A 288,358-nucleotide genomic window follows, 5' to 3' on the forward strand; every position below is an offset into this window, starting at 1 on the left:
CGTGAGCTGACAAGTACGCTTTTTTGAAATTTATTCAAACTTTGTTTTGCTTACTTCGTGACAAGGACGGAGCAGCCACACAAACGCCACCGCATTGAGGGTGGAGGGTGCCTCCTATTTTGCCGGCAAAAAGGGACAGCTTTTACAGCGAACATGGTTCACGCAGGTATATACCACAAGCGGCAGGATGTAATCCTCCTGACAGCAATTTCCTGACTGAGCGTACACACGAGAGCACAACGTAACCTATGGCACTAGCATTCGCCTAGCCTTTCGCGTTTGTGCGTTAGCCCGGGTAGTGCTGGATTAAAGGGGGACATGTTAGGGGTAAAGATGTCATGCATTCATATACACTCTAAAAAACAAAGAGAGTTTCGGGAACTCACTTCGAGTATCTGGTTGTCCCATATTTCCCTCCCTTTTCAAGTAGATCGACCCTCTTTGTGAGAGAGTAGACTAACTTCCCCCGACAGAGTTCTCTTACCCCACCGCAAGGTATAGTACTCTTCCGCAGACTGCTAGTACTCCCCCAGACTGATTGCTTCTACTCCTCCAAAGCAAGTTTTTCTTTCCCCTCCCCCCAAACAGAATGCTTGTACTCCTAATAGAGAGATTGTACTCCAGAACAGAGTGCTGGTACTCTTCCCAATATTGTGAAAGTGCTCGCAATGTAGAGCCATGGTCACGTTAGAAGGGATTCGCAATACTTACATGCGGGGAATATTGGATTCCTTAATAAGCTGCTCCTACATTTACGCTTGGTGAATTGGACATAATCTATAGTCGCCCAGTTGCTCAAATGAAAAAGTTTTTTAAAAGGCCAAATCTTTATTCGTCAGTCACGTTAACGCAAACTGAACAATAATTTGAGGAACAGTGACACACACATAAAATCAGATTACAATGATGCCTATCAACTTTACAACACATTTTGTAATAAAACAAGTATATTCTCTAAAGCTTCAACAGCACAACATTGTAGACATATCATTTATTTTTACTTGGCTCCATCTTTTCAACAATGAAGTACACAATAAAAAGGTATACAGAGAACAAACGTGCGCATACTCACAAGGACACTACGATCGAAGAGAAATATGCGCCACATTACTGGCCAGCAAACGCATTTCTAGCTCAAAACACAAGCACTTACATTGCAGAGGTTACCAGATGAGCTGCCATGAATGGCGCTGGTAACGTAGGTAAATTGTGCAAGAAACTTTTTTGCGCCATATTCTAAGACAGCTGCTCATTTGATAATCTCATGTACAACGTATGGATTTTCCTGACTGAGAGTACAATGAATTTAAAAATGTGTCGTATGTTCTTATGTGAGGCCGCAGGTATAGCTTTGGTTATACATACTTCACATAATATTATTCATGTGTGGCTGCAAATTCGTATGTGGCTGCAATGGGCTGCATCCCATTGTTTTTAATCGTATGTTGTGGTGGTTCTGCAGCAATATCCCACCTGGTCTCAAAGCGATACAGAGGCGTATCATATTTTCCATTTGGTTGGCGTCCTCACGAAAGTAGTTTCCTGGTGCCGTTGCGATTGATCGGTTACAGTTTCTCAGACATAAATTAAATAAAATTTACAATGTTATCTAGTGTGTAGCAAATGAGTTTAAAACTTCAACGAGCATAGATATTAAAATCTTGCGCATCAAATTTGGTGTCATATATGGTAGCTCTTAATTACGCATTACGGTATGAACGCTATATTTCAAAGGAGCAGTTTGCATAATTTCATGACAATAATGGTGACTACTTGAAAATAAATATAACTAAAGTATAGCATGAATTCACATGTGAACCAAAAATGAGGTGTGATGAATATGATGCATCAAAGGCAACATAAGCAAAAGTACAGGCAGGGCAGTGCACAAAAAAGACAAGGAAGCCAGTCGTAAATTGGGAAAGGCACCATCCCGTTTACATATCACTTCCATGCCCGTGGATCTTGCATGAGGCTTTGCATACACTTGCACAAAGAACCAACTTCCTGAAATGAATGCTTTTTTTCCTATTGAAATGGCTAACGTACGCTAAAGTAAGAAAAACTATCGCGCTAAACCGAATATTCATCTCAATACATGTATATATGTGTCTGGGAAGACTAATACAGTGCCTCACTGTGCATGCTATATCAAGTCGAGAAATTTACTATGCGCTAAAATGCTTTAATTTTACTTTTCCTTTTAAAAGTTACGCCTGCAGAAGCCATAAAACAAAGGTGCTTTTGCTTGATTAACACTATATGGTCACAACCACCACCTGATAAACAAGTGTTCCATGCAGGTGCTCTCAATTCTTTGCATTGAACACATCCCTGTCTCCACTAGCATACTTGATTGGCAAGTAGATTGAGTCACCCTAATGAAAATATTGAATACATGCCAGAACCTATCATAGGACTGTTTCACCGAAGGAGAAACCACAATTTTACATTTAAAAAATAATTTTCAATTGCAAGTGACTCGGTGGCTTCTAATTATTACTTAAGGCGCGCAACATGGTGTACATAGTTAAACGCCTTATTGCTCCTTACTATTACTTCGGGAGCCGCGAGCGGTTCGAATGAACTGGATTCGTGAGCATGGACGTAAACGATAATGACTTCTTAAACATGGGATACTTTGCTCCCAATGCTTCCGCTTTATGGAACCTAAAAAGAAGCCAGACTTCTAAAATTAGGTGGGAAAGTAGATAAAAGGGAAGACATGAAAATCTGTCTGCTTCATGTCAGCGTTGAAAATACAGAATGCCAGTGGTTTCAATTTGCACCCTTGCATTTACGTGGGGTCAAATTATGTCAGCAGCTCACCAAACGTGAGCTGTTGCTTTTTATAGTGAAAACAGGCACCGTGCTCACTGCAAGTATGTAATCTGTCACTAAGCAAATCTGCAATGATAGTGTACAACTATTTTTTGTCACATTAATATGTCTGTTGAGACGCAAGATAAAAAGTGTTCACTTCTCACAAAACTAATCAGCTTTTCTTTAAAACACGTTTGTAACTTTTCAATTACACTTGCTCCTATGTGTTTGTATCCAGAGAGCATACTTAATCTTGACTTACCCATCAGAGACATTACATAACATACTATGCTAAGATGACTGCCTAGAGCACGTGAGAATTTTCATCTTGGTTTGACATAGTCTATTTTAAAAGTTTCGGTGACATTTAGTCAAATGGTACACCCAATATACCCACATTCTAGTTCTCTCGTCCAAATTACATGGCAATCTATTTTGATTCTTTGGAGTGCGCTCCTTTGCACCACGTGGAGTAGCGCTGGGCTGGTTCTTTGACATCCTGTTGTCCTTGCAGCTGCCTCCTTGCGCCATTTAAAGCGGGTGCCTGAAAAATATTGTGTGCAAAAGTCAACACGAGGACATTGTGTAAAACAACATCAAGACAGTCATGAAATAAGGTCATTGCACTAAAACAAAGTCTTAGCTCTTAGTCTTCCTACTGAAATGCATGCAAAACAACAAAATGATTGCAATAGTCAACTGCTGAACTAAGTTAAATTTTTACATTTAAAGAAAATAAAGAAATATCCAACAGTTCATCTTCGTTCAGCACCAATCTTACACTACTCCTACTAATTAATAGTATATTAGTCATTGCCAGATGGCATAAGTTTGTCATTAGTCTGGTGTGTCACAAACACCACTTGTGACACATCCTAAGCACGTGCCCAGTGTGCCCCCCGCACAATGTCTGGTTGTGCCACCGCTCAATCCATAATTTTTGGATCATATCTGCAAACATGATGCTCAGTGGAGATGACATTATGGTCCTCCAGTTTAATGAATTACTGGATGTGCCTATAAGAATGGGAAACAAGGCATCTTACGGCAAGCTCACCCGCATTTTAAGACTAACAAGTTACAGTTCACATCGGCTTGCATCTACGCTTACTAAAAGGCATGAACTTATTTTTATTTATGAGGTACGCAATGGAGTTCATTTTTGGCAGACTCGACCATTGCTGCAGTTTGACATCTAGTATTTTACATTCATAAAGATAGGTAAAAGTTGCAGTTAGACCACAGTTATTGGTTAATTAGAATTACTCTTTGTTTTGTGTATGACAGACGACTGGTAACAGAAAGTTAAGGGAACGCTTTATTTTGATAGTTTATTTCTCCAGTAAATATATAAAGCAATAAACACATTTTGACCTGCCATGCAATAGCAAAATGCACATATTACGCTTGTAACCCTCAGAAGAAGGGTGATTTAACTGTTCATATGACATAACTCTGTAGCGCCAACTTATATTAGCAAATCCACAGGCATGTCCAAAACAGTAAGCTCATGTAAAACGCCGTTGCAACTGTAATTGCCGTTGTCACGCCGTTGCAAGAGTAGCGTTATATTCGATTCCGATTCATAACTCGCCGTTTGGCAATTCACCGACTTCGTACACATAAGCAAGCTCGAAAACCATGACACCAGACATGAAATTAGACATATAATCATACCATTTTAGTACATGAGCAAAAACAACTCAGTCTTATTCAGCCTAAAATGTGAGTTCGTCATGCGTACTCCAAAAGTGCAAGATAACGCACCTAACTGACCGCTCACAGCATGCAGCAGAATGCCTGCGCCAAAGTTTCTAAATACAGGTTTTCCGCTCAATTTAATCCAAGCGCCAGTCAATTTGATCCGAGGAGGAGGAGGAGGAATAAACTTTTATTGTAGAACCAGCACTTTATGATGGCCGGGCCTAAGCCTCCCACGAAGGGACGTCGAGGGCTTGCCTCGCCGCCGCCTCGCGGGCGTGCTGGGTCGCCCAGGTTTGGTCGTCGAGGGCGGAGCTCCGCAGAGCCTCATGCAACCTCGACGAGAGAGTCGTGGTGTTAGTCTGGGTGTACTGTGCTGGGCACTCCCATAGCATATGCGGAAGTGTAGCCGGGTGAGTTCTACAGCACCGGCAGTTGGGGGTAGTGTAGACGTCCGGAAATATAAGGTTGAGGCGGGCGGGTGAAGGGTACGTGTTTGTTTGTAATAGACGCAGGGTGGTAGCCTGCGCCCGGCTGAACTTTGGGTGAGGCGGGGGGAAGATTCGGCGACTGAGGTAAAATGCCTTAACGTGATCGTTATAAGTTGTCAGATTGTCCCTGGTGCCCAACTCATCTCCAGTGACTCCGGCGCGGTTGACTAGGCCTCGCGCAATGGAGTGGGTGACCTCGTTGAGATTGGGGAGGTGTGGGTGGACAGGGCCGGCATGGGCCGGGATCCATGTTAGGGAGATTATGCTGCCTTTAGACTGTGGTGCCTGGCAGAGGGTGCGAAGAGCTTGGGGAGAAATACGGCCTTTGCTGAAGTTAGTAACGGCTGAGCGAGAGTCACACACTATGGTGTGACAGGTGGGATCTAAAGTGGCCAGGGCGATGGCCACCTCTTCAGCCGTCTCCGCAGTGGGGGTAGTGACGCTGCAGGCGTGGTGTAGGACTCCATCGCGTGTGGCGACAGCCACAAATCGTGTGCCATGGGAGTATTGGGCTGCATCAACAAATGTGACGCCAGGTACGTGGGCAAGGGCTTTTATGATAGCTCCGGCCCGAGCTTGGCGCCGGGCCCTGTTATATTCAGGCTGCATATTTCTAGGGATAGGGTCTATGTAGATCCAGCTACGGATGTCGTTCGGGATCGGTTGTTTGGGGCCCTGTTGCTGATGGTAGGTGAAGCCAAGCGTGGACAGAATAAAGCGCCCCGTTTCAGTAAGGGTGAGCCGTTCAAGCTGAGAGCGTTGTTGGGCTTCAATGAGTTCGAAAAGGTGATTGTGAACTCCCAGTTGGTTGAAGAGTTCAGTGCTGGTGCAATGTGGGAGACCAAGTGCTTGCTTGTAGATCCCTCGTATGAGGGTGTCTAGCTTGTTTTGCTCAGCCCGGTACCAGTTGAGGTACGCAGCAACGTAGGTAATGTGGCATATGACAAAGGATTGGACGAGTCGGAGAAGGCTTTCTTCTTTGAGTCCTCCGCGTCGGTTAGATATACGTTTAAGAAGTCATAGGGTGTTTTGAGATTGGGCACAGATCTTGTTGAGAGCCAAGGCGTTGGAGCCGTTGGTAGAGATGGTGAGACCGAGAACCCGGATACTAGGGACGTGTGGGATAGGACTGCCATCTTGAAGGCGTAGGGTGTTGGCGTCACAGGGTCGGTGATCAGATTGGTGTTTGGGAGGGCGACCCCGCTGAATGGGCTTGTATAGCAGAAGCTCCGATTTAGATTTGATCCGAGCGCCACTCAATTTATTCCAAGCACCATTGAATTTATTCCAAACGCCTGCCGAAATAATTCAGACGCCAGTGATTTTAATCCAGGCATAACCGAATTCAAGACTCTTTGAATTTCAAGACTTCTGAAAATTTCCGAACATATTATGAGTGATACCTTGAAAATGAAAGAGCGAGGTGAGACACCAGTAGCTATCGTGCCACGTGACTAACGACAACTTTTACAAGTTTTTATCTTCTACTTCATTACGAGAGCCACACAGCAGAAGACAATTCTCAAAATACATCATCATCAGCCTGGTTACACCCACTGCAGGGTAGAGGCCTCTCCCATACTTCTCCACTAGCCCGGTCATGTACTAATTGCCACCATGTTGTCCCTGCAAACTTCCCAATCTCATCCACACACCTAACTTTCTGCTGCCCCCTGCTCCGCTTCCCTTCCCTTATAGTGCAGTCCATAACCCTTAATGACCATCGGTTATCTTCCGTTCTCATTACATGTCCGGCCCATGTCCGTTTTTTTTTCTTGATTTCAACTAAGATGTCATTAACTCGCGTTTCTTCCCTCACCTAATCTGCTATTTTCTTATCCCTTAACGTTACACCCATCATTCTTCTTTCCATAGCTCGTTGCGTCGTCCTAAATTTAAGTAGAGCCCTTTTTGTGAGCCTCCAGGTTTCTACTCCATACGTGAGTACAGGTACGACAAATTTGTTATACACTTTTCTCTTGAGGGATAATGGCAAGCTGCTGTTCATGATCAGAGAATGCCTGCCAAATGCACCCCAGCCCATTCTTGTTCTTCTGATTATTTCCGTTTCATGATCCGGATCTGCGGTCACTACCTGCCCTAAGTAGATGTATTCCCTTACCACTTCCAGTGCCTTGCTACCTATCGTAAACTGCTGTTCTCTTCCGAGACTGTTAAACATTACTTTAGTTTTCTGTAGATTAATTTTTAGACCCACCCTCCGGCTTTGCCTCTCCAGGTCAGTGAGCATGCATTGCAGTTGGTCCCCTGAGTTACTAATCAAGTCAATACCATCAGCGAATCGCAAGTTACTAAGGTATTCTCCATTAACTCTTACCCCAATTCTTCCCAATCCAGGTCTCTGAATGCCTGCTGTAAACACGCTGTGAATAGCATTGAAGAAATCGTATCTCCCTGCCTGACGCCTTTCTTTATTGGGCTTTTGTTGCTTTCTTTATGGAGGACTACGGTCGCTGTGGAGCCGCTATAGATATCTTTCAGTATCTTTACATACGGCTCGTCTATACCCTGATTCCGTAATGCCTCCATGACTGCTGAGGTTTCGACTGAATCAAACGCTTTCTCGTAATCAATGAAAGCTATATATAAGGGTTGGTTATATTCCGAACATTTCTCTATCACCTGATTCATAGTGTGAATATGGTCTATTGTTGAGTAGCCTTTATGGAATCCTGCCTGGTCCTTTGGTTGACAGAAGTCTAAGGTGTTCCTGATTCTATTTGTGATTACCTTAGTAAATACTTTGTAGGCAACGGACAGTAAGCTGATCGGTCTATAATTTTTCAAGTCTTTGGCGTCCCCTTTCTTATGGATTAGGATTATGTTAGCGTTCTTCCAAGATTCCGGTACGCTCGAGGTCATGAGTCATTGTGTATACAGGGTGGCCAGTTTTTCTAGAACAATCTGCCCACCGTTCTTCAACAAATCTGCTGTAACCTGATCCTCCCCAGCTGCCTTCCTCCTTTGCATAGCTCCCAAGGCTTTCCTTACTTCTTCCGGCGTTACTTGTGGGGTTTCGAATTCCTCTAGACTATTCTCTCTTCCATTATCATCGTGGGTTCCACTCGTACTGTATAAATCTCGATAGAACTCCTCAGCCACCAGAACTATCTCATCCATATTGGTAATGATATTGCCAGCTTTGTCTCTTAACGCATACATCTGATTCTTGCCTATTCCTAGTTTCTTCTTCACTGTCTTTAGGCTTCCCCCGTTCCTGAGAGCATGTTCGATTCTATCCATATCATACGTTCTTATGTCAGCTGTATTACGCTTGTTGATTAACTTGGAAAGTTCTGTGAGTTCTATTCTAGCTGTTGGGTTGGAGGCTTTTATACATTGGCGTTTCTTCATCAGATCTTTCGTCTCCTGAGTTAGCTTATTGGCATCCTGTCTAAGGGAGTTACCGCCGACTTCTACTGCACACTCCTAAATGACGGCCATCAGATTATCCTTCATACCTTCAACACTAAGGTCCTCTTCCTGAGTTAAAGCCGAATATCTGTTCTGTAGCTTCATCCGGAATTCCTCTATTTTCCCTCTTACCGTTAACTCATTGATCGGCTTTTTATGTACCAGTTTCTTCCGTTCCCTTCTCAAGTCTAGGCTAATTCGAGTTCTTACCATCCTATGGTCACTGTAGCGGACCTTGCCGAGCACGTTCACATCTTGTATGATGCCAGGGTTAGCGCACAGTATAAGGTGTATTTCATTTCTAGTCTCGCCATTGGGGCTTCTTCACGTCCACTTTCGGCTATCCCGCTTGCGGAAGCAGGTATTCATTATCCGCCTATTATTCTGTTCTGCAACCTCTACTAATAACTGTCCCCTGCTATTCCTAGAATCTATGCCATATTCCCCCACTCACTTGTCTCCAGCCTTCTTCTTGCTTACCCTGGCATCAAAGTCGCCCATCAGTGTAGTGTATTTTGTTATAACTTTACCAATCGCCAATTCCACGTTTTCATAGAAGCTTTCGACTTTCTGTTCATCATGACTGGATGTAGGGGCGTAGACTTGCACGACTTTCAATTTCTACCTCTTATTAAGTTTCTCAACAAGACCTGCCACCCTATCGTTAATGCTATAGAATTCCTGTATGTTACCAGCTATATCCTTATTAATCAGGAATGCGACTTCTAGTTCTCGTCTCTCAGCTAGGCCCCGGTACCACAGGACGTACCCACTTTTTAGCACTGCATATGATTCTTTCATCCGCCTAACTACACTGATCCCTATTAAATCCCATTTACTGCCCTCTAATTCCTCTAATAGCAATGCTAGACTCGCTTCACTAGATAACGTACTAGCGTTAAACGTTCCCAGGTTCAGATTCAAATGGCGGCCTGTCCGGAACCAGGGATTCTTAGCAGCCTCTACTGCGTCGCAGGTGTGATCGCCGCCGTGGTCAATTGCTTCGCAGCTGCTGGGGACTGGTGGCCGGGATTTGATTGTTGTATCCATATAGGAAGATGTGGCCAAGTACTGCACTAGGGTGGCCAATCCTGCTCTGGTGAGTGAGTGCGTTCCCGGTTCTGGTCACCGAGATCAGGCCGCACTCCAGGCCTGTTTATGCAATTTTATCAACACGAGGATTTTGTTTAATCCGGTGGAAAATTGTGCGGCACCGGGATTCAAACCACGGTCCCCTTGCACACGAGGCGGATGCTCTAGCTCTACGCCACCGCTGCACCTCGAAATACATTGAAGGGTAACATCAGCATGAGTACGTTTAGTTAATGATACACATGTGCTTTGGTAATGGCTATAAAACGAAACAATAACGAGGTATTCGATGATAATTACTAGGCCTTCGCCGGGAGGCTTCTGTCACTTGCGAATATGGTTCACTATTCTACTGCAATGCCATCAGCATCATCATCATCAGCCTGGTTACGCCCACTGCAGGCCAAAAGCTTCTCCCACACTTCTCCAGCTACCCCGGTCATATGCTAATTCTGGCCATGTTGTTCCTGCAAACTTCTTTATCTCATCCGCCCACCTAACTTTCTGCCGCCCCGTGCTACGCGACGCTTCCCTTGGAATCCAGTCCGTAACCTTTAATCACCATCAATTATCTTCCCTCCTTATTACATGTCCTGCCCATGCCCATTTCTTTTTCCTGATTTCAACTTAGATGTCATTAACTCGCGCTTGTTCCCTCACCAAGTGTGCTCTCTGCTTCTCCCACCCCTCCCTTAACTTTGCACCCATAATTCTTCTTTCCATAGCTCGTTGCGTTGTCCTCAATTTAAGTAGAGCCCTTTTCGTAAGCCCCCAGGTTTCTGCCCCGTACGGGAGTAATGATAAGACAAAGCTGTTATGCACTTTTTTCTTGAGGAATAATGGCAAACTGCTGTTCATGATCTGAGAATGCTTGCCAAACGCACTGCAGCCCATTCCTATTCTTCTGATTATTTCAGTCTCATGATCCGGATCCGTGGTCACAACCTCCCTAAGTACATGTGTTCCCTTTTCACTTCCAGTGCCTCGCGACCTATCGTATACTGCGGTTTTCTTCCGAGACTGTTAAACATTACTTTAGCATGCATTGCAATAGGTCCCCTGTGTTACTAAGCAAGTAACTGCGATATACGCAGCCTCTAACCGAACACCTGGTCATCGATACCAATAAAACACTTATGAATAACATTTATTTGCATAGTACACCCAACTGATATGGTCGAGTCACTAGTGAGCACAAGCGAAATATAATGCGCAGTTCAGGGTTTTCAATATTTTGCACAACATAACTTCATATATAGCCAATGAAATGCGATGAAACGAGTGACTCACTATGCCTACTATAAACTCGTATGCTTAAGTCACTAGTGAATTTTATTCACGTATTTTACTATCGCTCAGGCAGGGTTCGCTAGTGAGTGCCGTCAGTAGTATCAACCAAGCTGTAGCAAGATCAGCACTTTTGTTTTACCGCTGTTAACTGATACCGCTGAGTTTTTAGTGATCACTAGTGATGCGCTCACTGCGATGTTCAATTTTCATGCAGAATAGCTTCACAGATATAAAATGAAATGTCATTCAGACAGCGATTAAATAACTATTATTTATTAACTATAAGAGCTACTAAGGTTGAGTCACTTGTGACGAAGAATAACTGAATACCCTATACGACAGGAAAGTACAAGAACACTGAACAGACCTTATCGCTAGTTATCATTAATGGGTCTGTGATGTCAATTCGCAACGTTGACTTCTTAAAACTCTCATTTATTGACACTTTCATTTATACCATGCACGCCGTGCATGAATGATCGCTGTGAACATCACATTACACAAAGTTATTCATCACTAGTGAATCAATCTTAGTACCTCCTATAGCTAATAAATAATAGTTATTGAATCGCTGTTGGAATGACATTTCATTTTATATCTATGACGCTATTCTGCATGAGAATTGTAGAACATCGCAATGAGCGCATCACTACTGAACACTAAAAACTCGGCGGTATCTGTTAACAGTGGTAAGACAAAAGTGCTCATCTTGCTACAGCTTGGTTGATACTACTGACGGCACTCACGAGTGAAAGCTGCCTCAGTGATAGTAAAATAGGTGAATAATATTCACCAGTGACTTAAGCATACGAGTTGATAGTAAGCATAGTGAGTCACCCGTTTCATCGCATTCGATTGACTATACATGAAGTTATGTTGTGCAAAACACCGAGAACCCTGAGCTGCGCATTATATTTCACTTGTGCTCACTAGTTACTTGACCATATCAGTTGGGTGTATTATGCAAATAAATGTTATTCATAAGTGTTTTAGTTGTATCGATGACAAGGTGTTCGATTGGAGGCTGCGGATATCGCAGTAGAATAGTGAATTGTATTCGCTAGCGACAGAAACCTCTCGGCGAGGGCCTAGTGACTATCATCGAATCACTCGTTATTGTTTCGTTTGATAGCCATGACCAAATCGCATGTGTATCATTCACTAAACGTACTCATGCTGACGTTTCTTCTAAATATATTTCGAGAGTTGTCATCTGTTGTGTCGCTCTCATAACGAAGTGGAAAATAAAAACTTCCAAAAGTGGTCATTAGTCACGTGGTAGGATAGCTACTGGTCTCTCACCTGGCTCTTTCATTTTCAAGGTATTAACTCGCAATATGTCCCCAAATTTTCAGAAGTCTTGGAAGTCAAAGATTCTTGAATTCCGTTATGCCTGGATTAAATTCACTTATATTCATTCATTATAACAAAAGCATGCCGCCAGCAAAATGACGCCTTCAGTTATGTGACTCTTTATTGTTATGTCAATACCTCAAACCTGAAAGTGTGCCACGTGCTCTCGATATTTTTAAACACGACGGTTCCGGACTCAAATTTACGCATAAAGTTCCAAAACATAGCATACTCCAACACTTAGATTTGAAGGTAACCTTCGAACAAGACCACTTTTGTTGGCAGTACTCCCCTAGGGCTTAAAAGACCGTGTTGAACTAGAGGTCATGCCACTCCAAAGCTGAAAAAAATTGGATAGAAGCTGGCTGCATCGGTATGGCACTCAAGAAGTCTTGTCGTCCTAAGATGAGCGGTAGTCTCGAGGCACAGGTACATCGATGCAGGGAGGCCAGCTTTAAGGACTCGGTCTTTGTTTCATGTGCAGGCAAAATACTCAGAAGTCAAAGCTCTCCAAACGCGGCTTGGAGCACCATATAGTAGCCCGGCTGAAAGGAGCAAAAGTAGCGGTAATGCCAAACGTTCATTCTCTCTCACAAAGATTGAAAAAGTGGGGGCCAGATATGGCGTCAAATTTTTGTTTTGAGCTCCTAATACTGTTGGTAAAGTGGGAGCAGCTGTCCAAAGAAAGAGAGAAGGAATGGGAAAGAACACAGACTGTAAACTAAACTATGGGAAAAAGCCCGTGCCCTGTAAGATTACTGTTGTTTACTAAATCCCTTTGTCATGCGGCCTTTCTTACATAGGGCAGACAGGCCGATGCATTAATGTAAGGCTACCGGAGTACCCGAATTCTTTAGACAAGAAATCTACAAACCTGGCAAAGCACTGTCTTGAATGCGAGTGCAAACCGTTCTTTTATGACACAAAAATCCTGTTTGTGCACAATGATAGCATTACAAGGGAAGTGGCGGAAGCATTTCACATAATGAGAGAAGGTAGTGGATGTGTTAGTCAGCCTTCCGTAACCTTATCATTGAAGGAAACGGGCTTGCTGAACCGAGGTGAACAACGGTGTTAATGTCACCCGCGATCACGAGGCAATGTGTTGGGAATAACAAGTGCTTTTAGTCACATCGAGCACGCGCGCACGCTTCATGTAAGGCTTTCAGAAGCAATCGTGTTTTTTTTTTCAATAAGCGCAGTTGTAAGTCGGCGCCGTGAGTGTCCTATCCTCTATTCCGTTGTCCGGTGTACGCTTATAGCACTGTTTTTAAACATTATGGAAAACCACCAACTCGTTCAATCTGCCGTTGTTCTTCGGCTACAACACTTCAGCAAGCTTTAACTTCGCGCATTTCCTTGGTGATGCTCTCTCTGTTTCTCGAAAGAAGATAAGGTCGACGTACATGGTGGCAGTGCGGAAATAAGATCGTGAACGATTACGCAGTGTTGTATACTGCATTTCTTTTGCTGCTTTTGCATAATTTTCTGCGTTATATATTCAGACCTTACAGTTATTTTTGGAGGCTTTCTGATTCTTTTGTTCGTGTGTTTAGAATCTTCACCCGCATGTACATCATTGTTTTCTTCTTTTGCGTTGATTTTGGTTGACACGCTGTTTTTGCCAAGACGTCTGGTAGGCCAATCCCGGAGAGAGTGCATTTTTTGGTGCAATGTGATATTTTTTTACTAGCACCAATTATGGCCGTGCCAGCTCTTACAGGCTCTACGACTAATGCTCCCATCTTGTATTGCGGAGATCTGCATCTTTATACGTTTTGCAACTCGCGATGACATCTTAAAGTAACGAAATCGACCATTTTGTCAAAAGGTTACGTTCCCACAGGATGCGGCAAGTATTTGAAAACACATATTTCGTGACCCCCATCCATAGCTACATAATAGCTGCAAATACTTTTTTGCTGCCGGTAACCATGGCATAACTTCAAATGAAGAGCTAAGAACTAAGCAAATGAAGAGACATGTAGTTATCGTGTCCCTTGCTACAGGACACCCTGATTCAGAAATCGCAACATTCTTGAAGGTTGTCAGATCCTTCGTATTCAAAGTTCTGAAAGAACTGGAGGCTGCCAAGGGGGATGTGGACGCTTTTTAACAAAGGAAACGAGGTTTTCAGCATACTGACGCTCTTCGGACACCAGAATTCATTAGTCGCGTCCAAGCTATTATTGATGAAGATCCTGGCAAGTCGATAAGAGCCCTGGCCAGGTGGTGGAGGTTGACGAGGCCACTGTCAGACGTCTGGTTCATGAAGACCTTCGTTACAAGTCTTATGTTATGCGGAGAGGACAGTTCTCTGAGAAAACCAAGTAGAACCACCTGACCGGAGCTAAGCGACTCTTGACCAAACTGAAACACCCAGAGGTGCCTAGAATATTGTAGTTTTTCGCCGATGAAAAAAACTTCATCCATGACCAGAAGCTTAACCACAAAAATGATCGGTGGCTGTGCAAAGGCCTCGAGGGCGTTCCAACTCTCATGCGCATAAAATTTCCAGCATCAGTGAGGGTCCCTTGTGTCGTGAGCAGTGAAGGAGACGTGATGCTTCCTCACTTTTTTTCCATGGTGCCAGAGTTAACGTTGTTGCTTGCACTGAGGTATTAAGCACGATTGTGAACCCCTGGATTGCTGTTGTAGCACGTGAGGCCGAAGTTTTCCAGGAAGACTCTGCACCATCCCACACAGCCCATACCACGGAACAATGGATGGCAGAGAACCTCAACGCCACATGTTACTCCAAACATGTGGCGTCCCAGCTCCCCAGATCTCAACCCAATGGACTATACGTATGGGGCGTAGATGACAGGGAGTCCAATACGCACCCACACAACACCCTTGAGGCTCTCAGGGGAGCTATTGCTGATGCAATGGCGAATGTTTCGAAGACACGCCTCATCACAGACCGCGGTCGGTTTCGGCAGCGTGTGGAGTCTGTGATTGCTGCTCTCGGTGGTTTCGTTGAATGACGACATTCATTGGATGCATGGCCACCTGCACACAACAATAAATAGCCATAAATTATCTCTATCCGGTATCTGTGTCTGTTTGAGGGTGGGCGTACCTTTGTTCTCAAATACCTGCCGTACCCGTAGATAGCCACATCGCATATACGCTAGATCTGTGTGGATTAATCAAAGAAGACTGTAGTCAAAAGGAAACAGAAACAAATGTAGCCCATAAAATTTTCTGACTGTGCGTGGCTTAATATATGTCGATTGACCACGACGACGATCTGAATACTGACACGTACCAGATATACAAAGAAAGTATCTGCGACAATGCACAATATACTCGGCAAAAATATTGAGTGGTGTACTAAACACACAAATTGCAAAACTGTTTCAGCAGGTGTAACACAGGACAACTTGCGGACAAAATGCAGGGAAAAGTATTTCCTTACTTTCGAAACACTTTGAAAACAGCAGAAATATTGGAAAAACAAATGAAAAATTCCAGGACACCTGAGCTCTTCTTATGAGTTGTGAATGCGAAAGCATTAATGCCCAATTGAACACCGTTGAGCGCTCCTTTGAGCTTTGTGCTGCGAGTAATTTTGCAATTCAACTGGCGTCGTTTTTTTTTGCAGAGTTTTTACGTTAGTACGTTGGCTAATGCTAGCAAGATGCTAAGATATTCCACGAAGTAAGGCTCGTACCTTTAGTTGCAATATGAATTGTAGTAAACATGAGCTGGCTAAGTAAACACTTGTGTGCGCAGGCACACATGGACAGAAAGGACCCGAGGACCGCGAGCAGCATCGCCTAGAGGATCGCCTTCCGGTGGCCTTCCTCTACTGCGGCGTGCTCATTGATGTGAGCCCGCTTCGCGCGTTTGTACTACTGCAGAGTCTCGTACAGGGGTCGGCATCCTTTTCCCGCAGCCATGCGTATAGGCGCTGCAGCGGGCCCCGCACACGCAGCGTATCCAGCTTTTCTGGACACGAGGAAATGACTTATCATCCTAAGAGCGTTTAGTGGCGACGGGCGATGATTGATTCTGGGCTTCTTATGCGGTTCTTTTTTCTACTTTTTTTAATTTTTGATGCTACGGAGTAAACAAGCTGGGGTAACCGTCACAAGCTCTCCGTGGCAGCCTTTCTTCAGTCGCCACACAGTTTTGCACCTTGACACAAAAGTCACGACACATGACTTGAGCAAACTGTCTGTGTGTCTTCGTCAGTTAGCATGCTATGGCCGAAGCTGCTCGCAATATTACGTCACATTTACTGGCCACCAGGCCAGGTACACCCTTGGGTATGACATATGCAGTACTTGCAGTTAGTTCCCAAAGTAGTCTCCTGTCACGGTTATCCACGTGCGTGGAGAAAGACCGCTATTTAAAATTATTGTTCAGTACTATATGCGCGATTTGTCTGTTCTCCATATTGTTTACCATGTTGCCGTTCCGCCTTTATAGTGTAGCCACAATGTAGAATAGAAGGTCTCGAACGCCATAAAGGCTACCCACATACTCAAAGACCTCGCGCACAACTCCTAACACTTACTTGTATTCAACAGATGTGGGACTGCTAATGACATCCGTGACGAATGTTACATGATACATTATGGGCTTTTACGTACCAAAACCACGATCTCATTATGAGGCACGCCGTAGTGGGGATTCGGGAATATTTCGGACCACTTGGGGTTCTTTAACGTACGTCTAACCCTCAGTACACGGGTGTTTTCGCATTTCACACCCATCGAAATACGGCTGCCTTGGCTGGGATTCGATTCCGCGACCTCGTGATTAGCAGGCGAAACCAATAAAAATTAAGCAACTACGGAGGGGAAGGAATGTTGGCAGTTCGAGGAAGGTTACAGTCGGCTCGTGAGACAACTTGTTCCCATCCTCAGTGCTCGAGAATCGGTACCAGCCGTCGAAGAATGACACCTTAGTGTGCACTGTATATAATGTGATGAATTCCACGCCCAACATTTCAAACCCGAAACACACTGCAACGACTGACGACCAGGCATCTCGCGTATATGTGGAGTCGCCAAACAGCTGCCGGGCGCTGGCGTCAGCCACAGGGCCTACTTGGCCTCTCTTCGAGACTTGCCGACGTTGTGGCCTTATTTCATACCATCGTGCTTTAGCGGAACTGCTTCAACAGCCAATTATTTGTGCCATAATTTGGCCACACAGTAAAGGTTATGGTTTCTTATTTTTAGTTTATCTTTATTATTTAGGGTAATGCTGTCATGAGATTTCAAGTAGTTTCAGCTTTCCCAAAATGCCCGCATTTTTGTCGGCTTCTGTTCATATTTTGGAGGATTTTTAATGAACGTTGAAACCATAGCACGTCCCCCTGACCACGTTGCTCAAGAAGTCATTTTATTTCGTTGGGGTCTTGTGCAAGCTTGTGCCTTCCTGCCGTTCATCAACCTCCTGATTTCCCTGTTACTTGTGCCCCGTATTGACGATTACAATCCCACGGAAGTTGGCAATGATATAATGGCCATGGTATTGAAGCCGTTTAAATCAATTCAACCGGGGACACGACAGCCGCGTTTGCTCGCTGCGAATGCGAATATTGCATTATTGGGCGCCAATATTAAGCATATAAATATATAGTTTAAAAATTATGCGGATCCCACGCACTGTGCGAATCGATGTAAGCCAAGCTTTCTGTGTTCTTTGTTTTGATTGACGTGAATTAGCGGTAATGCTAACTGCGAATGCATGATTTCTTCAGCGTATGGTGTAATAAGAGAGCAGTGAGTTGGTGACCGAAATGTTATCTTGCGTGCACTACTGTTCTTTGTCTGCGTAGTACACAACATACAGCGAGCCGTGCTTACTGGAGGCGTTGTTGTGCGCCATTATTTGTAACCTGTGAGAGGGTTTAGCAGTGTCATTGCTTCACAGGGCACATCGCAGCGACGCCCATGTGTTGGCACAATTGTGGTGATCCACGCGACAGCACACTATCGGATTATGAGACACGACGTAGTGGCGTACTCCAGAATAAATTTGATACCCTGATGTTCTTGAAAGTGCTCCGAAATCAAAGTGCACGGCCGTTTTTGCATTTCGCTCCCGTTGAAATCCGGCTCCTGCGGCGGGGATTGAACCCGCGACCTCGTGCAATGCCATAGCCGTCAAGCTGCCGCGGCGGGCACATAAGCGTTGATTTCACGTGCGACCACTTCAGTAGTGTAATTTTTACCCTGCGATAATTAATTGCGGCTTTGCGTCTGCATGCCCTGCGCCAGTTGTCCCCTTGACAAATTTGCATGGTGTTTGACATTTAGAAATAGCAGAAACGAGCCTTCAGTTTGCCCGCAACCGCTGTCCTTTCTATATTCATGGAGTTTCTTCATTTTCTCTTGTCGTCTTTTCCCTGTGCCGTCCTTCTCCCCCGTATGAGAACAGCGAGCGAAGAATGGCAAGGGTGTTATTCACTCGTTTCGCGAATACCCCGATTCTACCCGTTCTCAGCCTCTTCTCCCTGCCGCCTCTCTACCGTTCTATCTACCTCTCTTCAGGACTTGCATGTTAGGATAAGGGTAAGCGTTGCAGTCACTGCAATCTTTTTGCGGGAATTGGATTGGAAAAAACTTTAATAAAAGTCCTGCAGGACGCACGTCAGCGCGCAGTGGGCGTCTCCCACGCAGGGACCGACAGGGAGTACCTGGCGGCCGCTGCGCTAGTCTGCTGGACGGCCCATTGCTGGTCTTGTAGGAGCGGGCTTCGTATGGTCTTGTCCCACTTGTCGGAGGTAGAGTCGGGCGGTGCGTTTCTGCACTCCCAGAGCACGTGTGCGAGTGTCGCCGTGACCCCGCACGAGGGGCACGCATCGTCTGGGTAGACGTCCGGGTAGATGATGTGTAAGGTGGCGGGGTTTGGATAGGTATCTGTCTGTAATAAGCATAGCGTTAGCGCCTGTGGCCTTTTTAGTCACGGATAATTACAGCTGTCAGGAGGCTAATGTGACGCGCCCAGGGAGCTCCGCAGGGCACTATACACATGTGACGCGATGCAAAGGTCCAAACGAGTTTCTTGTGCCGCCTTTCTTTCACGCTCCTTCCATGCATATGTACGCTCTGAAACTTCCCCCGACACGGCATGCAAGACAGCAATAGCACCAGTCGAAAAGTTGAAGGAAGAAGCGAAGAAAGCTTCCCTTTAAAAAAGTTGTCTTTATTTGTTGGCGTACAGTGGCGTGTCCTCTTGGCCTGAACATGTCCTTTGCGCGATTTCTAAGCGGCTATAGCTAACTGGCTGACCTAATTGGCCACTAGACTTTCAGCCTGCAAGAACAACTTTATCTTGTTGCCAAAGTGCGAATGCTCTATCCAGTTTACTACAGACTTACAAGACTCTTTGTTTGAGCCTGTTAATTGTTTGCGCCCTCCATAGCTATACTGTGGAGGTACTTTCTTTTTTAGTACACTGCATTATTAAGTGAACTTGTTTTGAATTATATTCAATAATAATATTGTATTCTTGCTATCATTGTCGTACGTAACCTACACAGAGTACTCAGGCATCCTCTAATGAAATGCGTTCAATTTTGTCTGATTACTCCCGCCATTGTGATGCAAATAAACGTACCTTCAACTCATTTTCTCAGAAATAAATGCTGAATGAAATGCTGACGTCATCCTAAACAAGAAGAACAAGCGCCGTGGTGCTCGATCTTATGACGATCTTATGTTCTTAGGATTCGCAAGCTTATTTTTCTGTTTCTTTTTTTTTGGGGGGGGGGGAGGCATGTGCTCTTGTACCCTAGAAACCTCCCTCGGACGTCTCTGATGTGCTCCGTTTTATTCTCAAGCACCCAACGTAAACTGTCACCACCGCAACTCCATGATGTCCTGGTGGCAGGCCACCATGGCCTGTCGCGCAAGTATGACCACGCTGATTCATTTGGGTTGGCATATACTATTTCGTACGTCATAGTTCGCCACATTCATTTTTCATACTATGCCAGAGCTCGAAAAGGCTGGCCAACTCACTGGGTCTCATTCCTCTGTTTACTTCCGCAAAATGTGTCTATTGCTGTGGTTACCAAATACGCCCAACGGCATGCTACGACTCAAGTCTTTCTGGAGGCCTGAGCAACTGAAGTCGCAGGCTTTCTTCAACACGGCGTTGACGTTCAATATGGCTATCCTCTAGTGATTTCGCGGACTTCGCTCACCACTTTCTCTCCAGTGCCAGCTCTAACACTGCATGCTCCTGCGAGACACAACACAAACACACAACGAGCTTAATGAAGTATAAATTACACGCTAGTTCACAGGCTGTCGATGTAGATTTCGCTGGTCACCGGGATAGGGGCAACGTCGTCTTCGGTGACATTATTGTTCTGCAGCCTCGATCAACAACACCCCTCATTACTCCACTTTTTTGTGGACAGCAGCATACTGCATTTCCTGTTAATATACTTTCGGCTTTAGGTGCGACCTTGCACGCCGGCTTATTCTGTTACGTTGACGGCGACCGTTGTCGTCAGGCTGCCGCCTCATTGTGAGCTTCGCCGTCACCAGAAAGCACAAAACGGTCTTCACAAACAAACCACCGGGATTCCAGCCCATCTATTCGCAGCATTCTGCATTTGAGAGCTGAGCACGCTATCCATTACGCTACCACTTGTATACTGTCACGTTTTAGTGATGTGAAGAACAAAACACTTCCAAGAGAGAGAGTCACGAACATAATTCATTAAAAAATGACCTTGCGCTGGAAAACACTCAATGTACAACGATGGCTGCACGCAAAGTAGTGCTTCCTCTGAATCTGGTCTACGGATCAAGGCATCAGTTCATCAGATGGGAATGCCCGTACTTTGCAGCGCAATTTCGGGTCCTCAAATGTGATGGAGAATGTACACCAGTATTCGCTTCACGCGCGCAATCTGATAAGATAACGCTATTTCGCTATTGAATCCGTGACAACATACTGGATATTAGAAATACATGCAGGCGTATCTTCAGCTAACCGATAACTGCAGCATAAGAACATGACAAGATATGAAGACATCAGTTAAACATATCAGGAAGTAGGGAAGTCAAAAAAGGAAACAACAAAAAGACGCTACTTCAGATTAACACACGTCTTGGGAAGACACTGAAATTCTCATTCTAACAGAGACAAAGATGCATGGCTAACGCAAGTCTCTCCTAATCTTTTAATGTGGAATGCCTCGAGTATTGCCTGTGCGGTTTGGCATTTGTGTCTTGAAAGAATTTTTATGTTTAACTGATGTCTTCATACCTTGTCATGTTCTTATGCTGCGGTTCTTTGCAATCACCTGTATATATATATATATATATATATATATCTGTTCTTCGTTTCAATAAAAATCTAACCGATAACTTTGGAACAGTAGTTGGACGCTAAAAAGAGCTCCCCCCTAATAAATATAGTATACAGTGGCTTTGAATATTAGCTGAAACAGTGCTCGTGGTAAAAATGGGCTCCAAGGCAGCACAGGGGCGCAGACATACCGACGTGATAAACACTTTCCAATTACTGGTATTTATCAAACCACCATATCGTGGTTCAGTGTAGCCCGGTAGTCCAGGGGCCAGTTCCACCACGGGTACTATGTCGTAGCTCATATTTCATGTCAACATTAATTGTCACAAAATCACAGTATTTTTTTCTTTAGATCTTAACATTAGACAGCTAATATACATGCAGCAAAACCCTCATCCTATTACTTCAGTACTTTTCGTTCTAACGTACATGTCCGCGCCGAGCCATATGTTATAAAGTACTGAAAATGTATTCAATGCTTTCCCCCAGGCAGCTGTTTTTATTCCTGATGATGCCAGGAAACCGAGCCTAATGCCACCAACGCTCAGAAATGTAATCAGGAGTGCGCACAATGTTTTCGCACACCTTGTGTGATGTACCGTAGCACTGAGGTTTTTCTTGTATAGTGTAAGAGAATCGGTTCTAAAGGCAGAAATGCACGGTAGAGCACATGTGTTTAAGCTCATGAAGTTGATTTGCGCCAAGATAACCTGTCCAAGCTTTCACACTTGATTTATAAAAAGCCTACAGCACTAAGAATATACCGGCTGCGTTTAACCTCACCAAACTATTAAAAAAATTAAATTATGGGTTTTAAGTGCCAAAACCACTTTCTGATTATGAGGCACGCCGTAGTGGAGGACTCCGGAAATTTCGACCACCTGGGGTTCCTTAACATGCGCCTAAATTTAAGTACACGGGTGTATTCGCATTTCGCGTCCATCTAAATGCGGCCGCCGAGGCCGGGATTCGATCCCGCGACCTTGTGCTCTGCAGCCCAACACCATAACAAACTATTAAATCAATACAAGTATTGGTGACATCATTTTATCATTCGAGTGGTCAGACTGGCAACCTCTGGATGCGGAGGAAGTTGAGAAGTTGTGTGCGTAATTAACAAGGCTACGTTAATTATATTTTCAGTAACTCATCGTACGTGGTTAAAGAAAATGACGAGTTTGGAGCCCGTCCTCGAGATTATCCAGCCGAGCGAAGAAATTTTGATTAAACGTGCGTCTGTTAGAGCGATGGGAACAAAAATTTTCCAAGTAAACGCTCTTGGAAGGCGTAACTGACGCAGACATAGAACATCTGTAAAGTAACGAAAAGAACAGCGCTTTAAGACGGGACACAAATGAGGAACCACTCATACACTGCGCTAACAACTTGAAGTGCCGTTATTTGAAGCGCCAGCTAGTCCGTCAGTCAATCCTTGCAAACCTGTAAAGCAAACCTGACTGCACCTAGCCTTTTGTAGTGCTGTCATCAATGGCACAGCCCCGTGAGCATGTTCCTTGAGACCAGTTCGCTTTCAATTTTTATGCACTGTGTTTTTTCGAAGGCAAGCAGTTTAAAGTTTTAGTCTCAATATAGCAGTGGACGTATGTCGCAGAAAGCTTGCTTGGTCGCAGAAGCGATGCTTGACGCAATAATATTGCATATTTAGCGCGTCGCTGGCATCAACACAATGCGCTGCCGCTGAAGGAAGGAAGATAACGAAAGTGAACAGCTTCACAGCTGCTCACGGAGCCGTGCCGATGGTGACGGTGCCATCGTGACGAAATCTGGGGCAGCGATATCGACGGCTGAGGCGTAATTTTTTTCATTTATTCTTTTTTCAGAGCGAAGCCATTAAGAGGAGCCTTTAGGTCGGGCCTAACTTGGACATGGCCTATTCAACTAGATGTAAAACACAGAAACACTTTTTTGAGGAAACACCTGGACCGATTTTAATGAAATTTGTTGGACTCAAGAGAGAGAGAGAGGTAAATTCTAGTCACTCTTGGAAGCGGAATATCTTTTTAGGGCCTGAATTTCTGTAAAAGAGTTTTCGAAAATACGAAAGTGCGCAAAAAATAGAAGCACCAAGTTTACAAATACGTAGCTCCGCTTCAAGAGCAGATATCGCAGTTGTGTAAACGGCATCCATTAGACCATTCATAGCGGACAGATTCGATATCTCAATTTATGTCTTACGTGAATTCGTTACGTTGTGTACAAAGTTTCTGCAAAAGCTGTATTTCCATATTATTAAATTTATTGAGATTCATGTGTAGTATATCAATTCTGTCCGCTATAGATGTACTTTTAAATGCAACGCACAGAATTGTGGTAGAATTTTTCATTGCCGTAAAAAAAGTTGTAAGCTTTATGGCTTCTTTCCTGAAATTTTTCGATTTTTGCCAATCTTTACTAAACAAATAGTGACCTAAATCAAGAATTCGAATCCAACAGTCACTAGATCTTAAGTTCTTTCTTAAGTGCCACAAACCTTGTCAAATTTGGTGCAGTGGTTGCCAAGAAAAACGAATTCTCCTTTTACATGTATTTAGATACGCATACCCCAGCTAAAGGTTCCTCTTAGAGGTGACTTTCCCCACTATCGTCTCCACGTGTGGAACAAAATCCCGAACCACACATACACTGCGCTAACAACTCGAAGCGTTGTTATTTCTGTGATAATGAACAAGCTAGTCCGTCAGTCAATCCTTGCAAACCTGTAAAGCCAACCTAACCTAACGTAACGGACCGAACTTCGGCGGAGGTGATTCAGACGTCAAGAACTCCCCATACGTGCGTTGATCCCGAAGATCCGGGCCGACACGCGGTGGAGGGGAAGCAGGCGTCAGGCACTCCCAGGGAAGAAGTCTGGGCGTGTTGGTAGTTCAATCGTAAACCGGGATATATAGCTCAAGAACGACACAAGGCTGAAGCAGGAGCACGGGACGAGCGCTAACGCTCGTCCCGTGTTCCTACTTTTTCCTTGTGTTGTTCTTGCGCTATGTATCCAGGTTTAAATATTAACCCTATGCAAGCGATCTTGCGCGCGACAGCAACAAGCGACGCGATGGAGATGGCTGTCGCGTTCGCTCGTCGCCTACAAGTCGTACCCCACGCGAGCGATGACTTCGAGCGACGTCTCCCCAGTGTTGCCGCTATGAGCGCAGCAATATAGGCGCCGAAACTAGCGTTACGCATGCTTTATTCACTTTAGTTGACGTGTTTTACTGTGAAAAGCAGCACAAAATATTTCTGAAGGTCTTGCAGTAGGTTCTCATCCTTGCACGTATAAAAATGCATTTGTTAGCTCGTTCCGTGCGACAAACGAAAGTGCTTGAGTTTTGTACATCCCGTTCCGGCTTCGCGCTATTGGCTAGGCGCTCATAGCACTTCCGGGCGCCGAGCGCCGAATTCTAGATTTGCAGAACCGAGCGATCGCGCGACAACACCGAACGATCTGTTCAAGCGATGGCCCGATCTGTCGAGCCAAAAATCGCACCTAGGGGGTTTCGCCTTTACGGTTACGCACTCCGCGTACGTGGGCCCATCCCAAAGATAATGCAATGCAGGGCCGGCCAGCGGCGGAGGTGCAGCTCGCAATTAAGGGGCCCACATACACAGCTTCGCTGGTCATACTTCTTCGCAGAGTGGAATGGAACAGTGTTTTCTTCTTTTTTTGAGGAATTTCGCTTTTAGAAAGAGATGATGCTATCAATGCAATGTCATTCGTCCTTGTCTCGTAGATTTATAAAAGGGTTGAAATAAACTATATGTCCCATACAACCGCAAGAGTAGATGCAAGTGGGGAAATGCTCGCTAGCTTGCTTAGACACACGCACACACACACTCACGTTCGCGTGCCCTCACACAAGCGCGCACACAGACAGATACGACACATGCTCGCCCCCATTCACATTTACACGCGCCCACGCATGCACACACGCCCAAAAATGCACGCACACACGCACGCACACACTCACATAAACGCACACACACAGATATACGACACATGCTTTCCCGCACTCAAATTTGCCACGCGTCCATGCATGCACACACGCACCCACAGACACACACACAGAGCTACGACACATGCTCGCCCGCATTCACATTTACACACGCCCACGCATGCAAAATTCCACAAGTATTCCCGCACGCACGGACACACGGCCTAATTTGCACGCACGCACGCACACACGCACGCGCGCACGTTCGCGTACACTCACACAAACGCACACACACACAGAGATATAACACATGCTCGCCCGCAATCACATTTAAACGCGCCCTCGCATGAACGCACGGCCAAAATGCACGCACACACTCACACAAACGCACACACACAGAAGTACGACACATGCTCGCCCGCATTCACATTTGCAGACGGCCACGCATGCACACACGCCCTGAAATGCACGCACGCACGCGCGTTCGCACACACTCACGTAAACGCACACACACAGATATACGACACATGCTCACCCGCATTCATATTTACACACGCCCAAGCATGCAAATTTCCACAAAAATTCCCGCACGCATGGACACACGGCCAAAAATGCACGCACGGACGCACACACGCACGCACGCACGTTCGCGCACACTCACACAACCGCACACACACACAGATACGACACCTGCTCACCCGCATTCACATTTACACGCACCCACGCATGCACACACGCCAAAAATGCACGCACGCAGGCACACACGCACACACGTTCGCACACACACACACAGAAGTACGACACATGCTCGCCCGCATTCACATTTGCACGTGCCCTCGCATGCACACACGGCCAAAAATGCACACACACACGCACGCACGTTCGCGCCCACACACACAAGCGCATACACACGGAGATACGACACATGCTCGCCCACATTCACATTTACGCGCGAGCACGCATACACGCACGCACGCTCACACTAACACAAACGCAAACGCACACAGATACGACACATGCTCGCCCGCAGTTCACATTTACACGCAACCCATGCATGCACACACGCAGAAATGTGTACCTACGCACGCACACTTAACTGCATGCACACACAAAGACGCGTATGCTCGCAAACACATACACGCAATTGTGCGCACGCATATTGAAATACTTAGACTCGAACTCGTGCGCACATGCAAATACAAGCATACACGCACGCACGCTCAAGGTGTGCACACCCTCTCCTTCCCTGTTGCCTCACAAAAACAGGCACGTGTAGACTGAATGACACTCGCTCTGCATATACCGTTCAAGCTCCAGCAGTAATAAATCGCTTAATGGTTTAAATATTGCGCTTATTCAAGTCAATGTGCCCTCTACTGAGAGGGTGCAAGACCTTATTGCTCCTGTCGTGTGGCATGACCATCCATCCCCGACCAAAACGCTGGTTTAACTCACCGCCAATGTTCCGGCTAAGTGCCATAAATTCATATGTTGTTACAAAAGGCTACCCTCTTGACGCAGACAGTGGAACTTGTTGATACTCGGCTATTACATAGAAATAAAAGGGTTTAAAATTTTGCCAACTCAGTTACGCATGTGCATTGTCTTGAATTTCCGCAGGATGGTGAAAGGGCAAAGTCAAGAATTCCTGAGCATGTCAGTGCTACAAGGCATGATTGGTTTGGTTTGGTTTGAAGGTTTATTTCCGCAACTGGTGTTGCGAGGACAGCCAGGGAAAAAGCTGTATAGAGATACAGTAGTAGTAGTATGTTTATAGTAGTAGTAGTAGTATATAGTATGTTTTAACCTAACACAAATTTATGCGCATGCTTGTTGTTATGTTGTCCCAGGAATCTAATAATAAAAGCGATGACTTTACAAATAACACACTCATTCGTACGTTTTAGGAAGTAAAAATAGAAAATATGATATTTGAAGAGCCCTCCTGAAAAAACAAAATCTTGAGTTCTGTGTTTCAGCCATCTGGTGGAAGCTACGTGGCGTTAGAAAAGAACCATCACGCAGCACAGAATGCAACCGCGGCCAGCATGACGCGCATCCACAGGTGCGAGCGATTAAACTACTCGGCCACGGCTTACAACGTTTCCGCAAATGATACGCTTGGGTTTTTTATAGATACCACGTGAACTTACACGACTGTGGGAAAAATCGTCTTTGGTAACAGTGTTACGCCATCTGTAGAGAGTCGAAATAGGCATGAATCGAAAGCTGAGTCTCCGGATTACGTACGCTACAGCGACTTTTAAGGCCCGTTTATTGGCCTCGAGCTCCACCACTGGAAAAGCTGGCGCCACCGTCGGCGTGACGTGCTAGGAGGGATCACGTGGACATAGCGGCCGCGTCGGCTGCTTCGGGAGCGCTGAAGCGAGCTGGAAACGAGTTTAAATTCCCTGGTACGCTGCGGTCCTCATTTAGTAGCGAAATTTTCCCACTTCGAGTGTTTCCTTTACAACACTTGAAAGCACTACAATAGGTAGTGGCTGCCTTTGAAGGCGCGCAACATGGTAGGCTACTGTTCGGTGCCGCAGGGCCGGACGCACGCAATGGAGGCCGGTGTCAGCCTTAGTCACACGTAGCCGCAGGACAAGAAGCTGCGTGAAGCTTGGCTCGCGAAACATAAAACCGGCGAACAGTCATCGGCTACAACTCGGGTATGCAGCAAGCACAGACGCGAGGAAGATTTCTGCTACGGCGTCACGTCTGCGATGTTCTGAAAACGCGCACTAGACGCTCGCCCGAGTCCGCTGCCCGACTAATGCCATGATGGTTAGGTCTATGAACTTGTCGATGCTACAGATACTGGCAAGTTCAGTGGAGTGGAAAGGCAGCGGTAAGAAGCGCATTTAAAGAAAGCATGACATATGGTCATGTTTGTGTTATGAATTAATGCACTGGATTGCAAAAAAGGAGCAGCGGGAAATTGCACGCTGAAAACACCCATAAACATACAGTGCGACTCAACTCGAGAAATAACATTGAAAGGTCAAAGAATTTAGAAGAAAAAAAAAAAGATTGAATCGCCGCGACGGCATATCAGGCGTCGAAGTCTCTACAATGAAATTATTTTTGAACAGCTCTGATAGCGCACACGCAACAATGGTTGCTTGTATACTGTCAAATGCTCATATTCTGCGGCCTAAAGCTCATGACACGGTGCGAAAACGCGCGCGCGGAGAAATATCGAAACAGTGCGCGGACAAGCATGCAGATGCGCAGTCGGTCGCTGCGAATCTGCGCGATCGCTGCATTGAGGCTTCGTTCTATTACGCTCCATTTAGTTATACAAACACTATAAGAACATATTTCACATAGTTTGCTCTCAGCGTTTACCTACTTTTCACGCAAGAAACCGGTTCGGGAGACTCCATCGCGGCGACCGCGCGCAGTGGCGTTCACTACGTATTCGGTAAAGAGATAGCGTCTGTAAACGATTGTGTGCTTTCAGTTTGCCCAAGATTATTATTTAGACAGTAAAAAACTTCTCTCGTTTCGAAAGTACTTACAGAAATGTCCGGGAGAGCTCGCGTGTGGTGTTTTCATTGAGCGCTGACAGCAAAACCTATGAGGAGCGCGCCACGTGATCCCTCATACTACGCCAGCGAGGCGCTTCCGATAGATGGCGACTCCGTAACTCCTCGCCGCCAATAGTCCGACATAATGCCCGCGCGCGCGCGCACGCTACGTCACGTCGGCGAAAACGACCCCTCTATAGTCGGGCGCACCGGCGCAGCCAACGTAACCGGCGGCTTCCAACGCGTTCAGACGTGCCCGGCGCCGATATGGCTCCTGAGCCATTCGCGCGTCGAAGTCGGCGGAACTCTGGCACCACAATGCATTGCGCGTGAAGAAAAAGGCGAAAACACAACTGCGCAGACGGCTTTTGCGGACGGCGCGCGACTTGGCGAACCTTCTGCGCATGCTCCGAAGATAGCAGCCTACGGCGCGCGCGTTGAATGGCATCTCGGCTGGCGCAGCGCAACCGACGTAGCGCGACTGACCGCGAACGACGCTCGCCCGCGCGCCGATAACGTCGGACTATAAACGGGCCTTTAGGACAGACGGCGTTGTTTTGCCACAGCTACCGTTCTTGTCTCGAAAATCGAGTACAAATTTTCGTCGCTTACATAAGCTTCCACTGCTGAATCTTTAACCGCTATGAGAACAAAATTCTTGCTTCCCAGAGAGTGATCACTGCATTTGGCTCGTGTGGATTGTCTTCCAGAACATGTCTGTGACCTGCCTTTTCCAATTATCGACCTGCAGCTTTTGTGATTCGCGAATAGCCCGCTTGTTCCATCGAAAACGCGCTAGCTTCGTGCCGGGGCAGCTTGGGGCGCTAGTTGGTACGTTTCCAGAAAAGCTGGACATGGGAGCAGGTTGTTCCTGCGTCTGGACGGCGGAGTAGTCTTGGCGCGTAGCGGGGCCGCCTTGCGTCAGTGGGACTAGCCTTTCGCTGAAGCTCTTCGGCCGGCGTTCTTGCAACACGTTCAGGCATGTTTGCACGATGTGAGGCACACGCTGATTAACTGTGAAAAACTCCGCACCGTCACGTAGTGCCCTGGTTACTACGTGTGGGAAAACAATGACACAACCTCTCAAGGTCAGCATACCCGTGTTACAATTCGTTCCAGCAAGTAAAGTTGTCCAACCAGCTGCTCATGCGTGTCAGTATCTGTAATTGGAAAATGAACACGTTCACACATATTACGGCACCTGCCGTTCAAATTCTGACGCAAAAGGGAAAGCATACAAGTACTGTGAGTGATGTTTTTTAGAAAGGGAACTAAAACCAAAGTAATTAGTATTTTTATGTGTAACTGTGAACGGTGGCCAAAGAACACATGGAGTGTCATATAAATAAAATATGGAGAAAACAAGGATTAGGCAAGAATCAGATGTATGCGTTAAGAGATAAAGCCGGCAATATCGTTACTAATATGAATGAGATAGTTCAAGTGGCTGAAGAGTTCTGTAGAGATTTATACAGTACCAGTAGCACCCACGACGATAATGTGAGAGAGAATAGTCTAGAGGAATTTGAAATCCCACAAGTAACGCCGGAAGAAGTAAAGGACGCTTTGGGAGCAAAGGGGAAAGGCAACTGGGGAGGATCAGGTAACAGCAGGTTTGTTGAAGGATGGTGGGAACATTGTTCTAGAAAGACTGGCCACCCTATATACACAATGCCTCATGACCTCGAGCGTACCAGAATCTTGGAAGAACGCTAACATAATCCTAATCCATAAGAAAGGGGACGCCAAGGACTTGAAAAATTATAGACCGATCAGCTTACTGTCCGTTGCCTACAAAGTATTGACTAAGGTAATCGCAAATAGAATCAGTAACACCTTAGACTTCTGTCAGCCAAACGATATAAAAAATTAAATTATGGGGTTTTACGTGCCGAAACCCCTTTCTGATTATGAGGCACGCGGTAGTGGAGGACTCCGGAAATTTCGACCACCTGGGGTTCTTTAACGTGCACCTAAATCTAAGCACACGGGTGTTTTCGCATTTCGCCCCCATCGAAATACGGCCGCCATGGCCGGGATTCGATCCCGCGACCTCGAGCTCAGCAGCCCAACACCATAGCCACTGAGCAACCACGGCGGATTCAGCCAAAGGGCCAGGCAGGATTCAGTAAAGGCTACTCAACAATATACCATATTCACACTATCAATCAGGTGATAGAAAAAATGTGTGGAATATAACCAACCTTTATATATTGATTATGAGAAAGCGTTTGATTCAGTCAAAACCTCAGCAGTTATGGAGGCATTGCGGAATCAGGGTATTGACGAGCCGTATGTAAAAATACTGAAAGATATGTATAGCGGCTCCACAGCCACCGTAGTCCTCCATAAAGAAAGCAACAAAATCACATTAAAGAAACGCGTCAGGCAGGGAGATACGATCTCTCCAATGCTATTCACAGCGTGTTTAGAAGAGTTATTCAGAGACCTGGATTGGGAAGATTTGGGGATAAGAGTTAATGGAGAATACCTTAGTAACTTGCGATTCGCTGATGATATTGCCTTGCTTAGTAACTCAGGGGACTAACTGCAATGCATGCTCCCTGACCTGGAGAGGCAAAGTCGAAGGGTGGGTCTAAAAATTAATCTGCAGAAAACTAAAGTAATGTTTAACAGTCTCAGAAGAGAACAGCAGTTTACGATAGGTAGCGAGGCACTGGAAGTGGTAAGGGAATACATCTACTTAGGGCAGGTAGCGACCGCAGATGCGGATCATGACATCAATCGTCACATCCGGATCATGAGACTGAAATAATCCGACGAATAAGACTGGGCTGGGGTGCATTTGGCAGACATTCCCAGATCATGAACAGCAGGTTGCCATTATCTCTCAAGAGAAAAGTGTATAACAGCTGTGTCTTACCAGTACTCACGTATGGGGCAGAAACCTGGAGGCTCACAAAAGGGGTTCTACTGAAATTCAGGACGACGCAACGAGCTATGGGAAGCAGAACGATAGGTGTAACGTTAAGGGATAAGAAAAGAGCAGATTGGGTGAGGGAACGAACGCGAGTAAATGACATCTTAGTTGAAATCAAGAAAAAGAAATGGGCATGGGCAGGACATGTAATGAGGAGGGAAGATAACCGATGGTCATTAATGGTTACGGACAGGATTCCAAGGGAAGGGAAGCGTAGCAGGGGGCGGCAGAAAGTTAGGTGGGTGGATGAGATTAAGAAGTTTGCAGGGACAACATGGCCACAATTAGTACATGGCCGGGGTTGTTGGAGAAGTATGAGAGAGGTCTTTGCTCTGCAGGGCGTAACCAGGATGATGATGATGATGATGATGATGGTAATCGATTACTCAAATGATATTGTGCAACAAAAAATGACATGGACGTAAGAGAGAACGACACACCAAGCGAAAGCTTTCAGCTAAGTTTGTTGTAGCTCTGAAACCGAAAATCGGTTTCAGTAGTACAATAAAGTTAATTGAAAGTTTGCGGTTGGTGTGTCGTCCTATCTTATGTCCGTGTCCTTTTTTGTTGCGCACTATCATTTCACTGACCGTTAACTATTCGGCGAAAAATCATGAGCAGCTGCAGCAGCATGCAGGAGCAGCAGGTGCCAGGGCAGCCTCTGTGAGGTAGGTCGCTCTCTCTCTCTCTCTCTCACCAGGATGGCTCGCTAAGAAACGTTCGTTTAAATACCGCAATAAAAAGAAGGAAACAGCTCATTTCTGGCACTCTTTCTGTTGCGTGGGATGGTGATACCTCGCCAACCTAATGGATAAGAAGGGCATCGAAAATATTTGGTGTAAGGATATTTAGGTCTCCTTGTTTACGCTCCGAGGAGGGTAGTATCGTCGGCATATGCTGTTTACAAGAAGCGCCTTTTAACCCCAGTTTGATGTAGTTAGCAAATTCTGAGTAACAGTGGTCGTATTGGATGATTTCTTGGAAACACAAGCTTTTATTAGCTGCGGGAATGACATCTCGGTGTGAGCACACGACGTTCTAGTTCTTTATTTATCTATTTGTGAGGGTTTTCACGTTGTCAAATTGTTGCTCATGAGTGGGTACGTGGAATCTATTTCAGGTCTTATTGATCTTCCTGACGAGCTGGCTAAGGTAGTTAAGTCAATTAACGCCCACGTAGACGCGTGCCATAACGAATTAAAACAAGTCCTTGATGAGGTGAAGTCAAGTCAGACGATGTTGGAACAAACTGTTTTAGGCATTAACTCAAGATTGGCTGCTGCAGAGGCTAGCGTAAATTCCTTGCATAAAACGTCAGCTGAAACAAACTATACCTGTTGCTGTTCGTGGGGTGAATTCACGCCTCAAATATTTTGAGTATAGATCACGACGAGAAAACATTATATTCTTTTCGAATTACCTATGCCACAACCAAAACTTGGTCGCAGTCGGAAGATAAGGTTCGCTCGATTATCTCAACTTTACGTGTCCAGCTACCACCTGATGGCATTTGACGCGCACACAGACTTGGCTCGTACGCGAATAAGAAGTGCCGTCCCGTAATTATAAGTCTTTCTACCTTTAAGATTAGGGAAATAATTACGACAGACGAGGCCAAATTAAATGTTACTGGCGTTAGTTTCAGTGAAGATTTTGGCAAAGAAGTGAGGAACACACGCAAAAGACTGCACGAGTAGGGAAAGTCGACTGGCAATTAATATGCAGTCTAGCATAGCGAATAGATTCTAAATGTCCCTTTGAGCTTTAGAATCTATTCGCTATGCTAAATTTCAAGCTATAGGCAACAACACTTTGTTTGGTTTTCTAGAGTTTTTTTGCCCTTCTTTTTCTCTTTTTTTTCGTTCTTCTTCTTTCCGTTGCCCCCCTGTATTTATTTATTTATACCCTTTCAGTATTTTCCTTTTTTCCTTTTTTTTTTACTAGCACCGGTTTCTGCCGCTCCTTCTATTATCTCTTTCAGAGACACGATTGCCTACGACCACCAGCGAAACAGGTAATAGAGGGCTGCTGTGCACGCCGTGTACACGCCGGCTGACACAGGGGCATTGACACGTGATTGACAGACGGCCGGGTCCCTGGCCTTGTGCACAGCACACCTTTATTCTCAATTCGACGCGCTAACACGCCTTCGCTCGTTGCCGCACCCACCCGCCTTACGCCCACTCGCCTTTATAAGAACCCCACCTATACATACTGTGGCGAGGAAAGCACATGTCGCCTTGAAGAAGACAAGTCCACTTGTCGAAACGTTGGCTCCTTTTTTCACCTTGTTCTCGTTTTGTTCATCACATATTGTAACCCGAGCCGTCTTTTGCTTGTGATAGATCTTATTTTTGCTCATCGTTTGCCTAGCTGGTGCCTTGTGGCAGCGCCGATCACAATTGATGTCTCCGCCATAACTTTCTGCATTATGAGACGTGGAAGGAAGCATGGTTGATTTGGCTCACCCTGGTTTGTCGAACCTTGCCTTCATTACTCATTGCCATTGACCCTCCGGGGCAGGCATGACTATGGCGCTGTTCACATCGAGGTGGCCGTTGTTTTAATCCCGCTATCCATGGTCACACTCTGGTGGGAGCGGAACAAAAAAAACACTCGATTTAGGTGCAACCCAAGGAAATGAACATTAATGTAGACTGCCCCGTGCACTACTTCGTGCCTGGTAATTGTCTCGAGAATTTGATTTGATATGTGTATGTAAGAGCCCGCGTGAAGAGCCCGCCTTTCCCTGTTCTATCCTTGCTTTGCACTCATAATGAGCCTGGTTATGTGATGTAGTATTGTGCATCGTTCTCCTAGCACAACGTTTCTGGTCTGAACACACAGATCACGGACGCGGGCCCTCTAGTTGAACTCGTTCGTCTGGTGACCAACCTCGTTTAATCTTCTAATTGCCAAGCATTGTTCAGAATTAAAAAGAATACAACGTATTCTGGACATAGAAATTACTTCTTCCTCAATAAAGCAATGCAATTAAATCTGTTCTAGAACCTAAGTAATTAACAAAAATGTATTTGGTCTTCCTGGGTCAGTCAAGCAGCACCGGCCACGTCACCGGTGCTCGACCCGTGGTGGGCCTCCCCCGCCGGCGGGGAGCAGTCGCGCGGTGCGGGTGTGCCGAACGTGGCCGAATTTTTTTTTTTTTTTTTTTTTTTTTATCGTGAACGTCCACGATCACCTTGTCAGTCAGTTTAGCAGCACTGTGTGCCGGAGAACACCAGTGCGTGTGCGGAACTGGGAGGAAAAATTGGCGACGCTGGCTTTTTTACTCGCGGAAGTGAACAATGTGGGTGGTTTGTTGTCCACTTTGCAATGAAGGACAGTGAGATTGGCTTTGGTTCGGGAATGTACCATGTTTGTGGTGGCGTGATAAAGTGGGTGGTAAAAAATACGGACAGTATGGGATGACCTTTGCGTACGGAAACGGCGAATATTATTCTGTGGATGCGTGTGTCTGGCGTAATGCGGGATTAACAATGCACCTCGTTTGCAAAAACGTTGACGAGCATGAATTGTAATGAGGACAGTCGCAGTGATCAGGCGTGAACAGAACTTCAGGGCCCGTCTTTTTTGTACAGGCTGGAATGAATGAGACGGAATGAGCAGGGAGCACGTATGGCAAAGTGTGGCCTGCGCTGCGTGGAGAAAAAAAATTTCTAGCATAATCGATCGGCTTAAAAATACGAGCTCCTAGCTTGTTTTTTGTCATTCCCGAACCAGCGTACACCTCGCCACAAGGATTGTGCGCGCCCTACCATTTTTACCATTGCCGAAGTGTATTCGCTTAGCCGCGGAATTGCGCAAAAGGTGACCCACTAAAATCATCGTCCTAACTAAAGCAGTGAACTTTCTTGTTTCCTTTAATTCTTTATACTCACATTTACGAAACGAAATTTATGCTTTGATGATGCGCATAAACAGGCAAAACTTGGTCATCTAATTTCAGAGAACAGCAAATGGAGGCCGCAGGAACACCGACATTAACGCGCAATGGATTATGCATTACTTATATCGGGTGTTTCAGCGAACTTTAAAAAATCATTAAAGGTTGCCTGTGGCAGATATCACAATTATATTTCATGAGCTGGTCTACTCGAAGCGGCGGACAATACTTGCATAAAAAATTAGGCGCAAGGCCGACCAATTAATAAACATTCACTGATTAAGTTTCTAACTAATTAAATTATGGCCCATATTGCAATTCACAAATTATAGCCGTGGATTTCGCAAGGCGGATCCACTTGGAAGGAATTTTCAAGATGACACCAGTTTCGAGATAAAAATTTCCGAACTTTGCGGAGAAATGCTTTGACGTTCCAGCTAATTTGTTAGCAAAACGCCGTTTCATGCATTCAGGCATACAAGGAACTGTAACGCCAATGCATTTCTCCGCAAAGTGCGGGAATTTGCATCTCGAAACTGGCGTCGTCCTGAGAATTCGTTGCAAGTGGATCCGCTTTGCGAAGTACACTGCTAGAATTTGTAAATTCCAATATGGGTCATCAGATAATTAGCTAGAACTCTAATTAGTGATTTCTTCTTAATCAGTCAATGTTGCGTTTTAATTTTTTTTTGCGTGTAGTGTCCGCCGCTTCGAGTACACAGGCTCATCAACTAGAACTGAGCTATCTGCCACAGGCAACCTTTAAAAGAAATTGAAAGTTTTCGCTGAAACACCCTGCATGGGCTTCAAGCATTCGCACTGCGGTGACTAAAAGATAAAATTATTTAAAATATGGTGTTTAAAGGGACACTAAAGTGAAAAATGATTTCTTCTGCATCAGTAAATTACCGTTGTACAACACCAAAAACACCACTCTAACAACGATAAGACCTTTGGTAAGCCAGAAAAAGCTCAAGAACGAAATACGGGTGGCGACGCCTACTTAAGTTCCCGCAACTGGGGGCTGTGTCGTCTTGGATTTTGATAGCATCTTCTAGGGCCTACTAATTATATATAGTGGTACAGATTGACTACATTGTGTTCTAAAGGACACAAATATTAAGCGTGGCAAGTTTCGGGAACTTTTATTCAGCCAACGCGGCCCAAATGCGAAAACATTGGAATCTCTGGCGTCACGCTGACATACCGGGGCAGGGGTTTCGGCGCGAAATTCAAATACTGATAGTTGAACCTTCCTTTTCTAATCTAATGATCAAACTATTTTTCTGAAATGACTGCCTGTAGGGTTCTCAAACAATGCTTCATTAGTCTAAAGTTATTTATTGTTTCGCTTTAGTGTCCCTTTAACATCGCCAATCAGCACACTGGCTCATGAAGAACGTTGTAAGCGAGAGCTCCGGATTGGCTATTTGTTTTTGGCCGTGAACGAAAAGCACGGCAATGACCGTTTCTGCATTACGCCCCCATCGGAATATAGGCGCCAGCATTGAATATGGCTGATAGTCGTAGATGCAATTAATCGTGCAGCTCTCTGGCGGTATCGCGTGATCTTCCGACAGCGCTATCGACTTCGATTTCAGGTCGATCATTGCACCGTGCTGGTTCAGGAAGTCCATGCCGAGAATGACGTCTCGTGAACATTGTTGGAGAATAACGAGGCTGGCAGGGAAGTCCAGTCATGAACGATAATTCATGCCGTGGAGATTCCAGTCGGCGTTACGAGGTGCCCCCCAGCGGTTCGAATTTGAGGGCCTTCCCATGCAATCTTAACCTTCTTCAACTGGGCGGCGATGGGTCCACTCATGACGGAGTAATATGCTCCTGTGTCCACTACGACGGTGGCTGCGCGGCTATCGAGAAGCACGTCGAGGTCGGAGGTTCTTTGTCTTGCGCTGCAGTTAGGCCTTGGCGTCTGAACCCGGTTGTGTCGCATTGACCTGTGACTGGTACTTGGCGTCGTTAGGTCATCTTTCATCGGCGTATTCTTTGCTTCCAGACTTCGGGATGGCGGCGCCTCATTGATTATTGCTTTATTAGTTCAGTCATGTTAATATTGATCAACATTTCTTCAGATGGATTCAATCTTTCCTTCTCAACCGCTGGCAGTTTGTTTTCACTAATGGGACAGCCTCGCCGCTTACAAACGTGCTATCTGGTGTACCAGGAGGATCCGTCCTCGGACCGCTTCTATATTTAATTTATATTAATGACCTTCCGTCCACCCTATCCTCTGCCAGCCACCTTTTTGCTGACGACTGTGTAATTTTCCGTGAAATACGTAACCTCAACGACATTAATACTCTCCAGAACGATCTTAATTTGGTCTCTAACTGGTGCAAAACTTGGAAAATGGAATTAAATATTAACAAATGTAAGTTCATGCGCGTTTCTCGCTGCTCTAACACTCCCCCTTCTTATTGTCTTAGTGGCATTCCTCTTGATTCCGTCGCATCATATAACTATCTAGGCGTACATATATCACGAAGCTTAACATGGAATCCCCATACTGAATACGTTACCAATAACGCTAATCACGTGTTAGGTTATTTACGTCGCAACTGCTCTGCTGCTCCTTCTTCCTTAAAACTCCTACTTTATAAATCACTAATACGACCTAAACTTGAATACGCGTCATCTATATGGGACGCTGGGCATGAAAATCTTGTATCTTCTCTCGAACTTACACAAAATAACTCCGTTCGCTTCATCTTTTCAAATTACAACCGTACTGCAAGTATCACAGCCATAAAAACTAACCTTTCTCTCCCATCTTTAGAATCTCGCCGTAAAATCAGTCGCCTCACTCTATTCCACAAGGTATATCATCACGTCACGCTACATGACGATTTTATTTCACCACCGGAATACATCTCCCATCGCATTGATCATCGGGACAAGGTTTGCGTCAAAAAGTGCAAGACTAAAGCTCGTTTTCAGTCCTACCTTCCCCAGACATCTGTCGAATGGAACCGCCTCCCTCTCGAGATTACAGCCATTGAAGATAATCCACGATTTCGTGATGCACTAACAATCTTTGTTTATTTTGGAGAATGTTTAAATTATGTTCTAACAAAATTCACTGTATTGTATTTCTTGTCTTTGTAACCTATATTACCCACTCCCATCTGTTGTGCCTTTGGCCCTGAGGGTATAATAAATAAATAAATAAGTAGATAAATATGTCGTCGAGATAGGATTTGTGGCGTCTTCGCCAGCGGCGGAGGATCTTCGTCAGTTCGACGAACAGCAGCCACACCTCCATCGGTTGCTGCATTTAGTTTTCCGGATATGCTCTCACAGACCGGCCCCGGGCTTGGCCAGTGTATGGTCGGCGTTGCGGCGACAGGTAGCCGCCTGGTGAGGGCGAACGAGACAGTCGTCGAGGGCTCCACTGAGTGGCGGTCAGGTAGTCGGCGATGTCACGTGGCCGCTCCCTGCGCTGTGGACGCGGTGCGTTGACGGCCAACCCTCTCAGACCAAGTCGTGGTATGGGCGTCGGCGGTACCCATGGCCGGCTTCCCCACAGTGATAGCAGAGCGGGCGGTGGTCGGGGGCTTGCCAAATGTCCGTCTTCGCGAAGCTACGCTGGGCGATGGGTGGGCTTGCTGGCGGTGGTGGACGACGGAATTGTGGAGTTACAGGGCCCTGGTGCGGTCGCGCGAGGGGACCTTGACGGTGTGTGACGGCGGCGTACGTCATCGCTTCCGACTGGGGCTTCGGTGATTCTGGTTGCACCTCAGGAACTCCAAGCGATCGCTGAACCTCTTCTTTTACGATGTCGGCGATTGAGACCACTTGTGGCTACGACCTTAGAAATAGCTTCTGCAGTTCCTCGCGAACGCCCACTCTGATGGTCTCGCGCCGATCCTCGTAGCCGAGTGCTTGAACGTCGGTGTGGTTTGTGGTCAGTGGTTGGCGGTTATATTTCCTTGTCCGCATATCGAGTGTCTTCTCAACAGTGTTGGCCTCGGAAATAAATTCGGCCACAGTCGTAGGCGGGTTGCTTATCAATCCGGCGAAAAGCTCTTGCTTCAAACCACGCCTCAGAAAGCGAACTTTTTTTCTCTTCGGAGATGTCTGAGTCGAGGCGAGTTATCTCCTCCGTAAAGATCGCGATGTTCTGCTTCAGCAGCTGCATGCGGGTTTCTAGGAGAGGTCGGGCTCGCTCTTCGCGCAGGGCGCTCGTGAACGTCTGCAGGAAGCCGATGCGGAACAGGTCCCATGCAGTCAGGGTTGATTTTCGGTTCTCAAACCACTTGCTGGCAGCGCCTTCTAAGGCGAAATACTCATGCCGGAGCTTGATGTCGGAGTTCCAGTTGTTGAATGCAGTGACACTTTTACATGTTTCCAGCCAGTTATCCCGGTCTTCAAATGATGATCCACGGAAATTCAGTGGCTCCCTGGACTGCTGCAGCACAATAGGGGACGCTGGGGCTGCCATTGTTGTTGACTTGGCGGCCATCTTCCTTGTAGTCTCAGGCAAATGTCCGTGCTCCCAGGCGGGGGCGTAGCCAGGGGTGGGCGGGGGGCTTATGGGGCTTCAGCCCCGCCCCCCCCCCCCCCCCCCCGAAATTTTTTCGGGCTGTCGTGTGCCGCCGACCAAAACAACCCCCGGCGCCGGAAATCATGCTGGATTTTGTCTGGAATGTCCCTTTCACACTAGAAAAGATATTTCAGCGCGAACATTGCGAAATCGGGCTGGATTTCGCGGCAACGTCCATGCACCGGGAGTCACATAACGCCCCAAGGAGCCCCATCCGAGCACAGAGTTTCAAGGGCGTTTTGATCGTGAGCGGGCTCGTCACGGCATCTCGCGAAGGCCGCAGAATCTACGGAGCCGCATGGATTTCAATTCTGAAATTTAATGGGTATAACGTTCTCATAAAGTTTTGATGCGAAAGGTACATTGACATTTCCAAAGTCGTGCTTTCGATTTTCAACTCCAGAACTTTGTGGCTTTAATGTTGTTAAAACATTTCACGTCAAAGGTGCATTTATTTTCCTAAAGTCGTACATAGTATCATACAACGAGACAAGCCAAATCAACACACTATCAGACAAGTTGACAAAGCGCGCAGTGAGGTCCGATGAGACGAAGCGTTGTGGTGGTTCATTTGTGCCCTTATGTCACAGAAAAGAATATCAACATTTTTTTTCACCTGTGCCAAAGCATCCATGTCAAGACAATAAAGCCAGCAACGGTAACTACAGTCTTATTCATTTCTCTACTTTGACTTTTATTCCCGAGGACGCATTGAGCCTTTTCTTTTTATCTTCTTTTTTCTCGCTATCCTCGGGCTGCCGAAACCAGCCAGAGCACATGCGTTTTTCTCGTTTTTCTCGTTTTTCTTGCTGTCGGGGGACCACCGCGTGGCGCACTTCGATGCGCGCTCGTTTTTCTCTGGTCGAGTGGATTTTAGCCTGGCATAGTTTTGGACGCTTTCTGGATAGCAGACGAGAAAAAGAAACACTGCATGGTCGCTCGCCGCCATCACTGCGGTGACTCGACGGTTTGCAACGCGTTCGCTTGAACGTAACGTGTCAGCTAAATTTTGTCTCACCGGTGTAGAATAGAGAGCAGTATGCCTATGGTTCTCTGCGGACCAAGCGTCTCACGTTTTCTTCGATATTCCTTCGGTACCCACATTAGGTGCTCAAAGTAGGCATTTGGTTATGGCTAACATGCTTTCCTCGCGCCTTTCTTTTTTCACTTCCATGCCGCCACCCAACAAAAGAAAAGAAGGCACTGTTGCGGCCCAGCAAATTGTCGCATGGTGAAAGTTCAATGTTATTACTTCTCTTGCGGAAAGTAATGGGCCACGGGATGCGTTCAGTTGTCGGATACTCTTACTATAATATTGCGATAGCAATTATATGGACACTTCAGGCGCATTCCTGCCGTCGCCCTCACTTTCCGTATGAAGTCCAAGGGCGATAATATCGTGAGCGCGCGCCGCCTGCTGTATGTGCGAGTAAACGTGTAAGGGGGCATGGGTGAGCCGACGATGGTGGCTGAGTCTTGTGCGCGCAAGGGAAGAAAGGAGGGAGGAAGTGCGGCGCCTCCTGTCGCGCGCGATACGAAGAGTGGAGCGAGGGGGGGGGGGGGCTGTGATCGGTGAATCTATTGTTGAGCAAGATGTTTATAGGCCTTGTATATACATATATGTAGGCCTTGTATATAGGCCTTGTTTATAGGCCTTGTATTATAGGCCTTGTTTATAGACTGTATATACAGTGACTTTTTCTTAGATATGTAGATTTATTGGAGACTTATACGTATATTTAAACATCTTGTTGCGAGGTTTTGTGTATACGTGCAGTGAACTTTGTTTCCAGCCCTTTATCAAGCTGTATCTTCGCATTCGCATATTTAATTTTATATTCGCATTTCTAAAGCACGAGGGCAAGTCAAATGAAAGTGAGCCAACCCACCAAAAGTGACACGCAGGTTTGAGGATAGAGGTTCTTCAAAGGGCCCGGTCTGGCCATCTTGAACTGACAAGCCCAGAGCATACATTGCACGATGGCGATCGTGTCTGCAAAGTAGTACATCGCTACGCGCCGCGGAAAGATTTGAAATTTCAAATCGAACGCCGTTTTTGCTGATCCTCGCGGCCGCCGCGGTCCAAGCCGGAGGATGACGTAGTCGGGTACCTGCGCCTGCGTGTGTTCGCAGTGTGACGTCGCTTGTGGTGACACGCGACTTTGAGAGATATCCAAGACAACTGTTATCTGTGTGACCTGTTGCTTGAATTGACGATTGAAGTTTAGAGAAATAATAAAACACACAAACGGAATGTCTGTGTGTGTTTTTTTTTACTTCACACGGCAGAAAGAGAGATGTACTTGCGCTTTGTCTGCTTCTTCCCGCGGTCGTGCGCTGACGTGCGCAGGTACCGAAACTATGCCATTATTTTCTACCATATTCCAGCGCGTGATCATGCTCTGCGATCCACTTATTCTGCCTCAGTATTCGTGTAGCATTGAATTATAGAGCTAGTCATGTGTCCTTGTGCAGAGCGCGCAAAATCGTGCGCTGCGCGAAACGATAACAGCTCGCGCGCGACGCCGCCAGCGAAAGTGCGCGACGCCGAAAAAAAGAGCGAGGAGAAAAAAAGGTGAAGGTGGGGCCCATGACGTATGTGTCACGCGAACTTCGAGGTCCGGCATGGGGGATCGCAGGGAAAGAATTTCGTTTGAGGAGGTTAGACGGTGCGAGTTGAAAGAGTATCACTATGCAGTGGAGCACGCCTCCTGAACTGATGGGTTCGCGGCACTGAGACATTTCTATCTCGGTTATTAATGAGACGATTTGAAAACTTTTTGCCGCAGCACACTCCCTAGAGGACACGTAACAACTTCCAGCGTATAACCAAAATTTGCTATGCGGCCTGGTGAGGGGCCCTCTAATGCTCTCGTACACTGGGTTGAACTTGGTTTCGTATCATAATGGACACTCCAAAAGTTTAACAGCGTGGTGTCATGATGTTTTTGGCAGCTGAAGATGTTTCCCAAAAAGAAATTAGTCGCCGTATGCCTGCGGTGTAAGTTGAACATTGCATTTCATTAGCCACTATGTAGTGTTGGAGAAAACGATTCAAACGTTGCAAAGACAATCCCAGACCGTGCCAAAGCCACCGTGCAATCCCCCCAACACAATTACAAAGGCTGATTAGTCAAGGATGGAGGATAAGCATCGTTGAATTGGCAGGGCGTGTGAATATCAGTCACGGTTTTGGCCACACCATAATTCATGAACACCTCGGTCATCGGATCTTGTGTGCGCATGGATGTCCAATATTTTGAACCACCATCAGAAGACGGAGAGGTTCGGCGCTACCTTCATTAATCTAATCAGGTATCACAATGAGGGCGACGAATTTTTGTCTGCAATTGCGACCGAGGACGAATCATTGTGCCACTACTACGAGCCTGAAATACGACGGCAAAGCTTACAGTGAAAACATCTGAATTCACCACTACCAAGGAAAGCAAAGGCCGTCATTTCCGCCGGAAAGGTGTTGTTGACATTTTTGTTGTTGTTGCTGTCAGCGGCCATTTGCTAAACCTGGAGAGACTATCTATCGTTTATGGTAATGTAAAACGTCGGATCGGCTGCGTGTCCCAATCAAGAACAAACGACGTGGAAGATTGAGGAATGGGGTCATCTTGCTCCACGACAATGCCCGTCTCCACGACGCTGAGGTGGTTAACACAAAACTGGCAAAGTTCAAGTGGGAAATGCTGCAACATCCGCCATGCAGCCCAGACCTGTCGCCTTGTGACTTCGACATTTTGGAGCATTTGAAAAAAAAAACAGCTCAAGAGAACCAGATTCGTGTGGGATTTGGACGCGAAAGAGTCAGTTACAGATTTTTGAAGTAGCAGCCCAAGGAGTTTTGTTCGACAGGAATCACGCGAGTCGTTAGTCAGTGGGACAAATGTCTAAATGCTCATGGATACTACTTTTACATAAAGTACGCCATTAGTCATATAGTCGCATTGACTCACTTTCATGTGACTCCCCATCGCATATCTTGCAGAACTCCTGCTTTTTATATGTGCTCTCTGTTGCGACAATTATTTCGGTGCAATTATACTCACAATACACTACCGATGACAGCACCTCCTGCACAATTCATTGTAACAAAGGACAGCGTCACTAACATTTTCCCCTGGTCGTTGTATATGTACAAAAATGTAAATAAGTTTCTTAAATGACACACAGAGAGAGATGCAAATGAGGGAAAGGGAGGGTGGTCAACAGCTTCATTAAAATATTTGTCGTCAAATTCTTCATTTCATGACCTTTACATATTTCTTATCAGCGGCATGCACTGCTTTGCTGGTTTCAAACTGATATAATTCTACAGTTCGTGTGATATTTTCTTTACCTATTAAATAGGCAGAAAACATGGAAGCACTGATATAAGTTATTTCAAGCACAATTTTTGAAACATACGAGTATAATCTTTTATGAAGAAATACATATTTTACTTGTCTTGACGATGCGTAGCGTTCAAGAATTCGTTTGCAGCATCTTTAGCAATGGCAATGCAGTTATTAATAATGTATTTGATCCCTCGACAAATTCTATAAGGGTGAGGCGGAAACCAATTTGCTCTTTTCTTATCCCTTAACGTTAAACCCAGCATTCTTGTTTCTAAGCTCGTTGCGTCATCCTCAATTTAAGTAGAACCATTTTCGTAAGCCTCCAGGTTTCTGCCCCGTACGTGAATGCTGCTGTTCATGATCTGAGAATGCCTGCCAAACGCACCCCAGCCCATTTTTATTCTTCTGATTATTTTAGTCTCATGATCCGGACCCGCGGTCACTACCTTCCCTAATTAGATGTATTCCCTTACCACTTCCAGTGCCTCACTACCTATTGTAAATTGCTGTTGTCTTCTGAGACTGTTAAACATTACTTTAGTTTTCTGCAGGTTAATTTTTAGACCCACTCTTCTGCTTTGCCTCCCCAGGTAAGTGAGCATGCATTGCAATTGGTCCCCTGAGTTACTAAGCAAGGCAATATCATCAGCGAATCGGAAGTTACTAAGGTATTCTCCATTAACTTTCATCTCCAATTCTTCCCAATCCAGGTCTCTAAATACCTCATGTAAACACGCTGTGAATAGCATTGGAGAGATCGTATCTCCCTGCCTGAGGCCTTTTTTTATTGGGATTTTGTTGCTTTCTTTATGGAGGACTACGGTGGCTGTGGAGCCGCTATATATATCTTTCAGTATTTTTACATACGGCTCGTCTATACCTTTATTCCGTAATGCCTCCATAACTGCTGATGTTTCGACTGAATCGAACGCTTTCTTGTAATCAATTACAGCTATATATAAGGGTTGGTTATATTCCGCACATTTCTCTTTCACCTGATTGATAGTGTGAATATGGTCTATTATTGAGTAGCCTTTACGGATTCCTGACCCGTGCTTTGGTTGACAGAACTCTAAGGTGTTCCTGATTCTATTTGCGATTACCTCTGTAAATACTTCGTAAACAACGGACAGTTAGCTGATCGGTCTATAATTTTTCAAATTTTTGGCGTCCCTTTCTTATGGATTCTTTATTCATAGATTTATATATATATATATATATATATATATATATATATATATATATATATATATATATATATTTATATATATATATATATTTATATATATATATTATATATATTATATATATATTTCAACCAATCTGCTGTTACCTGCTCCTCCCCAGCTTCCTTCCCCCTTTGCATAGCTCCAAGGCTTTCTTTGCTTCTTTCGGCGTTACTTGGGGGATTTCACATTCCTCTACACTATTCTCTCTTCCATTATCGCCGTGGGGGCCACTGGTACTGTATAAATTTCTATAAAATTCCTCAGCCACTTAAACTATCTCATCCATATTATTATTGATATTGCCGGCATTGTCTCTTAACGCATACGCCTGATTCTTGCCTATTCCTAGTTTCTTCTTCACTGCTTTTAGGCATCCTCCTTTCCTGAGAGCATGTTCAATTCTATCCATATCATACTTCCTTAGGTCAGCTGTCTTACGCTTGTGGATTAACTTGGAAAGTTCTGCCAGTTCTATTCTAGCTTTAGGGTTAGAGGGTTTCTTACATTTGCGTTTCTTGATCAGATCTTTCGCCTCCTGCGATAGCTTGCTGGTATCCTGTCTAACGGAGTTACCACCGAATTCTATTTCACACTCCTTAATGATGTCCATAAGATTGCCGTTCATTGCTTCAACACTAAGGCCATCTTCCTGAGTTAAAGCTGAATATCTGTTCTGTAGCTTGATCCGGAATTCCTATTTTCCCTCTTACCGAAAACTGATTGATCGGCTTCTTATGTACCAGTTTCTTCCGTTCCCTCCTCAAGTCTAGGCTAATTGGAGTTCTTACCATCCGATGGTCACTGCAGAACACCTTGCTGAGCACGTCAACATACTGTATGATGTCAGGGTTAGCGCAGAGTATGAAGTCTATTTCATTTCTAGTCTCGCCATTCGGGCTCCTCCACGTCCACCTTCTGCTATCCCGCTTGCGGAAGAAGGTATTCATTATCCGCATATTATTCTGTTCTGGAAACTCTACTAATATCTTTCCCCTGCTATTCCCAGAACTTATGCCATATTCCCCCTCGGACTTCTCTCCAGCCTGCTTCTTGCCTACCCTAGCATTGAAGTCACACATCAGTATAGGGTATTTTGCTTTGATTTTAGCCATCGCTGATTCCGCGTCTTCATAGAAGCTTTCGACTTCCTGGTCACCATGACTGGATGTAGGGGCGTAGACCTGTACGACCTTCAATTTGTACCTCTTATTAAGTTTCACAACAAGACCTGCCAACGTCTCGTTAATCGTATAAAATTCCTGTGTGTTACCAGCTATATCCTTATTAACCAGGAATCTGACTTCTAGTTCTCGTCTCTGCGCTAAGCCCCGGTAGCAGAGGACGTGCCCGCTTTTTAGCACTGTATATATTTCTTTTGTGCTCCTAACTGCACTGTGGTAAAATATTTGGTTGCAAAAATAAGAATATTTTTGTACCTGTTTCATCTACGGAACATCCATTCCTTCGATATCACTGCACGCTGACCTAAAGACTAGACCCACTCGGCAGTAGCGCTACGTTGTTGTGTCGCACCGCGTGTCTTGGCGGCTGACTCGAAGGCGCCCCGGCGAGGCTTTCCTGGTGCTGCGCGCTGCATAGAAATCGGCGAGACGTGTGCGAATCATTTGGGCCGCTGGTGAATCGTGGGAGCGACCGACCCGCTTTTTACCCTTGGCGGTCTTATTAGGCCCGCCGACCCACTTGGCAGACAATGTGCGGCCGCTCGATAATGGACAGCGCGCGTATGAGCAGCTTCGAGGAGCGACGAACGTGGCCTCGATGCGTGTGCAGCCGGGTGTGACGCGCGTCTGTCGCAGGCGCCACAGGATGTTGAAGAAATTACACGCGAGAGCGAGTCCCCTTTCATTTTGGCGTGCCTAGCAACCTTGTAACAGGCCGTATAATATTTGATCCGCATATGGTCGCCGAGACCTGGGTGCATTTGACAATTTCAGGTGCTGACTTGTCCAGCTAAGTTCATGAAAAAAAAAAGCAGTAGCGCAAAAAAGTCGCAGTTTTTCCCGAAAGTCGAAAATCGATTGCGACAGCAAATTACTAGACTGGTGTACAAAGTAAGGATGGCAGTTTTATCGTACGTATGAACTTGTAAACATTCGTTTATTAACTAAATTAACAAGCATGGTGTCAGCGCGAACAGGCAAACATGAACACATCCCAATCGATGACCGCGGGCACTTGCTGTCAAAATACTGGCTTGAGGACGCGTGGCGGCCTCACGCCGTTTCATCGGCGAGGAGGAACGTAGCCTCGAACCAGGCCGCCGCCTCGCACTGCCATGTGCGGATTCCGTTTTCGCCCAGCGGCAGCTTGAAAAGGTAGGTGTTTAATTGCGAGTTAGTGCGATTTTAACGTGTTCTGCCTGGGATTTCTGCGATGTCAGATGACCCAAGGTCGACGGTCTACCACTCTGCTGTATTCGGCTGCAAAAATAACTTTCGCAAACAAGCGTGAAATGCATCTTCATCCGCGGCGACTTCGTGGACACCACCGCTGCGATAGCACAGAAGTGTCCGTTTTGTATTGCCGGCATAAACAGAAAGGACTTGATGCCATCGCGTGTAGGTTCGGAAGGTTTTGTTCCCAGTGAGCGCTCGGTGACGTACTCGGAACTCGGTACCCATGATCAAACTGGGATATGAGAGAAAGACGCGTATTCGAGTCAGTCAACTATTGCGAATGTATGAAGTTAACTATTTCTTCGTGCACGCACATTAAACTTATTCTGTACAAACGCGTTCTAAGATTATCATGCTTGGCAATCAACGTTCTCGTGGAAGTTAACCGAGGGCGTATTATGAAACAGTACGTGCCGACTAAGAAATGAAAGTGTGTTCCATTCTATAACCAAAGGCATGCCTACCGTGTGCCGACCGGCCCTAGTTCACATGGGCTCGCCCCTATGCTCCCGAATCTCGTCGTAAATCTGTCGAGCCGCTCATCACGCGCTGTATTACTGCAGAAAATAAAGTTGCTGTTGCAAATAGTAGTTGTTCGTTTTTGCGCGATGCCGTTGGCTAACGGCCGCCCGGGAATAAACACCGCCGCGCTCAAAGAGGGCGCGTGTCGCCGGTCTGTCATGTGCCTGCACTTGCGAGAAAGGTTTCTTCCTTCCGGAATAGGAAATTCTGGGGTCTCGAGCCAAAGCGCCGATTTGATTAGGAGGTGGGCGTTAGTGTGGGCTGCGGAATAATTTTAACAACCGGAGGATTATAAAGGGCCCCCAATATATGCGACACGGGCGTTTTTGCATTTCGCTCCCCATTGCAATGAGGCCGCCGCGACGGGGATGCGATCCCTGCGACCTCGTGCTTAGCAGCACCACAGCATAGGCGCTAAGAAAGCGCTTCTACACCTTCGCGAAGGCTGCACACTCACCGACAATGCGACGCGCATCATAGACTCGACTGTGACCCAGGAAGGAATGCGCTGCGGGGAACGATGGTGGCCCGTGTCCGCCCCTTCCATATACGGCCTGGTTTTCGCTTTTTCATCGACATTTAGACTCAGCTTAGTAGACTCAACTGCAGCTGACATCTACGTACCGCGAAGCATTAAGTGGATGTCATTACGTTGATGTTGTTTTCATACCGGGCGTCTCAAATTGAGCCTTTTTAAAGATGAACATCACCAGCGGCCCCAGGAGTACATACCGATTGGCACATACGGAGCGGTACGAGTTGTGTTCAAGGAGGTTCCATTGGGGCCGAGCTCCACCAATGGAAAATCTGGCACCGCCGTTGGCGAGACGTGGTACGAGGGATCACGTGTGCACAGCGGCCGCGTCGGCTGCTTCGGAAGCACCGAATGTTTTCGCGTTTCGGGTGTCTGCTTGGGGGCAACACTTAAAAGCACTGTAAGTGGCCACCCTTGAAGGCATCCAACATGGCAGGATCGGTGTTGTGCGCAACGGAGCGTGGTGTTGGCCTTCATGTGTACCCGCAGGACAAGAAGCTGCGTGAAGCTTAGACAGCGAAACTTAGAATCGGCAAGCAGCCATCGGCTACAACTCGAGTCTGCAGCAGGCACTTCCGCGAGGAAGGTTTCTGCCACGGCGTCGGTGCTGCGACGTTCACGGCGAGAAAGCGCGCACGGAGACGCGTGCACTGCCCGGCCAATCCCCGGAATCCGTGAACTTGTTGATGCCAGACGCCGCAGAGTTTCACTGGAATGGAAAATGAACGGTAAGGACCACATTGAGACATTCAGCAGCAATTTACACTCCTGTAACCCGTGAAGGCGAAAGCCTGCTGCACACGTGGTAGTGCGTAAAGTTATATGATCGGAGGGCTCCGATTATTGCAAGACATAACGAGCCGCAGTGTGAAGCCCTCGACGACACATGCAAGCACCTAATGCTCTACCTACAGGTTCTTTCGTTCTTCCTTTCGTTCTCCTTCTTTCCGTCTTTCTTGCTTTCCTTCTTTCTTCCTTTCTTTCTCTAGTTCTTTTCTGTTTGTTGTTTTGTCCGTTCTTTCTTTCTCTCGTTTCTTCATTCACATTCAGCTATTGCATGTTTGCGTGCTGACGGCGGTATGAGCCATTCCTAATAATTATATTTTTTGCATCACTTATTTTTTGGATCACTGGACTCGACGCCGCTTTTTTTGGGGGTATGAGCCATTACAACAAACCACTTAAGGCTTTCGCCTTAAAAAGGCATGGCATATGCTTATGTTTGTGTTATAACCAAACAATCAATGTACTGGATTCACAAACAGAAGCAGCAGAAAATTGCTTGGTGAGAAGACCGATGCGATGCGACTTGTGAAATAATAATATTGAAACTTGCAAGAATTTAAAAGAAAAGAAAAAAAGTTTGGTCATCGCGACGGCACATGCCAAAGTTGCCGTAGACGTCCCTAGTTATAACGAAACTACTTTTGAACAGCTCTGATAGCGTTCACGCAACAACGGTGATTTGCGTGCCATAAAATGTTCACATGCTGCGGCCTAAAGCTCGCCGCACGGTGCGAAAACGCACTCGCAGCGAGACATTGTGCGCGGACATGCACGCAGACGAGCAGTCGGTTGCTGCGAGCCGTGTGATCACGCGCAGCATTGAGGATTCATTCTGTTATGCCCATTTGTTCATGCAGACAGCCCCACCATAAGAGCATATTTAACATGGTTTGCTTTTAGCGATTGCCTATCTTGCACGTGAAATACCGGTTCTGGAGACTCCATCGCGGCTATCGCTCAGTGGGCGTTCACTCTACGTGCTCGGTAAAGAGATATTGTTTGTAAACCATTCTGTGCTTTCTGTTTGTCCAAGATTGTTATTTTGACAAGAAACAACTTCTGTCGTTTCGAGAGTGCTTACAGAAATGTCCAGGAGGGCTCGCGCGTGGTGTTTTTATTGAGCGCCGACAGCCAAGCGTATGAGGAGTACGCCGCCGCGTTTTCCCTCATACTGCGCCAGCGAGGCGCTTTCGACAGATGGCGACTCCGTGAGTCACACATACCGACGAGAACGGCCCACATTTTTCAACTACTCTACCTCTGGGACCGGCACACAAGAAACAGCCAGAGGCCACATTCCGGCCAGGTAGTCGATACAGAAGAACGGATTGCACTCGACAGGGATGCTTGCATTCAACTTGCAGCGCTTTGCCTGTGCCGGCCTGGTGTCCCATCCGTACGCGTTTGATCTATCTCGCTATAACAGGCACCAACCATTGAATGCTTCCTTCACCTCTTTTGCTCTCGCTAGGCGCTTTCGCAGACCTGTACATTGCGAGAAAGGCGCGCAGTGCCATTGAAACGAAAAAAACAACAACAACAATACACAAAAAAGGACGGAAGAAAATGCCACGTTGTAGCGGCGACCGTTTAACGAGAGTAATGACCACCGCGTGACCATGGCCCGGTTATCAGCATGTGATTCGATGGTGTCTGGGCTTGTCTCCCGTGATAAACGACACGTCAGCATAGGTCCTCTCTGACGATGTCTTCGTGAACAGCACGAGCCGTGCAATGAGGTCTTATTTGCAGTCGTGTCGTCCGCTTCGGAACCCAGGGCTGTCTTTCTGGTCGCTACATCTCTGAATGGGCTTCCGCTCTTTGAGGTCGTGGGAGACTCACTTATGGGACACACCCTGCAAGCATCTCCGAGTTTGCAACACTTGGAACACTTCGGCCGTGCGGCAAGCCACCATCCAGAGGCGTAGATCGAGACGATGCTTGTTTCTTTAATACGCTAGACGCGTGAGTGGTAAGCCCTACAGTCCTCGCAAATATTATACTTCTGCTTGCGTAGTAATCCTGTAGGTAGAAAGAATGCTAAAGATTACGGCTGCACTCATTTCACAATGACTGTCACGAAAGTAATCCAATTACGATTCGGGCAATGGAGTGACACGCCATATTTCTAAAGGGATGTTTATTAACAAACACAGGGGTCGGTCTGAGAGTTCCTTTGCCTCGGCTATATGCGGTATGTAATCCGCTATTTTCCCCACTTTGCCGACAACGTATGACGACAATGAGATGACAATTCCTCAATAATGACGTGGGTAAAAGGCGACCACGTCACGATGATGGCATGACGACGACCACCGGATGACGAAGCTGGAGGGACGACGATGACACGACCGGGACTGCATGGGGTGTGTGACAATGGATGGCTGTTCGTGAATCTCCGACGGCGACGGAACCGCGACTATGGCATGAAAACCAGATCACGACTGAATGACGACAGCATGAGTACGATAGAATCGCGAAGAAGAAATGGCGACGATGGCATGACGCAATGATGCAATGACAGCGTAATGACGGCGACAATAATTTGATGATGACAGTGTGAGGATGATGGCGTGACGACGGCAATTACGCCATGACGGGGGTCAGATCACTAAGCTAGAATGAGACGATAAAACGACCACGAGGGTACCACGAGCACGTACGTAGTGGCCTAAGCTGTCTATACCAGCTTGGGCCAACTGGGTTGGCGTAAGAGGACGGACAGACGGACGGACGGCTGGATGGATGGGCTCAAAATGGCTCAAGTAGGCAAAGAACGTTATTCACAATAGAACAACGCTGGCCAATTAACTGTTGTCGTCGTATGTTTATTGAGGGCTTACCCTCTCGAATGACGGAGCCCGTCCTCAACGTCAATGATGCCACTACCACTAAGGGTCACCGGATCCAGCTGCCTAGGTAGTCCAGAGCAGACGGTGTGCATGGGAGTGCCGTAGGGCACAGCGGGCTCTATTGTGTGAACGCAGACTTCCAGAATGGCTAAAGGTGGTTGAATGCAGGGAAACACGTGCTCAAAAGAAGGCACATTGGACGCACGAGCCAAGATGTGCCATGAAACCGACATCGCCACCTTTGTTTTCAAGCATTGGTGCTTGGTACGCTACCCAAGAGCTACCAGAATTAACAAGAGGCCTATTGAAGACTGATAGAAAATAGCTGAGCGGTAGCTTGCGTGCTTGCTTGTGCCTTCACTTGTGGCTCTACCCACTACGGGGGATTGGCCAAGAAGCCGCCAGTTAAAAGCTAAAGGCAAGGGGAGAGAAAAAAAAACTTAAACGAAAAAGTAACGAGCCGGAAACAGCGCTTAACAACAGGACGAAGAGAGGGACACAGACCAGTGCTCACTAACAACCAAGTGTCTTTATTATTTCAGTCAACATATTCTAACGGATACGAGAGGCGCGGACAAGACGAGAGAAGACGAAGAGAACGAAGAGTTTGAGAGGCCGGGCTGAGCTACGATGACGCTACGATCATTATCCATCGCCTGTAAATAAAACCATTTCTTCGCAACTCGTCGTAACAGTTGTGGTGGAAGGTGCTGGGTAATTGACACCCGAAGACGGAGGCTGAAGCAGAAGTTCTTCGACGGAGCCGTCGTCTTGCTGGACTCCCACCGAATCTACCGGAGTTGAATATGTCCCACGACGCAGACGAACAACGGCCCATTCCAACAGCTGCGCCCACAAGTTCCGTTCTACAACTGAGAGAGATGCGCGTCCCTTCGCCGGAAGATGGGGACGAAGACGTCGAGGAATGGCTCATCCATTATTACCGGGTGAGTGCCGCCAACAAGTGGAACAGCGTTTCTCAGCTTTCGAACGTCGTGTTCTTTCTAACGGACACTGCGTTGTCGTGATTCGACAATCACGAGGAAACGTTTACAACATGGGGAGGATTTGTTTCCGAAATCAAAGAGCGACTCGGCGACTCCGCGACGAAAAAGAAAAGAGCAGAACAGACGCTACTGCAAGGTGCGCAAGTGCCAGGCGAAAACTGCACGACCTACATTGAGGTGGTAATAAAGCTGTGTAGGATGGTGGACTCTGGAATCTCTGAGGAAGACAAAGTCGGGTACATCCTGAAAGGAATTGCCGAAGACGTTTATAATTTCCTCATCGCAAATGACAACCTGGCTTCCGTCGCTGACATCATTCGGCACTGTCGTACTTTCGAGCAACGGAAGACGAGGCGCAACACGCCGAAGCTTGGCAGGCTAGCCAATGTGACGACAGTTGCAAGCGTGGACAGCAACCAGCCCCTCGATCTGGCATCGACGATCCGACAAATAGTTCGGGAGCAGCTCAGCCTGCACGCGCAAGTGACACATCCAGGCACTCATAGCTTCCGCCTACCACCAGATTTCGAGCCAAACGTGGCATCCTTCTCCTCGTATCCTGCTGCGAGGGTTACTGAGGATTATGAACTCGCGCCCCGACAGCAGCCACGTCTCTACGACAGACGCCCTACTTACAAAGCTCGGCCACAACGAGAGCAGCCGCGTTTTTACCCCCGAGGCCCTGTGACTTCTGTTAGGCCGCGACAAGAACAACACCGACCCTACTACCACGACGTGACTTATGAACGATATAACGGATTTCAGCGAGCAGCAGAGACACGTTATCCACATGACAACGAACTTTCTCGCCACCCACAGCAGCCTAGCATTCGTTTCGAGGAAGATGCTGCGAACCGCGACCCTCCCGTGTGCTGCAACTGCGGTTCCACAGGCCATATAGCTCGGTATTGTCGCCAAGGCCGTCAATCACGAAGGACACTACCGATGTTCTTGCCACCCAGAACCCGTACTTCATATGACTTGCGGACGACCGATTTGCTTCCAATGGACAACTTCTCACACGCAACCAGACGCAGCGATTCGCCAGCTTCTGAGCGGAATTGGACGCCACCAAGTAACCGTCCCCGTCGCTCTCCGTCCCCCCGGCGCCGTTCTTCGTTACCACCGCCGGGAAACTAGCATCGGCGGCCAATGAAGGTGTGCCATCCGCTGCCAACAGTGGGCCATCCGCGGCCAACAGGCAGAGGTATTTCTTTGCGAGAAATACCTCTGCCTGTTGTGATGTTCAAAAACAAAGTGAATGTCTCGACTGACGGAATACCGACCATTGCGTTAGTTCATACTGGAGCGACTGTGTTTGTGATGAGCCTCGCTTTCAAAAACCGTCTAGGCCGCAGAGTTATGTTTTCTTGGGACGACGGTATTACCTTTCGTGGAGTAGGCGGCGAGTGGCTTCATCCCCTTGGTGTTTGTGCTGTGAGTGTTTTGTTGGCTGGGAAAGTGTTTGTGTCGGAATTCCCTGTTCTTTCTCGTTGTTCGCACGATGTTATTCGTGGTATAGATTTTCTTGAACAGTGCGGCGCTTCCGTGGACTGTGGTTGTGGCGAAATATCATTGAACAAATTATTTATATCAGCACAGTCCGAACAAAGCTCGGGTGGTGAAGACAGGGACACAGACACTCTCAGTGTTCTTGATGAAGTGATTGCACCATCATAGTGCCTAACGCCCCTTCGTGTTTCTGCAACTACTGTTGATGCTGATTGTGTTGACCTTGTAGTTAGGCCTCTCCCCATAAACTGTGCTAAAAAAGATATGCTTGTGCCCTGCTCTGTCGTGTGCATGACGAAAGGAGTCGCCACATTGTGGGTGCTCAACTGTTCCGTCACGCTGGTTGTCCTTCCTCGCGGTATGAAAATCGCTTTCTTCGATAAAGCCGCATGTAGCTCAATAGCGGCACTGACTACGGACGTTCCTACAGCTTGCTCTCCTTGCGATAATCGTCATTCTGAAGAGCTAATGCTCGGCATGATCAGCAAGGCTCTCGGCACATCGGAACGGCAAGCACTGGTACAGGTACTTGCCAGACATGAGGCTGCATTCGACTTCACGCATGGAGATGCACCCCTTCATTTACCGTCGTCCCGCGCTCATCACAGGATACCGGCTCAGCACACCCCATCCACCGGAAGCCCTACCGAGTTTCATCGTCCGAGCGCAAAGTTATTGCAGAGCAAGTCAAGGAGATGATGAACAAAGGTGTCGTTAAAGAGTCGTGTGTTCCATGGGCAGCCCCAGTAATCCTGGTGCGAAAAAAAGATGGCTCCTGGAGATTCTGCATGGACTACAGACATCTAAACGCAGTGAAGAAGGATGTATATCCACTACCACGAATCGATGACGTCATTGATTGCTTACACGCTGTTTCTTACTTCTCAACACTTGATTTGCGATCGGGTTATTGGCAAATGCCTATGGACCCTGCCGACAAGGAAAAGACCGCTTTCGTGACTCCAGATGGCCTATTTGAATTTCATGTTTTGCCTTTTGGCCTTTGGAATGCTCCTGCCACCTTTGAAAGATTCATGGACAAGTACTACGTGGTCTAAAGTGGGAGATATGCATGTGTTACCTCGATGATGTTGTAATCTTTGGCCGCACGTTTGAAGAACATAACGAACGCCTCAGCCTCGTTCTCGACTGCATTGAGAAAGCTGGACTGGTTCTAAACTGAAAAAAGTGTCGCTTCGGCGGACGTCAAACACTGGTCCTGGGACACTTAGTCGACAAGGATGGCGTCAGACCCGATCCTCGTAAGATTGAAGCGGTGAGCTCCTTCAAGCCACCGCAGTCAGCACGAGAACTCCGCTCATTCACTGGCCTATATTCGTATTTTCGTCGTTTTGTTCCCCGGTTTGCCGACATCGTTTACCCGTTGACAAGTATTTTGCGACAAAATGCATCCTTCAATTGGACACCAGAGTGTGACGCATCATTCTCTCAACTGAAGTTAATACTAACGTCAGCACCCTTCTTGCGTCACTTCGATCCATCTTGCCCGACTGGAGTTCACACTGATGCTAGTGGGCTCGGGATAGCAGCGGTGCTTGTACAACGTCACAGTGGCGCAGAACATGTTGTCGCATATGCCAGCCGTTGCCTGAGCAAATCTGAACGAAATTATACGGTTACGGAAAAGGAATGCCTGGCAGCCGTTTTCGCCATACAAAAGTTTAGGTGTTATCTTTACTGTAGACCATTCAAGATTATCACCGACCACCATTCTGTATGCTGGCTGGTCGGCTTGCGTGATCCCTCCGGTCGCCTCGCAAGTTGGGCGCTGTGCCTCCAGGAATACGACTTTGTGGTATCGTACAAGTGTGGCCGTCGTCACGCTGACGCAGACTGCCTCTCTCGGATTCCTCTCGCGACTACCGACTGCGACGCTGAGAATTTTGACGACTGTCTCGCTGCTGTTACTTCTACATTCCCTGACGTGGCAGACTTTCAGCGAGCACAACGGAATGATGTTACCCTCGATCCGCTTTTTGTCGCAGCCCGTACTACTAAAGGCAGCGGTCGCATTACTGTCCGTGATAAATTGCTCTACAAAACTAGTTACTCCTGGCATGGAGCGCGTTTTCTGCTTGTTGTCGCCGAGAGTCTCCGCTCCGTCGTTCTACACGCCATGCATGACGATGGGACATCGGGCCATTTCGGCTTCGTGCGAACGCTCCACCGCACCCAGGAGCGCTTTTACTGGCCCAAGATGTACGAAACAACCAAGCATTATGTCGCTAGTTGCGAAACGTGCCAACGTCACAAGCGACCGACCACCGCAGCCCCGGGTCCCCTTCGGCCATTGACACCGCCCAGTACGCCATTCGAGCAAGTAGGCATTGACCTTTTGGGTCCGTTCCCGTTATCTAACAACAAGAACCGTTGGATAATTGCGTAGACCATCTTACACGGTATGCAGAAACTGCAGCCATACCGTCTTCTACCGCTGCTTGCGTGGCGGTCTTCCTGCTGCGTTCCGTGGTCCTTCGTCATGGCTCACCACGTGTCATCATCAGCGACCGTGGTCGCCAGTTCACTGCTGATGCCATTGAAGAGTTACTTCGTTTGTGCACTTCACAGTTCCGTCATTCCACGCCGTATCATCCACAGACAAATGGCCTCGTTGAAAGGACGAACAGAACGCTGACCAACATGTTTGCCATGTATGTCTCCTCCAATCATAAGAACTGGCACGACGTGCTTCCATTCATCACTTACGCATACAACAGGGCGAAACACGAAACAACGAACTTTAGCCCATTTCGCCGCCTGTATGCAAGCTTACCGCGAAGCCCTCTGGACATTTTCTTACCCTTTGTACTGCACAGTGATGATTCTGTATCATCGAAGACTTTGTGTCTTGCCGAAGAAGCCCGTCGAATAGCTCGTCTTCGTACTATGGCCTCGCAAAGTCGTTCGAAAGAGCGATACGACGACTGTCACGCACAAGCATCGTTGGAAAAAGGTGACTTGGTTCTTCTTTGAACACCGCAACGCAAGCGTGGATTGTGCCAAAAGTTCTTGTCACAATATTCAGGGCCACTTGTAGTCGTGGACCGTCTGAGCGAGCTCACTTACGTCATAGCTCGCCTCCTGTGCAATGGTCAGCGATCAAGCAGAACTCAGCTGACTCATATTGCTCGCCTGAAGCCTTTCTACCCTGCTTGTCCATCCTGACTTGCCCCACGGGCTTCGTCTGCTTGCGAGGAAATGTAACGGATACGAAAGGCGCAGACAAGAAGAGAGAAGAGAAGACGAAAAGAACGAAGAGTTTGAGAGGCGGGGCTGCGCTACGATCACGCTACGATCATCATCCATCGCCTGTAAATAAAACCATTTCTTCGCAACTCGTCGTAACAATATGCATACTCTACCGCTATCTCAAATCACAAAAAAGCAACAGAAATTCAACATGCGCAGGGACAGTAAATTGCAATCAATGAGATAAGAAGGTTATTTCCTTCGGAAGGAGGGAAGTTTAGGGCAGGCTTACACAAGCCTCGCCGCTATTATGAATGTGAAAGGCCTCAGAAATGAAACCGGTGCTGTCATCGCGGTATCTTGACAAATAGGTCACATCTTTAAAAGATGACTTGCCGTCACCTGCACCTAATGTCAGTGACAATTGGTTGTCTCTAGCTTGTTTTTGAACTTTGTTTGAGTGCTCGCGCATGCGGTCATTGATGCACCGCCACGTTTGACTAATATTGAAACGCTTGCATGAAAGAGGAATCTTATAAACCAAATATTCACAACAGTCCGCAAGAAACTTCTGCCTGTGCTGCTTTTTGCAACTTTTCTTGTTCTCGGTCACCCGATTGATTGGTTCGACAGTCTACATAACTTATTTCTGGCAGTGAACAACAACGTAACGCCTGCGATTACTGCGCACGTTTTACTTCCGAAGCCTTTCACATTCATAGTAGCGGCGAAGCATGGGTAAGCTTCCCCTCCATTCCTCTCCTTTCGAAGAGGATAGCTTTCCTATCTCATTAAAAGCAATTTATTGCCCCTGCGCATTCTCAGTTTTCTGTTGCTTTTGTGCTTTGAGATAGCGGTAGAGTATATATATATGCTGACTGCAATAATAAAGACACTTGCTTGTTAGCCAGCGCTGTGGTCGCTGTCACCCTCTTCGTCCTGTGGTTTAGCGCCGTTTTCTGCGCGTAATCATGAACCAGCCAGTCCAATATGTGTACACTTCTGGGAAAAAGTAAGTCAGTGGGAAGTAGAGTGTTTGTGATACCTAGTAAATAGAGTTACCTCGCAGAGACAAAATAAAAATAACTGTTATTATATATAAAGAGCAAGTGTTGCAGCATTTTCGGTTGTATTAGAATAATTTGTAGGAGAAAATCAACGATTTCGTGGGCTATTCAATTAGTGTTTTCAAGAATTAACATGGTAGCCCTCTCGTGTGCCAAGTAATCGCAAATGGCCGTGCAGATGTTCCTGTGGCTCGAATGAGAGGGTATTTTGAGCATTTGAAGAAATAGCTAATTTTCGGAACGAAAATGTCATTTTTTTTCTATGGTCTCTAAATCAAGGGCATTGTAGTAGAAAGTGTCTTCAGGTTCGCGCGGCAGGTGGGGCACAAAGCGGACGGTGCCAGACGGGACCTGTAGACGTAAAAATGAATGGGGCGCAGCCTAATAGTGTTATTCAGACTTCAAATTTACGTGTTGGCTACCATCTATTGCGCCGTGAAAAAAAGCTAATTATAAAATTCGGGTGTTGCGATTTTCAGTTTTGTAGAATCTGGGAACAGAGCGAATTTTCTAAATCAAGCCGCAGTGACGCAAGCCGAAGAAGGCATAACGTACATAACTGCTCCATCAACAGATATCCGCGCAAGCTATTTTATTTAGGAATATACCCCGATGGCCTGGAACCCATACCAATCGCACCAGACTTAAATTCAGAGGGGTTAATGATTTCAATGCGTTGACTACAGTAGTGTCTGAAGATGAAATGAGTGATGTGCATACTGACCGTGAACCAATTACTATAAGCTCTCTAGAATATTTGAAGAGAAGTTTCTCAAGAGCAAAGAAAATTGCTTATAGTCCACCAAGAAATATTGGTGGAAATCTGCAGGACGTAATGCATATTACCAGCATGATAACTGGGAGAAAATACCCACACCCGCTTTCTCCTGACTCATCGACGTATCAGTCACGATCACATTATCTATTCCCATCTGTGTTAAATGATCTTGCAACGAGCCATATTATACGTAGTGAGCAGGAGCTTGGCAATGCATAGAAATATGTGACCAAATTCAATCTTTATCTTAGGCCGTTACTTATTGATTGCAGTTTATAGCCCCAGCACATTCTGCTTGCGCATTCTGGGCAAATGATTGCGCGTACAGTAACGCTTGCCGCATCTATCTCAGCTTGTGCAAACAGAACCTGTAAGCGGGACCAATGCTCGTGGAAAATGCCCTCGTTACATTAATAAACACAGACTGTGAACGTCAAAATTAAGGTTCGCAAATGCTTAAATATGTTTTACTGTTAGAATACGATATCTGAAGGGAAGAGTAAGCAGTCGTGCTTCTTGATGTAAAACATTGTAAGAAATTTTGGTAAGCCGAGACAATTTTGAAGAGCCTCAACCTCTAGAAAAACCGGGAGGCAAATCTCGTATGCTGGTCCACCAGAGAATAGTACCCACGCAAATTCCAGTATCGGTCGAACGTACACGCGATAAATCATTAATAAAGTGTGCGTTCGTAGCCCAGAGCGATGTCAGCGAAGTTTGCTTATCGTGCCAATAGCGTGTGTTGCGCTAGATATAACATCATCGATGTAATTTCGCCAGCTCAGTTTTGCATCATATATAACACCGAGAAATGGGATGAAGTCAACTTGCGCAGTTTTTTCTGGTGGTATTGGAGAGAGGTATTAACCGGTGCATTCAAAGGAAGACCAATCGGGGAACTTTCCTAAGAATTAAGCGTCATTCGAATATTCGCAAATGAAGCTTCAAGCGCGTTCCAATGAGGGCTTGTTGGTAACGCATCTTGAGTAGGCTTACGGCTGCGCGGACAGGGCAAAAGAAGACACACAGGGACACACACGGCGCTCCTAAATATGAATGCAGTGTTCCATGTAAAGAGTGAATATCACTCGCAGATGCAAAAGTATGCAATGTCGCCTGCATAGACATATGGTTCTGCGTTGTCAGACAACCGAATCGAGCTTAACAAAGCGTCAAACAATATAGGCGAAAGGACAGAACCATGGGGAACTCCTCTAGATTGATTATATTTAGGGGTCAATAGGCCACGTTGGGAGTAATATAATTGAAAGCATTTAAAAATTCGTGGATCCAATTTACAGTAGAGCGAGGAAAACTCATGGTACTTGAAACGATAAGGATGATTATGGGCTTCGCTGGAGGTCAGTGAGCTATGCAAAGCACATAATCCCTTCCTGCCCCTTCCCACCCCGTTGTCGTCCAATCCCCTTGCACGAAAAGAACGCACGGTCGGCTGACACACGGCGGTTCCTCACATTCCCTCACCGACGTTGAATAGCATCGCTTTCTTTTAAATTCTACACCCTCGCCGCTAACTCGGTCGTTGCCTCCCCCTACCGTTTTACCTCCTCTTTCCTTTATAAGAAGCCTACGTATATAACACTGTGCCGAGGAAGGCATATGTTGCCTCGAAAAAGACAAGCCCACTTGACGAACCATTGGCTGCCGCTTTCGCCTTCTCGGCTTGCTCATTATCTGGTATGTGGTCACGAAGTTCTTAAGAAAACAATCAACCAAAACTGGACAAGGTAATTCCGATTCCAGATTTTTTTTCTCTTTGCGATGCATCTGTTATGATGGCGTTGATCTTTAGGCCCAATAAGTGATTTTGTAATAGGCCATTTATCGTGATGTAAGAAAGGTGTTTAGCGTTGTTTGGATATGTAACATCAACACTAATCTGGAAATTCTCACTGTCAATAGGATAAATATCACATCATCGTACATGCAAAGGACGAACAAGAGCCAGTAAGAAAACGACACCTGAGTAGTGTGGAACCGAAGCCTGGTAGATAGAAAAAATATTAGCGCCTGACAAATAAAAATGATTTGTAATCTTATAGGGCAATCGTACATGTTTAGGAATGTTTGGACCGTTAATAACCGAAATAGACACAAAAAAGACGGTAAACGTCCTAAGCATAATACGCTGCTGACAACGAACTTTGGTAAACCAATGCACAGGTGTAAAACTTCTCGTTCAAGAAGAACAAGGGGCCGCATTTTTAAACACCGGTGCAGCTGAACATAGAGCTTAATCCAAATTCCAAAACTGGCCATACGTACATTTTATAAATCACTACAAGAGCGTGTCTCCGCATCCCCGATCGACTGTTGCAAGACATTCTTAGAGTTTCAACCACTTGCACTATATTTTTATTTATGCATTCAATGTGCATGCGCCAATTGAGCTGGTTTAACGGTTCACTATGTGCGGCAATGAATGGAACAAATGCCAAACGCCTGGGACAAGGCGTGCCTAATCGTCACGCTCGTCAACATGAAAACACATGTCCGTCGCGATTATCTGCGCAACGTAGAAATCCTGCTTCCCTTTTTACGACGCTCAACCCCTCCACGCCAAGGAGTGGATTCCTTCCCCTCTGTGTGGGTTGCCCCGACGAGTCCTGGCAGGGCACGGGGGGGGGGGGGGGGGGGCAGCCGAGGCGTGTAGGCAGCGAGCCCTCGCCACCACGTGGTGGTCGCACCATCTCTGCCCTTGCGTGCACGCACGCTCAACATTTTCATATTTGTTTTCCTTGGGGTGGGCCGCTCACCCTTAAGGATGACTTAATCTTCTGCTATTTGTTTTTACACCACCTCGTCTTCACTGCGGAACCGTCTCCAATGGTAAACCTGGTTCGAGCTGCAAGCTGAGGCTGTTGAAGGTTCGCAAAACCCCTTTCCCTGAACAACAGTTATTATATAATGTGGCCAGGCATTTTACCGGGTCCACCTGAGGTATATCTTGTAAGCTGTATGTAGGGTTTAAATGCAGTGGAGCCATTAAGGGAAACACTATGATTGAGCATTTTCTGACATTAAGGGAGATGGGATTATTCTGTACCCAGTTTTTTATGGTGCACTGGTATATTTGCAATTGAACAAGTGTTCAAGCTATGAAACTGGGAAAGCTAAGGAGTAAGGATCAACGGCGAATACCTCAGCAGCTATCGGTGTGACATGACATTGTCCTGTTCAGCAACCATGTAGAAGAGTTACAACAAATGATTGATGACCTTAACAAAGAGACTGTAAGAGTGGGGTTGCAGATTATTATGCCGAAGACAAAGATAATTATGGATAGCCTGGCAAGGAAACAATAGTTCAGGATCGCCAGTCAGCCTCCAAAGTCTGCAAAGGCGTACGTTAACCTAGGTGAAATACTCAAAGGGCATCCCCATCTTGCGAACGAAATTTACAAAAGAACAAAAATAGGTTTCAGCGCATACGGCAGATATTGTCAGCTCCTGACTGGAAGTTTACCATTATCATTGAAAAGGAAGGTGTACATTGTACTGGTAATGGCATATAGGGCAGAAACTTGGAGACTGGCAAAAAATCTCGAAAACAAACTAACGAACGTACAAAGAGCGATGGAACGAACAGTGTTTTGCGTAACGTTAAGAGACAGGAAGAGAGCGGTGTGGACCGGAGAGCAAATGGGGATAGCCGATACGCTGATTCCGAAGCGCAGCGGGACACAAAAACGTCCATGAGGCCAATCGGCGAAAGCAGTAAGAAATATGTAAGGGTTGATACCACGTCATAACTTCCACGCACCATATTCCGACATTAGGAGAAAAATAATGGGCTGGGCAGGTCGTGTAATGCCCAGATGAGATAGCCGGTGTATCATTAGGGTTACAGAATTGGTGTCAAGAGAAGGGAAGCACAGTCGAGGGCGGCAGAAGACTAGGTGGGGCGATAATATGAGGAAATTTTCAGGGCGCTAGTGGGAATCGGTTGGCGCAGGACAGAGTTAATTGGAGATCGCAGGGAGAGGCCTTCGTATTGCAGTGAACATAAAACAGGCTGATGACGATGACGGTATACACAGTGGATGTCATTGCCTGATGCAAAAACGGAATCTCATCTGCGTACATATAGCTCTATATGCCATTATGACAAAGTATGCAGCTTACTAATATAAAAGTAAAGGTGGAGTGACAGCTCCTTGTGGAGATCTGCGCGATTGCCGATGTCTATTTCAAGGAAGTGTTTTAGGAGCGCATTCAGTAAACTTCACTAAACCGTTTTGTTATGTACTTCGGGAAGTCAAGGTTTCTTAAACGATTCAATAAAACATCGTGTTCTACATTATTATAAGCTTTTTATATATCTGAAGTTACTAGAGATGAATTTGTCTCGGGCGCCATGTTAGTTTTATCCGGCTTTCCAGCTCCACATGAGCATGCCAAATAGAACAAAGCCAATTTGGGAAGGGCTGAGTGCATCTTTGTTTTTTACGGACTTCGGGATCCTTTCTAATAATTTACGGAAACTAGAAGTTAGAGCAAGTAGTCGAATATTGTCAATCGCGAATCCGTGCCCAACATATTTAATAACTAGAATAATTTTAAAGAGTTTCTAAGTGGAAGGTGTCCACGAAAATTGAGTAGAATAGTTTACTACGTCTGAAAGGTCATCTGGGGGCTCCTTGAATGAAACGTTTAACAATATGGGTTTACTCTATCAGCATCTCGGGTGGAATGTGGCATACTTTCCACTGCCGTAGCCAGTTCCAACATAGTGATTTCATCAAAATCATCAACCTTGATTCGTAACTTGGTACATGGAGATGAAAATGAAGTGAACCGACTTTCTAAACCCCTTGGGACTTCTAACACTTGCGTCGTTTCTTCCGCAGTGAAAATCATTGAGTTAATGTTACTCCGAACCGAAAGTATCTTTCTGCTACGAAGGAAATTGAAAAATGCATGCTTTTTTTATACTTTGATAGATAGTAGGAATATTTGCACTCGTAGTCTTTTCCTTTACAAATTTTATATTTCTGTAGAAGTTATAATCACTGCAGTTTTTTGGACACTGTTTAACAACCTCTTTCAGGCTGCTTCCTTCTTTTATAATAGCCTGAACAGTCGATATTCCACAAAAGGCTGTAAGAGTAGCCGTTGCTAGATCGAACTGAGAATTCCGAGTGCATGCTACACTTTTGGAGGGCTGATTGTTGTTCATTGGAAGCATTAGAAACGTATGAAACAGACAACAAGGACCCCTTAAAATTCGATATAGACTCGTGTCAGGGCCGCACTTTTCTTCTTTTTCACAATTTTTCGCCGGACTGAACCTTCTGGTCAAAATGGGGCCGGCGCAGCCACTCCGGATCCGCCATTGCACCAGAGGTCATCGCGCAGCTGTCGCCGTCTAGTAGCGGCAAGCGGAAACACGCAGCGCGCGAAAATTTGTCGATGCGTGAGAGCAGCATCGGGGCACCGATCGCGATTGCTTCTCTGTGCGAATTTTCCCCCAAATGTTGGGCTGCCAAGTTCAGGGTCTGACCGCTACACGCGTGCGTCCCTTGCACGAGTCCATACGGTTTGTAGTTTACAAAAGTTCCACCTTTTCATCCGCTGTTGTAACAGAGTGGGTTATTTCAAAGGAGAGCGGAAGATCATCCCTGATAGAGGCACAATCCTCTAATATTATTACACCTGAATAAAGTTGGTTAATAAGGGAATATAAATCTCTAGAAGCTGGTAATATTCAGCGGCAGTTCCTTCAGCTGTCCTATGTTCAAGAAGGTGCGGCTGTCGAAAGGGATACAGTCGATACGTTATTGTTCAAAGTGAATTTCGACTGGCATTTCCGAGACTTCGAATGGGGAAATGACATAAAATCCTCACTGACTTCTCACTTTTTTGAACACGAGCGTTAATGTTCTGCGTCTTTCATTTCAGAATCTCGTATAGTCTAATTGTCAGAAGCAGAGTGAGTAGGAGGGGAACTATTAGATGCTGTGCCATCTCCAGAGATAGTTCTCTCCCTCTTTCCGTCGCCAGACTGTTGTCCCGAACCTAAGACCTGGTTTGCACAGAGCATGGACCTGTAGCTTGCACTAGAATATTCATTTTCAAAGGAATAGCCTGTGCGATGCTTTCACGAAGGTTCACCAAAAACTGATCCATTGCCTTATCCACGGCCTTTTGAACAATATTTTCTGTGGCTGCAGAGAGAGATAAGTCTAGTACTGTATTCTCTTTAGCTGCAACTCCTGCATAGCCAAATGTTCTTTCTTTTACAATATTCATAACTTCAAAATAAGGTAAACTGAGACATCCACTCAACCGTAGCAACTGCTACAAAGGAAACCCGTACGGGCTCCTCGAAAGAAAAGACTCACAGTTGAAGAAAAATTGGTCCTGGCCTGGGACTCGAACCAGGGACCACCGCCTTTCCGGGACAGCCGCTTTACCATATGACCTACCCAGGCGGCTAGCAGATGGCAGGGCGAAGTTGAATTTGTCAACAACTCGATGCAAAGGTAAGAGTTTTACGTAATAGTTCTGCGAAAACTTGCAAGGTGGGGAGAAGCAATTAGTTAAGGGGAAATGAAACTTCCACCTAATCATAGCGATTGCTACATAGGAAACCCCTGCGGGTTCCACGAAAGAGAAGCCTCGCAGCTGAAGAAAAATTCGTCCTGGTCCAGGAGTCAAACCCGGGACCACCGCCTTTCCGGGGCAGTCGCTCTATCATCTGAGCTAACCAGGCGGCTTGCAGGTGGCAGGGCGAAGTCGAACTTGTCAACACCTCGAAGCAAAGGCAAATCTTTGACGTAGTAGTTCTGCGAGAACCCGCAAGGTGGAGATAAGCAATTAAGTAATTATAGCTTCTCTTCTGGAGCAAAGTATGTTGTCCATAACTTCGGGTACCTGTGCTTCTTAGGCCTGCACAGAACAGCCCGAGTAATCATCCCATTGGTTTCCATCGCAGCGGCAGCATTTAACAATCACTTGGAGCGTGACCGCATGTGCAGCGTGATCGTTGGATTGATTCACATCCACCTCGCTCAAATCATCAGCAATTACGACGTTGAAGCTGTCTCGATGTTTTTCGTTTTACTTTTATAGTAGCACATATCGACTTTGAAAGATTGGCCAAGATTTGGATTTTTATTGGGATATTGCAGTTTCTACTAGAACTGGTAAGATTGTCCTGAAAATGTATCAAAATAACGTGTGAAGAACTTAAGAAAATCTCCCTGAGACAACAATAAGTTCATTCATGACTGAACAAGCATCCCTGAGGCAGTTTTCAAGATAGGAGGCTCCAAGCGAAAGAATATTCAGAATGTAAAAATTTAAATCAAGTCATAAAAACCTTCTTTCTTTATTGTTTTTTTTTTTGTTTAAGGAAGAAAGAAGGCGACAGAACAAAGCGAAATGATCCACTAACGATAGCATCATCTTCTCCACAGACTGGGCACAGAGGCGAGGGCGCCACACCAGCTCTGATAAGAAAAATTTTTAAAACCGCTACTCCTGCCTCAACCTAAAACGGGCGAAGATTACTTCAGTTTTTCTGGCGTGAAAGGGATTTTCGTGCCAAGTGAATTGGAGGTGTAGATATTCTAAAAACAAACTATAGCTGGGTTCACAAAGTCTTTAGAATTTCTATATCTTTTTAATCTAACAGTATTTAGGTTAGCTCATGTAGGAAGTACTTGTAGCACAGGGCCATTGAGGGCCGTTTTCGCTTTACTGTCAGCCATTTCGTTCATGAATAATCCGTTATGTTCAGGCACCCAAAGCAATCAATTTAAATTTATGTGTGCAGGCAGTATAAAATGAAATGTACGTAAAAGGCTAGTTTCACTATTTTCTGTGAACGATGAACATAAAGATTAGAATTCGTAATCATGACTACCATAAATATTGATGAATTTAGTTTGTCTAAGCCTAACACTACAGCTAGAAATTTCGGGTGATGGTAACTTTTTTGTAACTGGCATAGTGTGATAGTTGCATATTTGTTCCGCGTATTTGTCACTGTGAAGTGGATTTGTTGGAAGGAGCGTTGCATTTAGTCAGAGCGCATGCTGGTCCGTTTGCTCTAATAAAACGCCTGTCCGGCGTCGTTCTTCATTATGCTTGAGTCGCGTTGCTACAAAATGAAGGCCAACTCTGATTTCTCTATTTGAATACACGCATAGTGCCCTCCTTGGACTCGACCAGTTTGAATGTCGTTTGTTCAAATTGAGAAAGTTAAATAACAGCACCATCGCTTCGCATCTTCATTGTCGACGCGTTAGCTTGTGCTTTTGGAATAAAAGCGTCGAGTAAAATCGCTGCTTCTCAATATCATTATTCAGTACAGAGTTACATTTGCGACTTCGCTATTTCGAAACTTGGACAATTTTGCAGTAGCATTGAATACGTTCAAAAACGAAAGATATACTTGCTACAGTCAAGAGATCTTAGCTTTTTCTTTTAAATGTAACGCACTTGATCGGATTCGGCGCAGGGCATAGCGAGTGAAATAATTTCTCTATGCAAATGCAGCTCGACCGGAGCACGGAGATTAAACGCAAGGACGACCACCCTTGCGCTTTTTGCGTGGTGCGGCGCTGAATTTCACAGTGAACCAGCTTGCTCAACTTACAGCCTTGTTACCGTTCCCAAGTATCCCGAGGTAAAGCTTTCGGTTTGAGATAGAGCTTCGTCTGCACTCCCTTGTCACATATGACAGCCGAAAGACGGTGCAATAAAAGGGCAAGACGCTTACTCGCAAATGAAGTTTACTGGCCCCACACAGACACATAGAAAGATAAGAGGCATGCCCGGCGAGTTAAGCATAATCGGCCCATATTAAGCTTTACCGACTATAAAACACTCGGTCACTCTGACGTCAGTTACAGGGCGGCTGCAGTTTCAATAAATCTCAAGGCGACTGGTCGGGCTAGCATGGGATGCGCGAAGGTTAGACGAACACAGGCGCCGTTTAATGTTGCGAGAACGCCTATTGAATAACTTGTTTCGCAACGTGTTCAACAGCGGGTCTTGACGACCCGAATTCTTTCGCGTAACGTGCTTTGTCGATGCTCGCCGAGCTCGTTCCTTCGCCCGGAAACGCTGACCAGACTAGTCACGACGCGCGTCGGCCAGCGATCTTTTTTTTTCCTTGTTCCGAGCAGGGGCTCGAGAACTAACGCATTTGCCTCCCTCACACGGTAGTGATTTAGACAGCACCGGGCGAAACGGACTGACTTTCTTAGTTTTGCAGTAATCCTGTATAGCGCGTGTGGAACGCTGCGACGATGCGCTGTCGTGGTACGAGGCCAGCCCGTTCACTGCTCCGAGCGATCGGATAATGAGCGCAACTCGACCAGGCAGTGTTAATTCGAAACACGGCGTCGATGTAGTTTGACGATTCCACTCGAATTATTTTCATTTCCGTGCTCCACCAGTGTGGTGCTGCGTTTCCACCAGAAACAAAGAAGAAAGTTCCATCTGTTAGACCGGGCCTCTCTCGGCCCCTTTCAAATGTCTTTGAGCATGCGAGCCAAACACCACATGCTTCTTACGATGTGCCGAGGATGCAGACGCAGCCGAAAGTGCGCTATGCGCTGCCGCGCTGTTTCCTACCGTCGGGCCACATCGCAGCCTGGCTCGTTTTGACAGCCCTGACCGCAATGCCGAGAAAAGCGATTGGCTCGGGCAGCGTGCTATTCCGGCCGTGGCAGCCGTGAGGAACCACGCCCATTTGGCGGCACCGCTGAGCGCATTTATCGAGACTTGAGGTATGTACTGCCATCACGTTGTGCAAGGCGCGGCAAGCTAAGCTAGGAATGCACTTGGACTCGGCGATTTTGTGATGACGTACCGTCGGCTGACTTCTCTAATCGGCGGAGCCATCCAAAGTGTCCTAATACTTCAAGTGCTACAGGAAACGTACGATTTTAAGAAAACACATCCTTACACTGCTCCTTGATACCAGAGACATAAGCGGTCTCGTGTCTCATGTTTGGCGAAGAGCTGTAACGGCCAAACACCAACCGAATAGACACCAAATATGGTCGGGCTGTTGGGAGACTACGAGATTTTCCTGAGGTACATTAAAGATTGCTCGATTATTCTCTGGAGAAAGTGAATTCGGAGAGTTGGAATATACGGTAATCGTGTCGGGGTGCATGAAAGGGACGCACGCGACAAGTAACGACGCGAACGTTGTTGCTTGCTGTTATGACAAGTGATGAAATTAACAATAAGTTTGGAAGAAGTTCTCTGAGGCGGTGGCACTATTTCTTCTGCTCGCTTTGTACTTCAGTTCTAACTAGTTCGTTTACATTGTGCCTGGACGTCTTTGCTATGGAATTCAGGGGAAAGAATTGTAGCCACCTACCAGCCCGTTGAAACCAGGTACAAAGCCTTCTTTGCCTTTTTCCTCGGAGTGTCTCCGACCGCTACGGCGGTAGGCAGCCCAGAACAGTGGCACGAGCCCTTTGACCGTCAGCGTGTTCTGAGGCACATGAGTGCATCGCAGGAACGCGTCCAAGATTCTGCCAACACACACCATGTGCGTGACATCATCAAGCCGGCACGGCTAGTCCTCGAACATCAAGGCCCGCCTCCGGTGACCATGGTGGAACCCAGCGAAGGTGAGAGCAAGGGCGCCTTGATGAGACACCCAATCAGGAAAACGACAGTACTTCAAAATCTGACCTAATCGATTTTGAAGCCATTGAGCGTGATGAAGCACCTTTCAAATTCGTTACCTACAAAAAGAAAAGTAGTGAAAGAATCCCGGTGGTGTTCCGACCATCAGAAGAAGGACACAACTTTTGGCAAGTGAATCCAAATCATGGTGCGTCAGAAATTGTCTCGGGGGCAAAGGAAAAAGTTCAAACGCTCCGAGTAAACCGAGACGGCAGTTTTTTATTGAGTGTTATCTCAGTGGCATCTGCGAAAAACATGCTTTTACTGCACGAAGTCGCAAGGCGAAGAGGTAAGCCCTACATACCGGCTTCGTACACTCGAAATTCCGGAGGTTCGTCACGTGCCACTTCCGTAGACTGAAAGGTAACTGCTCAAGTTTTTGAAAGATTTTGGAGTAACATCAGCCCGCCGACAAGCAAGATACTACCCTCTGGAGAATGGTACAGTTGATTCACGCTCTTTGCATAGTGTAATCCATCCTTCATTTCAGAGATGATAAACCTCTGCCTCAGAGAATCCACTTGGACGTCACCAACCACCCAGTGGAAGAATACCTTGGACCTGCCTTGAGGTTTTATACCTGTCAGAGGTTTGGACACCTGGCAAAAAACTGTCGTGGAACACACCGGTGTAAAATCTGCTCCGAGAGCCATGACCATGCTGAATGCAAGTCTGTGAGACAACCTAAATGTGCAAATTGTGCGGGTAATCATACGGCTGCTTTCTCAGGATATCCACACAGCAAGGCCGCATCCATGCTACGCAAGCATGAGTTAATTCATGGGAAGCTTAGAACTCATGGGAAGCAACCACGACACAAAGCGCCCCTTCAGAATCTTGATGCAGTGAGCCCAGCGAATAATCACCAGCTTACAGAAACTTAACAAAAATCAAAAGAACTGTCGTATTTCTCGGCATAAAGCTGCAAGCCGCGCAAGGGTCACAAAGGCAGCGGAGTCATCATTCTGCTGCGGCCACTGAAGGCCACTCAACACAACAATATCAGGGACCTAACCTAGGACGACCTCAGCGATCTTCTCAGAACACCCCTCAGCGATCGCCGCAGACGACGACTGGAACATCGGCATTCCAGGATAACAACACGCCACTCAGTGTTGCACAAATGATTCTACCCATGCTGTGTGCGGCAGCTCGAGCAAATGTCACTGCTCTACCTAAGGCGAACAAGCTTTCGGAGGTGAAGGCACTGTTGTCTATAGAGTCATTAATGAGCCAGCTGTCCTCAACAGTGCTTCCCGATGGCCACCCTGAGTAGTCGTTACGAAAATGTCGCACCATTTCAGTGGAACGCTAGTAGCCTTCGATCTAAATCTCCTGATTTTCGCAAGTTAGTTGCACATTACAGCTTTCCTGTGCTGTGCATACAAGAGGCTTGAGTACGTGATGACTTCCGTCTTGCTAATTACATAATATATAAATCCTCTCGTTCAAATGGAAACAGTAGAAAAATGCTCTGCGTTTGAAAAGATTTGCCCTCTCACCTCATTCAATTAAGCAGTTTAGATTTTCCTGAATATGTAGCCTGCAAAGTATATCTCGCAAAACTATGTGTAACAGTCGCAAGTATATACCTGCAAGCATCGCAACGTATTACGATTGATAATTTGGTAAATATTTTTTGCGTCACAGGATGAAACATTATCATATGTGGGGACTTCAACGCGCACAACGTAACATGGGGGAGTAATCACTGTGATGCCCGTGGCAATATCATTCAATGCGCCGCGGAAATATGCAATCTGTCAGTATTGAATGGTGGATCCGTCACATTTACGCCGGTATATCGTTACGCCCGCTGCATAGAGGTAACACTATGCTCCAATGATCTTCTTGCCGTCACTGGGTGGGCAACAGACGCAGAAACACGCGGAAGCGATCACTTCCCAATTCTTAAATCACATCCGTGTTTGAAAAGTAATGCGAAACGAAGATACGTAGATGTAACAAACTGGCAACTCTTTCTTCAACACTTGTTCAGTCGAGTGGATTCTGAAGTTGACGTAGAAAAATTTACATCAGGGATACAAGAAACAATGAAAATTTGTTCCAAACAAGTGTCCATTCCTGTCGAGTACGCATCAGTTGATGGAGAATAAGAACATTTGAGAACTGTCAGAAGAAGAGCAAAACGAGGTTATCGCCATAGCGGAAAAATAGAAGCAGATAGAAATTTGCAGCCAATCCACTCATCCATGCAGACTTAGCGAAAAGAATATGGTATGAACTTTGCAATACGTTGTCTCCCCTGACACCAGTTCCACGAGTACGGATGACTATTCGTGCGTTAAGCGGCCCTGTTGTTCAAAACAACCATTTTGTGCTCTCGCAGTAGCCAAGGATACTTCAGAATTAGTGATTGCTGAGGAATTCTGCAAACTTATAACTAGAACAAGCGCATCTGCTACTATTGCTGAGTTTCATTGTTTGGTTGAAATGGCAAAACAACAGGCTCTTGCATGTCTTCAGTCGCAAAATATACAATTGGACTACAGATTCTTTATTTTGGAGCTAAAATGGGCGCTTGCGTCTCGTAAGACAAAGACTGCTACAGGTCCAGATTTCATTACATACGGTATGTTGCAAAACATTGGACCTATAGGTCGATTGGCGCTTTTGGAATTACTCAATGACTTGTGGAAAATGAGTCTGTCCCTGACTCTCGGAAAACGGCACGTGTATATTGAAGCCTGAGAAAACACCTCTTTCTCTTGAATCTTTTTGTCCTGTGATTCTGACGAGCTGTTTATGCAAGGTAATGGAGAAAATTATTGACACTAGGCTACAATGGGGGCGTGAGGAAACAGAAGCACTTCTCAATCACATGACAGGATTTCGAAGCCGGCGATTCACCATGGGTACAATTTTGGATATCGTTACGTATGTTGAACACGAACGAGCTAGGGAAAATGTCACAATAGCGTTTTTTTAGACATCAAACGAGCCTTCGCCACAGTCCTCCATGATCATATACAATGTGGCCTGTTAGAACTGGGGGTGTCTGGAAGGGTGCTATGGTGGACATCCAATTTCTTAAATGGCAGTGCCTTAAGTTTGTTTCTCTTTAATTGTGTGATGGCGGATTTACCGCGGAGATTCCTACCTGCACTACACTATATATGCAGATGGTGTTTGTATCTGGGCCTCTGGTTCAAGTACCAGCCTTGTTCAATCCATTTTGCAGGATGGCCTAAATATTGTGTAGAAATTATTAAAGGAAATAGGAATAGAACTGTCTTGCAGTAAGATGGCTGTGTTGCCTTTCCCCAGAGGATACCTAAATAATCTTCAGCTGTGCCTTCAAGGACAAACTTTAGACATATCGAAACCACACAAATTTCTGGGGGTTATAACTTTCTTGGAATTCTCACATTAAAACCTTCGAAGAACAAATAAACTGATTAATAAATGTTCTTCGCTGCGTCGCAGGCATGACATGGAGAGGGTCCGTTTCATTCTTACTGAAAGTACATAATGCGCTTATAAAGCAAAAGAGCATATTCTTCACCGGTTCTGCATGGAATCTCCCGTTCAACTGAAGAAAGACTCCAACGATTAGTAGCTAGGAGCCTTAGAGTAGGCTTAGGCGTCCCTCGAGCAACTTCAAGTTCGTTACTAATTGTAGAGGCACGTCATTCTCCATGTCCTATTATGAAGACGGTTGAAACCTGTCTACAGTACTTTCGCGTCTCAGTGCAGCACAAAAGGCAGCCACTAACAAGTGCACTTATTGAGAGAGACAGGGCGAACATCAATTATGTGGTTTAGGTGCACAAAGATGTACTACCACATGACGAATTTTCGTTCTCAGATATCTTATACTCTCCATGGCGACTCGTAGCTCCCGAAATTGAACTTTCGGTTGAGGGAATTATTGGCAAACGAGAAATGTTTATGCTAGCAGCACAACAACTGGCGTTATACCAAATATGCTTTCGATACCCTGACTATATTCAAGCGTATACAAACGGTTCTTGCTAAATAAGCTGCCTCTGTCATTAAAGAATGGAACCAACTACAGAAGTTTAAACTATCTTACACGACGTCATCAACAACAACAGAACTTTTTGCAATATTGTCTTTGTTACGCTACATAAATTCAATTAAAAATAGGGGAACAATGAGTCATCCTTTGTGACTCGCGGGTAGCTTTTTCTTCACTTAATAGTGACATCAGCAATTCGCAAAACATGACGTTAGTTAAGGAGATACTTAAGGAACTCACAAAAGCAAGTGAAGAAAACCGCACAGTAATGTTCCAATGGGTACCTGGCTACTGCAATATCCCTGGGAATGTTGCAGCAGATAAGGCAGCTGGACAAGCGCATGTTAATAACGCCACTCATGGTCTCCCTCTAACACAAGGCGAATCGCGCCGCATACTAAGACAAATATCAGCCGGTGGTTGCAAAGTGACCTGGTTTGATGAAAACTCGAAATCTTCAGATATGTTTCACACTGACCCGTCACTTCAATTTAAATTCCCGTCCACATTAAACACGAACAGAGCCTTTAAAACGCTGATTCGCCATCTACGGCTCCGTATCATGGGCACAAAACTCTTTCTACATAAAATTTCAAGTTCTAATAGCGCAGAATGCACTTGTGACCTTGCTGATGAAGACGTACAACATCTTCGGCTAGAATGCCCGCGACACGACACACACAGACAAGGCTTGGCACTTACTTGAATTACTGGCATTAGATGGCAAGCCCTTCAGCCTCAGGAAAAGCTTAGGTCCTTGGCCAGCACACTCATTGCAAAGACGAGCATTACTGGCTGTTCACGATTTCTAGAAGCGAGCAATATTCTCGAAAGTATTGAGTGGAACTTTTAAATGTGATAGCGCATTCTATGTTTTGCCTTTACTCGACTTTGGCCGATCCAGTGCCTGGTTTTTTGTAACTTCATAAGAATGTAATCCGTGATTCCCTATGTGCCCTTATTTTAGTCTAGCTATACGACCAGCCTTTTTGCTTACTTCAGTGCACATATGTGACTGGACTTTGTGTTGCTGTGTTTCTGAGTTGATTTTCAGTTTCAGTGCGGCATTAGTCTACTTACGTGACTGGCGTTTGTGTTTTTATTATTCGGAGATGACTTTCAGTCATAGTGGGACATTAGTGTACTTAAGTTACCGGAATTTGTGTTGTTATGATTTCGATATTTTTGTTATCATTTATTATTTTTTTTAATCGCTGTGTGAAAAGGAGTAGCCGGCGCCAATTAAAGGGGACAACATCTCCTAATTACCAAATAATAAAGAAACATTTACACATAAACAACGGTACGCACGAAAAAAGAAAAGGGGGCAAACAAACCAACTAAATTAACAACAACAGATGATCGAAACACCATCTTTAGCAGTCTTTCTTTATCGTAATATGACCAGGAATAGCGACATAGATTTTCTTGCTAGTAGGCTTTCACAAATCACTGGTATCCTTCATTCCTTAAACTACCTTTCTCGTTCTATTAAATACTCAATACAGAATTATTTTTTGAGCCATATAAGTTGTTGCTGTCTTGTCCGGAGTACACTTCTGAGACTAATATCAACAGATTGTATATTCTTCAAAAGAAGGCTCTTCCACTATTTCTAACGAACCATATGACCTCCCGATTCAGCATCTTCATTTCAACTTGAGGCACAGAATGTAAATGCCCTTTTAAAGTATCGTTTAGTGCTTGCGTATAAAAAGGAGCTGAAAAGAGGTATAGCTACATTACTTATATGGCTAACTTGAAGCAACACGAAGCGTCCTTGAATAAGAGAAAGCCAGAGTATTGGCACGTGCCAAAATTGCGCACTAACTACGGACCGCAAAAGCTGCGTTCCAGGCTACCTCGGATACTAAATCATCTTATTGTTAATGAAATTTATCGTCTCCTTCTGGTATTCTTGTTTTTTTCCTCTCGTACGTGAGTTGCGTGCTATTGTCTAAGGTTAGAAAGTACCTTGATATGTGCTTTTTTCTTCTTTTTTTGTGCATGTCTCTTTGTTTTGTCTCATCTGTGACATTTATATCATAAAAAGCCAACTAACACTGACACTAGAAAGAGATATATTTCGGGTATATATCGATATATAGATATATATCGGGCCCCTTGGTTAACCCCCTTTCTTCTCTGTGATATATATGTATGGTATGCTATTGTGCTTGAATTGTAAGCAATTGGAAAATACCGGTTCGCCATCCAGACTCTGCAAAAGTGGATGTCCAGCGAAGCTGTGGACAACCGCCACCACAACTCCTAAGGGGGTATTGTTTATAAATGCGAAAGCACAACATGATCCATGATCGAACAATCCGGTGTTAACATCAGATGGTACAAAAAAACCATGTGGCCAGTGGTGACGTCAAACTTGATGTGTTGACATAACTTGATTGCATCATGTAAAACGTTACGTGGTGACGCGATCAGGCAAACGTTAGGTTACGTAATAACGGCATTGTCACGTGACGATAGTGTCCAATCACGTCATCAAGTCAAACGTGACTTCACATCATAATGTCGGATGGATGGATGGATGTTATGAGTGTCCCCGTTGTCCCCGTGTCCCCGTTGGGTTGCGCCACCAAGCTCTTGCTACTATACTGCCTAATAACCTACCCAGGCTAAACAATAAAAAAAAAACACTGTGAACTACCACGCCCACATTTTCTGATCCCCTATTGCGAACTGTGCTTTTGTACGTCTCCGTCTTTTGTCGTTTCCCTACTTTTCTTCCACCAATCCTCCAATCATCTCGTACTAATGTCTATTGCGGACATGTTTGCTTTACCACTGCTACCGCTGAACCCAAGGGCTTCAAGGAGGCCAGTGGTGTCTAAAACGACCGCTGGGTAGACGTCTTCAAATTCCAATAAAACATGCTCCGTCGTTTCCATAGCTTTACCGCAGCAAGCACATGCTTCTTCTTCCTTCTTATATCTCGCTTTATGGGTGCGTGTTCTAAGGCATCCCGATCTCGCTTCGAAAAGTAATGAGCTTCCCTTTGAGTCATCATAAATGGTTTATTTCCTGGTTTCGTTTTTTCCTCTTAAGTAGTTACTCATGGCAGGTTTCTTTTCAGTTGCCGCCACCCATGAGATTACTTCAGCCTCTCTGACTTTCCACTTGACCTTCTTTGTTGCTGTGTTGGCCACCCTACAGGCCGCATACTTGCTGGTGAGTTTCCGAGTTTTTTTCCACCACAGTGAATCAATGACTTTCCTGTACAGACACCTGAACACTCTCCCAGTCCATTTACTTTCTTCCATATTTCTCAGCCGTTCTTCATACTCAATTTTACTGCGAGCTTCCCTCACTTCAAAACTAGTCCAGCCCATATCACCCTGCACAGCTTCATTTGTAGTCTTCCCGTGAGCGCCCAATGCGAGGCGACCCTCTGACCTTTGGTTCCCGTCGAGTCCTGATTGTACCCCTGATTTAAAGCAAACAACCGCATTTTCAAAAGTAAGTCCTGGAACCATTACACCTTTCCACATACCTAGGAGGACCTCGTAGCTCTTGTATCCCCATAGCGCTCCGTGCTTCATTATGGCTGCATTTCTCTTTCCCTTTACTGTTATGGTTTTTTCCTGTGTTTCCATTGCCATTTTCCATCCATTGCCTTCGTTTATCCATATACCAAGGTACTTATGTTCTGTTACCCGAGGTATTTCATGGCCCTGTATCTCCACCGTCTGTTCACTGTTTTCATTGAATACCATAACATCTGATATTCTAACAATAAATTTCAAACCTAAATTGTTGCCTTCCTGCCAACAGATATTAGCCAGACGTTGCAAATCACTTTGCTTGTTAGCTAGCAACACAATGTCGTCCGCATAAAATAAACCTAGGAGTTGCTGTTCTATTACTGTGCCCGCCTGTTTGTATGAGAGAATAAACCCGATATTACCTCCTTCTAGCGCCCTCTCCATCCTCATTATGTACATCATAAACAGCAGCGGGGATAAAGGGCCCCCCTGCCTTAGTCCCTTGTTGATATGAACTTTCTCTTCGCTCCTCATCCCTTCCCATTCAACGCAAACGGTATTTTCTAGGTAAATCTCTCTCAAAAACTGTAGACAATCGTTACCTAAGCCTTCCCCTTCCAGAATATCTCACAAAAAACTTGACGTCATCGTCAAGTGCTGACGCCACCTGATGGCGTCATGCGATGACTCTTGGAGGAGCAGCAGACTTTGTACTTACCGCCTCTTTGCACTGTCTCCAGCATCCGCCTACATTTTTTGTGTCAGCAGGCAGCCGCGAAAAATCCCGACCAGCTAGAGGCCTAACAGCTTAGCTGCAAAACTATCTCCTTCTGCTGCTTCTTTTGTTTTACGAGTATTTGGGGCTGGTCAAGCTGCCACGGACAGCTTTTCCCTTGCTTTCTTTCGGCAATACTGTATTTTGTTTTGTTAAAATAATGCATAGTTACACATTTACACGCATATGTCTTTACACACATCTTTAGCATACAGGATTCAAGCATACATATTCACCCTACGTTAAGCAGATAGACGGTTGACTCACATACACAACTGTGCTTGCTTCTGGACATGATAAGCCTCAACTGCTTCACGTGTACACTGATCCTTATGTCTCATGACGATGCCCGGGTTTGTAAAATCCTGTGCGGAACCACAACAACGACAGTGGCTTTACAAGTGGAAATTAGGTGTCGTATTCGTCTTCTCTGGAGATGCTGAGCCTGTCAGGGACCGCCAAGTATTGTGACTCGCTGCCCCAGCCATGCTCTGAAAGGCGGACAATCGAAAAGGTACTGCAGCAGTATGAGCAGGTAGAATACGTTTCCCGATGGCAATGTCCCCGTGCCTCAAAACATCCAAGGTCCAAATTCCAAGGTTACGTGGTGGGGAAAGAAACCATCGCTAAACTGACTCATACACGAAGGACAGATCATACGAGCGCAAATTTTTTCATAATTTTTAAGGTGAAGAACAACGGCTGGCTAAGCTAAAACGACTCGCACTAGTGGCGCCTGGATGCTACAACCGCGATATACAATGCAGAACAGACAGACAAGGAACTTTATTGATAGTCCTGAGAGGCTCCGATGCCCACTTTTTAAGGGAGGTGATGAAGCCGCGTGCCGCTCCCATGTGAAGACGAGAAGGCCAAGCTCACCGCCGCATCGTAGGCTCTCTGGACAGCGCATACTTGACGTAAAGAGTTCCACTCTTCGGCGGTAAAGCTATGCGGGAGTCTCTGTAACGGCGGGCATTACCAGAGCCTGTGTTTTAAATTACTTCTCTCTCCACAGCTCGGGAAGGTCCGGACTAAAGGCGTCTGGATTGATGGAGTGAAATAAAGTCAAGTTTTGATACGATCCTCTCTGAAGCATGCGCAGTGCGTTAGCTTCTGGTTTGTTTAGTTTACCGTGGGGGGGGGGGGGGGGGAGTACACTGTCCTGCCATAGTAGTAGTGCTTAGTTACCTCGTTAAAGGTGGAAAAAATGTCGCGGAACTCTACAAGCCTAGGTTCTACAAGACCTCGACCCGCATTTGCGTCCGCGCGGTGGGTTAGGGCACGCGCTTGGACGTGTGCGATGTCGTTGAGGTTGGGGAGTGAAATCCAGCTGGGAGTCGAGGTGCGCCGGAAACCACGTAATAGTATATGGACGTATTACTACTCTACCGTCGATGGTTCTATGTGTTTCTTCGGTGATGAAACCAGAGACGAATGCCCTGACCACCACTCTTGAGTCAGTGAAGTTTTGCGTTCTGTCTTCATTTAGAAGTGCCAAAGCAATCGCTGCCTGCTTCCGCCCTAGCCGGGGTGGAGCCTCTGATGGAGGCCGCGCAAGTGACCGGTCCTTCGTGATCGACTGCCGTTGCGGCGAAGCTCGATATGCTCCCATGCCGAGCGGCGTCAACGAAGCTGACAGTGTGAGGCGATTCCCTGATCTTCCGGAGCAGTGTCACAGCCGGAGCTCTGCGTCTGTCCGCATTGTGTTGCAGATGTACGTTTTGGTGAAAAGGAGCAACCATGATGTTGTCTCTTAGGTGATCCGACATTGCACATTTACGTCCCTCCACTATAGTGCAGCCGGCTACAAAGACCGCGAGACTGTTCATACCCGCGGGGGGCTGGAGAGACGTTATATTTGAGCCGTTTCCTGAGCTTCGGTGATTTCGCCGCGTGTTATGTACATCCAGCTGGAGAAGGCGTTCTGTGCTGGCATTTACCGGAACTCACAGCACTTTCTTGATGCTCTTACGGATTAGCGTATCCAACTTTTTCTTTTCGGATGTGTACCACTTGTGCATTGCAGCCACGTAGATGATGTGGCTCGTGAGGGATACGTGGAAGAGTCTGAGAGGATTATACTCCTTCAGACCTCCTCTTTTGTTGGAGGCTTTATTGATCAGGACGATCATGCACTCCGTCTTGGTCGTGATTTTCTTGAGCGTGGTAATGTTGCCTCCGCTAGGCTCGATGAACATTCCGAGTACCCGTAGAGTATCTACAATAGGGATGTTGGCCCCCTCTTGGTGTGAAGCTTGATGTTAACATCGTCCAGGGGCTGCCACCTCCTGGGTCTGGGACCTTTTCTGAGCAGTGTGTAGAGAAGTAGCTCCGACTTTTTTGTCGAGCACCTCAGCCCCGTGCCCTCGAGGGACGTTTCGGTTCAGTCAACCGCCTCCTGTAGACTCGATTCCACCTCCCCTTCGCTGCCTCCAGTACGCCAAATGCTAATGTCATCGGCGTATATTGTCTGGTGACCTCTCTCGATCTCCGAAAGAGATACCGACGGTTGCCTGATGACCAGATTGAACAATAAGGGCTAGGTCACGGCCCCCTGAAGCGTCCCTCTGGACCAGAGCGAGCACCTACTCGATTTGTGGTCTCCCACCTTTAAAGTAGCTTTGCGACCCTCCAGGAGCGACCTGACGTAACCGTGACAGCCCAGGCCTCGGTTGAGATCCGAGATGCATTCTAGAATGTGTCTGTGCGATATGTTATCGAAGGCCTTCTCCAAGTCGAGCCAGAGAGTGCCCCGCAGGTCCCTCGTGTCGTTGTTTATGATCTGAGCCTTGATGAGTTTCATTGCGTCAAGCGTCAAGAGGCCTGGTCTGAAACCCACCATGTTATAGGGCAGGAGACCGTTCTGTTCGACCTGCTTGGCTATGCGAATGGGAATTACGTGCTCCGCTACCTTTCCGACACAAAACATGAGGGGAAATCGGTTTCAAATTGGATACGTTCGGAGGTTTGCCGAGCTTGGGGATTAGTATTACGAGGCCTTCTTTCCAGCCCCGGGGAACTTCGCCCGTCTGCCCGGCCTTGTTGATTTCTTCTGTTAGCCAGTCAATGCAGTCTTCTTCTAAGTTCCTGAGGGCCTTATTTGTGAAATGGCCTGCCTCCTGCGCAGTGCTGGCATTTAGACATTCTAAATTCTCCCTAACCTCGTAGGCATTGGAAGCAGCGTCCAGCTCGGGGCACGATCTGCCCCTGTACGTTAGATAATCGTTCAGCCCTGCCGTGACCTGCGGGAGATACCTGCAGGCCAGCTCATCCATGATTTTCGGCGCGTCTTCTTTTTGAATGGCCTCTTTTTTTACTCTGGTTGGACCTAGTACTCGTTTCGTCTAGCAGGTGCTTGAGGAGATTCCACTTAGCATTCACCCTAAATTCTTCATCTACGGAGTTACGTTCCTCGTCCAACTGCTGCTTGCTTAGTAAGCGACAGCGCCCCTCTATGGCTCTGTTAACATCCACAATCTTTTTTTCTAAGCCGTCGATTAAGCTTTTGTTTTTTCCACCTATTGATTAGCCATTCCTTTGCTGCGAGAAGGTGCGTCAGGGGACTATCCATCCTTTGGACTTCGAGCTCAGTCTGGACTTTCTTGTTCGCCTCCTTAATATCTGCCCAGACCTGTTGCGTCCATTGTTACAAGTTAGCTATCGTTAGTCTCAGTCAGTGACAGTTAGTCTCAGTCAGTGACTACGAATTCCCTGCGAGCCTTACATTCGACGTCCAGAGTTGTGGCGCGAATGTTATAATTACTACGGAGATTCTAACTGAGATTATTCCAGGAGACTGAGTTGAAGCCCCTGACAAAACACAAGTCAGGAGTAGTGTTCCTCGTACATGAATTTCCAATCCTATTTGGAAACGCTGGATTCGTCAGGAGCAGGCGGTTGTGGTATGGCCCCGCGCTTGGTGCGGGACGTTGCAGTCTCCTGCCACTAAGAGCGAACATGAATTGGCCCTACTGACTGCCTTATGATATTTGTGAATTTCTGCTTATGGTTGCTGGGCGACCTGACATGTTAAGAACGAAGGCGCTGTTTTTGAGATACTTTCCGGGGATGAGTTCAATGAGCCAGGGCTCAACAGTGTTGTATTCGCAACCAATGTCGTGTACTATGAAAGTGAGATGATTTGCTACCAGGGTGCTAGTGCCTCTTTTCCCTCCGCCCTGACAAGTATGAGCTTTGTAACCAGATACCGACACCGTTTCCGTGAGAGTTCCCTGAAAGAAAGTAACTTGGGGCTTCTTCGATGCGGATCGAACAAACTGACAGAGGACCTCCTTTTTTCGGAGGAAGCCCCTACAGTTCCAGTGACAAAGTTCAATGTTCTTTTGTTGGACCGCCATGTTGAGTGTTATTGTTAAGGCCTTCGTGCTGCCGTTAAAGCATGCGCCAGCTCGGGACTGCCGTGTCCATCTTGTCGCACCTGGCCACGAGGGTTTGAATAGCTTCCACGAGTTAGTCTAAGACGACTCGCATTTCACCGATCGCCCTCTCGATCTTTTCAAAACGGCTATCAGTCGCACTTTGCGATTTCTTGATTCGACCGGAAAGAGCGCCCTTCGGCTGCCCGCCCGTCTGAGAGAGTGCTCTCCTTTTGCACTGACCGCTAGTCACCGACTCTGCTACCAGAACTTCCATGGAAACCTCGACAACAGGGGCGGGGGGGGGGGGGGGGGGGCGTGGCTGCTCAGGCTGACTGGCGTCTTCGATCGCCTCTCTTAAGTGCTGCGACCTCGGACCTAAGCTGTTCGAGAGCCTGTCTAAGTAATGCGTTTTCTTTTTCTAGTTGGGCGATCCTATCATGCTCAGGAAATACACCCTCCTTCCCACCATTACCTTTCTCGGTGGTGGTGGTGCTGGCGGATCCCTGGTTCGATCAGCCCAGCTGGTGCTCCGGCTGCTGTTGCTTGCTGGCACATGGAACCGTACAGCAGGAGGTCCCATGGTGCGAGAGCGAGAGCGAAACCGCCCCCTGTAGCCGGATATAGTCCTCGAAGCCTTGCGCTGCTTGAGGATGAGCGCGCTCTCGAGCGTCCTCTGGATCTGTTTCCAGCCCCGCCGCGATCACGTGAACAGCTCCGTGACGTATGTCCGCTGGGGGCTGAGTTCATGCATCAGCTGGGATGCTTGCTCTTGCTTGTGTCGCTCCTTACGGCGTTCACGGACTACGACGGGCATTTGATAACGCTGCTTACAGGCCTTGTCCGCAGTAATGTGAGGCCCTCCGCAGAGGTTGCATTTGCGAGAGTATTCGTGGTTATTGTCGGGGTTGGTCTTCCCACACCCGCGGCAGATAACGTTTCCGGGTCCCGGACAGACAGCTCGATGGCCGAGCCTACTGCACGTGTAGCAGATATCGGTCTGTCTGCGGTAGAGCAAGCACTTTACGAGACTTAAGCCACATTTACCATAGTCAGGCACATTAAGGCCGTCGACAAGAATGACGACGGTGCTTGTCTTCTTAATTCTCCTCACCTCGAGAGCGCGGGGGTTTGAGCTGAATTACGAGGCGCTGTAACTCCTCATGCTCAATTGCGGGATCGACGCCACGTATGATCCCATTGCGCGAGTTCTGGGGGCGGCGAAATAAGCACTCACCTCGTAATTGGCTTGGCCGACGTCGATGGCCTTCACCCCAGCGTACGCCATGGCGTTGCGGCTCGAGGGGGTGCTCGCTACCATGATGTTTTGTATAATGTTAGGACATATGATTTCCTCCTTGACGTCCGTCTCCTGCACGTTGCCGGCGGCGGTGAGGGCTTGTGCGACCCTAAGATAGCCCACCTTCCTGATGTCCAGGCCTCCGCGGGGGAGAACGATGATTGCAATGTACTCCATCGGCAACCGTGACAACCTGGAAGCGGTGTTGATACGTTTCTTCACGTTCGCTGGAGCAGGACCTGTGTATCCGACACGTGGTGCGGGCGAGGCTCTGTCGCCTTGCTCGGGCGCGTCCGGGCTGGCCGACTTGCGCTTGTTTATCGCCGTAGTTCATCGGCCGCCATTACTAACTCCAACGGTGGAGATATCTTCCTCTTCCGTGGTGATTTGCATGGCCATAGGCATCGTGGCGTGGCGGACCGGCCCCACGCGAAGCTCACCTGCCAAGTCAGGCCTAGAGCACTAGGCTTAGCATGGCCACGGCGGGGTCACGCAGAAAATTCTTTTGAAAATAGCGAAAAAGACCACCCACCGCAACAAACGCGGTGACGGCGTGATCCTGGCGACTTTATGCAGAGGGGATAAAAATTATTTACAGAGAGGTCGGCTTGTCCGGTGTGCCCGCGCTATGCAAACATATTTAGAACTCCATGTCATTATCATCATCATCGTCATCATCATCATGGCTACGCCCACTGCAGGGCAAAGGCCTCTCCCATACTTCAACTACCTCGGTCATGTGCTAATTGTGGCCATGTTGTCCCTGCAAACTTCTTAATCTCATCCCCCCACCTAACTTCCTGCCGCCTTATGCTACGCTTTCCTTCTCTTGGAATCCAGTCCGTAACATTTGAAGGGCGCCTGAAACGGTTCGGGCAAATTTTGTAGACGCGTAGGGTACAGCTTAAGTAGAACATTCGCACCACAATTTAAGTGAATCGTTACGTATTAATGAGCTACAAGAGATTACGAGTTACCCTCCTTCCTAGCCATGCTTTTCCTCCTCAACTCGTTCGCCAAGCAAGCGGGGCTAAGCTCCGCCTTCACTGGTTCTGCGTCCCGATGCGACGTCACATCGTCCACTTCCGGTTGTTTTGGAGCCCGCCTCTGCCCGCGCGAAACCTCTCTGCTAGCCGCTTGGCCGTCGACTCTAAGCGAGAGCTACGAAGCAGCGTGCGTTGCGAGCATTCTGTCGCAGCGACGTGTCTGGTATTCCGTTGGCCGTACACTAGCGGAACGTTTCGACGGAACGGTGGAAGCATAAACTCAAGCTGATGAAGGAACTGATGAAGCGTAGACGTACGTGAGCTGCCTGATCGGTCTCCACCGTCCAGCCACCCGTTGGCGCAGAGCTTAACCAGCTAAATAAAGAGCTAATATTGCTCTAATCAAGTGTAAAACATTTTAAACATTTACAAAAACAACGTGTTAACGATTACACTCCTGCGAAAAATTTACACCAGCAGCAAAGAACAATACATTTTGTTACTGCTACTGTGCGTGGTTGAGCTCTATGCCACCAGGTGGCTGCACCGTGCAGACCATTCACATTTGCGCTTCTGTTCATCCCATGAAACGACACGCAAGGGGACACGGCAAGGCCCTGTCCCCTTTGCGCTTGCCTTTACCCTAATACCGGACTCGCGAAGCGCTATTGCGTAGTAATCTTCCGGTGTAAAGTGACGGCCTCAATCGCGCGAATCCTGGCGCCGATCGGATAGCGGCAGTCCGATGCGCTGCAGCCAGTCCGCTCGTCTACTGGCTTGCAGAGGGACACGATGTTGCAGCTTGACATATTGCAAGTCGCTACGTTTGCAGTCTACAACGCAACAAAGTCGAATCACAGCGCTCGCGAAAAGACAAACCGACAACGGCGGAGCTCTCGTTGAAGACGGAGCACGTTGTAACACAAGCAGACGACACTTGCTGTGTGCCGGAAGTGTTTAAGTGTACTGAAAAATTGTTCTTGTGCATTCCCTTTATGTTACTTTCTTTTTATAAAAACAAATTAACTAACATTCCAACTATTACGAACATCATTTGTTTACCATAAAGTGGGAAAAATTATCGATCACGCGACCTGGTCAGCCAGTCGGATAGCTCGCCCCATTGACGTCATATGGGTAGGGGCGGCTTAAAATTGCGCCGCGCAGTGTGCTGCGATCGGCAGCGATGTGCATTTTTAAAACCTTATAATAAATTTAACGCTTTACGCGGAGCACTTGGATGCGTCTATTAATGATCATAAGGACCTACTCTAACGACTCAGTACGTTTGTAGAATATCGTCAAAATCGTTTCACGGTCACTTTAATGACCATCGGTTATCTTCCCTCCTCATTACATGGTCTGCCCATGCCAATTTCTTTTTTTTTATTTCAACTAAGATGTCATTAACTCACGTTTGTTCCCTCACCCAATCTGCTTTTTGAACTCCATGTGACTGAACACAACTCATGGTGCTGTATACTGCACTAAACATTTCAATCCAAATAAGAAGCGATGCACAAGGGCGCAATTTCCTATTCAATTTATTGAAATTAAATTCACTTTTATTCTACATAAAGCAATTTAAAGAGGGCGGGTTGTGATTTTATTCCTCTAAACGCGCTAAGCGTGAGCGCTGCGCAGACACCCAAAGCCGCCTGGTGGGACCCGGTTTCAGCTAACAAAGACGCCAAGGTGTATGGGCGCAGTTCATTGTGTATATCGGGGCTGTTAACGGGGCTGTTATCGGGGCTATATTGGGGCTTACGGGACTGCTCACGTCTATCAGCACTTCTATAATAATTAAAAATGCGTTTGAAATTTTTACAGTTTCCTTTTGCATCTATTTGATGCAAATGCAAAGTTTCTATTGTAACGCGCATTGGCCAAACTGAGAGCCTCGCAATTTAGGTAGCATACTGGCTCACACGCCTCTCATGAGTGTGGCCTTTATTGGCGAGCCATAGGCGTCATTTATTTTATGTTAAATATTGTAGTCGTACCACCTTTTTATTTCGAGCAGTTGAGTACGCTTAACAGACCGTTTATAGTGTCCTTGTGTATGGTGTCGCTCCCACACGTACTCAGTGCTTCCTCTCTCCCTTTCTTCCTCTTTCTATTCCCCTTTCCCCCACCCCCAGTGTAGGGTAGCAAACCGGATGCTGTTCTGGTTGACCTCCCTGCCTTTCCTACCCTTGTTTTCTCTCTCTCTCTCTCTGAGTACGTGTAAATAATGATTTAAATCAAATAAACAATGCTTTTCAGTCGGTCAAATAAGGAACATGCCTAATAAATGGTTAATTCCAATTATTTTCATCGCTTCGAACGCGGACGCGCAAGAACTGCACATTTTTCGGAGTCGAGTAAGAGTAGACGCATCTGAAACACCCTAGTAGTTTTGGCCGATCTCGCACCTGCTTTTAAGTTCCTTAGGTAAGCCATTGTCACTACAGCAGGTTCCAGACGTTGCGGGCTTGCTGTCTAACCTTTTAAAGCGAGATCTTTACTACGCCAGCCAGCGAGCCATTTCGGCACGTCGTTCCGTATGCCGTCTCCGTCATTCCGTATGCTGTAATCCGTAAGGTACGTTTCATATGTCGGTAAATATATCGAGATTATGTATACAATATAACGAAATATAATAAAATGGCACAGAAATAAATGGTGACACAGGTACGTGATGATTGTTAAGCACGCATTTCATATTTGGATAATGTTAAGAAAGTAGACAAGGTTGGGCTGTTTCTAATACTGGTGTCCAGCTTATTCCATTCACGCGCCAATAAAGGGAAAAACTAATGCTTGTCACTTTCCGAGTGAAATGGTTGTTCGTTTAATGATAGTCAATCCTGTTTGCGCTGTGGATAAGTATTTGGAACTGTCTATTTTTAATTCATTATGAATGAGTTGATACATAATTTTTAATCGTGCAAGCTTGGCTCGGTTTTGTAAGGCCAGTACACCGGCCTGTTATTGTAATTCTGTGAGTGAGCCTGTTAACCTATATTTATTGTAGATATATTTTGGTGCCTTCCTGTGAATTTCTTCTAGTTTGTTAACAAATTCTTTGGTGAAAGGAAACGAAACAGCGTTAACATATTCTAACACAGATCTGGCAAATGTGTTATATGCTAGTAGTTTTGTGTTTGATGGTGCTAGTCTGAGACGTCTGTTTTGGAAAAACAACTTTTTTTTTCTTGTGCTCTCGAAGTAACGTTAACATGGCGCTCCCATCTGAAGTCGCGTGTTAATGTTAGGCCAAGGTACTTGTACTCCTTCACTTTGTTAAGTGTGGCGTTATTTATAGTGTAGGTAAATTATTATGTCAGCGTCTTTCTCGTAATTAATAAAGTGGCTGATTTCCTAATGTTTAAATTCATTTACCATTCGTTACACCAATTCTATATAAATGACAAAGCATCGTTCAAGACAACATGGTCATTATAAAAATTGATTACCTGATACAGGAAACAATCGTCAGCAAGAGGTCTAACATTGACCGGAATATTAGAAGGCAAATAATTAATGTATATGAGAAATAAAACTGGAGCCAGAACCCTTCCTTGTGGAACTCCGGATCTTACGCTAGATTTCATGGATATTGTTGGTTAATATCTACAAATTGAGTTCAGTTAGTAAGGTAGTCTCTCATCCAGTTGAAGATAGGGCCTTTTACCAAGGTAAGTTCGAGTTTATAAATTCATTTCTTATGTGCTACACGACCAAAGTTTTTGAAAAATCTAGGAAGATTAGATCGATTTCTTTCTGGAGATCATTACTTAACGATACATCGTGAACAAGCTCAATTACTTGTGTGTCCATGGACACTTCTTTGCAAAACCATGTTGACAGTCTGTTAGTATTTATTCCAGTTTAAGGTGTTTGGTTATGTGCTTTAAGATAATGTGTTCTAGTAGTTTACAGACTGTGCATGTTAGTGAGATTGGCCGGTAGTTAGCGGGTTCTGGTTTACTTCCTGATTTATGGATTGGTTTCACTTTAAGTGTTTTCCCATCCTTAGGGAGGGTGCCTGAGGACATTGATTTGTTAAAGATTATTAATAAGTACTTGGCCATCCGCTCAGCGTATCTGCGAAGGAATGCACTTGGTATACTATCAGGTCCTGGTGGTTTCTTTGGGTCTAAGTTAAGTAGCAGGTTAAGCATGCCTGTTTCGGTTAGTGTAAGTGGTTCTAGCGGCTTATTTCTAGAGAAGCCGGCTTGTGGTAGTGTGCCGTTGTCCTCAGTGAAAACGGAGCAGAAGTAGTCGTTAAGCATGTTAGCAGAGTTTTTATTAACTTCATCTGAGGCTCCTTTGTCGTTACGATTATTTTGGTTAATGTAGCTCCAAAACATTGTGGGAGCAGTTTTCAAAAAAATTGTCAGTGTATTAGTAAAGTAGAACTGTTTACCTGTCCTAATTGTTTATCTCATACATTGTATAGCTTGGCTTGCATGCGTAAATTTTAATGGGTTAGTTTTCAGCAATTTTTGCATTCGGTTTACTTTACGTTTCGCATGTTTAACTTGACGCGTTATCCATGGATTACGCCTACTAAGTTTCCTTTTTCTAGTCGGTATGTAATTAGTTACACAATGAGATGACGTTAAACGCGAGCCACAATGTACCGATGTCCGTATTGCTGTTGTATGAAAGTTGCAATGAAATGAAATAGAGGTAGGCAGACCGGCGCGTATTTGCCGCCACCCCAAAGGGTCAGCAAACACAAAGAATGCCGGTGAATGGGCCCCGGACGAAAACGTGGATCCGGAGCAAAGCGGCCGCGTTCCCGCGACGGTGGGAGCGCGGCCGCTGACTGGCCGCGTTTCTCACGACCCCGGCGGTGACCCGGGCGGCGATAAGTGGACGGAGCGGCAGGCGTCATTGGGACACCATTCACGTGGACGCCGCAACATGCGCCACGTGGTGGATATATGGTCTCGTTGTCGGAGGACGCGAGGAACGTTGGAGGCGGCCAGTGCCTTCTTTTCAATCGTGGTTGCGCACTGCGCGCTACATTCTTCGACGTGCCTCATCGACCAATATTTCCACCAGTGCGCGTCGCCTTTGGCCTATAGTTTGTCTATTTTAGACGCATACAGCGTGTTTCCTTGTTTTAATATTTCTTCAGCGTGGGATAGCATGTTTGCTTTCGCCATTTTTGTTTTTTCATCCGCCATCGAGGCGATAGAACATGTCAGTGATTCAAAGTGTTCTTGGGCATAGGCCATGAAAACAAGACAAACGGGAGCATAGGAGAGACGGGTAGAGAGCATAAGTGACTTTACGAGACGCTGGTAATTGCCCACGACAGAAGCAAACGACGCAAACGCAACACTGCGATGAGTGGCGTGGGTCTCTTTCCAAGGAGAACCAGTTGCAGATCAAATTAACTTCTGTGAGTTGTTCGCATGTGCTTGCTTCCCGACTGAAAGCGGTGCAATAGAGTGAGACACAACTCGGCGTTCGCGTTGTTCACTCACACTGTTTCATTGTGGAACATCACTGTACTGAGCCCAACATCTTATCGAGCATCGTTGCTTGCACAACGGCCCTCTAGGCCACAACACGAGCGAGTGTGTGACGAAACTGTGCGCCTCGAGAGACAGCTGGCAGAGGCGGCGGCACCGACCGGTTACGGGCGGAACACGCATTCTTGCAGTGGCGGCGAGGAGCTCCCGACCCAAGGACGGTGAAGCCAAGGACGCCGCCGTTCGAGGCTGTTACGCACTGCCGTCGTCTGTTTCCGGAACACGGAAGCCACCGTTGGACGCGCTGGAAATCGAAGGCGCTTGCCTTCGCGCTCTCATGTTAAAAGAGCGAAATCTTCCGCTATGGCAATCGTGGGCGGCAGACAGATTTTCCTGAAATCGTCACGTAATTGTTTACGAAACGGGTTGTGATTTCGTTCTGTCCGGTTCATTTATGTTGTGTGCTACCATGAACGCGTCGGGAAGATCCAGTTTAACCTGCCTTTTCTCTAGCCCAAACATATGGCCTCAATAATCTAGCTGAGGCCCGGATCATATGGCAGAATAATCCTAGGGATGTGCCTTGCAGCGTTTTTCTTTTTCATTTTTTTTTGTGACACCGCGTTGCCTATTTACGCTTTCAATTTTGCTTCTTTGTCGCGAAAGTATTTGACCTCATGCTCCATTCCGTGGCCAAGCTTTTGAGGTACGCATATTTGTTCATTCTACTGGCCCATTTATATTGTCGCGTATACCTAGCTGTAGTTTACACGCTGAATGAAGATCCAGGCGTTTGGACTTTATGAAACGTAAGCAGCGACGCGCGATCTGAGACGAACTTCGTTCTCCTCTTCTTCAGTCCCTTTGCTGTGCCACCCCATGTGGAATTACCCCCTCTTCAAAAAAAATAATAAAGAAGGAAAACATACAGAGGCTGACGTGAGAGAGCCGAGATGGCCTAGGACGAACACATAGGCTATAGTCACAATCACTGTGGTTTGCGATATAGTCACAAAGCACTGAGGGACGAGCAACAACCGAAACTAATCTAAGCGGTTGAAAACGTTGAATATTAGGGGCTATAGTAGGGTTTCAACCACACAATGTGCACAGTCTCAGATTGCGGTTGTCGACGTCGGGAAGGCTGGGTTCCGTCAGGAAGGACTCAGGCAACACTCTGTAAGGTCTGAAGTAGCGACTCAAAAGCTTCTCGGATAGTCCTTTTCGGCTCACGGGAGTCCAGACCGAAACTTGATCACCAGGTTTGAACTCGACTTGTCGAGTGCGGAGATTGTAACAGCGCGCATCGATGCTCTGTTGTTTCTTTAAGTTCACTCGGGCAAGCTGACGGGCTTCTTCCGCGCGTTGCACGAAAAGTTAGTCATCTTGGGCGAGGTCGACATGATCGATGCTGTCGCACACAGCATTGCTTCTAACACAGTCTGCACTTCACGGCCGTAAACGAAGTAAAACGGCGTGAAGCGTGTTGTTTCTTGTGTAGCAGTGTTATAGGCAAACGTTACGTAAGGGAGTATCTCGTCCGACGTCCTGTGCTGTACTTCTACGTACATAGCATGTCAGTCACCTTTTTGTTCAGTCGTTCAGTCGAGCCGTTTGTCTGCGGACGATAGGCAGTTGTCCTTCAATGGGTCATGCAGCTGAGCTTAAAAACGTCTTCAAATAGCTGTGCTGTAAAGGCTTTACCTCGGTTTGTGATGACGTGCGATAGGGCGCCATGGCATAGGACGATGCTCTGTAGGAAAAGCTGGGCAACCTCGGAAGCTGTGCCTCGAGACAGCGCCTTTGTCTCAGCATACCGCGTTAAATAGTCTGTGGCGACGATTATCTACCTGTTGCCAGAAGATGACAGTGGAAATGGGCCCAGAAGATCCATGCCAACCCAGTCGAAAGGTTTGCCAGGTGGGTAAATCGGATTCAGCAGTCCCGCAGGCTTCACAGCTGGCGACTTTCGGCGCTGGCATTCACGACAGGCTTGGACGTACCGCTCAACACACTCGGCAATTTTCGGCCATTAGTAGGATTTGTGCACTCTATCAAGCGTTCGCGTAAAACCCAAATGGCCAGACGGAGGCTCGTCATGACAGGCGAACAAAACATCGGCACGGAGGTCTGCTGGAACGACCAAAAGGTAGGTCTTGGTGGCAGCGGAGTTCTTATACAAGACGCCATGTCGTAAACAAAAAGACGACAGTCCTCGAGCGATATACTGGGGTATTGATGGGTTTAGTCCGTCGAGATTTTCGAATATAGGCCGTAGTGCGTCGTCTGCGTGGTCGTGTGGACAAATCAGTAACGCTTACGGCTCCAAGGAAAGCGCCGTCGTCCTCAATGTCTTGATTGGTAGTATCGATAGCTGCGCGCGAGAGTGTGTCAGCGTCTTCGTGTACGTGGCCCGACTTGTACACGATGGCCACGTCGTACTCCTGCAAACGTAGACTGCCGAACAAACGTACTCCCGCCGAACATAGACCGAAAGAAAGTACTCTGAATTCGCAAAGGCCATCTGGAGTGACGAAGCAGTCTTTTCGCGATCTCGTCCATCTACCTCAATTTTCCAGTAACCGCTCTTTAGATCGAGAGACTAAAGATACTCAGCTCGCCGCAATCTATCTAGAGTCATCGATATGCGGTAGTGGGTACACGTCCTTCTTGGTAACATCGTTGGGGCGTCGATAACCACCACAAGAAACGAAGCGTTCCGTCTTTTTTCATGACCAGAACGACCGGGGAGGACCACGGACTGTGCGAAGGCTGAATCACATCATCATCTAGCATCTCCTTCACTTGGGCTTTAATTGCCTCGCGTTCTTTCGGCGAGACACGATAAGGCTGTTGTTTGATGGGGTGTGCCTCGGGAGAGGTCGTTATTCGGTGCTTCGCGATTCGCGTCTGGCCAACCTTAGTAGACCGAGCGAAGCACGCGCGGAATTCGTTCAAGAGTTCCTGCATTGCGCCCTTTTGGTCGTCCGTAAGCTCGGAGTCTACGTCGATGCGTCTGAGCGAACCGCCGTCTGTGTCCACTTCAGAAGCAAAGCACTCGACGATGTCCGTTGATGGTTCGGCGTAGGCGACGGCAGTGCCACGAAAAATGTGCCGCTGCTGAAAGGTAAAGTTGGTAACGAGGACCGCAGTGTGACTATCACGAAGTTCCACAAAGCTTCGCGCGACACAAATACCGTGGGTCCGCAACATAGAAATGTTGCCTTCTACAATGGCTTCACCGTCTTGTAGCTCGTCGGACTTGACCGGAACCATAACACTCGCACGCGATGGTATCGTGATGCTGTCGTCCGAAACGATAAGTGCGGATCTGTATTCAATGGCGTTGGTCTGTGTTGTTGCCCTTTTTGTCGAGAAAGTGATGCAGTGCTCGCGGAGGCCAATAATGGCGCTATCTTGCCGGAAAAAGTCCATCTTAAGAATTAAATCGCGGGAACAGAGGCGTAGAACGAGACAAGGGACAAGTAAAGCAGCACCGCGAATTTCTACTCTGGCCGCGCATAAGCCAAGCGGTGTGATGACGTGTACACCTGCCGTACGAACTGGTTCCCCATTCCAGGGCAACGTAATTTTTTTCAGAACGTTCGCTAGTTTGCCCCTAAGAATTGAGTAATCGGCGCGGGTATCTACAAGTGCACTCAATTTTCTGCCGTCGATCAACACAGGTATCTTGTGAAATCTGTTCACGGAAACTGGTTTTGGCGTCATTCTGTTTTAATTCCTCTGCGGTCGGCACGACACGAGGTCTTAAGCGCGTCGAGTATCAGCGGCCCCGCCTTGGAAGGTCGCTGACACCAGTTTTCCCGGCGTGGACTTGGTGATCTCCCTTGCGTCGTCCTCGAGGTGGTATGCAGGGGCGTAGCCGGGGGGGGGGGGGGGGGGGGGGGCTTATGAGGCTTCAGCCCCCCCCCGAAATTTTTTCATGCTGTTCATGCACCGCCGACCAAAGCAACACCCGGCGCCGGAAATAATTCTGGATTTTGTCTAGAATGTCTTTTTTACGCACGAAAAGACATTTCACCGCGAACATTGGGAACTCGGGCGTGATTTTGCGACAAAGCCCATGTACCAGGAGTTACATAACGCAAGCAGCCCGATCCGAGCAGAAAGTTTCAAGGGCGTTTTGATGGCGAACAGGCTTGCCGCGGCATCCGCGAGATGCCGCGGAATCTACGGAGCGCATGGATGTCAATTCCGAATATTTATGGGTATACAGCTCTCATAAATTTTTTTGTGAGACGTACATTAGCATTTCCAAAGTTGTGCTCTCGACGTTCAATTGCGCAACTTTGTTGGTTTAATGCTGTTATAAACATTGGACGCCTAAGGTGTATTGACATTTTTAAAGTCGTACATCGGAACATACAACAAGGCAAGCCAAATCAACACACTATCAGGCAAGTCGGCAAAGCACGCAGCGAGGTACGATGAGATGAAGCGTTGAGGTGGTTCATTTGTGCCGCCATCTCCCACAAAAAATATTAAGATTTTTTTTCACCTACTCCAAAGCATCCATGTCAAGACACTAAAGCCAGCAAAGGTAGCTGCGTTCTTATTTATTTTTTCTACTTTGACTTTTATTCACGAGGACACATTGAGCCTTTTCAATTTTTGCGTTCTCGCTACCCTACCCGCGGGCTGCCAGAGCCAGCCAGAGCGCATGCGTTTTTCTCATGTTGCCCCGACCACCGCGCGGCGCAGTTCGGTGCACGTGTGGTTTTCTCTGGCCGAGTGGATTTTCGCCTAGCAGAGTTTTGTACGCTTTCTGGCTAGCAGACGAGAAAAGGGAACAATCGTCACTCGCCGCCATCACTGGGGGAACTCGACGGATTGCACCGCGTTCGCTTGAGAGCAACATCTCCGGGAAGTCTTGTCTAGCCGGTGTAGGACACCGAGCAGTATACGCATGCTTCTCGGTGGACCGAACGTCATAGGACCGAACGGCATAAGAGAAAAGCGGAGAGGAAGCGCGCCACCTTCCGTCGCACGCGGTACATCGGGGGCAGTGGATGGAATGGGGGCGGGATCTAGGATTCCGTGAGTCTGTGATTGCGCAACATGCTTATTTGCCTTATTTGATGCATTATATAGAGGGACTTTTTCTTAGATACGTAGATTTATTGGAGACTTACACGTGTATTTAAATATCTTGTTGCGAGGTTTTGTGTGTACGAGCAGCGAACTTTGTTGCCAGTGACATTTTCTTGCCCTTTATCAATCTGTATCTTTGCATTTGTATATTCCATCGTATCTTCGCATTTCTAATGTACAAGGGCGAGTCAAATGAAAGTGCGTCTATCCACCCCACGCAATAATTGTTCGGTTCATTATCTGCGAGGCATGCGCCTAGCACACAGGCATCTCTCATTTACAAAAGTGACAAGTAGGTGTGACGATAAATGTTCTTTAATGCTCTCACACACTGGATTGAACATAGTTGCGTGACGTAATTGACGCCCCAGAACTTGAACAGCGTGGTGTCGTGAGTTTTCTGACAGCTGTAGGTGTTTCCCTCCATAAAATTAGTCGCCATATGGCTGCCGTGTACTCTGGACATTGCATTTCATTGGCCACTGTGAAGCGTTGGAGCAAACTGTTGAAAGAAGGACGTGAAAGTTGCAAAGACGATCCAAGACTGGGCCAAAGCCACCATGCAATCACCCCTAACAAAATTTCAAAGGTTGATGAGCTGACGAGACAAGAACGGAGGATATGCATCGATGAACCGCCCGAGCATGTGAACATTAGTCATGGCCCCGTTCACGCCATAATTCATGAACATCTCGGTTATCGGCTCTTGTGCGCGCAATGGATGCCCAAGATTGTGAACCACCGCCAGAAGACAGAGGAGTTCGGCGCTGCTTTCACACATCTGATCCGGTATCAGAATGAGGGTGACGACTTGTCTGCAATTGTGATAGGGGACGAACCATGGTGCAACTGCTACGAGCCTCAAACACGACGGCAAAGCTTACAGTGGAAACATTCGCATTCACCACCCCCACGAAAGCAAAGGCCGTCATTTCCGCCGGAAAGATGTTCACTTTTTTTTTCAATCCTCAGGAGCCATTACGGATGGAATTTGCTAAATCTTGAGAGGCTATCAATTCTTTCCGATATTGTGAAACGCGGGACAGGCTACGTGTTGCAATCAAGAACAAACGACGTGGAAAATTGACGAATGGGGTCATCTTGTTCCACGACAATGCCCGTCCTCACGTCGCTGATGTGGTTAATATAAAACTGGTGAAGTTAAAGTGAGAAACGCTCCAATATCCGCCACACAGCTCAGATCTGTCGCCTTGGAACTTCCGTATTTTGGGGCAAGTGAAAGAAACAGCACAAGACAACCAGATTTTTGTCGGACGATGACGTGAAAGAGTCAGTTGCAGACTTTTCGGAGCAGCAACCCAAGGAATTTTTCGAGACTGGAATCACGCGACTCGGTTGTCAATGGGACAAATATCAGATTGCTCATGGACACTACTTTTAAATAAAGTACTGCGTTTGTCATATATTCGCATTGAACCAAATTCATTTGACTGGCCCTCGTATATTTTGCAGAACTGCTTTTTATGCGTGTGCTCTGTTGCGACTATAATTTCGGTGCAATTACTCACGATACAGGGCCGGTGACATCTGCTCCTGCGTAATACATTGGAGCAAATGACAGCGGCACTGAGATTTTTCAGTGGACGTCGCATGTGTGCAAGAATGTAAAACTTGATGACAAAGTTTCATTAACATATTTGTCCTCAACTTGTTCATTTCATTAGCTTTACATCTTTCATGTCAGCGGTATGCAATGCTTTGCTGGTTTCGAACTGACATAGTCCTAAAGTTGGTGTGATATCTTCTTTACTTAATGAATAGACAAAAACATGGAAGCATTGATATCAGTTACTTCGGGCACAATTTTCGGCACATAGGAGTACATTTCTTTATGAAAAAAACTAAATATTTTACTTGTTTGGCAGTGCGTAGCGTTCAAGAATTCGCTTGCAGCGCCTTTGGCAATGTCAATGCAGTTCTTATTCATGTATTTGATCCCTCGACAAATTGTTTAAGAGGAAGCTTTAGCTCGGGCCCAGCTTCGACGCGATCTATTCAGATACGTGTAAAACGCAGAAACGGTTTTCTGATATAACCCCTGGATCGCTTCTAATGAAATATTTTGCATTTGAGAGAGAGAGTTCAATTCTAGTGCATGTTGGAAGCGGAATTTCAATTTAGGGCCTGAATTTTGTTTAAAATATTTTGAAAAATTCGAAAGTTTGAAAAAGATAGAAGCACGATGTTTACAAACTAATAGGTTTGCATCAAGAGCAGATATCGCCATTATGTAAACGGCATCTACTATAACAGTCAAAGCGGACAAATTTGGTATGTGAGTTTATATCTTACGTGAATTGGTTACGTTATGTACAAGGGTTCTGCAAAAGCCGTATTTCCATAATACTAAACTCTTTTGAGATTTATGTGCAGCATATCAATTTTGTCCGCTGTAGATGCATATTAGGTGCACTTCGCAGATTTGTGATATCATTTTTTATTGTTGAGTTAGAGTTTTAAACTTCATAGTTTCGCTTTCTGGAAATGTGAAATGTTTGTCAATTTTTAATAAAGAATTGACAACCTAAGTGAGAAATTCGGAACAAACAGTCACTAGAATTTAAGTTTTTCTTTTAAATGAACAAACCTCGTCAAATTTGATGCAGAGGTTGCCGAGAAAAACTAATTCTCGTTCTACATGTATTTAGATAGGAGCACCTGAGCTAAAGCTTCCTCTTAAGGAGGAGACTGAACTGCAACGTGAGCCCCCCCGCCCGAACGAAATTTCTGGCTGCGCCACTGATCACGAGCAAGGAAATATCGCCGCGGTGAGGGTAAGCGTGACTGCCGCTTTGATGTGCCCGGCCTGCGCTGCTTTTCGAGAAATTCTGCGATGTCGGGAGGCCTCTTGCCAAGCCTAGGTCGAGGCGAATCGATAGAAAAACCCCGCAGTCCGAGTCGTCGATAGGGGCACTCCCGATACACATGACCAGCTTCGCCGCAGTGGTAGCATAGCGGTCGTCGATCGGGTGCTCGCCAAACCTCTGATTTCCTCGCGGGTGTTCGGCGATTGTTGAAGTACGGTAGCTGAGTTGTCGGAGCGGCTTGTGGCGATTGCAACGCGACTGGCGGCGCAACACAAGTAGGTGCGAAAGCTTCGGCGGGGCTCAGTAATGTTTCCGTGTAAGTCTTGCGCCGGGACTCACTTGGCAGAGGTGGCGCTTCACTGCTGAAAAGAGATGCCTGCAGTGCCTGTTGTACTTCGTTGCGTACGACGCTCGCGAGGGAGCTGACTGGCGGTGGTGACGTACCGTGGTGCTTCCGCAGCTCGTCGCGAACCACTGAGCGAATCAGCTCACAAAGCAAGGTGACGTCGCACCCGAAGCCTACCGGCGTATCCGGAGTCCAGCGGAATTTACTTGTCGGTTGTATATGTTCCACCGTTGCTGAAGCGTTTTCTCCATTGCGGTGGCTTTGGTCAGGAACTCCGCGACAGTCTTGGGTGTATTCCGAACAATACCGCCAGAGAGCTGTTCTTTTACGCCTCTCATCAGATGACGCACCTTCTTTTCTTCAGACATGCTCCGATCGGCACGCTGAAGAAGACGTGTCATGTCCTTACCGTCCATCGTGACGCTCTCGTTGGGCTTTTGAACACGGGACTGAAGGGCTCACTCCACTTTTTCCCGGCGACCGGGGCTGCAGTAAGTCTCCAGTAGCTTGCGCTAGAACTCAGGTCAGGATGACAGGCCACTTTCGCGGTTCATAAACCACGTGCGAGCACCATCCTGGAGGCTGAAGTAGACGTTCCTGAGTTTGGCGTTGTTTTCCCACTCGTTAAGTGCAGCCACGCGCTCAAAATCCGCCAGCAAGTCTTTCACGTCTTCAAATGTGTCGCCATGAAAAGCCGTTGGCACTTGGCGGTTCAGCAGCGTTAGGCAAGTCAGTGTCACCCTTTCCGTAGAAGTCGCAGTGGTCGCAGTCATCACTTTTTCCTGGAGGTTTCCGAATTCTGGGGCGAGGCCTCAAATTCGCCGGCTTGTGCGGTGAACTGGAGTCAACTCCAATTGGGGGGCGAGGTTCTTGCTGCCCAGTGGGGTCTGCTGCATAAGTTCAGTGTACCCAGCAAGCTCCACCAAATTGGCGCGTATACCCAGCTGTAGCATACACGCTGAATGAAGATCCAGGCGTTTGCACTTTATGAAACGCAAGTGGCAACGTGAGATCCGAGACGAACTTCCTCTTCTTCAGTCCCCTTGCTGTGCCACCCCATGTCGCAATATTAGCCATTATCCAGAGTCACCCGTCAGATCTATTTTTCGTTGCAACTCTTCGGCATCCCCAACCCGTGCCACACTATGTTGCCTCACTTCTGCTTAACCGTGGGCCACCAATGCAAATTATCCTGCGCTCTTTTCTTAACTTCCAACTCCTGAGTATAGTTTTTCTCTAAATGCCGAACAACGCTCGCATACTCTAGAGCTTGCAGCATAACACCTCACCAGATTCTTAGTAAAATCATACATTTATGAATCCCCAAAATGTTCTATGTTTCAATATAACCACATTCTGCTTTCCCATCAGGCTGAGCTGCCCTTGCTGAGTGCCTTATTAAGTTTTTAAAGACAGCTTTTTCTGAGCGAGTTACTACCACTTTTCCGTAAATGGACATGTTTCTAGCCTCTTCTCGTGGCCTGATCTTTGTGAAAGTGAAGCTTTAAAATGTTGGCCGTATGTCCTACAGGATATCTACCCTTCATGTTTCACACACATATAGTATATACAGGGTGTTCCAACAATCATGTAGCAAGATATAAAAATATTCTTATTCTACCTAGCTGGACAGAACCAAGCCGCTTGGCATTGCTTGGAAATGGAACATTTTTTGCATCCCGCCTAATTAGATAATCAGTTTTACTTAATTATTCAACTTCTTAAAAGTTATAATTACATAAAATGTGTCAAAGAGAAAATTGTACAGCAACATGAAAAACTCCCGCTGCAGCTTTCTGTTACTCAATACGTGCTACATAAAAGTGTTTTTCTGAGCATGAAAGAAGCCCGCAAATACATGCAAAATCGCGGAGCTACTGGGCGCACCAGGCCAACCGCTCTCTGAAGGCTGACTCACACGAGGCCGACCGGACACCAATTTCGGTCTACCGACTGCCGTAGACTGCATTTTTTCCTTCGTGTCGCCGCCTCTGTCACACTGTACCGACGCCGACACTCTGCCGACGGTCAGCGGAGAGCTCGGCGTCGGTACGGTGTGACAGAGGCGCCGACACGAAGGTAAAAATCGCTGTCGCCGACACTCAGCAGATCGCAGTCGGTGTCGGGTCGGCCTAGTGTGAGAGAGCCATTACAGCCAAACTGTTTATTACTAGGTTCTAGTATATTTCGTTTCTGTGGACATATACTAACAATTATTCATAAGTCGGCCAATGCCGAAGATAGTACAATGCCGGGTCGACCCGCGGTGGAGGAGAAGCTAGCGGTAAGCACTCCCCACACGTGGGCCAATCCCGAAAATAGTGCAATGCCAGGCCGAACCGCGGCGGAGTTGAATCAGGTGTTAAGCGCTCCCCATGCGTGGGCCCATCCCGCAGATAGTGCAATGCCAGGACGCCCCGCGGCGGAGGTGAAGCAGGCGTTAAGCACTCCCCATACGTGGGCCGATCCCGAAGTTAGTGAAATGCCGGACCGACCCACGGTCGAGTTAAATCAGGGGTTAAGAACACCCCATACGTGGGCCGATCCCGAAGATAGTGCAAGGCCAGGTCGACCCGCGGCGAAGGTGAATCAGGTGTTAAGAACACCCTAGGTGGACCGATCCCAAAGATGGTGAAATGCCGGGCCGACCCGCGGCGGAGGTGAATCAGGTGTTAACACCCCATATGTGGCCCGATCCCGAAGATAGTGCAATGCCAGGGCTACCCGCGGCGGATGAGGAGCTAGCATGGGCCGATCCCGAAGATTGTGCAATGCCGGACCGACCCGTGACGGGGGTGCAGTTCGGTATGAAGGTGCCCACATACACTGCTTCGCAGGTCATCCTTCTCGACAGAGGGAAAGTGCACGGAATTTTTTGTCTTGAACAGCTTCCGAACATCCGATAAAGACATGATTTGCGGAGCGCATTAAAAAAACGTTGTTTTGTTGGTTGGCGATTGCTCGCTCCACCAACTTCGAATGTGACGAAGCATGCGGAAGCAGCACGTTTTTTTACCGGTGGGTGATATTCCGAATAACTATGACTAGCGGTTAAAATTAGTTCCATGTCTGAAAGCTGCATGGCGTTATTGTGAGGTAGCTTTGTGTTCTTAGGTAGCTGCTATATGAATGTGTCTACATCTGGTTTTTACGTATGGGCTAGCTAATAGTGCGGTAATATGGTAAGAATGATTTATAATGGAAGCAAGAAACATTTCAACATTCGGTGAGCGTACGTAGCTAAGCCATAAATTTTATTAGCTTAAAAAATCTTGATTACATTTGTCCGCGTTGAACGTATACCAGTTCAACATTTATAATGTAGCTTAACATGTCTGCCTGTAATTTCTCGTTTCATTGATAATGTTTAGCGTGTTATTTACTCGTGTCGTGTGACGCTTCGACGGTATGCATAGGAACGAGAACTGTAAATAAATTTCTTGTTGAAAGTTAGCACTGTATGGTTACCAAATGTGCCTTTCTTTTGTCCCTGTCGTTCACCTTGCGCTACAACAAAATCGAAGAAGCCATACCAACAAACCCCTCAGCTACCCTCATCGGGTACAAGGTATATAAACAAGCTTTTGAGGAGGAAAAGGTTAAGGAGACGTATACAAAATCACTAGAAAAAATAAGAGGCGTGTATTGTATAGCCAAGTAAATCATTTGGCTAGGTGACCGTGTCACGCGCCCTTTCATGGAGGATACCAATAAATCTGCATCAACTTCATCACTAGCATCGTACCGTGCCACTTTTCTCCCTATGTGAGAGCGCGCTACGCGCCAACTTTGCATTGCAGTTGCATAATATTACACAATGTGGCACGTCATGCAGCAGTTGCATAGGTAACGGTGCAAAATCGAGAAATCTCGAGGAATAAAAAGAAGATTATGGATACACATCGAAACTGCTACAATGAAAAATATGTATGACATACTTGAATAAATCGAGCAGGCCAGGGGAGTGTCACCGCACCGTTTCAACGAGGATGCCAATAAATCCTCCTCGCCTTCTTCTTTTTCATTAGCATCGTGCCATTTGTCTCGCGATGATATGCGCGCCACGTAGCGTCGATACGTGCAAACTTTGCATTGAACTTGCGTCCTAATCCGCCAGATGCCCGACAGGCATTAGTTGCATGTAGCACTTGCACGCAGCGTGTAGCAGGACCTGGTTAACTCAAGCAGGCTAGGTGACTATTTGTCCCTGCCTTGCTTCAAAAGCACTGCCGATAAGTCATCATCTTCATCAACAGCATGGTATCGTGCCACGGGTCAAGGGACCTGACGTGTGCACCGCGTCGTCGGGATATCTGTGTTTACTCTTTGCTACACGCCTCTTGGCAAGGCATGAACCACAGCTGAAGAAGTGTATGCCGACTTACACGCGTGGCTGCAACCAGGCAACCTCAGGCTCAGCAGACCCCTATGCAGAGAACAGTACAAACCGCAGCTGGCTGTCGTCGCCAGGAGGACCGTTCAGATCGCTCTCGTGAAAGCAACGCGAAGAGACTTCGCCGCGAAGACCCTCTAGTGCGTGCTGACAAAAATGGAGCTCCTATGAAGCTGCTGCTCCAGCTTACGCCGTGACTGTGCTGCGTGGGCCACGCAGGCCTGCAATTTTTCGGTTTTCTCTTTTCTTTTTCAGTTACTCGGTAATATACATTTCCATTCACGAGCAATAAACACTGAGTTGTTAACGCTGTGTCCCGTCCTGTCTGTCCACGTCAGTGTGCGGTTTCAGTAAACGATCATCCATGAGGGACGTACTTCCTTGTGGTCGGGCGAGCATGAAGATTGCGAGTTGATAAGGGTGCTCGCTCGATGGTGAGGTGCATGTAGTAACGTCAATCATGAATTCTTAAGGACGTAACAGTTGCACCCTTCTAGTCTTCAGCTTCGCTTTTCTGTGAGAAATCTGCTAGTATTAAGTATTTCGAAATTTTCATAGAACTATTTCAAATAAGTGTCCCGGTAGCAAAGGTAATCTAGTGAAAATCATCAAATATCTTAACTTCCGTAACTTGAAGGAATTTCCCTCGCATTACTCTAAATTCGGTATGTGCTCATGAATGATGTAAACAGTTGAAAGACAGCGCTCAAGTCTTTCAAGTGGAGCTGCCGGCAGTGCCTACAAACCCGACATCGGCAGCATGTAAATGAGGAAATCAATACCAGGAAACTGGTGCTGCGCCCACGTTTCTTTCACGATTTTTGTGGTAAGTGTGGTTTCTGCGCTGGTTGAATGTCATAGATTGCAGCCTTCCCAAACAACGTAGCGCGACGATGCCACGGGCACCCTGCTCTCATGCAGAGCGTGTTCGACTGCAATTGTGGGAAAACCGCAGCGTGGAGGCCGCTGTGAATGCAAAATAGAGAGCACCCAAGGACGATTCTAGGCGTCACAGTGTGACCGGTTCCTGCGAGGAATGTTTCGTTCAAATTACGCTCACATCCGTTTACAGTGCCAGGTTTCCTTCTTTCGTCCGGACACATGAAAGTAGCGTTCAACATTCTCAAGAGCCCTCTCTTCGAGGAAACGTGCCCGGTGCCTTCATATTCGAGCGTACCTCATTGCGTCACCGCTGTGCTTTGCCCACGTTGACCAGACCATCAGTGGACATTTATTCACTGCGATTAGCCGGCGCGAGAGTTTCTTATGCAGAGCAGGTCAGCGGTTATTGGCGGTCACCGACCTCCATCGGAGGTGCTTGTCTCTAAGGATGAACGACACATATATGCTGCCGCAAGTTTGACAAGTTCAGTCGAGTACCTCTACAACGAACACTTCTGCAACAGAATTATCTTTATGAGGGAGAAATAATTCTGTCCCGGTTATATTGTGAGGTGTGCGGTGCGAAACCGTTTCAGCGAAGCTACCCGTATAAGAATGACTTCGGAAGCCCTAAGCACTTGGTCAAAGAAGTCGATCGACTTTATATATCATTTGCGTGGTCATTCACGGCCGGGGCCATTACTTGTAACCGTCGCAGATAGCTTGAGATGCAGCCGACAGGCAGTGTGTGGGGCCCAGCATAGAGGACAAAATGAGGCGTGTGCATGTTGCAACGAAAATCTGGACACTAATGAGCACATCCTAATCAAAAGCAAAGGAATTAACCCAGTGAGACCTGAAAGTAACGTGCACATTCTAGAAACGCTTGGATTTCAAGTAGACGGAAGCAGCAACGGGTCTGCACTCGATGTAATCAAGGGAAGTTTACAGTATTGGCGAAAAAAAAAGCAGGAAAGAATTCATATTACTGGGTTCCTTAGGCATGGGTTGCAATACAAGATAGATAGAGAAGTTTTGAGGGAACAAATATTATGGTTGCCTTCGCCAACCGGCGAAGCTGAGTGACGACTCTTCACCCCAAACTGACTCCACCCAAACCTCAAGCACTCGTTCTCGATCGAAGACCAAGGCACCAGTCAAAGCACAAGTTCTCAAGGCTGGACGCATGCCTCCGCTACCTTCCAACCAAATTAAGATTATCATTCGCCCCAAGGGAGCCCTCAACATCGCCATAATTAGTAGTCCTACCCTGACTACAGCCGTATTCCAAGCCGCACAGCTCAGCCCAGCAGATATTCAGCAAGACACCGTTTGCCCCAGCACCCAGAAAATAAACATTGTCGTTTTCAGTACGCCAAGTCTGCGGAACGCCGACTGGTACGTCTGCATAAACTGCATTCAAGTCAATGGGGTCACGCACGATGTTAACGCATATGAGACGGGCACCGAAGGCACCACGAAGGGAGTCATCCGCTGAATCGCCCTCTCCCATAGCCTACAGCAAATCAACGCCAATATCGTCAATACCCGCAGCCCGCTCGCACTAGTCACAAAACTCATTGGAAAGACAACTGCTGTGGTTATCGCCTTCGGTGGCCCCGACGTGACATATCTGGTCTGTTACGGAGCCATCTTAATCCCATGCTCAGTATACCGCAACCAAATAGAAGTTTTCTAGCAATGCGGCCGCCTCGGACATGGCATGGATGTCTGCCCTTTTCCCAATAACAAGATCTGCCGTTGTTGCGGAGTCCGCAACCCACCTCCCGATCACACGTGTAACCCCAAATGCTCGTCGTGCGACAGCCCTCATATTACGCCGGACAAATCGTGTACGGCTCACTACAAGACACCGTACGTTATTCGCAAACGCATCGGGGAACGCCGAGCTGCAATGCAAGCCACCCTTCAAGAAAGCGACTTGCCGCCCATGAACTCCAAGCCCCGCTCCAGATCCCGGTCTCCATCATGCTTGAGGCAACATTGTTCCCGGATCCCTTCACGTTCGCGACAGCGCTCTACCCGATCCAGATCTACCTCTACTCTACCCGCCAAGTTTCCTACTAACAAGGCGAGCTTCGCGGAAGCCCTTACGGGGGCCTCGCGAGAGGGTAGCAACACACCTTCCCCACAGCCCACCAACACCAGCGATAACGCAGAAATAGCTCTCCTCAAAAAAGAAAACGCCAGTATACGCGACCTAATTCACAAGCTCTCGCAAGAGGTTCGCGATTTCAAACAATCCAGAACACCCGCTCCTACACCACCCGCCGAAGCGTCAGCCTCCTCTAGCCACGACGCTCCACTAACACCGGCCTCCAAAAAGCAGGCCCTCTAAGAGGGAGCCGTGGGCCAAGCGCGCTCAGAGGTTAAGGACATGCTAGTCTCACTTCAAAGCACGATGAACACACTCCAGAACGCAGTCGAATCAATACAACACGCCCTGCTCACCCTGGCACAGCGCGTCACAAACATTGGAACCCACCATCAAACTCTCCCTATGCCCGTTCCCCATGCCCAAGAAACCCAAGCACTGCCCATGATGGCATCCCCCGATCCCTATCATGGCCGACACAAACAGCGATACACTTATCTGGCAGTGTAACTGCCTAGGCTATCTCCGCAAACAACCAGTCATCCGTCAACATCATCGTACCCTAACCTCCAACCGGGCGTCATCATGGTTGAGGAAACCCATATCGATTCGGTAACCCTCCCAGGCTACCAACCTTTCATCCCGGCGTGGTGAAACAATCATGTACGGGAGGTACTACTACATAATGGGTTCAGATCAGGTAGGCGCTTAGAAGATATAATGTTTGTGCGAACTCAGTGTATAGATTTTTCAGCAGCTTAGAATAGACCTTTATGGATAGCATTTCTAGATAATAATGGAGCCTGTGACAACGTAGACAGCAAATAGTTACGGGATATTCTCAAGCATGAAGGCATAGATGACGATTTCACGTAGCAGCTGAGAGTTTCAGCGAACACTGAAATTTGGTTTTATATACCTGTGGCTGCAGATAGCACAATTCTAGTTAATGAGCTGGTCCACTCAATAAGGCGGACATAGTAAAATAATTGAAATGCATAATCGGCTAATTCAGAAACATTCATTACGTTTTTAACTGATTACCTTCTGGCACACTTTGCAATTTACAAATTCTAGCAGGGGATTTCGCAAGGCTTAGAACATAGAACGAATTCTCAAGATAACACCAGTTTCGAGATAAATATCCCCGAACTTCGCGTTCCGGAAGATTTGTGTTTCAGTTACTTTCGTGCTTCAATTCACAAAAAGGCATTTTCTTCAGAAAGTAGCTAGAACGACAGTGTGATCTTACAGCAAGCTTGGCGGCGCATATTTTGCAAATGGTGTTATCCACACAACTTCTTTTAAGTAGATAGGCTTTGTATGTATACAATGTGACACTTTTCACGCGACACTTTAGCGTGAATAGCGTGAAACGTTTCACGCGAACGGAGACAGAATGAGCACACGTCAGCGCTGGCGTAAAGCTAATTTATTTCTGTATACTCTGCATGCGTGCGTGTAAGAAGTTGCGCTGTTTTATTATCCAGCTAAATGTGATGGCTGCTACCACAGCAATAGGAGAAGATGAATAGCCAGGTTATCAAGTTTCTGTCGGATCTCGGTCGTGTTCCTAAGTTGGAGGTGGCAGCGCCACGAAGTGCTCTGAGCAGGACGTGTGGCGCTGTGAATGAACCAGCTGAACACAGTGCCGTCTACCGGAGCAATCGAATAGCCAGGTTATCAAGTGTCTGTCGGATCTCAGTCGTGCTCCTAAGTTGGAGGTGGGAGCGCCACGCAGTGCTCTGAGCAGGACGTGCGGCGCTATGAATGAACCAGCTGAACACAGTGCCGTCTACCGGAGCAATCGAATAGCCAGGTTATCAAGTGTCTGTCGGATCTCAGTCGTGCTCCTAAGTTGGAGGTGGGAGCGCCACGCAGTGCTCTGAGCAGGACGTGCGGCGCTATGAATGAACCAGCTGAACATAGTGCCGTCTACCGGAGCAATCGAATAGCCAGGTTATCAAGTGTCTGTCGGATCTCAGTCGTGCTCCTAAGTTGGAGGTGGGAGCGCCACGCAGTGCTCTGAGCAGCACGTGCGGCGCTACGAGTGAACCAGCTGAACATAGTGCCGTCTACCGGAGCAATCGAATAGCCAGGTTATCAAGTGTCTGTCGGATCTCAGTCGTGCTCCTAAGTTGGAGGTGGGAGCGCCACGCAGTGCTCTGAGCAGCACGTGCGGCGCTATGAATGAACCAGCTGAACACAGTGCCGTCTACCGGAGCAATCGAATAGCCAGGTTATCAAGTGTCTGTCGGATCTCAGTCGTGCTCCTAAGTTGGAGGTGGGAGCGCCACGCAGTGCTCTGAGCAGGACGTGCGGCGCTATGAATGAACCAGCTGAACACAGTGCCGTCTACCGGAGCAATCGAATAGCCAGGTTATCAAGTGTCTGTCGGATCTCAGTCGTGCTCCTAAGTTGGAGGTGGGAGCGCCACGCAGTGCTCTGAGCAGCACGTGCGGCGCTATGAATGAACCAGCTGAACACAGTGCCGTCTACCGGAGCAATCGAATAGCCAGGTTATCAAGTGTCTGTCGGATCTCAGTCGTGCTCCTAAGTTGGAGGTGGGAGCGCCACGCAGTGCTCTGAGCAGGACGTGCGGCGCTATGAATGAACCAGCTGAACATAGTGCCGTCTACCGGAGCAATCGAATAGCCAGGTTATCAAGTGTCTGTCGGATCTCAGTCGTGCTCCTAAGTTGGAGGTGGGAGCGCCACGCAGTGCTCTGAGCAGGACGTGCGGCGCTATGAATGAACCAGCTGAACACAGTGCCATCTACCGGAGCAATCGAATAGCCAGGTTATCAAGTGTCTGTCGGATCTCAGTCGTGCTCCTAAGTTGGAGGTGGGAGCGCCACGCAGTGCTCTGAGCAGGACGTGCGGCGCTATGAATGAACCAGCTGAACACAGTGCCGTCTACCGGAGCAATCGAATAGCCAGGTTATCAAGTGTCTGTCGGATCTCAGTCGTGCTCCTAAGTTGGAGGTGGGAGCGCCACGCAGTGCTCTGAGCAGGACGTGCGGCGCTATGAATGAACCAGCTGAACACAGTGCCGTCTACCGGAGCAATCGAATAGCCAGGTTATCAAGTGTCTGTCGGATCTCAGTCGTGCTCCTAAGCTGGAGGTGGGAGCGCCACGCAGTGCTCTGAGCAGGACGTGCGGCGCTATGAATGAACCAGCTGAACACAGTGCCGTCTACCGGAGCAATCGAATAGCCAGGATATCAAGTGTCTGTCGGATCTCAGTCGTGCTCCTAAGTTGGAGGTGGGAGCGCCACGCAGTGCTCTGAGCAGCACGTGCGGCGCTATGAATGAACCAGCTGAACACAGTGCCGTCTACCGGAGCAATCGAATAGCCAGGTTATCAAGTGTCTGTCGGATCTCAGTCGTGCTCCTAAGCTGGAGGTGGGAGCGCCACGCAGTGCTCTGAGCAGGACGTGCGGCGCTATGAATGAACCAGCTGAACACAGTGCCGTCTACCGGAGCAATCGAATAGCCAGGTTATCAAGTGTCTGTCGGATCTCAGTCGTGCTCCTAAGCTGGAGGTGGGAGCGCCACGCAGTGCTCTGAGCAGGACGTGCGGCGCTATGAATGAACCAGCTGAACACAGTGCCGTCTACCGGAGCAATCGAATAGCCAGGATATCAAGTGTCTGTCGGATCTCAGTCGTGCTCCTAAGTTGGAGGTGGGAGCGCCACGCAGTGCTCTGAGCAGCACGTGCGGCGCTATGAATGAACCAGCTGAACACAGTGCCGTCTACCGGAGCAATCGAATAGCCAGGTTATCAAGTGTCTGTCGGATCTCAGTCGTGCTCCTAAGCTGGAGGTGGGAGCGCCACGCAGTGCTCTGAGCAGGACGTGCGGCGCTATGAATGAACCAGCTGAACACAGTGCCGTCTACCGGAGCAATCGAATAGCCAGGTTATCAAGTGTCTGTCGGATCTCAGTCGTGCTCCTAAGCTGGAGGTGGGAGCGCCACGCAGTGCTCTGAGCAGGACGTGCGGCGCTATGAATGAACCAGCTGAACACAGTGCCGTCTACCGGAGCAATCGAATAGCCAGGATATCAAGTGTCTGTCGGATCTCAGTCGTGCTCCTAAGTTGGAGGTGGGAGCGCCACGCAGTGCTCTGAGCAGCACGTGCGGCGCTATGAATGAACCAGCTGAACACAGTGCCGTCTACCAGAGCAATCGAATAGCCAGGTTATCAAGTGTCTGTCGGATCTCAGTCGTGCTCCTAAGTTGGAGGTGGGAGCGCCACGCAGTGCTCTGAGCAGGACGTGCGGCGCTATGAATGAACCAGCTGAACACAGTGCCGTCTACCGGAGCAATCGAATAGCCAGGTTATCAAGTGTCTGTCGGATCTCAGTCGTGCTCCTAAGTTGGAGGTGGGAGCGCCACGCAGTGCTCTGAGCAGGACGTGCGGCGCTATGAATGAACCAGCTGAACACAGTGCCGTCTACCGGAGAAATCGAATAGCCAGGTTATCAAGTGTCTGTCGGATCTCAGTCGTGCTCCTAAGTTGGAGGTGGGAGCGCCACGCAGTGCTCTGAGCAGGACGTGTGGCGCTGTGAATGAAACAGCTGAACATAGTGCCGGCTACCGGAGCAATAGAAGTAGCCAACTGATGAGGAGCAGGAGGAGGAAAAAATTTATTTGCTCTAATTGGTTAGAAATTAGCGGTGACAGATGTGATCGGCCGTCTTCACGGTCTTCTTCCCCATCTGCGCAGGGTCGACGCCCCTATTCCGGGGCACCACTGAGGGTGGCTACTCGGTGAGCGTGCCTACTAGTCCATGCTGGACTTTCGGGTCGCTGCTGGAGAGCACCCTCTCCCACTGCTCCGCACTCGCGTCTTTTATTTGAAGTAATCGTTGAGTGTGAATGCATCCCCATGTAATGTGATATAAGGTGGGCTTGGCGCCGCACCAGGGGCAAATGTCTCTATAGTGGGTGGGAAACATCTTGCTTAGTTTGTTTAGATTTGGGTATGTTCCTGTTTGCAGCCTCCTCCAAGCGGTTGCTTCTTGCTGATTTGGTCTATTGTGGGGTGGAGGGTATATGATTCGGACCCCCTTATAGTAATTCAGAATGACAGAGTAGCTTGCGTCGACTGGTATGGGTTCCTTAGGGTCGGTGCTTGTGGATGCTTGGTTTGTGTGCTCTCGAGCTGCCTTGTCCGCCCTTAGGTTCCCTTCTATTCCAGCGTGTCCCGGTACCCAGAAAATTGTACGCCTGACTCTGTTGTTAGTCTTAGATGATCGGAGGATGTGAAGCACTCCGCGTCCTATTCTGCAGTTCATGTAATTCCGACACGTAGCTTCCGAGTCGGTGAGTATATTTAAGAACCTTTCAGATCGGTAGCCCTCCACTGCCGCTGGAGGTGCCGGCTATTTCCTCAGCTTCCGTTACCGAGCAGTCCTTTATTGACGCGCTGCTCGTCACTTTGTAGTCCGGGCTTATTACTATCGCAGTTTCTTTACTATCTTTGTTCCTCTTTGCTTGGTGTATACTGCAGAATCTGTGTGTACTGTTGTGTTTTTGTGGCCAGGTACTTTTCGAAGTATTTGGCCCTTGCGTACCTTCCCGCAGTGTGGAAATTTGGGTCCATGTTTTTGGGTAGGGGGCTAACAGTGTATGTTTTCCGATGATAAAGTTTCTGTTGGATCTCAGTCGTGCTCCCAATGTGGAGGTGGGGGCGCCACGCAGTGCTCTGAGAAGGATGTGTGGCGCTACGAATGAACCAGCCGAATGTAGTGCCGGATACCGGAGTAATCGAATAGCCAGGTGATGAAGTTTGTGTCAGGTCTCAGTCGGGCTCCCAATTTGGAGGTGGAAGCTCCACGCAGCGCTCTTAGCAGTAAGCGCGGCGCAATGAATAAACAGGCGAAATGTTGCGCCGGCTAACAGAGCAATAGAATAGCCAGGTGATGAACTCTCTGGGAGATCTCAGTCGTGCTCCTAAGTTGGACATGGCAGCGGCACACACTGCTCTGAGCAGGACATGCGGCGCTATGAATGAACTAGCTGAACATAGCGCCGGCTACCGGAGTAAACTAATAGCCAGGTGATGAAGTTTCTGTCGGATCCCAGTCGTGCTCCAATGTTTCCATAATAATAATAATAATCTTTATTTCAGACAACAAGGTCTCGGATCTGGGAGCGCCACGCAGTGCTCTGAGCAAGAAGTGCGGCGCTATGAATAAACAGGCGAAATGTAGTGCCGGCTACCGGAGCAATAGAATAGCCAGGTTGTGAAGCTTCTGTCGGATCTCAGTCGCGCTCCCAAATTGGAGGTGGGAGCGCCAGGCAGGGCTCTGGGCAGGAAGAGAGAGAAACAACTTTTGTACTGAGCCCTTAGTGACGGTTGGTGCGCGCTGGCACCACATGGGGTAGAACCTTCTTCTCAGGTCTCATATGTGTCCAGCAGTTCCTGGCCCCTAGCCGCCAGCGCGAGCTGGGTCGGTCGGTCGGGGCTGGACAACAAGGTCTCCCATCGCTCGGGGGGGTATGGGCTGGGGAGGGTGAGGGGTAGGGATGGTGGGGGGTTCTTGAGCTTAGTGCACTCTGCAAGGATGTGTGCTAGAGTGCCTTTTGACCGTCTGCAAAAAGGGCATGAAGTGTCATGCTCTGTTGGAAACATCTTGTGCAAGAGCACGGGATGCGCTAGCGACCCCGCTTGCCTGCGTCGCACGATTGTTTGCTGCATTCGGCTGAGTTGCGGATGCGGACGGGGAAGCCTACATCTGCCGCTTCTGTACATTTGCGTGATTTCTTTGTAGCTTGTCACGGGGTGCGGTAGGTCTGGCTTGTCCTCGGCCCGGATTGACAGTTCTCGGGCATAGTGGTCGGCGAACGCGTTGCCTTCCACTTGCGAGTGAGCCGGGACACACACGAGCTCAACGGCCCGTCCCGGTGATTTGCATTTGGTGAGGATCGCTAGTGCCGCGGGAGAGATGTTCCTCTTGCGTTAGCTTGCGTAGGCGGTCTGGGAGTCTGTGACCACGGTCCTCACTCCCGGTTGTGTGAGTGCGAGGGCCGCGGCCACTTCTTCTGCTTCGGCTGCATTCGTCGTCCGTATCGACGCGCCTGGGACCAGTTTATCGATTGCGCTGACGACCGCCGTTGCTCTGGTTCCGTGCTTGGGAAGCGAGGCGTCCGCGTAGAGGACCTCGGGGTCCTCTTCCAGGAAGCGCGGCGCTGTGAATGAGCAGGCGAAATGTAGTGCCGGCTACCTGAGCAATTGAATATCCAGGTCATGAAGTTTCTCTGGGATCTCAGTCGTGTCCCTAAGTTGAAGGTGGGACTGCCTTCAAATGCTTTGAGCAGGAAACGCGACCCTATGAATAAACGGGTAAATTGGATAGCCAGGTGATGAAGTTTTCTTCGGATTTCAGTCGTGCTCCCAATTTGGAGGTGGGAGCGCCACGCACCGCTCAGAGCAGGACGTGTGGCGCTATGAATGAACCAGCCGAATGTAGTGCCGGCTAACAGAGTAATAGAATAGCAAAGTGATGACGTTTCGGTCGGATCTTACTCATGATCATAAGATGGAGGTGGGAGCGCCTCTAAGTGCTTTGAGAAAGAAGCGCGGCACTGTGAATGAACAGGACAAATGTAATATCGGCTACCTGAACAATACAAGTAGCCAAGTGATGAAATTTCTATCGGATCTCAGTCGTGCTCCCAAGTTGGAGGTGGGAGCGACTCCCAGTGCTCTGTGCAGGACTTGCGGCGCTATGAAAGAACCAGCCGAATGTAGTGCCGGCAACTGGAGCAATAGAATAGCCCGGTGATGAAATTTCTATCGGATCTCAGTCGTGCTCCCAAGTTGGAGGTGGGAGCGCCACGCAGCGCTCTGAGCAATACGTGCGGCGCTCTGAATGGACCAACCGAATGTAGTGCCGGCTGCCGGAGCACTAGAATAGAATTGTGATGAAGTTTCTGTCGGACATTAGTCGTGTTGCCAAGTTGGAGGTGGGAGCGCCTCCAATGGTTTGAGCAGGGACCGCGCCGATTTGAATGAACCAACCGTATGTGGTGCCCGATACCGGAGCAATAAATGCAGCCAGGTGATGAAGTTTCTGCTGCATCTTGGTCGCGCTCCCAAGTGAGTGATGGGAGCGCCACGCTGTGCTCTGAGCTGGAAGCCCGGCGCTTTGAAGGAACCAACGGTATGTGGTGCCCGCTACCGGAGCAATAGAAGTAGGCAACTGCTGAAGTTACTGTCGGATCTCGGTCGCGCTCCCAAGTTGGACGTTGGAGTGCCACACGGTGCTGTGAGTAGGAAGCGCGGCGCTTTGAATGAAGCAACGATATGTGGTTCCCGCTACCGGAGCAATGAATAGCCAGGTGATGAAATTTCCGATGGATCTCGGTCGCGTCCGAAGTTCGACGTTGGAGTGCCACACAGTGCTGTGAGCAGGAAGCGCGGCGCATTGAATGAACCAACGGTATGTGGTGCCTGCTACCGGAGCAATAGAACAGCCAGGTGATGAAATTTCCGATGGATCTCGGTCACGTCCGAAGTTCGACGTTGGAGTGCCACACAGTGCTGTGAGCAGGAACCGCGGCGCATTGAATGAACCAACGGTATGTGGTGCCTGCTACCGGAGCAATAGAACAGCCAGGTGATGAAATTTCCGATGGATCTCGGTCGCGTCCGAAGTTCGACGTTGGAGTGCCACACAGTGCTGTGAGCAGGAAGCGCGACGCATTGAATGAACCAACGGTATGTGGTGCCTGCTACCGGATCAATAGAACAGCCAGGTGATGAAATTTCCGATGAATCTCGGTCGCGTCCGAAGTTCGACGTTGGAGTGCCACACAGTGCTTTGAGCAGGAAGCGCGGCGCATTGAATGAACCAACGGTATGTGGTGCCTGCTACCGGAGCAATAGAACAGCCAGGTGATGAAATTTCCGATGGATCTCGGTCGCGTCCGAAGTTCGACGTTGGAGTGCCACACAGTGCTGTGAGCAGGAAGCGCGGCGCATTGAATGAACCAACGGTATGTGGTGCCTGCTACCGGAGCAATAGAACAGCCAGGTGATGAAATTTCCGATGGATCTCGGTCGCGTCCGAAGTTCGACGTTGGAGTGCCACACAGTGCTGTGAGCAGGAAGCGCGGCGCATTGAATGAACCAACGGTATGTGGTGGCTGCTACCGGAGCAATAGAATAGCCAGGTGATGAAATTTCCGATGGATCTCGGTAGCGTCCGAAGTTCGACGTTGGAGTGCCACACAGTGCTGTGAGCAGGAAGCGCGGCGCATTGAATGAACCAACGGTATGTGGTGCCTGCTACCGGAGCAATAGAACAGCCAGGTGATGAAATTTCCGACGGATCTCGGTCGCGCTCCGAAGTTGGAGGTGAGAGCCCCACGCAGTGCTTTGGGCAGGAAGTCCGGCGCTTTGAATGAACCAACAGTATGTGCTGCCGGCTACCGGACCAATAGAAGTAGGCAATTGCTGAAGTTTCTTCCGGATCTTGGTCGCGCTCCCAAGTTGGAAGTGGGAGCGCCACGGAGTGCTCTGAGCAGGAAGCGCTGCGCATTCAGTGAAACAACCATACATGGTGCCCGCTACCGGAGCAATAGAAGTAGCCAATTTCTGAAGTTACTATCGGATCTCGGTCCCGCTGCCAAGTTGGACGTAGGAGTGCCACACAGTGCTGCGAGAAGGAAGCGCGGCGTTTGAATGAACCAACCGTATGTGGTGCCCGCTACCGTAGCAGAAAAAAGCAGTCGGGTGAAAATTTTTCTGTTGGATCTCGGTCGCGCTCCCAAGTTGGAGGTGGGAGCACCACGCAGTCCTCTGAACAGGCTGCGCGGCGTTGTGACTGAAACAGCCGAATGGGGTTCCGGCTACCGGAGCTATGGAAGCAGCCAGGTGGCGAAGTTCCTGTCGGAGATCGGTCGCGCTACGAAGTTGGAGCAGGGAGTGGCACGCAGTGCTCTGAGCAGGAAGCGCGGCGCTTTGAATGAACCAGCCGAAGGTGTTTTGAGCGTTCAATTACGACCAGCTGACAGTAAAAGCAGCGAAAGCAGTCCAGAACGCTCTAGAGCGGCCAGTCAAATGTAACATAATACAGCGACTATACCAGTCTCACAGTTATCTTGCAGTGAAACAAGAATATACGTCTCGACGGCATTTCCGTGTAATCAAAACTTATCGTCGTCCAAGGCGAACCCGCAGCTGCAGTGCCATTTCTCGTCACCTCTGCATTTGCTGGCTGGTATGAGAAGCACACAACAGACAGCACGAAGAGGAACAGCATTGATCGTGGCGGACCGGAAGAAATGCTTGGCGCGCACTTCGTAGCACTCACCGACATTATAGACTTGGTATATGCAGCAAATATATTTATTGCGCACTTATGAAGCGTCATCGCAGCTTTCAGAATGTTTGGGGGAAAGCAGGAGAGGCAGGAGCCACGGCCGGTCATCTTGTGGCACGTGCTATTTTGAGCAGGAAGGTGCTTTTGTTGGCTTTCTGTTGCACGTACACCAACTGCAGGTTGCTGCGCTCAGCCCTCGGACGCCGTGCCGACTGCGGCGCCGTTGTGATACCCGCAAGTGCGCGCGCTCGTCGCGGGGACGTTGCGCCAACGACGACAAGAGGCCACGCCCTGTTTTAATTGTATGCGGCCATCGGACGCGCTCGAGCGTTGGCGGCGCGGAAAGCATATGCATGCGCTCTCTCAAAACTGTAAAGCCAGATGTCCTGCCTGGATTTAATTTTGTTTCATTTATTCAGATGGGCATTACGTAAGTGATCGACATGGACTAAAGCAAAGACAAAGGGGGTAAACACGCTTGATGAATAGACACATAAATCAAACAACCTACGTAAATATGAAGGAAGGGAATGTGAAATTTGCTAGACTCTGCATCTAAGCGGTATATAGGAGGCTAGTGAGCATTAATTGTCACTTTATTATCAATTCTAGCGTTCGTTTTTCACAAAAAACTGCGCGATTTGCGCATGAGACCAAGGGATCTGGCAGGGCGTACGAGTGTGTCATTGCATGTCTTACTGGCCAGACTTCATTTTGGACTTGCCCGACATTCGACAGCCTGCGCTACGTGGCCTGAAAAGAAATGTCAGGGGTAAAGTGGCAGTTTCACAGCTATATTGCAAATTGGCGTCGCCAACAAGGATTCGCTTCGTGTTCGAGCTTCTCAAACGCGGTGGCTGTGGGGCGGCATGTTGACGCCGGCGAACCGCTGCTGCGTGGCTACATTTCGCGACACATGCCATGGTAGCAGACGAACATGAACAGCTTCGTCATTTGCTCTACGGTGGGCAAGGAAGACACGCACAAGCACTCGACTCGGGAATAAATTTTTGTTAAAGACCTAGCGACATATACATGGAAGAAATATTACAGTGCAATAATAAAACTAACATCATCGCGACACAGAAAAACAGTGTAACCGGCCAGATGATTCGATCTTACCTCATTCATAAGCCGCACGACAAATGCATCAGCCACCTACAAATCATATTCACAGAAAAAGAAATACAATATCTTGGACAAGGGGGCAACCGCTTTGAATGTATGTGCGCGCCGAACCATGTGGGGAATGCAAAAGGAAAATGTTCTATTGTTGCAGGTGAGTTTTTTTTTTTTTTTTTTGTTCGTGCACTGCCATAATTTTTCCGTATATCTGTCGCTACATTTTGAATGGAAATGTAATGTGAGTTGAGTGTTTGTCTCTCTTGCCTGCTGCGTCTACAGAAGTTGCACCGTTGATGTCCTCCAACTCGCTTACGTGTCGCCCTTGATAGCAGTGCCAACAGACAGAGGTGCTGCTAGCGAGGCACCTTAATCACACCTTTGTTCCCGCTCGTGAAACGCCAGAAGTGAATTTTTTTACTGATTTTTCTCACGCCACGTTATCACAAGGACACCATAAATAACGGCAACACGTTCCTTATCGTTATCTTCGTAGAAGCTTTAGCTGTTTTTAAGCAACCTTCTTTTTTTGTTGACTGGTGCATGAGAGGATCACTTTGGCGAAAGCTGTGCCACTTCACTCGTGAATGGTTTTTGTCGCAAATTCTATGAACATTTCTCAATAATGCGCAGCTCACGTTTTTGTCTAAATTATTTTATTGTTTTCTGCACACCTGCCTGCGCCATCTTTATTTCATCTCAGAAAACTTCTGGACTGCAAATGTACCGGCCATTATGTCTCGAAATAATTACTCACGTATGCGTAATATTATTGTGCTGTGTTCACATAGAATAGGAGGACGGTAGCGTAAAAATCACCATGTGAAGCAAAACGTAGACGACGACAGAATCGCTGCTGCATTTGTGTGAAACCTGCTATTCACTGTGAACGGATGTCAACCAGCGCAATTATAGACGTTATGAAACTTCATTACGGTGTATCATGTAGGCATTTAAGATCGCCTAAAGCACGAAAAATTCTAAACAGAAGATGGGGCGCCAATGACAGACAAGCACGAAGGTATCGACACGAACGTGCTCTACGAAGGCTAGGAAGTGTTATTTGCTCTGGACTAATCCTTTGGGGAACCCTTTTTGCTAAATGTAAGTTTGTGTGTCCCGCAAAAAAAAAAAAAAAGTTACGTGTTGTAAACGCTAAGGTACAGAAGAAGGTCGCAGTGTCAAAGGCTGTGCTAAGTTATGATGTAACGGCGACTATTTTTGAGGTGGTGCTGTCATTTCTCGTAAGAAAGCGGATTAAACGCGGATATATGGATGTGTAGTTTCAAACTGTACTGGTTTAGAAGGGTCCCAGTCAAGGGTGAGCAAGCCAAGTTCACAAACTTCATCATCAAAGGAGGACAGCTAACGAGCGCAAGCTACTTGTGCACCGATTAAACCATTGCGCTTCCGGCAGATGTCACGACCCATTGTTTCTCTAAATGCTCGCTTACCTGCGAACGGTATCCCAAATTGACGTAGAAACGTACAATAGGGGTGCCGCCCACCGGAGTGGTTGGCAGCACCCGGTTATCGTAACTGTCTCTCCACCAAAGTTGCTCGCCTCGTCCTTGCCCCGGCTGTATTTGTCAGCCCAAATGAAGACTTTAAAGCTTCAGCCACGAAGAGTATATTAACAACAACTCCAAATAAAACGTTTTTTTTTCGTTATTTGCAAGGCGCTTTTATTTTACTGTGGAAGGCTGTAGACTCGACTAAAGCCTGCCGCTTGAGGGTAATACAACACATTTCTGCATGCCCTTGCTTCGTAAAATTGCCACAACATGTCACGATCACTGCTAAGAAAACTTTTGCCTAGAAGTGGTGGGAAGCGTATTCCTACCGCTTGCAATCACTGCTTACCGCGCCAGCGGTGGCGTTCTGCCCTCCGGCTGGAGAGGCCCACCCCCTTGCAGCGTCCTTGACAAAAGAGGCCGTCCTTGCCCGGCCGGTGCCCGTTGGCCCCGATCCCCACCGCGCCAACAAAGGCGTCTAGGCGGCGAAAGGCTCGCTGCTCCAGGGCACGGGGAGACGTGAAATAGGCTGGCTGCTTGCTGAACGTATTTCCATTCCTTAAAAAGGCCGCAACACGATCTCCAAGTTATTCTTATTGTGACATTGTAACAGAAAGTCGAGCGGGTAATATGGTTGAAGGGACACTAAAGGCAAATATTAAATCAAGCAAAAGTGATAGATTAGTGTTTCAGCATATCTAAGGCGTCAATATAACAGCGAACAGGGCCTTAATGATTGAGAAACTCAGGTAAACGCAGGACATGAGTAGAGACTCCCCCGGGACATTCAAGAACTTGCCCGATGACGAAAGCACTCCTCAATTAAATTCGATCGCTAGTACTCAACCACTCTTTGCAAAAAGCATCATTATATGGTATTACACGATGAAATAAAATGCTACTTATCCAGTTCTATATAATTTTTAGAAAAAAGAACTGATTAAGTTACCCTTGACAACGACGCGAGCGGTCTCGCTTCCGCTCGACTCCGTGCCGCCAACGCTTTCGCGCTTCACTTCTTTCGTTATCGCGTAGTGCCGCGCTGGTATTGCTGGCTCGCCAAATTTGCACAGAGTGCAAGTAGCAGAGAATTCAACTTCCCTGTTACGGCGCGGGATGCCTGAACGGTCCACGCCATTTGACCAAAAAGCAGCTGCAGCGGTGAATCCACCGCTCTGTCTAGGCTCAGTTCCGCCGTCTGTCGGGTGCCGTTTTACTCACCGACGGCAGCAGAAGGTGGTGAAGGCGTATGCAACGTCACCACTCCCCCGCTTGGGTGGCGAGAGATTTGAATTTCTAAAAAGTATTCGGACCCTTTAGATACAATTTTCTCGTAAACTAAGTCCTTTCTTGGCACGAAACAAGCTTTGTGAGGTTGCTGGGATGGTATTCAAACAGTCCACGTCCACTTATTATTTGCCTTTAGTGTCCCTTTAAAGGCACTAAAGAAATTCATTCACTTCTCCTCCAAAACAATCGGTAATAACATGGAAGTGAAACTTGCATTATGAGAACCAGTGGCAACTTGGTTGCAAATTCACTAGTGTGCAAACTTTTATTAATTACACTTTCGCTGTAATGGCGAAACAGCAAGGGCGACAGCAAGCACAGCACCCCTCTTGGCGGGAGCAAAGTCCGGAGGCGTCCTCGGTTCGCGTGTGGCGAGGGTGCGTCGTCACAGCTGCGGCGGCATCGTCCGCTCGCCCATGTTCCCGTGATGCTGCTGCTGTTGACGACGGTGTTCATCGGTTTACGCTCTGAAACGGGTTGAGAGCCCTAGCCGCTTTGATTTATTCAGGTTTTACTACACCTACCTCTATCTAGTTTAAACTTAGTACTTAAAAACTCTATAACTATACTTTACGAATACTTGCAATTTCAATGATTCCGGTTTGCCAATATCTTCCCTGCTTTTCTTTGACAAATACTCTAATCATCTCTTACTTATCTGAACAGCTGACCAGTTAACCCTCCCATCTCTGAATGGCAACACTGTTCGAAGGTAGACACCCCCTATGGGTCTCGCTGGGTAAATATCTCGGGATTCCATTGCGATGCACAGAGTCATATTCAGACTTTTTTGCAGCACACACACGCATTAACCTGCGGCGCACATTTGCTGCAGAATGCTTTGATCCTGAGGCAGCCAGCTCGAGGCAATCCACTTTGGGTTATCATAAATATTTCCCCACCTGATTTCGTTCTTACCATTTTTGTAAATATCCTGGTCTTTTTGTTTCATCCTTTGCATTCGATTTCCCGTCTCTGTTCTTTTCTCACTTTCTCTTTTATGACTCTTCGTTGATTATTTACACGTTCAGTTACCCTGTAGTAGGTTGTCCACTTTCTTAACCTCTTCCTCTATTCCGTGACCGCGCTTTTCAGGCAGATTTTTTGCTCTTCAGCGGGTCATTTCTTCTCATCCACTTTCTTTTGTCATTCTTCAAACGTAACCTTGTTTAGCGCTTCTCTGCCTTCAAAACTAGCCCAAGCCATATTACCTTGCACTGCCTTGTTTGTAGTTTTGTCGTTGGCCTCCTAAGCCAGTCGGCCCACGGCCCTCTCATTATTCTCCTACATCGATCAGTTGTCTGATTTATGGCACAGAATTGCAGTACCGAACAATAGCGCTGGCACCATTCCAGTTTTCTGAATACTTCGCACCACATCGTGTTTATTGTAGACAAAATGTGCTCTGTGTTGCATTATTGTTGCATTCAGCTTCTCTTAAATTGTTAGTTTAGCTTGGTGCACCCTTGAGCAAGCGCTTCCTTCGTTTATGTATACACCTAGGCATTTATATTACTTAACAATAGGCGTCACTTCTTAATGCATGTATACCTCGTCCTTAGTCGTCTCTTCGATAACTTTCATAATGGCCGATTTTCGTGCTAAAGTTCCGGCTAAATTCTTTGCTCCATTGCCACTTACAATCACAGGTCTCTGGAAATCCCTTGCGCTGTCCGACAGTAGCACTATGCCCTCCACATACTTAAACCAAGGGACCTTCTGTGGCACTTCTTGCCAATTAGGGATGTAAGATAGTTAAAAAATGCGAGTATACACAAGAACTTCTCATGAGTTGTGAATGCGAAAGCATCAATGTCCAATTGAACGACGCTGAGCGGTCTCTAGAGTTCTGCGATGCAAGTAATTTTTTCGACTTTTGTTGCGGGTGTGTTATAGAGGTTCAAAGGTTCGCTGCTGTCTCACTGCATCGCATCTCTGCGCTTAGCGGTTCTAAATGTTCGCCACGCACCTCGGGGCTCGTCGACGCCGCCGCTCCTGTTTTCGAGCTGACAGACGCTCGCGTTCTGAGCGACACTTTGCTGCACATCGAAGACCGTCGCGTTGCCACATCCGCTCCTTCGCGGCGCCATGTTGACGAGGTGTCTCGGCTATGCACTTTCAGGCAACACCTAGTGCGCTGTCGCCGCCGCAGGTGTTACGATGCGGCCGCTCTGCTCCATCGGGGCGCGCCCGCGGCGTCACAGCCAATGCAGGTGTCGTTACGCGGCTAGAGACGTCGCCGGTTTTTTCGCTCAATGGGCCACTTGACGCTTTCGCTTAAAAAAGCTCCTTCCCTGCTTTCCTCTCGTCTTTTTATGCCCTTAGCCTTAAGGGTTAAAAGGAATGAAGATCGAGGATGCCGTTGCTTCAGTCCTTGGTTAATATCAACCACTTCACTACAGATCCAGCCTTCCCATACAGTTTGTACTCGGTTGTGTGTATATATCTCCCTCAGCAGCTGCACGAAATCGTGGTCCATGCGCTCATGCTCGAGAATAACCGTCTGCAATTCTCTTTTTATATCGTTCTAAGCTCCCTTATTATCCAAAAAAGCTATCCCTAAAGGCCTATTCTGAGCAATTAATAAAATCTATATTGCTGAGTTACTACAAAGATATACTCTACGCGTCTATTCTCTAAGCGTAAGTTCTCCCAGCATATGGTTTATCGCCACCCATTTTGGCAGCTCTAACTTCACGCCTCGAATTTTCATTGTATATATCATCGGCGTTACTTTAACTGGCTTGTACGTGCGCGTCTTTTCATTATCACCTTTGCCCTGATAGTTAAGGATCATCTTGCCTTGGTGCCACATAAACGGAATTTGCCTCGCTTCACTAAATCCCTCCTTGTCATTAGTCCGCAGTGCCTTGCTCTTCAGACCCAGCTGTTTGATTAGCTGCATTGGGATTTCATCGGTCCCTGCGGCCGTGTTATTGGGTCATTTATTTCTGTTTCTTTCCAGCAAGAGCTTTGTACGCTAAATTTTTGATCCCTCAGGCATTCTATTCATATTGTTACGAATGATGTTTATTTACAAGGTGTAACGAGATCCGAGAGGGAAGCTACAGGCCAGGCCCGGCCAGCGCAGAGTACCCCGCGATCACGCGCCCACACTCTACTTCTTCTTTATCTGCCTCAGTCGCGCAGTGCTGCGACAATATATTCGTCTATATTCGTTGCTGCTTCCACTCGAGTCGGGCTTATGCTCTCTTGTCTTGCTGTAGCTATCCCTAATAACATTTCTGCGTTACCGCAGCTGTTCGTCTATCTTAAAATGTTACTGCTTTCTTCCTTTATAGCCATTTGCGAATTTTGGTTGCAGCTCCAAGCGCTTCTAGGTGGTTCTGAATGGTTTAGTGCACTTTTTCTCTTTTTATGCGAATGTCATGCACTTAACTTTTATTTCCACCTTTGTTTGTGGTGCACTACTTCGCTTGCCAGCCATTTCCTTTCGCCGTACTTCTTCCATTTAAGCAGTACCTCTTGAATTCTGTACTTTACATCCATACATAATGCATGAGACCGAACAGAAAAATCTTTTAAAGAATAAGCTCTTATGGGCTCAATCCAATAGCCGTTTCCGTTGGAGACGTTGTCCGCTGCCGCTGCCGGTGCCTGTCGCAGCTATCGCCAGGAATGAGGGGAAAGAAAGCCCAGTTCTCGACGGGCCTACGGTGCGGGAGTCAGCTACTCTGCCACTGCGCCACGCCAGCGCTTGCTAGCTTCTGCGGAAAGATGCCCTATACAGGCGTACAAGCCCGCGAAGATTACGCAAGGTGAGTTGCACACCGAGTCGCGTCGATGCGTGCACATATTGCATTGCAGTTACATGTTATTGCAGAAGGTGGCACGTCATGTAGCAGTTACATTATATTGTGCCACGTGCCAAGGAGTGTGACATGTGCGCAATGTAGTCTCTATACTTGTGTTTACTCTTTGGTTCACGCTATGGCGCCTTCTCGCAAGTTACCAACCGTTGCTGAAGAAAGGAATCGTAGAGCTACGCACGCAGGTGCAACCAGGCAGCGTCGGTTTCAGCAGAGAGCAGCAGAAGCCACAGCTTGCCGTCGACGCCGGGCGGCCAGTTCAGTTCGTTCTCAAAAATGTGTGCAAATTAAAACATTGCTTTCCCTCCACTGAGTACTTGCACTTAGCGTCTTCAAGCAGTTTACTACGGACTTCTATGGAGCGGCTCCTCCAGCTCACACTCTGGCTGTGCTACGTGTGCGGGGCAGGACTGTGGTATTATTGGCTTCCCGATGATTCTTTGGCGGTCTTCCACAGGTGCTCTTCTTCCTTACGGTCTTCTGCAGCTTGCTTAATTTCTTAGTTTCACCGCTTGCGTGGTTTTCTCGTCCCACTCCAACGAACTTCAGCCGTGCTTGTCGTATCATGCTGCATGACATCTGTCAGCTCCTTGTACTCGCAGACTGCTGTTTAAAAGACTTTTTTATCTGCGGTTTTTCCTATTTCTGCTTTCTCTTGCTTTGTTTTCAGTATTCTGCTGCTGTACCCTCCTGTCTTGCGTTGGTGTCTCTCCGAAAAGTTAAGGTTATAGATATGATCGTTTGCCTAGGCTCCGTGTTCATCTCTCGTCAGTTGATCTAGCCGCTCGTAAACGGGTTCTGAGACTAAGGTGTAGTGGACGCTTGACTACCTGTTTTCTGATTACCGCGCTACCGGTTTGTGACATTTATTTCGCCATTAAATACTTCAACTAATTTATTGCATATATCCGTCTAGATCATCCATGTGTGCATTCATATCTCCTATCAAATATCAGCTCGCCTTACTTCCTCAACTCATTACCATCGTTTCTAAAACAGTCAACAAATTTTGTATTTTCGTTCTCGGCTAGTACTAGGTGTCCATAGGTAAGATACTCACTGGCACACCTTTTTGTTTCTAATTTACAGCTAATACATAAATGCTCCTTACATGTCTCTTTACCCTTTGCCACTCCCAACCTCGCGCAATTAGCATTCCTACAATTCCGCCTTTTCTTTATGCCCTCAATCTGTTGCGCCCTTCCTGTACGTAACTGTCAATAACAGGCGGCTTCTCCAAACCTCGTTGATGCACTGAGGTGAACGCCTTTATGGTAAGAGCTTCGTAATTCTGCTGCGTTAAAATTTACAGCCATATATCCTGCTTGTTTTTGCAACAAATATTAAGTCCCTACACTTATTCCTTGGGCGTCCTTTCTCAATCCCCTGTGGTGCGTTCTGCTCATTGCTGGCATGTCGCTACAGCCACTCTTAAACCAGCTTCTTAAGTGCCTGCGGCTCGCGTAAGAATGACGTAACATTGGTAGCACACCGGGCGGCTGTGCTGAGCGAACAGGGTTTGAAGGCAACCTTGAGAGCAACTTGGGTCATGCGGCAATGTGTACACACGCGCCGCTCGTCGAAGCACCTCTGCCGCGCCGACATGGGTCGCTTGGAATGCAGCACTTGGCCAGCACCGCTGCTTGACGAAGCTATTTGACGTGGAGGCTGGGTATGTTCCACTTGGCGCTGGTCTTTATTGAACACCTTTCATGTCAACGCGGATCACCGGACATGTGCTAGGAGGTGTCGGTCGCTGTCCAATGAACGTGTATGACACCATCTTGTGTTACTAGGTATGTGCCACTGGGAATGTGCCGCTAGACAATGAGGAAAAAGATCCCTTAAAGGGGCACGAAACGCAATTAGTAAGTCAAGCTAAAGTAATAGATCAGTGCTGGAGAACCTCTAAGGCGTAAATATTACCGGGAGCCGAACCTTAGCAATTGAGAAATTGAGGTAAATTCAGCTCACTGTTACCGATTCAACCAGGAGAGAGAGAGAGAGAGAGAGAGGGATGCATAGAAGAGCAGGGAGGTTAACCAGAGGCAATTTCGGTTGACTACCTTGCACGGGGGAAGGGAGATAAAAAGAGAAAGAGAGCGGAAAGAGAACATAGAAAGAAATCGAGACGAGCACGACCAAACCGCGTACACTACAGAGCGGTAGGGGGCGGCGTTCTTATAGTCTGTCGTGAAGCCCTGAAGACCACAGGAACCTTAATAACGCGAGTAAGACCTTTAGCGTGGATGCTCTGTGGGAGTACTGACCTAAAGCTTTCAATTCTGATAGTCGACGATTGTCCAACTAGTCCAGTACTCTTCACAGCACTTGTCTCTGAGCACTATATCGCGGGCAGACACAGATAATGTGTGCGAGTGTCTCATCAATGTTGCATGTGGCGCACATGGGGCTGTTGACCATTCCAACAAGGAAAGCATACGAGTTCGTAAATGCAACGCCTAGCCACAGACGTTACAGCATGACCTGTTCATGTCGTGGTAACCCAGGCGGTAGGTGCTTCTCTATGCCCGGAGACAACGAACGCAAACGACACATGGCGAAAGTGTTCGAGTCCCCCAGAGGTAAACTAGATTCATGGAACATCAGTCGCAGCCTAGCCGCACCGTCTGTTCGCGAATGCGGAATCAAGACACGTTCACCGCTTTCATGTGCAGATCGGGCGGCTTCGTCGGCGTGGTCATTCCCGCTGATGTTGTAATGTCCTGGGAGCCATTGTAGGCGCAGTGCAGTTTGTAAATGAGTAGAACTAAATATACTAACTGTCGGCCTACGCTTGTTTAAAGCGAGAACAATCAGCGAAAACCAAGACGCAGGAACAGAAGGAGGCACACGCACGCGCTTCTAAGCAACCTTGGTTCTTTTACTCTTTCAAAAATTGCTGACCAGGTTATTGATATCAAACTGAAAGATTTCTTTCAAAAGAAGGTTGTCCCGATGGCGAAAGCACTCCTTACTTAAATTCTCTCACTAGTACTCAACCACTTGTTATCAAAACAACATTGTATTGCGTTACAAGATGAAAGAAAATGCTACTTGTGCGTAACACAAGGAACGTGTTCGCAGACTGAGTGACAGTGCCCACAGAAACAGTTCTGTATCGGATGTATGTGTGTGTGTGTGTGTGTGTGTGTGTGTGTGTGTGCGTATTTTTTTAATTATTTTTCTCTTTCTCACCTATCGCATCCACTTTTCCCTCCCCCGGTACAGGGTAGCCAACCGGAGATAATCTCTGGTTAACCTCCCTTTCTTTCCTTTGCCTTTCTCTCTCTCTTTCTGGTGACACGATGCCTAGAGTGGTTCTGTCAGCAGATGGCGACATAGTCGTTTTCCCGCTAGACAGCCAGAGGCGTCGTAATGCCCTCCTCGAATCAGCTGGTTCCTGTCGAAGACATCCGGTGGCCGCGTGCTGCGGGCGGCTTCGCTCTCACTGAGCCTTTCTAGCACGCTGTGCCACTGAAAACAAGAAGCGTGTGCCAGCCCAGTCCGAAAAGTGGAGTAATGGCGAAAGTAGTCACGTTTCCTTCGTGGCGTCTAAAGAGTGCGTGCGCTGAATACAAAGGATGTGGTTTCTCATACGCGTGCACAGAAACTCGACGCTGTAGGAAAAGAAAAAGGTGTTGGTGGTGTGGTTTACATCGGCGCGTACGATGAATCGTTAGGATCTGCGATTTTCCTTAGGCTACACTAGAGAAAGCTTCATATGCGATTAGCCTGCATTTCTACGGTCGTTTACCATACGTGCTCATGGAATGAATCTAATGCGCGATGTACAAGCCAGACCTAACATGCTGTAATTTTTTTTCATATAAACGTACATAGCCTTCGTAACAAAGAGAGTGAACTGTGTCCTTATCCTAAAGTGTTAGGGAAAAAATTCGACTTCCTCGGCTTTATGAAAACTTCGTACTTCATACGTCTGGCGTAAGACCGTTCGATAACTATCTTTGTGAAGTTTATTTTGTCAGAGCCGATAGGGAGGGGTGGCGAGGCCATGATACGGAATAAGTGATATGTCTATCATGTTAATACTCAATTTTAGTCATTAGTTGTCATCCTGAGTACCTTATTTTAAGTTATCGCTCTTTTGTAGGCGCAGTGCAGTTTGTAAATGAGTAGAAATAAATGTGCTAAGTAACTGTCGGCCTACGCTTGTTTAAAGCGAGAAAAATCAGCGAAAACCCAGACGCAGAAACACAAGGAGGCACACACACACGCTTCTAAGCTACCTTGGTTACTCTTTCAAAAATTGCGGACCAGGTTATTAATATCAAGCTAAAAGATTTCTTTCAAAAGAAGGTCCTAATGCAAAACATCAGTTTATCTTTTACAAACCTCAAATCGGAGGCAGTCGTTCTCTGAAACATCAAGTAAAGAAATAATTACAAGCATATAAAATAAGATGCACACTGTTGGCCTATCGTTTATCTGAAGGCAACTGACTGAATGAAACACTATATTCTGATGGTTAAACTTGAGGCTAATAGCATCCTTGGCATTCTACTCGAACTACTTAAAGATAGTGCAGAAGGTTGCGTGCAATTAGTGAAATTGGCAAATACAGCATCAAATATCGATTTTATCAAGGGTGGCGTACCACGAGAATAAATTTTAAGTCCTGTTCGGTGTATGCTCTATACAAGCAATCTTGTTTTGATAACTAACAGGTTAGCTGCTGTGTTCTACTTATATGACACCCATGAGTTCTTGCGTAATGCTATTCTTACGCATGTAGTGAACATAGCATACACGTGGCTTCGAAAGAACTTGCTCAGTTTGACCGAATAGATAACGTTTACATCTAAGAGGAATGTAATAAGCACTAACACACAGTTGGCTTTTCAAATCAATCAGTTCTCATACATTCTTGGCGGTATACGTTGATCAGCACCTAGTTCAGACAAGGCAAATAACCCACCTGAGAAATTACTTATCAAGAACAATAGGTATATCGAATAAAATAAATACTTTGCTTCACGCGTGGTTTATTCGCCGGTTGTAGTATACCATTATCGTTTGTAGATTGATCTCTTGCGTTTAAGTATGGCGTACCACTAGCAAAGAAAACCTAGCATGTAATTGTATTCTCCGAAAGCACGCCATCCAGTTCATAAGAAAACTTATAATGAACATTTCGAATCTTATTTTCCAAGTGACAAGGTTCTGACTTTATATCAGGCATTTCAGGAACATCCGGCAACATGTATATCTAATAATATAAAACGTGTCGATTCAACATTTCTAGAAACATATAAACACCCGGACGATGACTGTGGCCTAATACGAACAAGTGGCCTAATACGAACACTATGGGAAAGGTCGTCTGCTACGCTCGAGCGCTGTAGGCGACGCCACGGTCGAGGAGGGAGTGTGAAAGAGACGAGAAACGAGGAGGAATGAAGGCGGAGGAGAAGAATGTCGCTACTTTACGAAGCTTAAGACATAGAGTTACTATACTGACTCTAGAGGATAAACTATCCATAGGGTCCATGCACTGAAATCGGGAACCGCAAGAGCGCCGCCGTGTTGCTACGCGCTCAGGTTGCCAGCTCCTGAGACACTTCCTAGACTTGCTGACAGTAGTCAGTTTTAATGTGGCAACCGTAGCAGCGTAGCAGGATGGCGTCTCGCTTGTAGTGTGGTGATGTGGCGTGCGTGCAGCCGTGTGTTTGGGCTTTATACGTTGGTTCTTTATTCTATGTTGCGGGATGGTGTGGGTGTGGTCGATGTTGGCCGTGCAGCTGGCAGTTATGCAACCGAAGTGTGATCCTGTTGAACTTTCCGGTCGTCTGCGGTTTTCAGCGGTCATGCCTGTTGCAGCAGTGTCACTCGACGAGGTTACAAGTTAGAAGCTCGAAGCTGCGGTCAGATTCCTCATTGGCGCTCCTTAATTCTCTTCGAACGGGCGCGGTATGTTGCAGAAGCTGCTGTCGCGATCTGTCGTCGCGACGATAGATCGTTTATGGGAAATCCCCGGGGTTGGTCAGGCGACTTCCCAGCGGTCGATATTTGTCATCTACCGGGAAAGCTGACTCAGTGTGACAGCAGCACCCTTCCAAGCACTCTCATCTTTACTGCCTTTCTAGGTGTCCATTGTGCAGGGCATAATGTGCTCGAAATCACTCCGCGATAAAATCCATGATAGCTGAATAACCTGCCTGCAACAAATACAAAACTTGCAGATCACAGTTCCTTTAACAAAGCAAGCCTTTCTAGCCTTTCTCTTGCTAATACTTTAGCCATTAGGCAGGCAAAATATCGGTATCTTGCAGTCTTGCAAGATACGATGCTTGCATACTTGCGGACTTGCAAGACGATGATTGCTTGACGGACGTACACCGCACAGCTTTTCGGTGGGGCCCGGCCTAAAACACTTTCACGTTAAAAAAAATGAGTGCACACGTGCAAATGGACAAGAAATTTGAGTCAGCGCCTGCTTGATCGCCTGCCTGAATATGCACATCGTCGTCATGATGATCATACTATGCATTTTCACAGCAGGACAGAGGCTTCTTCTAGCGGTCTCCAATTATCCTTGCCTTGAAGCAGCTGACTTCATTTTGTTCCTGCAAACTGGCTAACTGCATCACTCCACCTAGTTCCCTGCCCTCTTTGACAGGCGTTTTCGTTCCCTTGGCAGCCAGCCTGCAATTATAGTAGACGCCAGGTTACCTGCCCAAGGCATTACATGGCCGGCTCACCTCCATTTCTTCCTCTCTCCATACTTAAGACTTGCACGACTGCATCGATTAAACCCCTCACTGCTACTCCGACCTCCATTCGGACTTCGTCAACGTGAAGCTACGCTTCTCTGTCGCCTTTGGTTAGGAGTTGCCTTAGTGACCGACAGTGACCGACAGTGCACCATGCGAGCTCTGCGGCACCGAAGAAGATATCGACCACCTGCTGTGCCACTGTCCCCGATATGCCCCAGAAAGACCAGAACTTGCTAACGCTCTGGACAATCGGCCGCTTTCCGTGCAGGTGCTGCTTTAACACCGCCCCCATCGCTCGTCGGCCCATAAAGCGGTGAAGGCGCTTTTGTGCTTCTTGAAGACGACGGGCTTGTGTGAACGTCTGTGACTATTAGTGCAATAACTATTAGACCACATCCGTCAGTGAACTCACCGCTAATTTCCTTTTTTCCTTCCCTCCTCTCTCTCTCCCTGTCATCTTTGTTTCCCTTTCCCATTCCCCCGGTGTAGGGTAGCCAACCGGACGTTATTCTGGTTAACCTCCCTGCCTTCTGCTTTTCTCTTTCCTTGCTTCCTCTTAATGTAAACTGGAATATGCCCTCCCCCAATACGTTACTTAATCAGAGGTGTAGCATGCGCTGTTTTCCGTGCAGGGGAGCAAACGTATTCAACTTGTGAGGAGGAGGGAAGGGGAGGGGGGGCTACACACCAATTTTCCCGTCGAAAGCTTGGTAACGTAGGGCTGACAGAACAGACTTCACATGCTGGCTATCGTGCTTTTACCTACCGGTGTCAAGTGACGACCACTGATGCACCATCGCTTCGGGAGAAAGGCAGATAAACAAAGTAGTTGATCGCCTGGTCAGATCGAATTTAATTTACGGCAGTTAGTAAACCGCTGAAGGGAGATTTCGGTTTCCGACTCGAGGTTCTTGCTAGTTGTCAACCAAAAAATGCAATTGGTATTCATCCAGAGCACATAAATGGTTTAAACGAGCTGTGTCACAGAGGTTCTTGCAAATTTCACATATACTTGCCGAATGCTGTATATAGGCTATTTATTATCGCGTACCCGGGAAACCGCCCTGAATGCTACTAGAAGAGTATATATTATAGTTACAGCCAAATGTTGCTCCGATGCAGGCGGCAGGGAAGCTACAATCGCGAACAATAGATCACGCACTCTGTTGCGGCCTTCGAAGCCACGCGTGTTTTCAGCCATATGCGGCGTCTGCAATAATGTTGCAACGGGCCGGACGACGCATAGGTGCCAGTGTTGCGCGATCGCTTGTTGCCATATACGTGCATGCGCTCTCACGCATGGGCACTTTTACAAACTGTACACACACGCCTCCGCACGCACAAACGTGCCCAGAGACACCCACGCATACATACATGATGAAAAAATGCTGTCAGATTGGGAGACTGCCTTATTGTGGTGATCCCCGGCCGCTACAGCTTCCTAATTCGTTTTGCAGAGGGCGCCTCTCCCAGCGACGAGTTCAAGTGTCCGGAGCAGTTCGGCTACTACGCGGACGAGAATGACTGCAGCAAGTATTTTGTGTGCGTGTTCGGCGATGCTCTGCACGAGAGCTGCACAGGAGGCCTCTACTTCAGCGTGGAGCTGCAGACGTGCGATTGGCCGCGAAATGTGCAGTGCGCTGGAGGTAAGTGGCCTGACCGCATTGTCACCTCCTTTGATTGACGACCCCGAAGACCCAGAAATCAAGTGGCGCAGGCATTTCGCAATAGTCAAAGCTGAATAGATTTCAACACGAATGAATGAAAATAGCAGTTTGATTCAGTAGTCAGATGCCAATGAATAAACTTGTTAGCAGTAAACAAAAAAAAGTGGCTCATTTACTGCGATTTCGCGCTGGTTAACGCGGCGGTCAGGTAAAGCACACTGAGCGCACCCCAGGCAAAGACTAGTTTCAAGTGCTCGTCATGTGTTTGCCACATGCGCCGCATTCTACGGGAATTAAGGAAATCTTCGAAAGAGAAATAACTAAACGTATTAGAAGAACATCAGCGAAAGAAAGCACTGCCAATAATATTCGCGAAGGAATTCTGTGTCGAAGCGTACATTTCTGTGGTTGGAATAAGAAAATTACGTAACGTTCGATGTGCTTGGAATCAACCTTAGACGAAGCTTGATATGTTGAATAACAATTTTATTTAAATGCTACTCAAATAAGGACACACGTTATGTATGCAACTTTATATTATATTATAGTACGCGCTAGTAACTGTTTATTTTTTTAATTTTATTTTTATTGTACCGTCAAAGGGTGCCGATGCATTACATGAAGGGCACGGAACTGTGGGTTGTTATGTTCTTCGATGGCAGACTTCAATTGGCGGTGATCAAAGCGACGCGTGTAGGAAGGTAGCATAAAGTTTCATACAATAATCACTAGACAGAGCTGTGGCGCTAGTGTGTACTTGGGAGCAGGGCAGTTCACCCAAAATGGGAAAGATGGGTAGTACACGCCCAAACTTCGTCCTCTTGGCTTTAAATAGCTTCGTGACTTTGCAAAGTCATCATTTTAAAGAATACAGTGTGTTGTAAACAAATAACAATACATTATTAATAGTGTCCGACCGCAGGATTAGAGCAAAATAACTCTAGCACAGATACCATATTGAAACCATTGCGCCTTGGACGCATGCAGAAGTGGGACCTCTGCAGTTCGCAGTGATTACGAATGCTTGCAGCGTCTTATGAGCCCCTCCATTAAACAAAGTGCTTTGGAATTAAGGCCAAGTTCCCAGATAAACGTAATAAACAAAGCCTCAAGAACGGCCGAAGCCCCTTGCAAGAAGATCACACGAATCCATTCCCATGGTGTCTGAGCGATCACAGCGCCAGGGTTCCCTCTAGTAATCGTAGGATACTCTATGCTGGCTAGTACGTAAGCAAAATAATTATTATTTGAAATGACGTTGTATTGTCGCGTTGTGGATCGACGGTGTTTGGATGGCTGTTGCTTGATATGCGATGCCCAGGTCGAATGAAATGATTGTTTGGTTCTGAGAGCACTTCTGAAAAAGGTGAAGACGCGCACTTGTTCGACGAGAGGTGAGTCAACCTGTGATTTCAGGGTGGTGGCCCAGGCATATGGTAGAAGTAGTTAGAGAGAATAAATCTGGAGGCACAGTTCTGGGGGCAACGATTCTAACATGTTCATCAAATGAGCTTGGTGAGGATCGAAAATGTAAATTGCACACTCTGGCCGGGCAAGAGTTACATAAGCAAGCAGTTTGACAGAAGGCGGTGCAAAGGCTACATTAGGACTTAAGTAGCCCAGTACACGATTTCCAGAAGATGCGGTTTAAATATCGTTGCGGAGGGAAGAAGCAAGACGGGCAATCTATTTAAACTATGCACATAATTGCCAGAGACAAGTTCACAGCTGGCCGGTCACTGAAATGTCGTCTTCTTCAGCCCCAAATTCCTCTTTCTCAACGTTGTGCAGAGCAGTGTATCATACTTCCGCCCGGCGTGGAAGCATCGTCCCGGTGCTCCTTACGCAGAAGAGGACTAGAAGCGTTTTAGGCTGCTGACATGAACAACGTCATGGGAAGTCTCGGTGTAGATGTGACCGAAGAGATATCGCAGGTTACATCGGTCACCTAGCGGAGGACGCGGTAAGGACCTGAGTAGCGAGACGTTAGTTTTTCTGAGCGTCCGACGCGGCGTATAGGAGACCGTAAAAGGACAATATCACCGGGAGTGTGGCCGGCGACAAGCCGACGACTGTCAAAAATTATTATCTGCTTTTTGAGCTACATGGCGTGCTTCTTCAAGGGTAGGGAGTATTGTATCGAAAGGTAATACAGAATAGTGACCGTACAACAAATAAAACAGCGAGTAACATGCGTTGTCGTGGTGGGATGAATTGTACGCGAACGTGACAAAATGGGGAGAAGTATCCGAGTCACGATGGTCATGGGAAACATACATAGACAGAAAGTATGTTATTGCTCGGTTAATCCGCTCAGTAAAACCTTTCTTCTGCAGATGGTAAGCAGCATTAGGTTTGTATTTGGTGGAACAGGAGCGAAGCAAGTTTTCCACAATTGTAGAGAGGAAGTAGCGACCTAGTAGGTAATAAGTTGACGAGAAGCGCCGTGGTGAAGAATGTATTGCAACAAAAAGTCGACTACGTCTGGTGTACAGGAGGTTGGAAGGGCTCGGGGGATCGCCAACTGAGCTGTGTAATCTGTAGCGACGGCGATCCACTTGTTGCCACAGTCAGATGAGGGAAAGGTCCCAGGAGGCCTACACCAACATGATAGAACGATTCGGCAAGTAAGTCAAAATGTTGGAATCCACCAGCACGGAGCACAGACGGCTTCTTCCGGCACTGACATAACTCACAATAATTGACCTAGCGGCGGACAGATTGATATAGACTGGACAGAAAGAGTCCTCGCCAGACAGGGTCGTACGCACAATATTCCCCGAGCTGGCCAGACGTTGGTATATCGTGTAATCGCGACAGAGCAGTGATACGAAGACGCCGGGGAATGACAAGCAGCACCTCAGGGCCGGTAGGGTTCATACTGCGCCGATATAAAGTGCCGTCCTGGAGTAGCAACATGCGAGGGGGGGGGATTGCTTGGCCCATAGGTGAATTCGTTCAGATACCACGTATGTTTGGAGTTCAGCGCTCTTCAGTAGCGAAGTCCGCGAGAGCAGATAGCGAAAATACAGGCCCAGGAGCAACGGTCGCAGGAACATTAGTAGAGTCGACTGGATAGCGGGACAAGTGCGCATCTTGGTGTAAACTGCCGCACTTGTGGGCAACTGCGTGCGAGTATTCATATAGGCGCAGCGCCCAGTGACCTAGGTGACCGGTAGGGTCTTTGAGGCACGAAAGTCAGCCAAGCGCATGGTGGTTCGTGGTGACTGTAAATGGCCTGCCATACAGACAAGGGCGAAATACAGACAAAGACGCATCGGCATCGGCCACGGGCCGCCCGGCTTTCAGCTTTGATCCTCCAGCTACCGCTTTCGTGCCCCGGAGATCCTGCGCCGCCTGCTTTAATATAACCTCAGGCGCTCTCCTGAGGCCTCCGTTTGCAGGTTACATGTTCCCTCCTCGAGCAGTGCTTGTAAAAAATGCAATCTAACGTCGCGACTTAAAAAGCGACCCGCGACTTATACAACACCAGTCAGAACCTTGCGCCTTCAGACCCAGCGATCACCAAATGGGACGTCCGTGCTCACTGCCTCACCGCGCGGGCAACCAGCGGCGGAGCGTAAACAAACTGCACCGAACTCCGCAAAGGCCGGCATGCCTAGGGGACAAACGCATACAACACGCGTTAAGAAACCTCATCCGTTGTGCCTAGGCAGACTTGCATATTCAAGGAGCAAAGGCCCCCAGATTTTCTCTCTCGCACTCGCTCTTACTCGCGCCTGCGCAGAAACATCGAGCGCCGTGAAAAGCACCACGCCCCGCTGTACCTACTAGCAATTGTAAAAACGCTGCCGGAGCATCACGGGCATTGACGGCATCAACAAGGCCGAGTTAATTGTTTACTACATAAATCCCCTAAATATTGTTGCAAGGGTGCCAAAGATAGCAAATTGCTAGTTTCGGGAGCATTTGCTTGTCTAAGTCGACCATAATCAGGAAATACTGACGCGTGTACTTATCTTTATCGGGCGACCACGTTTCACCGCTTCACAAATGTTATCGCACAGCGCGGGACGCGCCTGCATGTATCCGAAGTTTCTGGAAAGTTATCGATGCTTCTATCCGCTGTCTGTTGTCGCCAAACCTTGTGTTATCTGATTTCATCGCCTGACGCGAATGCGAATGGTGTGGAACTTTGTGGAAGGCACACGCGGGTGCCAACGATTAGTCTGGAACATTCGACGACTGCTATATAAAAGCCGACGCGCTTGACCCGCTGATCAGATTTGCGACGATCGCCGACCGTGTTCGCCGCTATCGTTGTGCTGTAAGTGTAGCCTGTTTTTGTGGGCACAGGTTCGCCCAATAAGAGTTCGATTTGTCTTTCACAGTATTGCTACTGTGTTCTTAAACGTCACCACCACGTGACAAAATACTTTGCAATACGGGACGCCACACTGACGTACTGGTGCTGGGGTTCCGGCGGGAATTTGTATATAAAGGTGAGACTTTGATCTTCATTGTGTCCTTTAAGCAGAAATCTGTGGTTGCGAAATGGACAAAAATACAGATTTGAAATAATACTTGGTGAGGCCAAACTGATACAGCTTTTCTCTTTACTGTTGCTTTAGCAGAAAGCTTTAACTCCCATCGAAATACATAGAAACGAAGACATCGTTTTTCTTGTAACCACTGCTCCGAGTTTGATGTTGTGTTGTGTGATGTGTTGCATTAAAGAAGAAACGTTATTATAAGTTGTCTGTAAAAGTATATATTGTATCGTATGTTTTTAGAGGTATGTAAGTCCACCCTGTCCACTGTGTTCTTACCTCCTCCTCAGTCTGTTTGTTTCTTTGATTTAGGTAAAATGCCTTACGTCGACTATAACAAACCCGCCCAATAGCGACTTTTTCAGTAATAAAACATAATGTTGCAATTCTGTATACTGCACCTTATAGTGCATCTGATATGGACGAAATTTATATAATATACACGTTTTGTTTCCAATTGAGTCACATGTGTTTAGCTTTTTCAGCAAATGCAATGTTTCATTTGTCGGTCCAGTGATTGTTTCATAAAAGCATCTCTGCGTGTTAGATTGACTTGAATAGCGAAATCGGCGTTGGCTCCGAGCTAAACATTTCAGTCAACGCACAGGACGTGTCATTTTTAGATATTCGCGCATCTCAGTATTCGTTGTGATAGTGTAGTTACGATGCGGCATGTCGTAGCGTCTACGCTGTGCGTCTTAGTCGCACGCTTTAATATATGTGTGATTCAAACTGCCGAGGATGTTGCCTCGTCAGTAAGCTCTGCGTGTTGCCCAAAATGCGTGTTGATCGAGGCTTTCTCTGGCGCAGCGTCGAGGAGAGCGACGACGCCGGCCAAGAAAGAGGAGACGTTTGGCGGAAGCCAGCGTCGCAGCGGCACGCGCAAGTCCGGGGGTCGTCAGGCGAGCGAGACAACGAGGCCGACGCGGTTCCGAAGTCGGCCTACGATCACCACCACTACAACGGCTCGCACGACCACGACGCTGAGGACTACGACGACTCACGCTCCGCCGTCAACGCGACGAAAGCCGACCGTGGCGCCTGAGTACCAGACGCTGTACGACGAGGAGGACAGCAAGGACGAAGACGAAGAAGAGAGTGAAGAAGAGGAGGACAGCGGCTCCACCGAGGCGCCCGACGAGGAAGACACGGTCCCGCCGGGCCTCCAAGTGCCGCGCAAGAGCTCGGCACCCAAGTCTAACAGCTACGACCCACAACAGCCCCAGTATGATGAGGCCGTGCCGCAGCTGGTCAACTCGGACGGGAAGATCCTCGGCTCGGACAGCGGTCGGCCGGACAAATTCGTCCCCCGGGTGGACAAGCAGCCCAAGCAGCCAGATTCTCTAAGCGTGTTCGTGAAGCCACTTTACCGGAACACGGGTGATCAGAAGGACAAGGAGTCGGACCAGGTGTTCAAGAGGGACCAGACGGCCATACTGGCGGCGCCTAGCCCTCATCTCGACGACGACGTCGTCATTCCGTCCGTGTACGGCGGCAACAGCGCGCGCGCGCCATCTCTGGGCGCTTCGGACGTGGGAAGCCGGAAGGATGTGGTCCTGGTCACGTACCCCCGGGACCATAACCGCTACCAATACTCTAGCGGGGGAAGCTACAGCGACGACGAGAACGAGTTTCGAGCTTTCCTGCAAGACCAGCAGCGGCAGCAGCTTCCGGCAGCGCAGCCGGACGTGCAGCGTGTGCTGAGCGACTCGAGCGTGCGACCGTCAAGCCGCGGGAGGAACAGAGACGCCCGCTTCTACCCGAGGACGCATCAGGTGCCGCAGCAGACGCTCTTGGCACAGATACCGCCTCCTGCGCTGGTGACGGCGCAGAGGGCGCAGACGGTGACGCAGACGTACGAGAGCCCGTCCACGCAGAGGGCAACGCAGGCACCCACCCGGGTGCCCACGTACCCGTCCTACCAAGACTACGACCACAACTACCAGCTACAGTCGGAGTACGCGTACCCGGATGACGAGGAGCCGTACCCGACCACCACCACTCCTCGGCCCACGAGGCGCGTAAAATATCGAACGACTACCCCTACTACCACCACAACCACCACAACCACGACAACTCCAAGGTGAGGTCCTTCTGTGTGCATTTGAATATTATTAGGCGCCAGACAGTACGTTAAAACAAACAGGAGCGGGCGCTTTTTAATCTTTGGAAGCGCTCAGAGGTAGGGAAAGGGCCGAACTTTTAGGAAAATTTAAGAACAGTGATTTAGCACAGAATACAGTTTTCTCCGGTGAACACCGACAAATGAATAAGTTTGCCTTTTGTAAACCTCCTGGAATAATTGCGTGCGTTCTTATCCTTCTTCTGTCCATGTGTAAAATATGTATATTTTGTGGGCATCGAGGAGCAAGTCACCGGCGCCATTGCGCGGGCCCATTCACCTGTTCTGCCATCCCTGCGTCTCACCGCCTTCCTACTCGCCACCGGTTGTCAGCGGTGTTGTGCCACTCGCGACAGTTTGCTGTGAGGGTGGGCTGTTGACGTCACCGCATGGCTGCCGAAGGCAAGGAACGTGTGTCTTCTCTCTTTGGACTACACGGGGTACGTACTTGCGTGTCTTTGCGTGCTTCGCTCGTATGTCCCATGTGACCTGATCTCGCGCGCAGCGGCGCGCTACATGGGACGGCTAAGCTGGAACCCGCGGTGGTCGGTACTCCTGTGAAACCCGAAGAACCATACTGCAGCACGGGTCTCACAGGAGTACCGACCACCGCTGCAGTTTAGCGAGCCGTCGCGCCGCTGCGCGACAGCTCAGGCTGCAAGGGGTTCACGAGCAAAGCACGCATGCACGGACACAGTATTACCCTGAGTTGACAGAAACCATTTATTGCCTCCGGTGGCCCCCGACACCACAGACGTCTGGTCCCGGGTCGGCGGGGAACCAAAGGAGTCCCGCACCAAGGGCGAAAATTTGTATTTTCGGGCGCCTATAGCACGTCGCTGCGAGAGCACAGCCTCAGGCTGGGACACGCCGCTAGTAAAAATACGGACGGCTATGCTACTTGCTCTCGCGATAACCATCTCGCAAGTGCCCGGGCAATCACTTCCGGCTTAGGCCTCCGATAAGTGGGCTCGGCGTGGTACGACCTTGCGCGAGCACTAGGCACCCGTTCTTCGGCTTAGTGTCCGGACAGGATCAACACAAAGTACGCACTGCCCGCACGGGCAAAGACACCGTGCGTGAGCAAGAGTCTGGTAACAGAAGTGTCGACGGATGGGAGGAAGCATGTACAGTCTCGGCCACTGCTAGCGGGAACACGGGAACAGTGGCATCGCTCTGCGGAGAGCCCCACCACGGGTGCCTGATGAAGTCTTGCGGCACATGCGCAATCAAAGCGACTGGCGAAAAGCCCGCCGAATTGTGTGCTATGGTGAGTCGTCTGCCAAGACTTCATGAAGCGTAGTTGGTGGCGTTCCGCGAAGGGCTGCCACGAACTCCCGTGTTCCCGCTAGCAGTGGCCGCGCCTGTACGTACCCGGTGCAGTCCCAACAGTGAAGAGAGACGCTCCCTGCCGCGGCAGCCGAAAACGGCCGCGCCGTGATGTCATCGGCACGCCCTCACCGCAAACCAACGCAAGTGGCGCGCCACCGCTGACAACCGCCATCGACTGGGAAGGGAGTGAGACGCAGGGATGGCAGAACGCGTGAATGCACCCGCGCAATGAAGCCGGCCGAATTGCTCCTCAATCCCCATAAATTATAAGGGGTATGTGGGATTTTTACTGATGGGGCGTTGCTTGTTCGACAATAGATAGCGGGGGCACTATATCTCTCATGGCCGCTGGCCGAGAAAAAACTAATACACCTTTGCAACATAGATACCTCGATAAGGCCTTTTTAATGCGATTAGCATCTCACTTACTTTAGCCACTCTTAGCCTATCTATCTATCTATCTATCTATCTATCTATCTATCTATCTATCTATCTATCTATCTATCTATCTATCTATCTATCTATCTATCTATCTATCTATCTATCTATCTATATATCTAATCTAGCTTTCTATCTAGCCCCTTACACCGACCCGGTGGTCCAAGTTAATATGAAATATAGCCCTCACCAGGCCAATGACACTAAAGACGACAAACATTGACTCCCAACTGTCTTTGAAGAAGAATGTATTGTAACACTTTTTTAACGTTTATAAATGTCATATGTGCGTATAGAGTTGCAAGTCAGCCCTTCGTCTTTCCTGTTTTTGTGCTGCTGTGCACTATGATTCACAGGAAAAGGAACAGCTGAAACCCCTCAATAATTAAAAGTAGCGCCAACCACTTCCCTCCTCCGCCGTTCCACTATGTCGCTCGGCGTGGCCTGGGTGGTGTCGCCGCCTATGTCGACCCTGACGTAGCAGACGGCGGCTCACGCGCTAACAGAGGAAATGTGTGGAAAACCTTGAGCCCTGGGGAGCAGTTTATGAGGCGCGATCTTGCTTAGTCAGTCAGTTACTGGCCTTAATAACGCCGTACTGGAATTGCGGAAAAAAATAGAGGAAAGTACCATTACTTCTACATAAATTGTGGACGACGCAACGAGCTATGGAAAGAATGATGGGTGTAACGTTAAGGGATAAGAAAAGAGTAGATTAGGTGAGCGAACAAACGCGAGTTAATCATATCTTAGTTGAAATCAAGAAAAAGAAATGGGCATGGGCAGGACATGTAATGAGGAGGCAAGATAACCGATGGTCATTAAGGGTTACGAACTGGATTCCAAGGGAAGGGAAGCGTAGTAGGGGGCGGCAGAAAGTTAGGTGGGCGGATGAGATTAAGAAGTTTGCAGGGACGACATGGCCACAATTAGTACATGACCGGGGTTGTTGGAGAAGTATGGGAGAGGCCTTTGCCCTGCAGTGGGCGTAACCAGGCTGATAATAATGACCATTACTTAATGCGTAAACCGTCCCCACTTTCAGAGTTCGTGTTGCTGAGGCACGACGCATGCACGCGGTGTGCGCAAACACGCACGTAATTAACAGAGTTTCAAGTTCTGACTGCGTGAAAGTGTGTAGACGTGGTTTGGTAGGTTCATTTGTGTACCTGCAGAATAGTTTGTTCTACGGGCTATGATCTAATAATGGCGTTCCTTATAAGACATAGAGGGTCTTTATGAACACCAACCAGCACGGTCTCAAACTTTGTTCCAGTGACCCAAGTTGTCAGCTAGCTTGGGCGACTAGGTACGTGCGTCTAGTCGATATGTCTACGTGGTCGCTGGGTTATCATCATTGTAACTTCGTCATCTGACTTCGTTCACCCGCTATCTTTGTAGCCCTGTTTCTTCCTATGTCCTAATTTGATCGCGCTTACACATGATATCATGCATACGATTTCCGTCATGTCGTCGCCGCCAGGCATCTAACGCTGACCCAGTCGTCCAAGTGGTCCGATACCTTAGGCTACTAAGCACGCTCTCATGACGGCGATGTCATTATGATCGCTGCATTTTCATCATTGCAGTCTCGCAATCCTGTTCTCGTCATGCCGCCGTCGTCGTCAATAAGCGCTTATTTTCATCAGTGCTTGTTTCGCGTGCTTCGGCGCGAAACTTTGGAACGAGAGAGAGCGTGTGTGTCCTAAGTGGTTGAAAAGTTTCCTTATCGAGTGGGTCGTCTAATCAAACGCATGTCTGGCCCAAACAAATGAACAGTTGAGCACCTCAGTCGTATTCCTGGCGAGAATCTTGTACGTCACGTCCTGCCTCCTCTTAAAACTGAGGTGGCGTTATCCCTATAAGAGCTGAACTTTAGGCGCGTTTGTGAGAATGCATACTTAACTTAAAGAGAAAGAAAAAGAGAAGACCGGACAGGACGAGCGCTAACTTGAGACTAAACTTTATTCTCAGAAAATCAAGCGTATTTATTTGTCGTCACTGATCATAAGCAAAAGACATCATTGCACAACCACGCACCAAATCACCCAAAATTTGTAAAATTCAATCATTCCACGGCTACGCGCATAAAAACTTAAGGAAAACGCAAAAGCTCCGAGAGCATACGTCATTGAAGGAAGCCATGAAACAGGCCCCTATCTTGTGGGAACTGATGGTGTTGGATTTATAGCGAAATAAGCTTTGTCGAGCTATGTCATTTCACTTGTACTGGGTTCTCTACAATGGATCACATCCATGTCCTTAATGAGGTTATCGAGAAATCCGCAGAGTACAACAAGCCTCTCTATGTGGCTTTCATAGATTACGAAAAAGCATTTAATTCGGTAGATATAACAGCAGTCGTAGAGGCAATGCGTAATCAAGGAGTACAGACCGCTTACGTAAATACCTTGGAGAATACCTACAGAAATTCCACAGCCACCTTAGTTCTGCACAAGAAAAGCAGGAGGATACCTATAAAGAAAGCAGTCAGACAAGGAGACACAATCTCTCCGACGCTATTCACTGCGTTCTTGGAAGAAATGTTCAAGCTAATAAACTGGGAATGTTTAGGATTAAGCATCGACGGCGAATACCTCAGCAACCTTCGGTTTGCCGATGACATTGTTCTATTCAGCAACACTGCGGCCGAGTTACAACAAATGATTGAGGACCTTAACAGAGAGAATGTAAGAGTCGGGCTGAAGAATAATATGCAGAAGACGAAGATAATTTCATTTCATTTCATTTCATTTCATTTTATTACCTTAAAGGCTCCAATAAATGGAGCGTTACATAAGGGGTGGCAAGAATAAAAATACATAGTTACAATAACAGGAAGTTTTTTACATTTTCGATGCACTTCGATGGGCACATAATGACAGCAACGTCGTTAGGAAGGCCGTTCCAGTCTGCAGCTGTGCGAGAAAAAAAGGAATTTGAAAATGTGACAGTGCGTGAGCGTGGACGGGCAACCTGTAGCTGCTGGCTGGTGCGGTGAGATATGCGAGTAGGAGGAAGGATATAAGGTGCAATGCGCATAGGGCTATGAAAGAATTTGTGAAATAAAGATAGGCTGGCAATGCGATGACGGAGCGATAAGGGGGATAATGCGGATGCAGTTTTAAAGAAGGAAACGCTGATGTCAAAGGAATATGACGAGTGGATGAAATGAGCTGCGCGATTTTGTACAGATTCAAGATCATTAATTAGGTATGCCTGATGAGGATTCCAAATAGGCGATGCAAATTCTAGTTTTGACCTGACAAATTATTTGTAGGCTAACAATTTTACATGTTGAGGAGCATGATGTAGATGGCGTTTTAGAAATCCTAACATCCTGTTCGCGGCTGATATTAGGTTAGTAACATGAGGATTCCAGGAAAGATCGCTCGAAAGTTTTACTCCTAAACACTTGTACGAATGAACTAGTTCTACCGGAACTTCAGAGATTACGTAAGGAAATACGAGAGAATTACGGCGACGGTGAATTGACAAACATTTACATTTACGCGGGTTAAGTTCCATTAGCCACTCGTTACACCAGTCCTGGACAGCATTAAGATCACGTTGCAGAGAAGATTGGTCAGCGGTGGAAGTAATAGCACGATATATCACACAGTCGTCCGCGAACATACGTATGCTAGATGTTACGTTTAATGGTAAATCATTTATGTATATTAGGAAAAGTAGCGGACCGAGCACGGATCCCTGCGGGACGCCTGATGTTACAGAGACTGACTTAGAATTCCTATTATTAATGGTGACGAATTGTGAACGTTTAGTCAAGAATTCTTCGATCCACTTCAGTATATTAGGTCAAAATTTAAGCGGGAAAGCTTTATAAGAAGGCGTTTATGGGGCACTTTATCAAAGGCTTTAGCAAAATCTAAAAATATTACGTCAGACTGAAGATTACAGTCAAGCTTAGAGTGCAGATCGTGTAAGAAAGCGGCAAGCTGAGTCTCGCAGGAGTAACCACGGCGAAACCCGTGCTGGACAGGATTGAAAAACTTATTCGAGTGGAGAAATGCCATGATGTGAGTATAGATGACGTGTTCCATGATTTCGCAGGGAATACTAGTTAGAGAAATGGGACGGGAATTTAGAGGCGAGTTCTTGTTACCTGATTTGTGGACTGGAACGACCTTCCCTTGTTTCCAATCTTTGGGCAGTTGGCCTGTGAGGAGTGACTGAGTGAATAACAAGCACAACAGAGATGAACATGTATCTTTGGTGTTCTGCAGTATCTTAGCGTTGATGTTGTCAATGCCAGCAGAGGATGAAAGCTTTAAGTTTTTGATGAATAACCGGGCAAGGGAACAAGAATTCAGGATCGTCAGTCAGCCTCTAGAGTCTGTGATTGAGTATGTTTACCTAGGTCAACTAATCACAGGGAAACCTGACCATGAGAAGGAAATTCACAGAAGAATAAAAATGGGTTGGATCGCATGCGGCAGACATCGTGAGCTCCTGACTGGAAGCTTACCATTATCATTGAAAAGGAAGGTACACAATCAGTGCATTTTACCGTTAATTACATATGGGGCAGAGACTTGGAGACTGACAAAGCTTGAGAACAAGTTAAGGACTGCGCAAAGAACGATGGAACGAAGAATGCTAGGCAGAACTTTAAGAGACAGAAAGAGGGTGGTTTGGATCGGAGAGCAAACGTGTATAGACGACATTCTATTTGACATGAAGATAAAATAATCGCACTGGGCAGGTCATGTAATTCGTAGAGTAGATAACCGTTGGACGATTAGGGTGACAGAATGGGTACCAAGAGAAGGGAAGCGCCGTAGAGGACGACAGAAGACTAGGTGGTGCGACGAAATTATGAAATTTGTGGGTGCTGGTTGGAATCGGCTGGCGCAGGACAGGAGTAATTGAAGATCGTGAGGAGAGGCCTTCGTCCTGCAGGGGACATAAATTAGGCTGATGATGATGATGATGATGATGATGAAGGTATTCGAAGGCTGGCTGACACACGTAGAACCGTTTTTTTTTTTTTAATGTAGAAAGCCTCTAGAACCTCCCTAGTTGTCCTATGTCATGCCGAAAGAAGGCTAATATGTCGCATAGAAAGGGTTTACATCCGTATTGTCGCCAGTGTATGGCAAGATGCCAATATGGTTACCCTTCTAGGGAGCTGTCGTGCTCTCTGAGTCTAATGTTTAGGCGCAGGCCTGTCTGCACGATGTATTTATGTCCACATAAAAAGAAAATGAGGTACACAAGATTACATGCACAAGCAACGAAGCTTTTGCCGCGTCACTGGAGCTTGTTATGTCTTCCCGTTCCTGCGCATGCGTTTCTGAAGAGCTGGACAAATAACGTGTAGCTTGTTCTTAGCAGTTCAAGCATCAACATGGCGGCAACTTTTTTTGGCGATGGGAAAGCCCATGAATATACGGGTATTAGCGCCTGCTTATTTCTGTTCTCAAGCCCTTGGTGCGCGTTTCGCTTCTACCTTGATGACCTTGAGGCACTTCAAGCTGGCTGCTGTAATATCAACCTCAGGGTTGTTATCCCTTTCACAACCTAAAGCGTCCACGCGCTTTTCGCTATTTAATGTGTTCTACTGATGAAAGCCGTGCTGTGCGATCAACACAGTGCTCCCATACCAGCGTGATGACTTCCCGTTCGTTGTGGAAGTACGCAGCAAAATATGAGCAGAAAGACGCCAACAAGCTGCTCGTACCTTGACCAAGCTTAGCATACTGCAACTCTTCAATGATTGGGAAATTGCATCGTAATTCTTTAGCATTGCAAACCTAATGCGCTTCTACTTTAGGTTAGAATCTTGGGAAGTTACCTTGAGCACAGATTCAGATTCAGATATTAAAAAAATTTGGCCAGACTGCCGGATTTCTGGCATACGGCCACACCAAAGGCTCTAGTAGAACTGATACTTCTGCGAACAGCGTATCTGCACCAATTGTTACTTTATTTATGCTTAGGAAACAGTTCGACACCCATGTGTCCAATGGCGAGAAGGAAACGTGCCTCGAGCACGATTCGCTTGAAAACCACACACACACGCAGGCCGGTGACCCGTCGAGCGCCGCCAAAGGGCTTCAGCCGTCCGGCGACTCGCCCGCCGGTGCCTACGACGCCAGCGCCGCCGCCGACGAGGCCGCGCAATCTGTACGCAACGCCAACGCCGCTGGAGACGGCCGGCCGCTGCGAGGCGCGCAAGTGCCGCCTTCCCGACTGCCATTGCGGAGGAGCCGACATACCAGGAGACCTGCCGCCCCACGAGACGCCGCAGGTGAGACTAGAGCACGAACACTTCGCTCCCTTCTGCGTGAAATGTGGGCAGGTATGGCACTTGCCTGGCCTGCTTCTTACCTTTTAACGCGACAGCGTTAAGGAGCTCGTGTCGCAGAAAAGCCGGTGTCGTCGGTGTCGGCATCGGCGGCGTTGGCCGTGAGCGATAAATCCCAGCAGGCACTTCATGAATAAAAAACAACTTGCAAGATGGGCTGGGTGGGAATCGGACGAGGGTCTCCGGAGGGCGAGATGGAGACGTTACCACTGAGCCACGAGTTCGATGCTTCAAAGCGGTACAAAAGCGCCTTTAGTGAACGCGGTGTTGCCTTAGAAACGAGCTGTTTCTAAGGCTCAGGCGTGCGTCGCTTGCTCAGGCGCACATTTCATTTTCGCGCCGAACGCTGCATTGCTCGACGCTCACCGCGTCCGATGCGGGGCACGTAGTCGCTGCACCGTAGCCCATTGTCTTACACCCCTTAGCGGGTCGACGGGAACGCTGTCGCGTTCCACTCTTGAAGGCGAAGCTTAAGCGTCCTCCAATTTTTTCTTTAATGTGAAGCTTTACCTTTTACCTCTGTGCGGCTTGGCGCGTCGTGTGGTCGTGCTGGTCGTCGGCTGTATTGCTGAGTAGCAGCTGTCGCTACTTTTGCCCATAATGAATATGAACAGCACACAAAGTCAACGAGGTCAAAATAAAAGACGGCTCGAGCTCCCACTCACAACTGAAACTTGTAAGTAACTCACTTGATACATATACATCTCAAAATAAACAGCGGACATGTAATGAAATTTACTACACTCGTTATCCAACAGACTCACCTGGTTCTAGACTCACGCGAGCATGCATGAGTGCCGAATTGTAGTGAACGTTCAGAAAGATATTACATCTCTTTACCCGAAAGCATGATGGAAGGCTCTTTAAGAAGCCTTGCTTTATATATATATATATATATATATATATATATATATATATATATATATATACATATATACTTGTGCTATGAACGCCAATCAGTTCTATTTCGTCTATTTCAGACAGAAGAGCAGCGGAGAAAAGCGGCTCCGTGACAAGTCCGCTAATAGTATTAGAAGGGTTCTCAGCAACACATACATAAACCTAAACACTTACCTATATATACGTATATAAACAAGTGTGTATATATATATATATATATATATATATATATATATATATATATATATATATATATAGCGGAACACGTAATTAATGTCCCATCCTAAAAGTAACAGGGCAACACATGGCAGAAAGTATCTATTCTTTCAAATTATGCTCTCCCGTTAACAAATTACAAGCATAACTTGCTGGAAGCACAAGAAAACAAATTAAAATACATTCGTAATAACTGAGAAAACTTGGCAACATATAGCACAAGTGTTGCATTCCCGACTATAAAAGCGTGGTTGGTACCATTCGTATAGTGGCTTTCCTTGCCCCATAACCCTGTATTTTTTTTCTCTAAACAAAAGTTTGCTGTCAAATGCTTTTCTTCAGAACGTCTATTTCGTGAAAAAACGCCTCACATCCACACGAGCTACAATGACTGTTGAATGATTCTGCGTGTTAGTTGAAAGGATAAGCTTATGTTCTCTGAGCCGACAATATTCGCACCATCCGCACTCGCCAATGACTTTCTCGCCACTACGCGTGTGCTGAAAGCATTATTTTACCTTGTGATTCACTTTAGAAAAGCTTTAATCATTTAGTTAGTCTTGTTTGTTTTTTTTCGTCTACCGCCACACAAGCTTGGCTAGGCTCGGCAGCATCTGTAAGGAATACAGTGACTCCGTAACAATTAACAAAATTTTTTTAACCATGCAATCGATATAAGAAAAAACATCTTTCGCTCATCTCCCGGAGTTCTTGCATTGACCTGCGCATTGATGTGGCTTCTGAACATTTCACAAAATGAAGGGTAGGCCGGGTTGGTAGGCCTGGTGTCTTCTTAGTTGTGCATGAAAGCTTCCTGAGATATTATGCAAAGGAGACTTTTCGATTACTGAGCAGACACTAGGAAACACAATGTCATTTTTTACAACTTTCCAGTGGCAGAGATTAAAGCTAAGTAAAAGTAGAATAACAGAAGATTTCATCAAAAAAGGAGGAGATATTATTTTTGAAAATTTTGAAGCACTTCCTACACAGTGTGTCACGACTTCAAGTGTACGAGAGAGATGGAATAATCCCAAACTTATACAAATTCATGACAAGAGAAACTGTAAAAAATTGAATAATAATAGGTCCTTTAGCTCGCTTTCAGTATCGAAAAAATTTTCGCCATAATAATTTTCGATATAATCAGGGCAACACCTGACTTTCATCAACCGAGAAACATGGTGGATTCAGGAAAGAGTATTCTACGATGGATCACATCCATGCAATCAATCAGATATTTAAGAAATCTGCTAAGGACAATCAACCACTCTATGTGGCTTTCATAGACTAGGAAAATGCACTTCATTCAGTTGAAATAAGAGCAGTCAAGAAGGCAGTACGTAATCAAGGGGTACAGGAGGCATACGTGAATATCTTGGGGAAATATCTATAGATTCCAGCGCTACCTTGGTTCTTAACCAGAAAGTAGAAAGGTGCCTATCAGGAAAAGGGTCAGGCAATGAGACATAATCTCTCCTACGCTATTCACTGCATGCTTAGAAGAAGTATTCAAACTGAGAATGCTTAGGAGAGAGGATCAACGGCGAATATCTCAGCAACCTGCGGGTTGCAGATGACATTTGCCTGTTGAGAAACACAAGGAACGAATTAGTACAATTGATTGAGGGCCTTAGATGAGAAAGTGAGAGAGTGGGGCTGAAGATTAATATGCAGAAGACAATGATAACGTTGAGTGACCTGGCAAGGGAATATGAGTTTAGGATCACCAGTCAGCCTCTAGAGTGTGCAGGAGTTCGCTTATGTAAACGACATGAAAGAAAACGGAAAAATCATGACGCATTCTTCTAATTAATTACTACCCAAAGCTAATTACTACCCAAATCTAATTACTACCCAACACGTAACAACGACGTCTGGTATGTGCCATCTTTTCGTACTAATTATGGTCGTGAAATGCTCCGACATATAATTCCAACTCTTCTTAATCGGCGCAATAAGCACTGAGGACCTAACGATACGGTTTTCTTTTTGCTTTTTGTTTTTACTGCAAGTTTGCGCCTCCTTTCTCCCTTTTTCTTTTCTTATTGTTATTCTTCGTTTTGTATTCTTTAGTGTTCCTGAGCTTTTCGTGTTAATTCTCCCACCTTCATTTATTTGTTAATACAAGAGGATGTTCACTAATTTTATTGAATGTGATGTTTACCTATGCACTGTGGTCTTTTTTTTATTCTTCTCTCCGTGTTCTGTTGCTGCCGGTTTTTACCTACGGGGGTGCTCCCCTCTGTCAAGCCAGTCATAGGCTTCTTGGGTGCACAACCTTTATTTCAACATCCCTGATGTTGAAATAAAGGTATTTGTATTTGTATTTGTATTGAGGTTAACTACTCACACGAAACCCTCATCATGAGACGAAAATTGACAGCTGAATAAAAATGGATCGAATGCATGCGGCAGTCATTACGAAGTCCTGAGTGAGAGGTTACCACTGTCACTCAAAAGTGTAAAATAATTGCATTTTACCGGTGCTAACTTTTGAGACAAAGACTTGGATATTAACAAAGAAGCTGGTGAACAAGTAAAAGACCGCGCAAAAAGCGATGAAATGAAAATGTTGGCTTACCATTGAGGCAGGAAGTGAGCGGCGTGGATCAGAGAGCAATCACGGATAGCCGATATTCTAGCTGACATTAAGAGAAGAAAATGGAGGTGAGCAGGCCATGTAAAGCGTAGGGTAGATGAATGGAGGGCCCCTTTGCGGCATTGGTTCCAAGGAAAGGGAAGCGCAGTAGAGGACGGCAGAAAAGCAGGTGGAGTGATTAAATTGGGGAATTTTGAGGCCAAGTTTGAAAGCGCAATAATAGGGACAATTGTAGATCACCTTCCTCCTGCAGTGGACTTATAAGTGAGCTGATAATGATGATGGTCATAATGAAATATTCAGAGCACATTCCACTAAAGAGGAATATGTGCCAACCTCAAGTTAATGTCAAGACGCCGTATCTGGACAGTGCTCGCATGCGCAGCTGTCTCAGCCTTTTGTCCAGTGAGTTTAGGCTGTATATTTATTATAGCTATGTTACATTACATGAACATGCCATTACTTGTTTTATTTGCGATTTGGCCAATAAGGAAAAAAAACATTTTTCATATTTATGTGACGGAATGTAAGGGTAATATGTACATGTACGTATATTCATTTATGTGCAGGGAAGCGGCATATCTACCAGGAATATCTCATATGCTAATTTGTTCTACGCAAATTTAGTATTTCCCCGCCTTCTTTTTCTACGTTATGTACACTGTGGTTGCTTGGTGATGGCCACCTGGCCTCGTCAAGCTGTACAATTACAGCTTTCTTGCTAGGGCGGCCTTCAACATTGTACTCTGTACATGTTGTAAATAAAGGAGTTGACGTCTTTTGGTATATGGAACATAAATCGCATACCGTGCTGCAAAAACGCGAAATAGTAAAAAAGATAGATAACATTCCTAGCGTCACGTGCCAAAATCATGATATGATTATGAACTGCGCCGTAGTAAGGGACACCGGATTAACTTGACCACCTGGGGTTCGTTAACGTGCACCCTGTTGTATTTCCTCCATTCTGGAGCCGAAGCCCCCCCCCCCCCCCCCCGCGCTGGGGGCCACCGCCGATGTAGCAAGGAGGACTCCCCCCCAGAGGCGCCGGACCCTCGATACTCTTCAAACTGTGTGCATTACTGGCGGACGCGATCTGCGAACAGCGACCGGCGGTGCGGTGGCGCCTTCCAGGTTTGGAGCGGGTTCTTGCACATGCGGGGTGCAAGGATGCCTGTTTGGCACGGTGTATTATGGCTTTCCTTTTCTCTCTACTCTCTCCCCTTTCCCATACCTTGTAGTCAAAAATAAAGGGGTCTTTTTGATGCGCTGGAAGCGCACGGACGTCTGTCATTTTTCCATAAGTTCAAAGTTCTCCGTCTCTTATTCCACAACATCTTGGGGCCGAAACCCGGGAATTAGAACGTCAAAAGATGGATATCGACAGAATCAAGCGAAGAAGGGCCATGGTGTAAACATCTACACCCAAGCTGCTCAACGAAGTATCCACCATAGACGGCAGCGCATCAATCGGTGAGCTGGAAGAAAGGATAAATCTTCTTTCTCTTAAAAAGGACTCACTGAGAGAGCTAGATTGGGACATAGAAAAAGGCGTTGAAGAAGCTTTCGAAGAGGAAGTTGCATGCTCCGAAATGTACACAGAAAAGATCAGTGTGGCGAAAACAAAGGTTCAACGCATCCTACGCGACTTCAGCTACACAAATGCTTCATCAGATCGCAAACCAAACTCCTCAGATAAAAAAGAAACTGGCGCAAACAATTCGCAAATACGCCCCACCGTAAAGCTCCCAAAGCTCGAAATCAGCTAATTCAACGGAGAGATTCGAGAGTGGCAAGGGTTCTGGAGTCAGTTTGAGTCGACTATCAACGCTTACCAGAACCTCTCAAACATAGACAAATTCAAGTACCTCAACAGCTACTTCAAAGGGAAAGCGGCGGCTGCGGTAGCAGGACTTGTCGGAAGACAACTACAATGTTACTCTCTCGCTATTAAAGGAGAGGTTCGGCAGAAAGGAAGTAATTATGGAAGACCACATGTCACGCCTACTTAACATCAAGCCAGTGTGTGACTTACGGAATCTCGGTCAACTGCGCAGCCTCGTCGACGAAGTACAGACAGGTGTACGCAGCCTCACTTCTTTAGGCGTGAGTGTTGGCACTTATGAAACTTTGTTAATGACCGCAATAAAGAAAGCGGTGCCTGCCGACCTTCCTCTCGAATACCAACGAAAAAAACGAGGCTATGAGCGAGGGAAGTGAGCTGGAGGAGCTCCTGCGTTTTTTGAGAAAAGAGGTTGCGACGCGGGAGATCATACAGCGGGCCGAAGCTCCGAGAGACAACAGTACCGAAATGGTAAAGGAAAAGCGCAACAGCAACACTAAAGCGGCGAACATGCCTACTGCAGTGGCACTGCACACCACGATCAAGGACAGCACAGGATGTCTATTTTGCAATTCGAACGGCCATCACCGGCCACTGCAACGCAAAGATGTCTGTGGCGGATAAGAGAGGTGCTGAAGAGTGACAATCGGTGTTTCCGGTGCACAACAAAGTAGGCACGCGGCCAGAGAATTCCGTAAAGCTAAGTGGCTCAGGTGTGCGCATTGCATGGGCAGACACTTAACGACAATGTGCGACCCTGACTTTAGGGGACACCGCATCATTGATGAAGGGGATGTATCTTCACCGGTGATTGAGCAAGCCACGGTGTTGAAGTCCTCATTAGGCACGGTAGATAACTTGATGTGCACTGGAGAGCAGCACTTTCTCCTACAGACAGCGCGATCTTGAACAGAGGGTACACATGAACGTACACTTGTCAGACACTTCTACACTCGATGGTGGCAGTCAGCGAACCTTCATCCATCGCAACCTATCCGAAAAGCTGCAGTTACAGGTGTAGGGGGAAGAGGAGTTTAAAATATTTGCCTTTGGAGAACTGTCACCGTCTCAGGGTGGTAAACGCGACGCAAGGAACATTTGAGTTAGGAAAAGTCTTTATGAGCCATGAGCATAAGAAAAATACATATATCTAGAGAGCACGCTTTGCCAACCCAATGGCAAAGCCCTAACAAACGACCAACTATATACAAAGCTAGTTAAATTAAAATATTGTTTTAAGTTCTCGCACACGACGTATTATGAAGTTGAATATATTTACATAAAGTCTATCGACGTGGCCACATCATCTCGTAGTCGCTGCTTCCGACGACACGTCGTTGGGCCCGCCGATGCGTCGTAGACTCGATGTCGCTGTGTCCGACGTTCGGTCCACGGTTGGCCTGATCAGGGGGTCAGAAGCGTGGAGTGACTTAGGCGCCTGGATCGCCCGGTCAACTTCGCAAGCTGCGGATCGTAGCCGCAGGGAATCCGGGAAGCGGCGCCGCCAGCCTGTAGCTGCGGCTTCCGGTGGGAGGTCCATTCAGCTCGCGGGTCGTGGCCGCGGCAGTTGATGAACTGCATCCACTGGGTTACCGCCGTCTCCCCGATCCACCCGTCCTTTTCGGCCTCCAGCCCCTTCTCCCCGCCTTCGTCCCAGAGCGTAGCTGGGCGTCTGTCTTCCGCTACGGGTCCCTTTTTCCATTGGCCACGTAGCTGCGCGTGCACTTTTGCGCTTCTTCTGCTCTCATATTGTATTCTTTTTATTCACCCACTCTTATTTTCTGTCTTCGTTTTTCTTTATTTCTGCCGTCGACTTCTTGTGTCTTCTTGTTTTCTTCTGATTTTCTGCTTTTTCTTTTTTCTTTCTTCCTTTATTGGCTCATGACGCGCACAAAAATTTCTCAGAAAGAAATTATGGGAAAGTAGTGCGCCGGACCGAGCTAAGGGGGCACGGGTATCACTCGTGTATGATAAACTAAAGATAAATGGACGCATGTTTGTTTGGGATCAAGAGAAAAATGAACGGCGTCTGTATAAAAGCCGGAGTGACAAGATCGATAAAGACGTAACAACTCCAACAGCAAGTGCGCATGACCGGCATGAATCCTTTGACTCGGATAGTTCTGCCAGCAGTTCAAGAAAACCGCCCCACTCATAGCTACGAATTCTTGTGCAAAATGCCCGTAGCATCGTTAATAAAGTCACAGAACTAGAATATATTCTACTGGCGCATAGTCCCCATGTAATACTACTTACAGAAACATGGCTGCGTGACGGAATACGCAGTGATTGCATTGTTCCTTCCGGGTACAAATTCTTTAGGTGGGACAGAGATTCACGAGGCGGTGGTGCTGCCATCATAGTTAAAAATTCCGTCCATGCTTCCACGATTGAATCTAATGTTCCCGAAAGTGTATGGTGTAAGCTTACATTCGAAAACAGAACGTACCTCATTGGCGTAGTATACAGACCACCTGCGTCTTCGCCAGCGTTTCTGGAACTGCTAAGCGAATTCTTGGTTGACCATGTTAACAGGAACACGAGGCTGATAATGGCTGGGGACTTTAATTTGCCGCACATTATTTGGCAAAGTTTATCGCCCGGCGAGACAGAAACAGCTAGCTCGGAAAAGCTCTTGGAAATAAAATTTTGTCATGGCTTCGAACAAATTGTTCAAGAACCAACTAGAGTTACAGAAAAGTCAAAGTCATTATTGGATCTTGTTTTCCTATCGCACAACATAATAGATTATACGTTAGATATATTGGAGGGCATATCAGACCATAAAATCTTGTCTTTAGACATACAGACCAATGTGGGCAGTATAGGGAGACCGTTTCTACCGGTAAAAGTAAAAGACTTTAAAAATGCAGATGACACCGCCATCATAGATTTTTTAGAATTACAGTTTAGTTACTTCGAGCAGGCATCGAAGAGCGAGTCTGTGGAACAACTGTGGCAAAGATTTAAAAGTAGCATCATAGCTTGCGTCGAGCACTTCGTTCCAACTCGTATTAAGAAAACGCGCAAACGAAACCCCTGGATAACACGCAGCATTATCCATATGAAACGGAAAATTAAAAGACTACGAAAACAGAAAGTGAGAGCGATGGAAGTTGCAGCTATAAAAATTGAGATGAAAGAAGCTCTTGTGAAATCGAAAAAACAGTTCTTTGATCACACGCTTGCCAACTTTCTTAAAAGTTCACCACACAAATTTTGGCGTTACTTCAGTGAAAGAAAGGAAAAAGTTGAACAGATCGAACATGAAGGGAAAGTCCTGACACGAGTTGAAGACTTAGCTGATGCTTTCAATCGCTTCTTTCAATCTGTTTATACGACAGACAAAGGTGATAAGATAGGCGAATACATGAACGGCGACATGAGGACCGCAATGGAATCAGTTATTGTCAGCCGTGAAGGTGTTTTACAATTGCTTCTTGAAGTAGACGCGAAGAAGGCAAGCGGACCGGATGGTCTACCAACTGAATTTTTGAAACGATACGCCGAATGGGTTTCCTTTTACTTAGAGATAATATATGCGAAGTCAATTGAAACTCGTTCACTTCCACAAGACTGGCGCAATGCAATAGTAATCCCTGTTTTTAAAGGTGGCAACCGTATGCAAGTAAACAATTACCGACCCATATCCCTGACGTCAGTTTGCTGCAAGGCTCTAGAACACGTTATTGCAAAGCATATTATTAGTTTTCTTGACACTAACGAGTTACTTTCCACAATTCAGCATGGATTTAGGAGCGGTCTTTCTACGGTGACACAGTTAACAGAAACACTCCATGATTTCTACCTGAACATGGATGCACACCTACAAACAGACGTAATAAGCGTTGATTTTAGGAAAGCTTTCGATAAGGTTTCTCACCGTAAATTACTTTTTAAGCTCGATAAAATAGGAATAGGTAAAGAGGTAATACAATGGATAGAGGCCTATTTATCTATGCGTCAACAGTCCGTAAGGATTGAGGATTGCATTTCAAATCCATTGCGTGTGTACTCTGGGGTTCCCCAAGGTTCCGTTTTGGGACCAATACTTTTTTTGTTGTTTGTTAATGATATCGGTGCACTAGTCGAACCGCCTGTTAAAATGAAACTTTTTGCTGATGATTGTTTGATTTATTCGCCAATAGGTTGCGAAGATGACCAAATTAATCTAAATAGATGCTTACAGGCATTAGACGAGTGGTGTTTAACATGGGACATGGAAATAAACTATAGCAAAACAACATTTACGCATATTCACTCAAGCAGGATCAAATTTTCCTTCATATACCACATCGGAAATCATCCTCTGAATAATGCAGCTTCTTTCAAATACTTAGGAGTCAGTATTATGCACACATTGCAATGGCACTCACACGTTGATAATATATGTTCTAAGGCAAACCAAAAACTATACTTTTTAAAGAAAAAACTGGAATGCGCTACACGGGACGTGAAATTAACAGCCTACAAAACTTTTGTACGACCAGTCTTGGAGTACGCTTGTGTTGTGTGGTCCCCTCATCAGAAAGTCCTGAAAGCAAAAATAGAAAGAATACAAAGATTGGCAGTCCGTTTCATATGCGGTAAATACCGACGCATGGAGTCCGTTACAGCCTTGTTAAAATCGTGTGAACTAGAGCCTCTGGAGGAACGCAGAAGTAAGCATAGGCTAAAGTTTCTTTTTAAAATCATGAGTGGGCGAACGAAAATAAACAAGGATCTATATCTACAACCCCCAGGACGGAGATGCGATTGTCTAAACAATAGCAGAGCTATTCAACCTTATTTAACGCGTACTGATGCTTTTCGTTTCTACTTTTTTCCTGACACAATTGAAATGTGGAACAGATTGCCTGATGCAGTTGTGAGCAACGAGGGCTCTGCCGAATTTGAAAATGCGTTGGATACTTTCTTTTACGAGAATGTATACTAAATTGTTGCTGCGAGCACTTTCGCTGACTTTTCTTTGTATAACTACTGTTATTTGCTTTTGTTAACTTCCAAGAGCGCCAGTGCACTTGTATGTTACATAGAAAGAAAATTATGTATCATGTATTCTTGACACATCACCCTCCCTGTAATGACCCCAACAACGGGGTTGACAGTATCAAATAAATAAATAAATAAATAAAAACGAGTCGAGCGGAGCTTTGGCCCAAAAGCCAGTACGACGGAAAAGGGGTGCGAGTGGAAGCGCTGGAAGTTCCTTGCATCTGTGCAGATATCATGGCTACTCTATCAAATTCTGTTCTACTTCAACTTTCAAGATATCGCTTCCAAGTCGCAGACGCCTCGCAAGGCGGCGAAAGTGAAAATATTGACCTTTTGATAGGCACTGATCATTAGTGGGAAATTGTCAGGGGATCCACTAAGCGTCTCAGCTCCAAATAGATGGCAGTGGAGACTGTATTGGGATGGACAGTTCAGGGCCAGGTCGGCATAAGGAAGTCAACAGGAGTCTGTTCCTCCGCTGCTGGCGTGATGCGGATACGAGTGAATGAACAAATTGAAAAGGAAATATCAGCACAGCTAAAGTCTTTCTGGGAGCTCGAGCACATCGGCATCAAGGAACCTGAGCCAGTTCGTCACGAGGACGCGGTCCTTCAGCACTATAAATAAATCGTCAACTTTGAGAATGGCCACTATAAGATGTCGTTCCCTTGGAATTCGATGGTTTACGAGCTTGGCGACAACTACGAGTGCGCAGCAAGGCGTCTTAAAGCCCAGACAACGCGCCTCTTGGAAGGCGATTTGTTGATTAGGGAATACGACGCCTGCATAAGAGACTACATAGAAAAGGGCTATGTAGAGCCAGCCAGCAAGGATTACGGCACGTCGGAAGTTCCGCTGCTCTATTGCCACATCAACAGTTCGTCACGAAAGCCCGACGACAAAACCGAGGGTAGTATTCGATGTATCATCAAGTGGCAAAAATCACCTCTCACTGAACAATGTTTTGGAAAGTGGCCCAAACCTAAAACCAAAGCTCATTGAACTGCTAATCAATTTCCGCTCTCACAACGTCGCCACCGTTGCGGATATTGAAAAGGCCTTTCTGCAAATATCACTATCAGAGGGCGATCGGAACGCTGTGCAGTTCCCCTGGTACGCTATGACGCCAAATAGAGGGGAAGAACTTCCAGCTGTAGTGACCTATAGGATGACTCGCGTGTCGTTCCGTGTCACGTTGAGCCCATTTCTCTTGGCTGCAACGTTGCAACATCATCTTGAAGGCCTGCCGGAACGGTATGCTCAAACTGCGGGTATCCTGCGCAAGCATCTTCACGTGGACCACCTTGTAACTGGGGTTGACAGCCTTGACAACGGTAAAGTCTTGTGCCAGGAATCAAAAGATATATTGTCTCAAGCAGCGCTGCGGCTACACAAGTGGATGCCGAACGACCGTGATCTCGTCAACTTTTTAGAAAATGGCAATGTGAAAAGAACGAATGCTGATCCTGGACATGCTGCAGCTACAAAGGTATTGGGAGTAGGTTGGAATGCTCAGACTGACCACTTTGAATATAACCTAACTTCACTCGTCGCTTTCCTCTTTGCAAGAACCGGCAACAAGACATTTGTGCTGCAGGTCTCGCCAAGAATTTTCGATCCTTTTGGATATGTTGCTCCCACAACATTATGCGTAAAGGTAATGTACCATAAGTTGTGGGAGTTGCGAATTGGTTGGGACGACCCCTTGCCTGAAACACTGCAGCCTGAGTGGGACTGCTGGTGTAAGGAGCTTCCATGCATTGAAGGAGGGTATATTCTAAGACTGATAGCGGTAGACTTTAAAAACGATGATACGGAGAAAGTGGTGCATGTTTTCTGTGACGCAAGCCTGAAGGCCAATGGTGCTGTCGCATATATCCTGACCAAGTCTCGGTTCGGACTAATAAGTGTCAGCTTGGTCATGGCCAAACTAAGAGTAGCCCCTTTGAAAAGCCTCTCGCTACCCCGATTGGAGCTGATGGGAGCCCTTGTTGGCGCGCGACTAGGCCACTACGTTGCTAAGGCCTTGGATCTGAAGAACGTTGCTACCATCCTCTGTACTGACTCTACAGTAGCTATGTACTGGATCAAGGGACACGCTGCCAGATGGAAGCCCTTCGTGGCAAATCAAGTCTCAGAGTTACAAGCGCTGACAGATCCCAGGGATTGGAAACACTGCCCAGGTTCAGACAACCCCACTGACCTAATCACCCGCGGCATTCCCCCATCGGCCCTGTGGGAAAGCGAATTGTGGTGGAAAGGACCCCGTTGGCTTCAGGAGGATGACACGCATTAGCCAACGATAAGTGAGCCTAGCTCGAAGGCTGGGGAGTGCCAAATGGAAGAGCGAAAGGTGACGGTGATGCCCATAGTATCATCGTCATCCATGGCAATTTTCAATGTTGAGAATTATAGTTCATTCAGCAGAGTCGTGCGAGTAACCGCGTGGGTCCGCCGCTTTGTCGACAACTGCCACAACAAAGAAGGAAGGACGATCGGCCCATTACGAGCTGAAGAAGTAATCAGCGCCGAAAGATACTGGTTGGCTAATGCTCAAGAAGATGCGTTCAGCGACGACATTTCAAACCTGAAGAATTAAAGACCGTTGCACAAGAGCTCTCCTCTTTTGCGTTTCAACCCGTACTTTCACAAATACGGCCTCCTGCGAGTTGGTGGACGCTTGCAATTCAGTGATAACAACGAAGAGACTAAGCATCCCATCGTTCTCCCTGGCAATCACCCCCTCACGTCACTGCTCATACGGAAGGAACACTTGAGAATGCAGAACACGGGCGTGCGCGATACTCTAGCACAGCTGCGAGAATCGTATTGGATTATCCGAGAACGTTAGGCCGTAGAGAAAGTTATCAAGAAGTGCCTTGTTTGTCGCAAACAAAGTTGCCCTCCAGCTACGGAACCAGTAGCACCACTTCCAGCTGACAGAGTGACAAAGGGAAACCCGTTTGACACCGTTGGCATCGATTCTGCAGGGCCCTTGATTTGTCAACAGTCATGCGACAGCAAAAAATGCTACATCGCTACTTTCACCTGTGCTGTGACACGTGCCGTCCACCTTGAGCTCGTCAGCGACAGCCTTCCTTTCGGCGTTTAGGCGCTTTGTGGCACACCGTGGAATTCGCTCGACGGTGTATTCGGACAACGCGCTCACATTCAAGCGTGCAGCCAGGAATCTAAAGGCCATGTTCATGCTGTTGCAAGTCGAGGAATTGCAGTCATACTTCGCCGGAAACCAGATCGATGGAAGTTTATTGTTGAACCACAAGCTTGGTGAGGCGGATTCTGGGAGCGGATGGTGCAATCTGTGAAAGTAGCATTGCGAAAGATGTTAGGTCTGAGCAGCTTGAGATTCGAAGAACTGACCACCGTTCTTTATGAGGTGGAGGCCATGATCAACTCACGCCCTTTGACTTTCATATATGATGATGCTCAAGAGCCACAACCACTGTCACCGGCGCATTTCTTTGTCGGAAGAAAGTTGAAGACTCTTCCTCCACACCTGCTGCCGGACGAAATTCCTGGCGGTGGCATGTATCCCTCACGACGCTGGAAGTACCGGACTGCCATGGCCGATGATTTCTGGAGACGGTGGCGGAAACACTACTTATTGGAGCTCAGATCGGCACATATGTGCCGACCAACGACTTCGAATGATCTGAAGGAAGGCGCCTTGGTGCTCCTGAGGGAAGAGCGCTTGAAACGCTACATGTGGAAGACCGCCAGAATTAAGGAAACATTTAAGGGTAGAGATAGCAGGGTGCGGTCCCGCAAACTGGTATTAAATGGGGGAACCGAGATGAAGTGACCGATACAGCTTCTGTATCTCTTGGAGATTGTGGAGCAATGAGCTCAATAATAGTTCGCTCATCCGGTGCAGATTGTTGTATACCCTCCATTCTGGAGAAAAAGACCCCCGCTCCCGAGCTGAGGGCCGCCGACAATGTAGCAAGGAGTACTCCCCCCCCAGAGGCACCGGACACTTGATACCCCTCAACCTGCGTGTATTACTGGCGAGCACAATCTGCGAACAGCGACCAGCGGTGCGGTGGTGCCTTCCAGGTCTGGAGCGGATTCTTGCACATGCGGGGTGCAATAATGCCTGTTTGGCACGGTGTATTATGAATTTCCCCTTCTCTCTACTCTCTCCCCTTTCCCATATCTTCAAGTCAAAAATAAAGGAGTCTTATTGATGCGCTGGAAGCGAATGGATGTCTGTCATTTTTCCATAAGTTAAAAGTTCTCCGTCTCTTATTCCACGACACGCCCAATGCACGGTACACAAGTGTTTTTGCATTGCTTACATTTTGCTCGCCGCTCGTGCTTCAATGTTCCTTGTGCTGCTTGGCACAAGTTTGCCCAATAAAGGGATCGTTTGATAATTAAGTTTTACTACTGGGTTCTTTTTTGTCACCACAACTTGACAATATGCACCACCACTAAGTCTCTTTATGACTTACCCTCATTTCTATGCGTTAGGACGTGCTGTTCAATGGCATCTCTGCAAGTTGCTTTGCGATTGTAGAGGCCATTGAAGCAGTGAAACGTGTGGTACCATAGTCCTTGCGGACGCTGCGTCCGTACTTCGTCGCATTTTGTTGGTTTTCTGAGCACTACATAAGACAGCTATCTCATTTACGGGAACATGGCTGTATGTTATCAGCCTACCAACACATGTTATTTGTGCAGAATCATTCCGTTTAGACAGTCCGCGCTTTCATTGGTATCACTAGGAATTGCGTCAGCGAATAGCTAAGCTAGCGTGTGAAGCCCGGCTTGCGTAACTCGCACTAGACAACTTTGCTTCAAAGTATGGCGATCATTATTCTAAAACAGCGCTAAACACGTGTCATCCATATATTTCAGGCTGTTTCAGCTAGCCAAAGCAAACATATTCGACCTGGGGCGCGATCGGACATCGTTGTTCAAAACGCGCGTTCAGTTTCGCCTCACGCGACTGGCCTATGCCGCGCCAACGTCGTCAGCCGCACCTGTCGGCACGGCCTAGGCCATTCGCGTGAGGTGAAACTGAACGGGCGTTTCCAACAACGATCTCCTATCGCGCCCCTGGCTTCCTATACTAAGGTACCTGTTCGCTCAAGGAGTTGAAAAGTGCCACAGTTGATGGCCCATAAAGGGCAAGGAACAATGAAAGTCTTCCCGTTTTTGTCCTCTTCGACTGTTGCTTTTCTATATTCTTCAATGGCAAACATGCATGAATAAGATGATCTTGCTAAAAAAAGGACGCGTATGGAAGTTTGATTTGAAACACCCTTCTCTTGGGCACAGAAGCAGTCCGCTACCTGCACCATACGACCAGTTCTTATAACTTGCAACATGTAGCATGGCACCCTTTGGTCATATTTGGCCCTTGAGCCATAAAACAACAAATTCATCATAACATGTAGCGATAAGCTGGGCTTCCGTTTACAGTAAGCGCTGAACTGATATTGAAAGCCAAAATTTATCACACAACGACGCGCACTCGTAATTTCCTGCATACCAAAACCATGATGTGTTAGACCCCAAAAGGTAGCATCAGAGCATGTGCGTCCCTAAGGCATCCGGAAATGATTGAATATCGCGGACTTTCACTATTCATCCCTAAGCACTTCTCGTTTGTGAAAGAAGTAGGCTTTCTTAAACATTAGCGACTAGTCCCGTCAAGAGGCAAAATTATTGCTGTTCTGAGCATGTCTTATTGACATGCGTGGATTGCTTACTTTGTGTGTCATGTTTGTGGCACGCCGGTGGATACAAAAATTTATGTTGTGTGCCCTTTTCTCGTAAATTAGCTTCTGTGTACCTTGTGTTCCCATTCTGGCCTCTCGTTTTGTTATACTACCTTTGCACTGGAGAGAAAGCATGTGTAGCGCTAGCGCGGTCTCGCTGTCAGGCAGATAAGTATTACAGTGGTGTTTGTCGCGGAGATCAAAGACTCAAATAAAGGTGTATCGAATTGTTTCGAGCTGTTTTCCGGCACATTATTAGCGTACAATTGCTCGACCACCTTAGCAAAGTAAATTCGACCGGTACACACCCAGGACTGCAAATATTGCAATCGAGAGAACTTTTTGTGACCTTAATATTTGGTGGAAACTAGCTTTCTTGACAAGATGCCTTTTTGCGACTTTTGACTCTTGACCACAGCAAAGACAGAAAGAGACGTGTTGTGTGCAGGTGGTGCTTCTTACATTCGACGATGCCGTGAACGATTTGAACTTCGACCACTACACGGAAATCTTCGATACGGGCCGCAGGAACCCCAATGGCTGCCCGATCCGCGGAACCTTCTACGTGTCGCATGAGTGGACCGACTACGGCCAAGTGCAGACTCTATATTCCAAGGGACACGAGATGGCCTCGCACACCGTCACGTGAGTGTTTGCACATCATCGACACGCACTTTGGCGAGAAAGGAAACTTGATAGCAAGGAGTCACTGCCGTTGTAAGTTGCTTGGCGTTTAGTGCTCTTGCTACAATCAAACATTTTTTAGCCGGAATGGCGAGACTGATTTCTTGCATGTAGCACCTTCACTGTTCGTTTTCACTGATTTCGGATTTTATTTACTTGAAAAAAGCGCGCAGTTAAGGTTAGTGCAGTGAAGAGAATGCTTTCTCTGGCTGTTTCAGGGATTAAATTGGCGCTTATCGTGTCCCATATTCTTTCTGCTTGCTTGAGTATTTTGCCTTGGTGTAATACTTTTCACAACTGCAGCTGTAGCGTGACACAAGCGGCCCTATGTTTCAGTAAGATGCACCTTGAACAGTGAAGTACAGCAGCCGAGGTAAATTAGGATGCTAAATATAGAATTGCTAGGGTCAGCTGGACATGTAATAGTGAAAATCTTTCTGGCTACTTTGGTCTAGAACTTTATTCGATAAATCTTTGTCGAAAACTCACTTGGACCACAGTATGATGTCCATCTCGGGACGTTCTGCACGTCGTCTCCGCAAGTGTTAGTTGATTCAAGCCACCCTAGTTGCTCTTCTGGTTGCTAACATTCTTACTTTTCTGAGCTCCTAACAAAGGCACTGCTATACGTTTTCAACACATTAATCCATTCATTTTGTTAGTTGCAAAAGGAATGTATTTCTGATGTTCATTTCGGTCTGCGGTCAAAAGAATAGCGGTAGACTGCTGCTAAATGCGCAGTTTCAAGTGTGCATAAAGTAAACCGAGGGTGGTGAATTTACCCAGTTTTCCGTTTCTTCTGTCTACGGCTTGTTCTTTGCGCCACTTTATTTTTATTAGGAATAATTGACGAGCATACATGAGTATGTACCTTACGTGTATGACGTATACGCGTTACCGTTTCTAGTAGAAACATTGCTCTAAAATATGTCAGCAAAATATGTGAAACTGCAGACTCACGCTCACCGATAGCTGTGCGTACTTCCTCACACTTAAAGCCACCTAGTATGTCTGCGTCTAAGGGTACTCAATTCACTCGGTGCATTTGAGTAAGTGTTGCTAAGCGCGAGCGGATATTGACAGGTGTTCTTGTTTATCCTTCTTCCGGGGACTGCGTTTCACCGTCAAACAACTTAATGTTATCGCTCTGCACAAGACGTGCCTGCATGATCTGGGCTTACTGTAATATCATCGTTGATTCTACCTGTTATGTATGTTCTCACTTAACCTTGTTTAACTAGATTGCATGTGCGACGTGAATAGCATTGTACTTTCTTGGAGGTATGCGAACCCCAGATATTACGCTGGAACCATCGACTAGTCATAAACACAAGCCGAAGCACTCCAAGGGCAGATTAGATTTTCGACTGTCCGCGAGTGTGCTGGCCGCTATCATTCTGCTGAGTGTTACTTGTTTGGCTGGGTACAGGTTTGCCCTATAAACAGCTAATTTCGTAACTTGCGTTGTGCCACGATGGTTCTTCACCCTCACTACAACGCGACGTCTTGTTGAGGTGATTCAGCGTTTATGTTCTGGATACTTTCTCAAAGCCGTGACCCTAGTCCTAACCACGAAAACAACGCCAGCGTCGCCCCAAACCATCGGGTTAGGTACAGACTACAAGACCTGCTCCCGGATTACGGACTTCTACCCTTGAGGACCAGGAAAACCAACGTCAAGCCAGCACCCACGACGAGAGATGCAGCATCCCCTGCAGCCATCCTCATGCAGCAGCCAAGGGAGCCACCTATTTTCCGTGGATCTTCGTCTGACGACCCAGAAACCTAGCTCGAGGTTTTTGAAATCATCTCGACATTCAACAACTGGAACGCTGAGGCATGAGGGCCATGTATACTTCCACTTGAAAGACGCCGCGAGCGCTGTGGTTTGCAAACCGAGAATCCGGTTTGCAAACCAATCCGGATCCAACCAACCACAAACCAAACAGAAACCGGGACAAACTGCGATCCGGCGCTGACATAGCAGCTGGACGCTTACGCCGTCTTTTTCTTCAGTTGAACGAGATAACTACCGTTCTTCAAGACACCGTATCGAAAATGTGCTTCATTCCGGAGGGCGTTTTTTCCGTCCACGATGGACACGACAGCGCTGCCATTGGTCCTCATCACATTCATCAACTGGTAACCCTGGACAAATTTGGAGGGTAGTAAGCCACATTGCTCTCTTCTGGCAAAACACTTCGGGATCCGGCGCCAACATGGCAGCTCGACGCTTACGCCGTCTTTTGCCTCAGTTGCTGCCGATAACAACCGTTCAATACACCCTATCAGAAACGTGCTTCCTTTCGGAGGGCGTTTTTCCATCGAAGAAATCTGCCCGGCTTGCATGTGTGACCGGCCACCATTGGACGCTACAGCACCGCCAATGCTGCTCAGCACATTCATCAACTGGTAACCCTGGACAACCATATGGGGTAGTAAGCTACATAAGGCTCTCTTCTGGCAAACCACTTCGGGACCAGGTGCCGACATGGCAGCTGGACGCTTACGCCGTCCTTTTCTTCAGTTCCTGCGGATGACTACCGTTATTCAAGACACAGTATCGGAAACGTGCTTCCTTGCGGAGGGCGCTTTTCTGCTGACGAAATCTGCCCGGTTTGCCTGTGTGACCGGCCGCCGTTGGACACGACATCACCACCATTGCTCCTCACCACATTCATCAACTGGTAAGCCTGGACAGCCTTTGAGGGTATTAAGCTACATAAGGCTCTCTTCTGGCAAACCACTTCGGGATCCGGCGCCGACATTGCAGTTGGGCGATTTCGCCGTCTTTCTTTTTTTTCAGGTTGGTTTTTCATAGCGCTGTGTTAATGAAAAATCATTCAAAACGTCGGCGGTGGATCCCACCATACATGCTTTGCGTTTATACCGAACCGAATGTTGTGCATGACAGTTAAGCGTCTAATAGAAATGTACCTTACCCAGAAAATGTTGCTAGCCGGTGACGTTGAGGAAAATCCAGGGTCCGTTACACCAGAGCAAGAAAAGCAAATGTTCGACATAATTTTCACTATACCCACAATCCAACAAAAGCAGTCTGAACTTTTATATGAAATTCGCTCAATTCGAGAGACCCTCGAACAAACCATAAATGAACAATAAAAATCAGGTGCGTTCAAGATAGCATGGCGTCTATACTCCCGCTAAAAGATGAGGTTCAAAGCCTTGTCGGTGGCGGCGATAAACTTACGTTCACGTGTACGACATTCCAGGCATTGCATGACGATCATGATTATAGGTCTCGAAGAAATAACTTGATTTTCTATGGCCTCGAGGATGCGCAAAAGGATAGTTGGCCTGATTCCGAACAAAAATTATTATTTTCTGCTCTGAGAAACTGTGACCACAAATTGATCCTAACTCTGTAGAATGGAGCTGACTAGTCACGAACCTGACAAAACGCGACCAATAATAGTGTCACGTGGCAGTGACGGTTCAGGACAAAGCAACAAATCTGTCGATGCGAAACTAACGTTATTCGTTGAACCTGTGCCCAGAAACCACAGGCTACACTCAATGCTCAACGAAAACGGCGAACACAGTCGGCGATCGGCGAAAATCTGATCAGCGGGTCAAGCGCGTCGGCTTTTATACATCAGTTGACGAATGTTCCAGAGTAATCCATGGGACCTGCGTGTCTTCCACAAAGTTCTACACCATTCGAGTCGCGTATACGTGCAATCAGAGTACACAAGGCTCGGTGAGAGCCATCAGATGGAACCATCGATAACATTCCAGAAACTTCCGATACATGCAGGCGTGTCCGGTGCTGTGCGATAACATTTGTTAGGCGGTGAAACGTAGTCACCCGATAAAGATAAGCAAGTACACATGTCAATACCCCTCTCCTAAATAGCATCGACCCGATGCTGCAAATATACCAAAGTAATATAGAAAAGCACCCGTAGCAAAAAAAAAAACACCAATAAGAGGAAGTTCGTCAGCGTGCGTAAAAGGACTTAAGACGCACCACGTGGGCAACTTCAAATCGTGTGCAGCGCAGCTGTGAATGCGAAATGCCGTCTGGCACAACCTCATAGTTCAGTGCGCCAGCACGTCGGATGACCTTGTAGGGTCCGAAATAGCGTCGCAAGAGTTTCTCACTGAGTCCCCATCGGCGTATCGGGGTCCAAACCCAAACACGGTCGCCCAGCTGGTATTTGACGAAGCGTCGTCGGAGGTTGTAGTGTCGGCTGTCGGTACGCTGCTGGTTCTTGATCCGTAGGTGGGCGAGCGGTCGGGCTTCTTCGGCGCGCTGGACATAGGTAGCGACGTCAAAATTTTCTTCGTCAGTGACGTGCGGCAGCATGGCTTCGAGCGTCGATGCTCATCGATGCTCATTCACTGTTTCATTTCGTAAAGATGCCAACAAAATGGGATCGAGCAGTGCAAATGTGCTAGATCTACTTTTCACGAACGATCGTGATTTTTTGTCTTCAGCTATCACAGTTCCCGGCATATGTGACCACGAAGTGGTTATGGCAAAATTATCCTCTGCTGCAGCGCGTCGTTGCATTTTTCAACCGCATAAAGTTCTCTTTTACGAACGTTGTGACTATTGTTCCATTTCACATGCACTGCATGCATTTTTCCCGGAATTCCAGTCACTTTTCACATCCTTAAATATCAGCACCGCATGGAATGTCGCTAACCCAGACGCCCATCCCAAGCCATATAATTTTGACAAAGCGCCGCAGCGATAAGCGGTGGATGAACAAGAAACCGGGGTTCGATGAACAAAAGACTTCGTCTATTCCGTAAATATGGTCAGTCCCCGAGCCCAATACTTCATTCCAAGTTTATAGAACAAAACAAGATTGTTTGTAAAGAAACGCGGGGGCACAAAGCCTGTACGTGGAGAACTTTATGAAAAAGTCAGAAGAAACCCAAAAGGAACTTTCGAAATACATAAAAGATAAAAAATGCACCAAAAAACATTATTGCGGATGTTATCGATGGAATGAACTATGCTGGAAAAGCTGAAAGAAAGGCAGAGCGTTTTAATTCATACTTCCAGTCTGTGTTCTCACAACCAACCGATACGTTTATAGAAGTACCAGAGTCTTCCAATTTTACGCAGATGAACGACATAACCTTTACAGAATATGGTGTTACTTTACTGCTACAGAATATCAAAGGAGCTTCTGGTCCTGACTCAGACAAAGTTTTCAATCATATCTAAAAAAAACTATGGTTCTTCGATTTCGCCTTACTTGAAAACGTTTCTCATAAAGTACCTTCAACAAGGTGAACTATCCCCTGATTGGAAGCGGACAAAGATAGTTTCTGTACTCAAAACTGGAACTAAAGCAAGCACCAGCAACTACAGACCTATTTGTCTAACAAGCGTAATCTGCAAAACTCTTGAGCATATAATCTACATGAGCTGATTGATTATCTTCAAACTAATAATTTTTTTGCAGGACTCAACATGGATTCAGATGTGGTTTTTCATGCGACACACAATTCATAGAACTTACTCACGATATTGCCGAATCACTAAACAGTAGTAATCAAGTGAAGTGCATGTTTTTGGACATTATAAAAGCAATCTATTCTGTGTCACATAATCTCATAACGGCAGATAACTTCTGTATTAACATACCAACTAAGTTGCTGACGTGGATAACGGCATATCTGAGCGGACAAAAGCAGTGCGAATGGCAGATGTGCTAAATGTAGCGAATTCATCAAAAGCACCAGTGTTATCTGGTGTCCCCCAAGGGTCGGTATTAGGGCCGCTTCTCTTCTTGATCTATATCAGTGATCTTCCAGTAAATGTGTCCGGCTCAATCAGGTTGTATGCAGACGACTGCTGTGTCTACCGGCGCATCTTTTGAGAAACAGATTCGAAGCTGCTCCAAAAGAATCTCGATTACATTATTTCTTTGCGTCACGATTGGAAAATTGTCCTCAGTCTGTCGGACTGCAACACAATCATCTTCACGAAAAATATACATCCTCAAATCAATAGCTATTTTCTAGGTTGTGAACGAGTGTCTAAGGTTTCAGATTATAAATATCAGGGGGTTATATTTGCCAAGGACCTTTCACGGAACACACGTTCGGTACTTCTCATCTAAAGCCAGCCGTCTACCCAACTTTATCAGAAGGAATTTCTAGCAAGCCCCTCATGAACTGAAAGAATTGTTATACCAAACTAATATGCGTCCAATTTTATAATATGGCTGTCCTGCATGGGATCCTTACACAAAGCAGAACAATAATGAGCTTGAGTGTGCTCAGAAACCTGCTGCCCACTTCGTTTCTGGCGACTATTACTTCAGAAAAAGTACTACCACACTTTGAAATGATCTTCTTGGCCACCACTTGAAGATAGGAGGAAATATCTCAGATTGTGTCTTTTTTATAACATATTCCAGGGCAGAACCGGTATTGACAAGCCGTTGACAAGCTGTTTGGTGCAGCTTGGTGTTTTCTTCGCTTTGGTATTTGATGTCTTTCTTATGACCTTCGGAGTTTGCATATTAATAAGTGTAATAATATCCAATTCTTTTATTTTTTCTAGATGTGTAACGAAGAGTGTTGTTGACCTGTCAGTGTTTACGCTGTCTGCAAACGTTTTTTCATGTATGTATGTACGGAATAATGCGATTCAGTGTTGCACGTTTGGGCGCTGCAGATATTGTCAATAAATAAATAAATACAAAATCCGCTCTAGAACATGGGACCTATTTCGCAGGCTTCCTACAGACCTTCACAAGCGTCATAAATTTATGCCACAGGTGTCGTTGAATAAGAAGACTTTGAAATTTGCAACAGACAATTCAACCGCTGCTCGATGCCAGACTGCGCAGAAGCGCACGCGATAGGAGATGAGACTATTTCAATTGCACGGCCGAATGTGTGTGATTGTTGTGGCGCGACGATGGGCCAAGAAGAGAAAGAGCCGGTGTTTGGCGCTGAAGGGGTAGTCATCCCAGCAAGCAAGCGACCAGCCTGAGCTGCCTGGTCTCGGCTTTCGTTCCCAACGAGCCGCGCACTCCGTCTACCCAAGGCCCGTGTTCCTGGGTGAGCTGGGAGCGCAGGTCGGGCTGTCCGTGGGCCTGAGCCGGCCTGCTCCACTGCTGCGTGAGCATTCGACGCCTGCATGTTCCGATGCAGCCAAGCCTTCCGAACCCTGTGGCGCGCAGACGTCTCGACTCAGCTGTTTTGCAAGTGGCTCGTCGTGCGCCTCAATCCCCTGCGCCAGCCGTTGATACAGATTCATCGTTGCGGCTCCTCGTGCCGTGAGTGCCTAGTACCGATACGCGATCAGACGTCATCCTACAATGACGCTGTGCATGGTTGTCTCAGCGACAGACAACCGTGAAGCGAACCGTGTGTGTCCCGTCCCGGTGTCATTAAAGCCTTGTTCATTGTGCCACCCCTGTGTTTCTTGAGGCCTGGGCCCACATCATCACACCCATGCACTCTGCTCTAACGACCGGCGGGAACCGGTCCGTCGTGCGCGAAGAACTACAGAGAATGCCCCCATAGGCGCAGCCTCAGGTGCTGTCACTTGCCGACGTCGACTGCGAAGAACCTTACCAGTCACTACGAGTTCCTGAACCACTGCAGCCTCAGTTGGAACGCATGAAATACAGCGCTGCCACCCGCCGTCACGTTCCTCCTCCAGGCCCCTCTCAAAGCCGCTTGACAACGGCATTACATCGCCAGAAGCCACCTCCACAAGCCCGCCTGACCATCGGCCCGCGCGAAGCCCCCAAAAAGACCGACGTTTGGCACACCTCCGACCGCCGCCCGCTATTGAACTACTGCGGAGAAGCGGGCCATGTCCAGCATCGATGCCCATACCGTCAAGTGGTATATAAGAATACAGCGTGAGCACGATGCGCCCCCGACTAGGGTAACGACCATGGGACATCGCCGACGACCTGGCAGCGACTGGTAGCCGCGACGACCTTCCCGTTCACCGCCGACCGGGCCCAGAGGAAACAGCGCGAGAACTGATTTCGATAACAGATTTATTTGATAAGAAACCTGGCGTTAAACGGTTGAAAGCATACACAGAATGCGTCAAAGTGAGCGACCTCGGCCTGTCATCTTAAAACTGTATAATTTCAGAGAAATGGAAAATATCAAAAATTATAAAATATTGAAAGGATCTGGCGTATATCTGTCGCAAAAAATTGATTTAAAGAAACTGTCGAGAATCGCAAGTTTTGAGGGGATTCCGCGCAATAAGAACGGAAAGAATGTTATCGCGCACGCCTTAATTACGAAAAGCTTATAATCAATACCGACGTGTACCGTTGGGATAATGAAAAGTAGAGCCGAGTCAAGGTGTGACGTATGAAAAGTGCTCCATTAGCGGCTAGTAAGGATTTAAGAGTACCAAGAACGCAATGATTTCCGAATAGTTACCTTAAATACCTGGAGCCTTGTCAACAAAATGACTGACTTACAGCCATTTTAGTGAATTGCGAAACGCACGTAGTTACCATTACAGAAACGTGGCAACGTTCTGAAATACAAGATGACTGAAATAGTTCCCCCTGGCTATAAGATAATACGACGTGATCGAGGGTTAAGAGGCGTTGCGACTGTAACGAAGGAAAATGTCCAGTTAAGAAAAGGCTACGTGGTACACCGCCGCACGAAAGCTGCTGGTGTGCAATTGGGGAAAATGTCCGTCCTTCGTGGCAGAGTCTACCTACCATTCATTCGTACTATACATCCAAACGTACCCTATATGACAATAAAAGACGCTGCAATCGGCTCATTATTACTGGCGACTTCAATTTACCTGGCAACAACTGGCAAAATTTTGAAACTGAGACGCGGGAACAAGCTCATTCTGATTCACTTGTCGACATCGCAATTACTCACGACCGCACGGTACGGGACAGCGCGCGTGTCTCCAGGGAACCGCAACTGACCTTAGATCTTGTGCTTCCAGAAGTTCAAGGTATGCGTAGGTAAGGGATCTCGGATCATGAACTTCTTTTTGTTCAAACTAAAACAGAAATCTAAGAAAAAATTTCTTACGTCCCGACCTTGGAACAAGTGGATGACACGGGTGTCATTGACTACTTGGCGTTCGCGCTGGATAATTGATTTGAGCCTAGATATGAACATGGGAATTCTTTAAAGTCGTTAACTTTTATTGTATCAGTGCATTTATATCACTTCGAGAACTACGAAAACGAAAATAAATCTATGAATTAGCCACGATACCATCCAACTGAACGTTAAGTTAAACCACCAGAGACAGAAGGCCACAAAACATCGGGCAAATACATCAATCCTGTCTGCGCAGTTAAGAGCGAAAATCGCCGTAGCGCATAAGCATTATCAGGAGGAAAATTTTATTAAGTCATCTCCAGATATGGTATGGAGATGTATGTTCCAAAAAGAAAATAACTCGCGATCTATTGCTGTCAATAATAACGTTGTCACTGACTCTGTAGCGATAGCCTGCTGTTATAAGAAATGTTTCCAGTCGCTGCGGCCACCGGTATCTAATAATGCACACATTCCGTTTAACTCGCATTTAGTGAAAATGTCACATGTCAGTTATTAAGGGATTTTAGGGGCACTTCTGCAGAACACGGACGTAAAAATATTGGTAGGACCAGAGGGTATTCCGAACGCTTTGTTGCGAAGATATGCAGAATGGGTAGCGTTATACTTAAAAATTATATTTCACGCATCCTTTTGCTTGACTGGCTGGCTTATAGCTAAGGTCGTACCCATGCACAAATCAAATGATAAACAGAACCGCAAATTATCGGCCGATCTCGTAACATGCGTATGCTGCACAATATTAGAACAAGTGATATCTAACTCGGTTTACACTTATCTTGCGAACACAACATTTTGCCCGAATCAACACGGATTGCGGCAGCGCGTCTTAACAGTGGCACAACTCCTTGAAACAGTTGATGATTTACCAAACCTAATAAACAATAAGATACAAATCGGCACCATTTGTCGTGATCTATCAAAAAACTTTGATAGAGTACTTATAGAGTACTATTGCTTTAGTAAACTCCATACCAAATTGAGTAAAAAATTAAGAGAGGTCGGAATTAAACGAAGAATCTTTAAACGCATCAACGCGTACCTCGAAGGCGCGACCCAATTTGTCGAAATGGATGAGAAAAGCAAAGCCATTGAAAGTAACGTCACATGTACCGCAAGGATCAGTGTTGGACCCTTTGCTGTTCTTAGTTAATATCGATAATATTTCTTCAAGCATTCACAAAGGAATCACTGTGCGGCTCTTCACTGGTGATTGCTTATTATACAAAGTAATAAATGGCAAAGAAGACTAACAATCGCTTAATAAAGACTTAACGAATATTGGAAATTGGTGCGAAAGGTGGAAATAGAAAATAAAGGAAGACAAAACATGTTGTATTACGCATGTTCGGATTCAGATTTTAGATTCAGATTTATTGGTTCCAAAAACAAGCAAGTAAAAAGAAGTTTGTGCTTGAACATGCTTATGCAGTGAGCTCAGCCATACTTGCTTGAGTTGACACGTCTAAGTACTTTAGTCTAAAAATAACAAAAACAAATTGAAAAGACCACATTGTGTACGTCTGCGAAAACGCGCGAAAAAAGCTATGGCTCCTTCGACAGGCACTACAATCAGCATCTCAGTCAACTAAGCTAATGGCATATCTAACATATGTCAAGCCAACGCTAGAATATGCCAGCATTATATGGGACCATATTCGGACTGGATTGATTGATAAATTAGAATGGGCACAACGTAGAGCAGCCGGGTTTATACTTTCCAGGTACGCTCGAAAGATTCTGTGTCCTACATACAATGACAGCTAAACTTGCCTACGCTAGCCGAAAGACGGCGTGCAACTCGGCTAAATTTTTTCCCTCTTACTAGAAAACTATTTTAGCATTGGCAGTACGCCAAATCTCACAGTGCAACAAGGTCGACAGTTAAGGAGAAACAGGAGCGGCCACGACCGCAATTGCCTCAAACAACCTGTGTGTGCTGTTTCTTTCCAAAAACGATCCAAGAATGGAATGATTTACTTCTATCGCTACGTGAAAGCTCTACCACAGAAACGCTTCAATCTAGAACGAATGTGTTGTGAACGCACTGTACTATATATGTTTTGCTGTTCTCTCTATCTCATTTAATTACAAATATACCCTCCACAGCGAGAAACCATACTTAACATGTTCATCGTGATTATCTATGTATCTCTGTATTTATATAAGTGTATATAATATTTGTATATATATACATGTGTATTCTCGCTACAATGCGTGATTGTTAAATATATTTCTCTCTTTATGTATTTTTGTATGTTTTTCGTTTCTTTGTAACCAGTACTATTGCATTACTTACGAATTATATTGTTATTCTTCGTGCTGCTATCAACCGTCTTTATGTGTGTTGTTGTTCATTTGTTTGTAACTAGCAGTATTGCATTACTTACGAATCGTATTGTTATTCTACGTGCTGCTATCGACCTACCATGTAACGGCCGTAAGGCCAACGGTATATGCAAACAAAAACCCATGGTGGGTCAGTTAGCCCTTATTTGGAAGACTAAAAGCGGCAACCCATATAAGTATTGTTGCTGTTTGTCGATATGTCAAAGATTCTCTGCCACTCCATTGACGCTTCAAGACCCACCTCGACGACGAAGCAATGACACGCTGCCACCCAGAGGAAGCCTGGATGACTTGACTAGCCACCTACAGAAAATTTCACTACGACAGGTAACAACAGCGTGACAATGCGACACAGCCGTTACCCGGTGGCGCACCCTAACTGCAATGCAAGATGGAGAGGTACCGACCTCGACGCGCTTTTTGATGACCACAAAATCAGAGCTCTTGTAGACTCAGGAGTCGACTATAACGTCATCAATATATCCTTAGCCGTCAAATGGAAGGAAGTGAAGATTGCATAGGACGGCGTTCAAGTCCGGACAGCTGGACTACACCGAATAACGCCGACTTGAATGTGCAAACCAAATATTTCCTTTCATGGCTGGACCTACACTGCGACCTTTGTTATTCAGGAACAGTGCTCGTGAGGCGTAGTTTTGGCCATGGGCGTTCTGAACCAACACGGCGCACTCATTGACCTTGGAAGTATACTCTAGTACCAGCATTCGCGTTGGTGCCCAAGCACCGGCAGACGTACAAGATGACGTCAAGGGTGTACAACATCTACTGCTAGACTGTGAAACTTCCGTCGTACAAGAAATCACTCGACTGCACCGAGGAATGGACAAAGTAATTCTGACAAATTTCAGCCAGCAGTACAAACATCCGAGCAAGGACGCCACAATCACATACATCTAGGAAATTGTCGAAGCGCGCAATGCGTTTGTCCTCTCGGATTCTTTCGCATCTACATCGGCTGGCATAGTTAGGGAACCAGCCTTCGATAAAAACCAAGTTTTCCCATCAATAAAAAGTCTTATCAAATAATACAAAGACTACTTTTCCATCTCATCAAGGTTTCGACAAAAATTCTGTGGCCAAGTATTGTATATTAACCAAAGAATGCGCTCAGCCATTCAGTCTTAGCCCAGTACCGAGCTTAGTCGCGGAAACGAGAAGGCATAAAGAAAGAAGTCGATAAAATGCTATGGGATGAAATCATGCAGCCTTCGAAGAGGCCTTGGGCGTCTCGTGTAGTCATGGTGAAGAAAAAAGGCCGGAACCCTGTATTTCTGAGTCGATTTCGTCGACTGAACTGGATCAAAAAGAACTTATGCCCCCTCTCACGCATACGCGACACACCGGACCGGTTTTGCAATGCTAAATACTTCTCGTGGATGGATCTCGAGGCTGGATTCTGGCCAGTACAAGTCCACGAGAGGGATCGCGAGAAGAGCACCTTCATCGCACCAGACGGCCTCTATGAGTTCAAGGTCATGCCGTTTGGACTGTGGCTGCGATGGACACGGTGTTGGCTGAAGTGCCACACCTGCCTCGTCTACTTTGATGACGTCGTCGTTTTTCTGCAAGTATTGACGAGCACTTTAGACACCTTAAAACAGTACTAGAGACAATCAACTCTTCCGGACTCACTTTCAAACCGGAAAAGGGTCACTTAGCGTATGAAGAGCTGCTGTTCCTGGGGCACGTCATCAGCAAGTATGGATTACACCATGGCCCACAGAAGAGAGCTGCCATCACAAAGTTACAGAAGCTCGTCGACAAGAAGGCAGTGCGTAGATTCCTTCTCACGTTCGCCTACTACAGGAATTTCGTCCATGGCTTTTCACGCATGGCTGAGCCGCTCGCACGTCTAACTAAATCTGACGCTGAGATGAAGTGGGAAACGCGGAACGCCGACGCATTTCAGTGACTCAAACGACGCATGCAGTCGCCACCGGTACTTGCACACCTCGACGAAGACGCCAATACGGAAATCCACACCAACGCCAGTAGCCTAGGCATCGGTGCAGTGCTAGTTCAAAGGATACACAGGCTTGAGCAAGTTATAGCTTACGCTAGCCACTCACTATAAAAAGCGGCAGCCAATTACTCCACAAAGAATGTCTTGCTATTGTACGTCTACTTCGTTTTGGCCCGTCGGCTCGAAGGAAGAAAAGGACGATACAGGCGCGCGCGCGCTTGGGGTGATGCTTGTTCCCCGGTCGCCATATGTTCGCCAGTGTGAGTGCTAAAATAAATATTGCTAACTAGCGTGACTCAATGCCTCACTCCATTACCTACATCATCATTTGGCCTCCCATAAAATTTCATCATTACCTGTACGCTAGGCCCTTTAAAGTCCTGAGGGACCATCACGCATTGTGTTGGCTGGCAAAGTTACAGGGCCATTGAAGGCGCCTGGCCTGTTGGAGCCCTAAACCGCAAGAATTTGACAATACCGGATGGAAACACTTTTCATTGTGGAACGTTTTGCGCGCACTCAACGAAGACAACAAGAAAAAGACACAAAGACCAGTGAAGTCTGACAACGAATTTTTATTCCTAAAAATGGCGCATATATACCCTCGAGACCCATCACATAATCACCACGCGTGGACAACAGATCATCCGTTCCACATGATAACAACGCTCCTAAAATTCATCCTAATCGACGCACTATCGTCTAATATTGAGCAAGTTAATTTCACGATCATACATAGCGACAGACGGATGGCTAACACATGTCTCCTGTAGACTCTCGCTTTGTATGTTAGTGAAATTTACTTTGCTCAATATTAGACGATAGTGTGTCGATTATGACGTATATGAGTGTTGTTGTGTTAAGATGCACTATATGAGCGTTGCCCGTGCGGGCTGATCATGTGATCGGTCTTGAGGGTACGTATATACGTACTGTTTTTAGGAATAAATATTCAGTTGTCAGTCTGCGCTTGTCTTTCCGTTCTTTTCTTGTTGCTTTCGTTCGGTGCGCGCAAAATTTTCCACAATGAAGTCAAACGAACTAGCCCACCTTTCAGTCTTATTGGCAACACGGTGATGCAAACTGACCAATCGGCCCACCGCCACTAGACGACCAAGACGAGGAGGCCTTCCTGAGGACAATAAGCACCGACAACTTCGCCGAACAGCAGAAAGCAGACTCAAAAATCGAAGCCTTGCTTAATACTTGGAAGGTAAGAGCGGCTTTGTAGTGGGGGTGCTTGAGTATGCATTCTCCTCGTTTACGCTGCAGAACCACGTCCTCGTAAACAACTTATGTCCATGAGAAATACCTTCTGGTTGGGCCCGCAGCACTGCGGCCGCCGGAATTCCTTGCGTGACGACGAGACAGGCGGGTACTTGGGTTTTCCGGTACGCTCGAAAGCATACAAGAGACGTACGGTTGGCCGCGCCTTACCATCGACGTCGGTCCTTACGTCAAGATATGATGAGATTATCAGCGATGCAAGACAATACCAACAAGGCCAGCAGGATTGCTACAACCAATCCAGCGTTCTTGCCAACCGTTCCAACAAATTGTGATGAACTTATTGGGGCCCTTTCTGACCTCAACTACCGGGAATACATGGATCGTCGTGGTAATCGACTACGCTAACCGCAACGCGTAAACGAAAGCACTGCCTAAAGGTATTGCAGCCCCGGTGGCAAAATTCTTTGTCGAGAATATCCTCCCACGACCTGGTGCCCCGTAAGTGCTCGTCACCGACCGCGGAACTGCTTTTATAGTGGATCCTACTAAAGTGATTCTGCAACACAGCCGGGCGAGCCGCAAGAAGACAACTACGTACCCCCGCAGAAGTGGTCTTGCGAAGATGCTAGAAATTCTCACTGACGTTGAAGAGAGGAGGTGAGATGCTGTCCTCCCATACTTAACGTTCGCTTACAACACGGTGGGGCAAGAAACAACGCACATGACGTCGTTGAAGCCGGTTTACGCAAGGAACCCGGTGGGGACACTCGAAGCCATGCCACCGCACACCACTCAGGAAGAGAACCTCGACGTCGCCGCCTACGCCAGCACGCCCGATAGCTTGCCCGCCGGCGCATGAACTAACGTAGGGCCTACAGCCGGCACTACACTCAACAATGCTACTTGAAGTACAGTCCGGCAAAGGTGTTTGGTTTTGGACCCCAATACGCTCACGCGGACATAGTGAGAAACGTTTGCGACACTATTTCGGACCCTCGAAGATCATCCGACGCATTGGCGCACTGAGCTATGAGGTTGTGCCCGACGGCGTAACGCAATCAAAGTAGTCCATGTGCGTCTTAAGCCCTCCTACCAGCTAACAAGCTCTGGGCTTGACTTTGTCTGTTTGTTATTTGTCTTTATTGCGTATGCTTTCATTTTGAAACTGAAGCTTTCTTGGCCTCTTCGACTTTTCGACCGCTGCTGTTGCTGCTGCTGTCGCTCTCTCGCACGCCGCGTCGCGAGGTAGTTCATCGCGTGGATATAGTTGGCAGCAGCGTGCCATAAACGACAGGCAACGTGAGAAACTCGTTTGGACCTTTCCATCACGTCACTAAGATGTCAATTCGGGCTCCCTGGGCATCGCCACATAATCTCTTGACGGCTTTATTTATTTCTGACCCCCGAGAAACCATTGCAGGAACTTCAGCGCTTGCCTTTGTTCTAACGTGCACCAGTCCAGCAGGAAAATAGAATGGTAGAGAGTAGGCAGGGAGAGGATGCAGATAATAGCTAGAACCAACGAAGTCATGAAATGAGTGAATAGCAGCCTTACCGATCTCCGCTCCAAGCCCCCATACATAGGGGAGTGCGGGAGATTGAAAACGCGACGCAAGCAGTCAAGAAAAGGCTACTACCAGACACTACCGCGGTGGCGGGCAAACAGGATAAATTTAGGTTCATGGTACGGCACGGTACGTTTCTGAAGAATAAACAGCCTGCAAATTCGTCAAGTGGACCGCTTACAAAGGTGTGGGTGTGAGCTTGTTGCTTCGAGTCATTCATCTTAAACAGCGCCAATAAACACACCGACAAGGAAGAGCACAGGACCAGCGCGGGTCCTGTCCTCTTTCTTGTCCATGTGTTTTCTGGCTCTGTTTATTATAAAGGAAGCAGACAGCCTACACAGGGCGTGCAGGCGCAAAGCTGTATATTTAAGCAGCGTAGATTCTAGGCGATGAAGACGCGCCTGGAAGATTTGGAACCTACTCGAATATTGTTGTTTTCATGTGCTGTGTATGTTCTCGCTGAAGCTTGTGTAATCAGATTGTATGCGCAACGCAAGAGTGTCGTACATTCTGGAAGGTGCGCGAGCCCCAGCGATTACGCAGGGAGCTTCGACGAGTCTTGTATAAAAGCTGACGCGCTTGACCGGCAGATCAGATTTTTTACGATATGCGAGTGTGCTCGCCACTATCATTGTGCTGAGTATTACTTGTTTGGCTGGCCGCAGGTCCTCCGGGTAAATAATTTCCTAATTTCGCGACTTTTCCTCCTTGCCACTGGTTCTTCACCTTCACGGCAACGTCACAATATGAACTTAGTGAGCCTATGTAAATTGATGTTTCTCTCGAATTCAGAACTCAGATTTTGCGAGCTTGTATCATACATCACCATACGTTTTCTTTTGACTTCGCAAGAATAAATGCTGAATCTACGTCATTCCCGATGAATCTGGGTGTATTCATGAGATTTGACTGTTGGATTTAGTGCGCCTAACAAAGGAATTCTTGGCAAAGGGCTTATGTTTTTTGAAGTAAAGTCTGAAGGCATAAGTTGTGAGGTTGGGTAGCCAAGCTCTTGTGTAGTGTATTTGAGCGAACTGATTTCGATTCTGTGCTCACCTGCGGTGTGCAGCTTTTTTCAAACGCACTCGTATGTCACGCGCCATTCACGCACTTAAACTTCGTTTCGGTTGTTTTAATTCTAAAACCGGTTGGTCGAAGTGCGCTTCTCAGCCTCTCATTTTATTGGCCATAGGTCAGCAAAATCAAGGGAACCCACTGAGACTTACTCGTAAAATATACTTTTACAGTGAAGCTGTTACCCTTTAGTTGGTCGGGATTTTTCGTGGCGGGCTCACCCAAAGACCACCAGCTGGAAAAAGGGTTTGTTTGTGTTTCCGCGTAGCAAAATTGTTTTACGGTGCATTCGATGACATCATGTCTCCAGGTTGTGCGTGAGAGCTACGTTAAGAGTGTTGTGACATAGCTTACTTAGTGTTTACTTATAGAATAACGCAATTGCGCCGGCTGGAGAGCCTACAAGAATGAGGATGTGTGCCCCACTTCCGCGCACGTGCGCGCGCGCGTCACGAACTTATGCACACAATGTATCAGTCCTTGGTGCGTGGGTGATGGGCCCCCTTGCATCTTTTGCACAGCGTATGCTGCGACCGTAATCGACATTATGGCGAACACTGTCCGTCAACAGGACCGTCATGGCAACTGTAAAAGGGTTTTGTGTTTAGGTTACGCTTAACAGAAGTGTGTTTTATCGTATATTCAAATTACAATCCGATGCTATCATGTCTGTAAGTTGTATGTAAATCGTAATTTAGAAATGTTTGACGCATTTTACTATGAGAAATTTGATTAGTTGAATAAAGCACTTGCGCCAGGTGGTGGCCTTAGAATTACAATCCCATGCTATCATGTCTGTAAGTTTCGATGGGGGTGTAATGCGAAAACACCCGTGTGCTTAGATTTAGGTGCACGTTAAAGAACCCCAGGTGGTCGAAATTTCTGGAGTCTCCCACTACGGCGTGCCTCATAATCAAAAAGTGGTTTTGGCACGTAAAACCCCATAACAAGAAAGAAAAAAAGAATGTCTGTAAGTTGTGTGTAAGTCATAATATACAAATTCTTTGACGCATTTTACTTTAAGAAATTCGATTAGTTGAATAACGCACTTGCACCAGGTGGCGACCCTAGATGAATAAGGAAGAACGAGGATGGCCTAAAACGGCAGCTGGAAAAGGGCTTTGCCTCTTAGTTTCAGGCTAACAGAATTATGTTTTATCGTATATTCAAATTACAGTGCGATGCTTTCATGTCTGTAAGTTGTGCGTAAGTCATAATTTAGAAGTTTTATGACGCATTTTACTAAGAGAAATTCGATTAGTTCAATAACGCACTAGCACCAGGTGGTGTCCCTAGATGAATAAGGAAGAACAAGGATGGACCTCAAACGGCAGCTGGAAAAGGGCTTTGTCTTTTAGTTTCAGGCTAACAGAATAATGTTTTAGCTTATATTCAAATTACAACCCGATGCTATTATGTCTGTTTGTAGTGCACAAGTCGTAATTTAGAAATTTTTGACGTATATTACTTTGAGAAATTAGATTTTTTGAATAAGACACTTGCGTCAAGGGGTGGCCCTAGATGAATGAGGAACGAGGATGGACCTCAAACGGCAGCTTGAGAAGAGCTTTGTCTTTTAGTTGCAGGCCGACAGAATAATGTTTAATCGTATATTCAAATTACAACCTGATGCTATCATCACTGTAAGTTGTGTGCAAGTCGGAATTTAGAAATTTTTGGGCGCATATTACTTTTACAAATTCGATTACTTGAATAACGCAGTCGCGCCAGGTGATGGCCCTAGATGAATAAGGAAGAACGAGGATGGACTTCAAACGGCAGCTGGAAAACTGGTTTGTGTTAAGGTTACGCTTAACAGAATTATGTTTTATCGTATATTCCAATTACAAACCGACGCTATCGTGTCTGTAACGTGCGTGTAAGTAGTAATTTAGGAATTTTCTGATGGTATTTTCTTGTAAACATTCATTTGACTTGATAAGGCAGTTGCGCTTGGTGGACGACCTAAAAGAATGAGGCTGTAAGCTGCACATGCGCGTGCCGACGTGACGTATGTTGCTTGTGGTGGCGGTGCTTGTCTAACATCTTCACCGGCTTCGCTGTACATTCAATTTCACAGGGTTGAATGAAGGTGGACGTTTTTTGCTTTGGGCTCACTCTCCTTCATTGAATTCCACTCAGCTAGTCATCCTCCCCATTTAGTACAGCGGGCGGAGGCGTGCTTGCAAACTAGAGCTCAATATATTTTTGTTGATCCTTTTGATACCTTTTCTCTCTCTTCTGGTGTGCCGCAGGGCAGCGTACTGGGTATTGTGCTATTTTTTGTCTATGTAAACGACTTAATTAAATTAGTGCCTGACTCCGTGGGTATAAAGGCTTGTTCAAAGGGCTGTATTATATGGAGAGATAATGTGTCGAATTGACCATACTGTTATACAGCACCAGTTGCAGGAGGTGGAGCAGTGGTGTGGGACATGGGACATGGAAGTTAACGTTCAAAAAAGTCATCTTAAGCTCACGTAAATAATTGCCAAGTAATAAATCCTATACACTTTATAATGATGAAAGAGCACAACTAACTGGTCGCATATATTTTTGCGCTTCATACACTTCAACGTTATCGTGGTTAGCTCATGTTTCGGACATTTGTGCATCAGCCATTGAATTATACAATATTACGTGCCACAAACACGATTTCATTATGAGGCACGCCACAGTGGATTAATTTTGACCAGAAGGAGATCTTTAACGTTCCCCCAATGCACAAGACACGGGCATTTCGCTCCCATCAAAATGCGGCCGCCGCAGAAGATATTCGACCTCGTGCTCAGCAGCGCAACACCATAGCTGCTATGCCATCGCAGCTGGTGTATCCGCCTTCAGGAAGTGGTGTTCGTAATAAGAAAGTTTGAAAGAGCTCTAACAATGCTCAGATTATTGATATACCGCACGTACGTCAGGCCTAAAATAAAACATGCTTCCGTAATTTTAGCATTCCCAAACTAAACGGGATATGCAATAGCTAAAGCAGTCAAAAAGGCAAGATGGCAGATTTATTGATGGGGACAATAAAAAGGCTGACTCCCTTACTGAGGTTATGTGGGATCACGGCATTCCATCTTTACAAATACATACAAAATAAGATCGCATAGCTTATTTGCACGATATTAAGGCGAAAGCCTTAGACAAGGCTCATGGGACGAAAATCTGACCGTCCGGCATTATGGCACCAAAATTCAGTAGCTCCAAAATTGAAGGTCGAACCCTCGACCTTTGGTGGGAGCCTAACCCATGAGTTTTGGTGTTAAATACGTTATTATTGCCCAGTTCATTACGATAGAGTCAATTAAGGCACTCTAACCGCACACTTTGGTGGGAGTCGAATCCACTTAGAAAGGTAGGGGAACAGGCCATGTCTCCAATATGGATTCTAATTGACATCGTGGAAGTCGAGAATCGAAGCGAAAGAGAGTCGAACACTACATTTGGTGAATTAGGGCAAAGTATAGGCACAGTTAATTAAGATAGAGCTATTTAAGACCCTTGAACCAACGACGTTTTCTGGTAGAAAACAAGTAATAGGAACTAAAACGCATTAGAATAAAAATGTCAAGTAATGTATGTGTCGTATGCGCGTGGGCTTTCGCCTTCATCCTCTTTAGCCTATGCTAAACTGACTGTCAACATTTTTTTTTTTTAAGTCGTAAGCTATACAGGTCCATATATTCACATGGGCAACTCTTAAGTAGCCGAAGAACTCGATATACACATGCGCTGAAACCGATTTTTACAAAAACGAATGTATTAAAACTTTTTTTTCCCACGGACGATTTCTGACTGACATGTCCTTCCTAAAACTGTTTTTGAGGCCAGGGATTTTTGCAAGGCACTTGAACTTTGGCAGATACATTAACTTGCTTTAGGTTGTAATTTGTATTTTTACACGTGCACAGATACAACGCTGTTCATTTGTTAATGCCAATACTCAAATTTGTTTTTTTTTTTGTTATTTAATAATGATCTGTATCTGGTACCCGCATCATATATTTCCTGCTAACGTTCGTTTTTACTTTTGGCATCCATCTGTAGTTAGGGCGACCTACACGGTTTGTATTTTGCTGTTCCTGTGTGTACGTTCTGTTCCTACTTTCTGACTGTATGCCTTGCTTTGTGGCCTATCATCATACTGTATTTTTGTTCTTTGCTTCCCTACTCCTTATCTTCAACTTTCTTTTCTATCCGCTCCTTCCTAAAGACTAGGCAGGCTTTGTGCCCTTCTAGGTGGCAGTTGCCAGCTTGGTCCTTTCCTTTTTTTCTCTCACTCTGTAAGTGTGCTTTTTTTCAAATAATAATAATAATAATAATAATAAATAATAATATCCTTTGTTCTCATGCTTAGGCCAATCAGTTCTGCAGTAGTGTGTAATAAATAAATCATTTACTCCTACTGAAACTCAGCAATATTATACTCATCCCGTTTAATCCAGCATAGGACTCAGAGGTCAGCCATTCTTTTTTTTTCTCTTATATTCACATACTCAAAGGCCAATTCGAGTCTTAGTGAATCGACGCTAGAGTAATTTTGCCGCTATGTGCACCATTTAGCCCAAATGGATGTTGTTCTGAACGATGTTTTGAAAACACAGGGCCCTTTTTTATGTGACAGCGCAAATGACAGTAAGAATGCTTGGAAACATAGTGCGGTATAATTGGACACGTTTTGTTTTGTCTAACCAACCAATAACGTTGTTCTGCCTCACTTTTAATCTGTAGGATACTTTTTAACTTACTGAAACTATGTAAGTTTACTTTGATTTACGAAACCAATAGTTGTAGCCAATGACTATGGTAGTAGAACAGTTCTTCGAAGGTTTGTTATCTGTTCAGATTTCATCGAGAGAACTAAACTGTATTACGCTCCATTTTTGCAACTGAACGTGACAACCCGTTAATATTAGGTGGAAAGTTGCCTTTTGCGGGCGCAAGATCAGTAAGCATTCGAACTGAAAGCCTACAAGCGATCACAATACTCGTGTGCGTGCGTGCGTTCGTGCGTGCGTATGTGTGCTTTACTTAAAGACGCAAGACAATAAACAGACAAGTCGACGTTTTAAGTCATCCGTCAGGGGGACAGGTAATCAGAAGCCCGCTGTCCAGGCAAGCAAATATAGACTTCACAGTAACTTGTACAACCCTTGCCAAAGGAAGGTTGTCATACCCTAAAAAACACGCGAATACCACCGCCATTAAAGTGATGCAAGAATTATATATCATAAATGTATCTTTATTGCCATATACTACGAACAAAACCTGACGGACTGTTTTTGATTTGCACACAGTGCTAAAATGAGCGGCTATTGATGGTACGAGACTCACTGGAGAGATTTGTTGCCACCATGTTATCATGATATAGCCGCATCGCTGAGTGAGCGCTGCTCAAGAATGCGACATATCTGACGACGCAGGCACAGCTTCGGCGAGAAGTTCTCCAAGCAGCAGTGGTTCAAGGAGGTGGCTGGCCAGCGCGAGATCCTGCACCTGTTCGGCGGCGTCAAGCTGGAGGATGTGCGAGGGATGCGCGCCCCATTCCTGCAGATCGGCGGGAACAAGATGTTCGAGATGCTGCACGAGGCCAACTTCACCTACGACTCCTCCATGCCGGTGTTCGAAAACAACCCGCCCTTCTGGCCTTACACGCTCGACTACGCGATCAACCACGAGTGTATGATCACTCCCTGCCCAAGCAAGTCCTTCCCGGGTGTCTGGGAGGTGGGTACTTTCACATACATATGATGCTCTCTATTCAGCTCTCAAGATGAACCCTCTTGACTTGGCGAGCAATGACATTCTGTAAGCAGAACACGCGCTATCTGGTGCACATCTATGTTATACTTAATAAGCTGACTAACCTAAGTAAGTGGGAAAACTAAATAATTTCGGTCTAGTGACGTGAATTAAAATTTTCGATTGTTTTTTTTTTCATTAAGGAACAACATATTCAATATTTCCTAGCCTGCATCTTCCTTCTCAATTATATTTTTCAACTTTCAACGTTGCGCTATGAAGTAGACAAAATGTACAAATTCAGCCCCCCTCATAGGTGGTTTCAAACAACTTCCAACCGACTGGCTTAACGATAGCGTAAAACTGACAAGGCGTTCATTCAGCTGCTACGTGATGATAAAAGAAAGCAGCCGCATTAGTATGACTCGTCTGCTAGGATCTTATGTGCAACAGCGGGCCACCAGTTACGCTGACGCATTTGCATGGTCACCCGGTCACCAAAAAATCCAGTTACTGCCGTTAGGTATTTGAAACCCCTTTTGAGAGCTCGAAAACCACAATGTGGTGCGCTAACAACTGTTGTATATAGTGTTTTCAAATGCGAATGAGAATTTGCCAATAAATTTGGGTCATTAGAGCAGTAATTCTGAATTATCCATATAATTTTGTGCGATAAAGCGAGAGCTGGGCAAATATACTATGTCATTGTATCATGATACGATACAGGATTCTCTGGCAGCAAGTATTTGAGATACAGACACAAGATACTACCGCAATTATTGTATTGAATACGATACTTTCAATTTGTGTCTGAAGATACGTCGATACATTCGCAAATTTCTTATTTTAAATCTATATAATGTAGCAACAAACACGTTAGCAAAAGGATCTTTGCTTGGATATTGCTCAACTCCGACGAACCTGGTTTCATTTGAATTAAATATCTGTTAGCCTCTCAAAATTCTTCTATTTCTTGCTCAAAGTATATTTTCATTCCGAAACAGTTTAGTGTGGTTGCTTTAACTGCTTAACACGAAAACCCTTTATACATTACATTGTCAGCGGTTTTTGGTTGTCGCTTTTGTCATTCATGGGAGTCGCTACTCTGCTTGCCAACCAGCTAGTGATTCGCCATTTATTTACAAGAACGTCATTAACAAGCCTCCGCACGATGGCGCAAATACCTCTGTGGAGTCTTTCCATGTCCGTAAACGTGTTACTGCTTACGCAATACCGGATCACTGGATAGGAGTACAGCAGCAACAACACTGGTAGCGACATATTTTGTGACGCATCGTGTAGAGAGAGAGCACATACCGCTGCAATGGCTTTCCATAGTTTACTTGTCTGCTGGCGTAAAGCGTTCCTTGGCGATATTTTCATTACCGTGCAATCCATTTAAGATTTTTCTCCTACGAGAAAGCTTGTGCTGCCGAAAAGCGTTTCATACGCATTGTAGTGGCACAAACCGTCGCAAGTACCGCTGCTCTTCACACTAGAGTCCTCGATGTTTAAAAGTACCGCCGTTCTTTGAACGTTCCCACCGCGTGCGGGCTTACGGCTTTCTTCCTTAACCGAGCCCTCCGCCACCCTTTTCCCCTTTCTGATTGGACTACCGCTATCCCGTGACAGCGCACGCTTTTCCGTTTTCTTTTTGCTTTGTTTTTTTCAAGCCGAGAAGAAAGCGCGCGCTTTCGGCGGTCTCTCGGGCGTCATTTTCGTGTACATAGTAATATGGGGGGGGGGGGGCTACAGTAGCTTCCGCTGTGAATGCCTCATTAAGAACAGTGCGCATTCTTGGCGCTGTTTCTACTGTTCGGCATGAGTTGCTATGCCTACGGTTGCCGTAATCGCTACACTGAAGGAAAAAAGCATTTTGCGCAGCCGTCCAGCAAGCATAATGTGGAGCGTAGATGTGGATACACCATAAGTCGCGCAAATTTCAACGGGCCGCCGTTCGCCCGCCTTTGTGAGGTAAGGAGGTTTCTAAATGACAGTGTACCGGACGAGAAGAAAGGGGGTTAACCGAGGGTCCCGATTTTTATTAATCAAATCATAAGAAGCCAACAAACACTGACACCAAGGATAACATAGGGGAAATTACTTGTGCCTAATAAATGAAATAAAGAAACGATAAATTATTGGAAATTAAAGTGGGTGAAAAAGACTACTTGCCGCAGGTGGGAACCGAACCCACAACCTTCGCATTTCGCGTGTGATGCTCTACCAATCGAGCTACCGCGGCGCCGTATCCCCATCCACTTTCTTGGGTATTTATGTGTCCTAGTAGAAACCTGGGAGTGTTAGCCAGCGCCACCACTCACAGGCCCTAGCGGCGGACGTTGAACGTCCTTTTTGCCGCAGGCGTCACGAGAACGCGATCCTTTTGGGTGAAGACTACTGGTCAATAAACCCACACACGCTACCTGAAGGCATCAATGTTGCCGGATTCGAGACCCTCCTTATGTAATAAACGAGCAGAAAGGGGTTTAACCCAGGGGCACAATTTTTTTATTAGTCATACCATAAGAAGCCAACAAACACTGACACCAAGGACAACATAAGGGAAATTAATTCTGCCTAATAAATGAAATACGGAAACGATAAGTTAATGGAAATTAAAGTGGATGAAAAACTACTTGCCGCAGGTGGGAACCGAACCCACAACCTTCGTATTTCGCGTGCGATGCCCTACCAATTGAGCTACCGCGGCGCCGTTTCCTCATCCACTTTCTTGGGTATTTATGCTTCCTAGTAGAACCCTGGGAGTGCTAGCCAGCGCCACAACTCGCAGACCATGGCGGTGGATGTGGAACGTCCTTATTGCCGCAGGCGTCACGAGAACGTGATCTTTTTGGGAACCCAAAAAGATCGCGCGTTCCCGATCGCGCGATCGGGCAAGCATTACCTTGAAAGGCACTTCACACGACTTCAGTAAGTAGGCGTCGGACTCGTAATCCTCTGGACGAAAGTACAGCGAACACACTATGCGATTTTTAGGCTATTTGCCAACGCGCTGTGGCAGAGGTACGGCACTTAACCACTTCGAGCGGAGAGGTTCACTCGTTGGCACGCAGTGATAAGTAACGTTGGATTCGCCGCTGTAACTGCCCTTGGCCAAGTTCCACGGACCATTCGCGCATCCCACGACATCACATGGACGTTTCATTCTCGCTGCATGTTCCAAATGCAAGTTTCGCGAGCCAGCAGAACCAGCGCAGCACGACGCGATAACGAAACAACTGAAACTCCGAAGCGCGCGCGGCGCAGAGTCGAGCGCGCAGAGTCGAGCAAAAACGGAACCTTTTGACCACCCATACTACTGAAGGGTAACGTCCAAATGTTATTTCTTCTTAGAATCGAACAGAAGTCAACAAGTAGCATTTTCTTCCGTCTTATAACCTAATGAAATGATCTCTTTAATTCGAGTAGTTGAGTACTAGTGACAAATTATGATGAGGAGTGCCTTCGTCATCGGGATAGTACCATTGCTTTCAATCTAAATAAGGTGCCTTACTAGCAATATAAACTATTTGCTTTCATATAAATATTCTCATTTAAAAATCTGATGAGTATATATCTGTATAAGGGGAACATTATACATACATATTGCTTTTAATGAATTGTACACTCACTGCTTAACCTTCACTTTCTTGCGGCATCAAGTTAACCCCAAATACACAACGTATTTACACACGGTAAGAACTTCCCTCATGGCTGAGCTTATCTTTTATTTCTTTTCTGCTTCAGCTAAGATTTTATTTTGTTTGGAACGTTTACAAGCAGCAAGCATTCAATTTCTAAAAGGCAGGTTTTATGCCATGATCGTCTTTGATTTTATGTATGTAAAAAAAGGAAAAGACATTTTATGCATCAAAGTGTATTAAGCACATTACTGATATTGACAGAGTAAAAGAAAAACAGGAACAAGCAAATGCAAGCATATCAGAAAGCTGTACTCGAAGTCGCACACGCGTGCTCAGCGTTTAAGAGGAGTGGCTTGTCACTCTGCGCAGCTGTATTCTGTGACAGTTGTGCGGGTTCTCGCAAGCTGTCACTAGCACAACTAGAAACTGTGCCATCGCGCCGAACACAACTGAGTGTAGATAGGGATATTTGGGGATTCTCGGACGAATCACTTTTGCGTGACCTAGAACACGGCGCCTTGGATGATGCGATAGGTTTTGCTCAAGCAGCCAGTGCTGCGCGCTCTCAAAGCAATCGTCCTAGAATGCATCAGACGTTGCGATGTGACGTGATCGCTATACATTTTTAAAAGGTGGCGCAGGTTCTTGCGACACGTTCCACCCTGGTAGGCACGCAGGCGAAAGCGGTCGGAATGGACGGACGGATTGAGCATGCCTCGGCCATAAAAGCCGATTGTAGGTTTGGTGGCAGAAAAGTAGGGAGACTACCCCCAAACTACGGAGACGTACAGAAACAGAGTTCCCTGTAGTGGTTCCGAAAGTTTGATGCTGGGAATGCGTGTTTTTTTTTTACCCTCCTCTTCTCTGTCCCTCGAGAAATCTCGGTCGTAGCTGCACTGCAGGAAAAAGAAGCGATCCGTGCCAGCACTGGCCGACAGGAGGATGCCGCGGAGTACACACGCGCCAGCACGGCCGCTGCTGGTGATGCTACGTCTCCGCAGCTACCTGTATTAGCGCAGATAACAAGCAAAATATTCCACATATTGGTGTTAATGCTAAAGACAATTTTTATGACGTTTTAAGGTTACACGAAATCTTTATGACGTAAAATCAAGTGTTCCCTTAGCGCAATATTTTGCAAATCTGGCTGGCTGAATTCGGGGCCTGCAAGAAAGAAGGACCTGGCCACAATGCGCCACGCTTGAAATACGTCGAAACCGAGAGTATCTTTTGGTTGAGAGACGTCAATAAACCTCGTTGAGCGTCGGCCGGCGCGAATGCCGAATGTCCGTTGAAAATTGGTTCCTTGTGATTAGGCCTTAAGAGCAAACGAATCGTTCGTTCACATGCTCGAAACCCAACCTGTCTCGATGTTTTTGCAAACCCCCGACAACGCGACAGAAATAAGGCTCTCAGGTGTAATTTCAGTGCGCCAGGAAATAAACAGGTGCTAAAACAAAAGCGCCATACTATAAAGCTGTCATCCCGCTCGCATTAACACGTGGTGCAGTCTGCTACTGTACATCGGTCAAGGGGGCGCCACCATCGATGGGCGGGAGCACGTGATTAGAAACGAGTGCGAAGTGTGGGCGGAGATGGCGCTACTTCAGTCATTGAGGGGCTTTAATTCGAACTACTGCCACTTATAGCTCCGATTACCTGGTGATTTGTAGCAGTAGGAAATTGAAGGCAGAGCTAAAAAAAAAGGAAAATATCTCTAAGTAAAATAGGAAGGTGGTTCCGTATCACACAATCACAGTGAATACGTAGAAAGACGGCACAAGCGGCACCGATACTAGCTACGACATTTATGCATGAAGTATTGTCAACTTTCCTGTTAAGGTCAGAAAACAGAAAATTCAGTGCCTGTGGAAATTCAAGTGGCTTAGTGGCTGCAGTACCAGCTTGAGAAGCCAACTTCCGCCAAAGCTTATAGTTTGGCGCGGTAATATTGCGATAGCCAGTATCTTGTATCTTAAAATATAGGATAGATTCTTTCATGTATCGGAATAACAAATACTGACGCGGGTCTTGCCAGAGGTATCGTGATACAGATACAAGATTCCTAAAGGGCATCTAAGATAGCATCTACTATACATGTATCTTGGACACTGCCCAGCACTGGATTAAGCATATTAATACGAAGGCGAAGCGCTGAAAGCGATAGCGAAGTTTATAGTCGCTCTGTAGACTTCTCAGAGCCCTGACGTTATAATGAATTTTATAACATTTTAGCGCAAGCAGACGATGAGATAAGGGAGACGTAGCCACCGCGAAGTGCAACATGGTGCCTGCGACTGTCTGCTTGCGCTAAAACGTTACTCAAGTTTGCGTGCCAACACACAGCAGTGCTGCAGTTATGAGGAACGTTGCTGGCGTCGCACCTTGGTCGTGCACGAGGTGATACCGTAGAAAAACTGGCAGTTGTGACCACCCACAGAAAGGATTACGGCAGATTTATTTTTGCGTTTATTATCCGTTACGCTCAGACCAGCCTATGGAATTCATTGCGCACAGAGCAGTTTAACAGAAACGCTAATGTACTCTAGGAGAGTGTTGCTAGGCTAAGGCATCATTTGGGAACCTAGGGTGTTTCGTGCCGCGCAGTTCCCCAATAGTGCTAGTGCGGGCGCGCAAGGCGCTCATGCCAGGAGCGGAAGCCGGAAAGGTGTCCTGGCCAGAGCCGACCGAAAAGCCCACTAAGCTTCGTCGCTGTTGCCTCTGCGCACATTGCACACGCGTGGGCCGCAACTGCGCGTCCGCGATACTGCCTCACAGCACGATGGCCGAAGTACGTCTCGGTTGTCAGTAGAATTCATTGAGCGTCTGTCTGTCGCAATGGCATGTTTCGGTTTACTTACTTATTCACTATACCTTCAGGCTCGGAGGCGGTTGGAAGACTTAATTTAGCAGAACACCGTTGGTCGCGTCCTCGTATCTCGTAACCTGTGTTTTAACAGCTTGGCTCTTGTAAGGTGTGACACCTAGTATGCGACACACAGGACGTCATTCTGTCGCGAAAGCCGAGTGCGCGGCAGAATCTCAGGCGAGCGTTGCTGCTGTTTCTCTGAGCACAATTTGTCGTTCAATTTGCTGCTTTCGCTGGCATCACTCATTCTCATCCGCACATACGCTCTTCTATAAATTGATCAAAGCATTGTTGTACATCCGTTCGCAAACCGTGCCTTGCAGGCATAAATGCAGCGCTTGCGCTTTGCGAAACGCAGGTGGGCATGGTGATGTGGATTGACCTTCGCGGTGGTCGCTGCTCCATGGGCGACGCATGCTCAAACCCGGCAGACGATGAGGGCGTTTATAAGATGCTGTTGAAGAACTTCAACCGCCACTACAAGAGTAACCGGGCACCCTTCAACCTCTTCTATCACTCGGCCTGGTTCAATACGCAGCACCACAAGAAGGGCTTCTTGCGCTTCCTCGACCACATACTGTCCAAGGGCGATGTCTGGCTCCTCACCAACTGGCAGCTCATCCAGTGGATCCGCAACCCGACGCCCAACAGCAGGTGCGTTGACTACCTTTATTTTGAGGACAAGTTCACCTCAGACGCACTTCGCGTATTGGAGAATTCATCATCATCATCATCCTCAGCCTCGTTACGCCCACTGAGGGGCAAAGGCCATAGAGTTTCCTACAAAATTACTAGAGGGAACTCTGGCGCTGGAGTCGTTGTCCTACCATGGGAATGATGGGAAGTACATGGATTTGTCTGATCTTCGTGCTTGTGGATTCAGACGTTCTTGTGGCTTTGTATATTACGCTATATAAATATTATTGTCGTATATTTCGGCGCAATCTATATTCTTCGAAGTGCAGAAGACGCCGGGAACGCGTACAGTTTCTGTTAATTGCAACGATTGAGCTTGTCCAGGTGGCCAAATCGAAACGCGCCAAGCGTCTCAAGGCACTGGCATGCCTGCGATAAATTCATAAGGGCGTTTCATTCGCTTGTCCATACGTGCGTCCATGGTTTCAATATCAGGCTTCTGTGCTAGAGTCCCTGTGTTCGAGTCCTGCCGTGGGGCAATTTTAATGATGTTTATTTAATTATTTATTCCGCAACATACTGTCGAAAATGACGAGTTAACAAAGTCACAATGCCGTTTGAAGCCAAAAGGACGAACTTTAGGCAAATCCATGTACTTGCCATAATTCCCATGCTGGGACAACCGCTCCCATTGCAGCTCCCGTAGACACTAGCGCCAGAGTTCCCTCTAGTAATTCTTGTAGGAAACTCTATGGCAAAGGCCTCTCCGATACTTCTCCAACTACCCCGGTCATGTACTAATTGTGGCCATGTTGTCACCGCAAACTTCTTAATCTCATCCGTCCACCTAACTTTCTGCCGCCCTCTGCTACGCTTCCCTTCCCTTGGAATCCATTCCGTAACTCTTAGTGACCATCGGTTATCTTCCCTCCTCATTAAGTGTCCTGCCCATGCCCATTTCTTTTTCTTGATTTCAACTAAGATATCATTAACTCGCGTTTGTTCCCTCACCCAATCTGCTATTTTCTTATCCCTTAAAGTTACACCTATCATTCTTCTTTCCATAGCTCGTTGCGTCGTCCTCAATTTAAGTAGAACCCTCTTCGTAAGCCTCCAGGTTTCTACCCCGTACGTGAGTACTGGTAAGACACAGCTGTTATGAACTTTTCTCTTGAGGGATAATGGCAACCTGCTGTTCATGATCTGAGAATGCCTGCCAAACGCACCTCAGCCAATTCTTATTCTTCTGATTATTTCAGTCTCATGATCCGCATCCGCAGTCACTACCTGTCCTAAGTAGTTGTATTCCCTTACCACTTCCAGTGCCTCACTACCTATCGTAAACTGCTGTTCTCTTCCGAGACTGTTAAACATTACATTAGTTTTCTGTAGATTAATTTTTAAATCCACCCTCCGGCTTTGCCTCTTCAGGTCAGTGAGCATGCATTGCAGTTGGTCCCCTGAGTTACTAATCAAGTCAATATCATCAGCGAATCGCAACTTAATAAGGTATTCTCCATTAACTCTTATCCCCAATTCTTCCCAATCCAGGTCTCTGAAGACCTCCTGTAAACACGCTGTGAATAGCATTGCAGAGATCGTATCTCCCTGTCTGACGCCTTTCTTTATTGGGATTTTGTTGCTTTCTTTATGGAGGACTACGGTGGCTGTGGAGCCGCTATAGATATATTTCAGTATTTTTACATACGGCTCGTCTACACCCTGATTCCGCAATGCCTCCGTGACTGCTGAGGTTTCGACTGAATCAAACGCTTTCTCGTAATCAATGAAAGCTATATATAAAGGTTGGTTATATTCCGCACATTTTTCTATCACCTGATTGATAGCGTGAATATTGTGTATTCTTGAGTAGCCTTTACGGAATCCTGCCTGGTCCTTTGGTTGACGGAAGTCTAAGGTGTTCCTGATTCTATTTGCGATTACCTTAGTAAATATTTTGTAGGCAACGGACAGTAAGCTGATCGGTCTATAATTTTTCAAGTCTTTGGCGTCCCCTTTCTTATGGATTAGGATTATGTTAGCGTTTTTCCAAGATTCCGGTACGCTCGAAGTCATGAGGCATTGCGTATCTACAGGATGGCCAGTTTCTCTAGAACAATCTGCCCACCATCCTTCGACAAGTCTGCTGTTACCTGATCCTCCCCAGCTGCCTTCCTCCTTTGCATAGCTCCCAAGGCTTTCTTTACTTCTTCCGGCGTTACCTGAGGGATTTCGAATTCCTCTAGACTATTCTCTCTTCCATTATCGTCGTGGGTGCCACTGGTACTGTATAAATCTCTACAGAACTCCTCAGCCACTTGAACTATCTCATCCATATTAGTAATGATATTGCCGGCTTTGTCTCTTAACGCATACATCTGATTCTTGCCGATTCCTAGTTTCTTCTTCACTGCTTTTAGGCTTCCTCCGTTCCTGAGAGCATGTTCAATTCTATCCATATTATACTTCCTTATGTCAGCTGTCTTACACTTGTTGATTAACTTCGAAAGTTCTGCCTGTTCTATTCTAGCTGTAGGGTTAGAAGCTTTAATACCTTGGCGTTTCTTGATCAGATCTTTCGTCTCCTGCGATAGCTTACTGGTATCCTGTCTAACGGAGTTACCACCGACTTCGACTGCACACTCCTTAATGATGCCCACTAGATTGTCCTTCATTGCTTCAACACTAAGGTCCTCTTCCTGAGTTAAAGCCAAATAGCTGTTCTTTAGCTTTATCTGGAATTCTTCTATTTTCCCTCCTACCGCTAACTCATTGATCGGGTTCTTATGTACCAGTTTCTTCCGTTCCCTCCTCAGGTCTAGGCTAATTCGAGTTCTTACCATCCTATGGTCACGGCAGCGCACCTTGCTGAGCACGTCAACATACTGTATGATGTCAGGGTTAGCGCAGAGTATGAAGTCTATTTCATTCCTGTCTCGCCATTCGGGCTCCTCCATGTCCACTTTCGGCTATCCCACTTGCGGAAGAAGGTATTCATTATCCGCATATTATTCTGTTCCACAAACTCTACTAATAACTCTCCCCTGCTATTCCTAGTGCCTATGCCATATTCCCCCACTGCCTTGTCGCTAGCCTGCTTCTTGCCTACCTTTGTATTGAAGTCACCCATTAGTAGAGTGTATTTTGTTTTGACTTCACCCATCGCCGATTCCACATCTTCATAGAAGCTTTCGATTTCCTGGTCATCATGACTGGATGTAGGGGAGTAGACCTGCACAACCTTCATTTTGTAGCTCTTATTAGGTTCCACAACAAGGCCTGCCACCCTCTCGTTCATGCTATAGTATGCCTTTGTGTTACCAGCTATATTCGTATTAATCAGGAATCTGACTCCTAGTTCTCGTCTATCCGCTAAGCCCCGGTAGCACAGGACGTGCGCGCTTTTTAGCACTGTATATGCTGCTTTTGGCCTCCTAACTTCACTGAGCCCTCTTATATGCCATTTACTGCCCTCTGATTCCTCCAATAACACTGCTAGACTCGCTTCACTAGATAACGTTCTAGCGTTAAACGTTGCCAGGTTCATATTCCGATGGTGGCCTGTCCGGATCCAGGGATTCTTAGCACCCTCTGCTGCGTCGCAGGTCTTACCGCCGCCGTGGTCAGTTGCTTCGCAGCTGCTGGCGACTGAGGGCCGAAGTTCGATTGTACTGCTAATATAGGAGGTTGTGGCCAAGTACTACACCAGGGTGGCCAATCCTGCTCTGGTGAGGAAGTGCGTTACCGGTTCTGGTCACCGGGATCAGGCCACACTCCAGGCCTGTTTATTCAATTTTATCAACACGCGGAATTTTTGTTTTAATTCGGTGGAAAATTGCGCGGCACTGGGAGTCGAACGCACGGACCTCTCGCACGCGAGGCGGGTGTTCTACCCTACGCCACCGCTGCACTCATTGCATTGGAGACTTGGGTATCTTATAGTTACTTCTAGAAAGAAACGGTTGGTAAGGTTAGTTGTAGTTTTTGTATGAGCATAAAAATGGTAACAAATTTTACCTCGTCGCTTAGAAACACTGAACAACTCGAGATATGACGACTAGAGATATAATAAAAGCTGGAAGACCATTGAAGCTCCAGTTGAAGTCGATGAACAACAGTGTCCAGCTGAATGAGTTGGGAGTTAAAAAGGAGAGCACTCACTGCGCACCGCACTGAATCTCGTCACCCACCTCAGGCGAGTATGAGTGTCGGACTCTAGTGTTTTTCTTCGGGATCTTCGGGATTGGCTTACATTTTAGTGTGCACAGTTTTCGGGATCGGCCCACATTGGGCGTATGATGATGTGGCAAATAATTTTAAATGAACTTGCTCGGTTTTACCTGCCAACACTTCGATGCCTTTATGAGGAACGCCACTGTGGGGGAAGGCCTGAACAGCCTAATGGTTACTGTATCGGGCTTGTGTGAGAGGTTCTGTTTATGGGAGCTACAGCGCGACAAAGAGAGAGAAAAAAAATGTTTACGGAAAGGCAGAGAGGTCGGCCTGAGCTATATCTTTCCCTGGCCTACTACTCTACGCTGTGGGAAAGGCACGGGGCTGACGATTGATGATGACGATATGAGGAGGAGGTGCGCGTACACAAGATCACAACGTTGTAGCGTCTCTAAAGCCATGCGTCCAGCCCAGTGGCTTGTAGAAAAGCTGTAGCGGCACTGGTAATATAGGCTGCACTGTTCGCATTAAGCAAACGACCCAAAATAAACTCGTCCGATATCTTATCGACGTTTGCAGTGGAAGAGACCAGTTGCTGTCGCTCTTGTGTACTCAGCGCGACAGACGCGGGCAAAATGAATAGAAGGGGGGCCGTATAACGTAAAACTATTGCAATATGTTTTTATTCTAGTCTTCTGACGACAAATTTGCGTAACCGCCGACGCAAGCATCGGGCGGTCACCCGCAGGGTTTTCTGAACAAACCAATCAAATGCTCCCCTCGTTCATAGGAGGTCACTTTTGTTTGCTTGAAAAACGAATAAGATTACCTGCACTGAGCGGCTTGCCTTATCTAATTGGCTCACAAGAGGCTAGGAGCATGCTCAAGTGGAGAGGGATTCGATGGGGCCGAGCCACTGCACTGAATATCGATAACCGGATGAAGAGGGTGGGCCGGCGTCTGCGATTGGTCCGCTTTCTCTTACTTAGCTTGCGGTGGCTCGTCGACAATCGCGGCGGCATGCAACGGAAGCTTAAGAATGACGCTAAAACGGATCCTCAGCAAAGAAGAGTTGGCAGAATGATGTCGTAAACATGCCGAAAGTTTTCGAAAACGTTACACGGCCACGCAAAAAGTTTTATTACACGCAAATAAACCCATGCTCTCCGGCAGGGGGCGAGCAGCCAGTGCCGGAGCGATCGGAGGCAGCCAACGTTTGTTCCTTTGGGAACGGGGCAGCCTGCGGCTATTCAGAAAAAAATTCCGCTGTGCTCGGCATATTAATGAATCTTTAACGCGTACGCGTCACTTTTACGCGGTAAGTTTAAGTGGTTTTGTGACGTCGCGTGAGAGGCAGGTGAAGTGGGTGCAGCCCGAAAACTTTTTACCCATTGCCGATGGCTAATGGCAAAAAGCCGTCGAATCAGACATAACTATTTTTGTTTTGTTCGGTCAGATTAGGCATAATCAGTGTGTACACGTCATATCAGAAGGGGAGGTATCGCGGTTTTCGTGGCGTCGCGTGGCAGACAGGTGAAGTGGGGGTGATCGAAAAAAGTTTTTGACCAATCGCGGTGGGCTGATTGCAGAAGTGGAATAGAAAAGTTTGGAATAGTTTTACGTTATAGCGCCCGGGGACACAATACGGCGCTGTGTACTAAGCTAGCATGAAGCTTCGCGAACTCGCCCAATTTTTATCTCAGAGGTTCTTTGTTTGAATCCAGCCACTCTATGATTTTATTGATTTATTCTTTAAAAAACTATGGCACAAGTGATGCTTCTCACGATGACTGTCGATGGTAATGCGTTGGCATTTATTCAATATTGCGACACGACGTACTGCGACCTTCAAAAACGAGTTATGCGTGAGGCGTGTACTGTAGCAGATCTCCTCTTTCGCGATTCCCTAAGAACGGAAGGCGCAATCTTGCACCACCACTGCGATGCCTGAGCGATGCCTCCGAGATGCATGGCGCGCCGGTGTGTGCGAAAACTGAGAAAACGCTTCATGCGGTAAGCGGGCTTTTTCGGCGTGCTATTTTGTTGGCACACTGAGCCATCTAGTGGCACTGGCGGAAACTCCGTGCGTGGCGTTGTTCGAAACGAGAAGATCGTGCCGGTGGCCGTGAACGCTGAGAATTGTTCCCTCGCTTGTCTCAGTGACACATGCTTAGTGACCGTCGTTACGAGAGGTTGACTGAAGAGCGGCCCAGCGCATTTGGGACGCAGCCTGCTAATGCGTTGGATTGTTGTCCTTGAGAAACCGTCGTGACGTGGGTTTGATCCTGCTCGGCACCGCAGAAAATTAGATGGTCTTTCTCGTCATTGTAGCGCGGTACACTCCCAGTGCGACATACCTAATTACCTAAGTGGGCAACAAAGGGGTTCATTGGAGACGAGCACGGACCGAGTGACACATATCCACTATTCCAAGTCGGCGTCAAATTGTTTCTACAAACAGCGACATCTACCCAGCCCCACATATGCAGCTATCCTCGTCGGCATGAAAGATGTTCGTTGAAAAGCGGCGTGTATGTACACAATGCCGCATATTCCGTGACCCAAGTGTACGGGAAAACATTTAGATACAAACTTATATAGGTACAAGCATAGATGGATAGATGCATAGCCCTCGGAAAGTGCGTCAAGTCCCGAATGCTAACGCATTAAAAGTTTCGTCATAAGGGCAAAACAACGAATGTAATAGCAAAAAGTTAGAATGTTAGACCAAGTGTACGGCTTGTAGCTTTAGTGGCATTATTTTTGCAGTAAACTTAAGCCGACTATGTAAACACGCGTGGCAAACACAAGAAGAAAAAAAACTCGCAGGAGGAAGTATGGTGCACTGGGTGGCAAGGGTGTCGACAGGGTCTGCGATACAAGTTTGGCGTAGGTGGAGGCACCGGTGGCGGTCCACTCTGGGTTGCCTCGGATGCTTGTCGAAGGGAGCCAGCGATGGACGGCAGTGAGTGGACACAGCTGCAGAGTGACTTCGGCTCAAATGAACTCTTTAATCCCACAGAGCTGTCAGGAACCGAAGCTCGAAAACGAGGCACCCTGTGTGGAAGAACCTCGGCTCAGGGGACGTTGTCTATGGAGCTCATCATAACTCAGCGACTTCTACGATGGGCTGCGCGTTTTTCGACGGGAGAATATGAAAGGCGTCGTCTACGATGCCCTTCACGATATGACCGATCTTTTCGGGTTGCGTCATTGATGCATTGACGCGCTTATGAAAGTTCGATTACGTCTTCTAGGCAGTTGGTGACGTTCCCACCGGGCTGTTGGGAACGGCTGCGCAAGCGCTCCTCGGCACGAAGCTTGCGCACCACGGGGCGACCGAAAATTTGCGTGAACCTTGTCTCGACGCCGGACCAGCTGGGAGGGTCAGATTTGTGGTTCCGGAACCGCGCGTTCGCGACGTCCGTGAGGTAGAAGACCGTGTTCTCAAGTTTATGAGTATCGTCCCATTTGTTGTGGGCACTCGCACGTTCGTAGGATGCGAGCCAATCTTCGACGTCATTTCAACGCTGTTGAACGGAGAAATAAATGTCCTCACCAGTGCCGAAGTCAGTATTTTTTTTTTTAGTTTACAGACATTTCATAGGATTGCGTCTTTGATTTTGGAACGCGTAAATTTCCCAATTTAGGAACTATTTTTACCACCTGAATGACGACCGAGGCGATGAGCTCTTTCTTAGTAGTGATGTTCCACGGTTATTCCCAGATTATTGCGGCAGAAGTCAGCGATAATGTTTTTTTTAATTCGGCCCATATTTCGCTATCAGTAGGGTCACAGATATCATAGAAGATCAAGTTATTTCGGCGTGATAAGTTTTCCGCGTCTTCCAGATGGTTTTCTATTTCCTCAGTTGTGCGGGACATACTCCTTCTGTCTTCCCGCATTTTTTTCAATGTTGTTTCAGAGGGGAAGTGCTTAGTACTATATTTCTAGATCGGCCATTGGTTTGCATAAGGCGGTTACTGTTTTATCAGTAGTACTTAACTGGGATTTGAGGCCCTGTACATCGGTAATTAACGTGGTCGGGCCTACGGATATTTTCTGAAGCTCTGCCAGCACAGCATCATTTCCGTTAGGACCCGGTTTCGTTTCAATATCTCTCCATAATACGATCAAAGAATGAATAACAGAAGCACACTCAGCAGCAATGGCAAAACAGCACCGTGGGGCCGGAAGGTGCACCAAAACATAATTGCTCGATTTTTTTGGCGAACAAGGTTTAGGATTTTCCAACCTGCATCGCAAAAATCAACGGGTTAGATGGCTGTCTTGAGCTGCAGTCACCGAGCCCATAGGGCGATGCTGGTGCCGCGAGCGCTCATATATTCGATGATACTTTGACGTCCATGATGATGTGATCGTCCATGATGCCTTTGGTTTCTGTAGCCACATTTACCCTGCCAGCACGGTCATACCATGCGGACAGCCCATGAGGGAGAGCTGGGAGCATCCTGCGTTTCGCTCTCCCGCGTCCCTGGCTTTCTTGCTCGGCGTCCATTTTTCCAATGAATCACCAACAACCTTTCAGGCTAAGTCGCTTCGGAGCACGGCAGTGCGCACTCCGGTAGCACACCGGAAGGGATGCGCGCGGAGGTCGATAGTAGCAGATGGGCAAACATACGGACGATCGCCTTCACACCAAAGATTAGCGGATTAGATGGCTTCGTTGAGGTGCAGTCACCGAGCCTGCCTAGGAGTATGTTGGGGGTTAATGGAAGGTCCAGAAGGTGAGACACTGGTACGTGAGCCGAGCGTACCAGACGTGGTGACGAGTAGAAACTGGCCGCTCGTCTGGAGGTAGTAGGCATCGGTCGCGCAGGCGGTCGGTTAGGAGCGGCAGTGTAAGTTAGAGGTGCACCCACAGGCGGCAGTTCAGAGGGAGGTGGAAGCGCCTCAGCAACTTGCGGCTGGATTACACGACGGAGCGAAGGGTCTAGTGTGGAAGCAGGTTAAGTAACACATGCCACAACAGATTGCTGACAAGCTAGTTCCTCCCGAATGTATTGCTGAATCTGCGGCAGCAGGCCGGAATGATTAGCAGAAACAAATCCGGGCTCCAAGGCAGAGAGCTCCGGGCATTGCAAACTGGTGCCACGGGTTGAAAGGCACTGTTTGCGCAGCCTGTCACAAGCATATAGAAGGCATCGTTGTCTATGCCTTTCATTATATGCCGCATCTGCTTCGGTCATAGACGCACTCATGCGCTTACAGAGCTCGATGACGTCCTCAATCTAGCTCGTGAAGGTCTTACCGCTTTGTTGAGCTCCACCACGCCAATGGTGTTCAGCGCGGAGTCTGCACAAAGCGCGAAGACCGAAGAACGAACTGAGCGCCTCTTTGGAAGCTGACCAAGTTCTAAAATCAGCTTTGTGGTTTCTGAGCCACGGATTAGCCACATCGGTCCGAGAAAACATGGCGTTGTTTAGCTTTGTGTGGCCATTCCACTTGTTAAACGCGCTAACGCGTTCATACTCTGCAAGCCAGTCCTCCACGTCGTGATCGTCGGTGCCACGGAAGGTCGCAGGGTCACGTTGACGTACCGCAACAGAACATACGACAGCCGTGGGGACATGAACGGCTTCCGAGGGGCCGGCGCCGTCAATCATTGTGGACGCAGATGGTAACGTAGGGCTTCGGAGCTCCAGGGCTGTGAAGACGGGTGCCCAGCAACCTCGACCAAATGCCACGGGATGTTCTTGTAAGTAAAGTGTCTTCATGTTGAAACCTTGTCTCAAATTGTGTGACAACCTGTATGTGTACATATATATATATATATATATATATATATATATTGTCGCAGTACTGCGCGGCTGAGGCAGAGAAAGACGAAGTAGAGTGTGCGCGCGTGATCTCGCGGTACTCTGCGCCGGCTGGGCCTGGCCTGTAGCTTCCCTCTCGGACCTCGTTTCACCGTCTCACCCTGTAAATAAACATCATTCGTAACATCTTTGGTGGAGGTTCGGGGTAAATCTTGGACGATCCTGGACGACCCAGCTCTACCAACTGTCCGACGGAGTAGACGCTTGGCCGGTTTACGACCACAAGCAGCGGACATGGCCGATTCCGGAGAAGGCAATGACGACCCCACCTGCGGCGGACCAGACAACAATCAAGCAGGTCAGGCTGGCTACTGGACACCGCTGCGAGAGCCCCCCCCCCCCCTTTTCGGGGAAGGCCAACGAAGACGTCGACGACTGGCTCAAACACTACAACAGAGTGAGTCGCCACAACCACTGGAGCACTACGAAGCAGCTCAATAACGTGTTTTTTTTTTTTTTTCTCGCTGGAACCGCGCTCCTCTGGTTTGAAAACCACGAGAGCGTTCTAACGAGCTGGGATAATTTTGTAGAATAATTCACCAAGTGCTTCGGGGACCCAACCTCTAAGAAAAAGAAGGCTGAGCAGACGCTTTCCCGACGAGCTCAATTACCTGGCGAAACGTGTACAACGTACATAGAGGCTGTTCTGAAATTATGCGGAATCATCAGCGCTACCATGACAGACGAAGAAAAAGTAGGCCATCTGCTTAAAGGAATCGCTGAAGATGTTTATAATTTTCTTATAACGAAGGAAGATCTTAGTACTCCGTCTGATCTGAAGAAACACTGCCGCGCGTTTGAAGCGCTGAAAATGAGAAGGATTGGGCCAAAGTTTGGACGATTGGACAATGTTACTACTATTGCAAGTGTGTCCGTCCCAACCCACGACGACATCTCATCGGTGATTCGGCAAGTGGTTAAAGAAGAGCTTGAACGCCTTAAAGTTGTTGACGATGTTCATACGTGCCATCAGTGTGCATTTGATCATCGTTCTCGTGTGCCACCGTCCACCTGGGCACCTCAGAGTTTCCGAGAACCTCGCAGGACCTATGCTGATCGTACGGAGAGCAGCAACTTGCCACCGCAACCGACAAGTCTGAAACGCCGACAAGATGCACCACAACGATTTGTTCCGCGGGCTCTTCCCTCCTACAACCAGCCTGAGAGTACGTTTCTACCCATGACACCCATGTCACCGGTGTCACCCGCTACAAGCTGCGACTTCCGCATTTGCTACAGCTGCGGTGTGGCTGGACACATTGCTAGGTATTGCTACCGCCGCCAGCAGCGTGCTCCACGGTTTAACTCCTACACACCCCGCGTGCCCGCTGACGAGCCCTGGCCATATCCCAGTTCCTTCCAGCGGCTGCAGCAGGAACGCGCGAACCGCAGTGACTCCCCCGTTTCCGATCGCAGCCTCACACCACCACCGACACGACAACGACGCTCTCCATCACCTCGTCGTCGCTCGTTATCACCGCCGCCGCTGGGAAACTAGCTTGTGCGACCGACGGGGGTGAGGCCGCAGTATGTTCATCTTCATCAAGACCCCCTTGTGTAAAATTGTTTAAAAACAAAGTGTGTGTTTTAGTTGACAATGTGAGTGCTTTTGCTTTAGTTGACACTGGGACGGCAGTTTCTGTTATGAGTCTCTCCTTCAAAAATCGTCTTGGACCAAAAGTTATGTTTTCTTGGGATCGGAACGCTACCTTTCGTGGAGTTGGCGGGGAAATGTTACGCCCACTTGGGGTCTGTTCTGTTTCAGTTACGACAGGGGAGCAGACATTTAGAAGTGAATTTACTGTGCTTGCACGTACAACGCATGACATTATTTTAGGAATTGATTTCTTGCGTGAGTGGGGGGAAACTTTGGATTGTGGAAGTGGCGCGATTTCTTTTCGCCGCGACGCGCGAACTTCAATGACAGATAGCACCAGTGATGCCGCCAAAGTTCTCTCCGTGTCACAAGATGTGTGTTTGCCCCCTAAGACTGCAATGTTTGTACCTGTCAATACTTCTCGCCCTCGTACAAGTTCTTGTTGTGGTTTAGCCGAGCCCGATTATAACAATGCGCTCAAGAAAAATGCGATAGTCCTCGCTCCCTCGTTGTCACCACTGATGGTTGTACTCGTTTGTGGACAGTGAACGTTTCAACCCAATCCATAACATTGCCGCTAGGACTTAAACTGGCAAGTTTTGATGAACAAGCCATTGTCAGCGTCAGAACGGTCGAAATCTCAACTGCCGAAAAAAAATCCAACCCCGATTCCAACCATCATAATTCTGCTGACTTTAAGCGCATGATTAAAAGTCGCTGTCTTCTAGTGAGCAGTGTCTGCTGGAAGCTGTGCTCGCTTGCTACGCCACAGTGTTTGATTTTGCTCAAGGCCAACGAGCGTCCCATACACCACCGGCGTCTCGTATGCAACACCGCATCCATACAGGGCAAGCAACGCCAATTTGTCAGAAGCTCTACCGCGTTTCACCTTCAGAGAGAAAAGTCATCGCCGCGCTTCATCATGTAGCCCAATCATGTAGCCCTTGGGCTGCTCCTGTAATCCTAGTCAAGAAAAAAGACAGCTCATGGAGATTTCGTGTGGACTATCGCCGCCTAAACACCGTCACAAAGAAAGACGTGTACCCCCTACCACGAATAGATGACGCCGTCGACTGCCTCCACTCCGCGTCGTATTTCTCTTCTGTTGATTTGCGGTCAGGATATTGGCAAATTCCCATGCACACCTCAGACAAGGAGAAGACAGCCTTCGTGACACCTGACGGTCTCTTTGAGTTCAACGTTATGCCCTTTGGCTTATGCAACGCTCCAGCGAGATTCGAGCGATTTATGGATACCGTGCTCCGCGGACTCAAATGGGAAAATTACATGTGCTATTTAGACGACACAATCAGCGCCTGTCGATCGTTCTTGATTGTATCCAGCAAGCTGGCCTTATTTTAAACTCGAAGAAATGTCATTTCGGTGAGCGTCAAGCCCTCGTACTAGGCTTTCTGGTCGACAAAGATGGCATACGACCAGACCCTGAAAAGATAACAGCGGTTCGCGACTTCCAATAGCCACAAACGGTGAAAGATCTGCGAAGCTTTTTGGGCCTTTCCTCATATTTCCGGCGCTTTATCAAGAATTTCGCACAGCTTGCCTCTCCCCCCACTTCTCTCCTTCACAAAGACACCCCATACTTGTGGACTGCTGACTGCGAGTCGGCGTTTCAACAGCTGAAATTTTTGTTGACTTCTGGACCGGTACTGCGGCATTTTGATCCGGAGGCGTCAACTGAGCTGCACACTGACGCCAGCGGTGCGGGTGTTGGCGCTGTGCTTGTTCAACTCTGCGATGGCCGTGAGCATGTCATTGCCTACGCTAGTCGGACACTTACAAAAGCGGAGACAAACTACACCGTTGCTGAACTCGAGTGCTTAGCAGTCGTCTTCGCCATTCAGAAGTTCCGTCCGTATCTACATGGCTGCGCATTCACGATAGTGACTTACCATCATTCACTGTTGGCTGGTTGGGCTGCGTGACCCGTCTGGCCGGTTGGCCCGCTGGGCTTTGCGCCTTCAAGAGTACAGCTTTTCCGTTAACTACAAGAGCGGACGCTGTCACACGGATGCTGATTGCCTATCCCGTCTCCCTTCGCCGCACACTAAAGCTGAGGATGATGACTTCGACGACTACCTAGTTTCCATCTCTTCCGACTTTCCAGACCTGCGTACCTTCGAGAGCGAGCAACGTTGCGACCCTACTTTGAAATCTCTACGGGCAGCTGCACGTGAGCCAGCAGGAACAACACTGTTTACTTTTCGTAATGGTTTGCTGTACAAAAAAAAATTACTCGGCTAATGGTCCCCCATTGCTTCTAGTTGTGCCCGAAAACCTGCGCCCTGCTGTCCATCGTTCCATGCATGACGATATCACGTCCGGGCACCTTGGCTTTGCACGCACACTATACCGACTTAGACAGAGATTTTTCTGACCCAAGCTCTGGAAAACAACGAAACAGTATGTCGCCAGCTGTACTGTTTGCCAGCGCCACAAGCAAACGACGACGGCCCCAGCAGGCTATTTACAACCAGTCTCGCCACTTACACCGGACCATTCGTTATACTGAGCCGCTTGAGTGATGTGAACTATGTCGTCGCCAAAGTGACGGCAAGTAATCGGCGTTCACGGGCGACGCAAGTTGTTCACGTGGCCAGACTCAAGCAGTGCCATCACAGGTCCCTTTAACTCACTCAGCGAGCTTCGTCTGCCCCCGGGGAAAATGTCGCAGTACTGCGCGGCTGAGGCAGAGAAAGAAGAAGTAGAGTGTGCGCGCGTGATCTCGCGGTACTCTGCGCCGGCTGGGCCTGGCCTGTAGCGTCCCTCTCGGACCTCGTTTCACCGTCTCACCCTGTAAATAAACATCATTCGTCACAATATATATATTGTCACAGCCTAGTAGGAGACGGGAAAACCGGTGTCAAGGACATGTAAAAGCACTTTATCAGCGCAGACAACGCGACGTAGTTGTCGTCTCTGTTTTTCTACTCGCGCGCTACTTCAGCGCCGTTTTCATTGCCTGGCACATACCCGCGGCGACCATAGAGAGTGTGGCAATATATATATATATATATATATATATATATATATATATATATATATATATATATGTATTAGTCATACCATGAGAAGCCAACAAACACTCACACCAAGGACAACGTAGGGGACATTACTTGTGCTTGATAAATGTGATAAAGAAACGATAAATTAACGGAAATTAAGGTGGATGAAAAAACAACTTGCCGCAGGTGGGAACCGAACCCACAACCTTCGCATTTCGCATGCGATGCTCTACCAATTGAGCTACCGCGGCGGCGTTTCCCTATCATCCACTTTCTTGCGTATTTATGTGTACTAGTACAACCCTGGGAGTGTTAGCCAGCGCCACCACTCCCAGGGTTCTCCCAGGGTTCTACTAGTACACACACTCCCAGGGTTCTACTAGCACACATAAATGCCCAAGAAATTGTATGGGGAAACGCCGCCGCGGTAGCTCAATTGCTAGAGCATCGCACGCGAAATGCGAAGGTTGTCGGTTCGGTTCCCACCTGCGGCAAGTTGTTTTTTCATCCACTTTAATTTCCGGTAATTTATCGTTTCATTATTTCATTTATTAAGCACAAGTAATTTACCCTATGTTGTCCTTGGTGTCAGTCGTTGTTGGCTTCTCATTGTATCACTAATAAAAATCGGGCCCCTTGGTTAACCCCCTCTCTTCTCGTTTATATATATATATATATATATATATATATATATATATATATATATATATATATAAGAACAGAACTGCGCAGTAAGCTTGCAGGCTCCTGAAAGTATAAATTTTGAAGTTATTTGGTTGAAATCAGTGGCGTAGTAAATGAACAGAGGAAGTGCATTCTAAAGCAGTATTAGTTCACGTAAAAAAGTTGTTTTTGAATACTTTTGTTTTGGCAAAAATTGGTTTTAGAGCATCTTCCTGCGTATGACGTGTCTTTCGACTTTCGTGTGGTAACATGTTTGATATATGATTAAGTACCAATGTCATTTGTGCCTGTCAAAACATTGTGAATAATTTCTATTCGGTAAGGCTTTTTACGCTTTTCTACAGTTTGAATGTATTTGTCAGCCATTAGCTTGGCTGGAGAATCCCATCTTTTGTACTGTCACGTGGTGGTGGCGTTCAAGAACACAGTAGCAATACTGTGATTAACGAAAGGAGCGTTTTATTGGGCGAACCTGTGCCCACAAAGCAGGCTACACTTATAGCACAACGATAGCGGCGAACACGGTCGACGATCGTCGAAAATCTGATCAGCGGATCAAGCGCGTCGGCTTTTATACAGCAGTCGTCTAATGTTCCAGACTAATCGTTTGGACCCGCGTGCCTTCCACAAAGTTCTACACCATTCGCGTCACGCGATGAAATCAGATAACACAAGGTTCGGCGACAACAGACAGCCGGGTAGACGCATCGATAACTTTCCAGAAACTTCGGATACATGCAGGCGCGTCCCGCGCCATGCGATTACATTTGTTGGGCGGCGAAACGTGGTCGCCCGATAAAGATGTACACGTGTCAATACCCCCCTCTTATAAAGCATCGACCTGATGCTTCATACAAACGAAAGTAATAAAAAAACACCCGTAGCAAAGAAAACAACAAAATAAGGAAGTTCGTCAGCGTCCGTAAAAGCGTTTCAGACGCACCACATGGACCACTTCAGATCGTGCGCGGCGCCGCTGTGAATGTGAAATTCCGTCTGGCACGACCTCATAGTCCAGTGCGCCAATACGTCGAATGACCTTGTAGGGTCCGAAATAGCGTCGCAATAGTTTATCACTCAGTCTTCGTCGGCGTATCGGTGTCCAAACCCAAACACGGTCGCCGGGCTGGTACTCGACGAAGCGTCGTCGGAGGTTGTAGTATCGGCTGTCGGTCCTCTGTTGGTTCTTGATCCGTAGGCGGGCGAGCTGTCGGGCTTCTTCGGCGCGCTGGAGATAGCTAGCGACGTCAACATTCTCTTCGTCAGTAACGTGGGGCAGCATGGCGTCGAGCGTCGTCGTCGGGTTCCTGCCGTAAACCAGCTTAAACGGCGTGATCTGTGTTGTTTCTTGCACCGTAGTGTTGTAAGCGAATGTTACATACGGCAGGACCGCGTCCCACGTCTTGTGCTCGACGTCGACGTACATTGCTAGCATGTCGGCGAGGGTCCTGGTCAGGCGCTCCGTGAGACCATTCGTCTGCGGATGGTAGGCAGTTGTCCTCCTGTGGCTTGTCTGGCTGTACTGCAGAATGGCTTGGGTGAGGTCTGCTGTAAAAGCCGTTCCTCTGTCGGTGATGAGGACTTTTGGGGCACCATGTCGCAGCAGGATGTTCTCGACGAAAAATTTCGCCACTTCGGCTGCGCTGCCTTTTGGTAGAGCTTTAGTTTCAGCAAAGTGGGTGAGATAGTCCGTCGCCACGATGATCCACTTATTCCCGGATGTTCACATCGGAAACGGCCCCAACAAATCCATCCCAATCTGCTGGAATGGTCGGCGGGGAGGTTCGATCGGCTGTAGTAATCCTGCTGGCCTTGTCGGTGGTGTCATGCGTCGTTGACAGTCTCGGCATGTCTTGACATAACGGGCAACGTCGGCGGTCAGACGCGGACAGTAATACCTTTCCTGTATTCTCGACAGAGTCCGGGAGAATCCGAGGTGACCAGCGGTCGGATCGTCATGTAGGGCGTGCAGTACTTCTAGACGCAGCGCTGACGGTACAACAAGAAGGTAGCTGGCGCGGACTGGTGAGAAGTTCTTCTTCACGAGCAGGTTGTTTTGTAGCGTGAACGAAGACCACCCGCGCTTAAATGCCCTAGGGACAACGTCAGTGTTCCCTTCCAAATACTCGACGAGGCCTTTAGGCTCCGGGTCTGCTCGTTGCTGTTTAGTGGTCTTCCGCGCTTGTTATTCTAAGGAAGGCGTCGTCGTCCTCGTCGTCTTGCGGCGGGGGATCGATGGGGGCGCGTGATAAGCAGTCGGCGTCGGAGTGTTTTCTTCCGGACTTGTATATTACCGTGACGTCATACACGTGTCAATAATTTCCATAAATAAATCGTACTGTTTTTCTCTGTAGCATTTAGAAGCAGTGGATTTCCTTTTATTGTGAAGATCGCAAATTCCTGACACATTTTCCAACTTAGTCCTAATGTAGGTATTATATGCCAACCACTTAACCTTAATAGGGGCCTTGCAAAGTTTTCTAACTAATAAGCAGAACTCCGTGAAAGCAGAAGAACAAACTTCTTTCTATAAGTGTTGACCAGAAGATGTTACTGGTGAGAGTTGAACCTAAATACTTATAATTGCTTACCGGGGTAATCTCACAATTATGAAGGTTATAGGTAAAAACAATAGGCTGTTTTTACGCATAATTTTTAAAAGTACTGTTTCATCAACATTTATTTCTATATCCCGTTCCCGACACCACAGTCAAACTAACAAGGACTCCTGCAATAGCATGTGGCCTTCTTCAGACAACACTTCTTTGTATATAGTACAGTGATCTGCGCATAGCTTAATAGTTACAGTGTCAGACACTACTGTGGTTAAATCATTTATGTAAATCAAAAAGAGCAGTGGCCACAGAACCCTGTGGTACACTGCATTTAACAGAAAGCAAGTCGAAAGCAGAGCCATCGATTACAACAAATTGTTTCCTATTCTTTAGATATGCCTCTCCCCATTTAACTACATAATATGCAAGACCTATGAATTCAAGCTTAACGAGAAGTTTCCCACGCGACACTTTATCAAATGCTTTTTTTGAAATGTAGAAATAATCCATCTATTTGCCCAGCTTGGAATAGCTTGGAATTTGCCCAGCTTGTAATCAGGAATAGTAGTTAATAATTCTGTAGTGGTACTTTTCTGATCCCATGCTGAAAAGGTAGTAATATGGCTTTATTGCCTAAAAACAGATTATTTAACGTGCAACTACATGGTCTATCAACTTTGAGCATGCGCACCTAATTGGCACTGCTGTTCAGTTGCTAATAGCTAATTATCACCTTTTCTTAAAAAAAATCGGCACTGCTCGGGCTGTTTTTTAGCCATTTGGCAGTTCGCTGGAGTCTAATGAATTTTGAAAAATTCATGCCATAAACCTTGCTTCTTGCGCCGCGTCCTGTCCAAGAAAAAACATTTGGGATGTCATCTGGGCCAGTGCTCTCTTTACTTCCAATTTACGGAGTATCGACAAAACAGCGTCGACTGATATCGCTGGCAATTCAAAATTATCGATTGCAACCTGTGTTGTATATTGAACCTCTGGGCAAAAAGACTCTTTAAATATACAGGTTAAAGGCTCTGGCAATTTCTACATCATTTGTTAGAGTATGACCATGTAATGTAAGCCTTTCTACCCGTTCACTTGTTTGACTTAGGTAACTTCCGAACTTTGAGGGACCAGTTTCTAGAAGATCAAGAAAGGTTATAGTAAAATAATGAGATTTTGTTTCTTGCAGTTTAGTGTCCAAAGTATTCTTTACTTCCTAAAAATATTCTAGCCGAAAAGATTATTGAAGCCTTTCTGCGCGATCATTTAGGTCATCAATTTTACCCGTCATTTTTCGACTTAATGCTGTAGATTCTTTTATAGCTTTATCGTCCCTTCGTCGAAATGGATGACGGTTTTTTTCAGTCTGGGCAAGCTTTTTGTTCATTTCTGCCAGCTCTTTTCGAATATCCTGCGCACCTGCTAATAACATATCAAGCATTTCACAAGTGTTGGGACCCGGGGTTTTTCTCTACGTCACCGCACATCAATTTGCGCACGTGAAGACAATCGCACGCAATAGCTAACACCGTACATTGGTTGGGCAAAATAACAATGCAGCTATCATCATCTTTGCATGAACAGACGTAGCCAATCTGAAAGAAAAAATGGGGCGCCTGGTCATCTTTCCACGTGCTGTACATTTGCTGAGCCCACTGGCGAAAACCTTGGCCGTTGTCGCTTTTATCGCTGTCCACGTTGACGACGTTGAACCAGTGATACTGCCAAAACACACGGAGAAGTTGGAAGTCTTGGAAATATGCTGAAAAATTCGGCCTCTGGCTGCATGCACCGTCTGCTCGAACGCAAGTGGTGGCTGCGATGGTATTACTTTGACTAGAAGCAACACGGCTTGACCGGAGGAACCGTAGCGCTAGGTCATCGTCCCGTCTCCTCCAGATTTGCCGAGCCCACTGATGAAGTCCTTCGCTGTCGTCGCTTCTATAGCTCTCCACGTTGACGGCGTTGCACAAGCGACAGTGACTAAACACACGGAGAAGTTTGAAGTTTCTTTTAAAGCTGCTCAAAAATTCGGCTTCTGCGTTGCCGCTTCGCTGCATGCACCGTCTACTTGAATCCAAGTGGCCGCTGTGATGGTACTACTGCGACTAGGAGCAACACGGCTTGAAAAGAGAAACCGGAGCACTAGGTCATCGTCCCGCCTCCTGTAGATTTGCCGAGCCCACTGGTGAAAACCTTGACCGTTGTCGCTTCTATAGCTCTCCACGTTGACGACGCTGCACCAACGACAATGACTAAACACACGGAGAAGTTGGAAGTTTCTTGAGAATGTGCTGAAAAATTCGGCTTCTGCATCGCTGCATGCACCGTCTACTTCAATCAATCAATCAATCAATCAATCAAGTTTTATTTTCGCCGCAGGCAATACGTTGTTACTGCGAAAATAGGGGGCCAGAGAAAAAAGCTGCATTTGTGCAGCTTGACTAAGCTCTAGACACCCGTACAGCAGCAGTGACACGACGACTTGTTATATGGGTTCAGTTATGTAAACATCACCAAATAAAGAAACGATCCGACACTGCCATCACAAATGGCAGCTACAAGAACAATTACGCAGCATACATATTTCAATGAACAATTAGAAGCATAAGCAGTTTCAATACAGTCAAAAAGCAGGTCAACTAAGGTTTTGTTAGTAAGGGCCAGAACGTCTACATTTTTCCGGTCTAGCTCGTTTACTTTAGTTGCCAGTTCGTAGTCAAGTCTTTCTTTCCCATAATGGGTGCGCGAGAACGGAACCTAGTATGGCGGTTGATATCAGTAAGGGTAGGATATTGTACTTTTCCTGAGATTTGATAATTCTTGGAGTAGGTCCGCCCTACCTAATAAGGCGTTTTTATAGGTTCTTAATAATTTGTATTTGTATATATTGCGGATTTTCATAATTTTTTGTTTTTGAAAGAGTGGTTCTATGTGTTCTAAGAACGAGAAATTTTCTATTGATCTAAGTGCTTTTTTTCTGAATGAGGAAGTTTCTGTAAGCTCGATGCTGTCGCGTTTCCCCATATTAGCATGCAGTAATGTAAGCGAGAGTTAAAGAGTGCAAAATATAACATCTTTTTAATGCTGACTGGAAAAGTGTGACGGTTCTGGCTTAATACACCGGCGGCTTTACTTAATTTTAGTAATAAAGCTTTCACATGTTCAGTCCAAGACATGTTTTCTGAGAAAATGACACCTAGAATTTTAACAGACTTTTCTATTTTAATTTTGAATGTCCCAAGAACAATATGGTTGTCTATATATTCTAAGGTACCTGGGGTGCGAAACAACACACACTTAGTTTTTGGCTCATTAAGAATGAGCCTATTGTTCTGGCACCAAATCTGCAAGTTGAGACAGAACGCACTTCCATTTTGACTTAACATATTAATGTCTTTCCCTTAACGAGTACCGAGCAACCATCAATCATCAGCAACCGGAGCACTGGGTCATCGTCCCGCCTCCTGCATATTTGCCGAGCCCACTGGTGAAATCCTCGGCCGTTGTCGCTTTTATAGCTCGCCCTGTTGACGAAGTTGCACCACCGACAGTGGCGAAACACACGGAGAAATTCGAAGTTTATCGAAAATCTGCTGAGAAATTGTGCTTCTGCGTGTCTGCTTGAATCCAAGTGGTGGCTGCGATGGTATTCTTGCGACTAGGAGGAATACGGCTTGAAAGAAGGAACCGGATAACTTGGTCATCGTCCCGCCTCCTATAGATTTGCCGAGCTACGCATCAGCCAACTCGTCAAGCATCAGCCAGAACGACCGCTGGAGCAACGATCGCTCATCTAGAACGGCGAGCTATCTGTGCGACCCGCGATGGTGACAGCGCTTTCTATTGTGCCTATCTTCTGGCTCCGACACACACCATGACGATGGGACTTTCCAGTGCCATTCTTCCTTACCAAAGAAACAATGAAAGCTAGAAAATGGTGGCAGAAACCATCGAAGATTATCGTTAAGATCAGCGATAACTTTCTGCTATAATGTCGTGCCTCCATCACTCAATGATTCCAATGCCTAATGATACCACGAAACAGTATATCTTGACCTAATCACAGCGCCCCATTTGAAACACCGTAGCAACCCCCACCACCCTGGTATCCTAGCTACCACTTCGTTGCAACGGCTAGCCATGTTGGAGCTCCCTAGATGGTGACGCCACATTCACTCACGTGAATGGTAGTGAACAGACAATTGCATCAGTGTGCCTTGCGATACGCAAGGCACGCTGATGCAACCATCTTCCTTGTTCCTAATATGAAAGACTTCAAGCACTTTACGTGCTAATGTTGCTCTGGCCCTTCCTATATCGTGCATGCCCCCAAACGCAGCCGCATGAGGCACAATAGAACGGCAGGCGTGTACCCACACCATTCTTAATCGGTAATACGTGTTCCCTTAGGCTGTCATTAGCACATCGGCCAGTTTGGCCTATGTAAACATTGTCATAGCTCAACGAATTTTTTTATACGACGCCCACCACGCAATGGAGAAGTGGCCTGGTGTGCTTGACCCACGCTTGGCCTTTTGGGAAGAAATGCGGGCACAAAGCTTCGACAGCTTGTTAGGTACCAAGAAAACCACTGGGATGTCATGCCCGTTTGCAACCTTTTTTCAAGGTGCTCTGGTTGCTCAAGTTTTACTGTTATTGAATGTGCTGATGTAGCACGTACCTTGTTGTTGGCTGGCGATGTCGAATCAAACCCAGGTCCAGACACGGTACTCACGGAACTAAAGAAGCTGTCTGCTGGTCAGTCACGACTACTCACTGAGGTTCAAGTTCTCAGAAATAAACTAACAACTTAACAAGCTATATCTGACCTCGGTAACAGATTATCGGACTTAGAAATTTATTATGAATCTCTATTAACACAGCGCACCCACTTGGATAAGATCTGCTCTAACACCACCCACACAGCCAAAGAAATGAGAGAAATACAAGCCTACCTGGATGGCGACGAAAATCGCTCGCAATGTAACAGCTTCGTTTTCTTTAATATCACAGATAACAATTGTTAAGAACGGCCAGCTGCAGTGCAAGTTTTGCCGGCCAGTTGCGACAGTGGCCGCAACTTTCCTGGAGCGCCACCGCCAACCTCTAGCCACGGCGTGACTAAGTCGACTTTGTGTCGGGAATAATACGCGCGTCCTCCACTCTCCGTGGCACGCTGATGCAACCATCTTCCTTCTTCCTAATATGAAAGACTTCAAGCACTTTACGTGCTAATGTTGCTCTGGCCCTTCCTATATCGTGCATGCCCCCAAACAGCAGGATGCGTTTGACGAAGCAGGCTTTGTGCTGAAGCCACCACCGTTACGCTCTAGCCTCGTCGCCGTTGTGACTGAATGAGTTCGGCGATCCAACTATTGTTACCGAACCCACCAACGCGGACCTGATCTGCTATAAGTGGGGGAGTTGCCGCGGGAACGTCGTCGGAGACCTCTTCCCACGCGCCGACCAAGACGCAAGACAATGGCTACCCGGGCGCACTGCGAGGGTCCACTCCGAGTTCTACGAATTTCGTGTGATGTCGGTTTCGGACCGAGAACCTGTGTGTGTGTGTGTGTGTGTGTGTGTGTGTGTGTGTGTGTGTGTGTGTGTGTGTGCGTGTGTGCGTGTGTGCGTGTGTGCGTGTGTGCGTGTGCGCGTGTGCGCGTGTGCGCGTGTGCGCGTGTGCGCGTGTGCGTGCGTGCGTGCGCGTGTGCGCGTGTGCGTGTGCGTGTGCGCGTGTGCGCGTGCGCGTGTGCGTGTGCGTGTGTGCGTGTGTGTGCGTGTGTGTGTGTGTGTGCGTGTGCACCATTCCGCGGAGAGGCGGCGTGTTTACGATGACTGGACGAACGTTTCCGTCACCTTGGAATCGGGGGAGGACCGAGTGTTTATAAACGGCTGCTGTGCGGATGCTCGACACACTTTCTTAAGCAGTCATGTTAGACTGAGACACTTCCTCAAGCAGTCATGTTAACTGACGTACTTTCTCTTGCAGTCATGCTAGACTGAGGAACTGCATGTAAATACGGTAAATAAACCCATATTCCTCGTTCTCGATGAGAAGCAGTCCTTCCCTTCATCAACGTCCTCAGCGTGGATAAGTTGGACGAAGGCATGTGCCAGCTACCTTCTAATTCATGTCGGACTCCAACCTTGACAACGGGTTACGAGCGATGGGATTGAGCCCCCAATCCTAACACAATGCATCGAAAACCTACGCCCAATCTGAAGAAACAGTCTTGTGCCGAGATCACCTAGATCTAACCATTGACCGCAATGAAATTGAGCTGACCATCTTGGGTTCCATTCTTCCAAGCATCCTTGCCCAATAATAGTCAAATTTACTTTTCTTTAACCAAAGAGCTAATCCGTTCTAATGGCCGTAAGTTAAAAGGGACTGATTACAGCATTAGGGAGGACTTTTCACGCCTTGTCCGAGATGTGCGAAAGCATTTCGTTCGATTTGCAAAACTAAAACCACAAAACTTTTGTTGCGCTACAAAACATTGTTAATTGATCCTAAGTGGTGCGCATTCAACTAGTCATCGCATACAGTGAAAGAAATCTTACAGCATACAGTCCATCATCGTGTAACTAAACTTCCTTGTAGCAGCCATCGTGGTAAACTGCCATATCTTTCTTTTTCTTTTATTTTCCTAAACCTACGCAGTTTTCTCTTCAAGCGCGAACAAATTTTTAATCTTGTTTCATCATCTGCCAGCAACATATACTAACTGAAACGTGGCTAACAGATGACGTCATCGATACTGAAGTTCTTGCCGCTCTACCTAATTTTAATGTTTTCAGCAGGGACCGCAAGGGCTCTAGAGGAGGAAGTGTTCTAATTGCCACTAACCAGTGATTGCCTTGTACTGGTATTAACATCCGATCATACTGGTTCTGTGCTACAGACGCCCCCCACAGCAATGCAAGTTTTTCTTATAACCAAAATGATAGCCTAATTCCACTTTATGCTACCCATCCCAACGCGCGCATTCTTCATTTTGGCAATTTCATTTTTCCGTCTATTGACAGGCAGAACTTAACGCCGACAAGCAATAAAGAAACGATTTTTTTGACGTGTGTCTAAATTTCAATCTAACCTAGTTAGTAAAAAACCCACACGCGTCGTACGTGAACTATCTAACATCTTGGACCTTATACTAACTAGTTAATAACCCTGAAAGTTTATAAACTCTTAACTCCGCGAAATTAGCGACCACAAAATTCTACAGGCTACTTTCACCATCTCAGAATCGCACCAAAGGTTCCATTAAACGATTCGCCTTTACGACAAAGTCAATTACAATGAAATTAACAACCAATTTTTCGCTTATTTTGCAGACTTCGAATGAGGTTTCCACGACTGATCAATTGAGGTAACTGGCTTACTTTTAGATTACAGTACTAACAACCAAATTTATTCCCAGCATTATATTTCATGCCGATCATAACAAACCATTGTTTTCGAAGTCTTGAAAGCACTTGAGAACACAAAGAAAAGACTTTTCCATGCAGCAAAATGAAACCCGAGCGCATGCGCAGGGAAAAAAATATTACGAAGCCGAGTCAGCATATCTGCAGTTCATTTGTAATGCCAAGCTGGTATTTTTTCAAACTTACCTGTCGATGATCCTAACCAATTACGCGAGAAAGTTCTCGCAAGTTTTAAACCATGATAATGCGCCTATCATGACACTTACCAATACACTTGGCGAGAAAGCGTGCGACGTTGGATATGCAAATATATTTAACACTGGATTTTCTTGCGTCTTCACAAACTAAACTTATATACCACCATCTGTCTCAACTGGCCAACCAGGATCGCTAATGCCACCAATCACATTTGCTGCGCACGGCATCACCTGTATCATTGAAAATATTAGGATGTCATCTTCTGCCTGCTGGTACTGACGAAATCACCAGCAAACTCTTAAACTACACTCGGCGTGCTTCCTCAGTGTATCTATCATTTGTGTTCACACACTCATTTTCCACAGGCAGCATACCCAGCTATTGTTAAAGGGGGAAGGTCGTTCCGCTGTTCAAATCAGGTAACAAAGAATCACCCCTTCATTACCGCCCCATATTTTAGCAAGTGTGCCATGCAAAATCATGGAGCATGTAATCTATTCTAGCATAATGAATTTTCTTGACTGTATTATATCCTTTCATCCTTCTCAACACGGATCCTCTATCTTGTAAAACACAATTAGCTATCTTTTTCCATGACTTGCACACGAACCTTGATTCTAACCTTCAAACTGATGTGATCTTCCTAGATTTTGTGAAGGCCTTCGACAAGGTTCCTCTCAAGGGCTTGCTACTAAAGAAAAGCTTTCTTGGTTATACTTACATCATAACATATTGCAGTGGATAAAAGAATTTCTGGTAAACCGCACTCAATTTGTTCACGTTAATAATCATGCCTCTAGGTCTCTTCCAGAAACATCAAGCGTCCCGCAAGGGTCAATCGATCGTTGGTCTCCTTCTATTTTTCATATCTGTTAACTACCTACCAACGCATGTCTCCTGTAACGTCCGTGTCTCTGCCTATGTATATGTTATCGCACAGTCACAAACCCCTCTGATCAACTAACTGCCTATAGTGACTTAAATTACGTCCAGGACTGGTGTAACCCGTGGTTCATGGAACTACATATCGATAAATACAAACTCGTGTCCTTTCATCGAAAACGTAATGCCCTGCTGCTCCCTTACACAATCTCGCAGGCCACTATAGCATTAGCACAGTCTCATAAATACTTAGGCGTAACGTTGTCCAACGATCTAACCTGGAAAGCGCATTTCACTAATCTGATATCATCTGCTAGCATAAGCCTTGGATTCTTAAAACGTCATCTACGTCAAGCGCCACGAAACCTAATACTGATTGCCCACAAGTCACTCGTACGCTCTAAGCTGGAATATGCCTCTGCCATCTAAAGCCCTAACCGAAAATATCTAACAAACTGTCTAGAATCAGTACAAAATCGCGCCACAAGATTCGTTCATTCATGCTATTCATATAATGCCAGTGTATCATCGTTAAAAGTAGAATACGGCCTAAAAACCCTGGCTTGTCGGCATCGTATCGCTAGTATGCACTTATTCCACAAGTTATTTTACAGCTCACTTCATCATCCACCTTACATCAGTCCTCCAGTACGCATTTCACTCAGCATTGGTAACCTCCTTAAGGTCGCCTGGCCACGTGCCCACACCACCACTTCCGCCTCATCATTCTTTCCAAGCTCAGCATCGGACTGAAACGGCCTTCCACGCGACATCGCCGCAATGGCGCAATGACCTGCCACGTTTTTGAACTGTATAATTCCCATATTTAGGAGCGTGCAAACGTGTACTCAAACGTATTTTCTTTTGTATTTAATTTCTTTTATATTTCTTACCCACCCCTTATGTAGTACGCCCAATCCTGGGGGCCTTTAAGGTAATAAAGTGAAGTGAAAGTGAAGTAAGGAGATCGTTGCATCAATGTGGGGTTTTTAGATAGTGTTCCAAGATAGCTTGTTTGCAGGTGCTGTGTTCTCTGCATGCGCACATCTCTGAAAAATAGATATATTAGGGTGATGCTCTGAAAATAAACTAGTTGAAAGTCTGGCATCCTATCATGTCCCTCTTGTGTTTCCTGTCCCTTACTTTTAAGCACGGTGCTTTGAAGCACAAATCTTTCGTTAAAGTGAATTAATAAATAACTTAAGCACCGAACCAGTGAGTAAGTCAAAATTTTGTGCGAAAGACCAAAAGGTGGAGAAATTTGATGTACAGTAATTTACCAGAAAGCTTCCTTGGTCTTCCATGTTGCTTTTAGATTGATGAGGTAATTTCAATATTGCATGTAAAAATGACAGCTTTCATACATCTGCGCAGAACTTATTTACCTTTCCACAGAAATTATATCTTATAGAAGATCTCAACAGGAGAAAGGCTTTTTCAGTTGTGGCTGTCAACTCGATTGAGTACGTTGCTAATTTACCCGTGTATCTCCTGGCTTTCGCCTCGCAGAATCAACAGCTTCGAGCCGTGGCAGTGCGCGCCGAGGAGTGACCGACCGGAGCCGTGCCACAGGCCGACCGTCTGCAACGTGCCCTACCAGGGAGGCCTCCGCTACATGAAGACATGCCAGCCGTGTCCCGACGTTTACCCTTGGGTCGGCAACACTGGCTTTGGCAGCAAAGGCGCCAGACGCAAGTGATCAGACAAGGAGACACCACTGGCCAATCTTCTTCCGCGCGCGGGACGACATGACAGAGTGTACAATCATCAATAGGGCTCTTGTTTGAGAAGGCGTTCTCCATAGAAAACCCTGCGGCGGTATTGATTGTCTCCTCTCTAAATTACAAAATGATATGTGTAAAGAGACTTTGATGCCAGTAATGATTCAATACCAGAAGACTAATGGTAGGGGGGGGGGGGAAATGAAAGAAATATGCATGCAAATGTTCCTCTCCTATCATTTGTCTGCATCTATGCGTGCAGCCTGATACGATTGAGGAGTTCTATAAATATTCAGTCAAGCGGCTGACAAAGGAACTTTTTAAAGGGGCCCTGGAGCATTTTTCTTGGTGGAGCTTGAGTAACAGGCTTAAATTTGTCTGGTACCTTTATTTGAACATATACCGGAAGAAATTTTTGCGAGGAACCTAATAAGAACGAATATGTAAAGAATGTGACTTTTACTTTCGCTCGCAGCTCTCAGTTAGGGTGGCACCGATAAGAAATCTCGGTTATCTCACTTTCCTTCTTTCCGTAGTTTTCTTTTGGTGAAGCCATCGAGACTAGAAATGTGCTAGAGAGCGGTGACAGGGCGGTCGGGATGCATAAGCCAACATTGGTGAGCGCTCTAATTTCTTCGCGCTCATCTTTGTAAGCACTGCTCATGTCCAGTGAGGCAGCTTTCTCGTTAGCTCAAAAAAGATCCGAAATGTTGAGCATGTGCGAGTAGCTGCAGTTCACCCAATAACTTGAGGGCTGCATTCGCGTAATCGCCGAGAGCGGGGCTTGCAAACCGCTCGAAAGAGTACAAGATATCTTGCTACAGTAAAATGGCTCGGCGGGTTTATTGTAGCATTGTCTACGAGTCCGTAGCGCTACTTAGCATGTCTAAAAAGTGATTCAGTGTCCCTTTAGATGTTCTTCAATTGGCGTTGAGGAAGGAGACAATGAGTCGCATGTTCGTGCCTTACCTAACAAGAGCTCGCGCTGCTCGTGCTCGTGCCTCGGAATTGCTCACACTTTTGTGTGGTGGCCGCCTGATGTCTTTCACAGCTAGCACGAACTCTGCTGATTTAGTTAGGCGTACTTCTGCTGTCAGCACATGAACTTCACATGGTTGACATCAAGAAGCTACGCCATTTTCGGATAAAAGCAGTTATAGCAAAATATACCAGGCTGCAAGACGAGCCAAGGGGCCAATACTTTGAGGCTAAAGACTGCGCACAAGTAGCGTACGAATTGCACACGCGAAGATCGAGTCCAACTTCACCGCAAACATTGATATCGCTGAAAGTATTTTAGGAAGAGGTTGGGTGCACGATAATTCCGGTGTGTCGAGTAATCTGGTCGACTAAGTCCCAACGCCATGTGCGCCGTAAAAGGTTCTGTGTATTATTATTTTCGAGTTGTTTTTATGACAATACTGGTAGTGTTCCGTTAGAAACTACGCCGTCGTACAATCATGTCTTTTCGTAGACCCGAGCTTTCAGTACGCAAGCTGGACAACAAAGAAAAGACAGACCAGGAGAGGAACCTCCTACCTTAATAAAACCATCTGATAAGTACCCTCCATTTATGGACTACCAAACGAAGTTCTTTTAATAAATAAACGTTACAAGTATTTCTCGCGGGCCCAAGCGTACGTGCTAACGCATAACCCTTTATCTCCCCTCATTCTGCGAGACAGGCGTCTTTGGGTAAGGTGAGCTGTGCCTCGCTCGAAAGGCTGCACTCAAGCCGCGCGTGTTGCAAGTGAAAACAGAGCAAGTATTACGTACCTTGTCCCCCTACTGCAAATAAAGGACCGCGCGCGGTGGCTGGTACTTTTCACCTAAGCCAGAACTCGCCTTCTGTTCTGGGTGGTGAAAGGATCTTCTCGGTCGATTGTTGTCGATCCCTCAGGTGCGTCGCGTTTTACTGCTCATTTAAACCTCGTGGATGCGCTGCCTTTGTCGAGTACGTACTAGTTAAAAATTGGGCTCGCTGACCACGATATGAGATCCTATTAAGACTTGTCGCGTCATCCGTCCTTGCTGGCGATGAAATTGTCGAGAGAAGTAGTGCGCCACCAGAGTCCTTAATTCAAAAAAGAGTGTATAATCAAGTTAGATATCGAGTTAGACATGTTTCTGGCGGCTGTTGTGTTACCTAAGTTCTAGCAATTCTTATTCTTATTTATTTAAATTGTCAGCTATTACCGCAATTCACTGCCAGTCCTTTTATTACACATTGCCACACTAAAAATGAGTGGTTGTTTTCAGAGTACCTTGAAATAAGCCAGTAAGAACATTCTCGCCCCTCAGATGCGCTCTAATGGGGGTGAAAGAACTAGGAACTCATGTTCGCCATGCTTACGAAATGGTGGGCGTGGCTGGGAACAGATGCCACGGCATTCCTCCTCCTAATAGGCTGTGCCCAGTTTTCTGACGCCCACGGGGGGACGCCGCTGAAGTCTGGATGACCAAGTGGCGACAGAAGAAGCACACGCGGCGAGCAACATTTTCAGCTTCATTCGGTAAAACTAAAGCGCGGTTCTTTGCTGAAAATATCATACAACGACAAAGCCACGGAACTGCACATTTTGCACAGACAATACAGTAATTCAGCATATTCAGTACTGCTGGGCCATTCAGTATGAGATGCGATTAAAAATAACGGTGTAAGAAAGAGGAACATAGATACGAAGGCAGCAGAGCCGAAGCTAGACATCTCTTGCCCTGTTGTTTAATTTCTAGTAGCTTTTCATCTTTGTTTTCTCGTTTATTTTTCACTAAAGGACAGCGAAGCCGGTTTGTGATAAACATAAATTTCCGCATACTTTACATGAAAATGGCAGACTTTGCAGTGATTGGCATAGCTGTGCACGTAGATCTAGGAAAAAAAGCCGCATTAGATATTCATATACCACATCAAAGCTGCAAAACACTTTCTTTTAATCCACGCACTCTTGTAACGAAATTCCCATAAAGTACAACTCAGTATTGTGTGTCGGCCGAGTCCGTTAAGCTGTGGCGAAATGATACGCAGATGCACATTTCCAGAAGGCGCAGAAGACACAGAACAACGAAAGAGACTGGACTCGCAATACACGGCCATGTTCGTGTCCACTCCTTACCCAGTGTCCAGTCTTTGTCCCAATCACCCAGTTCTCCATCATACTACAGCAAATATGTATTTAAACACGCGTCTCGTTACACGAGGAGAACAAGCAGAGTGAAATAAAAGCATAGAGCAACAAAAATCAGAGTAAGTTTCCTTAATGACTTGAAAGATTAGGCCTAAAAAAGGGGGCAGCGTTGCTGTCGTTTTCGTTGATGTATCTACGCCTTCCGCGCCTAATCCACCAACTATCAAGGAAACGCGTTTCTGCTTACCAGGACCTCAAAGGAATGATTTTATCTTGCCGAGTCTTAAGTCAAAGTTATCACCACGACGCTTTGTTTGGCATTTTAAAATTTGCGGGCCGATATGTCTAGCAGCAAATCTGCGCCGATTTGGGGACGCATTTTCTGAAGATCACTTTCGAGGACACTACCATTTTCCCGGCACGTGAGCTCTGTGCGTAGGATGATTCTAGCGGTTTTGTTCAGGCAGTAAATCACTCAAAGTTATATCTCCGAAAGTAATGTTCCCCGATGTTGGCTGGCCATCAAAGCACACGAGGTATTCGGCATAGCTCATTGCTTAAATGGGCAACTTTACTCCTATTTCTCGTTGAATTTTTCATCCGTATTGCGCGAGATTTCGGCTTGCTCACACTAACTTCGTATATTAAATCAGTTCGCGTCGCAATGTCGTTCTATTTGCTGTTATAGGCAGTCGAATTGTTCTTTTAAATCTTTTTCGATCTTTGGCTTCCAAGGAGAAAAATTGTGCGTTCCTCCACACCGTTCGTGTTTCTTCTTTGTACGCGCATTTATTTTCTAGTGCCGTCGTCGATCAAATCGGTTTTTCGCAAAAAAACGCACATACAAGCAGCAGGCGCCCTGACAGGAATCGATTGGAGACGCAGTGAGCGTTGCGCGCATGCTCCTGCATTCACGGTTGTGAATCCTTGGCGTTGCCATGTGAATCATTTTTTTAATATGTGTATGTTTTGTTACGTTTTAAGCACCGTTAATTTATGCCCTGGAAAGTTTATTTATACCCGCTAGTGTTGTTGCCATTCCAGCTAGTATTGGCGAGTAGTGAAGTGCATCATCCTCCATGCCTTGAGCTGCCCACCAAAAAACATGGTGAAGACGCTCTCCCCTTGGTGGCAAGGTGTCACATTTAAAGTCACCTTACCAGGAGGTAATTGAATCATGCATTTCATTTTACGCGCCTGTAAGTAATGTTTCATGGCCGGAGGCCTCATGGCGCTCCACGAAGTCCCGCTGCATTTCACCATTTGTTGCCCCCGGTGCTGGATCGGGTTCGAGTGTGGTGCCAACATCACGCGTTGAGGCGCTGGCCTGCACAACTGTGCGGCATTTCGGGCCTCCGGCAGGACACTAAGCGCCAACAAAGCGCACCCTACGGTAAATAAACGTCATTTATTGGCGTTATTAGTTTATTTAATACATCGCCTATTCTGTGCTCTTTAAGAGCCTCCGACTAGATATATCCGTTCTGACCCTTGTATTCTTTTTTTCCAAGCAAGTAATGAAAGCGTAGTGGACTGTCCTGTTTCACAGTAGTTTATGGCGCCTAGTGTACAACCCTGCATGAATTTTGTGAAGGGAACCAAAAATAGACGAAGAATAAACTAAGCCTAAAAAATATGCGACCGTAGCCGCCGGCTACACCCGCAAAACGTGTTCCAGAATTTCTCATCTGTTAGAAAGCGGGGCTTCGGACGCGCACCATGACGCGCTCGGCCTGTACATAGCAAACCCGGAGTGGCACCCTGTCAATGGTAGGAAGGCAATGTGACAGAACAGCTCACCCAAGGTACTTTCATGCAGTTGTTTCTTTTTACTTGCACAAAATTCTGGCAATATTATAGGCCTCATAGTAGGAAAAGCGAAGCATCAGAGGTGAGGAAGAGCTTGATTGGAGTGGGACTTGGTTGTACATTAAATGCCAAGGCTTAGCAGTCTTGTTTCTTACAAAGCACACAGTCGTGTTGCGCTAGTTTTGCGCCAGTTGCTGAAGAAGCCCTGTGATCACTGGTTGCCTTCTGCAGTGGTGCACCTCCGGGTGCATGCGTGCCGTAGTGAATGCCGCCGCGCGCCGCCTCCGTGTCCGCAACAGAGAAAGAACTGGCTCCAAAACCCGCTCCCGCTGTCATATGTGAAGCCACATTTTGGGCCGACAACGTTGGATCACCGATACCGCAGACTACGCAATCCAAGGCCTTGACAGTACTGCTTCTGTATGCGTAGGCGTCCAGAGACAGAAACACTGCATGCGGCCACTATCATTTATACATGTTTTGTCCAAGGTATGAACAGCTGTAGTGACCGTCTGCAATTCTTAAAAAAAAAAAGAAGCTAGGCATCGTGTAGGGAAAACTCGAAGCTAATGGCATGGCTCGCAGGACAGCAGAAAGCCAGCAATTTCTGTCCATCGACTTGACAAATTGGGCAGTCTGTAGAAAAAAAAGAGGCGGCCCAGTAGTAGACGCAGATCAGTCAAATGATCGAAGCTAGCTTCGCGAGTGGCAGTGGGTGCCCCCGGAGGAGAGCAGTTCTTTCTCACACACGCGTGTGGCGTGCGGCAGACTGTGTACCTTGTCTGTTGTTTTGGCCCCCTCCGTGTCCCCCTGTATACCCAGTGTTTTTTATCGGGCAACCGTTATGTGTACTCCCTGTCATAATAAATGAGACCTCGAACATCTGCCTCGGCTCACTTCTTTCCTGCCTTGCTTCTGGTGCGCCTACACAGGACATTGCAGATTTATCTATTTATGAATGCGCCAGCATTAGAACGCTCGTGCGAACGAAAACCCGGCGGCGTTCGTCAGTTACGTCGCAATGCGAGAGAAGCGGAAATCGTGGAGAGGCGGAAGTCCGCAACAACACCAGTCGGAAATGAGGGAGAGGAAGTAGGATGTGAAGGAGAGAGAGTGTGGCGCCACGTCACACGTTGGGAGCCACAATCGCGCTGCGGCGGACTTACCAGATTGCGCATTTCAAAAGGTCATGCACGTGTTGTGAAGGCAGGTGTCGTTGAGTAGTTTTTGAAATGGATGCATTGTCAACAAGAAGCTTGCCAAGTGCCAGAGCTAATGCATTTTCGACAGATCAAGCAACTGATCGACCATTAGATTTTGTGAAAACCCGCCGTGGTTGCTCAGTGGCTATGGTGTTACACTGCTGAGCACGAGGTCGCGGGATCCAATCCCGGCCACGGCGGCCGCATTTCGATGGAGGCGAAATGCGAAAACACCCGTGTACTTAGATTTATGTGCACATTAAAGAACCCCAGGTGGTCGAAATTTCCGGAGTCCTCCACTACGGCGTGCCTCATAATCAGAAAGTGGTTTTGGCACGTAAAACCCCATAATTTAATTTTTTAGATTTTGTTAGGACCTAAGCCTGAAGTGGCGCATTGCAATAGCCCATACCTAAAGAACGCGGCATCTAGTTGAGTGGTACAACATTATCATCATCACCAATGGCTAATACATGCGTAGGCAAGCAAAAATGCAATGGCTCATACCGCTGTAAGCAAGCGAATATTGCAATGGCGCATACACCCAAGGCAGAGGCTACAAGCGCTCAGCAAAGTCAACCGAAGAGTGCATACATTCATTGAAATCACGCGTGGAGCACACAGAATAGCACACGTTTCAATAAAGAAACAAACTCAAAACAAGCGTCCGAACCATCAAGAAAACATTGCATACCCCCTCGGAAGTACGCTACGGCGAAGAGAGAGAGAGAGAGAGAAACATTTATTGAATCGTAAAATGGAATTCTCGCGGATCGAGGTCTTCTCTTCTTCACGCTGTCTTCTCGTCGAAGCGAAGCCTCTTCAGCACGGGTGGTCCCTCAGTCCAGGGCTCCACTGAGTTTGGCCGCGTCCCTAGCGTGCTCCACCATCCTTCTTTGGACGGCGAGCTCGCAGCTGACGAGCCGGCTCTCCCAATGCTCCGCATTCGGGGGTTTATGATCGCGGAATGCGTCGTTTCGTTCGCACTCCCAAGTTATGTGACAGAGTGTGGGTGTAGCCCCGCACAAGGGGCAGGTGTCCCTATACTGCGTTGGGAACATCTTGTTGAATATGAAAAGGTTGGGGAAGGTGTTTGTCTGGAGCCAACGCCAGCCCGTTGCTTCCTCCTTCGTCAGCGCTTTATGGGGCGGTGGGTACTTGAATCTAGTCCCCCTGTAGTGTTGCAGTAATTCCGAATAACTGTCACTGAGGATCCCGGCGTAACTAGCGCGGTACTCCTGCTGCTGCCCAGCCCGAAATCTATTAGCTCGAGCTAGACCGTCCGCCGCCTCGTTACCCCTTATGCCCTCGTGTCCAGGTATCCACATCAGATTGTGTTTGATTTTCGCCTCCTCCGAGGGGTTACCCCCTCTGAGGATCCTAAGGGTAGTTTTGCATATTCTGCCCCTCATGTAGTTGCGACAAGTCTCTTTCGAGTCTGTGAGAATATTTAGCTATTTATTCTCCCTATATCCTTGCATCGCCGCCAGCGCCACGGCGATTTCCTCGGCTTCAGCTACGCTCCATATCTCGGCCGAGACGCACGAGACAAGCTTTTCCTCCTTGTTCATTACTACCGCGATGGCCTTTGCCTCGCTTCCTATTACACTTATGCTCGCGTCCGTGAAGAGAGTGTTCTCTTCTCTAGCCACTGTCTTTTCTATGTATTCGGCCCTAGCTTTCCTTCTGCCTTCGTGGAGCCTGGGATCCATGTTCTTCGGTATAAGCTGTACGTTAAAGGTTTTCCTAATTCCCGCCGGTACGTCCTCGTACCGGTCGACGTCTGCTATTTCGAAGCACAGCCTACCGATCAGGTTTCGCCCCGTGTAGGTCCCCGTTAGTCTTTTCATTTGCGCTTTCCGCTGTGCTTCCGCCATTTCGACGAAGGTGTTGCTCACCCCTAGTTGCATCAGCTTTTCGTTGGAGATGTTTCTCGGCAGGTGCAGCGCCGTCTTGTAGGCTTTCCTCAGGACGACTTCAATCTCTTCGTTGGTCGTTTTAGTCCTCACTTGGTAGGGTAGCGAGTACATGACTCTGCTGACGATCAGGCTGTTGACCAGCTTGAGAGTGTCTTCTTCTCTCATGCCGTGCCTCTTCTGGGAGACCCTGCTTATCATTCTGCTCACGTTCTCGGTCGACTTCTTGAGGAGGCCGATGGTGTGGTTGCACTTTCTGCTGCCTTGCAGCCACATGCCGAGGACGCGTATCATGTTGCGTTCGGGGATGAGTTGTCCTTCGAGGCTGACCTCCAGTTTCGCCTTGGTGGGATGTCTGCCGACTCTTAGCAGCTCGGACATTTCGGTGGAGCACCTGAGGCCCCTCTCCTTCCCGTAGTCTTCGACGCACTTGGCGTCATCTTGCAGCGCCGCTCGCTTTTCTTCCAAGGTTCCGCAGGTGGTCCAGACCGTGATGTCGTCCGCATACATCGCGTGCCGGATTCCCTGGATCTTTTCGAGTCTCTTCGCTAGGCCCAGCATCGCCACGTTAAACAGTACGGGTGAGATTACCGAGCCTTGGGGCGTACCTCTGCTAGGCGTTGCAAAGATACCGCTCCTCAGCTCGCCCAGGCCGACCGTCACCATTCTGCCCGAGAGGAAGTCCCTGACGTAGTCGTGGGTCTTCCTGCCGCAGTTTCTATTGTTGAGGCCCTCCATGATGGCCTCGTGGCTGACGTTGTCAAAGGCCCCTTTGACGTCGAGGGCCATGACGACGTTTCCGCCCTTTCTCGGCATTGTAGTCAGGACTTCCTTCTCGAGCTGCAGCAGAACGTCTTGTGTCGAGAGGTTGGCCCTGAACCCAAACATCGAGTTTGGATAGTATCTTCCGTTTTCTAGGTGCCGCTGGATGCGCTTGGTGACGATTTTCTCGTAGAGTTTTCCTAGGCACGACGTCAGCGAGATGGGCCTCAGGTTCTCAATCTGGATTTTCTTTCCAGGCTTGGGGATCATTACGACGACAGCGTCCTTCCACTCCGCCGGAACTTTCCCTTCTTGCCACAGCGTGTTTAGGTACTTGACGAGCTGGTCTATCGCTCCGTCACTCAGGTTGCGTATGAGGGAGTTCCGGACTCTGTCCGCTCCCACCGCCGTGTTCTTGGTGGCTGATCTGATGACCTCGACGACCTCCTCCCTCGAGATGGGTCGGTCCATGTCCGGGTTGTCTTCGCCTCGGTACTCACCGCGGTATCCCTCCGGCTCTCCCGTTCCGTAGCATTTCTTGCGGACCTCATCGAGCAGCTGCTCGTCGGTGCCTTGGTATAGGTGGATCAGCCTCTGGATCGAGTTGCTGCTCTCTCGCTTGCTCTTGCTGGGGTCCAGTAGGCCTCGGAGTATCTGCCACGTCCTGGCCGTGCTGAGGGTGCCGTTTAGCGAGTCGGTGAATTGCTGCCACCCCTGTCTGGCCAGTTGCGTCGCGTACTCCTCGGCCTTCTTGATCTCCGCAATCTTCTTCTTTAGCTTCTTGTTCGTTCTCTGCTTCTTCCAGCGCTTGGTGAGGCCGCGGCGTGCTTCCCATAGCCCCAGCAGCCGCTTGTCCACCTCCGGTGCCTGTTCTGTTCTGTCCACCTCGCGGGTGTAGAGCTCCTGGATTTGCTTCAACTGTTGGCTCCATTCTAACGGGGAAGTGATGTCGCCGCCCAGTTCTTTGCAGTGTCTTCTGAAGGCGTCCCAGTCCGTCAGTCTGGTCGAGCCGATCTTTCTCTTCGTGTTTTCCGCCTCGAGTACTAGGCGGAGGACGTGGTGGTCGCTGCCCAGGTTTTCTAGCAGGGTCTCCCATTCCGCGTTCTTGGCGTTCTTGACAAACGTGAGGTCGGGGCACGTGTCTACACTGACGCTGTTACCCATTCTGGTAGGCTGGGCCTCGTCGGTTAGGAGCTTGCATCCCGCATTTTCCGCGGCCGTGCTAATCTCCCTCCCTTTCTTATCCTCTTTGGCGTAACCCCACAGGGGGCTCTTAGCGTTGAAATCTCCCGCTATCACTAGGCTGTTGTGTCCCGCTAGCCTCTTGGCTTCGGCAAAAAGTTTTAGAAAGTCCCCGTCCCTTTGTTTGGGCGAGCTGTATACGTTAATTACGAAAGTGCTCTTCGATTTCCTTTTATTTTTAGGGATAATCTCCGTTATCACGTGCTCGATTTTTGTATCCTTAATCTCGTCGTGAGCTATGGTGACGATCTTGATACTTACGAGTGTCGCGGTATTCCCTTTCTCCAGACACGTGTAGCCCCTAAGTGCCGGAGTGCTAAAGGTTTCCTGTAGTAGTATCAAGTCTGGCGCAGTTCCTCTGTGATAAATGAGTTGCTGCAGGAGCCCTTGCTTGCGCTTGTAGCCCCTGCAGTTCCACTGCCAAATCTCCAATTGGTTGTTTCCTGCCATGTTGTTGAGGTCGATGGGTTAGTCGCTCCGAGGGTTTCTGTGCTACCGCCAAAACGGCGCTCGTTAAAGAGTCTTTCTCTAGAGTCTATTATCTTTTGAGTGTTCTGGTTCTTAATGTAGTTTCGGAATCCCTGCTCCTGGAGGGCCATCTTTTGTTGGGTATTTTGCAGTTCCTTCTGCATATCCTTTATCTGTTTCTGTGTTTCTTGTTGCATTTGCTGCATACTTTGCATAAAGCTCTCTAGCTTATCATTAAAGCTTAGTTCTCCGGTCACCTGTTGAACGGGGCTAGGGGTCTTCGGTGGCGAAGCTACCCTAATAGGCGAGGAGTACGAGGGCGGCGAGACGAAACCTAGCCGTCTAATCTCTTGTAGTTCTTTAATTATGTCATTAAGTTATCTCCTTAATTGTTGGTTTTCTTTCCTTAGTTCCTCTATTATTTTGTCCTTGGTATTGTCTGTGTTTGGGTTTGAGTGCGGAGCATCTGGAAAAAGCGTGATGGGAGGGCCGGCTCCCCAGCTTACCTTAACTCCTCCTTGCTTCTGTTGCTGCTGCTTCTTTGGCTGCTGGCCCTTCGGAGGTGGGGGTGGCCAGGACCCGTCCCGGTCTCGGCTCCGCTACGGCTCCGCCCCCTCTGCTGGCTCTCGTCACCCTCGTCCCAGAACCACCGTGGACGTCTGGCTCCGCCGCCGCCGTGGCTCTTGCTGCGGCTGCGGCGCTGCTGCTGCGGCTGTGGCGGCTTGCCCCACCGCAGCTCGCTCGCCGTCTTGAGTCTCATCTTGCAGTCCTTGGTGCCGGCCGCGTGGTCGCCCCCACACAGCAGGCACTTGGGTGTGCACTCGTGGCCTTCGACTGGATTCTGGCTGCCACACTGCCGGCAGATCTTGGACTCCAAGCTCGCGCAGACGTCTGTCCATGTCCTTGCTGACCGCAGGCGTAGCAGACTTGCCGCGTCGGGCGATACGGGTAGCACCACATCTCCCCGCCGTAATATATGACTTGCTTGGGGAGACGTGGGCCGTCGAAAGTGACGACGGCGGTGCTGGATCGCCCGAGCAATCTGGCTGCCAGGACCTTTACTCCTTGGGTGCGGACGCGGAGGTTCGCCTTCAGTTCTTCGGCCGGAGTCCCCGGGTCGACGCCGTGGATGACTCCGCGCAGCGTCCCCTCGGGCGCCGCGACGTGGCTGTTCATTGCGTAGCTCTTCCCGCCAAAAGTCAGCTCAGTGATCCGTCTAATTTTCTGGGCCGCTTCTTCGTCGTTGGTACTGATGATTATGATATTGGAGCCGTTGCGCAGCCGGACTATAAAGTCTTCCGCCTTACAGCCCTGGCCGGTGGCTGCCACCACCGCCCGCGCCACTTGGTGCGTGTGCAAGTCCTTGACTGCGAGTCCCTTCGGCCTCAGGACGATCTTTAAATCTTCGCGCGGGAGCGGCGGCAGCCTCCTCCTCGGCGGCGGCGCTCCACCTCTCACTCCTTCGCCGGGCGCAGCTGGCGCGGCGCCTTACATCATGGCGGCGTTCTGTGATTGGATGTTGTCATGCGGCGTTCCCGCCAAAACCGGGCCTCCGCGCTGGCGTCTCTTTTGCTGACTAGACATGGCGATTTCCCATTCCGGGTCCGGATCTCAAATTAAATGGCTTACTTGCGGGTTTGACGCCGACGCCGGGGCCGACGTTGTCGCTGGGGTGCTGCCTGGGGTCGGTCGGGGGCCTCCTCCTCGGGGTAGGCCTACCGCCGTCGACGGTGCGGCGACGATGGCTTCGTGCGGGTCTTGTTCCATGAAATCTTGCGCCTCGGTGGCGGTGTTCAGTAGTCTTGATATCGTGAGGTCGTAGCTCGGGATGTCGTGTCGGGCCATCGCTCCGGGTCCGCCTCGCCGCTGGCCGAAGCCGGGGGAAGACCTCGAAGCCTCGTACTCGTGCTAGGCCTCGTTAGGCTTAGCGCCTGGTTGGCCACTCGGAAAATTCAGTCTGGTAAATCCGAAAATTTTGGACGTACCGGCTTGAATTTGGTGTCCTCGTGGTCCGCTTCGCTTCCGGCGTCGATTCCCACAAAAATGTGGGTGATCCAATCGGTTTGACCGGGCCAAAACACCCGAAATTCACGGAGCGCATGTGACACGCGTCCGCTCGCTTCGGCTGCTCGCAGCGCCCCCCCCCCCCCCCCCCCTAAGGCGAAGGATGCTCGCCAAGCAAGAAACGAGGTGTGACGCGGCGGGAGCGTTCGATCGCGAGTGCTGCTGTCGCCTGCTGAGAGGATGCAACGTAAAGTGGTACATAACTGCGAGTCAGCCTAGTTGGAACAGATTCATTTTTAAAAAACTGATTGTGAGCAAGACAAACAGGGACGAAGAAAAGGAGCAACACAAGGACGAGCGCTCGTCCTTGTGTTGCTTCTTTTCTTCGTCCCTGTTTGTCTTGAGCACAATAAGTTCTTTTGTAAAGTGGAAGATAGAAGTTGCTGGCGCGAGTCTGACCAGGCTATTCGAGCGCGCGAAGCCACAGCTCAGCGTCGAAAACGAGAAACCCAACTGCGAAAGCAGCAACGCGACGATGCAAGATGGCAACGTAGAAAGGAGGCCGAAGCTCGCGCCAGACAGCGGCTTGCCAAACGTTTACTTCACACTGCTGCTCTCGTAAGAAGACTGACCCCTCAGATCACGTAACCTAGTGCATTACCAAGTGCGGGCCTTCGCGTTCACGAGTTACGGGAAAGCTGCGGAACTTTTCTATAGCGACGCTTTCATTAGCTACCTTTTTAGGGCTCGATGCGGATGACTGGGTCGAAAAACTAAGCAGGCTATCCTATCCACGTATTGGTGGCGGAAAATGCGCTGCAAGAACTCGGGAAGCCGGGCGGAAAGCGAGAGGGCAGCCGCGAAAGGCGAAAAAAGGTGGTTGCATGGGTTACAAGACAGTTTTATTCGCCCGTTTTTTCATACACATGAATCTGCTGGTCAGCCTAAGCACATAGCGCTTGTCGGCTGACCTGACATCAGCAGTTACAAGGCTCAATGATATACAACGCAAAGACCAGAAAGCAGGATCCCGTTCTGCCCGACATAAAAAAAAAGAAAATAGACATAAAGAAAGTAATCGATGAACAGGAAAGCAAGTATAACTTGACAAGCTGCGATAAGTAGACTAGACACATGACCTAAGAGTAAACATAGAATGGAGCATGACCCTAAAGCCACACATAATTGTCATTCTTGCATTGTTTCTAAGCACCACTTTCTTGTCTTTTTCACCAGTGTTCTTTTTCCAATATTGCATAAATCATCATTCAGATCATTACATACCACTGGGACATAATACTTCCTCGTTTTTTACCATAGTTTGGGAAAACTCTTGGCTTAACGTATCTGTCTATTTTCCTTAGTGGCACTTCTTTGTATACCCTGAAATATATTCAAAATAGTGCCGCAGAACCACTGAAAACCGAAACATTTCGCTTACCTTGAGTATGCCTAGTTTAGAGTATTTTTCTTTTGCAGAAGCCGTATGTAAGACTGTTCCATAAGATATAATATTTACTATTCGTTCATAAGCTTACTAATTGTTTGCCTTTTGTACTCTCTGCATGTGCCATATAAAGTTATTTCATAGAGCAAAACAGACTCCACGAATGCTTTGTATATTGTAATTCTTAAATTGAGAGGACATTTCCCATGCGAATTATAAATAAAGCTGCCGTAGTTCGTAAGCTTTTGCGCAAGTGCTCCACAAGATTATTCCAAGTTAGGTGTTCGTCCAAAAAGAGGGCTAAATATTTTACAACTTAATCAGTCTGCAGGGGCACACTTTCACAAGTGTCGCAGGTAGATTTGTGCAAGTATAAGGATCGGTCGAGGCTTACATGTTTATGTGGATTTCTGAAACACAAAGGTTTGGTTTTATGAGGATTGTTGAAAATACAATTTTTCCCAAACCACTCCATGATTTTATGTATATATTCTCGTAGGCGAGTGCGTCGTCTCTCATATTCCGCAGTACCTAGAATAAGCACAGTGTCATCTGCCTATTGGAATATTTTGGAGTTCAGTTGTAAGTTGCCCAAGCCAGTGGCATAAACGTTACAAATTATTGGTCCCAAAGTGCTTCCTTGCGGTACACCGTATTTTATTACTTTATAGCTACTGTATTAATTCTCAATTCTAACGCACTGTAATCAATTGGAAAAGTAGTTAGCAAAGAACCTGTTAAACGGACCTCTAAAGCCTAAACTATTAAGCTTGCTTATCATTAGAGCGTGGTCTACAGTATCGAATGCCTTGCTCAGGTCCATGAAAATTGCTAAAGTGACACGGTTGTTTTCAATAAGATTATGAATGTAATCAGAAAATTGTTCCAGGAGTACGATTGTATTTCTATTTTTTGTGAAACCAAATGGAGCTCGATTATGCAAAGAAAATTTCTCGCAAAACGACTGCATCACATACACAATATGCTTTTCCATTATTTGCGCTATAGCGCACAAAATTGTGATTGGCCTGTAGTTGGTATAGTCGTCTTTATACCGCTCTTGTAGACTGGTATTATGATCGTTGTTTTTAGCTCTTGCGGTATAACGCCAGTTTCAAGTATGCCATTTAGTATCTTTAGCATTACATCTTTCAGCTCATTGAAATGGATGTATAAATCTCTGAAACATACTTTATCTATTCCTGGCAGTTTAATCGATTTCATCTGCCTCATAATGCGCCAAAGATCCGTTTCACTTATAGGTGGTAGAAAGGCCGTGTGTGCGCATGGGCGAACTGGTTTGTACACGTAAGAGATGCTGTCATTACTTTCTCTCAGTATTTCCGCAGCTGTTACAAATGTATCGTTGAACTTATCGCATATTTTCTGCACGCTTTGTTTGGGAAAGTTCTTTTTCACCGTATCCTCGATACTGACGGGTTTATGTTCTGCCCATTAATTCATTTGCTGTTTTCCATGTCATCCTCACGTCGTATTTGCTCACTGTGAGTTGATGCAAGAAGTATCGCCTTTTAGCCTGTCGTATTTTTGCGGTCACAAGATTTCGTAGCATACGAAACTCTCTCCTTTTTTCGTCATCTTCCGGATTTTTCCTGCATCTCTGCCAGGCCTAGTCTTTTTTGTAGCAGAGGTTCATTATCTCATGAGTCATCCATTTATGATCAGGATTTCTTTGCTTCAATGTCGCACATCTTGCAGCTCGATCATACATATCTTGAAATACTTGCACTAGTTTATTGTATGCCTATAAGTGGTCAACAGCTAATAGAGACGACCAGTTAGTATTCTTGATCAATTCTTCAACTTTTTTGCTGTCTAAGATATCCCGTTTTACACAGCTCCCATCTCCTTCGACATATTTCTCCGAGAAGATGACACAATGGTCTGCTCGTTTAAGATTGATCACGCCTGACCTATATGATTGTTTTGCCAGCCTAAATACCATGTGTTCAGTGCATGTTTTCGTGATTGTGCTTCCTAAGTACCCTTCTCTGGGGTAGGCGTTTAATACATTCATGAGTCTCCATATTCAGCTAATACATTCATGTAATCAGCAACTGCTGACCTTGCTTCTTGCAGAACATCAATATTGAGGTCCCCAACCAGCAGTAACTTGTGTCGGCAGCTGCAGGCAAGCGGGGGCCCGCGCCCAGCGAACGCGCGGCGAGCACTCGACACAGAGAGGCAGACGCGGAGCCAACTGCTCCTGATGAAAACCGGACAAAGGACTGAGCCGGCTCGCGGGCGTTTATTACCAAAAAGGACTTCACACGCCAGATGACACCTCCTGATTGGTCCAAGCTTGTCACATGACAGAAGGGGGGTGCGCCATCTAGCTAGACTGCTACGAAGCATAAATGTATGATAACACGGAGATCTGGCAGGGGGAGACACTATACCACATCACCCCCCCCCCCCCTGGAAACAAAGTAAGCATACAGTGAAACGCGCGCACAAGACGCGCACTTAAGTCCAAAGGCAAACTCAGTTCGTTCCCCCCCCCCCCCACGTTCACACACACGTGCACCAGACTTGGGGCACCAAAACACAGGCAGTCACTCAAGACAAAATCCGACAAGGAACACGGCACAAGACTCGCTGCACCGCAACAAGGAACACATTTTATACCTGTGTTAACGAAACATGTGAACTGTCTCTTAAATGTCACAGCGAGGCCCCTAGCCGTGGTATTTCGAAGACGGCAATGCGCTCTACATTCAAGAAACATAATCATTGAGCCACGGAGGCCGTTTTCTGTCACGATGAGGACGTGTGCGTACCTCAGAAGAACTTTGGGGGTTGCGACGCGTATCGGTCGACTTCGAAGACCCAGTCGTCCCACTACTATTTCCCTCCCCCTGGTTAGACAATTGAATGTGGGTGTCGCTCAAAGCTGGAGAGGGTTGCCCAGGAAGCTCCTCTCGACGTCCCAACAAGTCCTGGGAGGCTACCGATTCCCCCACGGAATCAGAGACGACTGCTGACTGTGTAGACTCGGAAGTGATACAGTCAGACGAGCTACTTAGCTGATGCTTATAACTATGAGAAGACGATGTCACTACAGACGAGTCATCGGAATGACTATCCAAGTTTGAATATGAGTACGAAAAGTCTCTATCACTTGTACACAATGTACTATCTGCTGAATCCTTTATCACTAGGGTTAACTTAGACACATGCCACGTCTTCCCGTCACTGAGTAGAAAAGTAGATGGTCCTATCTGGGCCTTAACTGTACGAGGTTTACTGTACTTAAAAAATCCTTTCCTGTTAAATCTTATTCTGACGGTATCTCCCACCTTGATACGAGTTGCCTGAGCACCTCTACGTTTGTCTACGTACTGTTTAGTCTGCCACTGTTTCTGCAAGACCCTTTCTTGAACTTGAGGCACAAGACTGTCCTGTTCCCGCAGATCTACACAGAGCCGCATGGTTCCATCCTCCTTGCGCACCACCACGAGTGGAGACACCCACTCAGAAGCCTCGACGCGCTCGATGGCGTCGCAGTCCTCGAGACGTCGCAATTCATTTGTGACCTCGTCACGGAGAGCCAGGGGTAGTCTGCGCAACTTTGAAGATACTGGTTTCGCATCTTGCTGCCGATGAATTCGGTGCACAAAGTTGTTGACGAGACCCAACTCGTCACTGAAGAGGTGATCAAAACCCGGAGGCACACCTGTGGGGCTCTGTACTGAAGGAAGCGATGGTAGACGACATGTCAGCGACGTACCGTCGATCTGTATGCCCAAGCATTGGATGGCGTCTAAACCCAGCAGTGATGTTCCTGTAGTCGTTACGTGGAACGTGACGGAGCACGACCTTTGGAAAAACTGGACAGTGGCTTGAAACAGGCCTTGAATGTCGATGCGTTGCTTGGAGAAATTTCTCAAGGCCACTGTTGTTTGTGACAGCCTGTGCTGTCGACCAAAGTGATTTCTAAAATCTTCGGCCGTCATGAATGACACAGACGCTCCCTTATCCACCAGCAGTCGCATGGAGACGCCGTTAACTACGACCGGAACTTCCAAATCTTTTTTAGTTTCAAAAGCGCTTACCGTCAAGACAGACGCGGACGGCTGCCCTGCGGCAGTTGACGAAGACAGCGTCTCTGCGGAAGAGACGTGTTGCACCGCTGTTTGGGTCTTTCAAAATACCGAAGCGAAATGGCCCAACGTGTGGCAGGCGTTGCATCGCCGATTTCTTGCTGGACAATTCCTGTCAGACGCGATATGGTTCCTGCTGCCACACCGATAGCATGCACCACGGTTCCCGGAGGAGCCATGTGCGAAATGTCGACCATCTTGGTGGTTTCTCGGAAGAAGTCGGCCATCTTGGCAGCTTCCCGGAAGGAGTCTGTCATCTTGGCCCGTCGACGGAACGCCAAGTTGAGATGCCTCGATCCTTCGTACATTTTCGGAGCGGAACGCGCGGTTCGCTCGATGCAAGGCTTCCAAAGAGCGTCCAATTTCTTCTGCCGTGTCCCAGAGACAGGGTTTCGCCATAAGCCAGCAACTTTTCGCAAACGCTGACGTTCGCTACCCCATGTATTATTTGGTCTCGGACGCGCGCATTGTAGGTTGTGCCGATGTTGCACTGTACCGCCTTCTCCTTCAGTGTGGTCACGAATTCCACGAATCCTTCTCCCTCGAACTGCCTTGGAGTGGTGAATTCGTGCGTCTCCGCCAGAACATTTGTTGACGCGGCGAACAGCCGGTGAAGCCGCTGCAAGAGTTTCTGGAACTCGTCCAAGTCATAGCAAGTCTGTCTGGTTGCATCCAGATTTACTTCTGTTAAAACGACCACGTCAGTAACCACATTTCGCGACAAGTAAACACAACTGATCCCAGTGCTTTCTTATGCTTCGTATGTTTATGTGCAGTATGCTAATTTCTTGGCTAAGTCAGTCTTCAGCGATTGCATTCGGGATGTTTTGTCCCATTCATCGAATGACTCAAAAGCAGCCATTAAACCATCTTTTCCAAATCATTCTCTGTATCAACTTTAATCACTGAAGCACTTTCCCCCTTTCTCGCAAAGATTTTGCCGTTGCTTGTCCAGACAAACTTGTAGTTCTTCAGGTTTGCAAGGCTTTGACATTGCCAAAAGAACTTTTTTTTTTATTTCGCGTCAAGTTTTCATTTATGAAAATCTTATCACCTCGGAGGGCGGTTCGCTTGGGTAGCCAAAGGTCTCGAGTGGCTTGGTCAGTGAACCTGACAATTATTAGCGGAATTGAATCTTTTCGAGCTTTGGTTCTGTGGGTTGCTTCGATTGATTGTTTTGCTGGTGCCTGAATTGCGAGCCTTCTACTCAAGTCCGTAAGTATTTGGTGCAAATCTTGTTCTAAGCTTTCTGGTATTCCATGTGCTTCAATGTTCTTTCACCTGGAAATACCGTTCAACACTATCTAGACTTTCCTTTAGCTGTGCAATTTCAGCTTCCTTAGAAAACAGTTTTTTGGCCAGCTCTTCTGACGTTTATTTCAACTTTTCTATTACCATTCCCTGATTTGGCATCTTATCTACAAGTTCATCATATATTAAAGCCATCATTTCCATTGACTTTTCTGTTGCCTCTGCTGTTGCACATTGGCGATTTACTTTCTTTTCAAGGCCTTCGAGGCGTCCTAAAACTGTTGCAAGAATTTTGTTCATGGTGGCAATCTGCTCGCTTAGCAACTTTGACCCATCTGGGTTTTTTTTCAACTCTAAGCTTACGTTCATCTTCATCGCTGCTTTCAGATTCCGAAGGCTGGTTGTCTTCTTTCAATGCCACACAGCTTTTACACTCCCAGCTAGTGATTTCCGTTTCAGTCATACTCTTCATGTTTTTTAGCAATTCCCGAGCACTTCCCGGCATGATACGAACTTTTAAATTGTTTACATAGAATGCATTGGGCATCCTTTTCAAGCAGTTTGGTACATGACGTGCATTGCTTTCTCGACATCGTTAACACAAATTAACCACCAAGTAGCGACTATATGTGCAGTCAGTGGAGCATAGAATTAAGCTTGGTTATATCTTAAATTTCTCTTACCTATAGCCAAGAAAAAACGCTCAGAGCTGTGTTCGATGCTCCACCGAACTGCAGGGTGGCATCCTATGTCGTGTCCTTTTGTAGGCTTGAAGGGGCCCAGTCCGTGATGTCACGCCACTCCCAGTTTCCAGGCATCATCTCCGACGGCTGTTCATATCTGCGCCGAAAAGGCGCGCAGAATGCTGTCGGCCGTAAATGAACTTCCATATTGATAGCAGAAATCCACCGGACCGCACGCCGCAGGCACCAAGTCGATTGCAGGTGCGAAGACGTACCAATGGGCCTAGAGGCAAGAAAAAACGGTCAGAGCTGTGTTCGGCAGTCCAGCACCGGAGTGCCGGACTGCAGAATGTTATCACATGGTTTTAAGAAGGTGGCCCGAAAAATGCAAGTGGACGTTTTATTTTCAGCTCCACAAGAGGAGGCTGTCAAACATATTCAAGGCCACCGATCCGTCGAGAAAGACGCGCCGAGGATGCGCGAAGAACCACCGGCCGGCCGTTCGTGCACTGCGCGCCGCAAAGGTGTCGCACATCGCTTCCCTTTCTCGTGCGGCAAAGTGCGCATAGGGCAGACAGACAGATGCCTCAATGACAGGCTAAGGGGAACACAGGCAAAAATTGAACTGTTATCGAGATCGACATGTCTCCGTGCATTGTGATGTTGCGGGTGTAAACCACCGTTTAGGGATTGTGTAGTCGTGGTTAGAAATATAGATAAAGATACGAGGGAAAATGTAGAAGCGAGCCTGATTGCAAAAAAAAAAGATTCTAACTGCGCCAGTACTCCTTCGATTACTCTAAGCAGAAACTGCGCAAAATGTAGGGATGCGCGTGCAATGATTTCCACTCGTTGGAGCTGGTACGCGTGCCATGCTTTTCTGAAATAAAATTGAGTTGATAGTGCATGTCCTGTCGTCTTTCTTTTCCGGGTCAATCTAGCGCTGTGACTTCAATTGATGTTGAAGAAACGCTAAGTTTAATAGACATAACAGAATATATAAAATTACCACAGGTCAGCAATTAGCGACAGCGAAATGGCAAGAGAAATGAAAACAGAGTTCTCAAAAGTTACCATTAGAATTCAACATACTGCAAGAAGTCTATATTGCACACAGCAGTTTGAAGGCCAGGGACGAACAGAATTTTCAAGGACGCTCTACAAAGAAAGCCACCGCGAACAAAAAAAAATGTGGCATACAATGCACAGGTCTAACTAATATTAGAACACGGGCAACGACAAACGATTCATCCTAATCACATTTGGACCAACGTCGAAGAAGCTCTTCCTCCCTGAGAACCACATGTTCGCTGTTCGAATAATCGATGAGAGGCGCACGTAGTCTCAACAGCATGGCCCCTTGTGACCATCCTCTCAAAGCGGCAGAACCATGTCTCTTCTAGATTACAAACTCCAACACACAACAGCAATTTAATAGACTGATTCTATGCCCTTATATGTGTATTCATTATATGTGGTTCAGAAGGCGTCACAAATTTGATTCGACTGCACAGCTGAATCAAGAGTGTTTATTTCTTTTTCGTTTCCCTACTGCGGACATGATGCAGAACTAAGTTTTGCACCCCACGTCGCGAGACGGCTACGCGTACGCAGAACCTGCCAACCGCGTAGCCACCCGAAGTAGCTTACGTCTGGCAGTGAGCTTTGAGAGGCGAACGCCCGCCATTAGGCTTTGCGACTTCTTTCAAGCTGATCTTCATCAAGTTGGCCTATGCAATCTCTTCACATAGTCGACACACTGGAGTGTCACCATGGGGTAAGGAATTTGCAAGATATCGTTTAGCCACAACGACAAAAGCGTAGAATCGTCTGTGGTGGTCGGCAGACGGAGTTTCTTGTTTATCAAATGAGAAAATCCAACGTGAAGTTCCGAGAATGTACATCAGCAGGTCCCTGTAGAGGATAGGAAGAGAGTTTTCATTTTCCTGTGAACGGCGGGGGCGGGGGGGGGGGGGGGGTGAGACTGAGTCCCGACGAGCTGCTCGGCATATATCCTTTTTTGGAGGGCTTACTTTATTGCGATTAACTTACCCGGTTCAGTCAATTTCGATGCTTCATGGAAAACTACTTCTTAAACTACATTGTTTTCAATAGGCTGTTAAGGCTGTCGAACAGGTAACGTTTACAGAGCAACTAGCATTTTGCTTGGCACTGCTTGAAATTTATAAATGTCGTAGTTGCTTTAGTAGTTACCATTTATTGAGACTGTCGAAAAATGCACGCACGATAAATCCAACCACTATATATAGGACACTAATCCATTACCGCTAATTTTCAGATCGCTTTTCTTCAAAGCGGTGAAAGCACAAGATTTCTTTGCAGAAGAGTTGACAGCCGGGCCAGTTGGTGCATAGTCGAAGGAAAAAACCAGTCACAAAAGATTGCTAGCGAATGAATGTGATTTCCGTACGAGATAGGTTTTGCACTAAATGTTCAAAAATTGTTTTATTAGCTTAACGTCATAAGACAGTAGAAAAAAAATGGCCAGGCTTAGCTTGGTTAAGCCAAGAATGCGTTTCATATTGCACGCGGGTTGGGGCCCAGCTTTTTCTCCGGCTGTCGTGACGTCACGTCACGTGGTTGCGCTAAAGGTCAATGGTGGCTGCCCGGCCGCGCCCAAGGGCTGAACTGAGTGATTGCAATATGCAACGCATAAAACTCTAGTGTAGGGGTATGAGCCACTATGATGGCTCATACCCCCAATGGTGGCTGCGCGGCCGCGCCCAAGGGCTGAACTGAGTGATTGCAATATGCAACGCATAAAATCTACCAGTTCAATTTTAACCTACAAGGCAGGGGAGGCGCCATCAAGATGACCGAAGTGTGGCAGCCAATCGCCTCCGCGACTGAAGTCCTGTTGATGCGACTGGGCCCAGCTCGAAGCGCGCGCCGCCATATTCTTCGTCGGCGGGGTCACTGGCCATCCGGCTCATGACGACAGCCTAGAGTGCGCGCCCATCGGTGGAGGCTCGTATGAGTCCGCCTTCGAGGGGAAAATGCCGCTGCCTTCTAAAGTTGTACCCAACTATAAAATGTCTTTTGACACTGTAACTGCATTTTCAAAGTTTCACGCGTTGTGCTTTATTCATTGAAGCACCACATTGGCGTACATTATAAACTACGCTGAGCCTTTACGGTAGCAAAACCTGATGCAGGTCATCAAATGTACATGCGATATTTTCAAGCTTCCTAAATAAAAATGTTTCCAGCGAAGAGTCAAACGAAACTTTACGTAAGCCTGCATACCCTTCCGGTAGCAAAATTTGTATTTTAGTGGGACATTTTCTTTGTTGGGAGATGCTTTTACTATTCAAATGAGTAACATGACTGTCAAGTAATAGGGAATGACTTTGGTGTTGCTTTCAGAGGCTCGTGTGATAAAAATACATTATTGATGCAGATCTAGACATGATGTTTTAGAATAAATGTAGGCATTTAAGACTGAATCAGTCACCATTTAGTTCAGTGGTAGTTGAAACATTAAACAGACTAGTACCATCTACTCTAATGACAGTCGGTTCTTGCATTACTATCCTGTTGCATGATTTGTTCGGTGACAATTTTGTTAGAATTTTCAGACCCTTCAAGCGATAGGGCCGGCGCCTGGTTCCCCAATAGTTGCCCTATTGTCATTGCATAACTCATCTCGAGGAGCAGAAGAATACGAGGTCTGTTAGAAACGTATCCGACCTTTCGCCGAAGAAAAGAAACTGGCACAGCTGGAGCGTTGGAAACCTAATAACCCACAAAGTAGTCTCCTTGGGACTCGCTCCACAATCTTCTCCCAGCGGCGCTGCCATTGTTGGAAGCATTCCGAGAAGGCGTCTTTCGGAATGAAGTTTAGATCAGCTGTCGTTGCAGCCATAATGTCCTCTTTTGTCTGAAATCGCGCGCCTTTCAATAGCCACTTGATTTGGGGAAACAGCCAGAAACCACAGGGGGCCATATCAGGAGAGCAAGGAGCCTGTTGAACCACAGGAGTCTGGTTTTCCGCAAAAAAGTCTGAATAAAGTGCAAGGAATGTGCAAGAGCATTGTCGTGATGGATGCGCCAATTTCCTGTTGACCACAACTCCGGGCTGCTGCGCCGCACAGCATCACGTAGGCGACGGAAGGCATCCCTGTAGTGCTACTCTTTGATGATTGTTTGACCCTGTGATGCGTAATCGTGATGTACCACACCGCGGGAGTCAAAGAAAGCATTCAGCATCACTTTGACGTTGCTGCGCACTTGGCGGGCCTTTCTTGGTCTTCGTGACGCCCAATGCTTCCACTGTGACGACTGGTATTTCGTTTCCAGGTCGTACCCGTACATCCAAGGCTCGTCACCAGTGATTATGGTGTTCATGAAGTCGGGGTCACTGTTCGGGGAATCCAGCATGTCTTGTGAGACTTCAACACGAAGTTGCTTTTGCTCTACCGTGAGCAGCTTCGGTACCACTTTCGCCGCAACTCTCTTCTGGCCAAATCTTCAGTCGTAACAGAATGTGCAGAAAAAGTGCTGATGCCCACCTCTTCCGCAATTTCTCGGATAGTCACACGACGGTCCCGCATCACCACAGCGTTCACTTCGGCAATGGCCTGGTCATTTCGGCATGTTGAAGGCCGACCGGAGCGTGGCTCGCTCTCTACCGATGTGCGGCCGTCATTAAACCGGTTGTACCACTCCGTAATCTGTGTGCTGCTCATAGCATCGTCACCGAAAGCCGCCTGAATCTTCCAAATGGTTTCTACTTGGCTATCGCCCAGTTTAAAAATTGATGCAGTAACGCTGCTCCAGTCGCTCCGCTATTTTTCTTGCAATAAAATACCAACGAGAGAACTGCGCACTACCTCCCTCAAACGCTGCGTCCCATCGTCTAATGCTATCAGCCGGCGGGATAACCGATGGTCATTAAGGGTTACGGAGTGGGTTCCAAGGGAAAGGAAGCGTAGCAGGGGGCGCCAGAAAGTTAGGCGGGCGGATGAGATTAAGAAGTTTGCAGGGACAACATGGCCACAGTTAGTACATGACCGGGGTAGTAGAGAAATATGGGAGAGGCCTTTGCCCTGCAGTGGGCGTAACCAGGCTGATGATGATGGTGATGATGAAGTGAAGTATGCTTCAAAATTTTTATTTCTTTGTTTGTACAATGACATTACAGTGGAGAATAAAGCATACATATATAGTTCATACAAGGTTAGTGCGATAGCGTTTTATGTATAACTAATTTGATAATGTAAGAGAAAGGTTTTCATACACTGTTTAAAATGAGATGCATAAAAACCAATTTCTTTTCCACGATTTTTAGTAGCCTTGGTATTTGATTGCTAGATCCTGACGTCCGTAGTTAGTACCCCTAAAAGGTATCGTTCCGATTTGATTACGTAAGGGGTATTGAGAAGTGGGTATGCTGAAAACATGGAGTCTGCGTTTTTTGATATGTGAGAGTAATCTATAGTAAAGAACTTGATTTGATCGGATCAGTAAGTGTTTGCCAAAAAGATTGTGTGTGGGTATGTCACCTGGCCTACAATGGTGTTAAAAAATTCGGACTACTCGTTTTTGCGAGCTCAGAAGTCTTTTGCTGTCGTTGTTCCCCAAATCAAGGTACAATAAGTTAGATTCGAGTAAAAAAGGGCATAGTATATTGCTTTCTTTAGCCATAATGGTATTAGATCACCAGCTTTATACATACCGCCTACTACTTTGCTAAGATCATTAGTAAGCTTATTGACGTGATTGTCTCAGGAGAAGTTGTCTTGAAAACATACCCCCAAAAACCTTTGCGTTGTTACTTACGCTAGCCTTTTTCCTTAAAGTAGAACAGTTACATAAACAGGCAATGGCTTATTTATCGGTTTAAATATTTTATACTTCGTTTTGTTGACATATGATTGTACTTTGTTTATGTACAGTCATCCAGATAATAAATTCAAGTAATTGTTTACTTCTTTTTTTAAGCATTGCAGAGTAGAATTCGCGAAGAAAAGATTAGTATCATCTGCGTACACGATGATATTAAATGAGGAATAAATGTTAGGAAGGTCATTATTATAAATATTAATTAATACAGAATCACGTATGGATCCCTGTGGCACGCCAGTCTGTATTTTGAAGTGAGGAAGTCGCCTGAATAGATGAAACAAACTGGTAATGATCCGTTAAGTAACTCCTCATTAGATCTAATGCCGTACCACATATACCGTAGTCATAAAGTTTGGACAGAAGTGTAACGTGATTTACACTGTCAAACGCCTTACGCAGGTCCAGAAATAAGCTTACTGTGTGTAAACGATTTTCAATATTTTGCAGCATTCGATGTTTTATATTTAGGAGCGCATCCTCACAGGATTTATTTTTTTGAAATCCATACTGTGCCGTACTAATAATAGCATATTTCCTTGAGAAACCCTCTAGTCGAGCGTTTAGAACAGTTTCAAAAAGCTTCGTAAGAAGAGGTAGTATCGATATAGGTCGGAAATTGTTTACGCTATGGTCAGGGCCATCTTTATGAACCGGGCAAACTTTGGCTATTGTAAGCTTGCTAGGAAAAATTCTGGATTCATAGATTTTAATAATAACGTGAGCTAAGACATTAGAGATGACGTCAGACACATATTTTATAGGAGATGCCATGATACCGTCGAAGCCTGCAGCAGTGTTCAAAGTTATTTATCACCATGCTTTCTATTTGTCTTGCTGTCACCGGAAATAACATTAAATAATTTTACACAGTCTGTTTGGTAACAGCATATCCTATCTCTTCTGAATCTTCTGCAGAAATATTGAACAGAAGCATTGAACAAAGTGAGTGTTTAGGACGGAGACTGCTTTATTATGTGCAAGAGTACCGTTAACAGTAGGTATTCGCACATCTTCAGGGCTAGCGTTCCCTCCAGATATCTTTCTAATTTTCAGTCAAAGTTTTCGTGGATTCATATAAATGTGCCAGAACACTTTCTCATAATATTTTTCTTTTGCTTTCTTTATGCTGAATTTACTTGGTCATGGTACTCGTTGAATTTGGCTTTAATTTTTGATTTTTGTGAAAAGCACGTCTATCCATCCCTTTCTCATTTTTTTTTCTCTTTTGTAGCGCTATGTTGTGGAAAGGCTATGCCGTAGCAAGCGACTAGTTTATCGAAAAATGAATTGCATACCTTGTTTGAGTCACTTTTAGTTATCTCAGATTCCCAGTTATTTTCACGGATAAGAGGGCGAAAATTGGCTAGCGTCGTCGTATCGATAAGGCGGTATGAATATACAGGCGCATTTTGCTTGTATTTCTGAGTACAAGGCAGAAAACAAAAGGTTGCAAGATGATCGCTTATGTCAGAGGACATGACACCAGCAGTCACAGAGTAAACATGTACATTAGTGATACAGACGTCTAATAAGGTTGCAATATGCGCTGTTACTCGTGTTGGCAAGGTTATAATACGGGAGCATGCGTAAGAGTACAGCAGCTGAATATACTCTCGTTTTACTGTATATTCAGCCATCATATCAATGTTCGAATCACCTAGTATGGCGAACGTTTTACTCGTGCCACTGAGATAAGGTAGTAGCTTACCCATAAAGAAAAAGAATTCTTTTTTTGCTGCCACAGGTTGGTCTGTAGACTACTGCAAAAGTTACTGCTTGAAGACGAATATTGAGGCATTCCACGTTACGATTAATTAGGGAGAAATGTGCAATTTTCTCCGAGTTTAGATCATTGCGCACATAGGCTGCTAGACCACCACCACTTGCGTAGGTACGGTTTAGTACATGATCCATGTAGTTCTCGAGCCGTATCAGATAACCATGTCTTAGTAAACAGAACATCCGGACTAGTTGTCGTCTTTTGGAGCAATTCTTCAATTTTATCTTGCTTACTTTTGATGCTTGGGACGTTTAAATGAAACATTGAAATACGTTTTTGTAAACCCGCAGATATATTTCCAAATGAAACGTAATTATGATATAAAGATTTATCTAATAAAGCCATATCTGCCCATAAACCCAATAAGAGGTTTCCTTACGAAACAAAAGAAAATATTAGCTTATCATCTTGCTGATAACTTCAGTGCTGAAAGTATGCAGAATAGGAGACGTTTCATTTCGCCTCGCCATTACTTTCCCTCCAGTTGTCCAGACATATTTCCAACCAACCTCGTTCTTCCTTTGTTTCGCAGCACTTAGTAACTGCTTACCTTGTCTTGTCAAGTGCTTATTAATGAATATAGGACTATTTTCATCAAAGTGATCCATTAGCGCTGCCTTCTTGAAAGAGAAGCAATAATGTGAGAACACTTATATTTGCCCTCTATTTCGCATCTCGTCGACTCCACCATAGGCATCACTACATTCCCCACATTAATTTTTCGCAAGTAAAAAAAATCAGCACACTTGTGCGGCCTTGAAGAATGACGGCCGAATTTCCACCCAAGCTGCTTCTTTCGAGCAGTCGCATTACAAATTTTACTTGCTTGTAAAAAATCCCACACTTTAAAACATTACCCGCCCATGACTCACGCGTCGTCACTGTTCTCCGCAGACTATAATGCTTTCCAGCACTTAATTTCTATTTGTTTCTTTTTCTCTTGTGCGTTCGTCTTTAGAGTGGTTTCATCTTGTATTAAATTAAATTATGAGGTTTTACGTGCCAAAACCACTTTTTGATTATGAGGCACGCCGTAGCGGAGGACTCCGGAAATTTCGACCACCTGGGGTTCTTTAACGTGCACCTAAATCTAAGCACACGGGTGTTTTCGCATTTCGCCCCCGTCGAAATGCGGCCGCCGTGGCCGGGTCATCTTGTATCAAACGCTTCAAGAATCTCCCGAGTTTGCCTAGCGTCATTCTTTTTCAGGACTTACACATCAGGCATCCGAGGTAAGTCAAAGAGGAGTGTAATGTGTAAGCACACTGTCAGTGGCCTTGACAGAAAAAGTCGCTTCTTTGAAAGAACCTCCACGAAGATAAAAGGGATGAGATTTAGCGACGAAGTAAGAAGCACGGGAACATTAATAAAGCAATCAGTTGACAGTGCAGCTACGTCCAGGTCAGTTCGTTCCTTTGTGTCTTTGTTCTACAATTTCTCCTGTCACAATATTCGGAGAATGAATCAACTACCTCAGTTATACGCCCTCTTGACCAAGCCAGAAACACTGAAGTTTTGCCACACGTTAGACTTAACATGACCGTCTGTTTTCACTAAACGTACACTTGGTGTTAAGCTTGTCCTTTGACCTTGAAGTTGATCAAGTCTCTTCAAGGAGATAGTAGTCGACGTTGATGGAGCAGGAGGCAGGTTGCAACTGAGTTTAAACCACGTACTGAATTGTGCCTAATCTCATTAGTAATGTCGTTAGAATCTAGCAAAGCGTTTGACACTCTTTCCCGTCATGGCTCTCCCCTATTGCTACGCCCGTAGTGGTTCTTCGTTGCATGGGTGGCTCGGTCGTCACGTTTCTGCGTAGTTTATCCGCAGGCCCGCTCTCATTGAATCCCAGATGTGACACGCGCACCGACAATGAACAAGCACTGTCAAAGGAGCGTCTTTGTAGAAGACCACGCTTTCACTACGCTGGCCCCTATGCGCTTTCGAAGACTGGGCTGTTTTTAAATTTTAGGCATCAACTCAGCGCAGGTCACATACTGGGTAAAAGGTGCTTGCCATAATGGATCTTGTCGTAGGTATTTAGACTTGAAAAAAGCGCGTGCGACATTATCACCCTCCCCCTTTGGTGATGGTGTCAAAGCTCCTCCTTTCATGGGTGGGATTCGAGCGTTTCACGCACGGTCAGTTATCGTGCAGAAAGAAAGCCGAGATATTGCTTGTATACTTCGTGAGTCATGCCGCCTATTCTGCATGTTTGCGAGATGAGCGGCCTGACACGTTCTCCCTAAAGAAAACAATGTGTGGATTTTCACTCACTGATAGGATAAAATATTGCCACTATGGCGTTATTTAACTTTCTCACCACACAATGGCATAATTACAACAACAAACACCATACAGTCCACAAAAGTACAGCGCTGGAGATAAAACACAATACATGTCAGTAAACAATTAAGCAAACGATTACAGTTACAGCTATAAGAACACTCTAGTGTCTTGGAATTGGTATACACAAAGTTCGCAATATGCAGCGCCGGGTGGGCAGGAACGTTCACGCCCATCTAGTTGACATGGTGGCACTACTATTACGATTGCTTCTATGAACTCTGGTGTAGCCTGAATAAAGCATCCACATTACCATTACTGACTTCCGTCCGATGTTGCACTTACGCATAAAATCGCTTTAAACCTACGGCCCATCTTGTTTATTTTGCCCCGTGCGCAGTCCAAGTTATAAGGTACGAGAACGGATTGGGATCAGAAACGACGATTACTATGGCACCAAAAAGCAAGCGGTCAAACTTCTTTAGTGTAGTAGGCTGCACACACAACAAACTTTTCAAAATCGGAAGCCAGAATTGAAACATTTTTTCAGGAAAAACCATGTTTTATATAGCTTATTCACCTATTCAAAGTGCAGAAAATGGTTTATCTTATTTTTGGTAGTTCATTTTTGTTATAAAATGTGGTAAAAGTACTGGTCACGCCAGCAAAGATCATCAAATATTGAATTGCTGCACTGCGTAAATCTTTGACATTTATCCAGCTAAGTGTGGGACCTATGCAAGGAACTAGGGTAATTGCAATGTGATAAATAGTGAAACAGTAATGTCCGAAAAACTAAGGAAGGAGAAAAAAATTGCCTCTTTTGACCAAATTAAGTTGTAAAATGCAAGAATATTGCATCAGTTTCTTTTGTTCTAGTTCGATGCACACATCTCTACGTGAAGAAGGAGTGTGCAGAATTTCATATTAAAATATTCATTCAATAACCTATCAAAGCTTGCGTAACATAAGGTATAACAAAATCACGTTTTGAGAAAAACGTAAACAAACCATCAGACCATGTAAAACTGGTCAAAAAATGCACCATCTTCATAGCTGAAGTCCCCATGAGATGCACTGGAGTCTCCTCTTGTTCGTGGTTTCTCGACTACCACATAAAATGAAAGAACTATATTGAATAATATTTATATAAAAGAAATAGCACTGATTTCTGGCTTCGCAATACGAGGGTGAGCGTAGAAAAATTCGCTATAACTCTGAAACCAATGATGACAGAAATACTATTTTTTCAACATGTTGCTCAATGTGTGGGCATACATAAAATTTAAAAAACAAAATTCAACTTTTGTGGAAGAAGTTGAGAGAAAGAGACAAAAGAGAAAGAAAGACAGAGAAGTTAACCAGTGTAAGCACCGGCTGGCTACCATGTACTGGAGAAAGGGCTGAAGGGAATAACACGTGAAAGAATGAACAAAAAATAAACTGAGAAAAATTCTCACAATAGCGCTATGCTACATGCCAGAACTTTCAAAGTTAGTCGCACAATTCACAAGCACGTAAGAGCTGGAGCAGAGCTCTCAAGGCCGTGAGCGCCGAAATCCGTCTGGACCAGTGTCTTACAAGTTTTTCCTCTGTGAAGGAACGATCGTTCTGTTTCTCGAGTGCGGTCGCGAGCACTCTTCTTGACCCATTGTAACAACGACAGTCAGAGAAGAGGTGCTTGGTCGTCTCCTCACAGGCACAGTTGACGCCAGCGGGGCTGTCGGCTATTCCAATACAGAATGATTAGGCGTTCGTGAATGCCATGCCGAGCCGCAGGCGGCACAGAAGTATTGCTTCTCCTCGTGGTAACCCTGGTGGGAGACGGAGTTTCATACGTGTATCCAATCTGTAGAGACGTGCATTGGTGAATTTAGCGGTGTTCCACAGAATCTGTGTAACTGCATGTACGCGGGAGCGAAGCTAGATCTGTTTTCGACAGTGGCACTGGGCACCATCACGCGCCGATGGGGCAGCGTCAACTGCACTGTGATTTCCGGAAATTCCGCAATGAGCCGGTATCCACTCGCAGGTGATGTTGTGCCTCTTGTCGACTGCATGATGGTGAAATAGTTGAAGGTCTTCGACTAATTGTACGTTAGGTCGTGGTTGAAAGGGAACAGCTGACACTGGAGAGCTGCCTTCGGGTAACAAAAGATGGACCATGACTGTGATGATTTGCGACCAATAAACTCCAGAGCAGCACGGATATTTGCGAGTTCTGCAGCCGTGAGTGATGTTATGTGAGACGTCTTGAATTGGTTGGCGACAGATTTTGCGGGAATGATCAATGCTCCAGCTGAACTGTTGGAGGAGACAGAACCATCCGTCTAAATGTGGATGTGTTCTCTGTGCTTTTCATGCAGAAGAGAAAGCACGGTTTGTTTGAGGGTGAAAGATGACATCTCCGTTTTAGTTTTGATGCCGGGAATGACAAGAAGGGCTTGGAAAGGTTGCAGGCGCCTAAGCGATAGAAGTGGTCATGCTGCAGGCGTGAAGTTCGACAGTTAAGTTCCGTTGTTGGCGACGATAATCGTGTTATACATTGAACCAGCTCAAGCGGCAGGAAGTAAGGCGAGATGATGAGATGGAAGTTGGACGAAGCGCTTGATGAGCATCCTTAAAGCGTCGATTTGCATGTACGTATTGATTTATTTATTTATTATTTATTAGTACCTCAAGGGCCCCATTGAAGGGGTATTACATGAGGGTGTGAAATTTCAGCAGTACATTCCTTCTACGGACGATTTGAATGACGATGAATCGATCTGGTCAACGATGGCGTTTGGCAGGTCATTCTAGTCCCTTGCTGTATGGACGAAAAATGATGGCAGATGCGCCGAAGTGCGGGCAGGGGGAAAGTAGACGGCCTTCCCGTGGTTTATGCGATTGGAAATGCGATGGGCGGGGCTGATAATGGAGTTCAGAGATGGCTGATAAAAGAATTTATGAAACAAACTCAGTCTGGAAACTTTTCGGCGGTTCGCTAACGTTGTGAGATGAGCATTACGTTTTAGTTCAGTTACACTTACATGATATGAATAGGCAGAGAAAATGAAACGAGCTGAGCGATTTTGTACAGATTCAAGAGTAGTGGAAAGGTTATTTTGATGAGGGTCCCAGATCGCGCATGTATATTCTAATTTGGGACGGATAAGTGTTAAGTAAGCAAGGGATTTCACTGATGGGGTTGCTAGTCGCAGGGTTCGTCGAAAATAACCAAGGACGCGATTTGCCTCGTTAGTAACCTGGGATATATGAAAAGACCAATTTAGATGAGGTGTCAAATGAATGCCTAAATACTTGTAAGTTGCTACTGAAGCGATTTCTGCATTCCCAATTAGATATTGTGAAGATGGTTGTGAGTGGCGTCGGTGGAATGATAGCAGAGATGTTTTTTTTTTTTTTCACATTTAAGGACATTAGCCATGAATTACACCAGATTAGTACGTGCTGAATGTCAGACTGAAGAAACAAAATGTCATCAGTGTTAGTAATAGGCCGGTAGATAACGCAATCATCAGTGAATATGCGAATGTTAGAACATATGTTAGCAGAAAAATCATTAATATATATGAGAAAAAGAAGGGGGCCCCGGATGGTGCCCTGAGGTACCCCAGGTATAACAGAAGGAATAAGACGATGAACATCTATTAGCAAAGACAAACTGCTGCCGATTAGTGAGAAAGCTGCATATCCAATTAAAAACATGTTCGTTAAGATTGAGACGAGAAAGTTTTAGGAACAGTCGTTTGTGAGGAACTTTGTCAAAAGCTTTTTTTCAAGATCGAGGAAGAGGGCGCCAATAGGAATGTTAAGGTCAATGCTAGAGCTAAGGTCGTTAATAAAGAGGGCTAACTGTGTTTCGCAAGATAAACCTTTTAAAAGCCATGCTGGTTAGGGTAGAAGCAGTTGACGGACACTAGAAATTTTATAGTTTGAGAGAAAATTATATGTTCCATTAGCTTAGGAGTGATACATGTGATAGATATTGCTCGATAATTATGGCGAGAAGAGGAAGGCCCTTTTTGGGGGACTGGGATGACTTTGCCTATTTTCCAGTCATGTGGTGTAATGGCTGTTGAAAGGACTGCTTAAAGATATGGGACAATATGGTGCTAGATGCATATTTTGTATTTTTTAACACTTTAGTATTAATTCTGTCCACACCAGCTGAGGCGGTTAATTTCAAAAAGTCGATTATTTTGACAATACCGTCAGGTTCGAAACTGAAGCCCGGCATAGGTGGAAAGTTAAAGGAAGGGAAATCGGGTAATTCGTTATCTGGTTCGTGAGTGAAAACTGAGCTGAATGATAAATTCAAAACTTCCGCAACGTCATCATCTTCAATTGGATTATTATCATCGTCACACAATGTTATATTTCTGATGGGGTTGGGATTGATACATTTCAAGAATTGACGTGGGTTTGTACGAATCACGAATCATGTCGGGTAGAGTAGAAGAAAGAAATGAGTGTTTATTTTCGTATATTTGGTAGGTTATAGGATCTTTCTGTTTCGTAATAATTTTTCCAAGTGGTGGGGTTATTGGTTTTTTTGGCGGTTCGGAAAAGTCTTTTCTTTTTGTTATTCATGCGTTTTAGCACGGAATTGAACCAAGGTGATTCATGGCGCTCAGCTACGGTGATGGTAGGTATGAATTTGTCAATTAGGGCGTGCATGTTGTTTTTGAAAAGTGCCCAATTAGTTTCAGGAGTGCGATCATGAAAATTGGTTAGAAACCAGTTTCGGAACGCACCAAGTTCACTGTTGATGCTTTCATAGTCTCCTTTGTCATAAAGTGTGATTGTTTTAGTTGTTTTTTTGGGGGGTGCGGTAAGCGGTTGAAAAACGTGGCGTGTATTACTGAGTGGTCACTGATTCCCGGCAGATTCAAGAGTGATATCAAGTTTTCTGTATGTGATGTGAGTATTAGGTCTAATATGTTCGATGATTGAGCATTCTGCCTTGTTGGGCTGGTGACCAGTTGGGTCAGGCAAACAGTGTGACAAGTATTCAAGAAATCGCGCGCATAAGAATTAGTCGTGTCAGATGGGTTCTGCCAATTAATTTCGGGAAAGTTGAAGTCACCTAGGACAAAGAGACAAGCGCGTGGATGTTCCGAAGTTATCATATGAAGGGCGTTGTGGAAGGAAGGAATAAACGAAGCATCACTGTCTGGAGCACGATAGCAAGCGCAGATTACTCTCGGCGGAAACGAGGCTTTAGAACAGATGAATAATATTTCGATTGGAGAGTCAATCGGCATAACATGAAATTTCAGGCTGTGGTGTGTTGCTATTAGAACGCCAGCACCTCGTTCACCGATGCGGTCGCAGCGGAAGACATCACAGTTGCGGAATGCGGTCTGTACTTCGCTATTCGTTATGTTCTCGTTTAACCATGTTTCTGTTAGTACGACTACATTGCTCTCTGTGGTTTTGATTAGGCTAGATAGAGCATCGCGTTTAGACAGGAGGCTTCTAATGTTAGTGTAAAGGACTGAGAGCGAGTTGGGAGGGTTTTTTGGGGTCTGTTTGGATGATGGCTATGGCGTTCGAGGTAACACTGATTGCGATGCGTGATCGAATGTGTACGTGATGGTACCGATTACCATCCTGTCGGGTCGAAGGGGAAACTTTTTTTGTTGGCATTTAGCGTAAGCTATGTGGTTTTTACGGGCAATACGAGTGTTGCGGGAGTAGTTTTCGATACGCTGTGAATTTTACCCTTAAAGAGTTTCGCGTTTGAAAGAACCAGTTCCTTGGTTTTGAAGTGTGTGAATTTGACAATAATAGGCCTGTGCTTCTCAGTATTGAAATTACCAAGCCGGTGGGCCCGTTCTATGTCCATAACTTGGATTGTGAGATTTAGCTCAGATTTGCAATTATCTATTGTGAGATTCTCGGATTCGGCCCAAATTTCACGGTCAGTATCCTTCACACTAAAAAATACAAGATTGGAACGACGGGCCCTGTCCTCGCTGTAGTCTAGCCTATTGTTAAGAACGGCCAGCTGCAGTGCAAGTTTTGCCGGCCAGTTGCGACAGTGGCCGCAACTTTCCTGAAGCGCCACCGCCAACCTCTAGCCACGGCGTGACTAAGTCGACTTTGTGTCGGGAACAATACGCGCGTCCTCCACTCTCCGTCGCTTCAGCCAGGATGCGTTTGACGAAGCAGGCTTTGTGCTGAAACCGCCACCGTTACGCTCTACTTCGTCGCCGTTGTGACTGAATGAGTTCAGTTGGCCAACTATTGTTACCGAACCCACCAACGCGGATCTGATCTGCTATGAGTGGGGGAGCTGCCGCGGGAACGTCGTCGGAGACCTCTTCCCACGCGCCGACCAAGACGCAAGACAATGGCAACCCGGGCGCAGTGCGAGGGTCCGCTCCGAGTTCTACGAAATTCGTTTGATGTCGGTTTCGGACCGAGAACCTCTGTGTGTGTGTGTGTGTGTGTGTGTGTGTGTGTGTGTGTGTGTGTGTGTGTGTGTGTGTGTGTGTGTGTGTGTGTGTGTGTGTGTGTGTGTGTGTGTGTGTGTGTGTGTGTGTGTGTGTGTGTGTGTGTGTGTGTGTGTGTGTGTGTGTGTGTGTGTGTGTGTGTGTGTGTGTGTGTGTGTGTGTGTGTTGTGTGTGTGTGTGTGTGTGTGTGTGTGTGTGTGCGTGTGTGTGTGTGTGTGTGCGTGTGTGTGTGTGTGTGTGTGTGTGTGTGTGTGTGTGTGTGTGTGTGTGTGTGTGTGTGTGTGTGTGTGTGTGTGTGTGTGTGTGTGTGTGTGTGTGCGTGCGTGTGTGTGTGTGTGTGTGTGTGTGTGTGTGTGTGTGTGTGTGTGTGCGTGTGTGTGTGTAAACCGCCCCGAGGAGAGGCGGCGTGTTTACGATGGCTGGACGAACGTTTCCGCCACCATGGAATCGGGGGAGGACCGAGTGTTTATAAACGGCTGTTGTGCGGATGTTCCATACACTTTTCTTAAGCAGTCATGTTACACTGAGACTTCACTCAAGCAGTCGTGTTAGACTGACGTACTTTCTCTCGCAGTCATGCTAGACTGATGAACTGCATGTAAACACTGTAAATAAACCAATATTCCTCGTTCTCGATGAGAAGCAGTCCTTTCCTTCATCGACGTCCTCAGCGTGGATAAGTTGGACGATGGCATGGGCCAGCTACCTTCTAATTCAGGGCGGACTCCAATCTTGACAACGGACCACGAGCGATGGGATTGAGCCACCAATCCTAACACTATGTACAAGGTCTGGCAGATTGTTTGCGTTTTCTTGGGTGAGGCACTGGACGTCGTTAACTTGGGCTTGAAGGGGCTCTAGTGAGGCGCATTCTTCTTCAATTTTTGTTAGTCTTGATTTTATCTCCTTGAACACTTTCTCTTGCTGAGCCCGTTTTGTGTGAATTGATTTCATCTCGTTTAGAAGGGTTGTTTGCCCATCTTTTAACTCTCCCAACGCCTCAAGCAATTCTTTGTGCGAATCTGTATTGCCTGAACGGGTGTTAGATCCAGGTCCAGGGTTTAGTTCAATGTCCCCACATAGCAATAGAAGGTGTAAAATGGCATGTGCGCAGTCACTTACAATGGCAGTACAACAAAGTGGACCTGTCAGCACTATCAAACCAGCGTAACGTGTACGCTTCGCAAAAAGAGGGTAAGGATTGTTTACCTGCACGAAGTAAAGGCAAGTCATTTTGACGTGAGTGTCTTTGGAAGTGCTGCCGAGTCCACTGAAAGGGATGTTGATTCCGGGGGGCGTTATGCGGGGTGATGGCGGTGTAGATTGGGATGCTGATAGTCCTGGGAGTATGATAGGCAGGCTGTATGGTGATTCTGGGTGTGGCGCTGCGGGGCAGGAACGTCGGTAATTCGGTAGATGCTGGGCCGGTGCAGGGCGGTGCGCCTGGCACCGCGTTCCCGCGATGGTGGCAGGATTCCAGAACCGCGAAGTTCCGGCGTTCGGGACAGCAGCGCGGCAGGTGTAGGAACCGGGGTATCATGAACAGGCAAGGAAGAGCAGCTGCACGAAGTAAAGGCAAATCATTTTGACGTGACTGTCTTTGGAAGTGATGCCGAGTGCTCTGAAGGGGGTGTTGATTCCGGGTTCTTTATACGGGGTGATGGCGGTGTAGATTGGGATGCTGATAGTCCTGGGAGCACGATAGGCAGGCTGTATGGTGATTCCGGGTGTGGCGCTGCGGGGCAGGAACGTCGGTAATTCAGTAGATGCTGGGCCGGTGCAGGGCTGTGCTGCTGGCACCGCGTTCCCGCGATGGTGGCAGGATTCCAGAACCGCGAAGTTCCGGCGTTTGGGACAGCAGCGCGGCAGGTGTAGGAACCGGGTGACCATAAACAGGCAAGGAAGAGCAGCTGCGTAAATCCAAGACGATGGTCAGGCGCTCATGTGCGATGGATATTATTACTGCGTGGATGCACATCTGCGAAGGCCAAGACATATTCGCAGAGCTTGACCTTGCACAGAGTGGAGGTCACGGAGCTTGGTCTTACCGGTCCCATCCAATGCATGTAAGCTGTGGCGTAGGAGACCCAGGAACAGTGCATTATAGAGTTGGAGCATCGCCCTCACAGACTCATCCCATGACTTTTCCGCAAGAGATTTGAGGACATGAGTTATCATGGCTAGCTTCTTTTTTAAGTAGGAGGCATGAGGATTCCAGAAGCCTTGATCTATTGCTACTGCTAGAAAGCGGTGCGCATTCTCGTAGGTGATAGGCTGTCAATTATTTCTTACAACGTACGAACTCATTGCTTTGCACGTGAAAGCTACCACAGAGAACTTCTCGGAGGACACCGGTAGACCTTGTGTTCTTAGATAGCCTGATGTTAGTGTGGCTGAAAAAAAAAATTGAACATAGAATATGGCCAACCATCTCAAGGCCTAGATTACAGCGAACACTTCCCTTTGAATATTCCACCATCGCATCTGGGTCGGCATGTATCAGTGGCTTGCAAAGGTTTTTCCTTTCCCTCGGCTGTCATTTGGGCACAACAGATGCCCGCCGCCGTAGTTGACGCGTCTGTGAAAAGCCAGTAGGGCTCAGATGGCTCCGGATTGCTGAGCGCCACGGCCGCGCAGAGAGACTGTCTCAGAACCTCTAATGCCGTCAGAGCTTCCACCAGCCACGGTATCTTATTGGGTGCCGCTTTCTTTGTTAACCGTGTGAGCGGTTAACAAAGAAATCGGCACCCAATAAGAGACCTCTCCATATTATTGGACGTACTTGCGATAGTAGACGCACACTCATAGCTGGCTGCGTATTCCCTTTTTAGTGCGCGCTGGAACTGGTCTCATAAATGCAGCTATTTTTCTGGATCTGGTGCGTGTGTTCCTGAACCGACAATATACCCGAGATGATGAATGTGGGATTGTGCAGCCTGGCACCTTTCCGCAGTGGCTTTCAGACCAGCCTTTTCCAGGACCTGAAAGATAATGTCAAGATGCTTTAGGTGCTCTTTCCACATGCTAGAAAAAATAGCAATATCATCTCGATATGCCATGGCACATATCTGATGCTGCAATGAGATTTTGTTCACCATTCTCTCAATGGTCGCAGCTGAATTCTTTAGATCGAATGGCATCATTTTCCAAGCATATTGATCTTGATGCGTTACAAACGCGGTGGAGTTACTGAGTCTTCACTTCCATCGGCACCTGCCAGTATCCGAGCCTGAGGTCTACTACCGTAATAAACTGCGCTCTCCCCTCTCTGAAAATCAATTCTTGAGGATTTCTCATAGAGAACGCATCTACTCTTGTGACGGCGTTTAGCGCTTAGTAATCTACACACATGTGGATTGTACCATTGTTTTTCCATACGCATACTACCGGATGTGCAAATTCACTCTCAGTGGGATAGATGAATTTCCAAGCCAAATGTTCGCCAACTTACCGGCGGCTGACTTCTTTCTTTAGTAGCTCATGTATACGAAAAGCAAACACTTTTCTTCACTGGTGCCCTGGAACTAAGTCTATCCTACTTTAATATACGTTTGGTATACCTGAAATGCCGTCAAAGAAAGTACGATGCCTTCCAAATACAGCCTCTATTTCCTCCGGTTAGTCCGCATCAATATAACCGAACTTTTTGCTTGTCAGCGCTAACTCTTCGCACTTTGTAGTTGCAGGTGGTGCAGCATATTCCACCTCCCCAAAGTTCCCCAAAGTCATGATGTTGATCGTGAGCGACCCCAATGTGGCTGACTGTTGCACAGTATGGCCGAATGTAGTTGGCGACAACACTTTTCACCTTACCCTCTACTGTTTGAACCCTGTAAGAATGTCTGCTCTCAGATACAACTACTGTGAGTACGCCCAGCCATTTAGGTGCCACCTTACAATTTTGATCATCGTCGAAAATCAGAACTTTGTCGCCAACTTGAAAAGCTTTGATGCTGGTGCTGAGATTATAAAACTATCATAACTGTCCTGGCGTCTTGTACTAGTTAGCTCAGCAATATTAGAGGCGGTCTCGAGTTTCTTCCGTACTTGCTGTAAATACTTCGCAGGGTTCTCTCCTAAACATGCAGCTACCGTAAATTCTCCCACTCAAGTATTAGAGGTGGTCCCGTGCGGTTTCTTGCATACAACAGACGAAACGGAGCTACTGCGCTAACCTCATTAGGAACATCACGATAAGCCCATAAAAACAATTGGGACCAATTTTTCCTCGTTTTTCAAGTATCTTTGACTGACATGAAACAACGTGTTCTTCGGCACCCTATTCCACCTTTTCACATCTCCATTACTCTCTTGGTGTTCTGGGGTTCAGAAACTTGGTACACAACCTAATTTCTCCAGCATCAATTCCGTTACTTGTGATTCGAAATTAGTGCCCTGGTTGGAACAGATAATTCCTGGAACGCGAATACGACTGAATATTTGAATCACCGCGTCACAAGCGTCACGGTAGGAAACTTCATCTTTTAGTGTCCTAATCGGCTGCAGTAGTATTTTCTTGCCGTAATTATTGTACAAGCCTTGCATGACAGTGTTTGAATGTTCGTTGTTATTATACATTACATTCGTTCCCATTTTTGAAATCTTCAATTGTGCATGTGCAAATAACTGTATTTATGTTGAAAGATTGACCCCTCCCCTCTTTAAAGCTTGTATGCCTTGAGGGCAGAATAAATAAATAAATAAGTCGCCTTAGCTGTCAAAGAGCGCAGTTGGACTTCTGAGCACCTTGTGCAAAAGTCTACCAAGCACAGTACGTACACATGGCCTCGCGCTGACGGTGTGTCTAAGGGTCCAATGACATCTACCTGGACAATTTCAAAAGGGGATTCTGGCCTAGTGGGAGGAGTCATAGGCACTCTGCCCGTGCGATTCCTGGTAGAGTGAATTAGACATTCATGGCATGAACTACAATGCTCTAATACCTCTTTCTTCATGCCAGGCGAAAGAAAATTATATATAATGCGTGCTTTAGTTTTCTTTGGCCCGAGGTGCCTCCTGCATGGTGACCCGTGAGCTAAACGCATCACCTCAGTGCGCTTGTCGTTGGGAACAACGAGTTGTCTCACCCGGGTGCCCACTATTGAGTCCCAGTGGTATGAGATTTCATCAGGAACGACATTCCAGATTTCCCAATCCGGGCATCTTCCCAACATTGCTTCACGGTAGCGTCAGCTAGCTGCACTTTGCAGAACCCTTCTCTCCAGCTTAACGACTCATCCATCGCTGCCTCAAATTGCACATCTTCCCCGGAAACATCTTCATTCTCCTAAATGGCGTTGTAGGCGACTACCCCCTCGGGTTTCTCATTTCATCGTTCTACCGCAAAACCAAGCGTGGTCGGTGCTCGACGGGATGCCCGAGAGCTGCTGGCCTTCACGAAAAGTTGCAAATTTTCCTTCGTCAACAAACAATCTGTGCCCTCGACGAGCTCATTAGTTAACGCGCAGAGTAGGTTGAAGTTTTGAGGTTCTGCAACCACTCGCGGGCTATTTAACATTACTGGCAACGTAGCCAGCTTTGCCTCGATAATTTCACCAAAAGCAGACACCAATATTATCGTGCCTGACGACGCTACAAGACTTCCCGGAAGCCTATTTTTACATATGACAATTATTTCACTCCCTGTATCCAGAATTGCATCTCTGGATATAACTGCATGAGATAGGAATTAAGTGTACGTTAGTCAAGCCTTCACATTTGTGTTTCAGAGCTTTTCCTTTGCAGTAAGGATTCAATCAGGTATTATGTATATTCACTTCCCAATTAGTGGGTTATTGTTTTTGGAGCCTCTGCCTTGGCTCAATAAGCTGCGTTGGCTGCTTTTCCTTATCATCGACTTCGGGCAATGATTAGCAAAATGACCTGAGCTGTAACATAAATGGGACTTCAGAGCCCTTTCTTTACTCGTGTAGGCTTCTGCCCCATCTCTACAGCTGATGGCTTTGAAGCATGTCCTTTGCCCTTCGCTTGCTCAAAAGTTTGCATCACTTTGGCGATCTTTGGTTGCTTAAGCCATCCCTCGCCTTCTCGTAGCCTGACATACGCAAGACCCACTCTATTGAGGCCCGCTTTTATACGGTCCGTAGCCATGAGTTCTGCCATCATTTCTACAGTGTTGGCCCCACTCACTTGAAGGTAGTAGAAGTACGTTTTTACTCGGGACGCGAACTGCGACGATGTCTCTTTCTTCCGCTTCATTGCTCTCTCAAACCTCTGCAGATACTCCGCTGGATAAAGCTTCAGTTCCGTCAACACTGCCGCTTTAAATTACTCGTAATGTATACTATGTACCTGGTTGAGGTTGTGCATTAGGTAGCGTATGCGCTCAGTTAGCGCTGACATGAGTAGATGAACGCTACTCACATGCCACACCCTTTAAGTAGCAAAATATTTTTCTGCCTCCTCAAACCATAATGGTACATCCGGGTCACGCGGAGGGCGAACCCTTTCAGCACTTTTGCACATTGCTTGATGGAATCTAAACCCATTCACCTCTGATCGCCTCGCTCCGACCCAGTGTTGGAAAGCGAGCCATTGAGACGCCCAGGGTTACCATTTTCTGCAACAGCCTTTCGTACTCAATCTTAAGCTGTATGCAGGTTCTCTGAGCATTCAGACTTCGGATTTCAAGTTCGAGCGTTCATGTACCATTCGAAATTTGCAACGGCTGAGATACCTGCTGCGGCAATGGCTTTCTCTGAGTGGACGTTCTCACCTCATTTGACTTATCGTAATAGTGAATATCGTCCTTTATTGGCTGCGTTTTCGATCCTTTTTCACCATAGTCGTAGCTTCATCTCCATTAGACTCCATTGTATGTGCCCCTCACGTGTCCTAATTTAAGCGCTCACCACAACTGCCATGCCAACTTCAGAAAGACGCAAGAAATCCTGCTAACCCGTTGCTGAATGCACTGTTGTCCCTGAGACTCCTTCACGGTGCCGGCCTTGACTACTCTGGGATCTCCTCGACGGCGCGGAAGATGAACGTTGGATGACTTAATCTTCTCACGACTGGTCCCGTATTTGATGTAGTGCTCACCGATTTCTTCCCGACTGTGCCAGTAACGTGTTGTCGGGCCCCAGAACCTGGTTCTGTCGGAGCGCCAGAACGAAAGGATCAGCGTAGCGGGATCTTAGAACGGACTAGCGCGTGCCGTGCTGGCACCGCGAGCACGCGCCGCCCAAATTTATTTTCGTAATCTTTTGTTGTGCCGACCGAGAGCGCCGACCTTTAGCGTCCACGTGTAGTGGCGTCGGTGGGCGCTACAAGGCTCCCCGCCCAGACAAAACGGCGAAATGTACTGCAGATCCGCGATTACATGCAGATCCGCGGTTACGCTGGTGACATCCGCGGGGAGCTCCGGTGAAGGCGTCTCGAGGTAGACCGGTTTGAGGTGGTCTAGTGAGACTACCTCTACGCAACCATTTAATAGGATGGTGGCGTACTTCGACTTCTGGAGGGCACCGTACGGTCCGTCGTAGGAAAGTGTAAGAGGTGCCTTTACATAGTCTCGTGAGAGAAAAACGCGGGTCGCAGACGCAAGGTCCGGATGAATGTAGATGCTGTAGTCCAAAGATCGAGGATGGACGGGACGCAGTTGCTGAATTCAGTCCTTTGCGCATTGAAGGTACTGCAGCGGCCTGGGAAAGGCGTCCGACGCACCGAACAAGTCTCCAAGAAGCAAAAATGGAAGAAGCATATATGAGTGCGGCCGGAGGACAGCCAAAGTCGCAACGAAGGACAGCGCTTAGGAAGAGAAGCACCGTAGAAAGGTGGTCGACCCAGTGAAACCGATCCAGCCGTGAGTGGGGGCAGCCTTGTGCTGCTGCAGTGATATGCAGTGGAACGGCAGTGTTTAGCGTCAAGCAGGTGGTTGAAGGAAGGGAAGAGGGCACAGTCAAATAGCCGTCCGCGGTCAGGGGTCACGATGCCGGGGCAGGCGATGCAGGAAACCCATGCCGAAACGAAGGCTCTGGCGACCGTTTTCGCAGTGATATCCGGAATGGGCACTGCTTTGGCACAATGGGTGAAGCGGTCAGCCATTGTTGGAATGTACCGGCAATCGTAAGAGGGAGGAAGTGGTCCATCCAAATCAAGATGGACGTGGTCAAAGCCACAGACACGTGGTAAGAAAGTCTGCGTGGGGTCTTCGTGTGGCGGGTCACTTTGGCTGTCTGGCACGATAGGCACGAGCGTTCCTACAGGAGAACATCAGTTTTAATGCTTGGTCAGACGTAGTGCTGTGTAACGAGACGCTGCGTGGCTAGGATGCTGGAATGGCAGATACAGTGAAGGGGTTAGAACACCGCATCAATGAAGGCAGCCGGAATGAAGACGCGAGGGGCAGCCGCTCGCATCTCACACCATAGTGAGCCAGGCACAAAAGGGTGAGGAACGAGTTGTAGACGGAGGGTGCGGGGATCTAGGGCTAGACGTTCCCAGTTCACAGTTGATGTGCAATTGCCGAGGGAGGTGATGCGGGATAGGGCACCAGCTGCCTCGTTCTCGGTGCCCTTAATGTGCCGAATATCCGTAGTGAACTCCGATATATAGGCCAGTTGACGAAGTTCGCGTGCGACGTACTTAGAAGAGTTTGTAAGGAAGACATACACCAGATGCCTATAATCCATTAGAACATAAAATGGCTGGCCCTCCAAGAAGTACTGAAAGTGCTGGATGGTAAAATAGATAGCGAGCAGCTCACGGCCGAAAAAGCTGTAGCGAGTCTCGGCCGGTTTGATCTTCCGATAGAAAGATCCCAGGGGACGCCATTCGGAGCCGATTTGCTGCGAGAGAACACCGCCTATCGCAACACTTGGACCATCTACCATGAATAGGCACGTTAGTGCTCGGGTGGATGAGAAGCACCGAATCCGCGACGGTTTGGTTAGCAGCCCTGCAAGCAGCTTGAACTTCCAGAGGCCAGTAAATCGCGGATGAGGAGCACTTGGGCGGGTGAAGAAAGTCAGTCAATACTCCGAGCCAGGGGATAGCCCTTTGAGGGACTAACTTCGTTGCCACAAGCATCACTCCCTTTAGGGAGCAACGGCAAGGGGACTAACTGTTAGTCTGCTAGCAGTTACTGTCCGATAGATGAACCGTTATACCCTCCAGTTACTCTCTGGAGGAGGAAATGTTGGTCTCCCCAGTGGCTCCGAGAGGCTTAACCGTAAGTCATTGCATTTACTCTCCGAGAGGACCACCTGCTCATCCTTCCCGTTACTCTGCAGGCTGTGAGCTGTTCAGCCCTCCATATCTGTAGAAACTCCTTATGGAGTTAAATTTTTATCTTCAACGTGCTTTTCAGACGCTCAACACACGACCACAGCTGCTTGGCCGAACGCTGCTTGGGTGCTTGTAACACAATATAGGAACGAAATTGGAAAAAAAGGAACACTTCACTTTTTTCTGCAGCAACATGTGTGCCGCATGCAAAAGTAGAGTTGACCGCACACCGCTGTGAACAGAAACCATACGGCATATTAAATCAAATGTTATCTGTGTCTTCGACGGAAGATAATATCAAATGCCCAGCATAGGGTAATCTGCATTGCCAGGGCGGAAGGAAGGCTCTTTTCGTCGATTGTAATCAATTCGAGCTGCACATGCAGGGCTGTTACTTCCAGCAGGGTTGTACCCTCGAATGTCACTGTAGGCACCGGGTGAGGCATTGTGGTGCTGCAAAAAAGAAAATAAATTATGGCATTTGTCGCTTTTTTTAATTCTGAGGATGGTAAGCTCGACTTTCACCTCCTCCAGTGAACCACATCTCCAGGCTTGCAGTGGCGCCTGACACCAGCAAAAGATGCCGAGACCGAGTGGGGCTACACTAATCCAGGTAAAACCAAATTAGCAAGATCCACTAAGCTTCAACAAAAGACACTCTCTCACCAGAGCAAGAATTGGCCTCCCTGGTGCAGTATTCGGCTACTCCCTCCCAAATGACTAATTCGATCAACCAATGGTCCTCAGTCGCCAGCAGCTGCAGACCACCTCACCAAGGCGGCGCTCAGACCTGTAATGCAGCAGAGGGTGCTAAGAATCTCTGGACCCGCACAGGACGCCAATGGAAACTAACCCTAGAACCCAACAACAATGCTAACAGTGGAAACTAACCGAGTCCTCGCCGCCAATCTGCTTGCACGTGAAGTGGTCCACCCCTCGCTGATAGGCGATGCCATTGGAGGCACTTTCCTCTGGCAAAATGGGGCAGCCCCATCAACAAGAACAGCACTTCCAACCGAACTTATAAAAGGCCCCGCACTACAGTCCGGCTTCAGTGGGCACAGGAGTGGCGCTACAGCCAACTTGGCCGACATTCGTTCCTTCCACTTCATACAGGTCTGCAAAGCCACTTGCCTTTATGCTAAACGTTCTAGCAATCGATGTTTTCTGCTACTCCCGTGCCCCAAAGTGTTGTGTGATTTGAGTGACGAATGCTTTTTCGTAATATGCCAAATGCTTTGCTGTGGTGACATTGAAACCAATCCTGGCCCTGACGACAACTCTCAAAAAGAACTCTTACAGCTTTTAAAAGACTTGAAATATCAGACGAGCAGTCTAACTCAGGGCAGGCGGATCTGTTGACCGCCGTCAGCGAAATCAAGGAGGCACAGAAATCCCTAGAAGCAAAGTTCGCTTGATAAGCGAAAGGTTGCTAAAGGTCGCGGCTTGAACTGGTACCACTGACCGTATAGAAAATGCTGTTCATGTGGCGCAGAAATATATTTCCGATACAACGCGACAGGACAAGAACATCAATTTTCGCCTAAATGAGCTTGAGGACAGGTCTCGCCGCAACAAGCTTGTTTCTTTCTTTTTTTGTGTAGTTGATAATAATTAATAATGGAGCAAAAGTGAAGAAAAGATTATCGGCCTTCTAACACAACACATTGATAGCAAGTTAACCTCAGACGCAATTGAATGAGCACACCGATTAGGTGGACCCTACCAGGAAAATAAGTGCAGATCGGTCATTGTCAGGTTTTACAACTTTAAAACTCCACAGAACATCCTCTTTCAGCGCTCGAAACTCAGGTCGTTTAACGTATCTGTAACCGAAGATTTCTTGTTTGCCACTCGCCAGGCTCGCAAATGCTTGATTAATTTTGCTAAAGCATTATCCGAGTCACCTCCTTACCACCTTCAATATGACAACCTGTTTGTCAATGACACGCGCTATACGTATGATCACAGTAGCAGTAGTCGCAATCCTGCTTTAAACGACAGCAGTGATAATGCCAGTAGTGATCCCAATGGACCTGCCTATAACACACATGCTTTCTCAAACCATGACAATTCGCAAAAACACCATCCCAAGCGAACACCGAAATAACAATTAACGAGGGGAAGTGGTGGCTTTTCCTCGTCATGTTTCTCAGTTCCTCTATTATATACAAATGCTAGGAGCATCATGAAACATCGTGATGAACTTGACATTACTATAATCGTGCTAACGGAAACATGATATGTATTGCTGTGGCAGGGAGGATGGGTAAGGCAGCGGTGTTTCGATAGCAGTAGCGCAAGGCATCTAATCGTTTCGTGTGGACACTGAATCAAGTCTAGAAATAGTGTCGGCGTGTCTTACACGAAAAAAAACTACTCCAATCGTATCAGAAGCCCCCCCCCCCCCCCCCCCATTGGCACGTCAAGTTCCGTTGATGGCTTACATAATGTCGTAAATGTTATTCTTAACCGGTATCCTTCCTCACCAATCATTCTTCTAGGGGGCTTTAATTACCCGAACATCACGTGGTTGGATGGACTACTTAACCCATTCTCGTCACAATGTCAGGATTTCTTAGACCTGTGTGCATGCTTTAATTTCACACAAATGGTATCGAAGCCTACCAGAATTGCCGCAGGAACATCTAGTACATTAAGCCTTATTTTTTCTACACATCCACATGTCATCTCAACGCTCACATACTTGCCTGATTTTAGCGACCATTTGCTGCTTCATTTCGACGTTAACATTTGCTTTTCCCGACACACGAACCAATACATTTATCCGTGAGTACAAAACAAGCAAATTTTGATATTTTTAATCAGGAACTGTACACATATTTTGATGAATACTTCATTGCTTTTGATACACGGAATGTCGAAGAAAACTGGGTTCTATTTCGGAATAAAGTCGCACAGCTTATCACTGCATACGTTCCACTGAGGCGCGTTCAGTGCGATAAATCGTCACCTTGGTTTAACAAAGAGCCAAAGCGTCTTTCCAATAAAAAAAGCGTTTGTTTTGTTCCGCAAAGTTACGAAGAGCAGGAGATCACTGGGAAGCATATCACAACGTTGAGGCCGAGTACCACGCAGCACTCTCTCACGCCAAAGATGAGTACTCTACTAACACTAACCTGGCCCTCCAATTGGGCAATCCTAAATCATTTTGGAGAAGCGTAAATGGGACGAAGCTTGTGTTATTTTTCCTAATAGTTCTGAAAATGAACCTATACCACCTACACAATGCGCCTCAGTGTTTAACAATGTTTTTTCGAACAATGTTTCTTCATGTCGAATTGATTGTGTTAAATACGTTACATCATGATTATCCTTTGACGTCCGCTATAATGTTGGAGCATTCTAGAATAGTAAACTTAATCGACTCGCTAAAGTTTTCTTCGTCTTGTGGAACTGACGGTATAAACACTAAATTTATAAAACAGACTACACATTACTCATCTTTGTTTTTGGCTAAACTCTTCCAGCAGTCACTTGATCATGGTATCCTTCATTTCGATTGGAAGAATGGGTAGGTAGTTCCTGTTCATAAATCAGGCAACAAACATTCTTCATTAAATTATCGACCCATTTCGCTAACAAGTATCCCTTGCAAACTGATGGAACACGTATTGTGCAGTCATATCTTTAACTTTCTGGAATTAAATTCTTTCTTTACGTCATCACAACACGGCTTCAGCCGTTGGTTTTCTTGTGAAACTCAATTCTTTTCACTCACCGCTCGCACTCTGTACCAGACAAGAATTCCAGAATTTATTGAGCCTTTCTAGACTTCTCGAAGGCTTTCGATAAGGTCACTCACGTGCTGCTTATGCAGAAACTGTCGTCTTCAAACTTTGACCATAATGTACCTACCTGGCTTGAATACGTCCTAATCAATCGCCGACAGTATGTTTCTGTCAACGGTGATGACTTCCCCTTATTTAGGTAGCACCAGGAATTCCGCAAGGCTCTGTTTTAGGTCCATTACATTTTTCTAATATACATTAACGACTTTCCAGACTGTTTGTCATCTTTAGTTCACCTATACGCCGATGAATGTGTACTGTATAGTCAGATTCTGGATGATAAGGGCCAGGAAATTCTACAGACTGATCGAAATAACATCGCTGCTTGGTGTAAAAACTCGCTCATGGGACTAGACCCCAAGAAATGCAAGCTCATGACTGTTACGAGACGCGACGTGTGTGTGCCTGCATATATGCTTAACCACGTCCAGCTAGAAAAAGGTAAATCCTACCGGTATTTAGGTGTAATTATATCATCTGACTTATCCTGGAAATGTAACATCGACTCCATAATCATTTACGCAAATCATATGTTAGGCTACTTGCAGCGAAACTTTAGCAAATCCCCTTCATCAATGAAACTGCTATTGTATAAAACTGTAGTTAGATCTAAGTCGGAACACACTGCTGCTATTTGGGACCCATACAATGCTACTCTTGTTCATTCTATTGAAATAGTTCAGAATAATTCACTCGTTTCATTCATCAAACTACGATCATACTTTTAGCATAACTTTATGAAAAGCAACTTGTGTCTACTATTTTTATCACTGCCCAGAAAGGCTTTTCGCTTATGCCTATTTTATAAAGTATTTAATAATCGTATCCTTAGCAGTGAGCTCAGTCTAGCACCTACTTATTTGTCATCTCGAGCTGATCACCGTCATATCACAACGTTGAGGCCGAGTACCACGCAGCACTCTCTCACGCCAAAGATGAGTACTCTACTAACACTAACCTGGCCCTCCAATTGGGCAATCCTAAATCATTTTGGAGTAAGCGGCACTTTTTGTCCCACAGATAGTTTTTTATATTACCTTATTTTACATACAGCGAACGAATGGAACCACCTTCCTGATGATATCGTGTTAGTCGAAGACGGCGCACTTTTCCGCCGAACTTTGTTCCCTTATGTTCTACTGTGACCATGACCACTTTCGTTGTATTTGCGCAAGCGCTGAATGAATGAATGAATGAATGAATGAATGAATGAATGAATGAATGAATGAATGAATGAATGAATGTGTGTTGTTTAGTGGCGCAAGGGCCAGGTATGGCCAAACAGCGCCATGACTTATTATGTTGGGTTAAGCGCTGATTTGTGAGTAGTGATGGCGGGATGTAACATGGCTGTAAAGTGGCCTAAAATCAATCCGTATCATAGAAGCGTAAAACGATATACAGAATAAAATGATGATAGTGATACATGTAGTTGTCTATGGATATAGTACGCATGATAAATGAACATGGAGCTAAAATGCAAGAACATGGAAATACCACCTATGCCTCCGGGAGGCCTTTGAGCCCAAAGGCTGGGAGGCAGGTGCTTTCTCTTAATGCAGTTACCGCAGCAGAGACCTCAGTTAAGAGGCCGTGCTAGGGACTTCCTGGTGATATAACATGAAAATTGTGTACATGTTTTAAAAATTCGAACAAGGATTGATGTTTAAAGAGCGGTTCTATACCTATGATCATAAGAGGATGAAGTGGAATTTGTTGCCGGTGTGGTAATGGAAAATGCTTTTTTCCTATTTGCGTCTATTTCAGTGCATTGCAGCACGATGTGAAGCACGGTAAGTGGCTCACCACATTTATCACACATGGGTGGATCGCCACCGGGCAAGAGGTATGTGTGTGTGCTGTATGTGTGTCCTATCCTGAGTCTGCAAGGTGTCACTTCTGTATGGCGATTCTTTGATACCGGCGACCAGTTACCAAGATACGGCTTGATAACATGTAGTTTATTTTCTGTTTGTTTGTCCCACAAGCGCTGCCAGAAGGCCCTTAGCTTTTTTCTTATTGAGGGCTTGATGTCGACTACAGGGACAGTCGTGGAAGTGTTGGAAGCGTTCGCGTGGACGGATGTGGCTAGCTGGTCAGCCAACACGTTTCCCTCTATCTCTCGGTGCCCCGGCACCCAGCATACCACGATATGCTGCTTGGACGCATAGGTGGTTAGTAATGCTGAGTAAAGAGATATAATGATAGGGTTTTGATATTTTTTGACAGTTTTCAAGGCGTTTACGACGCTCAAAGAATCTGTGTATATAACTGTAGTTTTAATTATTTTCTTTAATGTGTTTAACGGCGGCCAATATCGCGTAGGCCTCTGCTGTGAAAATACTTGTGCTAGGATGCATAACACCGGAATCCGAAAAGGATGGGTCGACCGCTGCGTAAGACACGCCAGAATAACACTTCGATGCGTCTGTAAAAAATCCAGGAGAGGAGTATTTGTGCTGTAATTCGAGGAAGTGCATTCGGGTATGCGCGACAGGCGCGCGCTTTGTAACAGCTACGAAAGATGTATCACAGTGTATAGGTTGTCCCTGCCAGGGCGGGGGCCGTATAACAGGGGGCATAAGGTGGTATTCAAGCAGTGGAATCCTTGTTTCTTCAGCTATGTCTCTAACACGCAGTGAGAAAGGCTTTGCCACTGTGGGCCGGTTGCGGAAAAGTTGAGAACTGAACAAATCATTTAAAGTGGAATACGCGGGGTCCTCACTGTTTGCGTTCACTCTCAGAAAATACATGAACGACGAATATGTTCTCTGCAGATGAAGTGGCCACTCATCCGATTCAACGTAAAGGCTTTCCACTGGGCTTGTTCTAAAGGCCCCTGTTGATAGGCGAATTCCTAATTTGTGTACAGGGTCTAGCATCTTCAGAGCAGTTGGAGTAGCCGACTGGTAAACTACGGCTCCATAGTCTAGTGGTGTGTGTATGAGGCTTTTATATAAGTTCATGAGACATTTTCTATCACTGCCCCAGGTTGTGCGTGACAGCACCTTTAAGATATTCATTGTTTTCATACATTTGTTTTTAAGATACTTTATGTGCTGTATAAAGGTTAATTTCGCGTCTAAGATTATGCCTAAAAATTTATGTTCCCTATTTACAGGCAGATGCTCACCATGCAACACAATTTCAGGATCAGGGTGCAGGCCTCTTTTTCTAGAGAAAACGACACATGTGCTTTTTTGTGGGTTCAGTCTGAACCCGTTCTCATCCGCCCATTTGGAAACATTGTTAAGAGCAAGCTGGACCTGTCGCTCACAGATTGCGAGAGAACTTGATTGAAATCCTATCTGCACATCGTCAACATATGTTGAATAGAAGATGTTACATGGTATGTGTAGACGAACAGAATTCATTTTTACTATAAGGTGCGTGCAGCTGAGCACCCCGCCCTGCGGCACTCCAGTTTCCTGTACAAATTTTCGTGACAGAACGTTCGTTGCCCACTCGAACACGGAATGTGCGATTTGACAGATAACTTTCGATAACATTGAACATATTACCGTGTATACCTAACTGTGAGAGGTCTCTCAATATCCCAAACCGCCACGTAGTATCATGTGCTTTCTCCATATCTAGGAATATTGATACGAAAAACTGCTTATGAACAAAAGCTTCACGGATACGTGCCTCGATACGTATGAGATGGTAATTGGTGGATCGACCCTCCCGAAACCCGCACTGGTATGGGTCGAGCAATTTGTTTGATTCGAGGAAGTGTAGTAGGTGACAGTTAATCATTTTTTCGAAAACTTGGCAGAGGCAACTTGATAATGCTATCGGTCTGTAACTTGATACAGAGGAAGGATCCTTTCCGTGCTTTAGAATTGGAATTATAATAGCCTCCGTCCAAACAGAGGGGATCTCGCCGGAAAACAATATAACGTTGTAGAGGTAAAGGAGCGTTTTTTGTGTTTCGGAGGGTAGTTGTTTCAACATCTCGTATATACGCGGTCTGAACCTGGGGCGGATGTAGTAGAACAGTTCTGTGCTGCCTGCAGTTCTGCTATGCAAAATGGCTCGTTGTACGCCACACTTTTAGCACATTTTCTTTGTAACTTTTGCTGTTCTATTCGCGTTTTGTACTTTAGGAAGGTTTGGGAGTAGTGCGAGGAGCTCGATATGTATTCAAAATGTGCACCAAGAAAGTTGGCTTGATCTTCCAGGCTTTCTCCGTGGCTGTTTACTAAAGGTAAGGAATACGTTTGTTGCCCGTTAACTTTCTTAACTCTATTCCAGACTTTTCTCTCATCTGTGTAAGAGTTAATGCTTGATATAAACTGTGCCCAACTCTCTCGTCTAGCTTTTCGGTGCGTTCTCCTCGCCTGTGATTTGACATGCTTAAAGTTTTCCAGGTTTTCTGCTGTTGGCGAATCGCGAAGCAGCACACACGCTTTGTTCTGGTTCCTCCGCGCTTGCCTACATGCATCGTTCCACCAGGGAGCACGCCGCTTAGAACCAGTGCCGCTCGCTTGAGTAATACACTTAGAGGCGGCATCAAGTATAAAAGCTGTAAAATATCTGACAGCATCATCTATGCTTATACTGGACATCTCAGTCCACGTCATGTTAGTAAGAGCTCGGTACCGTTCCCAATCTGCTGAGTCAACCTTCCACCGGGGGACCTGTGGGAGAAGTTGATCTTGTTCCGTCGTACTTAGGATTATTGGGAAGTGATCACTGCCATACGGGTTATTAAGCACACTCCATTTAATATAACGTAAAAGTGTCGGCGATAAAATGCTAAGATCTATGGCAGAATATGACTTGTTGGCTAGGTTAAAATATGTGGGCTCCTTCGTGTTGAGGAGACATGTTCCAGAGGAAAAAAGCACCTGTTCAATGACGCGACCTCGCGCATCACAGCGTGAATCGCCCCACAAACCACTGTGTGCATTAAAATCACCGAGAATCATATAGGGCTCCGGGAGCTCATCTATTAAGGATTCTAAGTCGCGTCTGTGAAGCTGATAATGTGGTGGTATGTACAAAGAACAGATGGTAATGAGTTTATTTAAAAGTACGGCTCGAATGGCCACTGCCTCAAGGGCCGTTTGGAGCTTGAAATGCTGACATGCTATACTTCTATCAGCAATGATAGCTACACCGCCAGATGATGCGACAGCATCCTCGCGGTCTTTCCGGAAAGTCATGTATTGTCGGAGGAAGTTAGTGTGCTTGGAAGTTAGGTGGGTTTCTTGTACACACAGCACTTTAGGATTAAACTTAGAGAGAATTTCTCGGACATCATCTAGGTTTCTTAATAGTCCTCTAACATTCCACTGTATGATGTTATGCATGTTGAAAAAAAACATTTTGCTGTGTGTCTCGAGAGAGAGGAGAATCACGTTACTTTACAGAGCCTTTGTTAGGCCCAGCTGTAATTGGTGTTTTGTCTTTTCTGGAGCGGTCAAGAGAACCTCGCCGCTCCTTCGACGCTACCTGCGCCGTTTGGCTTGGACTGGTGTCCAAAGCCTCTTGCGAGGCACGGGACACCCGCTCCAGAGAGCGATGTGTGCGTCGCGTAGACTTCGTCTCAAGCGACGGAGTCTTCGTCCCCACGGGGCCGGAGGTCGACAGGACCCCTGTGGCCTCTGCGGTGCCCTGGCTGCTGCCGGAGCTTGAAGAGGCCACTGGTGTGGACACATTGAGAGATGGCAGGGCTGCGTTGGCTGCTCCCACCGTAGGGGTGGGTGGCGTTAGCCTCGGCACGTTAGGCGTGGTCCGGGCTGCCGCCAGAGGCCGTTGTGGTGCCGCCCCCCGTTGCACCACTTCAGCGAAAGATGTTTTCAGTGAAAATAACGAAGAGACCCTTTGTCGTGCTTAACGGAATGTTATGTTCTCCTTAAATTTTACTGTGATTATTTATTTTTCTCTCTTCCAGGCTGGACAAGCTCTGGAGTACGCAGGGTGACTGCCGTCGCAGTTCGCACAATGTACCTCATCATTATTGCAGTCGTCAGCAGAGTGACCGGTTGCGCCGCACTTTGCGCACATAAGCTGTCCTCGGCAGCTCTGGAATGCGTGACCAAATCTCTGACATCTGAAGCAACGTCGCGGGTTAGGAATGTAGGGTCGAACAGGTAGTTTTACATAGCCGGTTTGAAGAGTCTCGGGTGAAGTAGTTGAGCTGAAAGTGAGTATTAAATGCTTTGTTGGGATTTCATTGTCATTCCGTCTGATTTTGATGCGCTGCACATAGATTACACCTTGGTCCTTCCATCCATCCAAGAGTTCTTCTTCATTCAATACCATTAAGTCTTCATCTGATACCACGCCTTTGACTGTGTTCATAGTTCGATGTGCGCTGACAGAAACAGGGATGTTACCAAAAGCTACGAGATGTGCGAGTCTGTTGTACTGTTCTTTGTCCTTTAGTTCGAGGAGCAAATCCCCACTTGCCATCTTTGTTACTTTATAACCAGCTCCAATGGTCTCTTTTAGGCACTTGGCCACAAGGAATGGGGAAATTGCTCTAGCCTTTGTGGATGTTTGTTCACAGTGAAGGACGTGGAATTTCGGAAATGTTTCTTTGTTTCTGGGCAAGAACAGCGAGGTTACGTCGGTGCGTACCCTTTTCGGGGCACGATCGGTTGAAAACGGGTTGGAGGATCCCATGGAAAAAAGTGAGTTGTTCGGCAACGGCGTCTGCCACCCACCACGGAGCCCAACAAGGGGACGTGGCAGAACATGTAAACAAGTCTGTACAGCGCCAGCAGTATGCCGTTACTATAACCCAATATGGTATACCCAAGGTAGGACAGCCACACCAGGTTCACCCTTGCCGCCAGGAAAAGTCGAAGTGAATGGAAAAGATGAGAAGACAGGAAACATCAGAAGTTGAAGAGAAAGACGAAGATGAGGGTAGAGAGAGACAGGAAAAGGCGACTGCCGGTTTCCTCCAGGTGGGTCAGTCTGGAGGTGCCGTCTATGTGAAGCAGAGGCCAAAAGGGTGTGTTGCCTCCGCCGGGGGGCTTTAAAGGTCCAAACACCCAGCATCAGCTCAACCCCCAGGATCCCCATTTCCCCAGACACGGCTAAGCCGCGCACGGCTACACGCGGGAGGTTCCAACCCTCGTGTGCTCGGGTACGGCGCTGTCGCGCCGTATTTTTCTTTTGTCCAGTTGAGATGTCGCTAGGTTTATATAATTTGAATGTCATGGTATTATTTTTATTTGATTTCTTAATGATTATGTGCACTGCACATGTCGCTTGCATTATACAAACTTTCAGTAATCGTTCTTATTGTTTTTTGCATGTACCCCACTCCGCTCTATAGTGCCTTGGCGCTTGAGGCTATGTGAAATAAATAAATAAATAAATAAAACCTTTACCACCCAAACTCTGTCGATTTAGGCTAGCTTAGCAGGACTCTTTGAGGAACCATCAGGCATTGCTTGGGATATCATTGGCTTTAGTGAGACTAGAACTGCTGAGGTTTATGCAGTGCTGAGTAACGATTATGTCCTCTGCTACAGAGGTCTCCCAGATAAGAAGCAATATGGGGAAGGATTCCGAATCAATAAGGACATAGCGGGCAACACTGACGATTTCTACAGCAATAATGAGAGGGTAGCAGTAGTCGTAATGAAACTTAATAAGAGGAATAGATTAAGGGTGGTACAAGCCTACGCTCCAACCTGCGATCATGATGATGATGGAGTATATCAGTTTTATGAAGATGTTGAAGTAGCAATGAGAAAAGTGCAAACTCAGTATACTGTAGTAATAGGCGACTTCAATGCAAAACTGGGGATAAAGCAGGCTGTTAAACAAGCGATTGGCAACTACAGAGTCGATTCTAGGAATGCTAGAGGAGATATGCTGTAGAATTCACAGAAAGGAATAAGTTTCGACCAATGAACACCTTTTTCAAAAAGCGTAGCAACAGAAAGTGGACCTGGAAAAGCCCTAAAGTGAAACAAGAAATAAAAAAAGCTTTCATACTTTCTGCCAATGCCAGCATAGTGAAGGATGTTGAAGTGTTAGGTAGAGTAAAGTGCAGTAATCATAGTTTGGTGAGTTCTAGGAATCACCTCAATTGAATTGGTGAGGTCTAGAAATCACCTCAAAAGTAAAATTGGTAAGAAGAAACAGGCCAATCTAGACGCAGTAAAGGTAAAAGCAGACCAATTCAGGCTGCTACTTGCAAACAAATATGCAGCCTTAAAACATAAAGATGGAGATGACATTGAGGTAATGATTGAAAGCAAAACAAGGCTGGCTTCAAAGGCAGCAATTAAAGTGGAAGGTAAAGCACCAAGCCAACCAGCAGGTAAGCTCTCCCAAGCAACAAAGGACCAAATAAAGAAACGACGAAGAATGAAAGTGCCCAACTAAAGAAATAGGATAGAATTCACGGAACTGTCAAAATGAATCAATAAGGAGAAAATAATGGATATTCGAAATTATAACCTGAGAAAGACTGAGGAAGCCGTAAAGAAATGACGCATTATGAAATCAGTAAGAAGGAAACTTGGCATAGGGCAAACCAAGATGTATGCACTAAAAGACAAACTGGGTAATATCATCAGCAACGTCGAAGGTATAATAAAAGCAGCGGAAGAATTCTATACTTACCTGTACAGTGCTCAGGGAGCCATGATACCTGCATTCGAAGCAGTAATGAATAGGTTGCAGAGGCTCCTTCTATAACTAGCGATGAGGTTAGAAGGACCAAGCAAGACTTGAAACGGGGAAAAGCGGCAGGAGTTGATGGAATAACAGTCGATTTTATCAAAGGTGGAGGAACCAATACTTGAAAACTGGTCTAAATGTCTATCGTCTTCAAGGGCCGCAGAGAACATGAACAATGCAACAATATACTAATCCACAAGAACGGAGACGTCAAAGAAGTGAAAAATTGTAGGCCCATTTAATTACTCCGAGTATTACATAAACTAATCACCAAGATTATTTCCAATAGAATAAGGGCAACACTAGACTTAAGTCAACCAAGGGAGCAGGCTGGCTTCAGGAAGGGACACGGTACAATGGATCACATTCATGTAATCAATCAGGTAATCGAGAAATCTGCAGAATACAATCAACCTCTCTACATGGCTTTCAGTGATTACGAAAATGCATTTGATTCAGCAGAGATACCAGCAGTCGTAGAGGCATTGCCTAAGGAAGGAGTACAGGCCGCTTACGTAACTATTTACACGTGTACTTGTTTATCGAGTGACGGCGCTTCATCGTCTAACAAATGTTATCGCTCAGCGCAGGACACGCATTCATGTATCGGACGTTTCTCTATTGTTATCGATGGTTTTATCTCCTGTCTGTTATCACAGAACCGCTCGTAATCTGATTGCATGTATGCGTCACACGAATGTTGAACTTTCTGGAAGACGCGCGTGGGCCTGCGATTACTCTGGAACATTCGATGGCTCATGTATAAAAGCCGACCCGCTTGACCCCGGCCTCGGAAACTCCACCGCTTCGGGGGCAGAAGTAATTGGCGCCATCCACCAGGACGCCGGGAAAATAAATCTGCTTCTCTTGCATGACCTCCTGGATCGGCACGCGCGTGCGCCGATCCAGGAGACCGTGTTCTTTCGGCCCTCGTCTCAATTCTTCTCCACTTGCCCTTCTTCACAACTCCCTCAGCTTTGACTGTCTCTGTGCGCGCCCGTCGGCCCGGCGCCGGCTTAGCCCGCTGCATGAAGTTTCAAGTTTCGTTATCTGCTGTTATTGGGAAGCGTGCGCTGCTGTGCCTGGACCGGCGTGGGCAGTTTCGCCAGTTTTGTGGTCCTCGATATCTGTGTGCTCATGCTCCGCTATGTTTCCCCAGTTTCACGACTCGCACTGCTCGCGCATCGTGCAGTGGTGCACGAATATCTCAAAAACAAGCCCTGCAAGGTGGTTCTTCCGGATGCCTAGAGACAACTGGTGAGCGCGCCGGGCCAAGGACATCAGAAGGCGCATGTACACGAACGCGGCCTTGTCCATGTGTGTGCTCCATGAGTCCCCGGTTATCGCTGCGCCTTGATTGTGCTACACTTCCCTCTTACCAGTAGGGAAAGCTGACAAATAGATGTTCCTCCTCATTCTCACCTGGTCTATGACTCATGTTTTTCTGTGCCAAGTCTCATTCTGCAACTTCAGGAACTTGCCCAGCTTTCCATTCCGCTCAGCGCTTTTTCTGTTTCACCATTCTACAAACGTACTAACAGCTGAAAAATTACTGTTGGTGTTTATATATTATCTCAGTAATTGCCGATGGGAAGACCGCGCGAAGAACCCTCATGTGTAGGCATGATACGCTTTTTTGAAAGCATGGGCATTGCAAGTGTCCTATATGCAGATTTTTGCAGTTCGTGTTTATTACACAGATGAGTGCCCAGTAGGCAGGACGTAGTGCCTTAATTGACATCATAAACGAGTTTTGCGCCGAAACCTCACACACAAGAAAGGAGACAACACGGGCGCTCGGTTGTTTGTGTAGGTTTTGGCGCGAAACTCGTTTATTATGTCGGATAACCAACTATCCCAGCAGTTTACGCTCCTTTATTGACATAATTTTACTACAAGGCATTGCGCTCGTGGTGAAAGAAAAGTCGTGTTGTTGGCTTATTTCACCTGGTCTTTAATTGGGGAATAGGTGTTTCTGCGAATATTTTCTATGTGCTGCTGCAAAAGCTGACTACCTTCTGCTCCACCTTGCCAGCGTTACTCAAGTTGTCGCCAAGTGCAAAATAATGGGATAATGTGTATTTTCATATTTAGTACGATTTTGGTACTGCCATGCCTTTTTCATTTCGTTCAGTAGTAATAAACGTGTCACGCATTTCATATTCTTTTGTGCAAGTATATAAGTAAGTTCTTGTTCCTTTGGTAAGACTGTCACTAAAACAATCCTAGCATTTCATTCTACATTTTAGGTATTTTGCGTGTCATTGTTCTTGCCTTTTCCAGGGAATTTTTCTTTTCTTTAGTTTTCATGACTATGTCACACACGTTGTCAAGTTTTGTGCAATATCTCAGTGCCCATATTAGAAGCTCTTCTACAATTTGCTCTCTAGTATATTATACAAAAATCTTTTTTATGTGTGTGAATATGAAACGGGCTTCGCGTTTTCTGGAGTTCTCTTTTACTGTCTGTGAACTTTTGTGTTGTTTAGTAGTCGTGTACATATCATGCATTTTTCACTTTTATTCATTTTCTGATCGTGTATCATAGCAAGTTATGCGAAAATCTTTGTTTTCGAAAACAGAAGTCAATAAAACGAGGCCGATGATCTGTTGTGTTGGAAGTGGAATTTATATATGTTCTGGCATACGCTGGCGCCCTGAAAGCATGGACAAGACTGCGTGCGTGCAAGCGTATAGAGAACCTATGGCGCACCAGGCGCCAGTTCACAATGCCAATCTCTGGCGTAGCGCGCGCACGCGATAAAGGAAATACGCCCCATGGACAAGCAAAAAGAAAGGGAAAGGATAGGTGCGTGGGGCCTGGCGAAGGCTCGAAAGGAAGCGGAGCGGGTCATTCTAATAAAAACACACAAAAAAACAAAGAGTTCAAGTGCGCAGAGGCGCCACGCGGCTGCTGTTCCTGTTGCCATGACGACGTAAACAATCGTGTGCGCTGCCAGTTTACCAGAACCTCTTGCTAGGGCCGTAACTGAAAGGGACCTTTGCGCTAGCGTCGAAACAGCGTCTGCTGCAAAACAGCCAATGGTATCCGTGCGGAGATTCACCTCTGGGCTTGACCCGCTGATCAGATTTTCGACGATCGCCGGCTGTGTTCGCCGCTATAGTTGTGGTTTAAGTGTAGCCCGTTTTGTGGGCACAGGTTCGCCCAATAAAAGTTGGTTTCGTCATTTACAGTGTTGCTACTGTGTTCTGCACCGTCACTACTACATAACAATAGCTTGGAAAATATCTACAGAGATTCAACAGCTACCCTAATTATCCACAAGAAAAGTAGGAAGATACCTATAAAGGGGTCAGAGAAGGAGACAATCTCTCCGATGCTGTTCACTGCATTCTTGGAAGAAGTATTCAAACTATTCAACTGGGAAGACTTAGAGGTAAGGATAAGCGGCGAATATCTCAGCAACCTTCGGTTTGCAGATCACATAGTCCTGTTCAGCAACACTGGAGTCGAGTTACAACAAACGATGAGGACCTCAATAGCTAGAGAGAGTGTAAGAATGGTGTCTAAGATTATTATTGTAACGAAGAAATCCAGAAGTTCAGAAACAACTATTTATTGTAGGCTTACTTGTGCCCGGGGAGTAAACAAAAAGTTACTGCCGCGTTCCGAACAGGAAATAGGAATGGCTCCTTCGCTTTCTCTATCGAGCTTCGCTTCACCTCTTCTTCTTGTATTCCCCGACAACGGTCACCTACGACGTGAGTGAGTGCGGCGAATGCATGTGCCATTTTGTCTTCGTCTTTTTCACCATAGATAGATAGATAGATAAAGTTTATTACAAAATCAAAGAACAATCGCTAATGGTCGGGGCCCCTATTCCAGGGCTCCGCTGGCTCTTGCCGTCTTCTCAGCTATCTGTATCCGCTTGAGCTGGTTATCCAGGGCCGAGCTGGACAGCAGTGCCTCCCATTGCTCCCTCGTGGTGTTCGTGTTGGGGTGTTCTATGTTGTGTAGTGTGCACTCCCACGTAATGTGGTATAAGGTTGGTGTGGCCCCGCACCACGGGCATTCGTCCCTGGATGCTATGAGGTGTACGCGATGTAATGTGTGTAAGTGCCTGTCTGGAGCCTACGCCAAACAGCGGCATCCTCTGTCTTTAGATTTCGATGGGGTGGTGGATATCGCAAGTGACTCCCTCTGTGGTAGTTCACGATGGCTGAATACTCGAGGTCGACAGGGTCCGGGTCTTCTGCAGCCGGCGTGATGAGTGCTCGGTTACGTACGAATCCTCGAGCTGCTCTGTCGGCCTGCAGGTGCCCCGTGATGCCAGTGTGGCCCGGTATCCAGATGATGGTTTGGGTGGGGAAATCCTCAGGGTCCTCCTTGAGTATTTGGGCTAGGACTTGAGCACCAGGTCTTCCAATTCTTCCCTGTAGAAAGTTGCGGCAGGTCTGCTGGGAATCCGTGAGGATCGTCAGTAGTTTGATGCGTGTTGGCCTTCGCGGATGGCTAACGCGATGGCCAGCTCTTCGGCTTCCGTAATCGTTCAGGGGTGGGTCGATGCAGCCGAGGTAACGTGTCCTCGGTGATCGCATACCACTGCGCCCTTGTTGTTTGTCCCACGCATGGCGGCGTCCGTAAAACGGGCCATTGTATTGAACCTGAGCGCTTTGTCTATGTATTGGGCCCTTGCTCTCCTCCTGACTGAGTGTAGGTCCATGTTAGGACCCAGGTTAGGGTCCATGTTGCGTGGTATCGGGGCAACGTGATACCTGCCCTGGACGTGACAAGGTATCGAGCAGGTTTCTTGGGTTCGTGTTGTTATAGATGAGCACCCCAAGGTTTGTAGGACCTGCCGGCTCGTGCGAGTCCGCGCAAGTCCCTGTTGTTGCGAGATGTAAAGAGCTTCTGTCAGTTCGTTGAGGGTGTTCTGCAACCCTAGCACCAATAATTTTTCAGTCAATGTACTCATCGGCAAGCGGAGAGCGGTCCTGAAAGCCATCCTCAAAAGTGTGTCGGCCTGCTTCGTCTCGGACTGAGTGAGATGGTAGTAGGCCAGGCTGTATGTGATTCTGCTCACCAACAGGCTTCTGACCAGTCGGAGGGTGTCTCCTTCATTCATGTCTCTGTTGTTGGACCTTACGCGGGAGATCATGCGTCATATCGCCTTGACACTGGCTTTGAGGAGTGTAATGGTGTGTGTGGCCCGCTGGTTGGACTGCAGCCACATGCGCAGCACCCTGAGCAATGACTTCTCCGATATGAGGCCCCCGTTGAGGCGTACCTCAAGTTTTCTTGTTGGGTCTGTGGGGACTGCGTGGTTACCCCTGCCTTGACAGACTCGTAGGAGCTCAGATTTCTCGGGGGAGCATTGTAGTCCCCGTTTGCTGACGTATTCTTGGATGAGATTTGCTGCAGTGCGCAGCCGTTCGTCTTTTTCAACGAGAGACCCTGCTGTGGTCCAGAGTGTTATGTCGTCTGCGTAGATTGCGTGCTGAAGACTTGCTACGTCCTGCAGTTTGCTTGCGAGGCCGATCATGGCGACGTTGAACAGAGTGGGTGAGATGACAGCACCTTGCGCTGTGGCCTTGTTGGGAGGGTGGTACACTGGAGTCTGAATCTCTCCCATCTTTAGCTCCGCCGTGCGGTGGCTCTCAACATTCTTGTACGTTCACTCGCCGCAGTTGGTGTTGGCCAGTCCTAGGATTTCTTGGCGGCTGACGTTGTCGAAAGCCCCCTTGATGTGGATTGCTAGGAGGAAGTTTTCGCCGCTGCGGGAAACGTTGCTGAGGACTTCTTCCTTGATTTGGAGTAGCACATCTTGTGTGGACAGGCCTGTGTGGAAACTGGACATGGTGTCCGGTAGGTGTTTGTTATCTTCTAAGTGTCTCTGTAGTCTCCTGTTTAGAATTTTCTCGCACAACTTGCCGAGGCAGGACGTGAGCGAGATGGGTCTGAGTTTTCCAATGGCCAATTTCTTGCTCGCTTTGGGGATCATGATTATTCTTGCGTGTTTCCACATTGCCGGCACCGTACCTTGTCCCCAGTGTTGGTTGAGAAAGGCCGTGAACGCGTAGACTTGTCGCTCAGGTTTCTGATTATGGAGTTCGTGATGTGGTCCGTGCCCACCACTGTGTTACGGGTGGTGGCTGCGATGACCGCTCTCATTTCGTTTTCTGTGATAGGTTCGTCCATTAGTGGGTTGGGTTGTCCTGTACTGGGGGTTCTACATGGTTGTGTGGGAGTGGGATCTCCATATCACTTGGTCTTGATGACGTCGGTTAGGTCTTGTTGGCTATCTAGGTAGGTGTGTAAAAACCGCTCTAGAGCCTTGTGTTCTCCTTTGGTTTT

At 46.9% G+C, this 288,358-nt stretch overlaps 1 protein-coding gene across 1 annotated transcript; it reads left to right on the forward strand.

Moving 5' to 3' along the window:
• The first annotated feature begins 128,045 nt into the window (after positions 1–128,045).
• On the forward strand, positions 128,046–229,709 carry LOC126535548 (uncharacterized). Its single transcript, XM_055073157.1, has 8 exons — positions 128,046–128,073; positions 133,683–133,871; positions 139,214–140,486; positions 148,344–148,569; positions 165,378–165,574; positions 188,314–188,617; positions 195,507–195,802; positions 223,684–229,709. The coding sequence occupies exons 1-8, from the start codon at positions 128,046–128,048 to the stop codon at positions 223,871–223,873; spliced, it is 2,703 nt and encodes a 900-aa protein (XP_054929132.1). The 3' UTR covers positions 223,874–229,709.
• The last annotated feature ends 58,649 nt before the right edge of the window (positions 229,710–288,358 follow it).

Source organism: Dermacentor andersoni, chromosome 7 (genome assembly GCF_023375885.2).
Source record: "Dermacentor andersoni chromosome 7, qqDerAnde1_hic_scaffold, whole genome shotgun sequence".
Classification (NCBI taxonomy): Eukaryota; Metazoa; Arthropoda; class Arachnida; order Ixodida; family Ixodidae; genus Dermacentor; species Dermacentor andersoni.

Excerpts from the sequence above, each read along its gene's own strand:
- LOC126535548 (XM_055073157.1), top strand. The coding sequence starts at position 128,046 with ATGGCGAAAGTGTTCGAGTCCCCCAGAG. Across the intron at positions 128,074-133,682 it reads AGTGTTCGAGTCCCCCAGAG|AGGGCGCCTCTCCCAGCGAC; the intron begins GTAAACTAGATT and ends TTCGTTTTGCAG. Across the intron at positions 188,618-195,506 it reads CCTTCCCGGGTGTCTGGGAG|GTGGGCATGGTGATGTGGAT; the intron begins GTGGGTACTTTC and ends TGCGAAACGCAG.